General features: G+C 40.6%; 5 protein-coding genes across 11 annotated transcripts; 4 read left to right on the top strand and 1 right to left on the bottom strand.

Annotated features, from left to right (window-relative positions):
• Window positions 1-11256: 11256 nt before the first annotated feature.
• TMEM169 (transmembrane protein 169) lies at window positions 11257-43993 on the bottom strand. Of its 3 annotated transcripts, XM_032217010.1 has the most exons (6): window positions 43259-43993; window positions 42277-42341; window positions 19065-19252; window positions 18405-18500; window positions 14997-15428; window positions 11257-12621 (listed from the first exon to the last, which is right to left on the bottom strand). In XM_032217010.1, exons 5-6 carry the CDS (start codon window positions 15295-15297, stop codon window positions 11999-12001), a joined length of 924 nt encoding a protein of 307 aa, XP_032072901.1. In that variant the 5' UTR covers window positions 15298-15428; window positions 18405-18500; window positions 19065-19252; window positions 42277-42341; window positions 43259-43993; the 3' UTR covers window positions 11257-11998. The 3 variants fall into 3 exon arrangements, with proteins under 3 accessions (XP_032072901.1, XP_032072893.1, XP_032072910.1); XM_032217002.1 differs by lacking the exon at window positions 42277-42341; XM_032217019.1 differs by lacking the exons at window positions 19065-19252; window positions 42277-42341.
• A 54-nt stretch (window positions 43994-44047) lies between these two features.
• On the top strand, window positions 44048-70501 carry PECR (peroxisomal trans-2-enoyl-CoA reductase). Its single transcript, XM_032216989.1, has 8 exons — window positions 44048-44271; window positions 49307-49440; window positions 56723-56888; window positions 57837-57918; window positions 59755-59851; window positions 61125-61232; window positions 61762-61873; window positions 70077-70501. Exons 1-8 carry the CDS (start codon window positions 44091-44093, stop codon window positions 70163-70165), a joined length of 969 nt encoding a protein of 322 aa, XP_032072880.1. The 5' UTR covers window positions 44048-44090; the 3' UTR covers window positions 70166-70501.
• A 2935-nt stretch (window positions 70502-73436) lies between these two features.
• Window positions 73437-135914, top strand: MAP3K2 (mitogen-activated protein kinase kinase kinase 2). 4 transcript variants are annotated; one of them, XM_032216970.1, is made up of 18 exons: window positions 73437-73759; window positions 73993-74147; window positions 107346-107408; window positions 107752-107870; window positions 108176-108216; window positions 108954-109053; window positions 111003-111116; window positions 112208-112295; window positions 119760-119878; window positions 120041-120120; window positions 120236-120303; window positions 121546-121635; window positions 123146-123352; window positions 123868-124016; window positions 124642-124773; window positions 126797-126926; window positions 128684-128861; window positions 130349-135914. In XM_032216970.1, the coding sequence occupies exons 3-18, from the start codon at window positions 107405-107407 to the stop codon at window positions 130572-130574; spliced, it is 1845 nt and encodes a 614-aa protein (XP_032072861.1). In that variant the 5' UTR covers window positions 73437-73759; window positions 73993-74147; window positions 107346-107404; the 3' UTR covers window positions 130575-135914. The 4 variants fall into 4 exon arrangements, with proteins under 4 accessions (XP_032072861.1, XP_032072854.1, XP_032072848.1 ...); XM_032216963.1 differs by having other exon boundaries at window positions 73437-73774; XM_032216957.1 differs by adding an exon at window positions 84718-84790 and having other exon boundaries at window positions 73437-74147.
• A 13045-nt stretch (window positions 135915-148959) lies between these two features.
• On the top strand, window positions 148960-174064 carry ERCC3 (ERCC excision repair 3, TFIIH core complex helicase subunit). The gene is made up of 15 exons (XM_032216925.1): window positions 148960-149782; window positions 150569-150774; window positions 151455-151691; window positions 152539-152588; window positions 153316-153451; window positions 153712-153873; window positions 156638-156842; window positions 157231-157545; window positions 158443-158627; window positions 159157-159359; window positions 161962-162058; window positions 162267-162384; window positions 163732-163850; window positions 171668-171820; window positions 173662-174064. The coding sequence occupies exons 1-15, from the start codon at window positions 149764-149766 to the stop codon at window positions 173794-173796; spliced, it is 2340 nt and encodes a 779-aa protein (XP_032072816.1). The 5' UTR covers window positions 148960-149763; the 3' UTR covers window positions 173797-174064.
• A 100-nt stretch (window positions 174065-174164) lies between these two features.
• LOC116508353 (cytochrome P450 27C1) lies at window positions 174165-206123 on the top strand. Of its 2 annotated transcripts, none has more exons than XM_032216947.1 (9): window positions 174165-177310; window positions 185387-185577; window positions 187466-187665; window positions 188893-189102; window positions 191530-191693; window positions 194722-194888; window positions 197822-197900; window positions 199974-200138; window positions 205066-206123. In XM_032216947.1, the coding sequence occupies exons 1-9, from the start codon at window positions 176969-176971 to the stop codon at window positions 205180-205182; spliced, it is 1635 nt and encodes a 544-aa protein (XP_032072838.1). In that variant the 5' UTR covers window positions 174165-176968; the 3' UTR covers window positions 205183-206123. The 2 variants fall into 2 exon arrangements, with proteins under 2 accessions (XP_032072838.1, XP_032072830.1); XM_032216939.1 differs by having other exon boundaries at window positions 199935-200138.
• Window positions 206124-206526: the final 403 nt, after the last annotated feature.

Genomic DNA, 206526 nt, shown 5'->3' with positions numbered 1-206526 from the left:
GTTTTCTTAGTGGACTTGCTTAATTTTTTTGGATGTAGTTAATCTAAGATGCAGCCTTGGATTCCTTAATGGACTTTCTTAATGGACTTTTTTTTTCCTGGCCCAGTGAAGGTTGGGTAGGTACAATTCCTTACAGTTCTGAGATGTAACTGGGCCAGTGTACAGGAAATTCTTGACTTACAACTATTTGCTTAGCAAGCATTCAAAATTACAACTGCCCTGGAATTAGTGACTTACAACCTGTTATCACATTTATCACCATTGTAACATCCCCATGGTCATGTGATCAAAATTCAGGCACATACTGTATGAAGTGTTCCATGATTGCCATGCCCAACCTCTTCAGCTGGCTTTCCACAAGCAAAGTCAATAGGGGAAGCTGGATCCACTTAATGACTGCCTGATTCACTTAACAATTGCAGCAATTTCCTTAACAAGAAAGATAATAAACTCAGGTGCAAGTCATTTAGCAAACACGTTGCTTAGCTACAAAAATTCTGGTCCCAGTTGTGATTGTTAAGGTGAGGACTACTTATAAAGTTAAATATAAGACATGGAGCAAAAGGTGAACAAACTATTGTGGCTTAGTACTGTACAGTAAAGATGATTCTAGCTGTGGTTAATATATGCAGTATTATGTATTGAATTTTTTTTATACATGTTTTCCCCTTACTATGGCCAATAGGAATATTTCCGGTTTCAGCTCAGTCTTTTTTCCTGTAATTTCTTCTAACCACTTCTTTACTTTGAGCCAATAGTCCCTGGCTTTGAGGCATGTCCACCACATATGATAGAAAGTTCCGTGTTTATAGCTGCATCTCCAACATTCAGGTGAACACTTTGGAAACATTTTGGCCAATCTTGCCAGGGGTAAATGCCAATGATAAAACATTTTGTACAAGTTTTGTAGGCTGCTGACCTTGTTAATTTGTAATTTTTCTCCCATAATTTTTCCCAATGTTCTATAACCAAAAAATTTAGCCTAACTTAGCATCGTCTCTTACTGTTTCTTCCTCCATTTTAAATCTTAAGAAATAATTATATGCTTTGGTAATCATTCCCCCTCCTCCCCTGTAATATTTTATCTAATTCCTGTTGTTCCCTGCAGAAGCCATATTGTTCTAAATCTTGTTTGTATCTTGCCCTAAGTTGCAGGTATGCTGCCATCTTATCTCTATTGCTTGGCTCTTTAACTCTTGGTCAGATTTTAATTTCCCTTGCTCATCCAATAATTCTTTGTATCTCACTATCTTGTTTATGTCGAATATATTAGGGTATATCATTGCCTCCATAGTTGATAGCCAGATTAGAATTTTCATATAATGGTTTTTCTTAATTTTCTCCCAGACGTATAGTAGGGCATCTCTTACTAGGTGTCTCTGGAAATATGAGTGTGTTTTGTTTTTCCTCTCCCAGATAAATGTGTGCCAGCCAAGTTGAAGGTTGTGACCCTCTATTGTTAGTATCATTTTATTATCTAGGTTTATCCAATTTTTAAGCCAAGTCACGGCTGCCGCATGGTAATAAAGTTCCCAATTTGGGAGTCCAAAACTTCCCTTATTTCTGCTATCTTGCAAAAGTTTTAATTTTATACGGGATTTCTTCTCCAACTAAATAAATTTTAGTGTTATTTTATTCTTCCAAAAAAAAAAAATCCTTAATTTTATTGGTACCATTTGAAGGAGAAACAGGATTTTAGGTAATATTTTTTTTTTTTATTGTGGCAATTCTTCCAATTAGTGATAGTTGTAATTTCACCCAGTTGTCCAGATCTTTTTGTATTTGTTGTAATAATGTGTTACAGTTTAGTTTAGTTTAGTTTAGTTTAGTTTTCACTTTATTTGTATGCCGCCCTTTTCCCTGGGGGGACTCAGGGCGGCTCACAGTTCAAAGGGGGGGGGGAAGGACAAACAATTTACAACATAAAGGCACAACATCATTTAAGAACTCAACAGTCATACAATTCGAGTAGGGGTTAGAGTCTTTAACCCCAGGCCAGCCGGGACAGCCAGATTTCAAGGGCGGCGCGGAAGGTCTGGAGGGTGGTGAGGGTCCGGATCTCCACGGGGAGTTCGTTCCAGAGGGTCGGAGCAGCCACCGAGAAGGCTCTCCTCCGGGTAGTTGCCAGTCTACACTGGCTGGCTGATGGAATTCGGAGGAGGCCTAATCTATACGATCTTATCGGTCTAGTGGAGGTAATTGGCAGTAGGCGGTCTCTCAAGTACCCAGATCCAATACCATGAAGGGCTTTGTAGGTGACAAGTAGCACCTTGAAGCGCACCCGGAGACCAACAGGCAGCCAGTGCAGCTCGCGGATAGGTGTTACGTGGGTGAATCGAGGTGCACCCACGATCGCTCGCGCGGCCGCATTCTGGACCAGCTGAAGTCGCCGAATACTCTTCAAGGGCAGCCCCATGTAGAGCACATTGCAGTACTCCAGCCTAGAGGTCACAAGGGCACGAGTGACTGTTGTGAGGGCCTCCCGGTTCAGGTAGGGACGCAACTGGTGCACCAGGCGAACCTGGGCAAATGCCCCCCTGGTTACAGCTGACAAATGGTGTTCAAAAGTCAGCTGAGGGTCCAGGAGGACTCCCAAGTTGCGAACCCTGTCTGAGGGGCGTACAATTTGACCCCCCAGCCTGAGAGATGGAACACTTGGCCAATTCGTGGGAGGAAGCACAACAGCCACTCGGTCTTTTCTGGATTGAGCACAAGCTTGTTAACCCCCATCCAGTCTCTAACAGCCTCAAGACCCTGGCTCATCACGTCCATCGCTTCATTGAGTTGGCACGGGGCGGACAGATACAACTGTGTATCGTCCGCATACTGATGGTATTTTATCCCGTGCCGTCGGATGATCTCACCCAGCGGTTTCATGTAGATATTGAAAAGAAGGGGGGACAGGCCCGAACCCTGCGGCACCCCATGCGTTAGGGGCCTAGGGGTCGATCTCTGCCCTCCGACTAACACCGACTGCGACCTGTCCGAGAGGTAAGAGGAGAAACACCGTAAAACAGTGCCTCCCACCCCCACCTCCCGCAGTCGTCGCAGAAGGATACCATGGTCGATGGTATCGAAAGCCGCCGAGAGGTCAAGGAGCACCAGGATGGAGGCATGGCCTCCATTCCTGGCTCTCCAGAGATCATCAGTCAACGCGACCAAAGCGGTTTCTGTGCTGTAGCCAGGTCTGAAGCCGGACTGGAATGGATCAAGATAACTGGCTTCCTCCAAGGATCGCTGGAGCTGAAAGGCCACCACCTTCTCAACAACCTTCCCCACAAAGGGGAGGTAGGAGACTGGACGATAGTTGTTTAAAACGGCTGGATCCAAGGATGGTTTCTTCAGGAGGGGTCTCACCACTGCCGCCTTTAAAGCGGGGGGAAAGACCCCCTCCCGTAGGGAGGCGGTAACAACCGCCTGGATCCAGCCTCGTGTCACCTCTCTGCTGTTTACAACCAGCAAGGAGGGGCACGGGTCCAGCACACATGTGGAGGCGCCAACAGCTCTCGTCGCCTTGTCCACGTCCTCAGGGGTAACAGCCTGAAAATCAATCCAGCGATGGCTTACCAGATTATCCCTTAGTGCCTCGGCTGGTTCTGCAGAATTGGAGTCCAGGTCCGCCCGGAGCCGAGCAACCTTGTCCGCGAGTAATTGGACGTAATCCTCAGCCCTGCCCTGCAGCGGATCGCCCGTGTCCCTCCTATTTAGGAGGGAACGGGTTATCCTAAACAGGGCGGCTGGGCGTGACTCGGCGGACACAATCAGAGAGGCAATATGTGATCTCTTAGACGTCCTGATTGCTCGGATGTACTCTCTGATGCAGGTTGTTAAAAGTGCTCGGCTCGATTCGGATTTACTGGACCTCCAATTGTGCTCTAGGCGTCTCTTCCGGCGCTTCATCTCCCGGAGTTCCTCAGTGAACCAAGGAGCCCTCCGGGATCCACTGCCTCGGAGGGGCCGTAGAGGCGCAATCCGGTTAAGAGACTCCGTTGCTGCCGAGTTCCAGGCAGCAACCAGAGTCTCCACCGGACTGCGGGCGAGAGTATCAGGAATAACCCCAAGCTCTGTCTGGAACCCCAAAGAGTCCATAAGTCGCCTGGGGCGGAACCACCTGGTCGGTTCCTCCTCCCTACAGTGGGGGTTTGGTCTCCGAAAGTCAAGCCTCAATAGGTAGTGGTCCGACCATGACAGGGGCAAGATATCGCTACCCCTCAGACCAAGATCACAATTCCACTGCTCCGAGAGAAATACGAGGTCAAGCGTGTGACCCGCTGAGTGGGTTGGTCCCCGGATTACTTGGGTCAAGCCCATGGTTGTCATGGAAGCCATGAACTCTTGCGCTCCATCAGAGTGTTCACCGAGCGAAGGCAAGTTGAAATCCCCCAGAACCATAAGTCTGGGGAACTCAACTGCCAGCTTGGCTATTGACTCGAGGAGCGAGGGGAGGGCTGCTGCAACGCAGTTGGGAGGCTGGTACGTTAGCAGCACACCCACTTGACCCTTGAGGTCCAACTTCACCAGCAGGGACTCACACCCGACAAGCTCCGGAGCAGGGATCCTACGAGGTGCTAGAGACTCTCGGATAACAATGGCCACACCCCCACCCCTTCCCTGAGCTTGCGGCTGCTGAAGCACCTGAAAGCCCTCTGGGCACATCTCTATGAGGGGGACTCCTCCCTCCGGGCCCAGCCAGGTTTCAGTAATACATGCCAGGTCTGCCCTCTCGTCTAAAATTAAGTCCCGAACGAGAGGAGCCTTATGAACTACAGACCTGGCATTTAGCGACAGCAGCCTGAGACCAGGGTCCTGATTACTCGTGCCATCTGGCCTTGGAGTGGGACTCATAGGGCCGGAAGGAGGGATCTCTATAACGTAGCGAACCTTCCTTCCCCGGTAATGGCCAGCCCTAAAGTCCCCGCCATATCTGCCCCTCCCTGTTAAGACCGTAATGCTCCGGCCCACTCCCATGTCCATAGTCCCTCCACCCACCCCCATAGTCCCCGCGTTCCCCGACAGGCCCTTCGAATCAGTCATCCTGAGATTGGAGTAGGCCCAGATCCCCCCAACACTTCTGCGAAGCACTCAGTGTGGGGAAACCCGGTTCCCATCCCAGTCTCACTTACACACCCAAACACTCACTCACTCACTCACACCCCCGGAAGAAATTTTAAAATACAACAATATAATAAAAAAGGGGATTACACAAGTTTAAAAGTGGGGTCATTCGCTTACAGTCATACACATCCACACTACTTACACATCCACACTACTTACAAAGAAAAATTTGCGCAGGTATAAAAAGGTGATAAAAATACGCGAGCAGTCCATACATAGAGATATAAAGTCCAAAGGGCAACAGCACGGTGATAGACACAGTCCAGGGGGAGAGATGTAAAAGTAAAAGTCCAGCGGGGTAAGTTCATAAAGGTGAGACGTAGTTGGAGGAGCCAGCTAAGGTAGATGGTAAAGATGGTAAGCAAGAAAGCCCCCCCCCTAGCCACAAAGGAGGGCAAACCGGGGGGGCCTTGCACGCCCAATAAGATGGATTGTAGATTGAAAGGCGCTGGATGGGGGGAGAGTTCAAGAGGGCTGTAATGGTGGCTACAAACTAGCCACTCAATCACATTAGGTCCTAACCCACCCATCCAGGCTAGCCACCCCTTCACCCGTTCCACGCTGATGAAACAGACCAGGCGGCTGAGCCGGGGGGGGGGTTCCGGGCGGCTTCGGCGAGCCCATAGAACAGCAAGCCAGCAGCAGCCAACATACCAGTAATCAAAAAAGTCAAGGCGGCAGTCATAGCAGCTAGGTCACAGCGTTCTCTAAAGCCGGGCCGCGGCGTTTTGAAAAACGGCCACAGCAATCAGAGACACAGATGCGGCAAACAAGATAGCAGAAGGGGGGGAGATTCTCTCAGCCAGCAGATGGGGGAGAGTCGAAGCTCTCTCAGGCCAGCCGGGTCGCAAAGGAACCCCCCAAGCGGTATTACCCAAATGTCTCCAATGTCTCCAACCAAACTGGATCGCGACGCCTTCAAAAACGGCACCCGGGCGGCGTCTTCAAAACGCTTCCCCAATCAGCTGGGCCGCGGCGTCTTCCGAGTGGCTTTCAAGTGGCTCCCGAACGGCGTCGGCATTTTTTCTAACAGGCAGCCTTGGAGAGCGATATCTCTCCAGTCCGCTGCCAGCACCAAACTCCCCAAGAACCGCTCGTGCCCTGGTCTCTCTCTAGCTTGATTTCTGGGGCCAATTTCTCCTTCTTTGGCCGTTTTCCCGTATGGTCGCTGGAGCGAAGAGCTCGGCAGACATGTTCCTTCGCACATGCGCACATGCGCACAGTTATCCTCTCTTATAAAAGAGCATTTTGCCGTTAACCAAATTCCAAGGTATTTCACTTTCTTAGCCGCTTCAGACCTCAGTTAATAAACATCTATGCTATTATCCTGTCCAATCAACTTTCCTCTTTCAGACTTCTTTGTTATGTTAACTATAAAAGGGGATGTAAGCTAAAGATTGGGGTTCCCTCTTTGAATGAAGAATCCCTTTTGTCTGAATATTCTGATAAATTGTAATAAAACGATGTTCCTGCCTCGGTTTGTCTCATTGGAAAATATGCACACTGAGGCATGAGCCTGAAAAAACATATTTGGCCATCACTGAGCTTGCTTGTTTTCTTGCAGATGTTTCATTACCCAAGCTAGGTAACATCATCAGTGCTAGTGTTACCTAGTTTGGGTAATAAAACATCTGCAAGAAAACAAGCAAGCATAGGGAGCACTAAGGAACCCTCATGTCAACCCTGAGCTACAAATATTCTCCTTTATTAGTATTGTATTGTATTGTATTGTATAGAGGTGAAACTCGAAAAATTAGAATATCCTGCATTCATTTATTTCAGTAATGCAACTTAAAAGGTGAAACTAATATATTAGATAGACTCATTACATGCAAAGCAAGATAGTTCAAGCCGTGATTTGTCATAATTTGAATGGCCTTTTCCTGACAATCCTCTCCAGGCTGCGGTCATCCCTGCTGCTTGTGCACCTTTTTCTTCCACACTTTTCCCTTCCACATAACTTTCTATTAATGTGCTTTGATACAGCACTTTGGGAACATCCAACTTCTTTTGCAATTACCTTTTGAGGCTTTCCCTCCTTATGGAGGGTGTCAATGATGGTTTTCTGCACAACTGTCAGGTCATTAGTCATTCCCATGATTGTGATTCCTACTGAACAAGACTGAGAGACTATTTAAAGGCTCAGGAGCCTTTTGCAGGTGTTATGGCTTAATTAGCTGATTAGAGTGGGACACTTTGAGCCTAGAATATTGCACCTTTTCACAATATTCTAATTTTCTGAGATTGTGGATTTGGGGTTTTCATGAGCTATAAGCCATAATCATCACAATTATGACAAATCACGGCTTGAACTATCTTGCTCTGTATGTAATGAGTCTATCTCATATATTAGTTTCACCTTTTAAGTTTACATTACTGAAATAAATGAACTTTTGCATGATATTCTAATTTTTTGAGTTTCACCTATATACTGCCAGGAAGAATACATGATATTAAACATTTTTAGATTGTACCATTTCTAAACTTACATAAAGTTTAGAAATTCTCCAAGATGAAGGAATCATGGATTTTGAAGGAACCCTTGCTCATTTCCACTGACAAGTGTGATCGCCACAAGGCCCAATTTTGCCACACCCAGGTCTGAAGCAAGAGCACTCATCACTAAACTTTCAAATGAAAAAACAGTAATTTTCTTGCTATATCTCTCATTTCAAGAACTGCAGTTGTGGCTTGAATCTGTATGAATGGATTCTGTGTGATGTCAAATAAGCCACTTCCTCCATGTTGAAGCAATGTATTCATTTGACACTCTTAACTGAAGCTTGCTCCGGGTGAAAATAACATAAGCAGATGAAGATGTGGATAGTTTTTGATGTGGTGGAAACATTTTACTGAAATAAATCATACCAAGGAACTCTCCAGAAAGTAATTATGTTCTGAGATTTGTAAAGATGTTTTGAGAAAAGGCTGGCCACACATAAGAATCAGGAAATATAACATAGCTGAGTAAAATTCCATTATATTTGCAGGGGGTTGTGTGGAAGAGCTGTAGCTTAGTGGTGGAACCTTTGTTTTATATGTAGAAAGTTCCAATTTAATCCCAAAACAAATCTCACAGATTAGGTAATTATTATTTTTCTTTGCCAGTGGCCTATAAAGAATTTGAATAAAGATGGTTTACTCAACCTAGAGAGTAAAGCATATTTTTATTAGGAAGAAATGTACTATTTACCAAACATCAGGGTAGTCTCCCAGGTTAAATTATTTTTTTAAAAAACCAAGAGTTTCCAATCATATATTTATTTTATCTTATGCGCCATATTTCACATTTGGTCAAAAATTATCCCCAAAGAAACCTGTGTTATCTCAAGTTCAAAATTTATTGCAAATCAGCAGAGAGCCCCAAAAATCAAGTGCAAGCTAATTAAACATATGGTTTAATTAAACATGGTTTAATTAATTAAATTTCTTGGGAGTAACACAGTTCTCTGGAAATAAATTGGGAATTATCCTTCCTGAAACTTTATTTTATTTATATTTCATATTTCTTAACTGCTCATCTCTCCTGGATTTATTTTAAAATTTATTTTCCCAAGAGTTAATTCTTTTTAAAAGGTAAAGAGAGTTTCACCCTCTCCCGAATATACTTCCAAACTGAGAATAATGAACCAGATAAAAGTTGGCTGGTTAAAGTATCTTTTTAATTTAACAAATGACATTGTTCATATTTTTAAAAAATATCACAGATTCTTCTGGTTCTGAAGGAGTCACAAAGAAGTGTCATTTCTTCCTGTTCATCCTAATGTGACTTAACCTGTTTTAATATCACTGAAAATGAATGAAAGTGAAATTAAATCCAAAGTTTTGAAAGACTTTGAAAGACTAGCAGATTACTACTACCCCCACTCTACTTCTTTAAATAAAATAAACCTTCAGAAGTAAATCTGAAGAAAAATGTAGCAGAAAGAAGTTACAGAAAGACAGCATACATACATCTAAAGCAGTTTAATACAAGTGAAATGAGGAGATGTTACACTTTGGGGCCATTGTTCAAGAACGAGGAGACCTGCTTCCCCAAAGCAAAATTATGAAATCACCCACTACAAATATTCAGCTATTAAGTCTCTTGGGACATTCCAGCAAAATAACAGATGGGTGATACAGTACAGATTTATAATAGTTGTCATAGCAAAATAGTTCAGCCAATTTAACTGAAAGATATAACTATGGAAATCTGATGTAAATGATAGTAATGAGTATTAATGGATCGAATACAACAATATGGCTCCATATTTGCAGCAAGATTTTTTTTTGCTGTAAAAAATTATTAGCACATCATGTTTATTTTCAAAAGTTTATTCATTACCATTGTCTTTTAAGCATTTATTTTTTATTTTTTTTAAATACCAAACCATTTCAATCGTGGAAAGAATGGAGTGGTAATATCATAGGCTTTATCTAGCCAGTGCTACAAACAGATGTTTGTTGTTGTTGTTGTTGTTTTGACAACTTGCCAAAAATTGCTCCTGAGAAAATAATTTGCCTGGACAGAATGTAGCAAAAAGGTCTTTAAAAAAAAAAAATGTTTCTCCATAATGTTACATCAGTATACACTCAAAATGTGAGCAAAGGAAGGAAAGAACATTGTGCTTCTTCAATTATAGTATGGCTTTTAATAGACAGTCAGATTTGCAAACATTTCGTAATAGTAGGCAAACAAAAAATTGTTACGAGAAAAAGACTGTATGGTTTGGACAGACATTAAATAGACTAATACAATGGCACCACCAATTGGGCACAGCTTTCTTTACTTCACAGAAGACAATAGGTCTGTTCTGAAGTAGGATGGCTATTAATGCGTATACTAGAAGACAATGTATAATACAGGTAAATTCTGCATCATAGATAGCTCCACATTCTATGGTATTTGCCCCACAGAAATGGCTAGATTGAATAGGTTGTGTAATTTCTGACATCAGTTCTACAGCTTATATAAGCATGTACTCATGATGTATCTCATGACTGGTAATTTGAGGTGAGAAAGTCTGGTAGATATATAGGTTTTGAAGAGGTAGGCTCTCTCACAAAACGTTGGCTGGTTGTCCATACACAAATGCCATCGGGGATAAATCAGTTACAAAACACAGAAGTACCAATATTCCACCTAGTACTTTTTGTATCTACCCTTTCAGGCAGTTCCCTAATTTTTGTTTTATTTGCTTGTTTTGCGTAGGTAGGTGGAACTTTCACAGTAAGCAGTGGAAGTAAGCTGCCCATTGTTTTCAGTAAGTAAACATAAGGGCCTTATATTTAGAAAAAGTCAACGTAGCACGCTGATGCTTTATTGCATACCCAACTTCTTAAGCAATTTATTTTTTAAAAATCATGTGGGCAAAATGTTTTGCAAGCATTAGAATGATTTCCTATAAGAAGAAAACCTGATGAACATCTGAAGTCTACACCGAAGACGCCATATATTGGAGATTCCAGTTTTGGATATTGTGTCATCCCAAGTACACTGCATTGATTTCCTCTAGATCAGGGGTGTCAAACTCGATTTCATTGGGGTTTTGTTTCACCTCGGGGGGCGTCATGGTCAGCATGACATCACTCATGTTAGGGGGCACCTGTGATGGCCCAAGTGGTCTGACAGTGAAAATGGGCTCCCGAGCTCCGTTTTCGCTGGTAGAGGCATCGTAGGTCGGTCCTTCACTGTTTCCATGGGCCAGATCTAAGCACCACACGGACCGAATTCGGCCCTCGGGTGTTTGACACATCTGCTCTAGATACTTTACTTGATTTAATTATTGCTTTCATTAATTAATTAAAATTCACCTTGGCTTTCTGCTCACATATTAAATCAGATGTGCACGCTGACACCCTATAACCAACAATATATTGCCTTAAAATTCAGTTGGCAGTTGAAATTGAAAGAGGATAAAATGGGAAGCAGATTTCACATATCTTTATATATGTTAGGTTCATGGCTTCTTTCATGAAAATCATATTTGTGGTTCTAATTTATGGCAAGCTGTGAATTCTTACACCCAACAGGAATCACTCTCAGTTAAATGCATTTCAGCTATCAGCATTTGTCTACCATTGTTTGAAGATGGGACAAGAATGTCCACAATGAAATATTTGTGAAAAATCAGCAAATTTTGGACTCTGTTTTCTCTTTGTACTACTCTTTTCCCACAGAAGCAATCACAATAACTTCTGGACTGCTAACAATTCAGAAAAACACTAGATGGCAGCAAAGAAATACATTTTTCTGGAACCTTTTACAATCCAATGGTTAGCCAAATGTCTGCAGCCCAGCTCTATTATCCTCCTTAATACTGTCCAACTGAAATTGATCAGACTAGCTAAACTCATAAGCTAATTAACCATATTCATTCTAACAAGGAATAGGACATTCTTCTCCAGCATACTGATATTTCAGGATTCCCTTGGTTCATACAGACAAGTAGAAAATGGGTGGAATTGTTTCATTCTAGGCAGGAGCCTAGAATTAAATATGTGATCTCATAAAAATCCAGGAAACAAGCTGACCAGAGAAAAGTCTTCAACCCAGCCTTGCTAAAAATTGCTCTTAATTTTTAGATGTGCAGAGAGATTTTCTAGGCATCAAACATGCATCTCTTCCTTGGAGCCTATGGCTGTATCCAAAGCACATCATATTCAATATTAGCAAGACATAGAAAATTCAGCTGGGCTAGAATCTTTCTACAGGCCATGCCTGCTTCATACAAAAAAGATCATCTTCCACAGAAATGGAAATGAGTATTTCATGTTGACATACTATGCAGAAATGACCAATATGTGGTCTTATTTCCAAACACTCGAGTTGGCATCAGAGTTTCTGTGCATGCTTTAAACAATCAGTTAGTGTATATTCATAATCTCCTAATGCAAACACTCAGACAGCCGAAACCTCTTCACCCTGTGTTGAACCTTTGGCTGACAGACTCCCTGAGACATTATCTGAATCTAGCAACTCGACAATGCTATATGGAGAGCAATCTTCCAGGCCCACCTTGCTACAGAGCCAGCCACAAAATCCTTTCTCCATATCCCTCACCGCATGCCACCAATCTCCAAAGGCCCAGGAGACTTGAGTTATTGCTGTATAAACGCCCAGAGAGAAAGAAACCACCATGATGAAGATAGGATAGAAGATAATCAGAAATGGGCAGAAGGTGATTTTGTGCCAAAAGGTCCTCTCTTCGTTGTACACCAAGAAGACATTGTACCAAGTAATGGTCCCATAGTAAAAGGAAACAATAAAGGACATAATGAAGATAATAGGGAGGCAGGCAAGGCTCCAGAGAAGAATGTGGGGGCCTTTATCCATCCCAACTTCACAAGCCTTCTTCGTTTGAGGCATTTCTGTTTTTGGAAGCTCCTTTGACCGAGCCAGTTCTTGCAGCTCTTTGTCGGTGAGTGTAACATGGATGTCGACCATCTGTCCTTTCTTCTTTCCCCTTGTGATGGTTCCAGTTAAAGTAACATACCTGCTATCTAAAGGTATAGCCCAGGAACCTGGGAACACAGAAGAGCTAAATCAGTACAAGACAAAAGGCAAAGCCGAGATTTACTGTTTTGATAGAAATTCCACTGCATTTTAGGCAGATTTCTCTAACCTGGCATTTTCTGGGTAAGGTTTTTTTTTTTGACTTAACATGATATGTGAACTTATCTCCCAATGCTTCAGTAATCCTTGTGAAGCAAGCCACTCTTGCAATGGATTTAAATAATCCTTCCTTGGCATGGGGTAAATTGAGACTTACTCAATCACATTCATACCTGGAAAGCTTATCCAGGGAAAAGGTATCAAGCCACTAAAGCGTATCATGTTACTACACTAGCTTGGTATGATAGTCATGGTATTATGTAGCATAGAGCTGTTGTTGATCAAAATTGGAGATCGCCAGGCTAGGGAAAGTTGGCTTAAGAAACGGTAAAAGAAATGAATAAATTAGAAGGAAGAGGAGGAGAAATCAATCCAAACAGGGAGGAAAGACAACTCATACGCAGGAAAATATTTTGCTTAAAATAATATATCTACCAGTATCTTAATTTAGTCCCTGAATATTTATTTTTTTTATATGTCATTTAAAAATAGAAAGAACTTTCCACATTTCAATTAGGAGACTGTGTAAGAAAATTAACATAAGCTTCGATCAGAGGTGGTATTCTACCAGTTCGCCCTGGTTTGGATAAACCGGTAGTGGTGGCAGTGGGAGGCCTAGCCCACCTACCCAGACATCATCACGGACACTGCGCATGTGCAGAAGTGCCATGCGTACGTTCCTGGTTCCAAACCGGTAGCGAAGGTAAGCGGATTTCATGCCTGCTTCAGATATAGGATGAACTTTTAATCTAAGGCACTGACAAACATGCACACTACATTGAAAAAAATCTGATCAAATACAGTACAGAATGTAACTGAATGGCACAAAAAAGCCAGAATACCATTGTAACGTGGTTTGTTTGTCAAAGTATTGTGCTTCTCATTCTAAGGCTGAAAATAAAGAGTTTTTTTAAAAAATTGAATTGCAAAGTTCTTGGCTAAGGTTTCCCTCTTGTTGCTTCAAACTGGACCCTAATATTTACCCCGTGTATCCTTTTCAGAATTCAGATAACATACTAAAAAGCAGAGACATCACCCAGCCAAGAAAAGTGTGTATAGTAAAGGCTATGGTTTTCCCAGTTGCAATGTATGGCTATGAAAGCTGGACCATAAGAAAGGCTGAGCACCAAAGAATTTAGGTTTTTGAACTATGATGCTGGGGAAGTCTCCTGCAAGTCCCTTGGACTGCAAAGTGAGCAAACCGGTCAGTCCTAGAGGAGATCAACCCTGACTGGTCTTTAGAAGGCCAGTTCCTGAAGATGAAACTCAAATACTTTGGCCACCTAATGAGAAGGAAGGAGTTTCTGGAGAAGAGCCTAATGCTGGGAAAGATTGAGGGCAAAAGAAGAAGGGGGCGACAGAAAATGAGCTAGCTGGCTGGCTGGAGTCACTGAAGCAGTCAGTGTGACCTTAAATGGACTCTGGGGGATGGTAGACGACAGGAAGACCTGGAGGAACATTGTCCATGAGGTCGCAGTGGGTCGGACATGACTTTGTGACTAACAACAACAATCCTTTTCAGACAGTATGGAGAGTTATGAAGTTGACTTTGATATAGATGTGTAAGATCCATTACTAGGGCAATGAGGAATGAAAAATATTTTAAGTGCACAACAGATATATAATATTTGGTAGCATCTTAACAAATCACTGAACTATAAACACAATATAATCAGACTTGCAAGATTCTGTTATTCTAGCCAATCTCAACAATAACAGTTTTAACCTTTCTATGGAGTTGATTGCTTGGTCTCATCTACCTATTGAGGTAGACAGAGAACAAAAAATATCCTTTGGGCAGATAATGCAAACACTATATAACAAAACAATATCATCAAGTGATACTGATGCCACTTTACAGATATGGAAATGAGTAGTTTTCAATAGCTTCTGCGTGGAAAATATAGAAGCAAAACAGTATTGTCATGCTTTTCTCCATTTTTTTTACCAAACAGAAGGCTCTGGGAATCAAGGATTTATGGATGACTTTGTACAAAGGTCTGTATCTTGTTTGGGCTAAGCATGATGTGTGAATACAGCTGTAGTGGCTTGCAAACCATGGATGATGGCTTACAATGTAGAAATTCAGGGACTGCAGCTTGTTCAAGCATTGACTGCATAACTATGGTTTAACACATGTGTAAACTGTACTATTACTAGCTGTAGACTGTACAAAGTTAGCACCTGAAAACTGAGCAAAAATATATAATTTCCTTCCCTAACACATCTATTGGAACAAATAAAACATGAACAAACATTAAACCACTTATTCCGAGGAATTTACCATCTCCTAGAGTATGTCCCAAAAATTTGGAGCCTTCCTCGGAAGTTTTCTCACCCCCATCCTCTTCTGCCTGTTCTTCCACCTTGTTTTCCGTCCCTGACCGATAAACGATGATTGATTCTGGCCTGGACTCTTTCCTCCTCTTTTTTCTTTTTTCAGTGCTGACTTCTCCCTCGAAGGTCACAGCTGTAGCCACAGCTCTATGTAAGGAATTGCAAGGAGAGCTCTGCCCCTTGTTCTTGCTCTCCCCAGAAATGTGGGCTTCTGGCCCACAGTTACTCTGAACTCTTTCACTGGGCATCTTCTTTATCTTCTAAAATGTTTTCTCTTCCCTTATGAGCCAAAAACAATAATTGGAAAAGGGATGTGTTCAGTTCAGCAGTACAAATAAATTCCTTTCCAGTCTTCAATGAATTCAGTCTGCTCTGAATCCTAAAAGTGAGAGGAAAAGAGAGAAAATGCTCAGGAAATGTGACCCAAGTAAGACTATAAAAGCAGCAGCCTTGAGATGAATTTAAATCCAAAATTAACACTCCTACTCATCACGCAAAGCCATCTGGGCTTTGCACGTTGCATTACTCTGGCGTTAGAACCACATCTGAAGTCCAATATGTATGTTGATTTGTACAATGTTTATAAATAGCCTCTGGCCGGGGCCATTTCAGAAAATTGTGAGATGGGAAAGGAGATTTTATTTCTAAGGAGTCCAGAGAATTTTCTTCCCTCCTCCCAAATCTCAGGTTAATTTAGGTAAGAAAAGAAGAAATTAACATGGTTTTGTAGTATTTGGATCAGAGACTCTCAGGCTATTAAGAGGCCAGAATGGAAATCTTTTTTAAAAAAAAATCAGAAGTCGATAAATAACAAGCCAATATTAATGCTCCCAAGAAAACTATGGTTTTCCCAGTGCAACTCTCAGAAATCAAGCTCAATGAGGGCATTTTAATGTACTTATTGGAAAAGTATATTTCAACCTTTCTAAAACTCTTTGTTTGATAATTAATAAGAAAAGCACATTGTTACTCTACATGCAAGAACTTACACTGGACTATTCAAACCAACTGTTCTGGTTATCTGAATAGTGTTTGCGAAAATTAGGTTTGGAGATCATCTTCCTGAAAATCTATTTCACTTCACTACCAAGAAATGTATAGATTTCATTTGTTCTGGAAAAGGCTGAGCTGGGCTGAGCCAGGTTTATCTCTTAGATGATAAAGCTGCAGGAAGTAGCAGGGAACTCGGAAGCTGAAAATCATCTCATAAAGCACTGACAAGCTTCTTCCATATCTAGTAAATTTATCTGCTGTATATAGATGTGTTCATGAATTCAACAAGAGGAAACGCTGAATCCAAAGATATTTTATTTTTATCTTATTAAATGATGTAACAAGTCAGATTAAAGACTGAACACTGCCAGCAGTAAAGAGAAGAATAAAGAACAAATAAAGAATAAGAGATGATCACCAGAACAACTGAATGGTATGCCATTGAGTTATATGACTCAAGCCAATCTGGCTGGCTTAACAAATAATGACTTAGCTAGTCAAGGCTCAGCATGATGCATTCTCTTACTTTTGTTGCTTGACCACAGCAGACAATTTCAGCCAATTTCAAATTGACCACAGGCACCAATTTTAAAGTAAGGCAAGTTTGTAAATATGGCCAGGTTTGCTGGAGCACAGTTCATTGAAAAACCCATCTTGTGATTTCTAAGCAGCCTGAGCTTTAGCTTGCAAGCTGCAATGTCAATGGGCATGCAATGTGCTAAACCCCAAATCAAATAAACCATATTATGCTTTTTGTAATGTGCAAATGTAAGATTATCAGATGGGAAAACAACATTTTGGGAAGTGTTGCTTATCACTGTGCAACAGTGATATTGAAGAATGAATGTAAGACAAAAGGAAAATGTTCACTCAAGTGATATAAAGGGCAAAAGAAAAGGTAAGCATCCTATTAAAAAAACTTGTCCCAATTCCTTTCTGAACTATGGTTGTTTGATAAAAAGACCCATTTTGCATTTTCATAATCATTTGTTTCCAATTATGTAAATCAAGATGGTCCAATCAGAGAAAATAATTTCTCTGTCACTAATATAATATTAGTCAAACTTATCCTTCAGAACTTCATTTTACCCTTTCTATACTTTCATGTTTTTTCCTGACACTTATTCTGGGTTTTATTTCTTTAGCTTTTGAGAATTTCCTTTTTAGAAACATATTTATACAGTATTGAATACTATAAACTATTTTTTGTGTAGTCTCTATACATCTATTTGAATATCTATAAACTTTTTATGGCAGTATATTTAATCTGATTAATTTTGTTCACACATCTTCTTGAAACATCTCTATCATTGATTTTTATTTATTTATTTTAAACCACATTTCAGTTGAGTTCAATTTTTGCAGTAAAAGAAGGGGAAAGTAACCACTCTGATATCTTATGAATTGAAAAAAATGGAGTAATCTGATTTATTTGAGTTTATAAGAGAGTGATTAAAATGAAGGAGATTTAAGTTACTCAATAGTTTAGAATACTTGACTTCTATTCTAACCATTCTTAAATCTGAGTTCACACTGGTAAAATGGAGATAATTTTTCTGCAGAATAAAAATAATACATAAAACTGTTTTCATATACCAGAAAGTATATAAAAGCTACTACTAAAATATAGATGCTGTATGTGGACATATCTATTCGTGTTATGCTTCTGTTTAAAATTGCCTGCTTTTATTTAAGAAATAAATTAAAATGATAATGCTTCTAATGAATTAGACAGGCCTGTCTGCTTGAATATATTAATCATGATTTGGCTTTCCTATTGCTGCTCCAGTGAACCTTTGCACAGAAAAGCTAGGTTCCCACATTGCTATTTAAACCAACCTGAGTCTCTAAGGCAAATGTGCTTTGCAATCTACCCTTGGATTATAAATAACGGCCAAAAAAATAACAGCATGTCTTCCCACCGCTTGAAAACTCTGACAAGCCCTAAAATTAGTTTTATGAAGTTATTTGCGGGGGAGAGGGATGTGGTGCTGGTGGTGAGAACCATTTCTTAAAAGGAGAAAAAATATGGCTGCCCTTGCATGGGCAACAAAATTCTGCCCTCTTTGCATTATCATCCACCTCCTTGCTATCCTCCTTTCCCTCAAATGCTTTGTTACATCCTCCAGTCACCTCTGCCTTAGTGAACAGTACGAATCCAGATTGTGTAAATGCTCATGTGGCCATTTTTAAACCACTGCATAGGAATATTTTCATTCATTTCATTCATTTTAATTTATTTGTATGCCGCCCTTTTCCCTGAAGGGACTCAGGGCGGCTCACAACTCAAAAGGGAGGGGAAAAACAAACAGAGTTACAAAAACATGAAAACCATACATAATTAAAAGCACAACAATCATACCATTCGAAGTGGGGCAGCGAGTCTTTAGCCCCAGGCCTCTCAGAACAGCCAGGTTTTAAGGGCTATACCTCTTTTTCTGTACATTTCTGTAAAAATCTGTTTTTGAGAAAATAAAAGGATTAGGATTTCAAAGAAAAGAATATGAACAAAGAGAGATACTGTAGAGACAGTAGCAGCAGCAGCTGAGTTCACAAGCAACAGACAGTAGTCTATTGCAAAAACCCCTGGGAGTGTTTGCTATGAAAACAGGGAATTTTTAGAAATAGGGAATTGACTGTTACTATGCAGAATTCTTCCAGCCTGCTTTGTTGAAGTTCTTGCCATTTCTTTAGATAACTGCCTATTGCACAGCACAGTCTGCATACATTCTTTATAAGAACCTTGGTAAATTAGAAGTGTGTCAATGTACGAAATGCAATGGATATGTAATTGCCCAAAGAAACATTGAGACAATTTGTAATGTAGAAAGAAGCAGTTAAGTGATTTCACACAGGAGAACCTGTTTAAACCAGTATCACAATTAATTTCAACAGAGGTTCAGCATTGGAAGAAAACCTTAGAAACAGTAATATTTATTTTTTACACGAATTTGCAGAGGTCAAACATCTATGTCTCCCCAATTCAGCTATTACCAAAGGAAATTTAAGCTGTCTTCCCAACCTGTTGTCCTCCAGATGTGATGAGGTTCGGCTTCCACAAGTTGGTAATGCTGTGAGGAGAAATCCTACTGCATCTGGGAAACCTCACATTGGAAAAGACTGGGTTAAACCACAAATGCCTCCAAGCACTTTTGGGCAATCTTGAATTTTAGCATGTTAAGGGTTTCGGCATCGGGATGGCAGGAAAACCTTAGAATGGTACAAAGAAACAATTTAAACAGATCTAACAATGAGTTTCTAAACACAGCTAGTTTTTCTGAGTTAGTTGAATCAATGCTGAATTTATGCTTACAATATATTTATTTATTTATATCACGGTTATTGTTTTTATAAATAACTTAAGATGGTGACGATACCTAATATTCCTTCCTTGGGCTGAGAGAGAGTCACTGGACCAAGAACACACAGACTCCTTGTTTGTAGCCTGGTGCCTTAACCATTAGGTCAAATTCCTGTTATTGTTGAATAACTGTAGATAAAAACTGCATTATAGTTTGGTTAAATGTATGATTCCCATTATGTGATATTCAGCAAAATAATATCTCTTACGCGTAATTTGTACCCACTTATCTTGTAAAGTCAAACAAATTTATTGGAACCCAAAACTGCCTATTATTAAGATACTAGTTCAAAAAATAAAAGCTGGTTCCTGGTAATTTCATGAATATGACCGTGTAGTAAATTTGGTAACAGTACAGAAGTGATCTGCTGTTGACTTCTTCTGGAATGTTTATCAATTTCCCAGTCTAGCTTCTTGCTCTGGGATTTTCATTGAAATACAATTAGGTCTGATATTGCTTAATCTTTTGAGCCAAGCTCATCTATTTATTGCCTTCTATTTGGGCTCCTGTACAAAAGGCTAAAATGGTAATATTGCTAAGGTTTGCAAATTTTGATATAGCATGGTTTCCAAGAAAAATCATATACTTCCTGCAAAATGAACTACTATATATGAAATCTGTACCGTAGAACATTATTTTTTTAAGTGCATGTATATCTAAACATAGTTCAAATCATATTTTTACAATATATTTCTATTGTAAATTAAAAAATGATAGCTTGTTCATGCATCTTCTATCAATTCAAATTAATACTTTTCAATGGAATTAGCTTAAACATTCACTTGAAATTTTCCAAAACTAAATTATTTATATTATGCATGAATGACCATAGTCCCAATGAAGTGCAAGAAACCTGTTAATTGAAAAATAAATATAAACCAATGAATTAACAAATAGCAAAGCAATGTGAAATTGGGTAATTTACTTTACTGCTGTGGAAATCAGTAGAAGCGCGTTTAATACAGGGCAATACCAATAGTTCTTAAAATGTACCAGTTACATCAGGCTATGCATCTCACCAGCAAACTAGCATTCTAAATCATAAAGACCTAGTTTTTCTAGCCCAGATTAATGTTTCTTAGGAGACTAATAAACTATGTTATATACTCCATCTCAGACATGATGGACATACAAAAATAATAAAATAGGATTGGTATGCATTATCACAGTGTAACAGGGAAGGACATGCAAAACATGAGTGTTTCGCAATCTTAGCTACTTTAAAATGAGTGGACTTCAACTCCCAGAATTCTCCAGCAGCATGGTTCAAATGCATACATCTTGACTTAAGGTTGAGAAACACTGCTTTAAAGTAGTTTGGAATAAGCAGGTAAGACTAGATAAAGCATTAGATGGAGATGGCATGTAAACATTAAATCCCAGTATCCTTTATTAGTTAATATCAGGTGAAGGATACCTAAACCTTTTCTACCACTCTCCGAAAAAGGAAGCTCTCAGCAAAGCAAACCAGGAATTTCAAGAACCATGTTCAGTAGTGTTGCCTTTGAGCAGATGTCAGGGGAAGTAAAATCTTTCATCATTAGAGTTCAATCTTTTTGATAATTGGCGGGTTGGCACATGAAAAGCATCGTCCACATTTTTGCATCTTTTCCTTGGTTAAATGATGATAGATAGAGGATGGCTTTTATTCCATGCTCCAGTTATTTTAACACAAATGCCTCTTCAGTATAATCACATTAATTCGCTAGGATTTGGGGGCAGGACAGGATTGTATACTTTCAATATACTGTATAACTCGTCTATTCATTGCATCCGATTCTTTTGAACTCTCTCCAAACACTCTTTGCTGCCATCTAGTGGACATGCAGATTTTTCTATCTAAACTGATATCAATTTATATTCCAGTTATGGAAATAAATCATAGATTACCTACATTATAGCTATTAAATTGCATTTGCCTTCATGTACCCATAGTTCAAGCTCTTGCATTTAGCTTTCATACTTCAACCAATATTGTATCGATAAAAATACCATGATTTATTTTCTATGTTCTTTTATATTTCAAATGTTTTATTCATTTTCATTTTCAATTTTGTACATTCACTTATATACTGAATATTTGCAATAATAATAATATAAAAAAATAAAACCAACCTAAACACAACTCATCATAAACCCAACCTGTCGCTTTCATACACCCCTTCTTCTCCCCCTCCAACTTTCCTTTCTCCCTCCAACAATCACCCCTCCTACTTCCCTTTCCCCTCCTATCTTCCTTTCTCGCCTTCCTCACCCTCCTTCCCCTCTCATCCTCCTTACATTCCCCTCTTCCTCCCTCCTTACTTCTCCCTCTTCTTTTCCTCTACTTCTCACTTTGGTGCATTTCTCTATTCATTAATCTATTCAGTTACTAAAAATTGCGCTAAAAAGAAAAGAGAAGGAAAAAAAATAAAAAGAAAAAGAAAAAAAAGAGAAAAATAAAAAGAAAAGATAAGGAACAACAGTATACAAGTGTATTCTTCTTATTCTATATATTGAGACTATATCTCCACCCACCCACCCACCCCCAATAAGCCCCCCTCCCTAATCCCCTCTGACTTCCCAGGTCCCACACCCGGCACAGTTCACTACCATTCACCTTCTAGAATATCTTATAATCAAATAGATTAACAATAATAATGAAAATAAAATAAAAAGAACACTCCGAAAAATAAAAAAAAGAAAAAAATAAAAAAAATAAAAATCTTTTGCATTATGCTCAGCCTCCCATCATTCTTAAAATTTAAACAGTATAGATCATTCCATTTATATTTTGTCTTTGTCCCTTGCTTCTACCCCCATCTTCCTGTAGACTCTCCAAATAGCCTTTCTTAACCTTATATTCAGATAATAGTTTATACAAAAATCAATTTACCTTCAAATACAGAGCAGTCTAATCATACTTTCGCTACTCTTCTTCCTACCCCTCGTTTCTCATCTCCATTCCTCCCAAGCCAAAATTCCATAAGATTAGGATCTCGCTCTTCACTTTAAAATCCTGAGCTTTTTATGTTATACTTCAAGCATGTAAATCCGTAAAATGTGTGCCCAAAATCCATACCACTTCATTCAGTCCCAAGATCCCTTCATCGATATCCCGCTCCACCTTCCCTTCTGCCCCACTCCTCCCGACTCCATTCATCCCAAACCGCAATTCAAATAAATCTTGGTCTCCGCTTTCCTCACACCAGAAAACAATTCATGCGCAGTTTGGATTAAAATTCAAATAAGTCTTATAAAGATCCCATACAATATCTGTCCAAAATAAGCGATGCTTCTTTCCGTTCCTCATCGGTACACAGCTTTACCATTTCATACCAAACAGGAATCCTAAAATTTTAATCAATCCAAGAGTTTAAAAAGTATTTTAAAGACATCGCTGGATCTTTATTCTTTACTCTTCTGCCCTTCCGGAAAGAGAAGGCAACCCTCTGCCTTATAACCACGTGTCCCGCTGCTTTGAAGATATGGCTAAATCCTCAGTTTCCGCTCTTCTGCCTCTCCGGTAGGGGGAGAACAACTCCCTCCGTCTTGTAACCAAGTGAATTGCTGCTTGTCTTTCCTTCACCTTGTCTTTCCGCATTTCCGAGTGAGTCAGGAAGTCCCGCCTTCAGAGTTTTATAATAAAAGTCCCGAGCTTCTGAAACAGAATTGAGACGAAATCTTTGATTCTCGAATGTAACTGTGATTCCAACTGGAGCTTCCCATTTATACTGTATTTGGTGGTTTCTAAGCTCTTGGGTTAAAAAAGTATAGTCTCTCCTTGCTTGCAGCATCTGGAGTGGTATTTCTTTAAAGACAAACAAATCCTGCCCATCGATTCGCAGCCTGTTGTTGTAAAACTTTTGGATGATCGCATTTCTGGATTCTCTTGTGAAAAAGTATATAATTATGTCTCTTGGAAGCTGTCGCTGTTCTGCTACACACGAATTCTGGCGATAGATTTTTCGAATATTCCAATCAAAATTGAATCCCGGACTTCCCACCGCTTGACTGAAAGCCTCTACAAACGTCTGTTTCAAGTTCTCTCCTTTCTTTTCGGGCAGTCCTCTGACTCTTATTGCAAACGCCTTTCTGTTGTAATTTATCATTATAAGTTGTGTTTGAGTATCTCTAATCTCTTGTTGTAATGCTTGAATGTTGGAAGTCAAATTAGAATTAGCCTCCTCCAAAGTTTCCAGTTTAGTCTCCATTTCTTCGATATAATCTGTCAAAGTAGACATAGCTTCAAACATATCCATCTTTATTTGGGCAATCTTGGTCTGTATTTTGTCGCATAAATCCAGCACAAATTCTTTGATTTCTTGTTTAAAATCATTGAGTGTTTGAAAAAGAAGCTCCTGTGTTAAGGAATCTCCAGTAGGGGGTGTAGGAGGCAAGGGCAGCGATTTTCTAACAAGTTCTTTAAGCACATGCGAAGGGGAGCGTTTTGCCTGCTTAGACCTGGGAGGCATTATAGATAAAAGCTGAGAATAAACAGATAAACAGTATCTTCACCTGCTCAGTTCTCAATAAGTTATTTGTAGATTTTGCTTGTTAATGAGGAGCAGTCTCCGGGGAGATAGAGCCGGTTAATTACGTCATCAATCACCAACACAGTAAAAACGCCATTTTGTAGCACGATTGAACAAAGAAGCTTCAAAGGAAAATGAGGCTGGTGTTTAGATAGTTATAAAAAAAGGAACATCTCAGGAGTAAAACCCGCTCGTGTTAGTCTTAAGTAGCTTTAAGCAGTTTATCATTGTCCTGAGGGGGGGGGATCGCCTGTCTAGGGCTGCAAAAAAAAGCAGCTGAGAAGAACTGGCTGGAGATAAGAGCTCAGTTACGCTGGATCTTTTCTCCGTTCGCAGCCCAAAAAAAAGAAAAGGGGCTGTGAACTACGAATAAATCCTAGCACCTGAGCTTCTGCCTGCCCCTTTCTGCCAAAAAGGGATGATATCTATTGATCTTAATTAGATATACAGACCAGAACTCTGAGAGGACTCCGTTGAGCTCCTTCGGCGACAGCCTCCGCCCCCAGAAGTCGATTTATTTTCTATGTTCTGTCAGCCTCTGTTTTGCTGCTTGCTTTTCAGCTGCCATTGAAACGGGGAGGAAGGGCATGGTATTTGGGTGAGGGAAATAATCTGTACAGGAGGACTGTTTATTGGGAGTAGTTCTCACCACCGTCTGCGCATGTAGCAAGGAGGGGAGTTTCCTGCCAAGGCCAACTGTCCAGCATACCAACCTGATGATTTTTGAAGATGTCTCCCACCTGACAGCTGTGGAGATATTGATTGGACTATGGACTGGGGTTACCAAGGGGAGGGGAATGGGTCATGTATTGATATCTAATGCTTTTGCGCGCTTTTGCTCAGATCCAGCTTTGCTGCGAGGTGGCGCAGTGGTTAAATGCAGCACTGCAGGCTACTGCTAGATCAGCAGTTCAGCGGTTCAAATCTCACCGGCTCAGGGTTGACTCAGCCTTCCATCCTTCCAAGGTGGGTAAAATGAGGACCCGGATTGTTGGGGGCAATATGCTGACTCTCTGTAAACCGCTTAGAGAGGGCTGAAAGCCCTATGAAGCGGTATATAAGTCTACTGCTATTGCTATTGCTATTCTATTTACTTATAATCAGTAAAAGTACTCTTAATTCTGCAAAATGGAGTTGAGTGGTTTCTTTCTTGGTTATTAAGTGGAGCAGCATCTGACATTAAGCTGGATCTCATCTCGCACCCATCCCGGAGCTGACACCTTCCGAGGGGGGTGCACCCAAAACCTGAAGAATGTCCCACCAGGGCAGTGATCAAGAAGATGATATGGGAGCAGCTGCGTCCTCCTGCCCTTTGGAGCCGGAGCGAATGGCTGGCCTGCACTTGAAAAAATGATCCGTTCGACCCAGATGGACTTGGGGAGCACTGTTCCCTCTAAGGTGCGCGCGTGCGCGGCCGCGCACATGGAAAGAAATCCCCGCGCAGAAGTTTCTAACTTCCGCGCAGAGATTTCTACCAAAGCAAACGTGGGGAAGTCCTTTGCAGGCGGCTAGAACAGGCCGCCCGCAAAGGACCTCCCCAGACTTGTTTTTATGAGCCGCCAGTCCTCTTGCTTCTTCTCCTTCACCAGCAAAGCTCCCGCTGGCTTCCCGGCCCATGGCTTTGGCGTCTCTCCCTCCACGCGGAGCCCCTGAGCTGGCTCCCGCATTATCCCTCCCCCTTCCTCCTCTGCCGTGCTTTTGAGGCCACGGGAGCTAGTAGGAAAGCGGCCGAGCCCTCCGCCGCTTTCCTACTAGCTCCCGCGGCCTCAAAAGCACGGCAGAGGAGGAAGGGGGAGGGATAACGCGGGAGCCAGCTCAGGGGCTCCGCGTGGAGGGAGAGACGCCAAAGCCATGGGCCGGGAAGCCAGCGGGAGCTTTGCTGGTGAAGGAGAAGAAGCAAGAGGACTGGCGGCTTTGAAATGCAACCCCTGCCTTGGTCCCGCCGGCCGCGGATTTGATTCGGCGTAAGTGGGGGCCGAACACATGCTGAGCCGACTTTGCGCAGTGAGGCGGAGTAATTCAACCCCCCCCCCCAAATAACGTGTCTGTGTGTGTGTGTGTGTGTGTGTGTGTGTGTGTGTGTGTGAGAGAGAGAGAGAGAGAATTGGATCAAAATTGGTGGCCAAAGGAGTGGAGGGAGGGAGGGAGGGAGGGAGGGAGGGAAGGAAGGAAGGAAGGAAGGAAGGAAGGAAGGAAGGAAGGAAGCCCTGCCCCCTGTGAAAAAAACTGAAGATGGAGCAGTGAATGAATAAACCATAAAAGCAACAAACAGTTAATGCGTAAGTAAGCTGAGGAGGAAGTTCTCAACTAAGGAAGCAATATTAGAAAGAAATATAAAAAGCTCAATATGCCAAAACACTTATTTTAGTCTTCATTTAATTACTTGTATTGTAGTCTGATGTAACATCTTTTTAAAGTTAACGTTAGAAAAGATAGGGTACAAAACTTAAATAATAAAAAAATGTACATTCATTTTGAAAAATAAATGCAATACTTGATTAATTTCATATCTTTATTTAAAATAGTTTTGGCATGGCATATGATTTTATTGACTCAGTTGGAAATGATGTGGATGTTGTATCTGACTCTGAGGTATATATATTCTTACGTAACATAACATATAGCATATTGTCCAAACTTGCTAGACTATTTAATTGATCTTACTACTTTAAAGGGGGAGAATTTCATGATAAATTATTTTATTACATTTATGTTGCATTTATATATTATATTTATTACATTTATATTTCACATTATATATTTGTATTGTTATTTTAGTGTTTATTGTCAATTTTGATAGATATTATATTGATATATCAATACTGATTTTACTCATACTAAATAACAATTACTGCTATTATTTATCAGCATCAAATATTTACAGTTTTTAATATTGAGTTAGTCGTATTTTAGAATAATAGCATTATCTTTTAATAGGATAATTGGCAAAATCTAATTCACATGTGATGGGTTGCATTCCAAAGAATGTGAGAGGACAGGTTGCCTGCAAAATGCCAGGACCCAGGACCCTGTTGGTGCCATGTCTCTCTCTAGCCAATCTAACAATGTAAAAGCTGAGCAGAGAGCCTTTTTTTTCCCAGGGTGAGCGGAAAAGTATAGTGTTTGAGTGGCACTTTTCATGCCTGGCATTCATCGGGTTCAAACCTCGCTCGCAATTGGCGCTTGACGCTTGGAATGTTGCGCAAATGTCCAGCAGACGCGACAGCAGTTCAAACTGTGGCTCTCTTAGGTGCTCAGGCATGAAACTGTGCCGCTCACACACTGTACTTTTCCGCTCACACTGAAAAAAAATTAGAGGGAACATTGTTGGGGAGTGGGACGGAAAGAGGACCCCGAAGAACCTTTGACTGGAATTACGATGAGGAGACCCAGAAAACCAGTGGCTGACTGGCAGGACCCTGAGGAGGAGAACCTTATGATGTCCCAAGTGATGAAACTTTTTGAAGAGGCGTGGGAGAGACACCGAGCCTGTGAGAGCGTTATGGAGAGAGAAGCCACTCTCCAGGAAACAGAGGAAAAGTATTCAGAAACCTTGGCTGATCCGAGAGAAACTGGAAGGGCTGAAGGGGGAGCTGAACAAGATGACCCAGCGCCGACCCCGATCACAGCGGCTAGAAACATTCCAAGAGGCCCCCTCCCCCGCAGATGCCGGATGGCTAAGGTTCCTCCCTTAAGTGTAAAATATGGAGGAGAATAGAAAGACCTAGGGTTCTTCATTGTTTAAGTATGGAACTATATGCAAATGTATGGTGATGAACTGATTACTGATGAAGTGAAGGTAAAAGTTATTATGCTGGCTTTGGAAAATAAGGCAGCGGCATGGATGGTGGGCTTGCATAACGCTGATTCCCCACTGTTGAGAGACTATAATGGATTTATGGCCGCTTTGAGAAAACACTTTGATGATCCCCTCACAGAACGTAAAGCTAGAATTAAGTTCAAAACTCTTACCCAGGGGAAATGGCCAGTAGCTGATTATATACAAGAATTTCGTGAGCTATCAGCTTTTATGAGGGGTTGGTCTGAAGAGGCATTATTAGACCATTTCACTGATGGGTTAAACAAAGAGATTTACCGGCATTGTGTGAACCGGGGGCCTCCCTGTAGGCTGCAGCCCTGGTATGAAGCGGCTGCTGATGTGGAAATTGACCTGGCCAGGGTGAATTACCAGGGGGAGAGTGAGGGCGAAAAATCCCCGCCTGCCAAACCCCCCCAGGAGCCCTGAAAGGAGGAAGAAGTGGATCTGCAAGCAAACCCAAACCCTTCGTGTGTTTCTGCTGTGGGAAGGAGGAGCATCGTGCTGTTAATTGCCGCATCAAAATGGCCCAAAAGGTTCCCCCTCAGAGAGAGAAAAGACTGGAAAAACCTCCCAGCAAGAAGAAAGAACCTGCCCTGAAAGGGGAGGAACCATCTCAGTGTTTCAGCCCTGGTGAGAGGGGGGAGGAGACCCCTAGCTCTTCAGAAGAAACCGAATCTGACGATGAACACTGGGTAAGTTCCCGAACGGGGCCCATGACTATTCCAGTTGAGCTTAGGGTGCCATCTTCTGGCGCACAAGAGAAAATTCTAGCTCTTTTAGATTCCGGATGCACACGATGCATTATGAGCCCGGAAATAGTAGAAAAATTGGGATTGAAGCTGAAAACTTTAAAAATTCCAATCGCTTTTTGCCAATTGGATGGTTCTATTGCGGGAGGGAGCCCTGCTCATTTTGTTACTGAGCTTATTGAGATGTGGATGGGGACCCACCAAGAGACAATAAGTTTTATTGTAGCCCCAGCAATGGACCGGCCGCTTATATTGGGATTGCCATGGCTGCGTAAATGGAACCCACACATAAATAGTAGGAAGGGTTGGTTGCGCATCCGGTCTGCTACGCCCCCTGATAAGGATGAAGGGGTTCCAGAACCAAATAAAACAGACCCCAATCTAGCAGCCAGAGAGCAAGAAAAGATTGAGGGGGAGGAAAAGATCCCGAGAGAGTACTGGGACCTGAAAGATATTTTCAGTGAAAAATCTTCAGATAAATTACCCTCACACAGGCCCACCGACTGCAGCATTGATATTCTCCCTGGGGTGAAGCTCCCTAAACCTCAGAATTATTCAATGACTCCTAGAGAAATGGACGAATTGAGAAAATTCATTGACAAAAATTTGGAAAGAGGATTCATTGAACCTGCTAGGCCCCGAGTTGCAGCTCCAGTCTTATTCAGAGAAAAGAAAGATGGCTCCTTTAGTTAGTGTGTGAATTTTAAAAACCTGAACGGGGTATGTGTCCAAAATCTCTACCCTTTGCCATTAATGAAGGACATGCTGGCCCAACTGGGTAAAGGGAGGATTTTCACAAAGTTAGATCTACAAGAGGCCTATTACCGAGTCAGAATTAAGGAAGGGGATGAGTGGAAAATGGCGTTCAACTGCCCTCTTGGCTGTTTTCAATTTTGTGTTATGCCATTTGGACTACAGGGGGCTCCAGCCATCTTCATGCAGTTAATTAATGAAGTTTTGCATGACCACCTTTAAAAGGCGTAATGGTCTACCTTGATGACATCCTTATTTACATGGAAACATGTGAAGAACACGTGAAACTAGTTTGCACAGTACTAAAAAAACTTCGTGCAGCGGAACTGTATGCTAAATTGTCTAAATGTGAATTTCATCAGAAGGTGGATTACCTGGAATATCGCATCTCCCACAAAGGGATAGAGATGGACCCAGCAAAGGTCCAAGCAGTCACCGAATGGGCGGCCCCCCGCACCCGCAAACAGTTGCAAAGTTTCTTAAGCTTTGCTAATTTCTATCGCCAGTTCATCCCCTCTTTTGCTAAGATAGCTCTTCCCATAACTAACCTTCTGAAGTCTAAAGGTGGGACGAAACCCAAGCCTAGCAAGCCGCTGGATTGGACCATGGAATGTCAAGCTGCCTTCGAGAAGTTAAAGCAGCTTTTTGCAGAGGAACCAGTCCTCAAACACCCGGACATGGATGCGCCTTTTGTGGTTCAAGCTGACGCCAGTGACGTGGCTGTGGGGGCCGTATTGCTTCAAGCCAATAGTCAACGTAATTTACAACCCTGCGCATACACCTCTCGCAAACTAACTGACACGAAAAGACGTTGGGCCATTTGGGAGAAAGAAGCATTTGCTGTTCGTTGGGCTTTGGCCACGTGACGCCATTTTCTGGAAGGCGCCAAACACCCGTTCGAGGTGTGGACTGACCATAAGAATTTGGAAGCTTTGAGGACTCCCAGAAAACTTTCTCCTAAACAGATGCACTGGGCTCAGCATTTCAATCGGTTTAATTTCACCCTGAAATACATTCCAGGGGGAATTTTTTTTATGACTGATGCTTTATCCAGGCTTCCTCAATCAACTGCTCTAAACTCAGTGTGGTCCAGCCTGTCATTCCCGCGACAAGCCTCGCTGCTCCGGTTGTTACTAGGAATCAAGCACGTTCTCCTGTGTGCTGCTTGGGGAATCCAAGCATGGGTTAACTTTGTCCATTAGCCTTGAGACTGAGTTATGTAAATTGGTGACCACGCCTCCACTGGCCGGAAGGGCTCAGTTTTCTTAACTCAGTCCAGCCGACAAGACGTATATCAATTCTTCTCCAGACTTCTGGGACAAATTTATACTCTTTTTCTGGATTTCCTTGCAAGCACTGAGTCCCCTCAGGGAAAAGGGCGGCATATAAATCCCAATAAACTGAAACTGAAAACTGAAGCACGATGGACTTAATTGGTGGAACAGATTTACGATGGGGAGGCGACAGTTCGCTGTCTGCCAGTTCCCTCTATGGCTCCTTTTACCGCTCAGGTATTTCTCTTCCGTTTGGAGCCGTTTGGGGCTTGAGTTTTTCCCCCGCAGGCGTTTAGAGCCTTTGCAGGTGGCTGGGCGGCAGATCCTTTGTTCCTGCCAGCAGGGGGGTTTTCTTCCTCAGCTCGGAGCTTCGGCTGGCGTTAGCAATGAGATTAAGAGCCCCTGCTGTGTTAAGAGCCTCGGAGCCCTTAAATTGCCTGCCATTCGCGGCAAGGCTTCTCTTCTCTTGCCGCTGGGAGTTACCCGTTGTTCGCAGCGAGGTTTGCCTTTGCGGAAAGCCGATTGAATTAGGGCAGTGCGCCAGTGATCCCGGCATTATTTTCCCCCTGAGAGCCTAAAGGGACTGTGCTTGTGGCTTACGATTTGAATTTGGCGCTTGTTTGTTCGGCGCCATGCTGGGACCGTTTCTGACGCAGACACAGCTGAGACCAGGTGTTTCCTCTTCTTGCAGTTGCTGACTCATCGGCCCCTCCCAATTCCCTCACTTCGGCTTTGTGTGCCTTGGGGAGGAGTTGTTTTCCTGCTGCTTTGCTGGCCACGCGGTCTCTTTGCCTTACAGTGAACTCTGTGCTTTGTGCTTTTTGAGTCTTTTCGAATCTCAATTCATTGCAATGGCTGATCATTCTACTGTGGGAGGTACAGTTGAAACCTCTTCTGATAATCAGGGTGCTGCCCAAGCGGGGGTTAGTTCAAGGCCTGGCAGAGCCACCTCTAGGGCCACCAGTCAGAGGCCCAGGGAGACCTCCAGAGCTCCGGATAAGGGCCACAAAAAGAAGGATAAATCTAAAGCACCATCTAAAGCCTCTGGAGAGGGTAGAGTTTCCCCTCCCACGCTCTTACCTCAGCATATTTCACCAGCCCCACAACCTGCAGGTCTCCAGACCTGGTCTCCGGATCGTTCCTTGCCTATTATCCCTGAATCTGGGGCGGGGGGGGTTGGGGATCCAGCTCCCCACAGCACTGCCCGAGGCCCAGGCTATTCCAATATACTCTATGCCACGTGCTGGGCCCTCTGCCACATTTACTCCTACTGCTGCAGGCCTAAGGCCTATGGAAGGCTATGACCAGGGCCTATCCCCAGATATTTACCAAATGATATCTGCAGCTATATCCAGGGGGGTGGATGCTGAGCTGCTTCGGAGGAATCAGGCCCCGGTGGTGGCTAGCACCCAGGGTGGGCCTTCTCTCCCAGCTCCACAGGTGGATCTGCCTGATCTGCAGACAGGGCCTGTTTCCCCTCTTCCCTCTACTTATAGTGAGGATTCGGCCTTGGTGGAGGAAAGGGAGTTGATTGATAGGGAGTTCTCTGATGATGAAGGCCTGATCTTCTAGTCTGTTTCGGCCTACTCTATTTAAGTCCTTATTATTTAAAGCTAAGGCCACTACCCATATGGGAGAGGTAGCTCCCAAGGATAGTTCTGCTGTAGGCCTGGACACCACTGAACGCCTCTTTGCTGAGCCAGTTTCATTGCAGGAGATGATTCCTTCTCCAAAGCTTTTCATGGATCTCATTCAGAAGCAATGGGACCAGCCAACTGCAGTTACCCCTCCTAGCAACGGGGACAGGAAGCTGTACACTTCTACCCCTGATTTGGAGACCCTTTTGCAATTTTCAACTGTGGCCTGGGCTTTACGTGCTGCTACTGTGGCATCGTTCTTTAATAGGACCTTGGTGCTCTGGCTTAAGCAGTTGCAGGAGAGGCTAGCCCCTGATGAGGTGCGCCTTCACCAGGACGTTACTAAAATTATGGCTGCCTTGGAATTTTCGGCGGAAGCCACGCTTAATGCTGCTAAGTTTGCTTCTCGCGCTGTAGTCTCCAATGTGGCCTCCCGTCGCCTCTTGTGGCTCCGCCATTGGCAGGCTGACATTAAATCTAAATGGCACCTGGCATCCATACCCTTCAAGGGCGGGGCTTTGTTTGGCTCCATTCTCGATCCCATTCTCATAGAGACTAGGGACAAGCGCAAGGTCCTCCCTTCCTCGAGGGGGCGCAATACCAGATGACAGCAGCCATACAACATATGCCAGTCCTTTCGAGGCAGCTATTCCGGCTATGCAGCGGCCCCCTTTGTTCCCCATTACAACAGGGGCTTTCACCAGTCACAGGACCATGGCCAGGACTGTGGGGGGGGGGCAGAGATAGGGGACGCCAACAGCACCAGGCGCAATCCCACAACAGGAGATCCTTTCGTGGCTCGGGAAACCGGTCCTTTCGAAGGTACCGGTAACTTGCAGGGGGACGAGTCAGTGGGCGGGCGTCTGCTGGCCTTCGCTCATCAATGGGCGGAAACCACCTCAGATGCCTGGGCCCTTCAGGTGGTGAGGCTGGGCCTCACACTAGAATTTCTCTCCATTCCTCCAAGACGTTTCATCAGGTGCCCCGTTCCCAGGTGCTCAGTAAAGCGGCGCCTCATGGAAGCCGAAATAAATCATCTCATATCCATCAAAGCAATAGAACAGGTTCCCAAGGGGCAGGAAGGTCTAGGGTTTTACTCCATCCTATTTCTGGTGCCCAAAAGCTCAGGAGGATGGCGAGCCATTCTAGATCTGAAAAGACTCAATTGGTACATCAAGTACCAGAGGTTCAAGATGCAGTCGTTGAAAAGCATCCTGGCATCCATCCGCCAAGGCGACATGATGACATCAATCAACATCAAGGAGGCGTACCTCCATGTGCCCATTCATCTGGCCCATCGACGGTTCCTGCGCTTCCACTTTGCGGGCTGTCATTTCCAGTACAGGGCCTTGCCCTTTGGCCTCTCATCGGCGCCCCGCACTTTTACCAAGCTCCTGGCGGTGGTGGCGGCCTCCCTTCGTTCAGTTCCGGTGAGAGTGATTTGTTATTTAGATGACATCTTGGTACTGTCACCATCCCGGGACCAGGCCCTATGGGATCTTCAGGTAACGATGGACTCCCTGCGGAGGCACGGTTTTGTGCTGAATCTTCCCAAGAGCCATCTGCAGCTGACTACAACGCTGCTTCACTTAGGGACCGTCATCAATTCCGCCACTTGCCAAGTTTTCCTGTCTCTGGAAAGGCGACAGAGCATCCAACAGCTGGCTTCTCAAGTGTCAGCCTTGTGGCTTGTGCCCCTGGCTTTACTCTCTCAGCTGTTAGGGAAGATGATTTCTTGCATCAACATCGTTCCCTGGGCCAGGTTTCACGCACAACCACTCCAATGGTTCCTGCTTCCTTATCAGAGATCTCACACCAGTCATTCTCAGCTCAAGGTCCGTCTTTCACCCAAGGCCCTCAGATCACTCCGATGGTGGGCGTCCTCAAAGATTCTCAAGGGGTGTCCGTTCAGAGAGCCAGAACGTATCCAGGTTACGACGGACGCCAGCCTGTTTGGATGGGGCGGCCATGCCCTGGACAGAGTGGCACAGGGTCGCTGGTCGGACTGGGAGCTGTCCAACAGCATCAATTGGCTAGAGCTGCGGGCCATCAGACTGGCCCTGCGAGAGTTTCAGGACATTGTGACTCACAAGCACATGCTGATTTTGACCGACAATGTGGCCTCCAAGGCGCATGTCAACCGCCAGGAGGGCACGCACTCCAGAGCTCTCATGATGGAGGCAGAGAAATTGCATCATTGGGCAGAGTCCAGGCTGTTGTCCCTTCGAGCGGAACACATTTCGGGCTAATCCAACGTCCAGTTGGATTGGCTGAGCAGAGCCACAGTGGATCATGCGGAGTGGCAGTTACATCCAGACCTCTTCCAGCAGATTTCCCTCCGATTCGGCCGTCCGGTGGTGGACTTGTTCGCGCAACCTCACAATGCGCAACTGCCCCGTTTCTTCTCCAGGTATGTGACCCCCGGAGCGGAGGGTATGGATGCCTTGCGCAGCCCGTGGCCGGCCGGCCTCCTTTACGCCTTTCCGCCTCTTCCAGTGATCCCGGCGGTCATCCAGAAGATTCTGTCGGAACATGCGGAAGTCCTCCTGGTGGCTCCGATGTGATTCCGGCGGACCTGGTATGCCGACCTGGTGCATCTGTTGATCTCCCGCCCGTGGAGGATCCCGGACGATCAAATCCAGCTCCATCAGGGGGTCCTCATTCATCCGAACCCCCAGTTGCTACAATTAGCCGTGTGGCACGTGAGCGGACTATTCTGACAAACCTGCAGTATTCCAGCGAGGTCATCAGTACGATTCAGGCGCCCCGCCGACCTTCCACCACTCGAATTTACGAGGCTACTTGGCAGGCCTTCTGCAGGTGGTGCCGACGGGCTGAGGCAGACCCCCTCCAGGATTCGGTGCCCCGAGTGTTGGACTTTCTACAATCTGGTCTTAACAAAGGTTTGGCATCCAACACGCTCCGCAGGCATGTCACAGCTCTTGCCACGGTGATTGGGGGAGGTCAAGGACGCTCCTTGTCACAACATTCTCAAGTCAAGGCCTTCCTGAAGGGGGCAGCCAACATCCGGCCTCCGACCGTGCACCGCTACCCTACCTGGGATCTGTCATTAGTGCTCAGGGCACTTATGGACTCTCCTTTCGAACCTATTTCTTCCATCAGTCTTCGACTATTGACTCTTAAGACAGTGTTTTTGGTGGCGATTACATCAGCCAGGTGGGTTTCCGAGCTGGCGGCTCTTTCTGTTCTAGCAGATCTTTGTATATTCCACCCCAGCAGGGTTGTTCTCCGCTTGGACCCAGCCTTTGTACCAAAAATCAACATGCTGTTCCACAGAGCTCAGGAACTCATCCTTCCGGACTTTTGTCCCAACCCTTCTCATCCGCAGGAGCGCCAATGGCATTACCTGGATGTGCACAGGGTTCTTCGCCACTACGTGAAGCGTACAGCATCCTTCCGACGGTCTGAGGCACTCTTTGTTTCATTTCAACCATCTTGAAAGTTGGTTGACAGAAAGTTTCTTCTCATACGATAGGACGGTGGTTGAAGGTGTGCATCGCCCTTGCTTATGACAGTCAATCCCGGCAGGTTCCCAGGCGCATCACCCCTCACTCTACCAGGAGTGCGGCCACCACGGCGGCCTGGGCCGCGCAAGCCTCAGTGGAAGAGATCTGTAGAGCAGCCACCTGGTCTACACCAGTGTTTTTCAACCACTGTGCCGCGGCACACTAGTGTGCCGTGACATAGTGTAAGGTGTGCCGTGGGAAAATTACTTTATATATAGTCAATATAGGCACAGAGTTAATTTTTTTTAACATTTTCTAATGGTGGTGTGCCTCGTGATTTTTTTCATGAAAAAAGTGTGCCTTTGCACAAAAAAGGTTGAAAAACACTGGTCTACACTATCACCATTTATCAGACATTACAAGGTTGATGTGTATGTCTCGGCTGAGGCGTCCTTCGGGCGGCGTGTATTGCAACAGGTGCTCCCCCCTGCGGGGGGGCCTGGCCAGCCTGGTTCCCACCCTGGACCTTAATTGCTTTGGCATGTCCCATGCTTGGATTCCCCAAGCAGCACACAGGAGAACAACCGCTGGACTTACCTGAACGGTCCTTCTATGTGTGCTGCGAGGGGAATCCAAACCCACCCCCAGCTGCGGCTGGCCAGGGTGGTCATGTCTTCAAATTCATTATCTTCATTGATATGTACCGCTTTATGTCAGATGTTATTTGCTTATGACTTGCGTTTCTTCCTGAATATGTTTGTATGCCTTTTGGCTACGGCCTTTCTTACTACTGTTATTGTTATGTTATCATTGTTCTTCTTGTTATACATCAATAAACGGCTGACTTCGTACGAAACTGAGCCCTTCCGGCCAGTGGAGGCGTGGTCACCAATTTACATAACTCAGTCTCAAGGCTAATGGACAAAGTTAACCCATGCTTGGATTCCCCTCGCAGCACACATAGAAGGACCGTTCAGGTAAGTCCAACGGTCGTTCTAAAGTAGAGATGTCTCAGGATTTTCTTTCCAACCTGAAGAAAGCCCTCCCTGATGATGATTGGTTCCGGCAGCACATGAATAAATGCACTATGAGAGATGAGTTCCCCTGGATTGGGGCGAAACTTTACGTTCCTGCATCTCTTAGACTCATTGTTCTTCAGCGGGCTCATGATTCCCGAATGGCAGGGCATTTTGGTTTCATTAAAACGCTCCATCTCTTCAAGAGACAGTTTTGGTGGCCTTCTTTGAAAAAAGACATTGAACAATATGTTGCCAGTTGTCCCATTTGTGCTGCTGCTAAACGCCCGCCGGGAAAACCGCAGGGATTGCTCCAAGCTGTAGCTCGCCCTGTCGCCCCTTGGAAGAAGATCTCTATGGATTTCATCGTTGAAGTTCCTGAGAGTTAGGGACACACTGTTATCTGGGTTGTTACCAACTTGTTCTCCAAGCAGGTCCATTTCATCCCTTGCTCCAAGATTCCTTCTGCTAAGGCTCTTGCTAAGATGTTCATCTCCCACATTTACCGCTTTCATGGGGTGCCCGACCGCATCATTTCGGACAGAGGTGTGCAATTCACCTCCGTTTTCTGGAAGGAATTTCTGAAGCGGATTGGCTCCGCCCAGGGATTTGGTTCCACCCACCACCCTCAGACTAATGGGGCTTGTGAGAGGACTAATTCTGTACTAGAACAATATTTACGTTGTTTCATCAACTACCAGCAAGATGATTGGGTGGATTTATTGCTGCATGCGGAGGTGGCTTATAATAATTCTGTGCACAGCAGCACTGGGTTCACACCTTTCCGTGTAGTGTTTGGCCAGGATTTTGTATCCATTCCTGAGGTTCCTCGTGAGCAGTCCCAAGTGTCGTCACTGTCCGAGTGGAGTGACCGCCTTCGCCGCGCTTGGCCTTTAGCTCTCCAAACTTTGGATGCTGCGCATCGCGCTCATAAGAAACAAGCTGATAAGAAGCGGACTAAGCCGTGTGATTACAAAGTTGGTGATCAAGTTTATTTGTCCACCAGATTTCTTCAAACTCCCCAAAAGTCGAAGAAGTTGGGGCCTAAGTATGTTGGCCCGTTTCCCATTGTCAAAGTCATCAACCCTGTTTCTGTCTGGCTGCAGCTGCCTAAACACCTCAACCGGGTTTACCCTGTTTTTCATGTTAACCTCCTGAAACCTATCTGCACTTCATCGTTGCGTCTGCCTATCCCTCCTGCACCCGCTCCGCTTTTGATTGAGGGTGAGCAACATTTCGAAGTTCGCGAGATTTTGGACTCTCGTAAATGCCGGAACTGTGTCCAATACCTGGTGGCTTGGAAGCATTTTCCCCCCTCTCACACCGAATGGGTTGACGGGTCCCATGTTCGGGCCTCTCGTCTACTCCGCAAGTTCTATTCTACTTATCCTGACAAGCCCTGATTTGGCCATTCTCCTAAAAAAAAAATCTCTCTTCTCTCTCTCTTCCTCTCCCCTTTTCCCCTTTCATGTCTTGTTTTTCATCTGTTTGTTTGTGTTTTCTCGTTTCTGCAAGTCTGACCACCCTTTTCTGGAGGAGGGCTGGATGTCAGCCTCTGCTTTGCTGCTGCTTTGGCTGCCATTGAAACGGGGAGGGGGGCATGGTATTTGGGAGTGGAATCATTCATGTGCTGGAGGAAGTTTCTAGATGCTGAACTGACCACCTTACTGCGCATGTGGAGGAGGGGTGTTTCCCGCCAAGGCTAACGGTCCAGCATTCCATCCTGGTGATGCCTTTCGAAGTTATCTCACACCTGACATTTGGGGGAAATATGATTGGACTGTGCACGGGGATGCCAAGGGGAGGGGAATGAATTATACATTATATTATTAGCTTTCACGCCTAATTAACCAGACTCAGCTTAGCTTTGCAACTGTTCATTTATAATTAGTAAAAGTACACTTGATTTCAATACAAATGGAGTCCAGTGGTTTTCTTCCCTGATTACTGAATGAAGTGATGCTGACAGATAGGCTCCGCCCAGGGCTTAAGCTCCGCCCACCATCTTCAAACTAAAGGGGCCTGTGAGAGGACTAATTCTGTGTTGGAACAGTACCTCCGATGTTTCATCAATTACCAACAAGAAAATTGGGTGGAATTATTGCCTCATGCTGAAGTGGCGTATAATAACTCAGTGGACAGCTGCACAGGATTTACACCCTTCAAAATAGTGTACGGACATGATTTTGTGCCTATCCCCGAGGTGCCTCGAGAAAAACCACAAGTGCTGTCCCTTTCCGAGTGGAGTGACCAACTCTGGAAAATGTGGCCTTTGGCATACCGAGCGCACATCGTGCACATAAAGGACAAGCGGATAAAAAGAGAACGAAGCCAATGGATTATAAAGTTGGTGATCGTGTATATTTATCCACCAAGTTTCTCCAGACCTCTCAAAAGTCTAAGAAATTGGGTCTTAAGTATGTTGGCCCATTCCTGATTGTCAAAGTCATAAACCCTGTGTCCATACGTCTGGAACTGCCTAAATATCTCAACCATGTCTACCCGGTTTTTCATGTCAATCTTCTGAAGCCAGAACATACTTCTCCATTGCGTGCCCCTTTGGCGGCTCCACCTGCCCCACTTCTGATTGAGGGTGAGCAGCATTTTGAGGTTAAAGAAATTTTGGACTCTAGAAAACATAGAAACCGCGTTCAGTATCTTGTTTCATGGAAACACTTTCCTTCCTCTCATGCTGAATGGGTCGATAAGTCCCATGTGCGGGCTCCTCGACTACTCCGTAAATTCTACTCTACCTACCCAGACAAGCCTTGACCTCGATTGACATTTCCTTTTTCCCTTCCCTTTTTCTTTTATATTATGTTGTTCGTCTGTGTGTGTTTTTTCGTTTCTGCAGGGATAATGTCCTTTTTCTGGAGGAGGGCCGGATGTCAGCCTCTGTTTTGCTGCTTGCTTTTCGGCTGCCATTGAAACGGGGAGGGAGGGCATGGTATTTGGGTGAGGGAAATAATCTGTACAGGAGGACTGTTTATTGGGAGTAGTTCTCACCACCGTCTGCGCATGTGGTAAGGAGGGGAGTTTCCCGCCAAGGCCAACTGTCCGGCATACCAACCTGATGATTTTTGAAGATGTCTCCCACCTGACAGCTGTGGAGATATTGGATTGGACTATGGACTGGGGTTACCAAGGGGAGGGGAATGGGTCATGTATTGATATCTAATGCTTTCGCGCGCTTTTGCTCAGATCCAGCTTTGCTTAGCTTCTATTTACTTATAATCAGTAAAAGTACCCTTAATTCTGCAAAATGGAGTTGAGTGGTTTCTTTCTTGGTTATTAAGTGAAGCAGCATCTGACATGTTCTTTTAAATTTTATTTAATTGTATAGGAAAAAGAAAAACGGGGGGGGGGTGTCACAGAAATACACATCTTTCAAGTACTAAGCAAAATCAGCTTGACACACATATCCATGCCTTCTTATTCAATTATTTTAATTTAAATGAGCATAATAATAGGAAAGAAATAGAAACCTGAACTTATACAATTCAAATGTATAAATAGTCTATATTAAGCAGTATTAATGATAAATTAAAATCCACTTCAATAGAAGTCAAGAGACTGCACAACTATACTGGTTTGTATCACAGATAAAGCAAGATAACTACTTATTAGAAAGTAAGTGCCATTAAGACAACACTTGGATGAATCAGTCTATGATTAACTCAACAAGCTTCCATTCAGCTGACATTCTGGCAAGATGACTAAGAAATCAGTCTGCAATTTGGCTAGCAGACAATGTGTTTAAATCTGTTCAGTGTGGCTGACTGCACTCTTTTAAAGTACGTTTATTCAACAGAATAAGCATTTTTATTCAGAATAAATCTTAAGAGTATGAATGTGTCAGGTTCGGTAGAACCTCAGAATGTTAGATGATATATTGTTTGAAAATAAAACAGAGGTTCTTCTCTACTCCAGAGTCTGTAAGCTAGAGAGGATTAATTCACTAGACCAAGCTAGTCATGGTGATCAAAAGATTGCACTCAATTATTTTAAAAATGACCCATGCTGCATCAAGTGTTACTATTTTTGCATACTGAACTATTTACATTGTACATGAGCAGGAGCTACTGCACATCTAGATAACTTTTAGCCTGAAGCAGTCATGATGGTTGTCAGAATCAAGTATTTGTTCATATTACTATTCTATGCCTGAATTCATACAACACCTAGCTAGAAGTAGCCAATCACAGCCTAGCCTATCAAATTGGTGAAAATTTTATTTCTTTATTTCTTTGTTTGTTTACTTACTGCCTTTACTATTTTGACACACAACTAAAGGCAGGAAGCTAACATACATAATACTCCCTTTTCTTCCTATTTTACCCACAACAATTACCCCTGTATGGTAGGCTGAGCTGGGAGTGACTGGCCCAAAGTCACACAGTTGGCTTTTATGTTAAAGGAGGCCTAGATCAAGGTGGCGCAGTGGTTAAATGCAGCACTGCAGGCTACTGCTAGATCAGCAGGTCAGCGGTTCAAATCTCACCGGCTCAGGGTTGACTCAGCCTTCCATCCTTCCGAGGTGGGTAAAATGAGGACCCAGATTGTTGGGGGCAATATGCTGACTCTCTGTAAACCGCTTAGAGAGGCCTGAAAGGCCTATGAAGCGGTATATAAGTCCACTGCTATTGCTATTACTGTCTCCTGGTTTCTAGACCAGCACTTTAACCACTGCACCAAATTGCCTCTTCATGTGGATTAATGCCACCCATGTTGTTAGTATATGGTACAATGTGTCATGAAAATCCAGACAATTTGGCTAATTGAGTAAAGCACAATTCAGTTAATCATGGGTAAACATATGGCACAAATATAGTTCATCTGCGCTGCCATGTGTGGTGGAGGGTTGGCATAACAGCTGTTATAGCTTGGGTATGTATACCACTGGCATGTTAAGCGGCCTATACGTATGTAGGCTTTGGCTGCAAAAAGTGTGATTTGCAAGGAGCAGGGAATCTAAGAATAAACAGTTGATTAGACTCATAGCTCACCAGAAGAAAAGATTATTGACTTCTTTATCTTTCCAGACCTCATTGCTTTCCTTTCTGTCTATGACTTTGCTTGATACAACCAAAAGAAAAGGCAACTAGAGCTTCCTTTCTCTCCTAGGAATCCTGGTCATAATCGTTGGTTTTTCTTCCATGGGAAATCAGATATTTGTAAGCAAGATCATGGGCGGGAGGCGGGGAGGGAAGCCTTTTGCTTTTGTCTTCCTCATGCAGTTCAAGACTATAAGATTATAAAGGAGGAACGAAAGAGGAATGCCACTGGTATTGCAGGAATGAACACATAACTGTGGTTTCCATATTAGTAATGGATGGGGTCCTTCAGGCTGAAATAGTTAAGTAGCAAATTGGCTAGCTCCCATTCAAAGGGCATTTATATTACAATAAACTGGATTTTGAGGTAAGTATTCCCATTTTTTCTGTTTTTTTAATTGTACTGTATATTGCCTTGTATGTCTATTTATGTATGTCAGTATGTTTATCTCCAGATCAGGTATCATTGTGTGATTTAGCCTCTTGGGAGTGAGAAATGGCTCTTTTGCCATCTCTCATTGGCAAATTACCATTGTCTCTTCTACTATGCAAACAGGTCCTTTCCACTCTGGCCCAGGTAGTACCTACCTATATATATCTTGCTTTACACAGGAACGGTTCATGGTAAGCAAACACTGGTACACTTCATGCATCTTCAAAGAAGAATATTAGAATTCATTGATTTCCCTTCATTCTAAAGCATAACAAGTAATTCCCAATTACAGTATTTACTAAATCTGAAGAAATCAAAAGACATGCAGAGGAGCAGTTATGGCTAAGTTGATGTCATTAGCATTTCTTTCCCCCCATTAAAAGTTCAAAATATTTAAATGCATTTTCAAGGTTCCTCATATGAAAGAGAAATAGTAACTATTAACCTTTGCTGCAGAGGAGGCTATGAATAAAGGCAGGGTGAGGGGAGGAATTCTTCCCAATGCCAAAGGTGCAGTCTTTAATGACTTTAGGCCAGTCACTATCTCTCAGGGCAATTTCACAGGCTGTTGTGAGGAGACCACTGTATTATTTTGGGCTCACTAAGGTGGACATACAATTGTGGGAGAGAACATATTATAGACTCCCGCCTCCCAAAAAAAACTTGTAAAGGGTATTCATCTTATTTCAGATATACACATAGAATCCCAATGCTTCCTTTTAAAAACTGCTGACGCACACACACAGAGACAACGTTGCTTCAAAATAATTTCACCAGAATTGAATTCGAAAGATCAGCCTGTCTAATCTGACTCCCTTAAAAAAAATTACATGGAAGGATTGATTATGCTATCATTTCCAGACAGCAAAACCTTGCGATCTGCAGCAGTTTGGGTTAAAATGTCTCTGGAGGACACCAAGTTAAAGAAGAGAGGGGAGGTTTCTCTTAAAGCAAATAACCCAGCCACGCAGGTGCTCCGACTAGCTTTTTGTAGGCTGTGCGGACTTAACACAGGTGAGAGATTCCCGATTTTCTCCTGCTTTGAATAGGCTTGCAGGAAAGGATGGCGAAGTCGCATGGTCTGTTCATGTGGGTGGGGGGGGAACCCGATTCTTTTTCAATCAAACCCACGCTTACCTGTTCCCGCAAGATTGGCAAGCCCTGGAAAACGCCGGTTATATCGCCCCACCTTGGGGTAGGACCGGAGCGCCGAGGACAGATGCTCTCTTGTCCCTCCGCCTCTCCGCGGGAAGATAGCGCCGTCCCTGTTCCCGAACCGCTCCCTTTCTCTTCTGAGGGGGAGTCGAGGTAGTTCGGAAAGGCGAAAGACCTCTTCCCCCCTTCGTATTTGATACCGATCGGAGGGAGAGGTGCCCGATCGATCCTTTTTCAAGGAGGACCGGGCGCTCCCCGCTTCGAGCGGCTCTTCTTCTGCCCTGAAAGGAACGGGGTTTGCATTGCTTCGCCGGGTTCGAAATCTGGGGAGAAACCGATGATCTAGCGCTCCACCACCGCCCCTCTCCCACTTCTTTTGATATTATCGGGGTGGGGATCCGGCTCACGGATCGCGAACTGTATAGAATAGAATGGGCGGAGGTGGGGGATCTATTTACCCACGCCTGCCACCTCCTCCTCCCGTCTCAAGTAGGGAGCGGAGGATAGCGGAGACAAGACCTTTTGTTGCTTGCAAGGGAAAAAAGGGGAGGGGAAAGAATGAGGATTGTGTTCTTGCGACCCCCCCTTTCTCCCCCCCTCCCTCTCATGCAACGAAAAGCGCAAACCCGTTCGCGTGCCAAGAGCCTGCATTGAGCAAGAGACGCCCCCCTCCCACCTCCGTCGCAGGCGGGTGGGCGTGGCAGGGAGAAGGCCGCCACTGTACACAGTACGCTATTCCAGAGGCAGCGTTCCGATTTCGAAAGAGGGCGTGGCGGGGCGACACGTGACCCGGAGCGATGTCCCGGAGATATGAATGGCTTTCAGAGGGTTCAGACTCAGACGACTGAGTGTTGTCAAGATGGCGGCGGCGTTTAGCAACAGCGGCGGCGGCAGGGGGATTCTGGCGGCTGGACTCTTTCGCAATCACGTGGCCATCGTGACGGGCGGGGGCACGGGCATCGGCAAGGCTATCGCTGCTGAGTTGCTGCATCTTGGTGGGCAACGGATCTCTGAAGAGAGAAAGTCTAGCTGGGAGCAGGCTGATTTCTCCTCCCCTGGGGGAATGGGAGAGGTGGTCGAAGCTATCTATGCCTTGCTAAGTTAGAGACTCTCCTGCGAGTCCTTCCTCCATGTTATTGATTGTAGCTTTAGGACTTGGACAAGAGTGACAGGATGTCTATGGAGATTCTCAGTCATCCAGGGGTCATGGTTGTCCCAAAGGTGCTTTCTTTCAAAAGGCAACTGGACTTTCTTGATTTTTTTTTGGGTGGGGGGAGAGACATTTCACTTCTCCTCCAAGAAGATTCTTCAGCTCTGACTGGATGGTGGGGAATTTCATGAGAAGCCAAATGTCTTCAAAGAAAAACCAGAAAGTCCAGTGGCCTCTTGAAAAAGCACCTTTGGGGCAAGAATGACAGGAGAGGATGCAGGTTCTCTCTCTTTAGAAGTTTGGTGACTGGGACTGCTTTTCATAATAAGTTGTTACTTGCTATGAAGTTACTAGAGAAGGCCCAGGGATTTTCCTGGAAGAAAGGAAACGGGCTAGGGGGAAGAAAAAGTTGGATTTTCTTCAGATTGTTTGGTTGTCGGATCCCAATAACTAGTGTTGTCACTGGATAATGGGACATACAGTCAAAAGCTTTGGGAAGCCCTGATATTTATCCCACCATCTTTTGTCCCTTTCTATATGTTGTGTCTGTGCCTATTTTGTTGACTATCAAGAGGAATCCTTTTGAAGACATCTCAGAATAAGAGAGAGAGAAAAGAGTATCAGTAGGAAATTTAATTTAATGAGAACTTAATCGTGTATGAATGATGACTAAAGGAAATACTGTAGACGATAAAGAAAATTCAAGAAAACATCTTGTGTAATGCCTTAGGATTCTGCTTGTCTTCTTTCCTCTTTCTATTTGCTCAATCTATAAAACATTAAACAAGTTTAGGTTTCCAATTGTGTTATCTTATGTTGTAATGTGACAGTTTTATCAAAAGCTGGCATTCTGTTTAATTTCTGTAAAATAAATGTCATTTTAATTTATAAAGTGTGTGGGCTTCTCAAATATACTCCTTTTGCTGTGTGAACTGGATCGGTGATTTAATTGGAGTTTGGCTTTATGATAAGCACTACTTGCGCAATATTCAAACTACTGACAGATAGATTAAAATAAAGCTCATGTGTGCTTATCCTTCTGCTTAATTGCTATTGGCAGGTTTTTTCTGCACATCTAGCTCAACCTGGGGGAGGAATGCTTTTCTGGAAGCTGTGACTGACCTTTAGTCAATTATCTATAAGATTATGGGAACTAAGCAATGTAATTTGTCAGATTCCGGGAGCAGATTTGAAGTGTTCATATTTTTCAGGAAAACAATAAAGTAAAAAATTAATGCATAGGTGCTTATATTCCTCTTCCTCTTTAAGAAGAAAGTAGGCTATACACTGCAGTGTCCTGCTATAATTATGTAAAAATCATTTTTTAAATTAAACTCTTCTTTTATTAAATCAAAAACTGGTCCCCAACTCTGTGCTGCTTTCATTGCTTGTGCTTCTGCTGCTTCATATCTTCTATGATTACATAGAACTTAACAGTTCATTTAGCGACCGTTAAAAGTTGCAACAGCATTGAATAAAATGGCTTCTGATCATTTTTCAGTTACAATCTTTGCAGCATCCCCATGGTCACAAGATCAAAATTCAGATGCTTGGCAACTGGCTCATATTTGTGACCTGCCTAGTAAAGTCATTGGGGAAGCCAGATTTACTTAACAACCAGGTTACTAACTTAATAACTGCAGTGATTCATTTAACCAGTGTTGCAAGAAAGGTTGTAAAATGGGGCAAAATTCACTTAACAAATGTCTCAGTTAACAACAGAAATGTTGGGCTCAATTGTGGTCGTAAGTCGAGGACCACCTATACTTAGTTCTTGAAGTTGAACTATGGCTCAAATTAATGTTTCATTATCTGGACCTGTGGATTTTTTTTTCTTTCCACTAGAATTCCTGTAAGATCTTCTCACTCTTTATTGAAGTGCTGATATAAACATCTTTGAACATATTCACCTATAAAATCTATACTTGGTCCTCTTATTCATGGATACTTTTTCTGAGACCTTATTCATGTGAAACAGTGAGCTATAAATTAGCCATGGATAATCAGCTTCGTTAGTATACCACGTAATGAAATTGGTTCCACCACAAAACTGTGGTCAACTAAAGCGCGCTCGACGAAACCGCGTACCTGACGTCATCACAGCACGACGAGAAAAGCACGCTGTGAGCGGTAAAGCTAAAATTAACGCGTAAACCTAACCCCCCCAAACCTAACCCTAAACCTAACCCTTAACATAACCCTAAACCTAACCCTTAACCTAACGCTAAACCTAACGCTAACCCTTAACCTAACCCTAACCCTAACCCTAACGCTTAACGTAACCCTAACCCTTAACCTAACCCTAACGCTAACCCTTACCTTTACGTGAATCGGCTTGCTTTAAAAGCGCTTTTTAAAGCGCCCTTTTTTCTCCGCGGTCGTTGTTGTCGCGCTGCTGATGACGTCAGCGACGCGCTTTAATCGGGCGCGCTTTAGTGGACCGCGGTTTTGTCGTGCCACGATGAAATTAACTCCCAAGGAAGGCTTAATCTACTTCTATTGAGATTGGTTATAATATAAAATCTGGCAAGTCTGACTGTGCTGTAACTCTTCCCTCTTGACATCCTCCAGTAGACTAGAGAGGTATCTATCTGAACTGCTCCAAATATTGTCTGGATGTTCTGGATTTAAAAAAAAACAATCAGTTCCTTTTATCTAGGAATATCTGGTCAAGATCATCTTCCTTATTTTGTACACTGACATTTTGACTTAGTGTTGTATGTAAAACCAGAAAATTCCAGTCATCTTTGGGAGAGAGAGAGAGTGTGTGTGTGTGTGTGTGTGTGTGTGTGTGTGTTTATTTGAACAATAAATAAATTAACTGAAAAAGCAGATTGTGACCTCTAAAGCCTGGTTGGCTATATTAAGCTACAATATATGGTTAATGGGAATGCAAATGTGACATCTCCCCCTTGATGTGCATGGTCCCTTAACTATGCTTGATATCATCTGATTTAGGAATAGCTGTGATTTTAATTAGTGTTAATAACTAGTCTTTTAAAATAAATAATTATTGTGTCAAATTCCAGCTAGTGCTAACTGGGTATAATGATTTGAATGGTATGACCATAGCAAAACATTGACAAAGAACTGGATACTGGATAGAAGTGGGGATAATGATAGGTGATCTGTTAATTTTGTTGTGCCAAAAACTTCTGAAAATTAAACTATTGGATAATTGGCACTGAGTTGTAATGCATGTGATTTCCAGCTTGAAAATCACTGGGTTATACTTAATATCATATGAACACTGTTTAAACTCTAATGCTGATATTATTTGAGAAATATCCATGGGTTATACTAGGAATTTGCAATTTGTGTTGCTTGGATTTCAATTCAAGGACATGATAAAACTACAAAGTCATTTTTATTGAAGATTGTATGTGTTTTGGTGGAATGAAATGTGTGGAAATATATTAAAGAATATCAAAGAAGCTGAGTTAACACACTGCAATAAACTCAAAATTCAAATTAGTTGGTTTTGGCTTAAAGTAGGCATTATGGACCAGTTCAACAATGGATTTCAGTAGTGAGTCCATTGAAGTTGTGGGTTTCCCATCTCTGGAAGTTTTTAAGAAGAATCCGGACAGCTAGTTTTGAGGATGGTTTAATTAGTTTTCCAGCACATTTCAGAAAATAGAACCAGATGATTTTTATAGATCTCTCCAATTCCTCAATTCGGTGATTTCTGTGATTCTGTAACTATAAAATGTGGTACTGTATGCAGTTTTTACTATATAATCTAGGATTTGCAGCATGCTTTTGAAATGATTAGTATTAAATTATTAATGTAACATTAAAACATGGGGATTTTCTCTCCTTTCTCAAGAAACTTATTTATTTATCAAATTTGTATAGCTGCCCATTTCACAAAATGCAATTCATTGGGGGGGGGGTGTTAATTTTGGACTGCTTCTTGCTTTGACTTGTATAGTTTCCAGTGGTTTGTTTGCGATGCTCTTAAGAACTAGCCCTAATACCAAGAATCTGGGTACTTGAGAGACCGCCTACTGCCAATCACCTCCACTAGACCGATAAGATCGCATAGATTAGGCCTCCTCCGAATTCCATCAGCCAGCCAGTGTAGACTGGCAACTACTCGGAGGAGAGCCTTCTCGGTGGCTGCTCCGACCCTCTGGAATGAACTCCCCGTGGAGATCCGGACCCTCACCACCCTCCAGACCTTCCGCGCCGCACTTAAAATCTGGCTATCCCAGCTGGCCTGGGGTTAAAGATTCTAACCCCTACTCGAATTGTATGACTGTTGAGTTCTTAAATGATGTAATGTTTTTATGTTGTAAATTGTTTGTCCTTCCCCCACCCCTTTTGAACTGTGAGCCGCCCTGAGTCCCCCCAGGGAAAAGGGCGGCATACAAATAAAGTGAACTAAAAAAAAAAAGAAGAAGAAGAGAATGCATGCTGTTCATAAACTAAATATCAGATTAGAATAAGCACAATTTTCATGTAACATTAAAACATGGGGATTTTCTCTCCTTTCTCAAGAAACTTATTTATTTATCAAATTTGTATAGCTGCCCATTTCACAAAATGCAATTCATTTGGGGGGGGGGGTGTTAATTTTGGACTGCTTCTTGCTTTGACTTGTATAGTTTCCAGTGGTTTGTTTGCGATGCTCTAAGAACTAGCCCTAATACCAAGAAGAGAATGCATGCTGTTCATAAACTAAATATCTGATTAGAATAAGCACAATTTTCATGTTTTCTTTCTTTGTAGATTTACAAATAGCAGTAATCGCTTGATAGGCCTGAAAGTGATACTGAAGGGATAATGAGCCCAGATTTAATACTTCAGCAAGAGATCTGATTTAATCTTTGTACAACTTGTACTAATGTTGAAATGCCTCTCATTTTGTTTTGCAGGTAGTAATGTAGTGATTGCCTCTCGTAAATTTGACAGATTAAGGGCTGCAGCGACAGAGTTAACTGCTGAAATTCCCTCCACCAGTTCTGTCCAGGTGACACCCATACAATGCAACATTCGCAAAGAAGAGGAGGTAAAAATGCAATAGTCTTCCATATTTGATTAGTGTATTGTTCACTGGGTTATTCTTTTTATTACAGTGGAAAAAAAGGTATTTTCATCTCAATATTGGAAGATTAAACCACAAAAAAGTAATCTAAATACTAGTTCCTTTGCTGGAAACAGCAAATGTTGCTGTTTCCAGTTGTTTTTATGTCAGTTAGGAGACAGTCAGCTATATTATACAATTTTAAATAATTGTAATTTTAAATGTAGGAGGAGGCATTCAGTGCTTTGTAAACTCTTAAGATAGCGTACAGTTCTATGTACTTTGTCGGTAACATCCATCTTTAACAATTTGGAAGATATCAAAGACATCATTTTGAGGATCCTTGCTTTGGGTGATGTTCCATTTATTGGGATGGAAATGGAATTATAATTTGACAATTGCTTTGATTTTAGAAAAGGAAAAAACATTTTGGTTCAATGCTATAATATTTTATAGCATTTGTACTGCTGGTACAGGTAGTCCTTCTCTTACAACAATGCATTTAGTGACCATTCAAAGTTAAAACAGCACTGAAAAAAGTGAGTTATGATTGTTTTTCACACTTATGATTATTGTAGCATCCTCGTGGTCACATGATAAAAATTTAGACCCTTGGCAACTGACTCATATTTATGATGGCTGTGCCCAGTCGTGTGATCACTTTTCTAACCTTCTGGCAAGCAAAGTCAGTGGGGAAGCCAGATTACCAACCCTGTTACTAACTTAACAATTGGAATTCACTTTAAAACTGTGGCAAGAATGGTCGTAAAATGGGGCAAAACTCACTTAACAACTGTCTCACTTAGCAACAGAAATGTTGGGCTCAGTTGTGGTTGTAAGTCAAGGACTACCTGTATATGCAAGCAATATTGAATTATATGAGTAAGTAATCTTCATCTCCAACCATAGCCTGAACTTCCTGTGTAGTGGATGACAGGATTGTTAAATAAACAAATTTAATATTAGGCTGAAAATGACAATAAGGTAATTGATTCTAATTTAGGCCAAATTATATCCTAAAGAATCAAACAGAAAGTGAGCTATCAAATGTACAAAACCCCAAACCAGAATCTATTGAGTCAAGAATCAATTCCAGCAAAGAAAGATATGTTAAAACTAGGTTTTTAAATGATAGTTTATATATACCATATACCATATTATAATACATTTTGCTCTGTGTAGTTTATTGATAATAATAGTTAATGTTATATATAGAATGAAGAAAAAAGATGTATGAAATAATATAATTGCACACATATATAAAATTATAGTTATAAAAGACTTATTTGTACAGATAAAAGAATCATAACAGATATGTAAAAGAAGTGTGATGTGCTGCAAAGATGTGAAGTTTGTATAAACAAAATAAAAAGTTTAAAAAAATAACTAAAAATAAATAAAAAAGATAATAGTTAAACAAATTATGGCTTAGCATAATATCAGAATTCAATTTTATGTAGGATTGTCCAATACTTTCATGCTTAGTTTAACTGTGATTTTCTAAATTAGTGCAGTCTGCTAGGTTGTATGCTATGATTTAAAGATCACAGATATTTACATAGCATGCTAACTCAAATTACTGTTTTCAAGAACAAGGGGCACAAAACCTGAGAGAGTAGTACCCTATTTCTCCAAAAATAAGATCTCCCCAGATAATAAGCCCAATCGGGCTTTTGAGCACATGCGCTAAAATAAGCCCTCCCTGAAAATATTGCAACACAGCAGCCGCCACAAGGTGACCACAATCGCCTGCTCCTGAATCTCAAAAATAATAAGACCTCCCCAAAAATAAGGCCAAATTTGGGGAGGGGGTCAAAAGAAAATAAGGCCCTGTCTTATTTTCGGGGAAACACTGTACATTACAAGTTGAATACACTTGAATCAGAAAAAATTGGCATGTGTTTCCCTTCGGTGACAGAATAAGAAAACGGGATCTCTTCTTCCTGAAGATGTAGCTACAAAGATGTCTCCCTCAAGGAACTAAGATAACATTATCACTCTAAAAGTGATCAATGCCCCCCTTTTAAAATTCTTTTTTATACAGCTTAAAATCTTTATTTTTTATATGTCTACATCTGTCAGCAGCTTTGTTTCTCCGAGAAATCTGTTACAGAAGATTCAAATAAACCACCTAGGGGAAAACTTGTTGAATGCTGAGATTTAATCTCTACCCACTAAGGCATCCTTGCCTTCTAATAAAGCTTTCCCATAATTGTGCTATAAATAATTCTGCTTGTTTGGCACACAGCTTCCAAGTACAGCACTGTTGCCAGCTTTCCTTTGTTAAGAGGACACCATTACAAGTTTTGAGAGATTGAGATTGAGATGCTTTATTTGTATGCCGCCCTTTTCCCTGGGGGGGCTCAGGGCGGCTCACAACTCAAGGGGAGGGAGGACAAACGAGTCACAAACATAAAAACGATACATCATTAAAAACACAACAGTCATACAATTCGAGTGGGGTTGAAATCTTTAGCCCCAGGCCTGTTGGGACAGCCAGGACTTAAGGGCTATGCGGAAGGTCTGGAGGGTGGTGAGGGTACGAATCTCCACGGGGAGTTCGTTCCAGAGGGTTGGAGCAGCAACCGAGAAGGCTCTCCTCCGGGTAGTTGCCAGCCGACATTGGCCGGCTGATGGAATTCGGAGGAGGCCTAATCTATGGGATCGTATCGGCCTAGTGGAGGTAATTGGCAGTAGGCGGTCTCTCAAGTACCCAGATCCAATACCATGCAGGGCTTTGTAGGTGACAAGTAGCACCTTGAAGCGTACTCGGAGATCAACAGGCAGCCAGTGCAGCTCGCGGAGGATAGGTGTTACGTGGGTGAAACGGGGTGCACCCACGATCGCTCGCGCGGCCGCATTCTGGACCAGCTGAAGTCGCCGAATACTCTTCAAGGGCAGCCCCATGTAGAGCACATTGCAGTATTCCAGCCTAGAGGTCACAAGGGCACGAGTGACTGTTGTGAGAGCCTCCCGGTTCAGATAGGGCCGCAACTGGTGTACCAGGCGAACCTGGGCAAATGCCCCCCTGGTCACAGCCGACAAATGGTGTTCAAAAGTCAGCTGTGGGTCCAGGAGGACTCCCAAGTTGCGGACCCTATCTGAGGGGCATAGTATTTGACCCCCCAGCCTGAGAGATGGAACACTTGACCAATTGGTGGGAGGGAAGCACAGCAGCCACTCGGTTTTATCTGGGTTGAGTACAAACTTGTTAACCCCCATCCAGTCTCTAACGGCTTCAAGGCCCTGGCTCATCACATCCATCGCTTCATTGAGTTGGCACGGGGCGGACAGATACAACTGTGTGTCGTCCGCGTATTGATGGTATTTTATCCTGTGCCGTCGAATGATCTCGCCCAGCGGTTTCATGTAGATGTTAAAAAGAAGGGGGGACAGGACCGAACCCTGCGGCACCCCATATGTTAGGGGCCTGGGGGTCGATCTCTGCCCTCCGACTAACACCGACTGCAACCTGTCCGAGAGGTAAGAGGAGAACCACCGTAAAACAGTGCCTCCCACCCCCACCTCCCGCAGTCGTCGCAGAAGGATACCATGGTCGATGGTATCAAAAGCCGCAGAGAGGTCAAGGAGTACCAGGATGGAGGCGTGGCCTCCATCCCTGGCTCTCCAGAGATCATCGGTCAATGCGACCAAAGCGGTTTCTGTGCTGTAGCCAGGCCTGAAGCCAGACTGGAATGGATCAAGATAACTGGCTTCCTCCAAGGACCGCTGGAGCTGAAAGGCCACCACGTTCTCAACAACCTTCCCCACAAAGGGGAGGTTGGAGACTGGACGATAGTTGTTAAGAACGGCTGGATCCAAAGATGGTTTCTTCAGGAAGGGTCTCACCACCGCCGCCTTTAAAGCGGGGGGAAAGACCCCCTCCCGTAAGGACGCGGCAACAACCGCCTGGATCCAGCCCCGTGTCACCTCCCTGCTGTTGACAACCAGCCAGGAGGGGCACGGGTTCAGCACGCATGTGGAGGCACCTACAGCTCTCATGGCCTTGTCCACGTCCTCAGGGGTAACAGCCTGAAAATCAACCCAGCGATGACCTACCAAATTATCCCTTAGTGCCTCGGCTGGTTCTGCAGAGTTGGAGTCCAGGTCCGCCCGAAACCGAACAACTTTATCCGCGAGGAATTGGACGTAATCCTCAGCCCTGCCCTGCAAAGGATCACCCGTATCCCTCCTATTTAGCAGGAAGCGGGTTATCCTGAACAGGGCGGCTGGGCGCGACTCAGCGGAAGCAATCAGAGAGGCAATATAAGTTCTTTTGGACGTCCTGATTGCCCGGATGTATTCTCTGATGCAAGATGTTAAAAGTGCTCGGTTCAATTCGGATTTACTGGATCTCCACTTGTGCTCTAGGCGTCTCTTTCGGCGCTTCATCTCCCGGAGTTCCTCAGTAAACCAAGGAGCCCTCCTGGATCCACTGCCTCGGAGCGGCCGTAGAGGCACAATCCGGTTAAGAGACTCCGTCGCTGCCGAATTCCAAGCAGCAACCAGACTCTCCGCCGGACTGCGGGCGAGAGTATCAGGAATAACCCCAAGCTCCGTCTGGAACCTCGAGGGGTCCATAAGTCGCCTGGGGCGGAACCACCTGGTCGGTTCCTCCTCCCTACAATGGGGGTTTGATCTCCGAAAGTCAAGCCTTAGTAGGTAGTGGTCCGACCATGACAGGGGTAAGATCTCACTACCCCTCAGACCAAGATCACAACTCCACTGCTCCGATAGAAATACGAGGTCGAGCATGTGACCCACCGAGTGGGTTGGGCCCCAAATTACTTGGGTCAAGCCCATGGTTGTCATGGAAATCATGAACTCCTGCGCTCCATCGGAGTGTTCACCGAGCGAAGGCAAATTGAAATCCCCCAGGACCATAAGCCTGGGGAACTCAACTGCCAGCTCGGCTACCAACTCGAGGAGCGAGGGGAGGGCTGCTGCAACGCTGTTGGGAGGCAGGTACGTTAGCAGCAAACCCACTTGACCCTTGAGGTCCAACTTCACCAGCAGGGACTCACACCCGACAAGCTCCGGAGCAGGGATCCTACGAGGTGCTAGAGACTCTCGGATAACTATGGCCACACCCCCACCCCTTCCCTGGGCCCTCGGCTGATGAAGCACCTGAAAGCCCTCTGGGCACATCTCTACGAGGGGGACTCCTCCCTCCGGGCCCAGCCAGGTTTCAGTAATACATGCCAGGTCTGCCCTCTCGTCTAAAATTAAGTCCCGGACGAAAGGAGCCTTATGAACTACAGACCTGGCATTTAGCGACAGCAGCCTAAGACCAGGGTCCTGATTACTTGCGCCATCTGGCCTTGGAGTGGATCTCATAGGGCCGGAAGGAGGGATCTCTGTGACGTAGCGAACCCTCCTTCCCCGGTAATGGCCAGCCCTAAAGTCCCCGCCATATCTGCCCCTCCCTGTTAAGACCGTAATGCTTCGGCCCACTCCCGTGTCCGTGGCCCCCCCCCCATAACCCTCGCATGCTCCAGCAGGCCCTTCGAATCAAACATCGTGAGGCTGGGATTGGCTCAGCCCCCCCTGGTGCTTCTGCAGAGCACTCAGCACAGAGGGTACCTTTAAGCTGTGCCTTTTAGTGCAGTATTTCCACATCCAGTACATTGCTACATATATAAATTGTTGTAGTCCAACTGTGACTGGGCTTGATCATCTTTCCCAGGAAAGGAAACATCATGTTACCAGATGTGATGTGGAAACAAAATTTGCTTTGTACAGGCTTCTTCTGAAATATGCAACTGAAATGACAGGACCGATAGTTATTAAACCACTGCCATTGGATTCCTTTCAAATAGTTGCTGAAATCATATACCTCTTGATCAACTTTCTGTTATTAGCAGATACAGTGGAAACAGATTTTTCAGGACTATGATATATGATAATAGCAATAGCAATAGCAATAGCAGATTTTTATATACCGCTTCATAGGGCTTTCAGCCCTCTCTAAGCGGTTTACAGAGTCAGCATATTGCCCCCAACAACAATCCGGGTCCTCATTTTACCCACCTCGGAAGGATGGAAGGCTGAGTCAACCCTGAGCCGGTGAGATTTGAACCGCTGAACTGCTGATCTAGCAGTCAGCCTGCAGTGCTGCATTTAACCACTGCGCCACCTTGACTATAATTTTTATTATTTGTCTGTTTGTTTTCTGCCCTTTTTTTTTACAAATGGCAGGGCATATCCAGCATATCTTCCTCCTATTGTACCCACAATAACAATCATGTCACGGTTCGCCCACATAACACCGATCCTCCGTGAGCTGCGCTGGCTACCTGTTGATCTCCGGGTGCACTTCAAGGTCCTACTTACCATTCATAAAGCGCTCCATGGTAGTGGATCTGGCTATTTGAGAGACCGCCTTCTGCCGATTACCTCCCTCCGTCCCATCAGATCGCATAGAGTAGGCCTCCTCCGAATTCCATCCGCCAGTCAGTGCCGACTGGCGACTACGCGGAGGAGAGCCTTCTCAGTTGCAGCTCCGACGCTATGGAACAATCTCCCCATGGAGATCCGCACCCTCACCACCGTCCAGGCCTTCCGTACAGCCCTCAAGATCTGGCTATCCCGTCAGGCCTGGGGATAAGACTTTATTCTCGCCCCTCCCGAATGTTGAATGAATGTTGGGTTTTTACTGCTAATTATTTTCAATCACATTTTCTTTTTGTGTTTTGTCCTGCACTTCCCCCCTCCCTATTATTGTAAGCCGCCCTGAGTCCCCTCAGGGAAAAGGGCGGCCTATAAATGCTTAATAAAATGAAAATGAAATGAAAAAAATGTCAGGTGGTTTAGGCTGAGAAAGAGTGACTATAACATTATATAACAGCTATATAACATAATAACTACAATATGTGAGTTTCATAAGTAATAATACTCTCATTTTCTTCTTTATAAGTTATGTTTAAGAGAAAACTCTCAATAACCTTGTACAAATTCTTCTGTAACCATACTGTAGCCAACTCACAACAGAAATTTTGTCATTGGGATGAAATCTTGGGTTGTTGTGGAATTCCCTTGTTATAGAATATTCTAGGTTATATTTTTAACTGCCATATCATGATTTCTAACAGTACTCAAAACTATTTTGTAGAAAGGATTTTCTATTAAAGAAACACCACACTTATGTACGTTTATTGACAAATACTATGTTCGATTTTAGCCAAAAGGCCAAGTAGTTATTTAATGCTGTACAAAAATCTGCAAATGGAACATCAATCTTATCACTCCGCTTTATTTTCCCTTGTAGGTAGAGGCACTGGTGAAAGCAACATTAGATCTTCATGGTAGGATAGATTTTTTGGTCAACAATGGAGGAGGGCAGTTTTTTAGCCCATCTGAACTAATAAGTGCAAAAGGCTGGCATGCTGTTATTGAAACCAACCTGACTGGAACTTTCTATTGCTGTAAAGCAGGTGATTGCTTACTATAACTTGAAGTTTTGTTCATAAAGCAATTTGAATCACGATTACTTTGCATTTCTCATTTTTATGCCTTAACATTTTTTATATTTAGCTTAAATATTCACAGTTATAGAGATATGAATCTCTCCTGCAGATGAATAAGAGATTTATCCATAGGTCTGCCAGGAAACAAATATTTGCTGGTCACATTCTTGTTAGCTGCTATATATTTGGCTGTTGCAACGTAATTATGGTTGAAGGAATGGTTGAAACTGAGGTATAATGATAAACCTAACTATGTAGTGCTTAGCATGTTTTGCCAGTTATGTTAGGTTAAATTATAACACAACAGTTATTCAGACTGCATCTCTGACAGAGAATGGTTGGTTTTAATTATAAGTCAAAGAAGACATTTAATAAGAATTTGAACTCCTTTGATGACTAGATCAGAAATACTAAAATCTATTCCCTAGTTTGTGTCAGCCCTCGTGCTGACATTCGCGGGGGAGCGACTTTTCCATGGTGCCGCTACCTCCCGACCTCAGCGAGGGCTTTTACACCGCCAATGCCACTCCTGCTTGGCCATGCTTACACGCTGCCGATGCTGCCGCTCTGTTTATTTGGCCATTCTATGGATCAGCACTCTCACATTGCCTCCTTTGGATCCACCATGATCATCTTGGTGTCATTCTTTATAGCAGGGGTGTGAAACTTGCAGCGTCACATTGTCATCATATGATGTATTGTGACTTCCCCCTCCCTCCGCTAAAATGAGGTGGGCGTGGTGTATTATGCATCTGGCTTGCGGACCATGAGTTTGACACCTCTGTTTTATAGTGTCCAGCCAACAGGCACTAGGGTGGGGGTTAACTCAAACAGGCTGCATTCTGTACACATTCTGAAAATGTAAATAAATATATCACAATATTAATTAATGCTTTTTTTCTTGTTGCCATATAGTGTATAATGCTTGGATGCGGGATCATGGGGGTGCCATTGTCAATATTGTGGCTAACATGTGGAAAGGGATGCCTGGCTTATCGTAAGCTATTATTAATATCCAAATGCATGCCTATTATCACTTAAGTCTAAGTAGATGTATTTATTTTAATTTATGTATCAAATTCATTTGCCTCCTATTTTGTGGTTCAGGCATTTCTGATCAGAAACACATTTATAGAGACAGAGACACTTCCCTACTTCCTGCAATATTGTTTTGCAGCTTGAAATGAATAGGCAGGGAAGGTTGAAGCCCCTGTTCCCTAGCTGGCTCCCTTTTTTCAGTATTGTATTGTATCCTACCTAATTTTTTTAATGGCCTTGTTTTTGCAAAGCCCAGTGACTGTATAGATTTCCAGAATAGAAAGTTTTGAAGAAATCTGCTACATTGGTGGATTAGGAAGAACACAAATAGCTAGGCCAAAAATTCTGGAAGGCCATGTGCACCTTAGAGGTTGGAGATTGCCAAATCTGGACTTTAGAGATTAAGTCAGGAGTTGGTAGTCTTCAGACCCTGAGAGACATGTTCACTCGAGAACTTTTGGTGTGTTCTAAGAGTATCAACATTGTCTGGAACAATGGCTAGTTCTAAATCCATTGCTTCTTGATAAATTTCCACAGCTATCATAGGAATCTTTGAGAATTGAGGACTTTTGCCTATATTTATGATCCTCAAACTTGGATCCCACAAATAGTTCACAGCAATTGCTTGCAAAAACATGGTTTGTTAAGGAATATTCACTCATGAAGAAATAGTGTTAATTGACTTATGTATTTGACTTAATATGATCACAATTGAGCCCAAAATTTCTATTGTTAAGCAAGATAATTGTTAAGTGAATTTTGCCTCATTTTACAACTTTTCTTGCCACAGTTGTTAGTGAATTATTTCAGTGGTTAAGTTAGTAACACAGTTAAGTGAATCTGGCTTCTCCATGGACTTTGCTTGTCAGAAGATCACAAAACATGATCACATGACTCTGGAACACTGCAAAATATGAACCAGTTGCTAAGTGTATGAATTTTGATCATGTGACCATGGGGATGCTGCAATGGTCTTAAATGTGAAAAATAGTCATGTCACTTTTTTCAAGGCTGTTGTATCTTTGAATGGCCACTAAATGAATGGTTGCAAAACAAGGACTACCTGTATGCTAATGCACAATCATTGGAGCTAAATCATGCCCACAATGAAATCACATCATGAAGTAACATGATAGTTGAATCTGGCACATATTTCTTACCAGTTGAAATATTGTTTCTCTTTGCATAGACTTGTCTGCTGTGACTGTGTTAATTGAATTCTGATTATGAAATTATTGCAAGCTTCCTGATTGTAGAACATTAACATGTACACAGGTGCACACAGATATTTTTTGCCTGGGAAGAGTTTCATGTAATTACAAGTTGAAAGAGAGAGAACATTTTGTTGGCCTCTAAATTTGTCCTGTGATCAATCCTAGCTGTAAAATGAAATTATGCCTGATACCCCCTAAAATCTCAGAAATCTTAGAGATATTGGTATTTTGAAGATCCATAAAGGCAAATAAGCAATTTTACTCTACCTGGGGATACAGATTGGGTGCTATTTGTAAAACCTGTGCTTATACACATAAATTAGACTGGAAAAACTAAAAGTTGGGATTTTCAACCATCCTGACTATGAGTGGAAATCAATAACTATTTCTGACAATTGTCCCGTGGCATCAAGATTAGATGAAATTACTGGGAGGAGGATAGCTTCTTGAACTCTAAACCCCAGTTAAGCTAGGAAAGTATAGTTATAGGCATTTCATAATCACAACATCTAATTTCAGAGTGGTCTAACTTAACCTGTGGAAAGAAATTAAGCCTGCCTCTTCTTTTGCTTCCTTTGCAGGCACAGTGGAGCAGCAAGAGCTGCTGTTGATAACCTGACCAAAAGCTTAGCCATTGAGTGGGCATGCAATGGAGTGAGGATTAACTCAGTTGCCCCGGTAGGTTATGAAATAAGTGATGTAAACAACAGACTGGAACCAAATGCTGATTCTAACCATCTTATTTGCCTAATTTAATATTGGATGGATGGATGAAGATAGGAGCTTTTTCATAGGTTAGGAGATTTTGCTCACAATACAGTATCTATTGAAACTGCTAAAATTTTTATATCTAGATGTTTAGCTATACCAAAGACCGAGAAGGGGATTAGAGGCTCTAATCTACATCCAATGGTGTTTTTTTGGGGGAAAGAATTTTCAATGAAGGCAAATATACATGTCCCAGGATAATATTGCAGGATCCAATCAGGGTCGGTCACCTGGACCAGAGGTTTTGTCTTCGGAGCTTTCAGACTCGTGCTGGAGCCATTCTTCATGGTCTCGGTGACCAACCCAGATTGAGGAAGAATGTTTACAGAAGTATTTTAATACTAGCACTGGGGATGAAATTGCTCTTCATATGTCTCTACAAAACTTGTAGATATCTTTGTGTTAATTTATAAATTGTATGTATGTATATTAGTAATTAAATGTAATTACTACACTTACTACATTTATAAAAATAGAAACCCCAAGAGTTGTAAGTTAAATGTGGGATGTGTGGGAAGAAGGCAAGAGCTATCCCTTTGTTAACAAAATTGCATAAAGTCCATGAAGTCACCAAGAACGGAGCTTGAGTCAAATAGCACTTACCGTATTTTTCGGAGTATAAGACGCACCTTTTCCCCTCAAAAAAGAGACTGAAAATCTGGGTGCGTCTTATACACTGAATACAGCATTTTTTGCCTCCTGAAACCCTGCCCCTTCACCAAAATGGTCGTGCATAGCTTGTTGGAGGCTTTCAGAGACCTCCTGGGGGCTAGAGAGAGCAGAAATGAGCAAAAAATGGGCCTTTTGCCCCCCTCAACCCCCAGTAACACTCTACAAGCCTCCTAAGGGCTATTCATGCCCCCACTTTTTTGGGGGGGGGAAATGGGCCCATTTTTGGGAGGTTTGCAGAGTGCAAAAACCTTTTTTTTTTAATTTGCCTTTTCAAAACCTTGCTGCGTCTTATACTCTGGTGCGTCTTATTCTCCGAAAAATATGGTATCTTTCAAGGATATAATTCTTCCTTTCCAATGTACTTTGCTTATTGGTTTATAAATCCAGGTCATGTATTTTCAGTACTGATATTCAGAGTTAATAGTTTGTGAATATCAAAAGTGATTGGAGTTTTTATTGCTGTGAAAAACAATGAGAAAAGTTTAATGTTGAAGCCATCCTTTCTTTGCAGGGAATTATATTTTCAGAAACTGCTGTTGCCAACTATGTAGGTGGTGAAAATTTGTTTAAAAACAATATTGAGAAGATTCCTGCAAAGAGATTAGGACTTCCCGAAGAGGTATAGTATTATGTTGATTTAATTGCTATATTTTGAACTTCAAAAGAGGGCCATGATACTTCAAACTCTATACTTTGTGTGTGTATAGCCTTGCTGCCTTGTTTGACATAACCTTTATTAATCTGAAACTCAGCAAACAGTTATTTATGTAATTTATTGAATTTTAATTTCATTATTTATTTAAGTTTGCAAGTTTACTTCTACTTCATTTATGAATATATTTTATATTTCATTTCAGTTTATGAATGGTGATGAAATGTCATCTCAAAAATCTGGAGCTCAAAAATGCTGTACATTGTAAATTTACAATTAAGATATTATTGATTTATGTATCCATATGTAGGTGAGGGGGGCCATACTAGTCTTGTTCTAGCACTTAATAATCCTCTTGGTGGCCCTGCCTGTGCTATAGTTATATAGTTATTTGTTTGTTTATTTGTTTATTGACTCTTTGGTTAATGTCTGTCTGTCTCTTATCTTGTCCAGAGGCAACTAATGTAATATTGAATAATTCTGTTTTCTTTTTTAGGTATCAGCTTTGGTGTCTTTTCTGCTTTCTCCAGGTGCTTCTTTTATAACTGGAGAAACTGTGAAGGTTGATGGTGGACAAAGCCTATATTATAGCTTCTGGAACATTCCAGGTAAAACAATGCTTTAAAAATAGTGGTAAAATAGTAATCTAATTGTTTTAGCAGAGGATGTCTGCTTTCCCTTTTTTCTTTTGCCCTGGCATCAAAAACAAAGGTATCTTTAGGACTTCTCCATCTTAATCAAATTTCACTTCACTTAGGAGATTGGTCCAGAAATCATCGTATTGCACTTTCCAGATTATGTGCTTTTTTCTGCTAAAATTGCTGACTCAAATGTTTTCACATTGCCTACTAAATGCTGACTTTGTCTATAAGCTTTAAACTCTCAGTTCATACAGAAAGCTGAGATATATTCAAATAATCATGCTACAAGATAGAATTTAATCATATGTTTACTTGAAAGAGTTGGAAGTTTAACAATGTTTACTTAAATCCAAATTTTATTCTCCATCTGTGTGATCACTAATTTGCTCCCTTAAAGCCAAGTTATTACTTTTTAATTTATTTTCTTTCCTGTCTAAACTCTGCTAATGAAAGGAATCTAAATTTACTTAGATTGGAATTGCAAGTGCTATAGGATCACAAGAGCTGTTTTCTCTTTGTATGATTGACTTGATTAAATTCATTCATTCATCCAATCATTCATTTCTGTAGCTGTCCACCTCTGTCAAATACTCTTCTCTAACATAAACCCTGGCATAGGTTATTGTGATGCTAGTTTGCTTCAAGAAATCTTACATAACTTTTCATTTACTTCCTTATGTTAATAATTATTTATTCTCCAGTGCACTGCTTGGAGAGTCCAATGCTGGGTTAACACAGCCTATCTGCCCTTGGACTGAGTGATGTTTTTAGTTGACCATACCTCCCTTTGCCTCTGCATGCTCAGTTCGAAAACTCAGTCCGCCCGTTGGGACTGTTTTGCGAGAGCTCCAGTCTAAGGTCAGATAGGCTGGAAAGTTTCCCACTTTGGACCACGTTTGGATTCTCATATTAGAGAAAATTATATCTGTTGCAAGAACTGGCAAAATTAATGCCTTGGAGGTTTGTGTCGCTTTAAGAGGGCACCTGGGCTTCCCTGAAGCTGCTGGTCGCAAGCGCTCTAGGGGACTGTAACCCCTCGCCCAGCGGAGGCTGGCGAGTGGCAGGAGCGGCAGGGGCGGTGGCAGACCTTCTCAAACTGAGCCCCAGAGCAAAATTCTCTCAAACGGAGGTTTGGGAGCCTGCAGGCCTTCTAACTACGGGCCATTCGGCTGCTCAATTCTGCCCGGAAACAGCGGCAACGGTTGGAACCTTCGCGCGCTTTTAGGGCTGTCAGGCAAAAAAGAGCGGGAGGAGGCTGCGCGCGCAGCCGCGCCATTTTGGATCGCTTCGGAACGCGTTGAGAAGAGAACGCGCGGCTCGTGTGGAGAACTGATTCCCTCCAGCCTTGCCTTTGGAGAAAGCAGGAGAAGCGGAGAGCCCAGACAGCCTCAGCGGAGCCTCAGACAGCCCTCAGTGACTGCAGAACGCCGCAGGGAGGCTGGAGATTAGTCTGGGGAGCCAGCTAGTCTCTCCCTCCTGATTGCAAAGCTAAATCTCGGGGAACCGAGGGCAGTGGGAGGAAGGAATCCGACCCCCAGGCGGCCCTTCCCTCCTGAAGATTCTGCGAGCGCATTTGAGCCTCCTCGGCCAGCGCGTGCCCATCCCAGCTCCAGCTATCTTCCAGGCCTCGTGGGTGACATGAAAATGGCAGAGGAATGCAGGGAGGCCTTAGAGGAACAGGCAGGGCCCTCCAGCAAACGCAGTAGGCCGGATCCCTCTGTGAAAAAAGGCAAAGGGCACAAGGGCTCCAATGAAAGGTCTTCACCAAGAGCCACAGTGGATCCCAGGGAGGTTTCTAGGCCCCATCAGCCTGAACCTAGCCCGAACTATCGTAGCAGGGTGTCAGCTTCCCCTGATCGCGAGGCCCAATCCCCTAGGGACAGTGAATTCTTGTCTGGGGATGACTATAGGTCCAGGGATCCGTGTCCACAAGCTTCTTGGGGGTACCCCGACTCCCCTAGTTCCTCCATTGGAGAGGAATGTGATTCTATCCAGGATTCCCAGTGTGAAAAAGGTGAATCCAGCTCAGGCAGGCCTAGTCATCGCAGGCCCAGCAAGCAGAAACTGAAAAGGGGTAAAGGCCCTGCTCTTTCTGATGAGATGAGGGAGGTAATTTCCTTAGCCATTTCCCAAGGGATAGCTGAAGGCATTAAGCACAGGGGCTCCTGCAAGAGCAAGGCCCCAAAAGAAAGGCGCAAGCCTCAGCCTTCCACCTCCAAAGAGCCTGTATCCTCATCTGCTTCTTCCAGTCCATCTCACTCTGGGCTTTCAAGTTCTGAGCAGGAGGAAGAGGAAATTTTCGTGCTTTCTGAAGACAAAAACCCTACCCCTGACAAGCCAGCCTTCACTGGCCTGTTCAAGCCGTCCTTATTCAAATCAATCTTACACAAAGCCATGACGGCCACAGAGTTAGGCCCCTCTTCCAGGCCTGAGGATGCTCAGGCTTCTACATCCAAGGATCACAAACATGGCCTATTCAAAGAGACAGTGGAAACACCTGAGGTTATCCCTGTACCTGACCTATTTATGGACGCGGTGCAGCGGCAGTGGCTACAGCCAGGCACGCTAACCAACCCCAGTGGGGGGGACAGGACACTGTATGCTCTGGAGGGGAAAATGGAGGATATCCTGAAATTCCCTGAAGTAGATGCCCCAGTTGTGTCCCTAACTTCCAACTCAAACCTGCCAGCTGAGCTCCTAGAGGGACTAAAGGCAGAAGATAAAAGGTCAGAGAAAGCGTGTCAGAAAACACACATGGCGTCTGCCTGGGACATTAAGGCATCCACTTCTGCCTCCTTTTTTATCAGGGCCACCTTATTCTGGCTACGCCAACTCAGATCTAGGCCACCACCCAGGAAGTCTAGATGGTGCCATGAGTTAACCAAAATTATTACCGCTGTCGAGTACTCGGCGGATGCCACCTTGACAGCAGCTAAATTTTCATCCAGGGCCCTCGCCTCCAATATCACTTCACGCCGTCTCCTATGGCTTAGACATTGGCAAGCCGAGATGAAAGCCAAATGGAAGCTGGCATCGGCCCCATTTAAGGGAGGTCTTCTGTTTGGAGAGGCCCTAGACAAGTTTGTCACCGAAACCAAAGACAAACGCAAAATCCTTCCTGCAACCCTTAAAAGGGGTGACCGGAAAGGGGCAAGGTCCTTTCGTAAGAGACCTTACAGGAGTCAGGAAACAGGACAACCCTCTCACCCTTCTTCCTACCAGAGACCCTTTCAGGCAGGGGGGGGGGATAGGCACCAAGACAGATCCTTCGGTGCTTGTGCCAACCAATCCCAGTCTTCCTTTCGGAGACCATTCCGAGGAGGCGGAAACAACAGTGGTAGCTCCCGACCCTTTCGTAAAGGAAAGGTGACGGTCGCAGGGATCCCCCCATCGGGGGTCGGCTACGGCTGTACGCCGACAGGTGGGAGGAGATAACACCGGACAAGTGGGTCCTCAACACCATTCGGAGGGGCCTTGTCCTGGACTTTCTAACCTTCCCTCAGAGAAAGTTTCTTCGCTGCCCTACCCCCAGGAACCCAGAGAAGAGGGAGCGCATGAGAGCAGAGATCCACCATCTCCTAGAGATAGAGACGATAGAGCCAGTCCCCAGGGATCAGCAGGGGAAGGGCTTCTACTCTATCCTCTTCCTTGTTCCCAAGAGTTCAGGGGGGTGGAGGGCCATCTTGGACCTCAAAAGTCTAAATCAGCATCTGGCTTCAAGATGCAGTCACTCCACTCCATCCTGGACTGTGTGAGGGAGGGGGACCTATTGACCTCAATAGCTCTCAATAGATCTGCATGTCCCTATCCATGTGGCCCACAGGCAGTTCCTGAGGTTCTCTTCGGAAGGGAAGCATTTCCAATACAGGGCACTTCCCTTCGGGCTATCATCTACGCCCAGAACATTTACCAAAATTCTGGCAGTGCTAGCAGCTCATCTCCACAGTCATCCGGTTCGTCTGGAATGTTATTTGGACGATATAATTATCCATTCTCTCACCACCAAGCAGGCACACCGCGACATTTCTCTAACTGTGCAGACCCTGCAGCACCATGGCTTCTCTGTCAACATGGAGAAGAACCAGTTCCGGCCGTCCACCTGTATACAGCACCTGGGTGCAGTCATCAACTCCACCTCCTGCCAGGTATTCCTTTCTCCAGACCGGCTGTCCAACCTGAGACGCAGAGTGAAACACTGCAGCCTTGCCAGGTCGGTACCAATCATCAGCTTTCCCAGCTCCTGGGGATAATGATATCATGCCTGAGGGTGGTTCCCTGGGCTCGTCTCCACGCCAGGGAGCTGCAGTGGTTCCTGTTACCCATGCAGAGGGCCAAGGTCAGCAACTCACACAGGCGTGTTCGGCTCCCGCGAAAAGTGATCCGATCTCTGGCATGGTGGAGGTCCAAGGCAGTCAAGAAGGGCTGCTTGTTCAAGGAGCCGGAAAGACTAGTTGTCACCACGGATGCCAGCCTCCTGGGGTGGGGCGCCCACTGTCAGGGTCACCTAGCCCAAGGCCGATGGACTCAGAGGGAGGCTGCTCACAGCATCAATTGGCTGGAACTGAGGGCAGCTCGCCTCGCACTGAGAAGGTTCTCCGCTCTAGTAAAGGGGGCTCATGTACTGTTAATGACAGACAATGTGGCAACCAAAGCACATATAAACCGACAAGGGGGCACTCGATCAAAGGCCCTCATGCTCGAGGCGGAAGCTCTGGGCAGGTGGGCGGAACGTCATCTGGCGTCTCTCAGTGCAGAGCACATCTTCGGTGTAAGCAACCGGGAAGCAGAGTGGCTGAGTCGCCAACGCATCGACCACTCGGAGTGGCGCCTGCACCCAGACCTGTTCCAGGAGATCGTGAGGAGATTCGGCGAACCACAGGTAGACCTGTTTGCCACACACAACACACATCTCCCACACTTCTTCAGTCGCTACCACTCGCCCCTGGCGGAGGGAACGAACGCACTGAGGTCAGTGTGGCCTCAGGGACTACTGTATGCCTTCCCTCCACTTCCGCTCATTCCTCAGGTGGTGAACAAGCTCTTAGTCGAAAAGGCAGACCTCATCCTGGTGGCTCCATTCTGGCCCAGAAGGCCCTGGTACGCAGACCTGGTCAGTCTATCAGTTCAGAGACCGTGGCGAATCCCTCGGGACCAAATCTCCCTCAGCCAAGGGGCCGTCACCCATCCGGAACCCCAGTGGCTACAGCTAGCCGTTTGGCACTTGAGGGGGAGCTCCTGAGGAAGCAGAGGTTCTCTGACCAGGTCATTCGAACGATCCAAGCGTCCAGGAGGCCTTCCACTACTAGAATCTACGATGCCACCTGGGCCGCATTCTCACAGTGGTGCAAGGCTAGAGACATAGAGGCCTCATCAGACTTGATCCCTCAGACCCTGGACTTCTTGCAGGAGGGTCTAGACAAAGGACTTGCGGTCAGCATCCTTAGACGTCAGGTTGCAGCGCTGTCCACTATCCTGGCTAGGGGCTCCTCTCGCTCTCTGAGTCAACATCCTCAGATCAAGAGCTTTCTTAATGGAGCGGCGAACATCAGCCCACCAGCTGTTCACCGGTATCCGTCATGGGACCTTCCATTTGTGCTTAAGGCTCTGACGAAACCACCATTTGAGCCTTTGAGAAAGACCAGTCTGCGCCAACTTACCATCAAAACGGCCTTCCTGGTGGCTATTACATCCGCTCGCAGGGTATCCGAGCTGGCAGTTCTTTCTGTCAGGGAGGATCTGTGCGTAGTTCACCCGGACAGAGTAATTCTGAGGCTTGATCCGTCCTTTACTCCAAAAATTAACTCTCTGTTTCACAGGACTCAAGAGATTATTTTGCCCAATTTCTGTCCCCATCCTTCTCACCCTAAGGAGCGTGAGTGGCACAAGTTGGACGTGAGACGAGCCGTGCGCACGTATGTAAAGAGGACAAAAGACTTCCGCCGTTCAGAGGCGTTCTTTGTCTCCTTCCTCCCTGCGTCCCTTGGCCACAAGGTCTCCTCTCACACAGTGGGGCATTGGCTACGCGCTTGCATCAAGCTGGCATATGAACACCAGGGCAAGACGGCTCCGAGACGGGTCACCGCACACTCCACTAGGAGCGCAGCAGCTTCTGCGGCCTGGGCAACCCAGGCTTCTATTCTAGACATTTGTAGAGCGGCCACATGGGCCTCCCCCACGGCCTTTATCAAAAACTATAAGATTGACACCTTTGCCTCAGCCGAAGCCTCTTTTGGCAGAAGAGTATTACAAAGAGTGGCTGAAATGCCAGAGGCTCCGGCGCTTCCCCACCTTGGGACTCAATAGCTTGGGCATGTCCCAGCATTGGACTCTCCAAGCAGTGCACTGGAGAAAGCGTTGGTTTACCTGAACGGTCGTTCTCGGGGCACTGCGAGGAGAGTCCAAACCCGCCCGGGGTGTGTAATTCTCTTAAACGATGTGACTGTATTGACTGTGACTGATTACAGGACTGTCTCCTTCGTTTTCGAACTGAGCATGCAGAGGCAAAGGGAGGCGTGGTCAACTAAAAACATCACTCAGTCCAAGGGCAGATAGGCTGTGTTAACCCAGCATTGGACTCTCCTCGCAGTGCTCCGAGAACGACCGTTCAGGTAAGCCAACGGTCTATCTCTCACCTTTCATGTCTCTGGTTTAGTTTTAGGGTACATCTACTTTCTATAACAATTAGCCTCAACTCCCCTGGTAGTGTCATTCCACGGTTGTTGGAATTTTCTTTTGATTTTCCCTCCTTTCGTGTAATTAGTTTAATTTGGGAATCAGCTATTGTTTGGCTTGTGTTATAGCCATTTATTTCTATTTAATTTTGGGGTGAGTGGAGGACCCATTTCCCTCATGTGAAAGAAGTTAAGGATGTGTGCAAATTGTTTCAGTAAAGGTGTTTTCTTAATTTTGAATGCTATCATATCTGCCATGTAACACTATATTTCAACCAGAATTTACAACTTGGATTCACATATAGTGTGAAGTCCTGGTTTGCTTAATTTTGGTTGGCTAAAACAAAACTGGCTAGATAAACAGAGTACGCTAAACTGCCAACCTCAGTGGTTGAGGTCAAACAACATTATTTTTGAAAGCAAAAATTACTAGAATTTATTGTGAGTTAAAATACAAATACAAACAAAAATTTAAAAAGTTTAAAAAGAAGAAAGGTCAAGAGAGATAGAAGAAAGAAAAAAAGTAGCAATTTCCCACCATTTCCTACTTTTAGTGCAGTAGAATACAGAAAAAACAACCCTGAACCCTTTGCATTATAATTCTAATTATTTCAAGCCATTTCTTTAACAACAAAACTATTCTAATAACCAAAACCTAAAATTAGATTTTGTTTCAGTTTTGAGTAAAAAAAATCCAGAAGTGGTTTCCAAATAGAAACAAAAAGTTAGATTCTTCTCTTTAATAAAAGCAATCAATTCTGCCATGTTTACCAATTCCATCACCTTCACCATTGATTCTTCATTTGTGGGAATTAGTGTATCTTTCTATCTTTGTGTGCTGCTGTTAACATATGTAGTAATAGCAATAGCACTTAGATTTATATACTGCTTCACAGTGTTTTACAGTCTTTTCTAAGTGGTTTACAGAGTCAGCATATTGCCCCCAACAATCTGGGTCCTCATTTTACTGACCTCAGAAAGATGGAAGACTGAGTAAAAAGTTCCAAATTTTCTATCAATATTTTTGTCCATCAAATCTAAGCGGGAAATTCTGGATTCATTTTTATATTTATTTTAAGAATATTCTGAATTAGGGAAATCTGATTCCAATATTTTTTTTGCTTTATCACCAAACCATCAGAAATTCTAAAAAGTACCCTTTACAATTACATTTTCAGCATATATTTATAGTTCCTTTATACATCTTTGACAATTACTCAGGTGTTAAGACTCAAACAACATTCTTAATTGAAACTTAGCCAATAGGATTTTGAATGTAGTCAAATGTCTGAACTCTATTCTTTATTGAGAAGAAAATGATTATCACAATATTCTGAAATATTAAATATATTCATTTTTCTGTTTTTGAGATTATATAAAAGTGATTCTAACTCATTTCACTAGGCTTGTTATAAGTGTTATTCTTTGGAAAAAATCTTTGAAATTTAAATCAATAGCATTGGTTTTGCTTTCTAAGGCAACTTTCTCTTTTCTCCTAGATCATGACAGATGGCCCTCAGCACCAGATGGACATAATGCCAAAGCACTCAGAAGCATGCTTTCAGGAAAATCTAAATCAAAACTATAATTCAAAGAAATGGGATTTGTTCCCATTTCATTAGAAAAAAAGCTATTTTTCAGTAATTAATTGCAATTTTAAAAATCTGTGCCTTAGAATAAAAACACCTTTTTATGAAGAATTAATGAACCTTTAGAACATTCACTAAACACAATTATATGGAGCCATATTATATAAAGTTACATTATTGAACGAATTCATTGCTTGGTAAACATTATTGGGTAAACTGAAAATCTTGTAACTATTCTGTAAACTTTTGGATCCTATTAGCTTATTGATCCATGGATATTCTCTCAAAAAAGTGAAATGGCTGTTTTTTAAACCATTCCTATTACACAAGATTGTTGAAGAAAGTGAAACATCCATTGCCACTGTATCATATCCAGAGCCCTATAAATTAAAATGTGAGATTTTGGGCGCACTCATATTTTGGATGGGAAGATACTGACATAACTACAGCTGAAATATGACAGTTTATTTTCCTGGACACTTTAATGGCTTTGGGTTAATAACTCTTGCCCTAATAATGTAACCCAGAATGGCTAACATTTCAACATAAAGAAATATGTAGTTCATACCTATGTTTCATAGTTGCCTTTCAGTCATGAACAGCATGAGCCCTAATTGCATGCGATACGCTATCAGATAGAGGGAGATGGGAAGTTAAGAACTTTGATTGATAAATAAATATAAATAAATAAATACATGTATTTTTGTATGTATGTCATGGACTACACACTATTGGAGACTTTGCTGTAACATCTCTCACCATCAGTAAGAAACTGGATTTTGCTTTATCTTTTCAACATTTGGATAGCTGCTGGCTGGGTTCAAAACTCCCATTTCTGAATCAATTGCTAAACTAAAAACTTTCTGATTGCTCTGGAGAAGATACATCAAAAGATCTTATAATGACACTTTGAACTTATGGGCTTATCCTTCAAAACCCATAAATACCGATATTTACAGTATTTGTATTATTTGAGAAGATGGTGTAGTGGTGTAGTTCAGTCCTGGACTATCTTAGATCCACTTTCAGTGATGAAGATCATTGAAAGACACTTTTTGTAAAACACTTCTGGAGAAAAGATAGGATATACATCACCATCATCATCATAATCCATTGCTGGGAGTGGGGTTTAGACTAACTAGGCACTCAAATCTAGTTAACATTGAAGAATAAGAATGGACTTGAAATTAAGAGCCATGAGGATGCAGTGGTTAGAATGAAATATTGCAGGCTAATTCTACTAACTACCAGCAGTTCGCTCTTGATTGGCTCAAGGTTGACTCATTCTTCCATCCTTTCAAGGTCAGTAAAATGAGGACCCAGATTGTTTGGGGCAATATACTGACTCCATAAACTGCTTAGAGAGGGCTGTGAAGCACTATGAGTACTATTGCTATTGCTAAAAGTATGCATACCTTCTTCATGAAAATTGTCTCTCAGATTAATTTAGTTTCTTATCTATGTATGAATTTTTCTAATACATACTGTCACCAATCTCTATGCCTGGGTAGCTTACAACAGTTAAACAATGAAAGACAACTGAACAATACAACGATTTAAAACAAAAAAATATATATAAAAATCATAAAAAAATAATTTGTAGCCAAAGAATCACACCTACCAATGGAATTCAATATAACCATTATGCTGACTCCATCAATTTCCTGCATCCCCATGCCTATTGACAAAGCCACATTTTCAAGGTCATTCCAAAGACTAGTAGGATCAGGCCAATCTAATTTCTGGAGAGATGATGTTCCACAGAATGAGTGCCATGCCATGGTCTCTTCCTTGACCCTGCCAGATGACACTCTGGCTGATGGACCTCAGAACATGTCCCTCCTGCTAGATCTGATGGGATGGGTAGATGAAATCGGGATGAGGCAGTCATACCCTTAACCCTTCCTTCAGTCTTGTATCTAGAATCTCAGTTGTATGAAGAAGCATAGGTCTGATGGGGCTAAAACTTGTAGCATAATTTTGTGATGCTTGTTATTTTGACACTTGTACTGTAATTAGGCATCCATGTATATGTAAGATATTGTGCACTGTTGCATTACTTACAAAACATATACTTATACTTGTTAAAAGCGAAGATTTCTATAAGAAAAGTTCAATTTGAAAAAATATGGATTTGTATATTTGTTGCTATAGTTTTATCGAAACGATGGCATGTTGGACTACAACTCAGCAAATCTAGGGCAATAATCTATTTCAGTCTTTAAGATGCCACAAGACTCTTGTGCTGGCTGCAATGGCTTAAAATGTCTCTGACAACAGGTGTGAGATAAGCACATTGGAATCTGGCTAACCTTTGACAACTGCATGGATAAATGTTAGCCATCTTGATCTATTGTAATAGGTATAGCTCTTCAAAGGGCATTCCTTAATCTTAAACATTCTTAACCCTATCCATCCACTTATCTGTCATTGTCATTTACTTCCCTCAGCCTTGCCAAGCATAGTTTTGCTCTATTATCTATTTACATCTCACGTCTGAAATATATAAAATTCTCTTTGCTGCTCATTGTCTGAAAGGAGCAATAAGTTTTATTTAGTCCAGGCCTGATCGAACAGTTCACCTTGAGGATCATAATACCTTTAAACTCTGTCTCAAGTTTCATAACTAGAAGACATCACTATTAGAAAAACCATAACTTTCATAACTCTGATTTCTGTTGTCACAGAAATCGGTTTAACCTCCATGATGTTAACTATGTCATTGTCTGAGTCCATCCTCAAGGTCAAGGCGGCATTGACCAAAGCTAGCTATGCTAAAATGATTTATTTTTTTAAAAAAATTAAAAATATTTTTAAAATATTTATTTTTATTGTTTTCGTGACCGCCGCTTCTTAGAAGAAAAAAAAGACAACTGAAATTACTTAAAGCAAGTGTGTTTCAAATCATTTTGACTGGGAAAGCCAATAAAAGTTCAGAGACTCAAGATTCGCGGTCAGAAATTTGCTGAGAAAAATTACTTGAGCACAACGGGCGTGATCTCCACGCGTGATCTGTTGTAGCGCTGCCATCTATAGGAACCCGGAAGGTGAACATATCGGTGGGTTACTCCAGGATGCAAAATGTACCGTAAAATGGTTTTACTGGAGAAGATGGGAAGCATAGCACTGCCGCTAGTGTTCAGATAAAACCGTGTCTGCAGAATGCTTTATTAGGCCATATAACATAGGCATTATATATTTCATAATATAATATTTACATATTGTATGTGTGCGTATAATATAATACTCTATGTACATTAAAGCCACACATTCTCCTAGCCAAAGAGGACATCTGCATTCTTAAAGCTTATTAAACCACAACTTCCAGCATTCCACGCTCTTTCGCCGGGCCTGCCGGAAGTTGTAGTTCAATGGGCTTCTGAGTTTCCCATGGTCGCCCCGCGCGCCAGTTCTTCCTCTTCCTAGAAAACGTTGTCTCTAAGCCGAGGCGTCTGAACGAGGGGTGGGGGAGGCGCGCGCTTGCGCGAATGACGTTGACGTCGCCGCCGGGTTCGGTATCACGGGTTTCTGCGTGAAGGAGGCGGAGCTCTGGAGAGGGGGAAAAAAACTGGAGCGGGCAGGGAGAGAGGAAGGTCTGGCTGGATAAGGTGACGGCCGCGGGGTGGGGGGGCAGCCGTGGTATCCTTCCCCCTGCCCCTCGCCCGCGGGAGTGCCCTGGTCTTTCAGCCGCCGCCTCCTCTCTATCTCCGTCCCCCGTTCCCCCCACCTCAGCCTGCAGCTTTCGCTTTCCTGTGGGGCGAGGGGCCGCCGGGCCTGCTCCCCGTCTCCCCCTTTCAACGCCATCCTCCCGTCTTCACCTGTCCAGGGTCAAGGAGCATCTCGGGTCTCCGGTGAAAATCGAGAACCTGGACCACACCACCCTTCCTCCTCGGCGGTTTGGGCCTGGAGCCTCCAGTCCGGGGGGATTCTCCTCCTCCCTTTCTCCCCACACCACTCGCGCGCCTTAATTCTGCCCCACAGGTACGTTTGGGAGGGGGGGTGCGCGCGCGCGCGGTGTGGGCCACCAATTCCGGCACCTGATGAAAAGTGGTGGTGGAGTGCCCCCCCCCCGGGTAGAAGCAAAGCAGACGTCCTGGGTGCGCTGAGGGGCGCCAAGGATGGTTGTTTTATGAGCTATTGCCGCTTTCCGCAGTTATCGGCTTTGTATTGCAGGAGCGACCGCAGAGTTCTAAGGGTAGGAAGTCTCTTGAGTTGTGATTTGAAGTGGAAAAAAGATCCAAGGTTCGCTTCCGTTGCCTGAAAAGAAAGGAGAGAGGGACTACATGAGCTAGCTGACTTGTACTTGGGGGTGGGGGGTTGGTATGAGGAAGCAGTCCTGCTCTGCTCACTCCCAACGTCTTTCTCAATAAATATAGGTGTCAAAAGTCCTGCCCAGGTATGCCTTGCACGTACATTTTTTTATGTGTCATAATTGTTTGAGATCAAACTTCGCTACTAAAAGGATGGGAAAGCAATGTCGGTATATAGCCTTGACTGTATAAGTGTATAGTGTATAAGTGGCCCTGTTTATACCAGAATAACAGTTTGTTTTGGAAATGCCCTGCATGTTTTCCCTCCCTCTGGAGTCCTGCTGATTTATACATAGTATATTCTGAGAATTGTGGGGTGTTGTACCAAGAAATAAGATTTTTAATATTTGATTATCTGCAGTTGCCTCTTGAAAAAGCACCTTTGGTTATCTGCAGATCGTTTTTAGTATTTGAGGAAGAATGTTTAATCCATCACGAAAGAAGATGGAATTCGATTTATCAGTTTAAAAACAAGATCTAGAAACATGAAAATTAAGGCTCAATAATATGAACAACTGTGAGAGATATTTTGGGTGTATAATGAAGATTATCCACAAGAACTGTACTTGGGTCAGTTTTGATGGTGATCTTAACTAATAAAGTTTCACTGAGTGATTTTGGAAAACATTACAAATAGAAAAGGTTATATTTGCTTAAGTGGTTTGTGACATGATACTGCCAGTGAAAACTGGGTTTAATATAATTTGTGCTATTTGTGATTTGTGCTTTTTACTGCTTTTCTCCATGTATTATTTGAAGCATAGAGTCTCGGGACAACTGCTTGATAGATTGTCTCTTGATTTATGAGTGTTGCCCATCATTGCATATTTGTAAATGGAAAAGTGAACACTGGGTTTCTTTTGCCCTATGTTGTGAAATGTGGAAATACATGCAAGGAATTTTTCTGGCTCCCGCTTTTGCTTGGCAAGCAAATTCTTGCAAGTTTGCCATAACATTGTGGGTTTGAGGATCAAAGTTTGGAGATGCTGACCACATTTTAAAGATATTTGTATTTCAGGTTCCTTTCTTTCACTCTCATGGTAAAAGAGGCTACTAGAAACTCACATTAAGACTTTTTAAAAACATACCTAGGAAAATTAGTTTAAAAATAACATGTTGGTACACTTTTGATATCTGGAATAAATATGCATACAGTATCTACATTTCATAATGTGCAATTTAACATAGGTGAGTTTTTTTCACAAGTAACTTAGATTTCAAAGGTTAGCCTATAAAGTAATTGATACTGGTTTTGGTAATTATAAGTAGGCCTATACAAGCCGGTAGTTCTTTAGAAGGGCTTCCCCTGCCAAATTGTAACATTCAAATATGTTACAATACAATCCTCAGATAATCAGGCCATAAATTGTTTTATAGGTTAAACCAGCATGTGAAATTTAGTCCAGAAAGCAGTCAATAGCTATCAGAGATCTTTTAATAAGTATGCAATGTGATATTAATACTGTGTAGGTATAGATAAGCAGCATGGCTGCCATATTTTGCTGCAAAGATTTCAGTGCTCTTTGAGGAGAATTCTTTGCAGTAGTCATAGTGTAACCAGGGTATAGGTAACTTTTATATTATCAGATTGGCTCACAGATAACATGTAATTGTTTAAGGCCTTCTCTCCTCATTACTCTCCTAGAATAGAGTAAGATCAAAGCATCCTAAATCTTTCTTGCAAAATATAAGTTCTTTCAGAGCAGGTGACATCCCAGATAGAAAAAATGCCAGTAGCTTTTTACTAATCAGTAATATTTCTGCTCAGTTTGCACTGATTTATTCTTTTGAAGTCCATTATCAAATTTAGGCAATATTCAAGATAACCTTTTGTATAGTTAGGAGAAAAAGAGCAATAATGTTGAGCATTCAGACAAGGAAGTATTTGGCTTATACAAATAGTCCTCAATTTATGACCACAATTGTGATCAGAATTTTCATGGTTAAGCAAGATGCTTCAGTTGTGCAACTAGCATATGCTCATGCAAAACCATCCTCTCTCACCCCTTCCTGCTGTCACCGCCAGTCCATTGAGCTGGAAAGCTTGGGGACCACTATGCTAGAGGATGCCAATAGAGCCCTCATGGCAATCCCTACTACCACCATATCTCAAACCCACTGAACTGTTATATACTACATAATTGTTTTAAGTTCCATTTCATATTATAAAATATGATTAAATCATATTAAAATATATATTCCATATTTATATGCTTATATTATCTGTGAGTATTCTAAACAACTCTTTTGCAATGCTGTGTACATTAAAACAGCAAATATATGCAATATATTCAAGTCTTATCTTTCATCCTAAACAATATCTGCTAAACAGATATATCTTACTTTTCTTCAGACAAGAATATCCTTTGTATATTTTTATGATTTGGAGCAAGCTGCAAAATATTGTCCTTCTTCCTTATTGATGTAATACAGGGGTCTACAACCTTAAACACTCAAAGAGCCATTTGGATCTGTTTCCCACAGAAAACACTGGGAGCCACAAAACCTGGGTGGTTGTGGCCAATTCATCTAGTCACATGACTTGTCCTACCCATGCCTATCTCAGTTTTGTGGCTCTGGGTGTTTTCTGTGGGAGATTGGTCTCTCTTTCCCTTCTGTTTTTCTCTTTTTCCTCTCCCTCTCACTTTTTCCTTTCCTTTCCTTTCTCTCCCCTTCTCTTTCATTTGTTTCCCTCTTTTCCCTCTCTCTCATTCTCCTATGCGCTGCTTGGGGTTAACTTTGTCCATTAGCCTAGAGACTGAGTTATATATGCCTCCTCTGACTGTGCTAGTTCAGTTTTTTAACTTAGTCCAGCCTAAAGAGACATAAAATAATTTGCTCTAGGATAATAGACAAAATTAACTCATTTCTTTAGGATTCCTCACTATTTTGACTGTTTATTTGTGGAAATTGGCGAAGCACAGTTCATGTTGTCTGACTGGTTTGGCTCTCGCGGCCGGGGGACTTATCACCTGCAGAGGATCGCAGCCGTGCGGTTTGACTTGCATTCGTGTTGCGGTTAAGAGTAGGTTCGCCGCTCTCCATTTCATTTGTGACTGTGGTTGAGAGTCGGTTCGCCACTCTTGCGCTGGTTGGGGTGGGCGCAATCTGCTTAATTTAGTGTGACCTGTCCCAGAGCGGTTTCATCGCTTTGCCGCTGCCACACTGCTCTCGTTGCCGCTACGTTACCACCACGATAACAAGATCGCTGAAGGTCTCTGGCCATTTTGGGAGCCATTTGTTTTTGCACTGAAAAAGCAGCCGGAAGGGGCGCAACTTGTAGTTCGCGCCTGAATTGTAGTGACGCATCAACGGTCTTATCTGTGCTTGAGGAAGTCGGTTCGCCGCTATTCTGCTTCGGCATACGCGATTGTCTTTCGATCTCAGCAGCTTGAGCCAGCTTCGCTATTCGTAACAGCATATTCACTCTGGTATTTGAACGAATTGAGCCTTTCAATTCTCCCTATTAGTCATAATGGTGGATCATCCCACCTCCGGAGGCAGTGCTGGGGCTTCTACTTCTTCCCCGCTGCACTCTGAGACCGCCGAGGCCAGCACTAGGGTGGTTCCGGTTTAAGCCGGAAGTCCGTTCACGAACTTCCGGTTTGCCCATAGGGCCAGTTTTTTGTGCTCCAGAGGCTTCAGGGAAGCTCCTGAAGTCTCCGGAGGGCCTCGTTGGGGGGGAAGGCTGTTTTCGCCCTCCCCAAGTTCCTATAAAGCCTCTGGGGCCTCGGAAGGGCAAAAAAAGCATGCAAAAATGGGGGGTTGTGCCTGTCATGCGTGCATGCGCACTGGGTGTGTGTGTCACACATTGCATTATGGGTGTGGCATGCCTGCGCACGACCCCCCTGCGCTTCCTCCGCTTATGGCACACGAGCCAAAAAATGTTCGCCATCACTGATTTAGACCCTCCACTCAATATTTTGTTGAAGCACCTTTGACAGCAATTGTAGCCTCGAGTCTTTTTAGGTATGACGTGGCAAGCTTTGCAGATCTGGATTGGGGATTTTTTGCCATTCTTCCCTGCAAATCCTCTTCAAGTTCAGTAAGATTGGAGGGTGACCGTCAGTAGAGAGCCATTGTCAGGTTCCTCCAGAGATGTTCAATAGGGGTCAAGTCAGTGGCTGGGCCACTCTAGGACATTCACATAATTGTTCCTAAATCACTCCTGTGTTGTCTTGGCTTTATGCTTAAGATTGTTGTCATGTTGGAAAGTGAACCTCCAACCCAGTCTGATGTGAGCTTTCCCTCAACTCTGTCCAGTCTTCTACTCCCTACTGTTGAAAAACACCCCAATAGCATGATGCTGCCACCACCACGCTTCACTTTTGTTGGGATGATATAGGGCAAGTGTTGAGCAGTGCCTGGTTTTGTCCAAACATAACATTTAGAACTGAGGCCAAACAATTTAATCTTGGTTTCATCAAACCAGAGAATTTTGTTCCTCACAATCTCCGTCAAGTGTTTTTTTTTTTTGCAAACTCCAAGTGGACTTTCATGTATTTTGCACTGAGGAGAGGCTTCTGTCTAGTCACTTGGCCATAAAGCTCAGTCAGAGTGATTATCATGTTCTTGGTCACCTCTCTTACTAAGGCTCTTCTTTCATGATTGCTCAGTTTGATGGGGCAACCAGTTGGAAGAGTCCTAGTTGTAGTAGCAGTAGCAGTAGACTTATATACCGCTTCATAGGCCTTCAGGCCTCTCTAAGCGGTTTACAGAGAGTCAGCATATTGCCCCCAACAATCTGGGTCCTCATTTTACCCACCTCGGAAGGATGGAAGGCTGAGTCAGCCCTGAGCCGGTGAGATTTGAACCGCTGACCTGCTGATCTAGCAGTAGCCTGCAGTGCTGCATTTAACCACTGCGCCACCTTGGCTCTTTGTGCCAAACTTCCTCCCTTTAAGAATTATAGAGGTTCTTAGGAACCTTGAGTGCAGCAGAAATTTTTTTTGTAGCCTTCCTCAGATTTGTGCCTTGCAATAATCCTGTCTCTGAGCTCTGCAGGCAATTCCTTTGACCTCATGGCTTTTGGTCTGCCAGAGTATGCATTGTCAGATGTGAGGTTTTCTTTAGAGAGGGATGTCTCTTTCCAAATGATGTCCAATCAATTTAATTTAACTCAGACTCTAATCAAGTTGTAGAAACATAACTGCAACACTGTTGCGGTGGTTCTCCTCCTACCTCTCGGACAGGTCGCAGTCGGTGTTAGTGGGGGGGCAGAGATCGTCCCCTAGGCCCCTAACTTATGGGGTGCCTCAGGGCTCGGTCTTATCCCCCCTACTATTCAACATCTACATGAAACCGCTGGGAGAGATCATCCGCAGGCACGGGATCAGATACCATCAATATGCGGATGATACCCAGCTGTATCTGTCCGCCCCGTGCCAACTCAATGAAGCGGCAGACGTGATGAACCGAGTCCTTGAGGCCGTTATGGACTGGATGAGGGTTAACAAGCTTGTGCTCAACCCAGAAAAGACCGAGTGGCTGTTGTGCTTCCCTCCCAAAGATTCGATCAATATTCCATCACTCAGGCTGGGGGGTCAAATTCTATACCCCTCAGAGAGGGTTCGCAACTTGGGAGTCCTCCTGGATCCACAGCTATCGTTTGACCACCACTTGACGGCTGTGACCAGGGGGGCATTCGCCCAGGTTCGCCTGGTGCGCCAGTTGCGACCCTACCTGAATCGGGAGGCTCTCACAACAGTCACTCGGGCCCTTGTGACCTCTAGGCTGGAATACTGCAATGTGCTCTACATGGGGCTGCCCTTGAAGAGCATCCGGCGACTTCAGCTAGTACAGAACGCGGCCGCGCGAGTGATCGTGGGTGCACCTCGGTTCACCCACATAACACCTATCCTCCGCGAGCTGCGCTGGCTACCTGTCGATCTCCGGATGCGCTTCAAGGTGTTATTAGTCACCCATAAAGCCCTGCATGGTAGTGGATCTGGATACTTGAGAGACCGCCTTCTGCCAATTACCTCCCTGCGACCAATAAGATCTCATAGATTAGGCCTCCTCCGTATTCCATCGGCCAGCCAGTGCCGGCTGGCAACTACAAGGAGGAGGGCCTTCTCAGTAGTAGCCCCGACCCTTTGGAACGAGCTCCCCGTGGAGATTCGTACCCTCTCCACCGTCCAGGCCTTCCGCACAGCCCTTAAGAACTGGCTAGCCCGTCAGGCCTGGGGACAAGGATAGGCGCCCCTCCCGAATGATGAATGTATGTTGCTTGCTATTTTATTATATGTCTCTATGTCAATGTTTGTATTCCCCCTCCCTGATTTTATGTGAGCCGCCCTGAGTCCCCTCAGGGAAAAGGGCAGCCTACAAATATTAATAAAATCTAAAAAATCTAAATCTAAACTCAAGAGAACTGGGAGCCACCTGATCTGAATACTTATGCCAATATGGTATTTCATTTTTTTCTTTTTAATAAATTTACAAGTATGTCTACCTAGAGCTAAAAAACAGAAAGGTAAGAAATTGGTAGATTTTTCCAGGCAATGAGTGCTGCCACTGTATTTCTTGGGCCTATATGCTGCCTGGAGTTGCAACTCCATTGCTGACTTTAATGTTTAGACATGTTTATATGGGTATCATCAGAGCTTTAAGAGGCACCCATGATCCTTCTGATTGAGTGAGCAAGCAAATAGGCAACCAGTGGAAGGTCATTTAGGGTGAGAAAAACATTTTCTTGATTTCCTGGTGCCTGAATAGTTCTATTCGACAAATTGAAGTTTTCAGATTGACTTGAAAGATAGACGGATGTACAGTGCAATACATTATTACAATAATTCAGTCTGAAAATAATGAGGGCATGGAAAACTGATGCCAACTCTACCTGATGTCTAGTAAAACCTTGTTCAGAGATTTGGGGGTTCCTCTTTTAAACACCTATTTATTATATGTGAGTTTGCTTGGCCTCTTTGCTGATGAGGTGAACTATCTTTGAAGTATAATTTTTTTAGTTGCTGGCTAGAAAAGTTATAACTCTGAAAGTCACTGGTGGCAATTTTGATTCCTTGATATTCATATAGTGCTTTAATTTAATTGTGACCATGGTCAATTTCCTTATCTGTGTGGCATTATCACATTATCACTGTAGCATTGCAAATATATATTTCAGCAAATGCAAGAATTTTAATTGACATTGTTTTGCCTACAGTCTACAAGATAAGAAAAATTAGTAAGTGGACTGAGAAAAAAAGTAATTATCTATAATTTACATTAGAAAAAGCTTTCTCAAGAAAGTGTAGTTTACTGTATTTTTCAGAGTATAAGATGCACCTTTTTTTCCTCAAAAAAGAGGCTGAAAATCTTGGGTGTGTTTTATATACCGAATACAGCATTTTTGCCTCCCACCCACCCCCCCCTTTCACCAAAATGGTTGTGCATACTCTTAATGGAGGCTTTCAAAGAGCTCCTGGGGGCTGGGGAGGGTAGAAATTAGCAAAAAAGGGCCATTTTTGCCCCCCACCCCCCAGCAGCACTCTATAAGCCTCCATAAGGCTATGGATACAGGTTTTTTTGACAAAAAATGGGCCTGTTTTCTCGAAAAACGGGCCATTTTTTGTTCATTTTTGGCTCCCCCACCCCCCAGGAGCACTCTGTAAGCCCCCCCCCCCCAAGGCTATTCATGCCTTTTTTTTAAAGGGCCCGTTTTCACGAAAAATGGGCTGTTTGGGGGAGGTTTGCAGAGTGCAACACCCCCCCCCCAAAGCTCTTTAACTGATTGATGAGAATTACATTGATCAATTGCTGTGCCAGCAGAAACAAAGTCTTAAGTGCTGCAGATTGTCAGCAATTTCCTTCTCCAGCAAATGGATATACACCTGGAAACATCTACCTACTTACTTACTATCTGTCCCTCTCCCTACCTACCTATTGTATTTCTCTCTCTCTCTCTCTCTCTCTCTCTCTCTCTCTCTCTCTCCCTCCCTCTCTCTCTCTCTCCCCCTCCCTCCCTCCCTCCCTCCCTCTATCTATCTACTTACTTTTTTTTAATTTGCCTCTTCAAAATCTTGGTTTTATACTTCGGTGTATCTTATACTCTGAAAAATACGGTATTTCAGAAAAGGTAAAATTAAAAAGGTTGAATTAAACTACAGTTTGCTTAGCCACAATTTGCTGAGTAAACCACAGAGTACTAGGTGATAAATGATAGATAAATGATAAATTATACATTACTATAGCTAGGTTCAAACAAGATACTAAACCAAAACTAATAATAGCACAATTAGCAAACTAATTGTTTATTTATTTTATTATGCAAGTGCCTCCACTAGTTTGTTTAATAATGCATATGGAATATAATATGAAATTAAGAAATATTGGTTCACAATTTAGTTGTATGTTTTACTGAAAGATGTCCAGAGGAAGGCTGTTCTATAAAGTTGGTGCATTATAGTAAATCATTCTCTAGCACCCAACCTTTCTGGCAGCAGGGATAAGTTTCATGGAAGACAATTTTTCCACAGACTGGAGGAGAAAGGGAAGGAGCATGGAAGTGACATCTCCTGCATGTGCAGTTTACAGTAGGCTTCACACATCCATTGCTTACCTCTAGCTATGCGGCCCAGTTCCTAACAATACCGGTTCGTAGCCTGGGGATTGGGGACTCCTGCTCTAGTGGCTTAATTCCCCCTGATTTTACAGAAGTATAGGATAGTCAAGACTTTCTCCCAAAAAGAGTGGGTAAATTCTTATTGAAAAAGATGGTCCTGAACATACCACAAATGGCTAAATGGAGTAGCTTCTAAAGACTATCCAGAAAAAATAAAATTAGTGCAGAATATGGCAGTGCCATTGCTGCAGGTGTTAACTCCAGGAGTGTATTATACTTGTGCACAAGGCTCTGCATTAGTTGCTGAAAAGCTCTATAAGTGCAATTCAGAGTACTAGTATTAACCTATAAAGCTGTGTATGGTTGGCCATACACTCTAACTAGCAACATCTTATCACAGAAGAAACTCCTACTTATCCCTCATTTTAGAGTAATAAACATGGCCAGGTGCTTTTCTATTAGATAACTAATAATGTGAAATAGCCTCCCTGTAAATATTAGATTAACCTTCACCTTAATGCTTTTCCACAAAGAAGATAAAGTTGGATTATTCAGCAGGGCCTTTCAGAATAAATACTTTTCACTGTAATTGTATTGAATCTTATTTATTTTATATCCCATCTTATCATTTTCTTTATAAATAACTCAAGGTGGCAAACATATCTAACTATCTCTTCCTCCTTCTATTTCCCCCCCAACAACACGTGTGTGTGTGTAAAATTGGCACTGAAAAGATGCCTGACATAAAATATTTTAAAAAGCACAATATAAGACAAGAATAAACAATTCATGTGTTGCATGTGGTCTTTAAGATAATTCTATTCAAGCAGCTTATTTCTTTGATCAGTTCTGAATTACCATGATCTTCTAAATCAGGGATAAACAACTTAGGACCCTCTACAAGATCTGAGTCACATGTCCCATAATCCCTTATCATAACCATGTTGGCAATGTGCTTTATTAGTGTTAAAGTCCAACTGCAAATGTTTTAAAATAGCACTGTGGTGAATATGTTTGAAAGTATGAATGTGTATGAGCGAGAAGGAGGAGAATTACTCTTTTCCTTTTATAATAGTTAATTGGTGTGACAGCAGCCATTTTGTAAGTATTTTTATACAAAATCACCTTTTCTCATAGGACTGGACAAAACATTCCATGGTATGCTTTATGAATCATCCCTCAGAACCTTCTTTTTAAAATGACAAGATAGTCTTAACTATTGAAGAATTGATATGGTTCTTTCACTGTTCCTTCAATCTAAGCATGCTGCTTCTTTGAACAGTATAGCTTGAATGTTCTTCTGACCAGGGTTCAAAGGGGTGTTTACAAAGAATTCTTAAGAGTGGCAGTCATGTATTATACTGGTTGCTTATTTGAGATCTTCACATTTAGCGGGGTTTTCTAATTGCAGTGCAGCAAATAAGCATGGCTGGAGGATAATTTCCTTCCTTCTGCTATTTAAAAACTCTAAATCAGTGATTTGAGATACATCCAGAACAAATAAGCAAACACTGTTACTATCAAATTAAAAATAGCCAGCTTTTCCCTTGATGCCAGAATTAAATTAATGTTGATGGTTAGTCTAGCTTCCCAAAGAAGAATATTCTATAGTTTTAGTACCACACTTGAAACACACTATTTTTCCTTTATGCAAACTTATGATGGACACTTTTGGCAGGCTCCCTCCACGAGAAGAACCCTTTCTGCCTTGGCGTCTACCCTTGCCACTAGAGGACATCTTGCCACTAGAGGTGAGATTTGGCCACTGTCTTCTGACCTTCAAGAAAAGCCTTAAAACCTGACTACGCCAGTTGGCATAGGACCCTGAAGGAGTAGCTCTAGGCTGGGAATGGTTGGTGCAGTAACAGTGAAGGCACCCCTGCTGTTCTGTTCCAAACCCATGATTGTTTTAAAATCCTCTGCAATTTTAATTTGCTTTTATATTTATAATTGTTTTTATGTCTATGTTTTTATACATTGTAAGCCTCCAGAATTCTCTCAAACGATGAGATGGATGGCATAAAAATATCATAAATAATAAATAAATAAAATAAAACAGTGTTCCATCCAGCTGTTTGTTATCTTCTTGAAAGTCAATGCATATAGTAAATTTTAATCATCTTAAGAGAGGATTTATTTATCTATTTATTAGGTTTATAAGCCTGCCTAACTCAAATAATGTGACTCTGAGTAGTGTACCGCATAAACAACAATAATTCAAAAAAAAGGAAAAAAGAAAAAAACCACCATATAACAATAAATGAACAATATATAAATGTAAAATGGTAATGAATCACAACAAAACAACTATAGTGGGACTCCCATTCTATAGGCTACTTAGAAGACCTGGCAGAAGAGGCAGGTTTTAACAGTTTTCCCAAAGGCAAGAAGAGTTAGGAATTGCATATTGGTGTGGGGGGGGGGAGCAGTTACAAAGACAACAGGTATGCTCCCTAGGTTGTGTAAGATAATAATGGCAAGATTTGAAAGAAGGATCCTGGAGCACACAAAGTATTGTGGCCATTTTCTCCATAATCGGGACTTACTGGGTTTGGTGGACCCAACCAAGATTGATCAAAAGCTGCATTGGTTAAGATGACTTAAGAAGGATTTATAGGTGATATACCTGCTTTTCAAACAGGAATTCAACCTCATCTATGCTATGACATTTATCTGAGCAGAGCCTCAAGGCAGACACATGGTTTCTAGATTTCTGTATTTGGCTTGTTTAAAAAAAATTAGTGTTTTAATAATTCAGTGTAAAATTATAAGACAGTCTGATATTTTTATACACACATTTAGGAATGAAACCAATCAGAAAAATTAAGTTCTCCTAGGCGCTGCTTGGAGTGTCCAAGCTCGGGTTAACTTCAGCTTGCTGCCCAAGGAACTTGAGTTTGAAACTTTGTTGTAGCTCCACCTCCTGGTTGCTCCAGAGGCTCAGTTTTAAAAAACTCAGTCGCCCAACAGGACGTATTTCCAGGGGTCCAGTCCTTGTGCAGCAAGCTGGACCCCAATTTAGTATTTCCTAGAGAGTTTGTAGCTCCTTTTTGCTAGTTTGGATAGATAGGTTGTAGTTAGGATAATTTTATCCTGCTTTTCTACTTCTACGAGAATTCTGCTTTAATCCATCGCGCAGGCAGGCTCCCTGGGGTGATCGCAGCCCAGCCTCCACCTGGGCTGTTTCTAGGTTGGGTCTCTCCCAAAACGCCAGTTCAGTGAGTACGTGGGGGGGGGCGATTTGGCAGCTAAAGCCTTCCTGAGCCCCTGACAGGAGCGCTAGGCTCCGTGCCGGCCTGACAACGCTCCAGGCGCGCGCGGCAAAAGAGCCCGCCATTTTAAACGGCGCACTTTCGTTTCCAGGCCTCTATTCTTGCCGCACAGCCTCCTTTGAACAGCGGATCGCCGCGGAGGGCCGCCTTAAGCCCGGAGACTCACGTGGGGTGCTCACGCTGTCTCTTGCCCTCCTTCTCCTTCCAGTGGCCGCAGGGAACCCGGGCTTCAAACCTCCGCCTACCTGCCTTCAGCGCGGATCCGCAGGCGCTAGGCCGATCCTCTCAGCCAGCTCCAGCCTCCCTCTCCTCTCTTCAGCCGGCTAGGCCTCTGAGTCTTAAAGGCCCAGCGTGTGGATCAGGTTCTGGCCTACCCCAGGCCTGGTCTACTGCCATTGCCAGAATGGAGCAACAGCTTAATACTATTAGCATGGAAGAGAGGCAAGGGGAAAAGATCGGGCCCACTCCCAGTAAGCGTAGCAGGCCCAATCCATCGGGCAAGGGAGTTGGGGGGGGGTATTTCCCCAGGGAAGAAGCAGCCTAAGGTAGGCTCGGCCTCCAAGGGTGAGGAAAAAATGGCACTGCGCCGTCAGAAGGCCCTGGAGAAACAGTTCCAGAGGGCCCAGGCCGCACAGTGCAAGATTTCTATGGAGCCATCCCCCAATGAGACCGGGGGTGGGTCTCCCAGGGGCGAATCCCAGCAAGGGGAATCCCCTCTAGGCCCAGGCAGTGAGGACTTTGGGTTCTCCCCCAACCCTCATAGGGCTTCCTTGGGATCCCCTACCCATTCCATGGCTATGGATTCCCTAGCAGACATGGATTCAGGAGCTAAGGAGGAATCCTTAGCTCCATCTGAATTGGAGCCCCCTCCCCCGCAGGGTCAGGATTCCATCCTATCCAGGGCCATGGAGGAGGTGGTAGCTCGGGCCATATCCAAAGGCATCTCAGATGGCATGGTACAGCTGGCAGCCCAGTTGCCCTCTGTGGCACACAAGCCATCTCCTAGTCAGGCCAAGATTCCCAAGGCCTCTGAAGCTAGGGCACCCTCTCCTGCCCCCACGGGCCTTAGTGAGGTGTCAGATCAGGAGGAGCCTGAGGTAGAGGTTCCGGTCCTATTGGAGGATGAGGAACCTGCCACTGAACAGGCCACGGGCTCAGCCCTATTCAATCCTGTTTAAGCCCCTCCTTATGAAGGCCAGGGCTGCAGGCCCCCAGATGGGTCTCCCAGCTCCCGCAGCAAAGCCTGTATCTGATCTGGTCACGGGTGTAGTCATAGGGCCCCAGGACCCCGGCGCAGGCCTTTTTAACGAGGTTCCTCTGCCTTTGGACCTCGTGCCGGCACCCCAGTTATTTTTGGACATCATCCAGCGACAATGGGTGCAGCCGGGGACTCTAGCCACTCCCAGTGGGACGGAGAGGAAGCTATTCACCATGGAGGCTCCCCTGGAGGAGCTCCTCAAGGTTCCTCAGGTGGACGATCCAATTATGGCTCTCACATCCGCCACTTCCCTTCCAGCCGAGTTATTGGAAGGCCTCAAGGCAGAGGACAAGAGGCCGGAATCCGCGGCTCTTAAGACGCACCAGGCCACCGCCTGGGCCATGCGCGCTTCCTAGATCTGCTTAGATCCATTCCTCACCGAGAATAAGGATAAGTGCAAGGTGCTCCCTCCGGTCACAAAAAAGCATGAACGGAAAGGTCAGCCCTTTCGCAAAAATTCCTTTCGGAATAGCGAGCCCTCCACTTCCACTGCCGGTCCTAGTCAAGCCTACAGTGCCTCACAGGATCGCGCCCAGGATAGACCCTCCTTTAGAGACAGAGGGAAGCAGCAGGGTTTCCGCAAACCCTTCCCAGGAGGCTATTCCAACAGGCCCTTTAGAAAGTCAAAGTGACCGTCACAGGGCTCCCCCCATAGGCGGCTGGCTTCAGCTCTATGCCGCCCAGTGGGAGGAAACGACGACGGACAGTTGGGTCAGGAACACGGTCCGCCACGGGCTGACCCTGGAGTTCCTGTCCTTCCCCCTGAGAACCTTCCTCCTTTTCCCTATCCTCAGGTCCGCCCACAAGTTACAACTGATGAGGGCGGAGATACAACACCTTTTAGAGATAGCGGCCATAGAGGAGGTCCCCAGAGGTCAAGAAGGCAGGGGGTTTTATTCCATCTTCTTCCTGGTCCCCAAGTCATCAGGGGGGGTGAGGGCGATCCTGGACCTCAAGAAGCTGAACAAGCATCTGGCGTACAAGCGCTTCAAGATGCAGTCCCTCCAGACCATCCTGGGCTGCGTCAGACCCGGCGATCTGCTGACATCGATCGACCTGAAGGAGGTGTATCTGCACGTTCCGATCCACCCGGCGCACCGCCAGTTCCTGAGGTTCCAGTTCGCCCATTACCAGTACAGGGCCCTTCCCTTCGGGCTCTCGTCGGCCCCGCGGACTTTCACCAAGCTACTGGCAGCTGTAGCCGCACGACTCCGGTCTCTGCCCGTCAGATTGGAATGCTACCTGGACGACATACTTATCCACTCGTCGTCCAGGGGGCAAGCCCAAGCAGACCTGGCCACCACCATCAAGGCCCTGCAGCTTCACGGGTTCTCCGTCAACCTCACCAAGAGCCATCTGAACCCGACCTGCAGGATCCAGCACCTCGGAACGATCATCAATTCCGAAACCTGCTAAGTCTTCCTCACTCAAGAGTGAGTCAACAGCATCTGGACCCTGGTGAGGAGCATCCGCTCGACCGGGTCAGCCTCGATCCTCTCTCTATCACAACTAATGGGGAAGGTGGTGTCTTGCATCGTGGTGGTCCCTTGGGCGCGGCTGCACATGCGAGAACTGCAATGATTCCTGCTCCCTCTCCAAAGGAAGAAGGCCAGCAACTCCAGACAGGTGGTACGGGTCCCACCGAAGGTCCTCCGTTCCCTCCGATGGTGGCAGACGGAAGGTCTCCTCAAAGGCACACGCTTCAGGGAGCCAAAGAGGCTGATAATCACCACAGACGTCAGCCTCTTCGGCTGGGGTGCTCATCTAGGAACAGCGGTGGTCCAGGGCAGGTGGTCGCATGCGGAGCTCGCCCACAACATCAACTGGCTGGAGCTCCGGGCCGCAAGACTCGCCCTGCGCCACTTCCTCGATCAGGTCAGAGGCCGCGATGTACTGATTCTGACGGACAACATCGCCGCCAAAACCTACATCAACCACCAGGGCGGCACGCGGTCTCTGGCGCTGATGTCGGAAGCAGAGACCCTACGTCGCTGGCCGGAGAGTCATCTGGCGTCAATACGAGCAGACCACATCTCTGCCGTGGACAACGTGCCAGCGGACTGGCTCAGCAGAACAACCATCCAGAACTCGGAATGGCGTCTGCACCTGAGACTGTTTTACCAGCTGTCTCAGAAGTTCGGCCACCCGGTTGTCGACCTGTTTGCCTCGCCGGCCAACGCCCAACTTCCCAGATACTTCACCCGGTTCCATTGCCCAGGGGTGGAGGGCACGGACGCTTTAAGATCCCGCTGGCCCCCGGGTCGGCTGTACGCCTTCCCTCCGCTCCCTCTGATACCACATGTCATTCGGAAGATTCTGGAGGAAGCTGCGGAGGTGCTCCTAGTCGCTCCTCACTGGCCGAGGAGGACTTGGTTTGCCGACCTGGTCAGCCTGTCGGTGTCCCGGCCGTGGCGCATACCTTAGGAGCAAATCTCCCTCAGCCAGGGGGTCATCCAACATCCGGAGCCCCAGTGGCTGCAGCTGGCCGTCTGGCACTTGAGGGGGACCTCCTGAGGCTTCATTGCTTCTCCGACAGAGTCATCCAGATGATTCAGGCCTCCAGACGACCGTCCACCGTCAGAATCTACGAGGCTACGTGGACGGCCTTCTCCAGTTGGTGCCTCAACCATCACCTTGTGGCATCCTCTGCGACCATTCCGCAAGTCCTGGAATTTCTTCAGGACGATTTGGAGAAAGGGCTGGCACCAAACACTCTCCGTAGACAGGTGGCTGCCCTGAGCACCATGCTGTCTTCTGACTCTCAGCTACCGATTTCACGACATCCTCAGGTAAAAGGGGTTCCTGAAGGGGGTGTCCAACCTTTGCCTGCCCACCATTCACAGGTACCCTACCTGGGACTTGACTGTTGTTCTGCAGGCATTGACCGCATCTCCCTTTGAACCGTTGCGGACGGTGGGCCTACGGCACCTTACGCTAAAGACCGCCTTCCTCACCGCCATCACATCTGCCCGCAGAATTTTGGAGTTGGCCGCCTTGTCTGTCAGAGGCAACCTTTGCATTTTCCACTCCGACAGAGTCATATTGAGACTGGACCCTGCCTTTGTCCCGAAGATTAACACCATCTTCCACAGAGTGCAGGAAGTGATACTCCCTGACTTTTGCCCTCGTCCCAAGCACCAGAGGGAAGTCACTTGGCACAAATTGGATGTACGGCGGGCGGTGCGTATTTACTTAAAGCGAATGGCTCCGTAAATCGGAGGCCTTATTTGTGTCATTCCAGCCGGCCTCCATGGGGAAGAAAGTCACATCCTCTACCATCGGACGCTGGCTCAGAGCGTACATCAAGTTGTCTTACGAGACTCAGGCCAGACCGGTTCCCTCGCGCATAACAGCACACTCTACGAGGAGCGCTGCGACTTCGGCCACCTGGGCTATGCAAGCACCAATTGAAGAAATCTGCCGTGCTGCGACGTGGTCTGGTCCTTCTCCATTTATACGCAACTATAGACTGGACACTTTCGCCTCCGCTGAGGCGTCTTTTGGGAAGAGAGTTCTACAGAGGGTCGTGGCAACCACCGCGGCCCCGGACATTTCTTCTTCCCTCCCAACTTCAACATAGCTTTGGCATGTCCCGAGCTTGGACACTCCAAGCAGCGCCTAGGAGAAAGACCATTGGCTTACCTGAATGGTCGTTCTCGAGGCACTGCGGAGTGTCCAAACCCACCCTTAAGGTGGGGCCGCGAGGTGTGTTCTTAGCACCTTTATGTCTTGGACTAGTTCAGTCATGGACTATTGATCTCCTTCATTTTTTAAAACTGAGCCTCTGGAGCAACCAGGAGGCGGAGCTACAACAAAGTTTCAAACTCAGTTCCTTGGGCAGCAAGCTGAAGTTAACCCGAGCTTGGACACTCCGCAGTGCCTCGAGAACGACAATTCAGGTAAGCCAATGGTCTTTATCATCATGTAAAGATGATGTAGGAATATAAGAAAATATGTCCAGGAAGTTGAGAAGATTAACCATTCTATAGTACTATAGTTTAAATAGTATGGGGAAGCTTTATAGAAAGACACACATCATGAATATTTACTACAATGTTTCTAGAGAACTAAATATGTATGAATGTCAAGCTGTTCCCCAACTGAATGGTAAACATATACTATATGAGCAGTTCAGTTTAGCTTATGATCAAAGACCAGTACAAGTAACGCACAAACAAGATACAATAGAGTGTTAAAATACATTAACATAATGACTTAACTAGCATCTAATAAGTGAAATCCAAGATTTGTGAACATTAATATTATACTAAATATAACTTCTAAAATTGCAGCAAGATAATGAGCAAGTAAAATTTAAGATAGGGTTAAAATGCATTTTTAGAATGGGCTAACTAGCATCTAATAGGTAAAATCCAGACTGCGGCCTCTATTAGATCATCACAGGTCTGTGACTAAAAAGCTGTTTGATTATTGGAGACTTCCTGTGGGAGGAGCCTGTCGCCGAGGAGCTCAACGGAGCCCCTCTTAGAGTACTGGTTTGTATATCTAATTAAGATCAATAGATATCATCCCTTTCTGGCAGAAAGGGACAGGCAGAAGCTCAGGTGTTAGGATTTATTCGTAGTTCACAGCCCTTTTCCTTTTTTTTTTTGGGCTGCGAACAGAGAATAGACCCAGCGTAACTGAGCTCTTATCTCCAGCCAGTTCTTCGCAGCTGCCTTTTTGCAGCCCTAGACAGCCGACTCCCACACTCAGGACAATGATAAATTGTTTTTAAGATAATACGAGCGGGTCTCACTTCTGTGATGTGTTTTTTTTTTTTAACTATCTAAACACCAGCCTTGTTCTTCCTTTGAACTTCTCTGCGCAATTGGGATACAAAATGGCGTTTTTACTGTGTTGGTGATTGATGACGTAATTAACTGGCTTTATTTCCCCGGAGACTGCTACTCATTAATGAGCAAAATCTACAAATAATTTATGGAGAACTGACCAGCTGAAGACACTGTTTATCTGTCTATTCTCAGATTTTATCTATAATGTCTCCCAGGTCTAAACAGGCAAAAAAATCCTCCCCCCTTGTGCTTAAAGAACTTGTTACCAAATCGCTGCCTTTGTCTCCTACGCCATCTACTGGAGATTCTTTGACACAGGAGCTTCTCTTTCAAATAATTAATGACTTTAGAAAAGAAATTAAAGAATTTGTGTTGGATTTATGCGATAAAATACAGACCAAAATTGCCCAGATAAATGCGAATATGTTTGAAGTCACGTCTACTTTAACAGATTATATTGAAGAAATGGAGACGAAATTGGAAACTTTGGAGGGGGCTAACTTTAATTTGACTTCTAATATCCAAGCATTACAACAAGAGATTACAGATACTCAAACACAACTTACAATGATAAATTATAACAGAAAGGCGTCTGCAATAAGAGTTAGAGGACTGCCCGAAAAGAAAGGAGAGAACTTGAAACAGACGTTTGTAGAAGCTTTCAGCCAAGCGGTGGGAGGTCCGGGACTCAATTTTGATTGGAATATTCGAAAAATCTATCGCCAAAATTCGCGTGTAGCAGAGCAACGACAGCTTCCAAGAGACATAATTATATACTTTTTCACAAGAGAATCCAGAAATGCGATTACTCAAAAATTTTACAATAACAGGCTCCGAATAGATGGCCATGATTTGTTTGTCTTTAAAGAGATCCCGCTCCAGATGCTGCAAGCAAGGAGAGGTTATACTTTTTTAACCCAAGAACTTAGAAATCGTCAAATAAAGTATAAATGGGAAGCTCCAGTTGGAATCACAGTTACATTTGAAAATCAAAGATTTCGTATTAATTCTGTTTCGGAAGCTCGGGACTTTTATTATAAAACTCTGAAGGCGGGGCTTCCTGACTCACTTGGAAACGCGGAAGGACAAGGTGAAGGAAAGATAAGCAGCAAGTCACTTGGTTACAAGAAGGAGGGAGGTGTTCTCCCCCTACTGGAGAGGCAGAAGAGCGGAAACTGAGGATTCAGTCATATTTTCAAAGCAGCGGGACACGTGGTTATAAGGCAGAGGGTTGCCTTTTCTTTCCGGAAGGGCAGAAGAGTAAAGAATATAGACCCAGCGACGTCTTTAAAATACTTTCTAAGCTTTTGGACTGATTAAAACTTTAGGATTTCTGTTTGGTATGAAATGGTAAAGCTGTGTGCTGATGAGGAATGGAAAGAAGCATTGCTTATTCTAGACAGATATTATACGGGACTTTTACAAGACTTATTTGAATTTCAAGCCAAACCGCATGAAGTGTTTTCTGTGAGGAAAGTGGGGACTAAGATTTATTTGAATTGCGGTTTGGGATGAATGGAGTTGGGAAGAGTGGGGCAGAAAGGAAGGTGGAGCGGGATATTGATGAAGGGATCTTGGGATTGAACGAACTGGTATGGATTTTGGGCACACATTTTACGAATTTACATGTCTGAAGTATAACATAAAAAGCTCAGGATTTTAAAGTGAAGAGTGAGATCCTAATCTTATGCAATTTGGGCTTGGGAGGAATGGAGACGTGAAACGAAGGATAGGAAGATGAGTAGCGAAAGTATGAAGATAAATTGATTTTTGTATAAACTAATATTTGAATATAAGGTTAAGAAAGGCTATCTGGAGAGTCTACAGGAAGATGGGGGTAAATATCAAAGAAGTAAGGGACAAGGACAAAATATAAATGGAATGATTCACACTGTTTAAATTTTAAGAATGATGGGAGGCTGAGCATAATGCAAAAGATTTTTCAATTTTTTTTTTAATTTACTTTTTTGTTTTTGTTTTTTTTCTTTTTCGGAGTGTTCTTTTTATTTTATTTTTATTATTATTGTTAATAAGATATTTTGAAGGTGAATGGTACTGAACTGTGCCGGGTGTGTGACCTGGGAAGTCGGAGGGGGTTAGGGAGGGGGGTTCATTGGGGGTGGGTGGGTGGGTGGAGATATAGTTTCAATATATAGAATAAGAAGAATACACTTGTATACTGTTGTTCCTTATCTTTTCTTTTTATTTTTCTCTTTTTTTTTCTTATTGCTTTTTTCCTTTCTTTTTTCTTTTTGGCGTAAGGAATAGAGAAATGCACCATAGTGAGAAGTAGAGGAAAGGAAGAGGGAGAAGTAAGGAGGGAGGAAGAGGGGAATGTAAGGAGGATGAGAGGGGAAGGAGGGTGAGGAAGGCGAGAAAGGAAGATAGGAGGGGAAAGGGAAGTAGGAGGGGTGATCGTTGGAGGGAGAAAGGAAAGTTGGAGGGGGAGAAGAAGGGGTGTATGAAAGCGATAGGTTGGGTTTATGAGTTGTGTTTAGGTTGGGGTTGGTTTTTTTTCTTACTATTATATTATTATTATTGCAAATATCCCGTATATAAGTGAATGTACAAAATTGAAAATGAAAATGAATAAAACATTTAATACATAAAAGCTGTTTGATTATTTTCATCTAATTTCCATGTGTTTTGGTGTGCTGAAAACAAATAAAATATTGAAAAAACTCCTAGACATCATGATTTGCCACAACATGCAAAATTGTCTTAAAATTTATCATTTTTTAAAAAAAAATGGTATTTTTTTATATTATGGGTTTTTAACCAAATTTAAAGTCCAAATTACTATTAATTAATTCACATAAGTGCATTTAAGATATAAAATGCCAAAAAAAACCTTAAAGGGTTATGTAAAAAAAAAAATAGCACTGTAAATCTGATGGTCAGCAATATATACATAAGGTAAGCAAGTTTTAAGTCTGTGCTTCTAATAGTAGAAGGGATTAATCTTTTCTGAAGAATCCAGTGGGAGGGAGACACAGGGCAGATAGCAGCATCTTCGGTTAGTGCAGGGGGCATGGCCAGCACTGTGATGTCTCGTGTACAGACACAGAGCTGCTCTCTCCTACATGCCACGCTTGTGCACGAATCATCATCAGGTTCTTGGTTCTAGGCTGTTCTCCATAGTGAGGGGGGAGGAGTATCCAGAATGGGTTGACCTTGTCCTCTCATGATTGGATGAGTCAGATAAGCTCTTTGGGCAATGCCCCCTGGCCATCAGATATTCCCCATATTTGACTCATCCACTCACTGGAAAGGTTGCATCATTCTGGACCTCCAGTAATTTACAAAGGATTAAGGAAAATAAACTTGGACTCGGCAAATCCTGCCTCCCTACATCGCGCACAGCCTCCTCCTGCAAGGACTGGACTGCCACAAGCCCCCTGGAGCGGCACGCTGCCCTGACCACTGAGTGAGACGGAGTCACACAGTGAGGACCTTTGCTGGGCAAGCAGGAGGACAGGGCACATGCTTCCTAGAGGCAAGCCCTTGCCGCAGAGGCTTATCAGGAGCAGGAGCGCTCCTCCGCTCCCCTCAGGGCCATGAACCACAGGTTGTTAAAACGCCCTGGAAAGCCTGCACTGGCAGCTATCACCAGTGAACAAGGTGAGAGCCAGAGAGGCTCAGAAAGAGCTGCGGGAGGCAGGGGGAGGCGAGAGAGACAGGCGGCAGCAGCAGCCACATGGCAGCCTGCAAAGGCACAAGCCATTTCCATGTGCTCCAGCAAAGAGGAGCCTTTTGAATTTGGAGCTGGGGGCCATCTTGAAACTTCGTGGTCCAAGATGGCGGCCCCCAGCAGCTCAGAGGAGGCCGGCAGGAGCCCAGCTCTCAGCCCTCCAGCAACACCACCACCGGAGGCTCTGAGGAGCCTTAAAAAGCTGAAAAACCATCGCAGAGCCATTAGCCAAGGGCGGGGGAGGCAGCAAAGGGCCAAAAGGAGGCTTATCAAGGAGGTTAAAGAGGCAGGCGGTGGATCAATCCCCCCCTCCAAGCCTACCTCCTAGATGAATCACAGAGGCAGCTGCCACAAGGCTTGCAGCAGGAAGACCCCCCCCCCCAACCTGAGAACTCCTCCCCCCAGGGGAGGATCCCCCCCAACCTGAGAACTCCTCCCCCCAGGGGAGGATCCCCTTCGGCTTGTCCTCCGGTGTTACAGCAACCTTGCCTCACGTATGCAAGCCCGTTTCTGTCCCTTTTCTGACTGCCAAGTAACAGGAGAAGGCTTCCCCCTTAAGAACACTCTCCTTTAAGTAGGAGAAAGAGGGGGGGGCGAGAAGGCTATCAGAAGGAGACCACAGTTAACGGCCAGCAGCTCTTAGTAGCACAAGCTGTGTTTTTTGTTGCTAATTCTTGAGGGCGGGGCTATGGTATTTGCCCCGCAGAGCCATTTGGGAAGAAGGGGGAGGAGAGGCCCCAGGTGGCCCAAGATGGCAGCCCCCTGCAGCCTGGAAAAACAAGCAGAGGGGGGAGGAGTAATCAGGCCAGCTGCTAAAGGCTGCAGCTCTCAATGGAGGGACAGAAGAGCCTCCAATCAGGTTAGAGATTACCCCTGAAGGCCTTCCAAGGGTGGGGGCGACTAGGCAAAGAGCAAAATACAATGCAATACAATACTATGCAATACAATAGCAGAGTGGGAAGGGACCTTGCAGGTCTTCTAGCCCAACCCCCTGCCTAGGCAGGAAATCCTATACCATTTCAGACAAATGGCTATCCAACATCTTCTTTAAAACTTCCACTGTTGGGGCATTCACAACTTCTGGAGGCAAGGTGTTCCACTGATTCATTGTTCTAACTGTCAGGAAATTTCTCCTCAGTTCTAAGTTGCTTCTCTCCTTGATTAGTTTCTACCCATTGCTTCTTGTTCTGCATTCAAGTGCCTTGGAGGATAGTTGGGCTGCCTCTTCTCTGTGGCAACCCCTGAGATATTGGAACACTGCTTTCACATCTCCCCTAGTCCTTCCTTTCAGTAAACTAGACCCACCCAGTTCCTGCAACCATTCTTCATAGGCTTTAGCCTCCAGTCCCCTGATCCTCTCTGTTGCCTTTCTCTGCACTCTCCCTAGAGTCTCCACATCCTTTCTACATCATGGTGACCAAACTGAATGCAGAATTCCAAGTGTGGCCTTCCCAAGGCCTTATAAAGTGGGATTAACACTTCATGGGAGCTTGATTCTATTCCTCTGTTTATGCAGCCAAAAACTGTGTTGGTCTTTCTGGCAGCTGTTGCACACTGCTGGCTCATATTAAAGGTTGTCCACTAGGACTCCAAGATCCCCTTCACAGTCACTACTGTGGAGCAATGTATTCTGTACCTGTGCACTTCATTTTCGTTGCCTAAAGGTAGAACCTTACTTCATTGAATCTCATTTTCCTAGCCAGTGCCCAATGTTCAAGTGTATGAAGATCCTTCTGTATCTTTAGCCTGTATTCTGGAGTATTGGCTATTCCTGCCAACTTGGGGTCATCTGCAAATCTGATGAGTCCCCCCACCGATCAGCATTTAACAAACAGAGAGCTAACAGTCATTCTGGCTCCTTCTTATGACCGCTTGAGATAACAGCAGTTCTTAAAGAAACAGTACTACTATCATGGCACATATATATTGCTAACCCAACTGTTAGCTTACACACCTAACACCCTCATTCAAATCACTGATGAAGATGTTGAAGAGTACTGGGGCCAACACAGAGCCTTGGGATACTCACTGCATTCTTCTCTCCATGAAGAGGCAGTTCCATCGAGGAGTACAGGTGTGTGCGGTTGGTCAACCAGTTACAAAGCCATCTGGTGTGACTATGTCTAACCCACATTCTTCTACTTTACCTAGTAGTATGTTATGGTCTACCTTATCAGGACTTGCTGAAGTCCAAGTTAACTATATCGATGGCATTCCTATGGTCCACTAGTGTTGTCACCATATCGAAGAAGGCAATATGGCTAGTCTGGCATGATCTGTTTTTGACAAACCCATGTTGGCTTTGGGCTCTTGAGCTGTTTTTCTCCCTTTCTGAAGAGGGGAATCACATCAGCAATCCTATAGTGGTTCTCTGGTATTCCAGGATCTCTGATAGATATAGTTTCAGTTGTTTGGAGATCTCGTCTGCCAGTTCCTTCAGATCCCTGGGGTGTAACCCATCCGGTCCTGGGAATTGGACTTTGGCTAAGGTAGACAGGTGCTCACTTACCATTTCTTCCCTATCTCATCTTGGGTTCCTAATCTGATTTTTGGGCTGCTGTTCTTGATAGGTTGGACTGTTTATCCCTTTGGGTAAAGACAGATGCCAAGCACGAGTTAAATAGTTCTGCTTTACCCCTGCTGCTTGTCACCTTCGGGCCACTTTCTCCCAGCAAGGGACCAATCGTTTCCTTAATCTTTCTTGGTTTTAACAGGCGGGAAGATGCCCCCTTTTGTATTTTATATTATACAATTGTATCACAGCGGCCAGTTGTTTCACCGGATTTGGCATTGGTTACTAGTCGGGCCCCACCCAGGGGCCTAGGACGTCGTAACGTATTTTCGTAATATGCGTGCAGATCCAAGCAGTGCGGCTTTTTGCATTTGACTGATGGTGATTTTGTCAATTTTTAACTGTTTTAAATGTAATTCCAGTGCTTTTGGAATAGCACCCAGTGTGCCAGTTACCACTGGAATTACCACTGCTGGTTTGTGCCATAGTCATTGAATTTCGATTTTTAAGTCCTGGTATTTTGTGATTTTTTTCATGTTCCTTCTCGGCGACCCTGCTATCACCTGGTATTGCGATGTCTATGATTGTGACCTTATTTTTCTCAACCAGTGTGATGTCTGGTGTATTATGCACCAGTATTTTGTCCGTTTGTATACGGAAATCCCACAAGATCTTGACCATCTGATTTTTGATGACTTTTTCAGGCTGATGTTCCCACCAGTTTGTTGCTGTTTTAATATTATAATTTTTGCACAAATTCCAATGGATCATTTGTGCTACTGAATTGTGCCGCAATTTATAATCAGTCTGCACAATTTTTTTACAGCAGCTGAGTATGTGATCAACAGTTTCATCAGCTTCTTTGCAAAGTCTGCATTTGGCATCATCAGAGGATTTTTCGATTTTGGCCTTAATGGCATTTGTGCGGATAGCTTGTTCTTGCGCAGCCAGGATTAGTGACTCTGTTTCTTTCTTTAATGTACCTGTTGTTAACCATAACCAAGTTTGTTCACTGTCCACTTTATCTTTTATTTTTTCCAGAAATTGGCCATGCAGTGCTTTGTTCTGCCAACTCTCCATTCTTGATTTTATCACATCTTTTCTGTATTCTTGTTTCGTCTGTTGGGCCTTCAGTAGTTTTTTGTTCTTTACTTCAATTAATAGATGTTCTTGACTTTCTTTTAAATAATCAGCCCGTACATGTTTTTCTTCTTCAACTGTTTGCTTCACTTGTAATAATCCTCTGCCACCTGATTTTCGGGGCAGATATAGTCTATCAGTATCACCACGTGGATGTAAACTGTAGTGCATTGTCATTAGTTTCCTGGTTTTTCGGTCCAAAATGTCCAAATCAGCTTGTATCCAGTTAACTATACCAGCTGTGTATCTTATAACTGGTATTGCCTGGGTATTTATGGCCTTGATTGTATTTCCACCATTCAATTTAGATTTCAAAATTTTCCTAACTCTGTTGGTGTACTCTCGCCTGACAATAGTTTTTACTTCTCCATGCTTGATATTATCCAACTGCAGAATGCCTAAGTATTTGTAGGCTTCATTTTTGTTGCATTTAATTAGTTGGCCATTGGGCATTTTAATTCCCTCACATGCAGTGATTTTGCCTCTTTTTATGGATACAGTAGCACATTTTTCCATGCCAAACTGCATTGAAATATCGGTGCTGAATACTCGGACTGTGTTTGTCAATGATTGGATTTCTATTTCTGACTTTCCATAGTGTTTCAAATCATCCATATATAGTAAATGCAAAAATTTTTCAGCTTCTTTGGCTGTTTGGTAGCCTAATTTCATTTTTTTTAAGATTACTGATAGTGGGATCATTGCGATGATGAAGAGAAGAGGTGAAAGTGAATCACCCTGGAAAATTCCTCAATGGATGTTAACCATTCCGTAGATCTCATTTCCTACTGCCAACTCAGTTCTCCGTTGTTTCATCGCCTTTTCAGTAAAGGATGTAATATTTTTGCTAATGCCAGTTGTTTCTAAGCATTTTATGATCCAACTATGTGGCAGTGAGTCAAATGCCTTTTTGTAATCAATCCAGACCATATTCAAGTTCGTTTTTCTGTTCTTACAATTTTCTAATATCATTTTATCAATTAGAAGCTGATCTTTTGTGCCCCTGCTCCTTCTTTTGTTGCCTTTTTGCTCTACTGGCAAGATGTTGTTTTTTTCCAAATAATCCATCATGTTATCTGCAATAATGCCTGTGAATAATTTGAAAGTTGTTGGCAAGCATGTTATTGGTCTGTAGTTTTCAGGTGTTGTTCCTTTAGTTGCATCTTTCTGAATCAAGTATGTTTTTCCAGTTGTCAACCATTCATCAATTTCGCCCTTTTGTAAAATTTCATTCAGTTGCCTGGCCAATATTGTATGTAAACTGGTCAGATATTTGAGCCAGAAACCATGTAATTGATCCTTTCCAGGTGATGTCCAGGTTACTCGATTTTTGACCATCTCAGTTGTTATTTCTAATACTTGCATTTGTTTGTTGCCAATGCTTTTCTCAAAGTCATGTATCCACTTTGCTCCCTTATTGTAGTCCTTTGCATTTTCCCACAATTCTTTCCAGAATTCAATTGTGGCCTGCTGTTCTGGTTTTTCACTTTTGGTGTCACCATTCACATTAAGACTTTGATAAAAACACCGTTGGTCTGATCGAAATTGCTGATTTTGTTTATATTGGATGATTCGTGCCTCATATCTTTCAATTTTTCTAGCTGTTGCTGTTATCCGCTGTTTTACAATCTCTACAGCTTTATTGATGTTTCTTGTATCCAATCTATATCTTCTGATTAGCCAATCTATGGTTTTGTTGTTTTTAAGCCGTTGCTCATGCATGTTCTTTAAGTTACTAGCATCTGCCCTTAATTTTTCATCTTTTTGTTCTAATCGGATTTTCCACTTTGGCTTTGATGCTTTTTCTGTTCTGTGACTAGGTACTTTCATGATAGGGGCCAAAATTTTCTTAGGCACAGTTTTTAGTGATGGTAAACGTTGCCTTTCCTCATTAAGCAGAAAATGCTCCATGATCTTATCCTTCAATTCTTTTTGTTTTTGAGTTAGTTCATCAGTTGGTTCAGTGATAACTGGTTCTAGTGGTGGTGGTGTTATTTCCTCCCCAAGAGCTTCTTCTGGGAGTTCTACTATAATATCTTTAGTTGTGTCTTGAATATCAGTTATTTCTGCTTGTGATATTGTTTTTTTGGTTTTGCAATTTGCCTGAATTTCCTCAAGTTCAACTTCACTAAACACTTTATTCCGTATAATAAATCGCCTTTGATCTGCTAGTCGTTCACTAACATTTGAATCTGGATATTGTTATTTCCATAATTCATACATTCACTTTAAATAACCTCTTTTTTCTGGCTCTGAGTTGTAGTAACTGGCCATTATGGCATGGTTTTCATCTGCACTATATTTTTGTCATTTTGTTGGCTGGTCTACTTGTAGCCCACTTGTTGACGGATGTCCAGGGACCCCAACATCTGCCGCGGTCCTTGTTAACCCGCGCGACGACCGATGCGGTATAAAATTTTTATTCGTTTCTTTCACCATATTGTATGGGTTGGCGGGGTTTTTTTATGGGGCCAGTTACCAACCCTCCTCCTTTCTCATCCTGGCTTGGGACCGGCAACGGGGGAGTATTATTATTATTATTATTATTTATTATTATTATTTATTATTATTATTATTATTATTATTATTATTATTATTATTATTATTATTATACAATTGTATTACAGCGGCCAGTTGTTTCGCCGGATTTGGCATTGGTTACTAGTCGGGCCCCACCCAGGGGCCTAGGACGTCGTAACATATTTTCGTAATATGCGTGCGGATCCAAGCAGTGCGGCTTTTTGCATTTGAATGATGGTGATTTTGTCAATTTTTAACTGTTTTAAATGTAATTCCAGTGCTTTTGGAATAGCACCCAGTGTGCCAATTACCACTGGAATTATCACTGCTTGTTTGTGCCATAGTCGTTGAATTTTGATTTTTAAGTCCTGGTATCTTGCGATTTTTTCATGTTCCCTCTCGGCGACCCTGCTATCACCTGCTATTGCGATGTCTATTATTGTGACCTTATTTTTCTCAACCAGTGTGATGTCTGGTGTATTATGCGCTAGTATTTTGTCCGTTTGTATACGGAAATCCCACAAGATCTTGACCATCTGATTTCCAGATGCCAGAACCAACCACAAGCTCAGAATGGGATGTCCAACTATGAGAAATCGCAGAAGCACCTCAGATAGCCTATGATCTTAGACAGCATTCGTTGAGGGCAGAACATATAGCAGGGGTGGAGAACATCAGAGCCGACTATCTCAGCCAGACCGAGGTGGACAATTTGGAGCGAAAGCTGCAGCCGGCAATCTTCAAGGAGTTGGCGGAGTGCATAGGATGGCCAGAGGTTGACTTATTCACCATGCCCCTCAATGCTCAGCTCCCGAAGTTCTCCAGGTACCAGACACGGGGGGCAGAAGGGGTGGACGCTCTGCAAAGCCCCTGGCCCAGGGGTCGTCGGTATGCCTTTCCGCCCTTACCCCTGATCCCCAGGGTCATATGGAAAATCCTTCGGGAGGGGGTGAAAGGGGTTCTGTTGGCGCCTCACTGGCCCCGGAGGCCGTGGTTTGCAAATCTCCAGTCGCTTTCAGGGGAGAGGCCCTGGAGAATCCCCCAGGAGGGGATATCCCTTAACCAGGGGTCACTGGAGCACCCAGACCTTCAATGGCTCCAGCTAACTGCTTAGCTCTTGAGCGGAGCATCCTGGGGAAAGATATCTTTCCCCCCCAGGGTGATGCAGACTATCCAGACTGCCCGCACACCCTCCACAGAGCGTATCTATGGCTCCATGTGGCGGGCCTTTGCCTCATGGTGTAACTCCCTGGGGTACAATCCTATCCAGGCCTCAGTGCCTCAAATTCTGGACTTCCTCCAGGCAGGCCGGGACAGAGGGTTAGCTCCTAACATGATTAGGAGACAGGTTTCAGCCATCTCGTCAGTTCTCCTGCGTGGCAGGAGTCAGAGCTTGACTCACCATCCTATGGTCAGGCAATTCTTCAAGGGGGCTTCCAACCCCAAACCGCACACGGTGTTCAGGTATCCTTCCTGGGACTTACACAGGGTAGGGGACGCTCCAACAGGCCCTCCATTTGAGCCTTTTCAAACAGTTTCCCTTAAGTTCCTGACTCTTACAGTGGCCTTTCTGGTGGCCATCACCTCCGCCAGACGGATATACGAACTGCAAGTTCTGTCCACCAGGGAGGATCTCTGCGTCTTCCACCAAGACAGGGTGGGGTTACGACTGGATCCGTCCTTCATCCCCAGGGTGGGCCTCTGCTTCCATCAAACCCAGGAACTGATTTGCCCAACTTCTGTCCAGACCCTTCTCACCCGTTGGAGAAGAAGTGGCACACTCTGGGCATAAGGAGGGCTCTGAGGATTTACCGCAGGAGAACCAGGCCAAACAGGAAATCCGAAGCTTTGTTTGTCTCCTTCCAACCAGGTCCTGGGTAACGAGGTGACTTCCACCACAATAGGCTGGTGGTTGCGAACCTGCATTGTCACTGCATACCAATCGCAGGGCTTACAGACACCAATCATATCACAGCTCACTCCATGCGGAGCGCAGCCACATCCACGGCCTGGGCCATGCAGACATCCCTGGCCGAAATCTGCAGGGCAGCCACGTGGGCTTTCCCCTCTCCCTTTGCTAGGAACTATAAACTGGACTCTTTTGCCTCAGCAGAAGCCTCTTTGGCCGCAGAGTGTTGCAAGCGGTTCACAGGGCGGGGCCCACGCCTCAACTGGCATGTGGGGGGGACATGGGGCCTCAGGGGTCTCCCTCCCTAGGGATGTGCAGGCTTTGGTATGTCCCATTCTGGATACTCCTCCCCCCTCACTATGGAGAAAGGGCGTTGGTATTTACCTGATATGCCTCTTCTCATAGTGGGGGGAGGAGTATCCAGTCTCTCCCTGACTATGTGTGTATGACTAAGTGTTATGTTCATTGTTTTATGAAGTTATATAAATATTGATGTCGAAGACAATAAAGCTAAGAACTGAATTAAGAGTCTGGAGTGAATGGTGCAACGAGTCGGATAGAGCTCTTCGTCAAATATGGGGAATATCTGATGGCCAGGGGGCATTGCCCAAAGAGCTTATCTGACTCATCCAATTATGAGAGGACAAGGTCAACCCATTCTGGATACTCCTCCCCCCACTATGAGAAGAGGCGTATCAGGTAAGTACCAACGCCCTTTCACATGTTTTCATCGCAATTCATGTTAGCTCGTCATTCTTCAACTGTTATGTTATGGCTCCGCGAAAATCTATTAATTCGCCAGAAAGTTTCTGTTTCATCTGTGGTGAATATACAGTGTTGAAGCAACAGCAGAATATTACAGACTTTGTGAAAAAAGTATACTTTGCATACTTTGGAGTAAAATTTGGAGATCAAGATAAAGTTTGGGCGCCTCATAAATTGTGCAAACGATGTGTTGAGGACCTCCGAAACTGGTTCAAGGGTAAGAAAAAATCTTTCCATTATGGGATTCCTACGGTATGGCGAGAACCATAGTGGTGATTGTTACTTTTGTTCATGCGATGTGAAAGGGTTTAATTCCAAATGGAAGCATTCCATTTCACTCAGCAGTTCGTCCAATCTCCCATGGCACAGATATACCAGTACCCAAGCCCCTTGCTATTTTGGAAGAGATACCTAGCTCCGATGAAGGTGAAGTCATACCTGAACCAGATGATAAATCAAGTTCTGACTTTGAAGATGATACAAGACCAAAATTGTTTTTTCAGGAGGAGATGAATGATTTGGTAAGAGACTTGAATCTTCCCAAAGATGCCGCTGAGTTACTCGGATCAAGGCTGAAAAGCAGGAATTTATTGTTGCCAGGAGTGTTATCTTCATGGTTCAGACATCGTGAAAAGGAGTTTGTTTCTTACTGCGCCCAAGACAAGTTGGTTTATTGCATTGATGTCAAAGGTCTGATGGATCAATTTAAAATCCAATATGATTCAGAGCAATTTTATGGATTCTTCAAAAAGAAGTCTCAAAGCAGTTTTATTCCACAATGGTTTTTACACTTCTATACCTGTAGGTCATTCCGTACACTTGAAGGAAACCTAAGAAAACTTGGAATTGGTTCTTCATATACTTAAATATGAAGACTATGGTTGGCAAGTGTGTGGGAACTTGAAGGTCTTGTGCATGCTGCTCGGGCAACAAGCTGGGTATACCAAATACCCTTGTTTTCTGTTTCTATGGGACAGTTGAGACCGACAAAATCACTGGACCAAGAAGAGTTGGCAGCCGAGGGTGCTAACAGTCGGTGAAAAAAATGTCTTCTGAGAAACTTTGGTACCTTCCCATAAAGTTCTTCTACCACCTCTCCACATAAAATTGGGATTGATGAAGCAATTTGTAAAATCACTTCCAAGAGATGGAGAATGCTTCAAATACTTGGTCACCATGTTTCCATGCCTGTCGGAGGCAAAATTGAAGGGGTGTGTTCGTCGGACCAGACATTAGAAGGCTTATAGTTGATCAAGAGTTTGTCAATACCATGACCGGTCCTCAAAAAGAAGGGTGGATTGCATTTAAAGAAGTCGTACAGAAATTTTTAGGCAATAACAAAGATCCTCACTACAAAAAGATCGTTGGAAGAATGCTGAAAGCATTTCAAGCTTTAGGTTGCCTGATGAGTTTGAAAGTGCATTTCCTCCAGTCCCACCTTGACTACTTTCCTGAAAATTTGGGAGCTGTGAGTGAGGAACAAGTTGAATGATTCCATCAAGACATTAAAGAGATGGAAAGGAGATACCAGGGAAAATGGAGCATTACAATGATGGCAGACTACTGTTGTATGCTTCAGAGAGACATTCCAGATGCTACTCACAAGCGTAAATGCACCAAGAGGAGCTTCACAAGGAAGAAGAATCGAGTTTAGTGTGTGTAGGTGAGCTCATTTCAGTTCAAAAAAGGATTTTCATGAAAATATTGTAATAAAACTTTAATTTTATAAGTCTATTTCCATTTATTTTGAGGTATTGCCTTATTTAACATAGTTACCTAAATTGTCAGGAAACGTGATGTCCTATGGCAAAATGGAGGTCATTTTCGGATTCAGCGCACCAAAAAACATAAAGATTACATGGAATAACCAAAACAGCTCTGGAAAAAATTTTTTTGCAGACCTCTCTAAACACTATAATTTAAATACGTTTAAAGCATCTAAAATTTATAGCAAAGTATCAAAAACTATTAAGTAACAATAAAGTAATAATATATAAAATTTAAACAAATTATAGTTACAGGGCATGTACTATAGCAGGGGTTCCTAACCCCAGGGCTAGGGACTGGTTAGGGTTAGGGTGAGCAAAACTGTGCATCCGTGGGATCTAGGTTGTGCTCCAACCCATCCCCGATCCCTAGTGCCAAAAATGTTGGACACTGCTGCCCTACAGGATGTTTGCCCATCAGGGTTCAATGGATCCTTTGCTTCAGGGTTTGTTTTGCCTGTTTTATTCTGTCTTAAGGACTATGGAGAGAGGATATCCTTAGTTGAAAAGGTTGAATTTAACAGTCTTGATCCATGTACATTGAAAGTTGTCCTGAAAAATTAATGATGCTAAGCCTTGAGGGAAAAAGTTGGTTTAACAAAAGTTTATAGAAACTAGACACTTTTATCATACCTGTCTCATTTCATTTTCATTTATCTTTCTTCTTATTTGTTTAGGCAATAAAAGAATTCTAATGGGAGCACTGTTCTGAAGTTCGGTTTTGCTGGGTGCCATTATGGGTGAGTTCCAAACATATGCCTGAGAATGTAATAATCCAATACTGAATTTAAACAGAAAATGATGAGTAATATTGAAATTCTATGTGACTTTTTTTTAATCACATAAACATATGAATATAATAAAATGCAATTGTTGCTAAAAGAAAATATAAATGAAGGAAGGAACACTACCAGAATTACTATCTAACATCAAGCTGTTGAGATCCATATTATGAATGCTCTTAAAGTTACAATGCAAACTATCCTTAGATTCTACTTATGCTTCTTAATTGATTTGTTTTTTATGATTTTTAAAAACTTAGTTTGACTAGTACATTTCCTTGTTTCATTATTGTTTAAATAGATGAACAGCAAGCTTTGAATTCAATCATGCAGGATTTGGCAGTTCTTCATAAGGCAAGTCGTCCTGCTTTGCCGCTTCAAGAAATGGGAAAGGGAAAGTTAATTTCACCCAAAAAACAGGTAATCATCTAATGTGTTTGCCCAGCACAGTGAAGAATTTTTGCCTATAATCTTTACATTGATTTGTAATATGTATATTTTAGAAATTGAAATGCAATCGTTTTAAAATTACATAACAGATTTTAAACATACGTGCTATATATGCTAGTTTATTTTCTGTGTGTTCCTTTCTAATGCTTCAAAAGACTGGAAAAAATTTATATACAATCCTTACCTCCAGATACATATTTTTATAAGATTGTGGAAAAGATCTCATTATCAATGTCACTGAGCACTATAAGCAAGTTTATATAATTCTCTCACAGAATGATGTACGAGTCAAATTTGAACATCGAGGAGAAAAAAGGTAAATAATAGTTCATTTTAGCAAATTTCTATTTTCTGAATATGACAACTTTTTAAAATTTTTCACTGTTTCCATACCTTTATAGAATCTTGATTTAATTTAAAACTACCCAATCAATGTTTGAAAACCATAACCATTAACCATTTTTTAAAAAGTCCTGCAAAGGTTATGGTTGTAGTTGGTTCAGGAACTTCCATCACTTAAACAATCAAGTCATAGATTTAATGTTACATATCTACACTGTTTAGCAATGGCAGTTCCAGCAGCCCCAGTAACCGTAGTAATCCCAGGACTGTGTGGGTCATTAAGTGGGAAAAGTTGGGAGTCCTAGGCAAGCAGGCTAGGAGGCAAAATGGGGGATTCCATGGGCAGAGGCTTTATAGTGCAGGCAGGTAGGCAGATGCGGTGGAGGACAGGGAGGACTTCTATTCAGGCTCCCCATTAGATTTGTTTTAGGGAAGCTGGCAGGGAGTGTTGTAAATCATAATCATGTGATCGTGGGGATGCTGTGATATTTGAAATTCCTTTATTTAGTACTTTGTAGAGGCAAAGAAAGGAACAAGAGCTTGGTTCTCCATTGCAATTGAATTCAGCTCCTGTAGTTTAATTGTTGGGAAAAGTGGTTTTCCTTTTTTTTTCAAGATAGCACTGAAAATAAGTTGGACTTTCATAATTATAATTTGCAATTTTTTCATTTCTGTAGATTATTTCTAATAAAGTTGTATCCTACTTTATAGAATCCTACAGTTTTCTAGACCTATCAAGCTCGAAGATCTTGCATCAAAAGCTAAAGTTGCCTTTGGACAGTCCATGAATTTGTATTACAGCAATAATGAGGTAAAATAATGGTTTTTAGACTGTTCTTTGTTGATATAGTGAAAACCTGGTGACAGGACTACTTGAAGCTCTGGGACATATTTAAGGTTTGCAGTAAGTTACATTCCACTTGTGCCATTTATACTGTGGCTTTTTCCTTTCATAAAAATATTTTTTCTCATCAAATCATGTATTAATGTAGTAAGATGTAGTAATATTATATCTTTATTTTTAAGGAAATGTAATACAACTCCTTTGGAAGATATGATTAGGAAATAAAATGTATCTTATTAAATATAAAATCTGTGAATTGGTTAGAGTTTGTAGAATATCATCACTGTGTAACCGAGAAGCAACAGCCTTGTCTACAATAAGACATTAAAAATTGAGATCTCTTTCAGTATCATTACTAAATAAACAATTAAGAGGAAGATTGAGCAACAATAACAAGCAGTTCATCTTACCTTTCTGACTGTATCTAGGCAGAATACTAGTAATACCATACCTTTTGAAATGATTTTTATAAGGGTTGGCAGAAACTATTCATAATTACAGATTTTCTCTTCTTTATACTATTTGCCACTTTAGCTACTTGATGATGCCTTACCCTTCTCTAAATCTGCATTTTTCACTAATTCAAGTTTGGCAAAGTACTATAGTTAAGGCATCAGGCTAGAAATCAGGAGCCCTAGTCCCACCTTTGGCACAAAACCAGCTGAATGACCCTGGGGCAGTTATTTCTTCTTAGCCGTAGGAAGGAGACAGTGGCAAACCACTTCCAAAAAACCTTGTCAAGAAAACTGCAACTAGTCCAAATAGTTGCCAGGAATCAGCACTGAGCTTAAGGCACAAACAGATTTTTTTCTAAATATGATAGGTTTGCCACCTTGAGTTATTTATAAAAATGATAAAGGCAGGATATAAATAAATAAATAAAATTTGTTAAATAAAAATTAAAACTAAATTTCAAACTGTAAAATGTTAACATATATGCTTATGTTGAAGTTATGTTATTTTTCAGGAACTCAATCAGGTAAAGCAAAAAAAAGTTCTTTGTAGAATTGAAAAAATAGATGATAAAAATATTTATTAAATAATGTTTAATAGTTAAATATTAAGAAACCATTATTTATTTGTTTGTTTTTTATCCTGCGTTTACTATTTTTAAAAATAATTCGAGGTGAACATATCCAACATAGCTTCCTTTGCCTGCTTTCCCCACCACAACAATCATTGGGCTGAGAAAGTTACAGCTCAAAGTCACCCAGCTGACTTTCATGGCCAAGGCAGGACTTGAATTCATGGTTTGTAGCCTGGTGCTTTAACAATGAGACAAACTGTTCTCTTAATATTTAGTATTTTAGTATTGTTTTGGTATTTTTAAATTTTATGTTAGCATTTTATTTTAGTATTGTTAAAAAGAAAAAAAAACACCTAGGCATTTGCATTGCAGTTGTAAAAACTTAGAATATTTGATCAGATTACTCGAAGTCCTTTTTCTTCCTCCTTTATGGAGAAAATAATAGTTGTCATGACAAAAATAGCACATTTTATCAGTGCAATGCTTCAAATCAGATGTGGATTTATTTTTCTTTTAGTTACTTCCTTCCATGTATTAAGAAGCCTTAATTTATTATGCTTCACCAAATTTCAAAAACTATAGCCATAAAGAACATAGGCATCTTTAACACGTAGCATTTGGGATATGGGAAAACCTGGTTAATTTTTACTATGGTTACATCTTTCTACTGATTACATATCCTGCTTAGCCAAATAGTCATAATTAAATATCCTTTTTATGGCTCATTTTTACCCTTTTTCTAGCATGCTATCCCTTGGTTCTGCTAAATATTAATTATTGAAAACAGTTGGTGTTGCTACAGTTCATTTTCAGGCCACAAACTTAATGTGTACATGCATTATTTGTATTTAACTTGCACTATAATCTTGTGAATTTTTCCTATGTATAGCTGGTAATTCCATTAGCTATCCAGGATGATCTGGACAAAGCTGTGGAGCTCCTTGATCGCAGTGTTCACCTGAAGAGCCTCAAGATACTGCTTGTTGCTCATGGAAACACACAGGTGTGTTAAGGCTTTGTGTAAATTTGTATATTGCTATAACACTTTTCCTCTGTTGTTTGTTGTGACCCCTAACAACCTAATCCCATTGAAAATTGCCATCTATCCCCTTTCTTTATGGAGGAGCATTTTTTTGGGGAGGGGGGGGTGTCTTGTTCCAGAAAGCAACAGAGCACTTGTTTTCATTAACAAGTGATTTTTGATCAAATCTATAAAAAAGATTTGAGTCAAAATCATTATTTGGATAATGTCTGCATGAATTCTTATTCTTTGTCTTGTGTAACCCATTAAGTTTGGTTATTATCATGTGCACATTATCTATATTTGTAACACTTATAAAATGCAAGTGTTTGTGTGGATATATGTAGTATAGCAAAAATAATAATGATACAGTATATATTGCATGTAATAAACCATGTTCTGTATGTTCACAGTGTATTCATGAAATATAAATTGCAATCACAAATCTCATTATATAATATCATGTTTTTACTTTAAAGGTTACAAATGTTATATTTTTAATAGTTGTGTCATTAGAACAGTAGGAGAGAGATTATAGCCAAAGGCCAAAACAATTTAAAAGATGAAAAAATTATAAATCAACTATATTTTGATTTGTCTATTTCCATCCTTAGTGAGATGTGTGCAGAAATATTTCTGGGTGTGCCAGAAACTTTATTTTCCTGTTTTTAAATAATCTCACTCAATGTATTTAACCTTTCATTCTTGCTATCATTATAATCTTAACATTTAGAATGTGTGCACTTGGGAAATAATAGCATATTAATATTTTACTTGAAACGTGCAGAAATTTGGGGAAAAGTCCAGTGTCATCAAACTGGAATTTTGTGCCATGGGGTTTTAAATAGCTCTGTTATCTGCAATTCCATCTTCATAAAATTTGTACCAAAAGTTCTCAATCCTTCCTAGCCAAATTTGAGTACTATGGAAGGGAGAATAATTTGCTCTACCCATCATCTGTGGAAGTAGAAATGAAACATTGGATGTCCTCTATATTTATGACAAAATGTTGCTTCCTTTTTTATAAGGGTAGATTATTTTAAAAGCATAAATAAACATACTTTTCCTTGTAGAATAACATGGATCCCTTGTCATCATTAGAAGATTTGGATAATACAGTTTTCAGAGTAACAGAAAAGAAAAACAGGAATTCTGTAATAGGTAACAACCCTTCATATTTTTTATTTGAAACTGGTGGTTTATTTATTTATTTATGAAACATTTATACTACTTTTGGTGCTGCTACAGTTATTTGCAAAAGGCAAGCAATACAGATATTGCCGCACACAAATACCCATGATTAATGTGCAGTATGAATCTTGAATAATTGGAAAGTCATAGGAACATTAAACAAGTCAAAACTAAATTCATGTAATACTAGAATTGTAACAAGAACAAAGCACAACACAAAATCTTTGATTATGGGAATACAGGTAGTCCTCGACTTACAACAGTTCATTTAATAACCATTCGCAGTTGCAATGGCACTGAAAAAAGTGACTTATGACCATTTTTCACACTTATGACTACCACAGCATCTCCATAGTAATGCGATCAAAATTCAGACACTTGGGGGGATTTCCGGTGACGTCATTGGCTCTGGCGGCAGGCTTGGAGATAGCTCTGAAGCCTAGCTGACAAACCAGGGGTCTGGCGGCATAAAGAGCAGCCGTTTGCTGGTCTCGGAGGGACTCAGCGAAGAACAGAGGTGCTTCTCTGCAGGCGGGGGGAAGTGCGATCTCCTTGGCAAAGCAGAGGCTTAGCCCTGATCCCAGACGTCTGAAGAGGGATGCACGGCGGTCCCAAAGCCATGACACAGCACTTTTGTTTGGCGTAGGATTTTTGGTGTGAATCTGGATGCCCTAAACTTTCTTGAACAGCAAGTTGGATTTACTATTTGGTTACTGCATCTCTGGCAATCTTTTTTTCCCTTTTTAATGGGACTTTTAGCGGCAATTAAGACAAACAGGAGCAAATGAATTAACAATTGAAGAAGGATTTACATCATAAAGAGTCGTCAAAGGCCGCCTAGGTGGTGGAAACAGAGGGGAGCGAAGTCTTTACCCTGAGGCATAGCTGATAGTAATCAGCGGATTTGCCCTGCCTGCTCCCAAGATTTTTGGAAAACTTTTGTGCTGCTATAGGAGGTTTAAGGCTCCATTTGAGATAGTCAATATTATATCTACTGTGCGCATTGTTTTCTCTCTTTTTTTGGAGCTGGAGTTGGACACTTGAAAGGGGAATATTTCGAACTGAACTTCCCTCCCTTTTTGTTCTCTTCTCTTTGAGGTTTGATTCCTTTTTTTGTGTTGATGTATTTGCCCCCCCTTCTTTCCTTTCTTTCCTGATATGAGCCCCCTCTTGTATTTTTTTTAGATCTCTCTATGGGACTATATTCATATATATTTTTCCTTATAGATAGCAGCAAAATAAGTTGGAACATTGCTTAAACAGGTAGCAGATAGCTTATGAAACAGTGGGATAAGATTCTTAACCTAATTAATATGAGCTGGCCAAAGGGGGGGGAAAAAAACCTCGGCATTACCTACTCAGTCGTCCCCATCTACAACCCCTCCAACAATACACAGAACTTTAGACAATATGGCTGGGGTAGAGAAGGCACCCACATTGCAAAATATACAGACAACTTTGCTATCGATACAAAATAATATGGCTAGGAATCAAGAGATTACCGAAAAATCCCTGGCCGACATTAAAAATGAAATGGGAGACATGAGGGGTGAAATGAAACAGCTGTATTCACAGCAAAAGGAGATCTGGGCAAAAATGGAGGGTCAAATTCAAGATTTAGGAGTAAAAATGAAGGAAAGTGAAGGGAATATGGCGAGGTGGGAGATGAGGCAGCTACATATTAATAGAAGGTTGGAAAATGAGATTGCTATGTTGGAATTAGAAAAGTCAGCCTTCTTTCTCAGATTTCAAAATATTCCAGAGGAAAGAGGGGAGAAACTGAAGGAAATTATGGTTGAGATGATAGCAGGGATCGCCCAGAAAGATAAGCTGTCGATACAGAGTGACATTGATGACGTATATAGGGTCTATACTTCCTATACTAGGAGACAGAAACTGCCACGTGAAGTGCACGTGAGGTAAACGATCCCTGAGAGAAGAAATTTTACCAGAAGGCACGTGACCAGAATACCATGTATGCGGGGGAAATGGTGATAGTACTAAAACAGATACCAAGAAGAGTGAGGGAAAGGAGGCAGAAATATCAGGACCTAACAACACAATTGAGGAAACTTCAGGTGATGTATAGGTGGCTTTTCCCAGAAGGGATATCTTTTCTCTGGCAAGGCCAGAGGTTTCGGATTGAATCATTGCAAGATGCACAAGACTTTATGGAAAGCCAGTTGAAGAGGGGAACTCAGAATAACGATGGAGAATTGGATAACAAGAGCTGAGGAGAGGAGCGAAAGAATAGTGTCCCGGGAGATGAGAAAGGGGGAAATGAGAATCAAAGCAGAGATGAGAGACCGCAGACAAGGCAGACAACAAAATCCAAAGCCTTACACAAATAAACATGGCGGATGAACTCCGCTTAATTTCTTTAAATATAAATGGTTTGAATTCACTAAGAAAGAGAAATAAAATACTGAATGCTTTACGGAAAAAGAATTGTGATCTGACATGCCTGCAAGAAGTACATATAGTGAACCACCAGCAAAATGTGTTGTATTACCCCCGGCTGGACATAATGTATGCAAGTTTAGCAGATGAAAAGAAAAGGGGCATTGTGTTGTATGTTAAAGACCATATCGATTCTAAATTGGTGTATACTGATGGGGAGGGGAGACTTTTAATGGTTGAATTGAAATTTGGTCGATATAAAATTTTGCTGGTGGTCATATACGCACCGAATGACAACCAAAGTACTTTCTTTAGAAAGTTGCATCTAAAAATTGCAGAGTTAGGCTATGACCACATATGTGTGGTGGGTGATTATAAAGCGGTAGCAGATAGGACAATGGATTATAACCCAGGAAACATCCAAAAGGGGGGGAAATTAAGAGAAAGGAGGAGAGTTCTCCCCAAAACTTTTGAAGACATGAGGGAGGAATATGAATTAAAGGATGTATGACGTGAACTCCACCCACAGAAACAACCATTTACTTTCTTTTCACATAGACATCAATCCTGTTCTAGGATCGACATGGCCTGGTTGACACCAGAAATTGGGGACTTGATTAAGGAAGCAGCAATTGAGGTTAATACCTGGGCCGATCATAATCCACTCTTATTGGTGTGGAAAGGAGTAAGGCAGGGGAGGAAGAGAAGGTGGATGATGAATACAGAGATAGTGAAAGAACAAGAATTTCAGCAAATGTTTAAAAGGGAAATGAGGTTTTTTTTTGAAGAAAATAGGAAGGGAGTAACCCCACAAATACTTTGGGATACGGCCAAGGCTTATATGAGAGGCCTAGCTATTAAATATACAACAGGCACACAGAGGAAAAAATTAGAAGAGAGGGCAAAATGGGTAGCTAAATTGGAGGTGGTAGAAAAAGCCTTGCAACAGGACTCACTAGATGATAGGAAAAAAGAAGAAATGGCTAGAATTAAGCATGGGATCTCTCTTCTAGACCAGGAGGATGTTGCTCGGAAACTTAGGGGGATTAAGCAAAACTTTTTTGAGCATGCTAACAAACCGGGTCGTTGGCTCTCTTATAGACTTCGGAAAGAAAGAGAGAGCAGACGTATAGCTCAACTGCAGAATACTAAAGGGGAATTAGTAGAAACCAAGGGGGAGAAAGAGGAAATTATCCAAGGTTTTTTTCAGCAACTATATAGTAGGGAAGAAACTTCTGAGGACCAAATTAAGGAATTTTTAGATAATGCAAATCTACCCAAGATCTCAAATGAAGCAAAAGGGGTACTGAACCAAAAGATAACAATAGATGAATTAGAAAAGGCAGTCAAAAAAATAGAAAACAACAAAACTCCTGGCATGGATGGTTTGCCAGTTGAAATCTATAAATCTTTTTTGGAAATCTTAGGACAAGAGATGATAGTAATATTTAATGCTGTCTTGACGGATTCTATCGCACCAAAATCATGGGCTGAGGCCTATATAACCCTTTTGCCTAAAGCTGGAGCTGACCGTACCCAAATTAAAAACTATAGGCCCATTTCACTTTTGAATGTGGATTATAAAATCTTTGCAGCTATACTGGCAGATAGACTTAAATTCTTCCTTAATAAATTTATACACCCTGATCAGAACGGCTTTCTGCCGTCAAGACATTTGAAAGATAATGTTAGAATTATTTTGGATGCGTTAGAATATTATGAAGCTCGGCCAGATAAACAAGTGGCCTTTATGTTTCTTGACGCACAAAAGGCTTTTGATCGGGTAAATTGGAAGTTTATGTTGTCACAGTTAGAAAATATGAAGTTTGGAGAAAACTTCTTAAATGCAATTCGGGCAATTTATGTACGACAAACCGCGACATTATTGGTAAATAGAGAAGAGGCGGGTGATATTGAGATTGGTAAAGGCACAAGACAAGGATGCCCATTATCCTCCCTACTGTTTATTCTCACATTAGAACCCCTTCTTAGAATAGTGAGGAGGGATACACAAATTAAAGGGTTACGAGCTAAAGCTCAGGAATTTAAGGTCCAGGCTTTCGCCGATGACCTTGTTTTTATCCTGGAGGATCCTATGGCTTCTGGAATACAACTTTTACGTAAAATAGAGGAGTACGGTAGGATAGCGGGGCTACGTATAAACAAAGAGAAGACAAAACTGTTAATTAAGAATATGACTGAACCAGAAAAGGGAAGTACAAAGCCTGTTAGGGATTAACATGGCCCATAAAATACAATACTTGGGAATTTGGCTCACGGAGAGATGTTCCTCTATCAAGGTAGATAACTATATGAAATTGCTACAGCAGGTATCTAAAGATATGACTAATTGGAGTGGTAAACAACTGTCTTTGATGGGCAGGATTGCGACAGTTAAGACATATGTATTACCAACATTTTTGTTTCTGTTTCAAATGGCACCAACTAAATTGGACAATTTTTTTTTTAAATCTTTGGAGACAATAGTGGCTCGATTTATATGGCAAGGCAAGAAAGCACGAATTAAAGCCCAAATATTGCAAAAACGTAGAGAACTGGGAGGCTTCGGAGTACCCAACTGGGAAGCATATTATAATGCAGCAATTATGACATGGGTGAAGGATTGGGTGATGTTAAGTAGAAGGCGCCTATTGGCTATAGAGGGACATGACCTCCCTCAGGGATGGCATGCCTCCCTCTGGCAAGAAAGAGACACCCCCCATAGGTACTTCATGGGACATTATATTTGGAAGATTTTGATGGGGGTCGGGGAAAAGATGAGGAAAAAATACTATCTTAGGGTTCCGTGCTGGTTGGCACCTAGAGGCCTTAACACATCCCAGTGTATTTAATTGGACAAGAAACATAACATATAAAGACATCATGACAGAAGATGGCAACATGAAAACAAAGATGGAATTAGAGCAGCAGGGCAGGAATCTGGAATGGTGGGAATATTTACAAGTTAGAAACAGGTTTAAAAGCGATAAGGTACGGTTTGGGATCTACCCAAACCCTCAGGGGCTAGATAAGATTTTGTTTGGCGGAGACAAGAAAATGTTATCAAAGATTTATCAATTTTTGACCTGCCAAGATGCTAATGAAGAGATGGATAAAAGCCTTCTAATAGCATGGGAGAGAAACTTTGGCTATGAGATTGAAATGGGCAAATGGTGGGATCTATGGAGTAAGACCATTAAACTTACAATATCTACAGCATTCAAAGAAAACATATACAAGATGGTTTATAGGTGGCACTTCCCCCCAACGAGGTTAGCCAAAATGTTTCCTGGGTTATCTCCACTGTGTTGGAAATGTGGAAGAAAGGATGGCACATTCTACCATATTTGGTGGTCCTGTACTGAGGCCACGAAATACTGGAGAAGGATTAAAAAATGGCTAAAAGAGGTTACCGGGGCAAGCATGGAATGGAGACCCAAGAACCTTCTACTAAGCATTAAACCAGAAAACATGAGCAATTCAATATGGCATTTGAGCCTACATATAATTGTGGCCGCAAGAATAACTTATGCACAATTTTGGAAATCCACTACCATACCGTCGGAAGATGCTATAATTAAAAAGATCTATGAATGTGCAGAAATGGACAGAATGACGGGTTGGCTGAGGGACAAAGGAAAAACGGAACATTACCTTAGCTGGAACTTATGGTATATGTGGGCGACAAGGAGAACAGCAGGGACTTAAAACGGGGAAAGTTAAAAGCGAACATGGGTATTGTAATAGATCCCTGAATTTTGTAATGAGAAGATGTGGCTTAGAGACCTAACAATGAGGAAGGAAAAAAAAGTTGGGCTGTGAATGACTGTCACCGCGGGGGGCGGAGGGGAGGGGGGGTTGTATGTTTAAAATTGTATTTGTATTTGTATGTTTTACTCTTAAAAAAATGTATAACTAATAAAGATTACTTTAAAAAAAATTCAGACACTTGGGGACATGACCTTTTGTGGCCTTCTGACAAGCAAAATCAATGGGAAAACCAGATCCACTTAACAACTGCGTTATTAATTTAAGAACTTCAGTGATTCACTTAACAAATGCGGCAAGACAGTGGATTAAAATGGAGTAAATGGAGTAAAATTCACTTAACAAATGTCTCCCTTGACAACAGAAATTTTGATATGATACAGTCTCAATGCCTATAGCTTTCTCAAATTCAGTTTTTAATTCTTTTCATGTCCTGCCCATAATTTTCATACTTACACATTTGAAAGCTGCCAAAATTAAAGCAGGCAGATTAATTGTTTTGGTAGATTAAAGACAAACCATCAAGAATCATTTATTAGTTTAATTTTTAAATCAAGTAATATTATTTTCTTCTGATCCTTCAGGTATTTTCTATTTCAACTGATGTGAATATTTCATATCAATAAAAAAATTCCAAAATAGAGTCAAGATGAAAAAAATGTGGAAATAATGACTAATATTTTATATTTTCTGTGCAATTTATGTCACTTTGTAGACCAGTATTCCACAATTTTGTATTCTGTGAGGGAATTACATATAATCAGCATCAGAAAATTGTCTGAACTAAGGGAAAATGTATTTTTCTATACTTGTAGTTTTATCTGGGAAAACAATATGTTTTGAATACTTAAAAATAAAACACCAAAAACCACTCTATGTTGGAAAATATCAATGATATTAAGGAGTATCATTCTGAAATACTGTGTGAACAAAGAAGGAGGAAAAAACAAGTATTTTTTTGAAAGTATGCATTCAGCATTTTTGACAGTGTATACCTGTTTGTATCAGTGTGTAAAATATCTCCCTCTGATACTTTATATACCACATAGAAAATTACAGAAGTACTTACTGTATTTCTTTATATTTGAAATTGTTCTATATTAAACTAAAGTTGTTTGCCTCCCAGCATGCATAATTTAAAATAATAGAAAATACCTGAAGGATCAGAAGAAAATAATATTATTTGATTTAAAAATTTAAACTAATAAATGATTCTTGATGGTAAGTTTGTTTATTATCTTTTTCCATTTCTAAAAAATTTAACAGGCTATACTCGTGACAGCAGTTCTCCTCCTCCAGGATACATTCCAGATGATCATGTGGCACGGAATGGATCATTCACTAGTATCAATAGTGAAGGCGAGTTCATTCCAGAAAAAGACTTAGTAAGTATTCTCTTGTCAAAAGGATTTTCTACGTGCATATCTGGTAGCTTGAGGGGTTTTTTGGTTGTTCCCACTTTTTCTCCTTAAATTTTGGATTAACATTTATGATGTGCCTTGAACTAATCAAATTTTTGCAGTACATTTTTTGTGCTTTTCTTTCAGATGTTGGATCCATTATCACTGAGTAGCCCTGAAAATTCTGGCTCAGGAAGTTGTCCTTCACTTGATAGCCCTTTAGATGGGTGAGAATCATTTATATTTTGTCTTTCTGCTATGCTCTGTAAGTCATAGTTTCTTAACTATACAGGAGGCTGTTAGTTTTTAAGAATTTAATATTGCAATGTTTTGTGTTCCTAGAGAGAACTATCTTAAGTCCCGGATGCCAAGAGCTCAGAGCTATCCTGATAACCATCAAGAATTCTCTGGTAGATAAAAACAAATAGACATTGTTTCCAATGTTACTGTTATAAAGTTTTATATTATAATGTTAAGTACGTATAGATTCACAATATAGCGTTTGAGTTGGACAAAGACTATGGTAGCAAATGCAGAAATATATGTAATACAGCTATATAATTAAAGAAATATCTAACAATTAAATCAGGAAATAGCAATCATTGCTGAGATGATAAAAAGGATCTGTTTTTTTATTTTTAGTAGATAAATTTATAATTTTAATTTTTTTCAAGGTCCTTTGGATTTATGCAACTCTTTGTCTAGCTCTGTAAACATATGATGTTTAAACATATAAAATATTGACCATATTTATTTAAGTCATTGCAACCTTCACAATTGGAGCTGCAGTAAGAATCTTAAAACTTTTAAGCTTTCAGACACTTGACAAAGTTCTACTGAAATCAAGATAGAATTTAATTTTAGTATATGATGAAGTTGTACTGAATTTCACAGTTGAACTGGAAATTTAATCTAATGGAGCAAAGCATCTTAAAACATTCAAAAGATTATAATGTACTCTAAAAGATATGGGAGATTTTTTTTAAAAAATGGATGCTTGTTATATTGAAATCTTGTTTTGAAAGCTTTAAAAGACCACAAAATGGGCTTCAGATGTAATAAATGTATGTTCCCATAGTGAAAGAGAATGAGCAGAACCCATCATGCTTACCAAGAAGATAATAAAGCAATATTTCTTGAACAAACTGGGATCTAAATGATGAAATTTGTATATGTATATAGTATAATACAGTATAATAGTCCCAACGGTGCTTTTTTCAAAAGGCAACTGGAAAGAAAGTTCAGTTGCCTTTTGAAAAAGCACCTTTGGGACTGTCATGACCTGGATGACTGAGAATCTCCATCCACATATAGTATAGTAGTGTAAAGTCTATAATATTCATAGATGAAGAATTACTCTGCAATAATAAAGGTATATGCTTGTAAAGAAAAATGTTTCTGGAGCATAAAATATGTATTAAAATAAATATGCTATTTTAAAAAAGCAATATGAATATGTTCTTTGTATTCTGCCCCTAATTTAGGAATGACATAGATACAGTATATATTATGGAAAAAAATCATCGTCCTTTATGTATGCTTTTTCTGATTTGAAATTGGGGATAATACATAAACCTTTCTATTCAGTTTTGGTTAGTTTTTAATACTTTTAATACTTTTTAATGGAATAAAGCAAAAATATTTTTCTTCAGATTATGACCTCCCAATATTTGAAAAGTTTGTCAAAGGTGGAACTTATCCTCGGTACCATATTTCATACCAACATCAAGAATACAATGATGGTGAGTTGTGGGTCAGCTAACTTACCTGGTTTATATTTTTCTTCAAATTCTTGGTTTCTTTTACTTTAAATTAAGAGAGCATTGTTTTTGTGTATTAATAATGAATTTATTAATTAAAGATTTATTTATCTTTGGGTGTTTTTTTTTTAACTACCATTTGCCAGCAGGACCTTTTTAAGGTTGTCTTAGAACAGCAGAATGAAACCTTTTACTTGTGACCACATACAGGGTGCTGCTAAAAAATTTTCAGTTCCAGAGCATACATGCCTTCCCTAGATTGCCCAGTAAAATATCAGTTTTGGAGCAGTATAATATTTTCATTTAGAAACACAAGATAAAATTCACAGTGGTTCTTTAAGCTGTTAGGAGGCTTAATGCATTTGTTCTTAGTAAAACTACTCCCAGAAGCTATCAACAGCCTCCCTCGCCCCGGTCTCTTCTTCTCTTGTGCCATCACTATATTGTATCACTGTTAGGCTGCCAACCAGGCTCAAAATAGGGAGGAAGGGAAGTGTGTTTACGAGCCCCAGAATCTGTTTCACACAATTGGAATAGCTTTTGAAATCATATGAAAAGTGGTGCAAAGATTTGTAAAGAAGAGATATCCTCCTTCTTCATTCGGGTGATTGGATGCCTCATTGCCAGCTTTGGAGGCTTCATTTTGTCAAAAACACCCAAACATTGAGCTGGCAGCATTCTAGCATAATATAAATTTAATCACAAATGTTGATATTTAATTATTTGGGAAAGCTTCCAGTTGGTTCTTCAAGTTCTCAACATCTGAAAGAACACTCCCAAAATATTTCTTTCTTTACCTAAATGGGCCCTTCCATTCATGGAAGAGAATGGAAAAGATGCAGGTCTAACATGGTCCACAATAAAAGAATATCAACATATTTTCAGTGCTTTTTTTTTTTTTGCAACTTCTAGTGGCAAGGCTTATGTTGTTCTGGAAGGTTTTCCGTATTGTTAGAACAGCTTTTCAGGAGATGACAGTGAGAAGGAACAATTTACTAGAGTACCTTCTTTGCTTCCTTCTAGAGCATTTCATAGTCGAGTTCGATTCATGGCAACTAATTTCAGTTCTGTGTGAACGATGTTTTTTCTTAAATTGACTATTTGTAATGAACTCCTAGAGTTTCATCAAGTATAGTATTTAAAAGATCAGCAAGGCTATTTACTTTTATAGAGCTGAAGCTATTATTTTCTCACCATCAGTAAAAAATATTACAGTATTATATTTTAAACCTTCCATGTTTAGAAAATTAAAATCTATTTTCCAAGAAAAGCTGCTTTCTCTGGTCCATTACAAAGGTAACTACTTTGGTTATCATATGTATTTCTTATTATCAAAGGACCTGAGAGTAATGTTTATGATTGCTTATCAGGTCTGTAACATATCTCCAGTTCTGTCTAATGATCTTTACTGTCAGTTCCGTCGAGAACCATGTACTGATAAACAGTATGGTTCATAATACTATGGTATTGGATTTACTTGTAATTTCTGCAGGTCGTAAAACTTTTCCAAGAGTTAGAAGGACTCAAGGAAACTGCTTACGCACTCCAGTAAGTTTCAGCCCAACTGATTATTCATTGAGCACAAGCAGTGGGAGCAGCATTTTCACTCCAGAATATGAAGATGGACGAATGCGGAGAAGAGGAAGTGATATAGAAAATCCTACCTTGACCGTAATGGACATCAGTCCTCCCAGCCGCTGTAAGGAGAAACAATATATTGATTTGTAATCCCTCATCTAAACTATAATTCAGTTGTTGAAATAGCTAGGTTTTATATACAATGTGAGGAAAATAAATGATCAGAGGAATGGGAACATGTCAGAAGAATAGACTAAAAACAGAAAATCTAACATACAGAAGAAGGGTGTAGGCTCCAGTAAGCTGTATCAGGAAATTCCTATGGCAACCTACTGTACATGTTCCTTCTACTAAGAATAATTCTATCTTGAAGATAGTAACAGTAAAAGGGCAGAAAATAATTTGAAATCTATTCATGTGTGCTTGCATTTAGTGTGCTTGTGAGTAAATTTTGGAGAAAACTAATAACACTGCAAACTTATCAAAAACAGGAATTGTAAGTATTCAAAGGGTAAATGTTTTAAAATAGAATAAAATATGCTGACTTGGGAGCTTTTTTGTACAGTGTCAGAAAAGTGTTGGTCTGCTTTTCCCTTGTATAGTTGGATATATCAGACTTCTCACATTTTGTTGCAGCCCCACGTGCTCCAACTAATTGGGTACTTGGTAAACCGCTTGGCCAAGGTGCATTTGGTAGAGTTTATCTATGCTATGATGCAGACACAGGACGAGAACTAGCTGTTAAACAAGTTGAGTTTGATCCTGACAGCCCAGAGACGAGTAAGGTAAGAATTTGGGAAGGAAGTGCCCCCTCTCAGCTTTTTGATATGTACACATTGTGCTGAAAGAAAAAATGAACTAGAAAATTAAATGAATGACAATTGTAAAGTGCATTTTTATTACTTTGTGATATTCAAACATGTAATTTTGGATTCAATACTAAGAGTATAAACTACAGAGGACTTATTGAAACCCACAGTATTGCCAATAACATTTAAGAATTATATACAATTCATATTTTGTTCACTAATTTGATCATTGTTTTAAATGAGAACAGATAATTCAAATAGAGTCCTCTGAGAACCATTGCTTTGCAATTCTTATTGCAATTTATGGGAGCATTGTAGATTCTTTGATATTGTTTAAAGTGACTTGTGGAAGCTGTTTCTCTAGGTCATAGTTCAATTAAGAGTGAGAATAAATGCTTTTATATCTTTTTCAAAACTGAAGTGTTCATTTAATTATAAAAATAGTAAAGCAGCTAAAATGGTTTGTAGTGATTAATATTAATGAGCTAGCAATAATGATTTTTAAATTATTCAGTTTAAATTAAAAAAAATACTTAAATCAAGTATTTTTGGTGAGATTTAGTGCTAGAAATGTGCTCTTATTCTATTATGTTACTTTTAGGAAGTAAATGCCCTTGAATGTGAGATTCAGCTTCTGAAAAATCTGCTACACGAAAGAATTGTTCAGTATTATGGCTGCTTAAGGGACCATCCGGAAGGAACACTTTCTATATTCATGGAATATATGCCAGGGGTAAGCCACTAATCCACATTACATAAATTTCTGTAATGTTTGTGTGCTCATATGTAAAAATCAAATCTGCAAATGGAGTGATGTGTACCATCAATTTGAAAAGAATACTAAGTTTCTATAAATATCTTCTGTTTTTCATTAGCATCTACAAACAAACATTTCTGAAACCCCACAGAGTGTTTTTGCTATCTGCATTTTGCTCTTGACATATCTATTGTTTAACAAGAAGCATATTTAATTATTGAATTTTATTTCTACATAAGTATGAAGCATCATAGTAAATATTTATATCTTGGTCAAAATAAGCTTGGCTGATCATAGGTTGCTAAGGGGATATCTGAGGCTTAAAAGAAATTAGCATGATCAAACAAAACAAATAATTTTAAGTTATTAACTACTAGCTGTACCCGGCCACGCATTGCTGTGGCCCAGTCTGGGAGTAGTGGGGCGGCAGATGGGTGCTGCCGTTGGTTAGGACTCGGTGCTGCTGGGCCGGGCGAGGCTGGTTGGGGGAGAGGGCACCGGGGCTGTTGGCCTTGTGGAAGTTGTTGAGCATCTCCTCAGAGGAGCTGTGCTCAGGCTCCCCCAAGTCGGTGGCCCAGGAGAGTGAGACGTCCAGGATCTCGGAGGAGGAGAAGTCCTTGGTGTGCTGCCTCACGGGGCACCCAGGGGCCGCCCCAGCCCCGCTGCACCTCAGGCTGACACCGCCACCGCCGCCCTGTCGGCGCCACCTTGGCAAGGCCATAGCTGGCTCGCTGTGAGGGGGGGTGGAGAGCGTGCGCAGCCGGTTGGGCTGAGGAGATGCTCCGCCACCTCTGGAGCTCCACTGGGCTGGCCAGGGCTAGGCCGGCTTAAGGGCGGGGGGAGGCGGCCAAGGGATGGCACAGGTGGCACCCCGCTGCAGACAGCAAAGGCCCGGCAGGAGGGGAGGGGGAGGACGAAGGGCTTCGGCTCCCCTTGGCGGAAATGGCCGAAGCTCGTCAGAGGAGGGGTGGAAAGGGGAAAGGGTGCAGCCACAGCCCAGCCACATATATAAAGGGACCATCAGGACGAAGCTGGAGAGAGGCCGAACTGTTCCGAATATACTATATTCACTAAATAAATGCTATGGTAAACAACACAGCTCAATTCCAACGCAATGTCACACGAAATAATTAAATAAAAATGAAAATAAATCGAAATCTATGAAAATTCAATATAACAATGCAATTGGAAACATTGAAATGGAATCATGAAATATTTAGTATAGCATGTGTTGCTTTTACGTCCACCAGATGGCGCTGGTTTTCAAAAAAAGCATGTTTTTATAAAAAATCATGTTATTACCTGTCACAGGTGTGACATCTATATAATATACGTATATAAAAACATTTCCGTATTCGAATGCAACGTTGTGTCAAAATTTCAAAGCAATCGGTGAAGAACTTTCGGAGATTAGCGATTTTGAACAAACAACCATTACATTTTTATTTATATAGATTATTCTTTTTAATATTATAAACAAGTTTGGTACTTGCAGCATTCTGTTATCTTTCTAGTATGAATCAAAAGATATACGTTCCAGAAAGAATCTGGATTTAAAATTTAAATCCTATTTTCTCTAAGTTGAAGTTGCACACTTGGTGGGCTGGATTTAGTGCTCTGCAAGTTAAGGTGAGATGGAGAAAGATTTCCAAGATCAGTGTGTTCTAGTGATTAAGGCTCCAAACTAGAAAGTAAGAGATTGTGAGTTCAAATCCAGCCTTAACCATGAAAGCCAGGTGAGTGACTTTGGGCCAGTCATTTTCTCTTAACCCAACTGACCTCAAAAGGTTGTTGTGGGGAAAATAGAAAAAGGAACATGTGTTGGATATGTTTGCTGCCTTGAGTTATTTGTAAAAATAATAGGCGGGATACAAATAAATAAAAATAACTATTTGTGGATTAAATCAGTGTTTTAAGTGCTGTAACTTTTATATGGTGGATTTCTAGAAAACTTCTGTTAAGATCTTTTACTATAGCAAGTTTCTTTTTTTCATTATAGGGCTCAATTAAAGATCAGTTGAAGGCATATGGTGCTCTCACAGAGAATGTGACTCGGAAGTATACTCGCCAGATCCTGGAAGGCGTTCACTATTTGCACAGTAACATGATTGTACATAGAGATATTAAAGGTACTGACGGGGGCATTGTTATAAATGTGCTTGTTGAATTGTAAATATTTCTTTCTAAATCTTGAAGAGTTGGTTTCCTTTTTCTCCTGGTATACTATTAAAAATAGCATTTTATTGAAGACCTTTCCTGCACTTTTCAAAACTTAATAAGCACATGTTTCAAGTGAGTGTGTTAGAAAAATGGTTAATATATGATATGATAGATACAATACAATACAATAGTAATGTTATAATACAATATTGATTAACAAGCAGCAAGCCCAATTCCGTTTGGTTGAAGTAATAGTTTTACTAAGGATTACTGGTTGCAGTGTTCCCCACTCCCATTCGCCAGACCATCAGGGTTCAATAGCATCCTGGTGCAATGTTTTGGAAACCAATTTGATACCAGGCACATCTTGAAAGGGCTGCACATTGTTTCCCAGGCCAGGTGTCCTTGGCCATCTGGATTAGTTCAATTTTCATATGTCTGGTTTCTGCCAGTTCCATTCTCTCCCCTCCTTTACCTTTACTTCCTCCTCCACTTCTTCCCCAAATGGCTATCTCGCCCCCCCCCCCAATTGATGGCAGGATGCCAGTAACTTAGTGGAGCATAGCAAAGATAGCAGAGCTGACAGCTGTGGTGGGGGCCTGGGAAGTTTTGTCCAGCTGTGGCTGGAGTACAAGTTGCAACTGTACATGAAATGGGACGAATAAAACACTTCAAGAAAACCTTTCATGAAGATAAATGAGGGAGGGAAGGAAACACATTAGACTTGCAAGATTATATTATGGTAGCTGTTCGAATAAAAGTAGTTTTAGGTCTACTCAGTATATGTTGCTTGGTTTTGCCCACCTTGTAGGTCTGATGCTACCTTCTTTGTGCAATTCACAATGCAAATTTTGTCCCTAAAGATCTGCATAGCCTGTTGCTGAAGTATTAAGTACCAGTTGGAGATGGAGGCATAAAGATGTTTTTTTCCTGTCACATGTAACCCTTAACCAGAAAAATTCAAGCCACCCCATTTGATTAGTTTTAGTACATTTTAAATTCCTATTTAAGAAGGTATTTGAAATTAGAAAGAACCATCTTTTATTTGTTTATTAATGTTGAAACAGATTTTTATGTTATGATTTTAATTTTGATCAGTTGTACCATGGATGTTTTATAGCAAATTACTTATTATTCACTGACAGTAAATTGATAGCCTGAGCTAAAGTTTAATAAATAACTAGGAGTCAGTGGAGAGTCAATGCATAGACCTAATGCTCATGTCGATTATTACTTGCCAACAATTGGTATATTCTGGATTAATAGAAGCTTCTGAATGATCTTCAATGGCAGCTCCATTTAGATCGCATTACAGTGTTCCAGATAAATGATAGTGTGGTTATGAATCACTGTTTAGACTAGTATTTGAGGTGTCAAAGTTGAAGAAATGTCTGTGCTTTCAGATTTTGAATTGGTTCTTTAACAACTAAGGGAAAGATTGCCCACTATGATTCCTTGAGTCATGGTTTAACTTCTTGTTTAATAGCTGAGCTCTAATTAAAAGTATATACATACAATTTTACATGATTCGTTCATATTTATTTCAGATACCAACTGAATTATTCAGTCTACATATAGTATTTTTGTACACTAAATTGCAGTATCAATTAAACAAAAAGTGCACTTATTTTGTGTATGATTCTATTGGCCCTGTATGATTACACAGCAATAGCTGTTATTAATCCAATGTGGGGACAATTACACAGTCTGTTTATATTTCTTTCAGGAGCAAATATTCTTCGTGACTCTGCAGGCAATGTTAAGTTGGGTGATTTTGGTGCCAGCAAACGGCTTCAAACAATTTGTCTATCTGGTACGGGAATGAAGTCTGCTACAGGAACTCCATACTGGATGAGTCCAGAAGTGATTAGTGGAGAAGGATATGGAAGAAAAGCAGATATTTGGCAAGTCTTATATTATTTTTTACCTGGAACGAATTGGGAAATAATTTCTTGCGCATTATTTTGTGAGCCCCTAAATGTACCCACAATGTTGCATTAAGATTAGGGCTGAGATTGTTAACAGCAGAGACCAGAATTTGGTTTATAAAAATTATACACAACTTCAGTTTGAAATATCAGCAGTTTGGTATTATCCCTGATTTGTGCATGACGAACACTCAAATTTAGTAGAGCAGTAGAGCAGAAAATGCCTAATATAGGTTTAAATCCTTAATTACCATTGAACTTTCTAAGGCAAAGAAAAATGTTAAACAATACCTCTAGGACATTGCCATCTGAAGTGATAGAGAAGTGAGAGAAAGATCTTTAATCATTGGCAATTTAGAAAGTCTCCATAAGTTGACAAACAATCTCTGTAGGTTTATCTAAGCCAAACCGAGGAGGACATTTACATTAGGTCATTTTAAGTGATGTCCACAGGAGTTTTATGGGGTCATCATGCGGGCATTCCTTTCTATTAGCAGCTTTGCCCGTGTTCTAGAAAGTAGAAAATATTGGTCATGCCATTTTATAGGAATGCCCATTATTCATACTTGTTACACCAATTTTACTACCTTATTTATCTAACTAAGTCTGCTTCCTTCTATAGTTTTTCATTACTGGCTGATACAAACATGAAACAAACTTCAGGTTGCAAAATCTGTATGCCTTATGAGAATTGTAACTTGAAGAAAGAAGTGGCATAGCCTTTGATGCAGGATTATTACCTTAAAGAAAATAGGATAATATGCTTTTCAAAGAAATAATAATGTGTTACTAAAAAAAATTTCAGACATAAATGTTCTTATTACCTTTCAGTGAGTGTCTTTCCTACTATAAATTCTGAAGAAGCTATTTTTATGGCATGTGTTTAGTAGTAAAATTATATTTCAATTATTGGAGCTTTAGAGGAAACTCAAAATAGAGCAGTCAGTATTTAAACTGGGTGCAGCTTTCTCTGATTTTCAAAAAACAGAATAATGGTTACAAATTGAAAATGACTAAATTTACCTGAATAAAATTCAGAACAATTGTGCTAGTATAGGATTGGATCTACTTGTTTGGTGAATGGGATTTTATCCCTAACAATGTCCCAGTGCAATATGAAGCAGAGAATTTTTTTTTTTTAAATCCTGCTTATTTCTGTATTCTAGTTGTTTATTCCTACCGTTTTGGGATGATGAGGAGAGTGATGAATGCTCTGGGCATTGTAATGAAAACAATATATTGGTTGAATCGCCTCACTTTTGTTTTCCCTGCCCCCTTCTTCCAGTAGAAACATGAACTTGATAACATTGAAAGAACAAATTTGTCTGCACCCAAATGAAATCTTAACAGAAACTAATATAGAGCTATAAAAAGCTTTTCTTTTGATGGGACATACATTATGCTTTGATTACCTTTTCCAGATAGTCTTCTTAATTTTAATTTGCTTTTCATTCTTGTTGCAGGAGTGTAGGCTGTACAGTTGTTGAAATGCTCACTGAGAAGCCACCCTGGGCAGAATTTGAAGCAATGGCTGCCATTTTTAAAATTGCCACACAGCCAACCAATCCCCAGCTGCCACCTCACGTCTCAGACCACGGTCGGGATTTTCTAAAGCGGATATTTACTGAGGCTAAGTTGCGACCATCTGCAGATGAACTGCTGAGACATACATTTGCACATTATCACTGATGGCCTGCCTCAATCCCTTTCACCTACTGCATTTTTTACTGCACTTTTTTTTATACAGAGTTGAAAAAAGACAAGGGAGAAGTTATTTCTCTTGATTCTTTCTTTCATATAAAATTGTTAAGATCTCTCTGCATATTTAGAATGCAGACTTTTTCCCATTTAGAATCTCCTTTGTTTCAGTAATGTACTGATGTGGTTTGCATAAAGCACTTTAGTACATATTCATTCCTATTTAAGAGGGTAAAGAATTTATTTGGACCATCAGGAATCATGTATAAGACTTCCCCATCTCTATTCCCTTAGCAAGCACTGCTAATTAACTCCCAAGGCTGGGAAGATATACATGTCACTAGCAGATTCAGAAAAACAGTATATATCCAGTGGTTGCGGTGTATAAATAGATAACAAAGAACTCTCAATTATATTTGAGCTTTGAAATAAGTTTCATCTGTGATTCTGGAAATTCATTTAGAAGCTAGAATCTCAGGTTGCTGAGCAAGGTACATTTTGGAAAATAAACCATCATATTAGCACAAAAATGTAAACCAAATAAGTGTTTTTTGCTTTGAAGATAAGAAGCCTGTTGTTTAATAGTGCTAGTGCATTAATGTCGTATATCCAGAATCATAGATAAACAGATTGCTGTAGTATCAGACTTCTCTAAAGTTAAACAATGTCCACGTATCATGCAACAAACTGATTTTCAGGGTTGGAAAGAATTGATCTGTGAGGAGTCTCTAATGGGTAGAATGAAATTTATTTCATGCAACATAATTCTGTTCATATTAATTAAGAATCCGTTCCATATTCTTTCTTCTGTCCCAATTATTCTTCTGATTCCCTAAAATATTTTATAAGATCCAGGTTTTTTTCTCTCTACTGTGAGTTTTATCATAAAGTACTTAAGGTAGAAAAATGGCCAGTGTCAAAAATATAGTTTCTCTTTCTGCTGCTGCTGAACTGAATTCTGTGTCTGAGATGCATATTTTATTTGTCAAATCTCCTTGCTAATTTGCACTGGGCTGACCATGTGGGAATTATCTTTGTGGGTTGCAAATGCCTTATTAATTTGCGTTGGAAAAGCAAGTTTGGTAGAATGAGATCTGGAAGTTCCCATGTGTATCTGTACCATATAATTCAGTTACAGCTGAAGACGAAGGAAGACATAATACAAATTGAAAAAAAGACATTTTCACTCCCAATTGTTTTTTTAAATTTATTTATTTATTTAGTTGTTTTACTTTTGATTTGATAATAAATGAATAATCAGATTTGGGATTATTATCCCAATTGTTTCAACCCATATTTGGACATGTATTAACAATAGAACTGTAGAATGTATGTTTGCTGGCTGGCCCTTTAGGATATATCTAGCACCAAACAATAATATAACTGGAAAATGGGAAAGATGCTTCCATTTTCCAGGAGTGGTGTTGTAAACATTACTATTAATTGTTTCCTAGGCTTTCTGCAAAATGTCCAAAGCAAGTCAAATTATATGAAGATAAATAGATACCATAATGATGCTATTAAACCTGACCAACAATGACATATAAAACATGTTACATAGGTATGAATCATAAACCACATATACAACAATATAAAAGTGTGTATGTGATTTATGATTCATGCTTACATAATGCTCCTGGCACCTTAATCATGACTTGGTAACCTGAATTTATGTCTTTATTTATTGTTAAAATAAGTTCAGATAGATAAAGCCTGTACTTTTGGAAAGCATCTCTTAGACATGCTGAAGAGAAATAGGCAGCCCTGATCCATATAGTCTTTCCCCAACTAAAATGTAATTTCAACACCAGATCACCAATAAATAGAAATGTATTTTTTCCATTTTTATAGAACTAGGGACATCTTTTAATCTTAATATCCCAAAACCAACAACCACCAAAGAATTGTACAAATAATAATCCTAGCGTTATACATTTTGGTGGTGTTGCTGCCCCGTTGATTGCAGCAATAAGCTGCAGCCATTAAATAGGGCTTTTGTTATTGGAAATTGACCATATGTTGTTAAAAGTACATGGAATATTGCTTATGCATTAGTCTATAGTTGTAAGAGAATTTAAATTGGAGTAGCAAATGTGGCTTGAACAAAATTGACGCAAATCCTCTTTAAAAATATACAACCTATTAATTGAGTTGTTTTCTAAGGGTCTTAATTTTTGACTTTTGAAAGTAACAGAAATGTTTCTATAAGGAGGTCAGGTTTATTTTTCTAAAGGTGTACTTAAAATTTAAAATAACATGTAAAAAGGAATCATCATCGTCATGACTCCTTTCCTGTAACCCTTCAGTCTGTTATGGTTCTGTACAGAGCTGTGTTATCCTACATCTGAGTACAGGCTGTCTTTTTCTGGACCCTGTAAGAAAGCTCTGTAAGAGTCTGAATTTTCTAAACTGCTATCAAGCTGTAGCTATGCAAATTATGTAAAACATGAAAATTTCCAACACTTGGTCTCAAGTAGACTAAAAGAAGAGACAACAAGAGAAGTCCTCCTCCCACATTTATCAAAATGTATATGTATATTTAATAGTTTTACCAAAGTTCTGTGCTCTCTCAATTAACAGGGCTTTGAAATGTTTAAAATCTAGCAGTCAGACAATCATTGCAGCCTCTGGGTGACCTCTGAACAGCGCTGTTGCACCAGTTCAAAATTGTTGAATGAAAATATTTGTTCGTGCAGACTATTTTGAAGACCAAATTTAACCTTCCACTTATTTCAGAAGGTAGTATCTAAAACAACTTAAATGCATTAAGGAATAAATTACACTGAATGCAGGGATACATTTTCTTTTTAGTAAATATGCGTTGGATTAAGTTGTTGGATTTTTTCCCCTCCAAATCTGAAGCAGAGCCTTAAATTATTTTTTGCAGGGAGACAGGAATCAAACTCCATCCAGAAATTTCTAGCTTAAAGGGCAACACTAATCAGCTATACTTTTAAACAAATATACAAAGTCCTGTTTCAGCTGTAAAACATGAACTGATACTGTTGGAATAGAATCACTGGCTGCCTCTCCTTGCTCTTTCACTATGTAAATAATAGCTTGTTTATGGTGCTTTTCTGCTATAATTCAATCTTTCTTGGATCGGCTTTATCCCACCATGCCTTTTGGGAGTTTAGAAGCTTAGGGCAGTGAGTTCTTAAAATTATATTAGGGCAGCGAGGGCGATTGGCTCGGCATGCCAAAAATTCAGAAAATGCCAACATTGACTTTGGTGGCATGTCACATTTCCCCTCCTTCCCCAGTCAGAGAGGCCTGTCTTGACTCTCCTCTAGATTCTCCTCATCCTGTGAAAGTACATAAGAGAGCCCTGCTCTTGGAGGGCCCCTGAAGCCTCAAAAAAAATCACCCGAGAGCATTCTTGTGTGATTTTCTGAGGCCCCAGAGGCCCTCCAAGAGCAGGGCCTTCTTATGCAACTCCTAGAAGGTCTGGAGGCCTGATGTATCATCAAAAATGACATGTCATATCATAGGCTAGTTATCATACTAAGGTCTTTTAGGAGTCTGGCACAGCGCTAACCTGATTATCAACAGGTCTGATGTTCACATGATGTAGGATACTGTGGTAACAACTGGGACAGAGGGTAAATGTGATTATGTAGAAACTTGACTTCTTATCCCTGATTGGGATGTGAAATATGTTTTTTATACAAAATAGAAAGTGCTGACATCAATTGAACTTTGGAAAAGGCTAGTTTCTTTTGATAATTTATTAAACAAAAGCATAAGAATAACCCATGAATGTGTGAATCCCCGAAATACAGAAGTAATGTGAAATTTGCAGCTCTAAAATATTTGAAAGTAATAAGGCCTTAAAATGGATAAAATTCTATGGAGTAGATAGGTATGAGAGCACTCAGTATTATGTGAAGGAGCAAAAATATATATTAGGTGGCTTAAATTCATGCAGAACAAGAAATGTAAGAGACAATACTTTTTGCTAATAAATTAGAAAAAAACCCAGAAATGTAGACAATTAGAATTTAATATATTCTGAACAGGAATAATTTTGTGATCAAGTTGTTGGAATATGGATGAGTGTAGGAGTTGCTTTAGGGGAAAAATGGTGATACAATAGCCCTTTGCCTTTCTAAAGTTATGTGCAATTTAAAATATATTCCTTATCAAAATAACTGAATTATAAGATTTATTCTGCTGTGTATATTTTACATATAATTTCTATACAGAACAATTTACAATGACCCTAAACCTATATTTTAAGTGTGTTTATATTTGAAGTAGCATGGGAGATTTCTATCCATGCTATTTTTATTCTAGGGAGCTAAAGATACACTAGGGACCCATAAAATGCAGATGGCATTTCCATTTTATTTTGTGCCTTGTTTAAACTTTTGCATAAGTTTAGTCTGAGTACTTCTATTACCAAAAGGTAATAATGTGATCTTTAAATATAATTCTAATGCAAGTTAAGAATTATAAAATCTTGTAATGTCCAAAGAAGTATCTTGAAAGTAGGCAGAGTCCAAAATTGTAGATAACTTGCCCAAATTGCAGGATACTTTGTGCTCCTCAAATCCATAGTGTGGCTGAGGGAGAAAGGGGAAAAAACAACAACAGCAGAGTACGACTGATAGCTGTGCCTTCTTTTAATATTGTGTTTTGTGTTGACAATGACAATATAAAAGTGTTTCAAAAAAAGGATGGATATAAAGAAGTTTCCCAATCACTTCTAATACCAGCTTTAGTGGAGGGAGGTAGCTCAGTTATTAATGATTTACCTTTAAGCCACAAGGGACAGTTCCCAGCAATTTGGCATGAAGTTATTGAAGTACACATCCAGTTTTGATATGAATTTGTAAATAAAGTTTACAAAACAAAAGCATAGTGATTGACAGCAAACTTGCTGTTGTAATTCAAGCCAAATTTTGATCATTTTAATTACATTTTCCTTGGACTTCATCAAATGAGGCTGGGGACAGCTTATGTGATTATAGGCAAAAGTTTTCTAACTAGAAACTTCTAATAAATATATCAATTAAGCTAGAACTAAAACACTAATATAAAAATACTTACGTTTCTGAATATCTAAAGTGATAATTTAGAATCCTTCAAAGCTTGCCAATACAAATTGTGTCTGTTGACAGTGATTTGTAACCTTTTATTTTTAGTCTTAGAATTTCAAAAGTATAAACATATAAGATCATGGAACAAAAGCTATATATTCTTTATATTATTAAAATGATTATGAGAAAATGGTATGGGAATATGTCACATTCAAATAATTATTCTAAAAAGAAACTGGAAACACAAGGGAAAATTTAATATCCCTCAGAGCTGAGTAGACATAAGCTACATATAGCACATAATCATGTCCTTATTTGTGTTAAAAATGAAGACAATTGTGTAGCTGCCTTTTCTGGTATATCAAAAATAATTTAGTATATTATTTTTCAGCCCATTTGTGCAAGATTTAATGTGTGTCCCATCTGCATTATAAATCATTTCTGAAACTGCAGTGGTTCAAACCCAGTGTGAAGCATAACTAAAATCCAGAAAGAAAAATGCATCATACTAAGATGCTATGTTTCTGGGTATAGTCCTGAATAAATGTGCCAATCATAAATCCAAATATTCATTTCTTTTTTTCATATATGACATGGGGTACCCATTAAAGGTAGATCTTGGGAGCACTAGCTTCCTAGCAGACATAAATACACGTAGCATGCAACAATCATTTTTCTAAACCACAAATTAAATTAAACATTTTAATGTGAATTTATTTTTCATGAATTTGAAAGTGACAGGGAGGCTTGGCATGAAGTCTGACCAGTACCTTCAGATATGTAGGATTTGGATTAAGAAAATAGATATTTTGATAAATTAGAAAGCCTAAAATCTAAAAAAAGATGATGGTCTCCCTGATGAAATTTTAATTTTTAAAATAAGCTTTACTCCTTAATTTTTAAGAAGTATGGATTACACACATTGGATTAAAATGTTCTTGTTATACTAACAAAGCATTCAAAGACATCTGAGTGCCTTTATGCCTTAAGTTTATTTTCTTAACATATTGATTACAGAAAAGGTTCAAATCATATAGGACCACTTACTAAGTAGCATAATAAATTTTCCCTTTCCTTTTAAAATTAACTAGGGAGTATTTACAACAATAATTTTTATCAGAGTTATAAGTATATATAGACTTGCAAGCCTTGCTTTTAAAAATACTGATAGTATGTTAAATCTTTATCCAACCAAGTATGTTATTAGTTTTAATAAGCTGTTAAAAATATTCCAAGTTCACTCATTTCAAATAGCACTTAAATTTAGATATGATTATATTCTTTATTCTTAACCCTAGAACTGGTAAATTCTGCAATAACATATACATGCAAATTATTTAATTCTGGAATAATCAGCAGCTCAAGTGAACTGAGAATGATTTTAGTGGTGCTTTCTTTTAAGAAAGTATTTGCTTAAAGCAAGCGACAGTATTGGTTTTGAATAGGAAAATCAGATGTGATTTCAAATAAGGTATTTGTATTCTATTAATGCCATGTAGCTTTAATAAGGACAAATCTTGTTCCTGCCATTGTCCAGATTTAATGTAGAATTCAGTAACACTTTCAACCAACTTTGCAGCAGTGTCAGGCTGCTTCAGACTACTTCAGGTTTGGTGTTTCCAGGAGTAGTTTCCTGGTACTCCAGGAGTATATATATAATGAAATTTATTACACCTATGGAGAAGTACAGACTTTTATGCTTGAATGTATATCTCTAAGGTGAGGGGTTTTTTTAAGCAAAAGTATTGCTGTCAACATACCAGTACAGGTTTGTTTGTGTACTTATTATGTATATGTTAGTAAATTGCTGAAAACCAAAGCTTTTATACTCCTTAGGTACAGCCAAAAGCACTGTTTATCTAGTTTAGTGGCTGTTAGCAACTTTCCTGTGATTTCTAAGTTGTGCTGGATATATTTATTACTATGGCTCTCTCAGACACACATGCAATCCAAGTGGCTCCTTGAGCAGTAATATCTCACAATTATACCCACCATGCTTTTGGATATTTAAATGTGTTCTGGGGTCCTAAAATGCAGTCTTTTTGGAATCCAAGCCTTATAATCCCGGGTACTACTGGTATTTTGGGAGCTTGAGCTAACTCTAGTTCAGTGTTAAATATGTAGATTCCAATTGAAACAGAAGAGAGAGAGAATCTGGTACAGAAAGTAAAGTAGATATATCCCTTAAAGGAAAATGAAGGTACTTATCCAAAATCTAGCTTTATATGGAAAGTAGAAAAATTAGCTCAGAATTAAAAATTCTGCAGTTATAATATAGACTAAAATTTCATATGAAGCCTTTTCAAAAGTAAAGAAATATTTTTAATGAATTTAAACATTGGCTTAAATATATTGTATTTGTCATTGGACTCCAATATAACTGTGGAGTTATATTCTATAATGGATATATTGAGTATATCCTACATATACCCACTACGTTAGATTGTACTTGAGGATGATATATAAGCCCTATCAGAACAATCATTGGTTTCATCATCTCTCTAGGGCAAATTATTCTCATATAATCCATTATACTAATCAGACCTTTGGACATATTGTGTAGTGAAGACCATTACTATTTGGATGGTATACTTGAAATGGTGCAGTATTCACACAGCTCTGATCATGCTGATTCCCCTTTGATCATGTGAAAATCGTCATACAATTGCAGAGAAATGTGCACCTGGCAAATGATCCTGTGTATGAGCACAGCAACTCTATTTTAATTATTATAATTACAAAATGAAATGGAAATGTTGCAGACTATATCAACCATGAAATTGAGCATTTGGCTTATGCAGAAGGAATTTTGAATGCAAGTATCTGTCCAAACAAGTGTGTTAATTATAATAATGATTTTCCAAATTTCCCGGTCTTAAAATGGAAAACAAATTCTCCTTAGTGAAAGAAATCTAACAAGCAGTCCTTATAATACCATTTTTAACATACAGTATGCTGCCTTAGAAAAGAAGGAAGATTACTAACTGAGGATAATTATCTAAACCTCAACCTCTTTTATAAGAGAGGCTGGAGCTAGGTTCTTTGTCAGGCTGTACAGTTTAAAGTGAGTGACTGCTTTGACTATATTAAGCCATTCTTAGTAGATGGATAGTATATGAAACCAAATGGAAATTTTTAAAATCCCATATAGAACAGTATTTTGTCACAGCTCAAGAGAACATATCTTGGCAACTTGATAGCAGATTCACAAGCTTAGTAAACATGAAAAAGTAGGATTGTATTTCATTTGTATGTGTGTAGCTCCTAAAATCGATGACACATTGAAGGCAAAATCCCAATGAAATCTCAATTTGGGACAGAAGCTTGCTTTTATTGTTAATTTGGGTTTAACAATGTACATAATATATGATTATTGCCATGGCAAGGAATGTGAAATGACTTTAAATTAAATGTATTTCTTTGAGAGGAACAAAAAGACTGATCCACAGGCATGGGGAGATTATGCTTAGATTCCTTCATGGGGAGGGGGTTGGATTAAATGGTCTTTTCTGTGATCTGATTTCTTTCTCCATTAACATTTTACCATATTCTATCTGATCTTGTTCTTGAGGAGTCCCTGTTTTGAAGGTCTATGTTTGAAGGGGACGCAAGGGCTGCAGCATAAGAAGAAAGTGGCAATGTCTTCCTTTGTGAACAGAGGTCTCTGACTGACCTGACAAATGTAACAGGCATAGAAGATCAAATTGTAGGAATTTACAGTAAGTAGGGAATATTGGCCTAGCATCAGAGTCCTTTTAAAATTATACAGGGTAAAATTTAAAGTTTTCATTCAAATACTTTACATTTTTCAGTTGGATTGTTTTTGGCCATTACTTTATTTTGCTAATTTTAACCTAGAGAATATTTATTCTAAAAGACAATTTATCTTTAAAAATAAACTATATTTTTTTCTCGTTCTGCCCTTTCCCTCCTATGTGTGATGAGTGGGCATCACACATTATACTAGATAAAGTGGGTTAGAGATGGATTGTAGTTTCCATCTAAGTATTTCTGTATAAATAATAAAATATTATTCCATACTGAAAATAAGTTTACAGCTTAAGGGGAAAAAGAGAATTAGTATAATGAGCCAAAGTATTCCTTGTGCCATAGCAAATTAAAACATTGCACATACTCAGTCTCATCATTCCAAACAATTTAGAGCCATAGTCTGTTTGGTGTCTTAGGAAATGAATATTAAAGGCATGCAAACAAGCGAGCAAACCTGAGATTTCAGAGCTACTGGAATCTTAGCAGCATCTCAAACGAGAATGTACATAGGAAACCTATTACATTCCTTTGGGAATAGGTGGGGAATTATATAAATGCTCTTGTACAGGTTTTTTTTTTCTGTTTCTCCCCTTAAATTAAACATACAAAAGCTAATAATTTCTACAACAGTGTTTCATTGTGACATATTCAAACTTAAATGATTGACTTACAAGGGAGAGGTGGTTTATATTACTGGGTATTAACACTGCTATGGTGGACAGTTAGAATTACTTTTCTACGAAGTTTACTGAGTCTGTATTCTGAGAAACCTCAGAAATGAAGTGGTGTCAATAATGGGAATTTTCAGAATTAATGCATTTAGAATTATTCCATTTTTATTAACTTCACATACCATCTATCCCCATGCAACCCCACATATGTATGCACATGTGCATCCAACAGGCACATAATTAGTTAAAAAATATATAATACTTTCTTTTGGAACAGGGTCTAAAAGTTCAATTTCACGTTGCTTGCTTTTTCTGATTGTTTTGCTAATATCACCAGTTTAAACTTGGTACTTTTAACTGTAAAAAAGAAATAATTACCACAATTATTATACATTCATACTGTCATACCTCTAGCAAGTGTCACTATATATGAAGTCAGTGGCAGACTCATTTTTCAAAAAGCTATGAATAATATATAAATCTTATCCTTTTGATCTAATGTACATTTTTATGCAGCTGTCAAATTCTCTATTTAATCCCTTTATTTCTCTAAATGTTTTTACTCTCTGTTTGAATGCTGGGCACAGTTTGTAACGTATGTACACAATGGTATTTTTTTCTATCGATGTTGACTCTTTTGCACATTTTTTGAAAATGTTTAATTTGTACACTGATTTAATACTCTGACCAACTGTTATGGAGTGTATGGAAAATATGTATGTGTGCAATGTACTACTGTCTTGAATGTATGAGGATTTTCTAATTCAGTATAAATGTATGTCAATTTCTGGCTTTATCTTGTTTGAGGAACTCAGGACATTAACGTTGCTTACTAGTTCCCCATTGTAAATCTAATCCAGCAACTTGGTTGCATCTAAGCAGCTTATTCTCCCTCTTTTCCACACATGCACGCACACCACATGCACACAAATCATTCCATTTGTGAACAGGGATTTTCCAGCTCACTTTATACTGTTGGAATATACCAGTCAAATATTGGCAATAGATTGCAACATAATTGATTTAAAATAGCAGTTAATTGAGTTTTCTCTTTCCTGTCTTTAATGTAAGTCTTTTCACTTTCAGTTTTGAGTATTTGACCATTATTTGAATGGAAAATTGGCCAAATACCAAATTGTTTTACCTATGTGTGATGAGAGTGCATGCAAACTTTTCAGAAGTATGAAGCAGCTAAGGAAACACTGCTTACATGAAACTTCATGCACTCATCAAAGCCTTGGTAAACTTTGGGTTGTGGCAAAGATGTCTAACTTTCAAAAATAAGGTATACAAAAATACCTTCAATGTACTGTTTTCTCTTTCCAACAGACTCCAGATTCATTTCTACATTTTTAAATAATTCTTTTTTTAAAGGTACTGCGTTTAGTTAGATAAATATATAAAAGCTTTGAAAGATAATTTACTAGATAAATATATTTTCAGCTGGCTGATATTCAGAAAATATTTTTTTAATTTTTGTTTTTAACCATTCAAAATGTATTTGTATTTCCAGAATTGGACTTGAATTGTATATTAAAACACTCTGGCTGGACAATGGTTTGGTTTGTCTTGTAAGGATTCTCTCTCTCCCCCCCCCTCTCTCTTGCTCTCTCTCTCTCTCTCTCTTGTTACAATGAATGTTATGTCTCCCTCTGGATCTTAAATCTTTCCTTGTTTTCTGGTACTGGGAAAATTAAAGCATATTGAGGGTACTAGCAGAATACCAATGTTTAAATTTGACAACCTAGTTTGAAAGAATCTTTGTATTAATGATTAAGACGTACCAACTATAAGGTTGGGAAATAAAGCACTGGGGATCTCAAGAATCGACATAAAACTGGTATTCTTTTTTTTTAAGAGTGTACTAATGGCCTGGTATGGTGTGGTTTGTTCCATTGTTCATGCACATTAGGACTTTATTATAGTGCTTGTACAAAATGTATAATTTTTAATTTTTTTTAAAAAAAGTATGTATTTATCCATTATTTTCTTTCTGGTAAATGGCTTTTTATTTTATTTTGGGGTCTTTATCAAATATAAAGTAAGCCATGCTTTTATTATCTTGTGTTTGACCAAATGACTTTGTTTTATGAAATGTGTATATTGCTGGTACACATCTTCGTTCAGAACGATTGTGCATGATGACCTGCAAGAATTAATAGAAGAAAGATTTTTTTTCCTTCCATGTTATTTCATTCTGGAAAGGTTATGGTGCAAAGGTATACTGGATGTAGCTTATGGAATGACTATAGATAATGGCACTTTTAAGTGTTAATAAAACAAATATTTATTTCCAATGTGTGTATTCTATTTCAAAAAGTATGTTAATAATATTTAGCACTTATATAATGCTTTCCTATACTGTCTATAGTTTATACATATTTCAAGAATTTTTACAAGTTTTGCAGATTACTTTGCCTGCCGGTCAAAAATGGCAATTCAGAATGGATTATAAACACGTGGATTTTGAATAATCTTGTTTCCAAAGTGAGGTCCTATATAAATTGACTTGGTAATAAATTTCACTGATTCCAATTTGGCATACTTGGGTTTTAAATTACAATCTCAATAAATATGCTACACTATTCATTTAATATAGCACTTCTATATAAGGTGTTTTGCTGATTTCAATGTGTATAATATTAGAATAACTATTTATGCAGGTAGACCTAGACCAGTGATGGCAACCGAGTGCCCAAACCACTAGCCAGCTTGTCTTCGGGTTTCTGGTGCGCATGAAGACGGAAACCAAAAGAGCAGCTGGCAATGTCATGCGTGCCCACAGAGTGGGCTCTGCTGCAACCTCTGACATATGTGCCATAGGTTAACCATCACGGTCCTAGTCTTACAACTACTGGTTTAACAACTGTTTGGAGTTATGAAGGCCTTTGAATGGGTGCTTTACAGTCCATAAAATACAACTATTGTAAAATGTCACAACACATACACGCTTCTGTAGTTACACAACTGCATATCAAGTGATTAGCTGGTTGAAACATCCTGCAGTCACACGATTGCAATTCGTGACTTTTTTTACTAATTTCTAGCAAAAAATGTGCATTCAGAAGAATGGGTTCACCAAATAACTGCATGGTTCAGTTAATGACAGTTGTGAAAAATATTGAAAAAACAGGCCAATCACATGGATGCCTCAACTTACAACCCTCATGACTCACAACCAGATTTCTGATCCCAGCTGTGGTCATAAATTGAGGGTTAGCTACTGTACTTCTCTAAGCAACATAGAAAAACAGTCTGCTATACTCATCTCTAACTGAAATGATAGATCATTATTTTAAACTAAATTGCTAATTTCTGCTTTGTGTTAATAAAACAAGATTTTTATTCCTAGGCTAGCAGTCAATAATTCAAGTTAAATGGTAGAGCAGCTTTTGAATTTGGTATTCAAATTCAAAGATAATTTAAAATAAAATATACTTCAAATTCTTTCCAGACTTGAAGACTTGCACTCACAGTTCAGTAAGTGTAATTTTAACCTTAGTTTGCTTTGTGTCTCAGTCTATTTATGGTTCAGTAAGTTTTGTGAATTCGGATAAAGCATGCTTATGAACTTGGGCTGTTCAGTGCCCAAGAAATACTGTGTATCCAATCTTTCTTCATTGTACTGTTGTTACTGTTAAATATATCATTTTCCTGTGCACCGCTTAGAGAGTCCAAGCGACGGGTTGAATCAGTCTGGTTGCCCTGGGACTGAGGAATCTTTTTCCTTGGCCATGCCTCCTGGTGTTACTTGGCGCCCAAATTTTTCCTCAGTCTGCCCATTCAGGACTTATATTTGTGAGCTCCAGCGTAATTTATCTAGGCTTGGACTCTCCTTCTAGTATTTCCTTTTCTTTTTCGTAAATTTGTTTTTCCTATAATTAACAGTTCATTTGTCTCCCCTTTTTGCTTCACATCGTTTGATTTCTCCTAGAGACTCGGAGGTAGGCGTGGTGGTGGTGGATGCGCCGCTTGCTGCACCGCCTTTGGACGGCAGCGGAGAACTGCTTTTGCTCTTTTTTATTTTTAATATTTTTTTTATTTTTTTGTTACATAAACAACACAGTGGGGAAAAAAATCAAAACAAAAAAGAACAAAGAAAAAAACACAACAAGTATATGTTATAAAAAGTATATCAGCTGGTTACAACAAGTTTTTGTGCATCTCTTCCATTAATTCATATTAATTCAAATATCTTAACTCAAATGTTTACCATATTAACATCATCATACCTCCACTTTTAGTTGACTACAGTTGTTTAAACATCCTTCATCCTTAACTATACCAAAGATTTAATCCATAACCACATGCTGGCATTTCATTTACTTGTTTATAAAATCCTCCATTAACATCAAATCCTCATATCCTGTTTTAGCTAAACATCCATAATATTTAATACCAAAAATTCCATCCTCCATGTATATAATTTATTATCATTCTCCTTTATTTAATTATATCGTATATATAGCATTTTCCCCATATTAGTTAAGATTTAACTGTATATAGTTTTATTTTATTTTTTATAATAATAATTATTGTGATTAATAACCTTTACATATAGTCCAAGGATATTTCTAACCTTCCCTTCTCATATCCAATTATTATTTATCATGGCAACTCAACATTATATACATTACTATCATTATCAATTATTATTCAACTATATCTATTACAAATGAATTTAACTAGGTTTAGCTAGTTTTAAATTGTACTCTTCCATCTATCAGCCTGTGTCTCTCCAGTAACAGAACCGTCTTAATCTTGTTGCCATTCGTGGGTCGAATTCTCCAAACATCTTTATGAGCAAGTCCATACAAAAAAATCTTTGCACCTTTTTGCTTATGGTGCCTCTCATATAATGCTGCCGTCCTCCTTTTATTTCCTTTATCAGTTTGTCTTTAATTCTCAGTGGTGGTATCAAACGTTTTGCAGATGGTATTTCATAAGGTATAAATTCTTTAATGCTTTTCACTCCTCACTTTCGAAGTAAATCTTCTGTGTGGCTGCTCCCCCTTCAGACATTCCATCTTTTTCTCCCTCAGAGGTAAACCAGTTGCCCCAAATATCAGCAAATTGAAAATCTTTATTTCTGACATCCTTAGTTTGTATTTGAAGAACATTTAAACGTTCAACATTCTCATTTTCCCCCTCATATTTTGTTGCTAGAAACAGCAGATAATCCAGTTTCCTCTCAATTCTATCATGTGTAGTGCCGAAGAAATCATTTGAATAGAGGCTTGAATAGACGCCATATTTGTACGCAGTTAATATTTTTTCCTTTGAGAACTCTAAGGTATTTGCAAGTAAAAACAAGCTGGGAACTGTACAATCTTATCTGATCTTAGACCAATCCAGCCAAGCAATAAAAGTGTCAAGTTGTAAGGAGCCAAATTATAGTGAATTGGTTTACAGCCCACTTGCAGAGGATCAGAGGAGATGTTGGAGTAATCTATCCTTTGTCTGTGTAAATAGCATTTAAAACATTTAAAAAATAGGGTAACCACCGTCCATAAACCAATAAAGAGATCGAAATCGCCGCTGGATTCTTCTGTTCTTTAATTTAAATTAGCTTGAATTTTTAAGTGGACTGTCTTTCTCTGAGTAATAAAATCACCTTACCAGCTGAAAACACTTTCATCATTCTTTGGAGCTATCTGCAGTTTCAATTAGCCTTATGGCTAATCCAGAAGTCACTGGCAAAGGAGGTTAAATTCCAAGCCTCCAGAGACTTTGCGAACGTCTCTGGGGCCACTGGATCTCCTCCTACCTTTCACTGTCTCTCCGGGACAGCTTGGGTCCAAAAAGGAACCGTCCAAATGCTTCGGAATAGGGGAATTTCAGGAATAGCCTGAAAATCTGTCTTCTCACTGCTAAGCCCCGCCTTCTTCTGCTGCTTTTGCTTTAAAGTGCAGCAGGAGTGGCAAGGCTTCCGGCGGCTGCCGGCGTTTCCGTTTTTTAGCTGGAATTGTTGTTTTGCAATTTTCTCACCCTTCGGAGGGCATAGCCTGCCATGGAGGGGTGCGCGGCTGCTTTAAATTGCGCAGCCCCCATCTTTTCCTCCTCCTCCCTCGCACTGGAGCAGCAGCCAATTGGGAGAGCCTGAATTTGCGCCTTTTCTCCCATTGGTGTTCCCGCTCAGCCACGCTTCTGCAGATAGCCGCAGGGTGGTTAGCTGGCCTTGATTGGGTCTCCGGCTGGGTCACTTCCACCCAGTGTTTCCCCAAGCAGCGCTGGCATCTTGGCCACCTGGTGGTCATACACTGGCACAGGGAAGATTTTTATGTATTTTTTTTTGCCTTTTATCCACTGATTCTCCTTGATCTATCTGTCTGGTCTTGCAGCCTTGGCTGCCTTTCCACCGTCTCACCTCTCATCGAGTGGCTGGATTCATTGGACTCATTGCAGAGCCCCAGTTTTACTTTCCCAAACTGTTCCCGCTTCCACAATATCTATGTGTCTTCTGATCCAGCACCAGCCATCAGAGTCTCCTTCATCTCCTGACCTCCACCTGTATTCGCCTATTGTCTGAAGTTTGTGCCATTAGGCCGTGGAGCATCCTGGCCCATCTGACTCCCCTGACGGTAGACCAGGTCCCTCTCAAGGGAACTTCTGCAGGCAGGGGCAAGGGGGTAAGAAAGGGCAGGGTGGCCAGTCAGGATAGCCATCCCTATAAGGCACCTTCCTCGGCGGCGACTAGGGATGCAGTGATGCAGCAGTGGGCTCTTGACATACAATTCGAGAAGGCCCAACGCCAGGCTGTGAGGGAGTGGGCTCCCAGGATCTCTCCCTGGATAGGTCTCTGGCTGAACCAGGCTCCTTTGCTTTTTTGTTTGTTTCTGAGTCAGGGCCCGCCCCCGAGGACTCTAACCCCAGGTGGCTCGCTGATCCCATCCTTGCCCGCCATGTTCCTCCTTCCAGGACCCCATTGGTTCGAACTCTGCCATAGCCCAGGAACCTGAGTTTTCTGCCCACATGCAGGCGGTGGTCGCCCGTGTCATCTCTCAGGGCATTGCCCAGGGGATGCAGAGGCATGACCAAGCACTCGTCACTCCCAACTCCTCTCAGCCCAGGCAGGAGGCTCCCTCCACCGCCAGGCGGGTCCGTCACCCATCTCTGGAGTCCTTGGCACTTCTGTTTTGGAGGACTTGGATCAGGAGGACCAGGAGCTCTCGGAGGATGAGGACCTTCCTCCGGATGCTCCTGCCTTCTCGAGGCTCTTTAAGCCTAGCTTATTTAAGTCCATCTTGCACAAGGCTAAGAACACCACCCAAGTGGGTACCAAACCTAAGACCATGCAGGGATACTCGGATTCCGCTCCGGTTAACAATGCTAACATGTTTAACGTTCAGGCACCTTAGCAAGAGCCGATGCCGGTCCCAGATCTCTTTATGGATGTCATTCAACAGCAATGGGCCCAGCCTGGCTCCCTGGCCGCGCCCAGTGGCGGGGACAAGAAGCTGTACTCAGTTGACCCCGCGCTGGAAGACATCCTGGTCCTGCCATCTGTAGACCCCACTATAGCGGCTCTCGCTTCTAATTCAGTCCTTCCGGCTGACTTGTTGGAAGGACTCAAGGCAGAGGACAAAAAAGCAGAGAAGGCCTGCCACAAGACTCATCAGGCAGTGGCCTGGGCCATTAAGGCTTCATCATCCACATCTTTAACAGAGCCTGTCATTTGGCTGCGTGAGCTTCAGGCTAAACTACCAGCAGGAGACACTCGTCTTCACCAGGACATAACAAAAATTATTACGGTATCCCAGTATTCGGATGATGCCTCCCTTAACGCGGCCAAATTCGCCTCTAGGGCATTAGCGTCCAACGTGACATCCTGCCGCCTCATCTGGCTCCGTCACTGGCAGGAGGACCAGAACAACAGTGGAAATTGGTGTCTGCCCCATTTAAGGGGTCCAAATTATTTGGGGAGGTCTTAGACCCCTTCTTGATTGAGTCCAAAGATAAACGGAAAGTTCTGCCCACCCTGAACAAGAAACAGGATCGTAAATCCTCTCCCTATTTCAAGAGGCAGTCCTTTCATTCCAGTGAGTCCGCAGGATCCTCTTCCGCTCCCTCGAACAGACCAGCTGGTCAGGTGGGAGATAGGTCCCAGGGCATGCAGTCCGCAGGTCCAACCGCGGCAGGGTCTCCAACAGGCCCTTCTGCAAGTCCAAGTGACCATCAACGCTCCTCTCCCATTGGGGGCCGACTCCAGCTGTTCGCTCCCCAATGGGCACTGACCACAGAGGACGCCTGGGTCCACCAGAAGGTCAGGGAGGGGCTTTCCTTGGAGTTTGTCTCCCAACCCTCTCGGAACTTCATCCACTGTCCGACCCCCTCTTGCCCTCTCAAGAGGGAATTCATGATCTGCACTGTTTGCCGGTTGTTTTCCGGGTGCGATTCAAGGTGTTAATTATGATCTTTAAAGTGCTCCATGGATTAGGCCCAAGGTACTTGCGAGATCGCCTACTTCCACTGGTAGCCTCCCATCGTCCAGTACGATCCCAGAGTGCCGTCGGCCAGGCAGTGTCAGCTGGCAACCCCCAGGGGGAGAGCCTTCTCTGTGGGAGCGTCTTCCCTTTGGAATGAGCTGCCCCCGGAGCTTCGCATAATTCCCGACCTCCGATCCTTCCAGCACGCCCTAAAAAATTGGCTTTTCCAGCAAGGCGGCCTTTTAATTGTTAATTTAATTTCTAAATTCATTGTAAATGTCTATTGGGTTTTTTGGATATTCTATTTAATCTTTCTTTTAACTTTTGTAATATGTGTTTTTATGTTGTATGCATAAATGCATAAACACATTTTTAGGACTAAGATTTTGTTTTGGATTAAACCAGATTCTCTTTTACTTCCCTGCTCGGAATTCAACCTCATTCTCATGATTCTCTTTTAACATGTTTTTTTTTTTTCTATTGGAAGGTCATTAAATACTGAATTCTTCAAAATAATAACTGATGGGAAAATTCCGCATTTGTAGCAATCTTTCTGGTGAAATGTGGATCAGATAGTGCTGAGTTACACCTGAATGTTGGAAGCCTCTTGGAATTTGGCGAGAACTACTGAGTGGAGGCACAAAGTTGAAATATTCTAACAAGTCAACATTGTTAAGAGGAGATATTTCTGCTCGACAGTGAAGAGACCCTAAATTACATGGCTGATGTAAAAAGTTTTAGTAGTCTCATAATTGGGATTTGTTCTTCAAAAAGCAAAAAATCTCACCTACATCCATTTCCCACACAGCAATAGATCTCATCGAATTAAAAAAGACCTTCCTGGAATGCATCGACACTGCCAAGATTAAAAAGGTTTGTACTGGAAGAAGGTTCCTGCAGACCTGCCCTTGAAGCGGCTGTTCTACAATCATACGGAAGCTGTGCGGACATGTCTTCCGTCGTTTGGGGGTTTTCAACCTTCCATCCCCAGTCCTGCTGATAAGCCCTGAGATTTCCTGAAGGCCTCCTATCCCCGGTTCGCCAAGTTTTCGCTCTGCCTCCTGGGAAGATTTGTCCCGCCCGCTCCCCGCGGAGCGATAAAACGATCCAATCACCGACTACTGCAAAATCGTCCTCCCCCTCGAGGTTCAACCCTCCTGATTACGTCACAGAGGAGGAGCAATCGGATTCGCTTTCTTCTGCTTCGGAAGCGGTGGGGCTCCCCGGAGACGCTCACGGGCGGGCGCTGCGTTGCCGGAACTCCTTAGAGATGGGCAAGAAAGAGCGAGGTAAGCCGTCGCCGCTTTCTCGGGAGGCTCCTTGGCTTCGTCTCCCTAAAATTGGAAGCTGTTTTTGCTACTGTCTGGGATGCCAGTCTTTGTCTTCGGGACGTTGTTTCTTCGACGGGGAAAGTTCTTCAAGGCCTGGCGCCATTGGGTTTTTCTCCCTGCCTTCCTCATGCCCCAACGCCGGTTCTCTTATGCTTACAAAACGTAACGCCCAGCTGTTAGCTTTGATGTCTTTGACCACAATCAGCACGTCCTGGTTTGTGATAAATCGGTGCTTCACCTACTCGCCTTATTCAATTCTGTCTTTAAAGCAAGACGTTGTTTTTGCTTGCACACTCGTCTCTCCCTCCCCCTTCCTTTTGCTATAACCAGGAATAAGCTATTCTGTAAGTGCACACTTTCCCATGGAAAATTTCCATATGCGGAATATATATAGCTCTCTGAAACATAGCAAGCTCTTTAATGAGATTTAGGATGCAGTATCACTTGGGATGTTTTTTATTTCTTCTATTTAGAAAAAAAATGTCGGATTAGTAAACCCAATTTTGCCTTAATCTAAAGGAAAGCTAGTAATAATTTGTATAATAATTTGTATAGCTCTCTGCTTTCTCCTTGAATATAAGAAATATAAGTAGCAACAACTTCTGAAACCAGTAAAATACTATGTTGACATTCATGGTTCCCTCAACGTTTTGCATTAAGAAAGGCTCTATTTGTGTTGTCATGTGGGTGAAGGGAAAACAGTTGTGGAACTGTATGCATGTTTAATTACGGCTGGATTTCCAGATAAGAAGAAATTGAAAAAACGCCACTATGAGGAGGAAGAGGAAGAAGAATATGACCTTACAGGCAAAGAGTCCCAAGAAGCAGTTCCATCAGCTGCAGGGAAACAAGTGGAAGAGTCTGGGCCCAAAGTTGATGAATATGGTGCAAAAGACTACAGGAACCAGATGCCACTTAAAGCTGACCATTCTTCCCGCCCATTGTGGGTGGTAAGTTCTTTTAGAGGCACTGCTTTTCAAAACACTTTTGTTCAAAGAAAGGAAACATAGCTTATTGTTTCCTAGTTTGCTAGCTTCTACATATGAACCTATAAATAGTATCTCCATACCTTTTTGATTCATGTGATGAATGAGACTCTCTGTATTTCTCATTATACATATTAATCTATTTTAAAGGAGATGGAAGGAATATTTGTTGTAAGTTAGGCCATTCTATTGTGATAAGGTGCCTGATTTTTTTGTGATTTGTATGGTGGGGGGAGAGAGGATTAATAACAAAAAGTCATCCATGCAGGCAGAAGCACTACTTTTGCTCTGTGAATGAATTTTCTAGGATGTTACATCATACTTTTTATTCATTTGGGTAATTTTATGAAAAATATCACATTCTTCTCCAGGTGGTTTGGAGACGCATCTTTTGAATGACTCGGTTCAAGAACCCGCAGTCCTTGTCACCTCGGCCAGCATAACCAATAATGAGAGATGCTGGAAACTGTAACTTGATAATATATAAAAGGCCACATGCCCTCTCACCTCTCCACTAAAGCAGAAATACAAATACATTCACAGCATTGAATTGTTTAGGGTGAAATTCTTTTTCTTGCCTCATACTTAATAACTTTGGTATATGTAGTTATTTTTGTTATCTTCAGTTTTTGTCTCTTCTCTAGGCTCCTGATGGCCATGTTTTCTTAGAAGCCTTTTCACCTGTCTACAAGTATGCCCAGGATTTTCTTGTGGCTATTGCTGAACCAGTTTGCCGACCTACTCACGTCCATGAATATAAACTGACTGCTTATTCCCTCTATGCTGCTGTCAGTGTGGGTTTGCAAACCAGCGATATCACTGAATATCTACAAAAGCTTAGTAAGACTGGTGTGCCTTATGGGATCATTCAGTTTATTAAGGTACACTGTCATTCATTACCTAATTCCATGTTCAGAATATAAAGGACTGGATGCTAGGGGGGAGGAAGGTGAGGGGGTAAAACATCACAAGAGATACTGCATCTTCTCTTGTGGTTGGCTTTGGCTCAGAGCTTCATGGGAATAAATGTTTTAGAAATCAAAAGAGAAATATGGCATATACTTTAGTATTTACATTTGATTATTTACTTCATCATAATTAAGGGAGACAAAAAATGGGCGCAACTAGAGAAAGGTTGGTTTTAGATAGGTATAAATGGCTTGTTTTTTTCATGGTAATAAACCAATGCTCCCACTTGCTGTTATGGAAAGTAGCCAAGATTTTACAAGGATATAGTGATCATATTATGTAAGCAAGCTTTTAGCCATTTATGACTTCCCTAATATTTTCTTCATCCCTGATAATACCTTCTAGATAGTGTAAATCCTGTCCATTGAATAGTAAATTTTCTTTTACTTTGCCAGTAGATGCTAAAATATGGGCACAGGTGGCAAAACCTGCTTTATAGAGGAGTTATGAGTTTTGCTAAATCTTCCTTTCTCAACTTCTGGGTCTCAAAGAGTATTATAGCAACAATTGTCTCCATCTGGGTGATAGGCATTTTGGTATAATGATTTAAAGAGTGCTAAGTTGGGAGAAAGTATATGAAATCATATGGTCTAAATCAATATTCAGGGCATTTTTTTAATGAATTGTAGCCAAACCTTTAGTTTTGATTTCCCTTTCTTGTGGAATAGTTTGCTGAAAGTATTCTGTTGTCACCTAATTCTATGTATTATACAACTAGATTTTATGTATCTATTTCTAATTAATAATATTATTTTGTAGCTATGTACAGTTAGTTATGGAAAGGTGAAGCTGGTCCTGAAGCATAACAGGTAAATAGTTACTTGCATGTTTTTTTTTTCCCTGAGTTATGGAGTATGGCATTTTCAAATGTGTATCCTGATATTAGTTTTGGCTTTGATACTCAGTTAACAATCTTGGTTTTTCATAAGGTGTTTACTGAATAAAATATGATTGGATCAGAAATATATGGAAATATAGCTTGTTAAAGTAAGAGCAAGTTTTTGAGGGCCAATGTCTATACAAATAGGAGTAAAATAGAATCAGATATACTGTAGGTCCAAACAAACAAATATGTGATATGGCTGCAGAAAAAACAAAGGAAATAAAACAAAAATGCAACAAACACCCAAATTCACATAACAGAATAACCAGAGGTAACCAATGTATGTTATTTCAAATTGTGACTTGTTAACCCAAGATTTATGGTTTCTTATGTATGAATGTGGCAAGTGTCCCTTTAAGGATTTTAGTCAGATACAAATTCATTCTTTTCTCCAGCTAAATAGTTTTCGCCCTCCCAAGGCTCCTAGAAAGCCATGCGCGCATGCGCAAGGGGCATGGCATGGGGGGCATTAAATTATGCGGGTGGGCATGTGAGTGCCCGCGAAAGCGTACATGCACATGCTTTTGGCACCCGAGGTGAAAAAAGGTTCACTGCTATAGAGGAAGATGTTAAAATGGTAAAAAGTTATAACATTTATAGAATGAATTATTTGCATTATTCACCCCTCCCTTTTTATTTTTAATATTTGCTAGGTATTTTGTAGAAAGCACCCACCCTGAAGTCATTCAGCAACTTCTTCAGGACCAAGTTATTAGGGAATGTCGCCTGAGAAATGCAGAGGGGGAAGAAACTGAACTCATAACAGAAACGTTCAAGAGCAAATCTGCGGTATGTTGAGATTATAGTCTATGCCTTTATGTATTTGCTTTACTAGCTGAACAATTATGTCAAATCTTTATAAGAATCCCTTTTCAATATGGTGAATATGCCACCTATTTTTGTGTATATTGTCACTGCTATTAATCCTTAGGGAGTGCTTTATTTATAGATTATTGTATCTGTACAGTCTGCTTTCATACATTCTTTAAGTGTTTTTGCCTCTCTGGTCTCATTTTCCTCTGCTTAATTGAGAAAGCTATCTATTTTAGATTTCCAAGTCTGGTGAAAATAGTGGACCATCAACTTCTCAAGGGGCAGATGGTCAGAATAAACCAGATGTTCCTGCTGATTTATTTGAATTTTATGAACAAATGGATAAAGATGAAGAAGAGGAAGAGGAAACTCAAACTGTGTCTTTTGAAGTGAAGCAGGTAAATATATGAATTTACTTATATCTTACTATCCTAATTAAAGCATATGGTATATGAACTACTTGCAAATTAATAACATCTTATTTTTGATGTGATGAGATGTCAGATGATTTAAATCTTTTTTCCCAAGTAGTTTTGTGTCTCTGTGCCTTGTCTTCCTTTAAATTTGTAGCATTTCAGGCTATAACTAAAACCAGTCTTAGTAGTGCTGTATAACTGCAACATACTTCCATTAAAGGAATCAATCCCAAACACTCTAGTTTCTATGGTGTTGTGAAAATTGAAGGCTGATCAATGGAATAGAGTGAAAGCATGTTTGAATAATTTGTTTCTGTGTAACAAAATAAAGTATATTTATTCCTGTGGTTTTTGTATGCTAAGCAGCTTAGAAAAGACAGTATGGCTAGGCAAGATTCCATGGCAAAGTAGTTATCCCTGAAGGAGTGTGAATAGCATTTCAGCATAAATTGGCAGAGTCCTCCAGACAAGGAAAGACCATGAGAATCCCTTCTGTACTCCTCCAACTGCTCTTTGTCAGTAGATAGCAGGAGCTGAGGTTTCTGTGGTCAACTTGTGAGTTGAGCAGCTGGAAGTGAGGGATTTCAATTAGGCGCGCAGCTGCATTGAGGTCTGTAAAAGGACATAAAACCCACAAAAGCTTCATTTTGTTAAACACTATTGGATGTAGTCAATTTATAGTTAGATCTTCTGATTGGCAGGATAGGACAAAACCACTTGGTGAGTCAACATTCTTTCTGAATTAAATAAGGAGGAAAAAACTTATAAAGAAATTAAATATTTAGCAAAATGCTTAAAAATGATTGAATGTAAGACAGTTTAAATCAATAAAGGGAGCAGTAAATTTTGAAAGATTGTTGGCAAACGTGGTTTTCAAATATTGGAACTCGGACAAATGGATTGGGCTTTTGTGCGAATTTTGTTTAATATTAAAGAATGTAGATAGTTGGTGGATTTCACCAAAAAAAAGAATACTGGTAGCCCTCAACTAATGCATAGTAAACATTAGAAGTTCTGACAGACCTTAAAATATGACTTCTGATTCAATTTCAAACACCCCCACATCCCCTGTGGTCACGTGATCACATCTGGGGCACTCGGCAACCAGTCTGGATTTACAACTGTTTGCAGCGTCTGATGATGAACATTGTATTTGATTTTTGAAACAGAATTCTTTACAAATGACAAACGTGATTGCCAAAAATGTATAATTACTTATTGAAATTTGAAACAAAAACAAGTCAAAGAATGTATGATAAAGTGGGTTAAAATTTTTGATTATAATATGCAGCTGGAAATATGTGATTAAAAGAATTGAAATTTATACTGTTATATTGAGTTATAATCTTAAAGATAATTTTTATAAAATTATATACTATTGACATATAACATCAGAAAAATGAGTTAGAATGCATAAAAGCACTTTAAATTTATATTGATAATGTGAACAAGAAATGTCATTTTATTATACTTGATGGATGTGCAAAAAGGCTTGAAATTTTTGGGTTCAAATGCATATATTGATTAAGAGGATTTTAAAGATGAATATGCAACTAAAACCAAAGCTTTTCTTCTTGGAAATGATGAATAAACAGTTGGAAAAAAGTCATGGAATGTTTTTTTTAATATGATAACTGCAGCAAGCTTATTGTACAAAAATGGACAGATTTGGCAATATCTATGATGGGAATTGTTGGTGAAGATAAGCAATGCTTTACAAAATATTTAAGCAAATATATTTATGTTTTGTATTCTAGCAAGAAACACTTTATTATTATGACTTCACATCTTAAGAACACGGGAGTGGTTTAATGCAATGCTAGGTGATATCTGTTGAAGTCCTATAGGAATAGTGAATAACTAGAACTCCTGGTGAAGCAGATAACCATGCATTTTCTGTGATGTTTTGATGAAAGCACATAGATACAATCAGGAAGGAGCCTAGTATCACAGAAAAAGCCAAGGATTTCTTCCTTTAATTTCCTATTAAAGTTACCTATAAATTGTGTATATAACAGCCACATTGTATTTTGTGTGTGTGTAAATTTTATTGAAATTTTTAAAGATAAGAGTAAGATTAATACAAACTAAAAGAGCAAAAAAGAAAAAGAAAAAAGGTACAAAAACTACAAAAATATGAAAGAAAAAAATATAAAGTAGTTTCCAATCTTCTTTACAGTAATTTTAAGCACAATTATAAAGTGACCTTCGTTTTGATTTGAATTTGATTTGAATTTGATTTGTTTATTTATAGGCCGCCCTTTTCCCTGAGGGGACTCAGGGCGGCTTACAATCAAAAAAGGGAAGGGGAGTGTAGGACAATACCAAAAAGAGATGTGCACAAAGTAAATTAGACAGTAAAACTCAACATTCACTCAGCATTCGGGAGGGGCGAAAATAAGATTATTTCCCTCTATTTACATTGTGACCCTCTTATTTCTCTATTCCGTCCTATATAAACATCAAAACCATAAATCAGAAGTTCATTTTTATGCAAAAAGTCCATACAAGTCAATTTGATCATTCTATTTTGTGACTTATGAAACTTTTTCAGAGTATGGGAAATGTTTCTGGATTTGTGACTGATGATCCGTTGCTCTAATGTGTGTGTGTTTTAGAAGAGAGTATGTGCAACTTGACACCTCAAACTTTATGAAAAAATTTCAGCATTTTCCTATAGCTTTAAATGAATAACAGAACAGAAGAACTGTAAAAGACCCTCCTACCTTTCTGTTTCCATTTCTAGGAAATGATTGAAGAGCTTCAGAAGCGTTGCATTCATCTGGAGTACCCTCTGCTTGCTGAATATGATTTCAGAAATGATTCAGTGAATCCAGATATTAACATAGATTTGAAACCCACAGCTGTTCTCCGACCATATCAGGAGAAGAGTTTGAGAAAAATGTTTGGGAATGGTCGTGCTAGATCTGGGGTTATCGTCTTGCCTTGTGGTGAGTGGACTCTGCTGAAATTGAATGTTCTTTAAAATTACCTGATTGAGATTAGATTCTGAGAGAAGACTTGTAAAAATAGCATTTATGTCACAGTATGTCCATATTTATTTCTCTCTTCTGTAGATATCTCTGAGCATCTCGGAACAAAATTCTCATATCATTTCTGTACAGTTTATACATATTTTATAATTAGTTTCAGTAACAGAGTGACATGAGTTGCTTTCAGACCATGTTGGTGTCTTTTTTTTTTAAATAGGGACTACGTTAGAGTTTTCAAAGCTCTTTTCAGAGGGACATATCAAGCTCAATATTATATTATTTTTTTCTCTGGATAGTAATACATTCCATGCAAAGTTTTGATAAATTTTCATTTCATTCACTGCAGGTGCTGGCAAATCGCTTGTAGGCGTAACAGCTGCTAGCACCGTCCGTAAGCGGTGCCTAGTATTGGGTAATTCTGCTGTCTCAGTGGAGCAGTGGAAAGCCCAGTTCAAGATGTGGTCTACCATTGACGATAGCCAAATCTGCCGATTTACTTCTGATGCCAAAGACAAGCCAATTGGCTGTTCTATAGCTATCAGCACATATTCCATGTTGGGACACACAACAAAGAGGTCATGGGAGGCAGAGAGAGTGATGGAATGGTTGAAGAGCCAAGAATGGGGTCTGATGATCCTTGATGAAGTGCATACCATACCTGGTAAAGACTCTCCTAATGACTATTGCTTTTGTCCCAGCTGAGGTTTCATTCCTGAATAATGGAAGCCCTGATTATTCTGAAATACGTTGACAATACTGCTTTGCAAAAAGTAGTATATGTTTATAATGAATCTAACATGTAAAATGAAACAAATAACAATAGCACGAATGCTGCAATTCGATGCATTTTTAAGCATCAAATATATATCTTTTATTGTACTTACATCTTAATGATAATTGCTGCAGTTTTTTATTTTTTGGTGGAGAATTTTAAAAAATCCCAGTATGATTTAAACCTAGTGCATGGCTTTTGGATTTAGATATTAGCCAACTTAGTAATGAATTGCCCAAATTGATACTACTGTATTTAATTTAATTTCTGTAGATTTAATTTGTGAAATGAGTTGTATGAGAAATACTGTTAAGTTGTTGCTACAAAACCTATCATGTAGATCAGGGATGTCAAACTTGATTTCATTGAGGGCAGCATCAGGGTTGTGTTTGACCTCGGGGTGGCTAGGTGGGCGTGGCCAGCTCGATGTCTGTTTTCAATTGCGATGGCCTCCTGCAGCCCTCTGCCAGTAAAAACGGAGCTCGGGGGGGACATGCTCCCTACCCCAGATCCATTTTCAATGGCAGAAGCACCTCGGGTCGGTCCTTCACTATTTCCAGGGTGGCCCCGTGGGCCAGATCTAAGCATCCCATGGGCCGGATTCAGCCAGTGGGCCTTGAGCTTGACACTAGATAAATGTGTGGAAATCAACTAAACACATCTAATTTTAACGTAAGATTCACAAATGGTTCATTTAATATCACTTAGCATGAAAAATTAACATGGTGCTATTTTTTAAAATACTTCTCAGACAGGATCTCACTTCTTTTTACACAATTCTTTCAGCAAAAATGTTCAGGCGTGTGCTCACTATTGTTCAGGCCCATTGCAAGCTTGGATTAACAGCTACTCTTGTCCGGGAAGATGACAAAATTGTAGACCTGAATTTCCTGATTGGGCCTAAACTCTATGAAGCCAATTGGATGGAATTGCAAAACAGTGGTTATATTGCTAAAGTCCAGTGTGCTGAGGTAAGGAATGTTTTGTTCAGTGCGAGCTGTGCAAATACATTTTCCAGCAGCAATATTTTTCCTCAGCTAACTTACAATTGGGGTATAACACTCTGGACCATTTGATACTGGAAGTAAAATTTCTGTATGTGACTTGTTTTAGAAATCCTGGTTTGATTTGCCTCCTTTTTAAAAATAATTTCAGTCATCTTGTTTCCCAGTTACAGCTCATTACTCCATAACTCACACTTTTCCCAAGTCTTCTCTCTGAGGGAAAAATCTTCAACAGGGAAAAGAAACAGCTTCTCTTTAATCAATTGCTGCTAGGGATAGAATCAGAAGTTGATAATAGTTCTATATGGGTTTTTAAATAATCAGAAATGTTTAATAAGGCTGAAAATATCTGCCCTTGTCTTATCTTTCCTGCTAGCATAAATACTTTTTTTCTTTTTATCATACAGTGTAATCTTGTAAACTTTTATCCCTGTCACATTTCTGTTGTAAACCTATTGATCTATTGTTACTAAAGTCTGTACTTTATTTTATGTAGGTTTGGTGTCCAATGTCTCCTGAATTCTACAGAGAATATGTAGCTATTAAAACAAAGAAGCGGATATTGCTCTATACCATGAACCCAAACAAATTTAGGGCTTGCCAGTTCCTGATTAAATTCCATGAACGAAGGAATGATAAGATCATTGTATTTGCTGACAATGTGTTTGCTTTGAAGGAGTATGCTGTTAGATTAGGCAAGTAAGTATTCGTGAATTTTAGATATTTGTGTGTTTCTTAAATTTTATAAGCAAAAAAAGACCTCTTCCAGGTTTGTGACCTTGCATATTAAATCCTTAAAATCAACAGTACTACTTACTACTTTTTATATATTCATTTGCATGAAATTACAGGAGTATCAACTAGGGACAAAAAGATGTCTTAAGTTATAAAGAATTCTTGACAAATAAGTTAGCAACTTGAGGTTGCTTCAGAAATGATAGATTTTTCTCATTGGTAGAATTCCTCAATAAAATAAAATAATGGATGCAAGTTACACAAGGCTCTTGCACTTGATTATCAACAATCTATTTTCCTACATGTACAGTTATGAGTACATACAAGTACAAACACATAATTTTAATACTGGGCCTTTGAAGTTTTGAGGACTGCATGCCAGAAAAGGGCAATAATTGGACAAATCTATATTTAATTGAATTTGATTAAAGTTATCTTAAAGCTACATCATTCCTCAGGCCAATTTCCTCTTTTGTCCCAATAAGTAATGAGAATTCTGTAGCTACTTTTGGAAGGTTTCCAGAGATTACAACTAAGGAATCCATGCACCTCATATGCTTTCCTGATCTTCAAAGTTGTAATGTATGATATCTTGATTTATATATGCAATAAAAATATTTTGCTGTTGGGAAATTTATGAAAAGGTCCTTAAAGCTGTTTTATAATAATGTAATCTAAATTCAATCTAAATTCAAAGGGCAGTTACATTGTAATTATTTGATAATGGGGACGTTAACTTAAAACACTGCAGTGTGAATACGGTTTTTAAGAGTCTCTTGCTTTTGTTGTTTTGTAAGGGGATAGCAGAGGATGAGATGGTTAGATAGTATCATCAACATAGTGAACAAAAATTTGGGCCCATTGCAGGAGATAGTGGAAGACAGACAGGGCATGCTATTTGTCCATGGGATCACAAAAAGTTAAACACGACAGCGCCTGAATTACAGACACTTATTTTCTGATTGAGAAGAACATTAAGTAGTATGTTTCCAGTTAGCTATCTGTTTTCTGTGGTACAAGAAAAAATATAGTTGATGCAATAATTTGCCATGTGAGGTATCCTTGGTGTTCTTGCTTGTTTTCTTGCAAGACTTACCCAAACTAGGTACCACCACTGCTGGCCACAATTTGCTGTGTGTTTTTCAGCACTCTAAAGATCAATTCTACATATTCAGTTTAACTAGTTAACATTTGACAAACCTATGCAGCAGAAGAGCAAGGTACCTATTTCTGCAAGATATACTTGCCAGAATATCTTGCAGAAGCAGTATTTAAATACATTGTTCAAGTCCAGTATCAGAGCCAGAATATAAATGCAAGATAGAAACACTAAGGAAAATTGTTGCAGTGTCATTGTTTTATGTAGTAGTGTGTTTTTGTTTCTTTTAAATAGTAGTTGCTGTTGTAGCTTGATCATTTTGGTTGTTAGATTTATTTTCTCTGTTTCCTCTAGTACCAGAAGCAGTATATATATTCCCCTGTCAGTTTTCTCCTCCAAATTTTTCTGCAACAATATCTATGTGAAGTGGGTTGAGATGAAAGCGAATCACCAACCCAAACTCAGTGAGCTTTTATCAGTCAGATAAAATTTGAACCTAAGTCTCCTAAGGTGGTTTTGTAATCTGGAATAATTTTCAAAAAATATTCTTCTTTGAGGATATTTTAAATTATTTCATTAATACTATAGCATTTTACTTGGTCCATGGAAGCTTCAGAGAGACCATCAAGTCTCAGTTTGTGATTTATTTTCAAGCTTATATTCATGTATGTTAAGTCTTTGTCTTCTTTCTTTCTCTTTCTTTTTTTTTCTTTCTTTTTCTTTTCTGTTGGATATTAAGTATATATTTCAAATTTGATGTATGTTTTCAAACATGTTTAATTTGAATTGTGTTAGCTTATTTTATTTCAGTATGTCATATGCACTTAGCAGACACCTTAGATTGTATCTCTGATTGAATACTTACACCATGCTCTGGCAGCATCTATTTACTTTGCCACAAAATATATGTTGATTGTTCATTTTCACTGTAGCTCTCAGTGAACTATTTTGAGACCAGAACAATTTAATTCAAAAGTGCAACTTAGATTGATCAGATATAAGAGGAAAGGGGAAAGAAGAACACAGCTGTTAAGTACAAGTTCATTGGTTCAGCTGAAGAAAATACCTTTTTTATTTTAACAGCTGCTTCTCTCCTTTCATGTAGGATTAGCAGATATATTCCGCCCACTGATCTGTTGAGTCATGAGACACACATCAAGCACATAACATTTTACAACTGTCAGGATTTATTTCTGTGGCGGAAAGGTTGTCTGACAGAATGAATTTGTTTCCAAATGAGTGGGAACACAATCCAGTGAACTAAAAATAAACGAGAGAAAAAATGCTACAAAAAATGAAAGTTCTTCTATAAAAGTATAGCTTAATTACATAGTGAAAACATATTGCTGCCGTTTTTTTCATCTTCTTAATCATAATATATTTATAATAGTATGAACTACCTGAATCCAGGAAGTAAAATATTATAACTATTTGATCCTTTACATGTATGCATATTGTCTCTTTTAGACCTTATATTTATGGGCCTACAGCACAGGGGGAGAGAATGCAAATACTGCAGAATTTCAAACACAATCCCAAAATCAATACCATCTTTATCTCCAAGGTAATTCATGTTGCTCTGCTTGATATTGGACTTAATTAGAGAGGTTCAGTATTTATTTTGAATAATCTGTAAATTGTTTTTATTTTATTTTTCATATTCATGTGTTTTTCATTGTTGGCCACAAGCTAATATGTTTTACTAAGATTTGGTTATCTATGTTAATATGAGAATATAGTTTGTTTCCTAAAGGGTCCTTATGAATTTACAGGTTGGTGATACATCTTTTGATCTGCCAGAAGCCAATGTTCTCATTCAGATTTCATCTCATGGAGGTTCTCGAAGGCAGGAGGCTCAGAGGCTGGGTCGAGTCTTAAGAGCTAAAAAAGGTAAATCGAGTCTTGTGTTGCAAGATTCTGTAATTTTAATGGAACTGAAGCATGAAAGTAATGTTATTTAGCTGACTAAGCACATACAATTTGCTATTGTCCTGTTTTGTCACTGTCAGCTCAAGATTGCAGGTTATGACAAAATTCAAAAAAATTATAAAAAGTACTTCAATAGTGGGCTATCGTTTTCTCTTTCCTGCCTAATCATTCCTCCAAACATTTAATATTTTTCGTTATTTAAAGATACAGTTTAGTAGATCTTAGGTTAAAGAGACTGCTTATTCTGAGTGAACTTTGATGGCAGCTTTGCCAAAATTGTAATACCACTGTAGTATTATTTTACAATGTGATTAGGGCTTGGAGAAATATTTTTTCATGCCACACTACCCCAAAGGAAACAGAGTGATTGAGGTATTCCATTAGCAGCTTGACCAACCAAAGTATAAAGTTAGCAATAATGACATCTGATGTGAGTATGAGATGTGTTTTTAAGACTAATGCATATAAGTACTTTCTGACTGAGTGTTTGGTATTTTAGTGTAAAGTACTCCTTCCTCTAGACCCAAAACTAAGCCTCTGTCAGCAGTTAAATTACAACAAAGAGTAAAAACGTACTAGAACTTATAAAATGCATTTTTGTATTCCACAAATTTCCAAATTAAGAACATTAAAATTATGCTAGCAAACTGTATTTGATAAATTACATCCTTTCTATTCTGTAAAAATTGGAGCACCCAGTTTGACATGTGAGATACCTGGTTTGCTATCTTGGGGACTTCCTTTTCCATCTAACATTGTAATTTTAAAGCATTCTTTTAATGTAAAAAAAAGTGAGATGTCTTCTGCATCATCTTTATTTTCAATGAGGCCTCCAGGATTCAGATGGATACGATACAGTTTCTTTTTAAAAAGTTGAGAGGGAATGGGAGGCTGAAAAATGCTTTGTTTGAAAGTATGTTCACTTTACTAAAGAAAGGATAGGATTTTCTGCTCAGGGTGAAGATTTGCTCCCCTTCAGAGGGCAAAATTGCTGCAATATATTATGGTACAGGTCATGTGCCAGATCAGCTGGATTTTGCATTAACAGGAAAAAAAGCACTTACTATAAATTTCCTGGAAGAAATCATGATTTTTTAGGTGAGAAAAAATGGGGTTTTCTTTTGCTAATGTATACATTTAAATTTGGCAGAATATTGTTATCAGTATACTTAATTATAGGATACTAGAAAGCAATTATAGGAAGTAACTTTTGTAGACAAGAGAAAACCAACAAAACTTGGTTTTTCTTGAAAGTTTTGACTTGCTAGATGTGAGCTGATCTTCCATTGCTAATTTTTTTTTCTTCAGGAATGATTGCAGAGGAATACAATGCCTTTTTTTATTCTTTGGTCTCTCAGGACACTCAAGAAATGGCATATTCTACAAAACGTCAAAGATTTCTAGTAGATCAAGGTTACAGCTTTAAGGTAATTCTGTAATTTGTAATTTACAGAACTGAGAATACAGAACCGGCTTTAATTTTTATTATATTCAGATATTCAGTATTTAAACCAGTGGTTCCTAACATGGAGCCCATGCCCAACAGGGGAGCAATTTGATTTTTAATGGGGGTAATTTGAACCTTGTTTAAACCAATGGCCTTTTAAGCTTCCTCCGTGTGAGTAGAGTTCATATGTTGAGTAAAGTAAGAATTATATGTCACGGGGGGGGGGGGGGGGAAGGCATCAGGATTTTAGAGATGCTTAGGTGGGACATGGCCCAAAAAAGGTTGGGAACCACTGGTTTAAACTGTTCAAACTCGAGACCGTGGGCAGAGTTTCAGAGTACTACAGTCAAACCAATGTGCCACTAGATGTCCAATATTTTCATTATATTGTAGCAGCTGAAAATCAGTCCCATTTTAAATTTATTATTTTAAATGAAACAGCTGTTGCATTGTAATTATGTTTCTGCCCCTGGGACAAATTTTATACAGTTATTCCTCGACTTACAACTGTTCATTTAGTGACTGTTCAAAGTTATAACAGCAGTGAAAAATGTGACTTATGACCATTTTCAGTTACAACCTTTGTAGCGACCCCATGATGTCATCAAAATTCAGATGCTTGACAATTGGTTCATATCTATGATCATCATTGTATTTCAAGGTCATATATTGTGACCTCACAAGCAAAGCCACATTTATTTAGTATTTATTTATAAAATTTATTGGCCACCCATCTTATTGCAAAGTATCTCTGGGAGGCTTACAGATACATATACTATTACAACTTAAAAAGTTAAAATCAGACATTAAAACCAAGGACAAATGGGGAGGGTAGGAAAGGAGGAGGGAAGGGGGATCTGGTATTACTCAACCACCTCCATTGTGTTGCTCCCCCATTGGGGCCCAAGCAGACTGGCAGAGCTACATCTTAGGCCCTTATGAAAAGATGGGGCTAGGGCACGATGTTCCAGTGGGCAGGAGCAATAGCAGATAAGGCCCTTCTCCTGGAACCTGCCAGCCAGAATAATCAGGCTGATCGGATCCGCAGCATGCCTCATTTGCCAGCCTGAGTGGTAAGGCCGATTGCTTTGAAATTTTGACACAACGTTGCATTCGAATACGCACATGTTTTTATATACCTATATTATAGATATAATATAGTATTCCGGAGGCTGCCCGTCACAGGGAGCTTGGAGGGTGCCAGGCTGGGGCCTGCGGGAGCATCTTCCATGGCAGCTCTTTCAGAGGCCACCGTGGCTCACTTCCATGCGGGGGCCGCCTCTGCCGAGGGAGCCGTAGCAGATGCAGCGAGTAGCAGGGCCGCCAGGTGGGCAAGACCCTGCTGGCAACGGCATGACCCTGCCTGGAGGGAACCACCCTGGGAATGTTTCTTTCTTCGCATGCTGTTGGTAAATGTGCCCATTCCAACTTCTTTCCAGCAATTGAAAATTGTTTCTCACATGGACAATTATATGTTGCATATTCTAGAGTCAGCAAACCAGACAATCTCTATATCTGCACAGACAATGGAACAACAAAAATATTGTATATCCACAAGCACTGTGAAATTAAACATATTAGTAACTTGCACTTTCTCTTTTCTTCCTTTTCCATTTAACCAGACTGGGCCACAGCAACACGTGGCCGGGTACAGCTAGTGTGACAATAAATCAAGGAAAAAATAACAAAAAGACCGTTGGCTTACCTGAACGGTTGTTCTCGGGGCACTGCAAGGAGAGTCCAATAGTGTGTTAACACAGCCTATCTGCCCTTGGACTGAGTGATGTTTTTCTGTTGACCACACCTCCCTTTGCCTCTGCATGCTCAGTTTGAAAACGAAGGAGACAGTCCTGTAATCAGTTACAGTCAATACAGTCACATCGTGTAAGAGAAAAACCACACCCCGGGCGGGTTTGGACTCTCCTCGCAGTGCCCCGAGAACGACCATTCAGGTAAGCCAACGGTCTTTCTCCAGTGCACTGCTCGGAGAGTCCAATAGTGGGACATGCCCAAGCTATTGAGTCCCAGGGTGGGGAAGCACCGGAGCCTCTGGAACTTCAGCTACTCTTTGTAATACTCTTCTCCCAAAGGAGGCTTCGGCTGAGGCAAAGGTGTCAATTCTATAGTTTTTAATGAAGGCTGTGGGGGAGGCCCACGTGGCCGCTCTGCAAATGTCAAGAATAGATGCCTGGGTCGCCCAGGTTGCAGAAGCTGCTGCGCTCCTAGTAGAGTGTGCGGTGACCCGGCACGGAGCCCTCTTGCCCTGGTGCTCATATGCCAGTTTTATGCAAGCGCGTAACCAACGACCCACTGTGTGTGAAGAGACTTTGTGGCCCAGAGACGCAGGGAGGAAGGAGACAAAGAACGCCTCTGAACGGCAGAAGTCTTTTGTTCTCTTTACATACGTGCGCACGGCTCGTCTCACGTCCAACTTATGCCACTCACGCTCCTTAGGGTGAGAAGGATGGGAACAGAAGTTGGGCAAGATAATCTCCTGAGACCTGTGAAACAGAGAGTTAATTTTCGGAGTAAAGGACGGATCAAGTCTCAGAATTACTCTGTCCGGGTGAATCACACACAGGTCCTCTCTGACAGAAAGAGCTGCCAGCTCAGAAACCCTGCGTGCTGACGTAATAGCCACCAAGAAGGCCGTTTTGATGGTTAGGTGGCATAGACTGGTCGTGCGCAAGGTTCAAATGGAGCTTTCGGCAGCGCCTTAAGCACGAATGGAAGGTCCCATGACGGATACCAGTGAACAGCTGGAGGGCTGATGTTCGCTGCTCCCTTAAGGAAGCTCTTAATCTGAGGATGTTGACTCGGAGAACGAGAGGAGCCCCTGGCCAGGATAGTGGACCTGCAACCTGACGTCTAAGGGTGCTGACAGCAAGGCCTTTATCTAGACCCTCCTGCAAGAAGTCTAGGGTCTGAGTAATCGAGGCTGATGAGGCCTCTATGTCTCTAGCCTTGCACCACTGAGAGAATGCAGCCCAGGTGGCGTCGTAGATTCTAGTAGTGGAAGGTCTCCTGGATGCTTGTATCGTTCGAATGACCTGGTCAGAGAATTTCTGCTTCCTCAGGAGTTCCCCCTCAAGTGCCAAACGGCTAGCTGTAGCCACTGGGGCTCCAGATGGCTGACGGCCCCCTGGCTGAGTGAGATTTGGCCCTGAGGGATTCGCCACGGTCTCTGAACTGAGAGACTGACCAGGTCTGCGTACCAGGCCCTTCTGGGCCAAAAGAGAGCCACGAGGATAAGGTCTGCCTTTTCGACCAGGAGCTTGCTCATCACCTGAGGTATAAGTGGAAGAGGAGGGAATGCATACAATAGTCCCTGAGGCCACTCTGACCTCAGCGTGTTTGTCCCCTCCGCTAGGGGCAGCGACTGAAGAAGCGTGGGAGATGTATGTTGGTGTGTGTGGAAAACAGGTCTACTTGCGGTTTGCCGAATCTCCTCACGACCTGCTGGAACAGGTCCGGGTGCAGGCGCCACTCAGAGTGGTCGATGCGTTGGCGGCTCAGCCAGTCTGCTTCCCGGTTGCTGATGCCGGAGATGTGATCTGCACTGAGAGAAGCAGATGACGTTCCGCCCACCTGCCCAGAGCTTCCGCCTCGAGCATGAGGGCCTTTGATTGAGTGCCCCTCTGCCGGTTTATATGTGCTTTGGTCGCCACATTGTCTGTCATTAACAGTACATGAGCCCCTTTTACGAGAGCAGAAAACCTTCGCAATGCGAGGCGGGCTGCCCTCAGTTCCAGCCAATTGATGCTGTGAGCAGTCTCCCTCTGAGTCCATCGGCCTTGGGCTAGGTGACCTTGACAATGGGCGCCCCACCCCAGGAGACTGGCGTCTGTGGTGACAACTAGCCTTTCCAGCTCCTTGAACAAGCAGCCCTTCCTGACTGCCTTGGACCTCCACCATGCCAGAGATCGGAGATCCGCGGGAGCTGAACGTGCCTGTGTGAGTTGCTGATCTTGGCCCTCTGCATTGGCAGCAGGAACCACTGCAGCTCCCTGGCGTGGAGACGAGCCCAGGGGACCACCTTCAGGCACGATATCATTATTCCCAGGAGCTGGGAAAGCTGGATGATTGGTACCGACCTGACAAGGCTGCAGTGTTTCACTCTGCATCTCAGGTTGGACAGCCGGTCTGGAGAAAGAAATACCTGGCAGGAGGTGGAGTTGATGACTGCACCCACCCATACAGGTGGACGGCCGGAACTGGCTCTTCTCCATGTTGACAGAGAAGCCATGGTGCTGCAGAGTCTGCACAGTTAGGGTAACATCACGGTGTGCCTGCTTGGTGGTGAGAGAATGAATAATTATATCGTCCAAATAACATTCCAGACGAACTGGATGACTGCGGAAGTGAGCCGCTAGCACTGCCAGTATTTTGGTAAATGTTCTGGGCGCAGATGATAGCCCGAAGGGAAGCACCCTGTATTGATAATGCTTCCCTTCCGAACAGAACCTCAGGAACCGCCTGTGGGCCGCATGGATAGGGACATGCAGATCTATTGAGATCTATTGAGGTCAATAGGTCCCCCTCCCTCACACAGTCCAGGATGGAGTGGAGTGACTGCATCTTGAACCTCTTGTAAGCCAGATGCTGATTCAGGCTTTTGAGGTCCAAGATGGCCCTCCACCCCCCTGAGCTCTTGGGCACAAGAAATAGGATAGAGTAGAAGCCCCTCCCCTCTGATCCCTGGGGACTGGCTCTATCGCCTCTATCTCTAGGAGATGGCGGATTTCTGCTCTCATGCGCTCCCTCTTCTCTGGGTTCCTGGGGGTAGGGCAGCGAAGAAACTTCCTCTGGGGGAAGGTTAGAAAGTCCAGGACAAGGCCCCTCCGAATGGTGTTGAGGACCCACTTGTTATCTCCTCCCACCTGTCGGCATACAGCCGCAGCCGACCTCCGATGGGGGGATCCCCGCGACCGTCACCTTTCCCTTACGAAAGGGTCGGGAGCTACCACTGTTGTTTCCGCCTCCTTGGAATGGTCTCCGAAAGGAAGACTGGGATTGGTTGGCACGAGAACCGAAGGAGGATCTGTCCTGGTGCCTCTCCCTCCCCTGCCTGAAAGGTTTTCTGGTAGGAGGAAGGGTGAGAAGATTGCCCTGCTTCCTGATTTCTGTAAGGTCTCTTACGAAAGGACCCCGCCCCCTTACGGTCACCCCTCTTAAGCGTTGCAGGAAGGATTTTACGTTTGTCTTTAGTCTCGGTGACAAACTTGTCTAGAGCATCTCCGAACAGAAGACCTCCCTTAAATGGGGCCGATGCCAGCTTCCATTTGGCTTTCATTTCGGCTTGCCAATGCCTGAGCCATAGAAGACGGCGTAAAGTGATATTGGAGGCAAGGGCCCTGGACAAGAATTTAGCAGCTGTCAAGGTGGCATCCGCCGAATACTCGACAGCGGTAATAATTTTGGTCAGCTCATGGTGCCATCTAGACTTCCGGGGGGGCGGCCGAGATCTGAGTTAGCGCAGCCAAAATAAGGTGGCCCTGATAAAGAATGAAGCAGAGGTGGATGCCTTAATGGCCCAGGCATGTGTGTTTTCTGGCACGCCTTTTCCGACCTCTTATCCTCTGCCTTTAGTCCCTCTAGGAGCTCAGCTGGCAGGTTTGAGTTGGAAGTTAGGGACACAACCGGGGCATCTACTTCAGGAAATTTCAGGATGTCCTCCATCTTCCCTTCCAGGGCATACAATGCCCTGTCACCCCCACTGGGGTTGGTCAGTGTGCCTGGCTGTAGCCACTGGCGCTGTACCGCATCCATAAAGAGGTCAGGTACAGGGATGACCTCAGGTGCTGCTACTGTCTCTTTGAACAGGCCGTGCTTGTGATCCTTGGATGTAGAAGCCTGAGCAGCCTCAGGCTTGGAAGAGGGCCCTAGTTCCGTAGCCGTCATGGCTTTGTGCAAGATGGATTTAAATAAAGACGGCTTGAAGAGGCCAGTGAAGGCCGGTTTGTCAGGGGTAAGGTCTTTGTCCTCAGAGAGAACGAAAATTTCTCCCTCCTGCTGCTCAGAACTGGAAAGCTCAGAATGAGATGGACTGGAGGAGTCAGAAGAAGATACAGGCTCTTTAGAGGTGGAGGCTTTAGGTTGGCGTTTTTTCTTTGGGGGCTTGGCCTTGCGAGAACCCCTGTGCTTAATACCCTCAGCTATCCCTTGGGAAATGGCCAAGGAAATCACGTCCCTCATCTCATCTGAGAGAGCAGGACCATTACCCTTCTTCCGTTTCTGTTTGCTGGGCCTGCGGTGGCCAGCCCTGCCTGAGCTGGATTCATCTTTCTCACCCAGGGAATCCTGGATGGAATCACGTTCCTCCCCAATGGAGGAGCTAGGGGAGTCGGTACCCCCAAGAAGCCTCAGGAGAGGGATCCCTTGACCTATAGTATCCCCAGATAGGAATTCATTCCCCCCAGGGGCCTGGGCTGGAGGAGGGGAAGCTACCTCCCTGCTGCGATGGTTAGGGCTAGGTTCTGCCTGGTGGGGCCTAGAGACCTCCCTGGGATCCACTGTGGCTCTTGGTGAAGACCTTTCACTGGAGCCCTTGTGCCCTTTGCCTTTTTTAGCTGAGGGATCCAGCTTGCTGCGCTTGCTGGAGGGCCCTGCCTGCTCCCCTAAGGCCTCCCTGCATTCCTCTGCCATGCTCAGGGCACCCACGGGGCCTGGAAGCTAGCTGGAACAGGGATGGGAACGAGCTGGCCAAAGATGGCTCAAATGACGCTTGCAGACTCTTCAGGAGGGAAGGGCCGCCTGTTGGTCGGATTCCTTCCTCCCACCGCCCTCGGATCCCCGAGACTTAGCTTCTTCTTCTCTGGAGGGGGACACTAGCTGGCTCCCCGGACTAGTCCCCAGCCTCCCTGCGGCATTCTGCAGTCGCTGAGGGCTGGCTGTATCTCTGCTAGAGCTGCCTGGGCTCTTCGCTCTTCCTTCTGCTTCCACAAGCGAGGCTTCGAAGAACTCCGCTCTCCTCACGAGCCGCGCGTCCTCCTCTTCTCGGCCTCGCTCTGGAGCGATCCAAAATGGTGGCGGGTGCGCGCGCAGCCACCTCCCGCTCTTTTTCGCCTCACAGCCCGAAAAGCGCGCGAAGGGTTCAACCGTCGCCGCTGTTGCCGGGCAGAATTGAGAGCCGAGTTGGCCAGCAGCTAAGAAGCCTGCAGGCTCCCAGAACATTGGCTGGGGGTTTTAAACCCCTGGGCTCATGTGGGGATGGTCTCCCACTGCCCCTGCCACTCGCCAGCAGCCGCTGGGCGAGGGTTCACAGACCCCTGGAGCGCTTGCGACCAGTGGCTGCAGAGGAAGCCCTGGTGCCCTCTTAAAGCGACACAAACCTCCAGGAATCAAACCTGACAGTTCTTGTAATAGAAAGACAATTCTGTAATTAAGAAGTCAAACGTGGTCCAATGTGGGAAACTTTCCAGCCTATCTGACCTTAGACTGGAGCACTCCCAAAACAGTCCCAACGGGCGGACTGAGTTTTCAAACTGAGCATGCAGAGGCAAAGGGAGGCGTGGTCAACAGAAAAACATCACTCAGTCCAAGGGCAGATAGGCTGTGTTAACCCACTATTGGACTCTCCGAGCAATGCACTGGAGAATGACTAGTGTGCTGCAGCATTTGAACACCTGATAGTATGAATCATGCCCTAGAAGCATATGCAGTATGAGCTAGTTTTCCACTAAAATCTTTCTCAACTTTTAAAATTTCCCAAATAAGACTCTGTATAGGCACTTTGCCCTTGAGACCAAACAATGGTAAAGAATCGAATAGAATAATATTGTCTCTTCCTGTTTCCAGGTAATTACTAAACTTGCAGGTATGGAAGAGGAAGAACTTATGTTTTCATCCAAAGAAGAGCAGCAGCAGCTCCTCCAAAAGGTTTTACAAGCTTCTGACCTGGATGCTGAGGAAGAGGTGGTTGCAGGAGAATATGGTTCCAAGTCATCTCAGGCAAGTAGTTATTATATCAAGATCCCAGAGTCAGTTGTGTAAGTTGGGCATCATTTAAATGACACAATTAAGAACATTTTATATAACAGGAAAATAATCTCTGTACAATTTTACATTTATCACTCAAGGGAATGTTTTGGCTTATAGCCTAGGACTTTTCCCTGTCTGCTACAATGGTATTAATCCCCATAGTCCTTCAGGTTTTCTGATAGTGTACCCAACACCACTGTACAGGTGATCCTTGACTTATGACAGCCTTGGAATGGGTGCTTTACAGCCCATGAAACACTTCTGGACATTGTAAAATGTCTCCCCCACCCACAGGTGACATGACTGCTTTTCAGGTGCTTGGCCACTGGCTCACATTTACAGCTGGTTGCCCCACAATCATATGAATGCTACTTGCAGCCTTCCCTGCCTGTTTCCCCAGAAAGCCAGTGGTGGAAGTCATCAGAGGAGGTTATAAGCAGAGACGATAGAGGGGAGCTGAAAGAATTCCATGGGGTGCAGGAAAGAAGCTAAAATCTTCAGAATTTCAATTCTATTTCTTCAGCTCACTGAAGGATTTCCCCTGTGCATGGAGAATCCTTTGGCAGGCTGCAGGAACATTTGAAAACCAGAGAGTTACCTGCCTCAATTCCATGCAGAGCTGGAGTAGTTCTTCAGAGTAGTTATTTTCCTTGATCTGCTTAATGACCTGGGAGATTGCAACCTGGAGTGGCAGGATTGTTGTTCTTGAACAAAGCAATCACATGGGCAGTTGCTTAACCACCTCACTCAGTGGTTGAGGGTTAAGGTTTCTTTTAAAATCCAACTTTTGCTTCTGTAGAGCTTCACAGGTAATACTATAGCTTGTAAGACTCTGATCTTTGTAGGTATAGGTATAACACAGAATATGAATATCTTTTCCAAGTGCTAGTAGTCTGTGACATATTTCTTGACTGATTAAGTCTTTATTATTGATTGAGTCTAAACGACAAAAGCTGTCTGCCATTTCATGTCAGTTGTTGTACCTGATAGCATTAGTTTGGTTTTCTTAATCTTAGTTCCATTTTTTTTCATTGTGCTCCTTAATTATCACTACTACAGCTTGAGATTCTTGTTTTTTCAGTTATCAGAATAGTGTTATCAGCATAGCACACCAATGAACATCATAGTTATTTATGTTTGTTTTACACTTTGCAGTTTATGGAAGGTCTTCCAGTTAATAGAGAATGTAAAAAGGTACACTTGGGGGACAGCATTGAGAAATGCCACCCGCCCATAGCAGCTTAAATTCAGCTTAATTTCATTTTTGTAACCTGAATTGTTTAATTACTCTAGACCATACAAAAGTTCCCCCTGAAGTCTTCCAAAATAACAAGGAAATCAGCATACTAAGAAAAAAAATGTAGAATTTCCTCCCCTTCTTTCAGCCTGTGTTTATCACTAGCCCTCTCTTGCACTTAAGGAACTTTTCCATTTCATAATTTAAATTACTAATTTGGTTGTTTAGGAATGGATTTTTTTCAAATCCTGTGATTTATTCTAGCTGCTCGTGCTCCAATCACATATATGTGACTTTTTTGCAAAGGTACTTAGATGTGAGTGGCTGTTTAAATGTAAATAATTCAGTGTCACATGAATTTTTGCATGAAAAGGCTGTAGTTTTATTTATAAAGAAGGTATAATGTCCTTTAAAAGTATTTGAAAACTCTTTTTATGTCTTTTAATTCTTTTTATATGGATTTTAATTTTTGATTGAGAGCATCCCAGAGTTGGTTGAGTTGATTGAAAGATGGGTGGCTATGTAAATTCTTTAAATAAATAAATAAAATTAAAATTTTGTTCTTCTTTTCTAGATATCTCGACATTACGGCACAATGAGTTCTATGTCTGGAGCAGATGATACAGTTTACATGGAATATCAATCCTCACGAAGCAAGGCATCTTCAAATAAACATATTCACCCACTCTTTAAACGCTTTAGGAAATAATATCAGGAAAATGCATTATAGCTATAAAAATGTTAAAATTTCATATTATTTCATAATTAAGGAAATGGAATAAGCAATTTGCTCACAACTGAAGATAATTATTTCAGTATTCTATATTCTTGGAATATTATTAACTTTATTTTTATTTAACAGTTTCAGAGATTCTTAAGAATATTTGAATGTGTTTTATATTTATATTTGTAGTAAGATGATCATAAGGGTGCAAATACCTGAAAGCACTGAATAAAAACACTCTATATTAAAAGATTCTCATCACCCTATCCCTGATTTTATTCTGGTATCTTAAATACTTTATAGTGGTTTAGCCGGGCTGTTGGGGCTGGGATGTGGGAAAAGTATAAAGCTGAGGAAATGTTATTGGAAATTTGTTGCAAAGACTACTGATGAAAAAAGAGTAGAAATATTGAACCATATACAGATTTCTGCTAAGGATACTTGACTTCATCTTTCATAAAAAATTCAGATAGTTGTACTAGGCTTAGGATTCATTCATTATCACTATGTTCTTATACAGTAATAGATAAAAATTATGCAGTGTACTACACACTATATATGCTGTACAAATTTTAGTATTCCAGCTTACTTTAAACTTTTAAATTCATCACTGCATAACTCCCATGATCTCATATTAAAAATGTGTACTTCCTTTTCTTAATTAGAAAATGTCAAAGGACAAGATGTCATTTTGACATGACTGCTGAGTTCATTTGACATATTCTCCCTAGGTGGTGTTTGATAAATATGCATATAACAGAAGTAATTAAATTGAAAGTTACCCAGCTGTCAGAAAAAGGCACAAAGACAAACATAAAGAATGACTGTCACTACGAGTCAAGCTAACATCATCAAGTAAAACAAATTAAATTTTCCCTTACCTTTTGCTTTAGTGAGAGGCAGCTTGGGATGTGATCAGTCTTAGTAAAGTAAAACCCTATAATAACAATTGCCAAGCGTTTTTTTAAAAAAAAAAACCTTTGATAAGTGTTGAGTTCAAAGAGAGAGAAAGCAATTACAAAAGCTGCTGTCCAACAATCATTACTCACACACCACTCCTGTTGATTTCAAAGACTTGTGCCTTAATAGCGATTGAAAAGGTGAGACCTAAAATGAGAAACCATTATGAGGTTACAGAGAACAAAGATAGTATACCTTCTGGATTTATGTCGAATACAAATCTATTAGAAGTAAAAGGACTTCCAGCAAATGTATTATGAGCATTGCCATATTGTTATGTTATGGTAATTATCTGCAGTATATCTAAATATGTTTTAACAAACAGGTTCGAAAACAGTAATCACAATCACTAAAATAATTACTGCAGTCTGTTTTAGACAAGATTACCTTTGAAAACTTCAGAAGCTGCAGTAGGTGCAGAATACTTTTCAGTCATAAATACAAGTGGGCAGAGCTGTACTGTATATGCTTTAAGTGGAACTCAAAATTGCTGGTTTTTAATTCTTCAAGTCCTACATGTTTTGCTAGTAAATAAATTCAGGATGAGCTCCAGATGGTATTGACCCCTTCCAGTACACATTATCCTAGGTGGGGAGGCTTAGTATGTCCAACATTTATGAGACAGAGAGAAGGCACTTGAAGCAGTATTTTACCTTACTAACCTAACCCTCCAGAAAGATCTTGAAAATGGATTTCTGCAGAACATTTAAAACCTAATGGTTTTAATTATCGGTTGGTACAATGGTTTTATAGTTTTACTGATTTGCTGATTTTGCTGATTCTATGTGATTACAAAATAGAATGGGGGATAGTGGCATAAACTAGTTTTAAAATATTCTTCCCATTTTGAAGTCTAGACCAATTATTTGATTTTTTCCATTGGAGATGGGATTGAAATACTTTGGTAACTGCAGTGGATATATATACAAAACTAGGTGCAAGAGTAAAGCCCAATTCTAAAGGAGCTAATAATTATATTCATTTTTTGAAGATACAGTAGCTGAATGATTTGTCTTCTATTAGCCCACATCTAGAATGTAATCTCAGGAAATGAATGTTATTCATTAACTTATGTCACACATTATTCCAATTTGTCCTGTGTGATTTAATAACTATTTGAAATATCAAAGTGGGCATACTCTAGAAATTTGAGCTCAATACATTTCCTGAATTAGAATAAATTTAGAATGAACTTCACTTAGATTAATCCTAATAAAATAAATTAACAAAAAGTCTATAGAGTTAGTCTTTGACTTATAATTGTTTAGTGATCATTTGAAGTTACAACAGTATTGAAAAAAAATGACTTAATTGTATTTGCAAGGTAGTTTCTTATGAAATCCTTAATGTTTGCAGAATTTTGGATTGGATATTACCATGTCCACAAATAGAATCCCTTTATTAGCAAATGGGATTGCGATTAAGCAATAGATCCCACTGGAGGATGACAGCTTTTTTCCTTTGGGGTCAAATTGCCCATTTAAAGGAAATTAGAATTATATTTTTACACGTCAGAATTCATTCTGCAAATGGAGTGATAATCTTAAGTGAGTTTTCTGAGAAATGCATGCAAACATTGTGACAGGGTAAAACTGTCTCTCTTCATAGTTATTTTTTATTTAATCTTTTAAATATCCAACTATAATAAAGATTAAAACATGGCATGAACAAAATCAAAATTACATTAAAAATTAGTTGTTCCAGAGGACAAGGCACGTTCGCTTCAAGATACAGTATTGTCTTATTTAATATGAAACATGAATTACAAAATTATCTAAGCCCTGATGAATATCATTGAAAGATGACTTTTTGCGCCTTTTCTGTAATGCAGCTACACAGTTTTAAAATGTTCTATTTTAATATTAACTGACACACAAAAACCAAGTAAACTGAAAAAAATAGACACGTAACTCAATTTCTTTTGCCAAACCAATGTAAAGTAGAATAATGTATTTAAGTATGGCACTTATCCGACCTAAATGAAACAAAATACATCATCGGCTTTCTCTCTTGAAGTCTCAGACCACCCCGCCTTTTGCAGCCTCCGGGGAGGGAGTTTTTAATAATGGCCTGTGTAAACTGATGCTCAGGCAGTGAGTTTGGAGAAGCGCTGCTTGACTAGAAATCAAACAGAGCTCAGTCTAAATGAAAATCAGTTTGTGAGGGTTAGCAAAAGTTTTGTCTAATTTAAAAGAAAATGTCGTTTCTCTCCAAAGCTTTGAAAATGGATTGCAAACAGGTGATTGAAACTCAAAGGAACTATATTTATAGTGTTGTTTTTGGCAATAAGTTTCACCAGCTGCCCAAACTTTCAGGCAGCACTTCCTTGGAGATGCAAAATAATGCAGCTGCAGCAACAGAGGACAAAGAAGAGGAGATGGTGGAAACTTCAGAGGAAGCCAAGGGACTTCTCAAACCCAGCCAACATCCAAGCCGCCGAAGAGTGAAAAGCCTGAAAGAAATGCCAGGACCCAAGACTTTCTCCAATCTCATGGAATTTTTCTGTAAGGATGGTTTTGCCCGCATTCATGAAATCCAGGTACAATTTAATGAAAAGCAATCATTGTTAGATTGATTATATTTGCTTTTAATTGCACAAAGCAATTCTTAAAGTTTAACTTAGTTTTCTCTCTATAGCCATGGCATCTTAATGCTAGAGTTTTGCTACTAAGTATTTCCTGCTTTCCATCTACCAGCTATTCTGGATTTCATATTGTCTGCTTGTAATGAAAGATGTTTTGTTTTTCATTCTGAAGAAATATTTTAGATTGATTTTATTAACTAATGCCATTCCACTGCAATATATGTTTTAAGTTGGGGTGAAGAATAGGAGACTGTTAACCTCTATACTTAAGGTATCTGCAGCCCTTAAATTGTAGTCAGATTAATATTAGCTTGTTTACATGTGCATATTCCCTTAATTACAGCTGAGCTGCAAAAAAAGGGGAGCGGGGAAATGAATGCTTGGATAAATTTAAAGCTGCACCCATTTCAGTAGGAGTTAGTTCCAAGTAGATATACACTTGGGATTTTTTAGTTGCCTCAAGAGTACTTCTGCACCATCTTTTCCGCTTGAGATTGAACTGAATTGACCCAAATACTCTCCGTTGGTTTTCCAATCTGGTTGCAAGTAGCATTGCAGGGCTTTGCCGACAGCAACCTATTTCCACTGATTTTTCATCCACCCACCCCCCTCTTTCTCTCGGGGCAAGAGACCATTTTGTCCTTTTAAGCTTATTCTGGCTCCTGACTTACGATCTTCGGTATATCATGCTATTAAAATCTGCTGCTCTTTGTATACCTGCTACATTGTTTCACTTGGACGATTTATATAGCGGGGAAGAGAGTGCAGCAGCATGAGCTGCCGGCTAAGCAGTAAACAGCACCATTAGCAGAAGGCCGGCATTGTGAAGCCCTCCCATTTTTCAGCCGGCTTGCCTCACTCCACGGAGCCGCTTCGCTCGCGCGCGCCCGCGAGGTTCTAACGGTGCCAAACCCCCAGCAACGGTACATTCTCCTCACGCGACGCTTCCAAGGCGGGGTGTGTGTGGAGTGAGCTAGGACCACGAAGCCCCCTACTATCTTTTCCGTTCCTTTTCCAATTCCCCTTCCTCATATTGTATTCAATTGCTGGTGTGGGAGACGGGTCGAATTTCGAGAGACTGGGTTAGGATTCCCCGACCGTCTGCTTTCCTCATTGGCTCCATTACTATTATTTTTTTCACATTTGGCTCCGTAGTCCCGCCCTCATTCCATGACAAGTTGGTTGCCATGGAGCGAGGGTGTTTTCACTCATCTAGCATTTGCGTACATAGATTCCTCTCCCCCTTCCTCCCCACCCCTCCCCTAATTTTGCTGCTTTTGACATCCCCATTGCTGGCAATGATAGCCTCAGTGTTTCACAACTCTTGCTAAAGATCTCATATTTCTCAACAAGCATAATTATCCCACTTATGCTTTACAGAGGTCTATAAAATAGAGGTTAGCCACTGAGGAAAAAATGGTATTTAATAAACAAGAATGGAATGTAATTATGTAAAAGTATATAAAACCATTTCTAGTTGCATCCTTACATCCCAATAATAATCACCCTTCCAGCAGGGACCATTTTTTGCATACAGGGCTTCTTTGGTGAAGGGAGACTCTGGCTACCATATAAGAGAAGCCCAGCTCCATCCTGGAGAAAGAAAGGTTGTAAGAAGGCTCAGGCTGATACAGTAATGGCACATGGTGCTACAAGTAGGGCTTGGCAGGGGGTATCTGGCAGCAGTGCCACAATAATGGAGATGGTGGGAGAATTTTAAGACGACGCAGTCCCATACACTAATAAGGCTTGTGGCTGGGTGGGATCAAGGTAGCAATGGCTTGGATTGGGCTGGGACCTCAACTATTCACTGGTAAAATTTGGTAAATGACAGCAATGGGGCTGCCAAGGATTGCAATAGCTAAGTGATGTGGTCACATGACATTGGGGACAAAAAATTCATCCTTGGTTAATTTTAACTGAGGACTATCTCAGAATCACTGCTGTGAGATGGATGGCTCCATAAGTCATAAATATAATATTACAATATCTCAATCACCTAGTCTTTCTTTCACTATCCACTGAGGGACTCCTCTCCAAGGAGAGGGGGTCAAATTATTCTCCAAAGCACCAGAAGGCAGGTCAAGAAACCACAAATGGAAACTAATCAAGGAGAGAAGCAACCTGGAATTAAGGAGAAGCTTCCTAACAGAACAATTAACCAGTGGAACAGCTTGCCTTCAGACAGTGTGGGTGTTTCATCACTGGAGGTTTTTAAGAATAGACTGGATAGTCACTTGTCTGAAATGGTATAGGATCTCCTGCTTGAGCAGGGGGTTGGACTAGAAGTCCTCCAAGGTCCCTTCCAGCTCTATTCTGTTCTTACTCTTCCAATTTGCTTTCTTTTCAGCTCAAACAAGAACAGGTATCTTGAGATTGCTGGAGATGCATCTGTGGTCAGCAATTGGGAGTTTATTCATCTCTGTCTTAGTGAGATAACAATTTATAGGGATTGTGGATAAGTGAATAATTCACATTAAACTAAATGACAAGGCAGTACACAAAGAAATCCATTGTTAACCTACTCTTTACTGAGCATGAAATAGATATGTTTTGTTTCACCATTTTTATGCACTTACACCAAAATCTCAAAAGGCAATTGCCCAAGGAGAGAAAATGGCACAAACTGCAGCTTCAGATGGTAAATATATACAATATTTCCAATCAACTTCTGGTCCAGCCTTTTATAACAGTCCTCATTCTAGTTCAGCTGGAAATCCTCCCAAATCTATTTCAGCTAGGTTTTGTTTTCTACTTGATAAACTATTTCTTACTTTGGGTTGGTTTCTGGTTCTATCTGTTTTACCTATGGTTGCTATAGGTCTTGCCTGCCCATATTTTTTAGAGAGCTTTGTTCTTTGTTAACTTTCTTGCACTGCCCCCCCTCCCCCCGCATTATCCATAACAATATCCTTATTCAAGAAGCTGCTTGTGGTTCAGTAGGATATCTGATAGGTAGAAATTTCTTCGAAGACTACAATAACCAAACATATTGAATCCATTTGATGATAGCTGAGCACCAGAGTCAAAGTAGCAAAATTTAATTAGATGTGAATGTTCATATTTTAACTATATTCCCCACATTTCATTTCACATACTTTGAAAAACTGTTAGCAAGCTTTTTTTTTTACTACTTAGCCATGTCGAAAAAATATTTTGAGCAATTCCTAATTGGAAAAGCTACAAAGATGCCAAACCACCTTTCCTCCACTCCATTTAACTGCTCGCAGGAACTAATGGTGAAGGATAACATGTCAGCATTTTGCGCTACATTAATTAGATGCTGCTGTGGCAACTGGGATAAAGGAGATAATCAAACAAATTGTCTGTTGAGCTTCAAATGGAGGAAATTGTCAAATTCAGGAGCTAGGAGGCAAGATGAGACAATAGTTTCTGGGAAAATAGGCTGGATAGATACAATTCTGTAAAGGAAACAACAGCTTTCCTCTTAAGTCTAAAAACTGCAATATACAAAAAAAGAAAAAAATGACTCAGTTTTCAAAACTAGGAAGTGTTGTATGATGAAATAGACCAAAACTATTTTTGAATTAGCAGAGAACTTTGCTTGGTTGTATATTTGTGATTTTAAAAGATGCCTAATCAAATGTAACCAATCTTTTCAAATTTATTGGTACAACTTAACATCTAAATAGAGAAAAGAGCCGAGGTGGCGCAGTGTTTAGGGTGCAGTACTGCAAGCCACTTCAGCTGACTGTGATCTGTGGTTCAGCGGTTCAAATCTCACCGGCTCAAGGTCGACTCAGCCTTCCATCCTTCTGAGGTGGGTGAAATGAGGACCCAGACTGTGGGGGCAAGTTGCTGACTCAATTTGCTAAAAAATCTGTAAACCGCTTAGAGAGGGCTGAAAGCCCTATGAAGCGGTATATAAGTCTAATAAATAAATAAATAAATAAATAAATAAATAAATAAATAAAATGTTCAACTGTTTATTAGAAGCTGCTGAAAATGGTATTAAGCAAGAATGACTCTGCGCAATAATGTTTAGCTTTTTTTGCTGAAAAGTCTTTCATAAATGAGTATTTAACTTTTTAATATAATTCTATTTGTGTACAGTGCATAAAAGAAAAATCTGAACCCTGCACTTAAATGATAGTTTGATATACAAAATATTCCCTGCATTATAACATATGTGAAAAGTGAAGGGAATTTAGTGGTTTCACAATGAGAGTTCTGTTTGTCGTAATCTGACCCTAACATTAAGTCAGAGTGTAACATCTATGGCTGGTACTTTGTTGGTTAAAGTGGCACAACATTGCTTTAGAGGAGCTGTATTCTACATTGATTGGATTATAAAAACATAATGGTTTTCCTTGCTTCTGCCCACCCAAGTCTGTATATCTGTATCCCAAATATTATGTAATGCCAAAAAGGAAAACTTACGTTTTAAAAAACAGATTCTAACCTAACAGATTCTGCAGCCTGAATAAACTTAAAAGAGTCTGATCTAAGTTGACATGCTGTAAAAAACCAAAGCCCATACTAAAGTCTTAAAGGGCAGAGCAGGAATGCCATCGGAAGCTACAATCTGATTGATTTGCAGATGTCACAATCTTTTTTTTTAAAATAGTTTTTATTAAACATTATTACCTTTAAAAACAGAAAGAAAAACACAACAACATAAGAAAAGACAAAACATACATAACAATATAAAGTAAATATACAGCCTTTTGTATCGGCATTCATTAGTTATACATTTTTTAAAGAGTAAAACATACAAATACAAATACAATTTTAAACATACAACCCCCCCCCCCCCCCCCGCGGTGACAGTCATTCACAGCCCAACTTTTTTCTTTCCTTCCTCATTGTTAAGTCTCTAAGCCACATCTTCTCATTACAAAGTTCAGGGATCTATTACAATACCCATGTTCACTTTTAACTTTCCCCATTTTAAGTCCCTGCTGTTCTCCTTATCGCCCACATATACCATAAGTTCCAGCTAAGATAATGTTCCATTTCTCCTTTGTCCCTCAGCCAACCCGTCATTCTGTCCATTTCTGCACATTCATAGATCTTTTTAATTATAGCATCTTCCGACGGTATGGTAGTGGATTTCCAAAATTGTGCATAAGTTATTCTTGCGGCCACAATTATATGTAGGCTCAAATGCCATATTGAACTGCTTATGTTTTCTGGTTTAATGCTTAGTAGAAGGTTCTCGGGTCTCCATTTCATGTTTGCCCCGGTAACCTCTTTTAGCCATTTTTTAATCCTTTTCCAATATTTCGTGGCCTCAGTACAGGACCACCAAATATGGTAGAATGTGCCATCCTTTCTTCCACATTTCCAACACAATGGAGATAACCCAGGGAACATCTTGGCTAACCTCGTTGGGAGGAAGATGTCACAATCTTGTTAACTAATTTGTCAATAAGGGCCAATACAGTCAGGTGTTCAATGCCCAGGAAAGCGCACAGATGTTTGTGGTTAATGAAGCAGGCAAAAGACTCTGTCCTATAAGTATACTGTCAGTTTTTATTGCATCCAGCTCAAGATTTGGGGCCAAGAAATACTAATTTCAAAAAACTGTCCCCTCTCAGGCCAATAGAAGGCTGTACTACTTATCTCATCAAACCACTAATGTCATCTTCCCACATAATACGGCCTTTTTGCATCTGTCAACCTGTTGATTTCAGTAAATAGCCGTGACTCAAACTCTAGTGCCTAGGTCTCATGCAGCATACACAAGACATTTTTTGGATGGCTGCCATTTAAATTAAAAGGAATTTGGGGACAACATAACTTTAAAGATAGTCCTCAATTTACAACCATTCATTTAATGACCTTTCAATTTATGATGGTGCTGAAAATAATGACTTACGACCAGTACTCAAACTTAAAACTGTCACAGTGTCCCTGTGGTCACATGATGAAAATTTAGCCATTTGGCAACTGGCATGTATTTACAATAGTTGCAGCATCCAGTGTGTGTGTGTGTGTGACCATTTGCAAGCTTCTCAGGGAGCAACAAGTAAAGTCAGTGGGGGATACCAGATTTTCTTAATGATGATGGCAAAAAAGTTCCTAAAATCAGGCATGACTCACTTAACTGTATTGCTTAGCAATAGGTTCCAGTCCCAATTGTGGTCATAAGTCGAGAACAACCTGTACAATAGTTGGATTCTCACACTTCAATAGGATAGTTAGTGGCTCAGTGTATTGTGTGAATGTAGCCTGTAAAATTAATTTATATTTAATGTTTTGTGTGTTCCTTTATGGAGTTCAAGTTGATATTTATTCCGACATCTCAAAGATTGAGTTTGTTCAGTATAAATTCCTAAGCAATATTGTTCAAATGCAGCTTACTTGTAAAAGGTTTTTTTTTCTGAAATACTTTGCCATTACCGCCTTCCAATGGCTGAGAGAAATTGACAGGCCCAAAGTTACCCAAGCCCAAAGGCTGGTTTTATGCCTAAGGCAGGGCCATAACTCATGGTCTGCTGGTTTCTAGACTGATGTCATAACCACATAACTGGCTGTCTTTGAATTTTGGTTAAGTCTTGATATTTCCTTGTAGGCTGGGTCAATATGTATTAGTTAAACATTTTATCTCAAAATGGAAAAAATAACTGGAGAAGAAGGTATATACCATTATGGTTTCTCTCCTGGTACAGCAATGTATAGTATAGTATAATCTTTATTGTCATTGTACTTAAATACAACGAAATTGGTTTTAATCTCACTGGTGCACAATTCTAACAGAAACAAAAAAAGAAAGAAAAAGAAAAAAAGCTAACGTGCATGGAGTGATTGTGGTTGTATTTAAAAGTCTCACAGCCCAAGGATAGAAACTATCTTTAAACCTGTTTGTTCGACTGGCTATACTTTGATGTCTTCTGCCTGATGGTAGAAATGCAAAGAGACACTGACCAGGGTGTGAATCATCTCTGAGTATCTTCCTTACCCTGCTAAAGCAGCGAGATCTGGCGATCTTGCTGCTTTAGCACATCCTGTGGTGTCAGAGGGCAATCAATGGTTTCTTGTGCTGAATTGATCACTCCCTGTAGTGCCTTCCTGTCCGCAGCTGTTAAACCAGCATACCATACTGTAACGCAATATGTGAGGACACTTTCTATGGTGGACCAATAGAAAGAGGTCATCAGCCGTTGTTCCACATGATTTTTTTGCAGGACTCTAAGGAAATGAAGTCTCTGTTGGGCCTTTCCAATCAATGTTTTTCCAGGTGAGATCTTGACTAATAAGCACTCCCAAGAATTTAAAAGAGGAAACCCTCTCCACACAGCCCCCCTTGATATACAGTGGGGCAGGTTCCTCTCTGTGCTTCCGGAAATCTAGCACTATCTCCTCTGTCTTACTAGTATTTAGATGTAAGTTGTTTCTTGAGCACCATGCGGATACTTTCTGATACTTCATCAGGATGAAACTCAGATAAGAAATATTTGATATGGAGCATTAAATAGAGCATAGCTTAATTCTTACCAATGTCTCCAAAGAGATGTCTCTAGAAGGAAGGCCGCAGAAAATCCCATATCATAAATACTCTGGCCACTGTAATGTATTCATATATTTCACATATTTGCTGTATAAGAAGTCCTTAACTTATAACCATTTGTTCAGTGACCATTCAAAGTTAGGACAATGTTGGGAAAATACACATAACCCCTTATCCAAATTTATAGCTATTGCAGCACCCTCATGATTATGTGATCAGGCATGTGTCAGTCCACTTGTTCTTATGAACTAAGAAATTTTATTTTATTTTATTTTACTTATCAAATTTATAAGGTCATCTTACAAAAAAGTGACTATGGACAAACATATAAAACAGTAAAAAAGATAATTATTATTAGAAGGAGAAGCTGACTAACTTTGAAATGAAGATATAGGCAATATCTTGGAATCACAAGCAGCAAATAAATATAATTCCTTTGAAAATTATTGCTGTTATTTTTAATTGCAGTTTGCTATCATAATGCATGGTAGAATTCAGTGCTGTATACAAATGTCACTATTGCCAGGAGTAATTTATTCTTTTCCCCCCCTTCATAGCAGAAACATGTACAGGAATATGGAAAAATTTTCAAGTCTCACTTTGGTCCCAAACTAGTTGTGTCCATTGCAGATAAAGACATGGTGGCTCATGTTTTACGGGAAGAAGGTTGCATGCCACAAAGAGCTGACATGGATTCCTGGCAGGAATACAGAACTTTACGGGCGCGAGCTACAGGGCTTATATCAGCGTGAGTGCACTCACTTTTTGGGGGGTATTGTCACACAACATTCTAACTTTATATTCTTTTTAAGTCTAGTGAAGCAACTGTTTTCAATTAAGGTATTTTATTAAAGAATCTACTTATAATGTGATTATATCCCCAGGGATTTGGTATTGGTAAATGCCTACAGGGAATAATTAATCATTATTATAATAATTTTTGATGCAATGTGGTTTTTCAAAAGAAAGCCAGTCCCTTCATGAGTCATAGTACTATTCTGTTTTCATAGGATAAAATTGTGGCAGCTAAGTATTTTATAGAGTAAGAACCAGAATGTGCTTTAGAAAATGTCAGCAAAATTTTAATGAAACTATATGTAGTAACAGAAAGATCTCAATTCCAGAAATGGAACATTCTGTTAATTTTGGTTAACTACAAAGTCATTTATTGTTAGAACTGCATTTATAGTTTAGTCACCCTACAGACATTTAAGGAATATTAAAATCAGTAGCATATAAGCACAGATAACTTCTAGGATTAATTCATAATCAGCAGGCAAATTTAGTTAACTTTAAAAGATCAGCATTTCCTATTTTATTATTATTATAAAAAAGAATTCTGGTCAAATTAACTTTCAGTGATTTTAGTCAAAAGAAGATTACAAGAAGACTAAAAGATATCCCACCCCCCAAAAAAATGTGAATGGGAAATTGCAGGGATCAGCACAGTTGTGCTGTGGATGAGCCTTATTCCAGGAAAACCTTAATTACTCTTCCTCTAAAGCTCTGTGTTTCTTTTATGATTGATTAAATAGTTTAAAAAATATTTTGTTACTTTTATTCTCAATCTACTTTTTATAATTTTCTATTGTGGACTTTAGCCCAAACCTTTGAGAGTTTTTCCCCATCTGCTACAGTTTTTAGTGACCGAGTCAGTGATACTTTGCAGAATGATCAGATGGCAGTTTCCCATTTTCCAAAATAAAAAAGGGCTAGTGATATTTCCCTTGATCTTTCTCTCAGAGAGAAAAAAAAAGATCAAGCCCTGGACTCAGGTGAAGATTTTGCAGATTATCTAGTAAAATAGCATTACTCCCAAGAATATATATGTCACCATCAGCTTCTGGAGCAACTTGTAGTTTTGCAGGCTCCATGCAGTTTCCAATAATCCTGTAGTAGTCCTGAAAGTACACCAAATTATGATGTTGAAACTCAGTAGCAAAATGGTATATTTATATTTACTATAGTCACCTGGAGACTGAATTTTTGCTATCAAAAAATAATTAGACCATCTCTTAAAAAATCTAATTGTTCATTGCCTATGTTTAGAAAGCAGAAGCATTTGGAAATGGAGCACTGATTTAAAGATGATCTTGGTTTTCAGATAGATTTATCTGGATATAATACTTCACAAGGATAAGAACATCTAAAAGAAGTTACTGAAATATTAAAAATGATTTTGGATTGTGTTTAGAAAAGTATTAGAATCTAGGCACCTACCAAAATTCTTAAAATAAAATAGTGACATTTTTTTCATGTTCAGTTTTATTTCAGTTTCCCACCATGAGTGGCAGCATCATTCTGATAACATCATATAAAAAAGGATTTAAAAAAAACCTCTCGCGTATTTTTTCCAAATGTCATTACATTATTAGTATGTGGGGAAGAGATGTTTCTTTACCTGACAAAATTCATAACTCAAGGGTAGAGGCATTCCAATAAAATGAGAATAATAAGATTTAACATTTAACATAAATGTTTAAAGCATTTTATACATTAGTCTAATAATGTTTGTACAAATATTCCCCTCCAGAAACAGTTTAAAGTATGATTATATTTCCATTTACTGAAAAAAGGATTTTGTTTTTGACAGAAAAAAAGTGATTTAGATTATCCTTACCTGTTATTTCTTCTAGAGAAGGGGAACAATGGCTAAAAATGAGACGTGTACTAAGACAAAAAATGGTAAAGCCCAGTGATGTTGCAATTTTCTCCAGAGGAATTAATGAAGTTATTTCAGATTTAATTAAGAGAATCCATATTCTTAGAAATGAAGAAGAAGATGGGGAAACTGTGACAGACGTTAACAGTCTTTTTTTTAAATATTCAATGGAAGGTAAGAGTCATCATTTTTAAATGAATAAAAGCTGAAACTATGTGATTACATCAGTGATTATTACCAATTGAAGTCACTAGTATAGCCTTCAAACAAGAGATGAAATATTCTATAAATCAATGGTAGATAGTCTAGACATTGTTAGAGGTTGTCATTTCCATAAATCCTTGGCAATAGCCATAGTTATGAGTGATTCTAGAGAAAAATAATTAACAGATGGCAGAATTAATGAGTTGTCTAACAAATGGCAGTTCAGTATGGGTTGCAAAAAGCTCAAGATGGAGAGATCCAAACCTTTCAAAGAGGATTCACCTTAATAATAAAGTCAACTAAGAAAATAATGTTGAAGGTATACAGGTAGTCCTTGACTTATGATTGGTCATGCAGCAACAATTCAAAGTCACGACAGACACCCCCCGAAAAACTATATACGATCTAATTGTGAAGTTAAAAGTCTTGCAGTGTACCTGCGGTTTTCGCCTTTACGACTGATTACAGAGATGTTGCAATCTATCTCTCTGTATCTGTTTCCCAATCTACTGGCCCTATGTTCTTCTCCTCACTTGCCTTTTGTAGATCTCCAAAACTCTGGAGTTTGGGTTAGAGAAGCAATAGCAATAGCAGTTAGACTTATATACCGCTTCATAGGGCTTTCAGCCCTCTCTAAGCGGTTTACAGAGTCAGCATATTGCCCCCAACAACAATCCGGGTCCTCATTTTACCCACCTCGGAAGGATGGAAGGCTGGGTCAACCCTGAGCCGGTGAGATTTGAACAGCCGAACTGCGGAACTGCAGTCAGCTGAAGTAGCCTGCAGTGCTGCATTTAACCACTGCGCCACCTCGGAGCACAGGCTGCTGCATCACTGGTCCACATGGAGCAATTCTGGAAGTGGCTGTCATTTTCCAAGTAACCACATTGAATTCTGGTCACTTGGAAAGTGGTGAGCACCATGCTACACTTCCCTAACCTGACCACTGCAGCATACCACAGCCTTTTGCAGTGTTCCACAACACTGCAGAAGGCTGTGGCACTCAGGTTAGAGAAGCATAACAAGCTGTTTTGTTGTTGGGTTGTGTGGCATGATTCCAGAAGCAGTCACCATTTTCTGAGCAACTACACTGGAAGTACCAGAACTCACCCTTATCTATTCCTGTTGCATGGTGTTGTTTTGTACATTCTTTTGCAAAGAAAAAACAATAAATTCTGCATTACTTTGTCCTTACAGGAGTTGCAACTGTTTTGTATGAGTGTCGATTGGGGTGCCTAGAAAATCACATTCCCAAAAGTACACTGGAATATATTGAAGCATTGGAGTTGATGTTTAGCAGTTTCAAATCTACTATGTATGCAGGAGCTATTCCCAAGTGGCTTCGTCCAATTATTCCAAAGCCTTGGAGAGAATTCTGTAAATCGTGGGATGGACTCTTTAAATTTAGTAAGTGTTCTTGTTTTTTAAGATTGAAATTCAAATATTATTTATGTTAGCTATTGTGGCCCAGCAGGAGCCGATGGAGCTGCCGATGGACTCCGATAGCGAGGGACCCTATGAGTTGGCTATGAAAGATGTGGAGGACCCTGGGCAAGGTTCCGACTCTGAGCAGGGACCAGAGAGGCTGGTTGGCCACCAGGAGGCGCCTGAGGCATGGAGAAGTGGGGAAGATCAAAGGGAGTTTGGCCCTGACCTCAGGCCACTGGAGCAGTGGGGAAGATCAAAGGGAGTTTGTCCCTGACGCCAGGCAACGAAGGGCGGAGAAACGGAGGCAGCAATTACGGAGACAGACTCATAAGAGATAATCAAGCCCAGTTGGTTGTGGCTTGGCTCCTCCCAAGAGAGTATATAAGAAGAGACTTTGGGAGGAGCCCTTTTGCAGGACATAACCGTTCATAACAAGCTGGAGAAACTCTTGTGTGTATTGTATCTCTTGTCTGTGGGAGTCTGGGTTGCTGCCAACGCCTTGCCAGTGAATCGTGTTGGGCTTTCAGCCAACAGGATTGTAATTACTGTAAATAAAGCCGTGGCTAACAGTAAATCTGTGTCGGCATTAATCACTGGATGGAGCGGGGTCAGAATAGTTAGCTAAATAATATCAAAGTGTAACTGTAAGTTCTAACCTGCAATACTAATTCTGAATATTAATTTTCTTAAATTATGTCTAAAATTGGAATTAAAGCAGCCAGATGTTCTGCTTTAATTGTAAACATATTTACTGCGGCAACAATCAAAATACCATTTTAATCTAGGATGGAAAAAAGTCAGAATTTGACTAACGATACATGAATATATTATTATTTGTATAGTTATGATTGTAAAGTTGTTATTTACCCATTCTCAGCCTTTCTTGTAATGTAAGTAACCTTTGTCCTTGGTTTATATTAACAAAGCAGAAAATAATTCCTCAATCTTTCTCCATTATTCATTTTTTTTTCTTTTCGAACATCAGATTGGGACCCTCCAAATTCTTTCATGGTTTCTTCTTTCCTGCATACTGATTCTTTTTTTCAGTGTGTTCTTCAAGTCAGGTTGGACAAATTATATTTAGTATGAATGTTTAGATAATCTGAAGTGGTTTTTTCAATGTCATAGCAATCTCTGTGGAGGGAGCTGAAAATGCAGGTGGAATGAATTTTCGAATAGGCAAAACCTTTCTTCATACAGTATTTTAAAACACAGAAGTAGAAAAAATGTATCCTTTTTTGGCCTCCAAAGACTGTGTGGCACTTTTTTTTTTGATAGCGGGTGATTGGTTTTACTTTAGGTCTTAAGAAACCCTTTACTTTTAAAATTTTCTTTCATGTTTTTTTTGCTAATGTTCAGAGTATGGATATTGACATACCACATAATGCCTGTTGAAGTGCAATGTTGTGACAATATCAACTATTAAGTTACTAATATGCTAAAAATGGAAGGAATAAAAACTATTTAATCCACTAAAAATGCAATAATTTAAGATGGCTGGATAATATAAAAATACAATTAGGCATTTGAAGGACTATACAACATCTGTGCTAAGTAGCTCTCTATTCCAAATTGGGAAATGCTTTGCCAAAGAATATTTCTTTTGTTCATGCATGAAGCATGTAATCTTTATATGAAAAGGCCTTTTTTATGGTCAAGTTGACATGGGAAAATAGACCTTTTTGAGTTTTAGGGTTCCAAACTGTTTTGGTCTTTAAAGATAAGTACCAGAATTTTGAATTAAGTTCAGTAGTGTGTCAGATGGCACTGCTTAGTTTGGATAGAGTGATAATAGTAATCCACGTTCTGGTACTGCTAGAATGGATTACTATCATGATATTCTGATTTTAAACAATATCATTGGACTCATTTGCTAGCTTCAATTGAATACAGATAGTCCTCAACTTCTGACCACAATTGAACCCCAAATTTCTGTTGCTAAGCAAGACAATGAGTTTTGCCACATTTTGCGACATTTCTTGTCAGAATTTAATGAATCACTGCAGTTGTTAAATTAGTAATATGACTGTTAAGTGAATCTGGCTTCCCCACTGACTATTTAGTACATGTGTAATCTTGCAATTTCTTGAATCTTATCACAATAGAAAGAATCTCAAAGATGCTATTCCAAAAAGCAACTGAAATTTCTTAGGTTTTTTCCCTTGAAAATGTTTCACATCTTATCCAAGAAACTTTCAATTCTGAATAATTGAGAATCTCCATAGACAGAAAATAAATTACTTTCCAGCATTGAAGATAGTAAGACATTTAACATTTTTAAAGTAATTGAAGGTAAATATATTTTTTAAAAAGCTACTTTATAAAGAAGAAGATAACAGCATAAGAAGTTAATTTTCAAATTTTGATAAACATTCTTTGTTTTTTTCTTTTCTTTTAATCACTAAGGTCAAATCCATGTTGACAATAAAATAAATGAAATAAAGTCCCTTTTAGATCAAGGAAAAGAGATAGAAGGTGGATTACTTACAACTCTGCTTAGGAGAAAAGAACTTACAATAGAAGAAATTTATGCCAATATGACTGAAATGCTTTTGGCAGGTGTTGACACAGTAAGTTCATTATTTATATCCTATGTTTCTGGATATCCCTGCCCCAAAATATCTTATATGCAAGATAAATAAAATATTTTAAAACAACTATTTTATCTTTTAATATTAAATTTCTTTTATACTTATGTAAGTGGATAAATTAGGGCAGTATTTTACATAGTAAAGTTTGGGTCTTCAATTTTCATTATTTTTGCTTTTTAATGTACACATGAATGGATTGTAATAAATAATTTTCACTGACATGGCACTCTCTGTGTAGCCTGTTTCTCTGAAGTTCAAGGTGTACACATTCGCGCGCGCACGCACACACACACACACTCACATCATATGTATGTAGAAAGAGATCCTTTCAAATGCAACTGTATATGGGAGGTTTCCATGCAAGCCAGGATTTAACAGTAGACTGTTTCTTTATCAGAATGTTTCTAGTAACAAATATAGGCATAAAAGCATTTTAATCTATTTTTATTTTAATGAAAGGAAGTTAAAATATAAAACTTCAAAAAATATTTTTAACAAAGAAAAATACAATCCAAACAAGACATTAAAAAACTGCATTAAAAAAAGAAACTAACACATAAACACATATTTTTGCCTTGAGCTGAATACAAATAAAATATATTACAATAATATTAATTTCCCATCCCTTGAGAAATGGGTCCCAAAATTTTAATCTACTAATTCTATTTGCAAGTTATTAATCTTTCTTCTATATACTATGTTAAAGACAAAATAGTTAACAGGAAGAATAATAATAATAAAAAGACAATATTAGAATTTCAAAATCATCTGTTAACAAATTGTTGTTATAAACTCATAGAAAATTTACCATGGCTTCCAAATTACCCAGAAGTTAACACTGATTCATCCTGGATCAAATGTTCACATTTGTTTCTTAATACCATTTCTTATCAATTGTTGTCTCGTTAAATATAATAAGTCCAACCTCCAAAGTTGGTCTATCTTCCCCAAAAAGTCTAAATGAAAGTGTTTTCCAGTTAAATGTAATAAATCCATTCCCCAATCTCCTTTGTATCCTCTTAAGAAATACCAATATTTATCACTTAGCAACTCAGTCAGTTTTCTGCTGCTGTAAAAGATACAGGCTTGAACTTCAGGGAGGCATGTACAATAAGTTCTAAGTCTGTAAAATCCATATTTCTTTAGGATTGTGCCAATTTTGAAGAAGGGGTGAAGGATCTGAGAAGAAATATTATTTAGATTACAGTAAACTGTTAAATAGTTGAAAACTGAATTTTTGTGAGAGAATATTGTAAAATGCTGTGAAAGAAATGAGATCGGAATTCAGGGAAAAGATGTCTCTTTTTTCCCCTTTCATGAGAAGGAGAAAAAAAATGAAATGCCATTGTAAATTTCATCCTAAGAATATGACATGTGTTTTGATAGCTATTAAAAGCATATACAGAACTTGAAATACAAGTTAATATTTGTGGGGCTGAATTAAAACTCAAAACTGTAAAATTGTAATTGTATTATAAGCATCAAGAGAAATGGAAATTGGAACAATGAACGGAAGATGGAAGAATGGAAAAAGAGAAATGTCAATTACTTTAGCAGTAGTGTACAGTATTATATTTAATATAGGAAAAGAAGATGTTTGGATGAAAATGTACTGGGAATACTGAGAACAATTCTGACCACCATAAAACTGTTGATATTGTAATTGTAGACTCCTCAAAAAGGACACTAGAAAGTTCAGAAAGTTGCAGAAACAGACAACAAACAATTGAGATGATTAGGGATTAGCTGTTGCTAATGTCATCAAAGCTGTAAAGTGGGAGACTATAAATTCAAATCCTGCCTTAACAATAAAAGCCAGCTGGGTGACCTTGGACTAGTCACTCTCTCAGCCCAACCCACCTCACAGAGTTGTGGGGAAAATAAGGGGGGGAGATATGTTGGGTATGTTCTCTGCCTTGAGTAATTTGTAAAATAATAAAGGCAGGAAACAAGCAAGCAAGCTTTCCATAAAGCTGCCCCTTAAGGCTATTGAAAAGATACAGATGGTATAGAGTTCAGTCATGCAGGTATTTATGGGGATTCCTCAGTAGGTCCATGTAATACTTCTACTCTGGGAAATGCACTGGCTTCCCGTATGATTTTGTATGCAATTGAAGGTGCTGGTTATCATCTATAAAACCCTACATGGCATAGGAGCACATATTAAGCCTTGGTGGTGCAGTGGTTAGAGTGCAGTATTGCAGGCTACTTCTGACTGCTGGCTGACTGCAATTTGGCAGTTCAAATCCCACCAGGTTCAAGGTTGACTCAGCCTTCCATCCTTCCAAGGTTGGTAAAACAAGGACCCAGATTGCTGGGGACAATATGCTGACTCTGTAAACCACTTAGAGCTATAAAGCACGGTAAAGTGGTATATAAGTTAAGTGCTATTGCTATTGCTATATTTTTGGACTGTTTTTCCCCATTGTATTTGTCCAATGCTCTAGTAGGGAGGGCATGCTTCAGGTCCTTTACTTTAAATAAAGTCATTTCATGGGATCTAGGAAATGAGCTTTCATTGTGGTGGTGCTTGCTTTTGATGCCAACCCTGCAGGCTATATTAAAGCAGATTTGGTTCTTTCATTAGGAGCTTGGGACAGGATGAACAGAGTACCCATCTGATGGAATATAATAAAATTCTGATCTCCAGTTATATCATTTGTTTTAATTATAACTGCCTGGGAGGCGGAAGATTTTTGTATACAGTTTTTGTACACCTTTTGTACACTTTTGTTCAAATTGGACAACCATATACGTAAATACTATAAAACAAGCAATTTTAAAAGCTACGATTCTATGTAAAGGGAATTCGATTCTCTGAAAAGCCAAAATGCAAAACAAAGGCCGTGTTGTCTGATAATTATTTGATACCATGATTGATATACAGCTTGATTTGTCCAAATGTATATGATTGGTTGAAAATGAAAAATGCTCTTATTTAATGAACAATATCACATCCCTCTTCTTTCCCCACCTCTCTTCTCTTCCCACCCCATCCCCCTCCAAGACTTCATTCACTTTATCCTGGGCAACATATCTTTTAGCAAAGCATCCAGAAGTGCAGGATTCTATCTATAAAGAGATAGTTCATAATTTGGGAAAAGATAAAGTTCCTGATGCACACCATATTCCCAACTTGCCAATGATTAGAGCTCTTCTCAAAGAAACCTTAAGGTAAATGTATAAAAATGCAAGATGATCATTGTAAACATTCTCATTACAATAGATTGGATCTAAACTGCATGCTTATAAGAAAAGATATATACCGTAGATTCAATATATATACATTTATATTTAAATCAAATTCAGTTGATCCCATTGTCATATTTTCCTTGCATTTTTCTTTATTCTTCATATTGGAGTAGTTTGTGTAACACTAATAGTTTTTTTTAAATGATTGCGATAAATAATTTATGATTGGACTGCTATTCATATTTTTAATGGCAAACAGTTTAATTTTAGGAAGGGGGTTCTTTTTAATGAGTATAGATGATAATGAGAAATAGACACCAATTCTGATAAATACTACAAACAATTTGACATCTTCATGTGTGCAAATGTTAAGCTCAAAGGACACCTAATACTATATTTCTTTAATATATTCATAATGTTAACTAAATATTATATGCATTAGAATCAAAGTACTAGATCAACAGAGTATCATACTTGCTAAATTTGGATGATCAGTTTTAGCTTAAAGTATTAAAAGGCCCTTTCATAGAAGAACTTTGCTTTAATTCAGAACTAGCTCTTGATCTAAGCCAGCTAGAAGTCAAGATATTTTATTTTCTTCTCAGCACTGCTGTAGTTTAGTTTAAAAAGAAGCACAACTTTTTTCTTCACAACATTGTGGCTTTGGTGATCTTGATTCTGATTTGTTTTTGACATTGTGTATTACTTCATACCTCTTGGTTCCTGGGTTCAGGAACTCAGCATTCTACCAACCCTGAACAAGAATTTGAATATCATGTTTATAGTTTCTGTCTGTAGGTAACGTGTAGAATCTATATCTATCCCAATCCAAAAATCTACAACCATAATTACAGCTACAGTATTGGGAAGATCCTGATTATCCAAAAGCTATCATTTTCTATCATACTTTGGAAAAGATTTTACATACAGAAATACAGGTGAAAAAGTGGCTTTGCAGCTGATAAACTTTCCTCATTTTTGTTTGTTTGTTTGCAAACTGTTAGACAAATTCATACAACATGAATGAAAACATGGATAGGGATAAAAGAGCTAGCAATTTATTTATTCTCCTTTTAGACACAGAATGAAGAGGGTTTTTTTGCTGTGCCAACACTTGCTCACTTCTTGTTTTTTTTTATACAGTGAGAAGACATAGAAAAGTTTCCCTTAAACATTTGAACTAATCTTCATTTTGATCCTCAAATTCTGTGTCTGAACTCAGTTTATAGATTTATATTTTGCCCCTCTGATTAAAACAAGACAGAAATAAATAATAGTTTATCTTTATTAATTACCAATAGGTACTAGACTACTTGACTACACTAGAAAATTTAGTTCCATAAATGCCAAAACATTTTTTTTTGAAAAAAATAAAATGTAGATTTTACTCCCCTAGTTGTTGCTGACTATAGGGAGCGTTGCTCATCTCCATTTCAAGGCCATTGAGCTATCATTGTCCAAAGAAATTTTTATGGTCATGTGGACAACTTGATGTCATAAAGTGCTGTTACATTCCCACTGAAGTGGTATTTATTTATCTAACCACATTTGCATGCTGTTAAACTGCTAGGTTGGCTGGAGCGAAGGCAAGGATGGGAGCTTTTTAGCCATCAAGCCCAGCTATATGTTCAAAAGCTAAAGGAGAAGCTTTTAGTCTCTTATAAGCCAAAGAGAATGAGCACAAGACCTCAAGAGTTCATGCTGTTTCATTTTCAAACAGGAAAATACAATTTCCTATTATTTTTAATCTGAACTCTATCTCCAACATTAGCTGACAGAAAATTTAGAAAACAGAAAATAATGATGAATAAATATATTCTCTTAGTAAAGATAATGGGAAATATACAACCTTTGAACATGAAGGTTACTTTGTCAACTAGAACAAGAATGGATTTATTTTCCATGAAATTGGATAAATTCTTCTGAAATCATCATTTTCTAGGGCAAGATGGGAAGATGGGGCCTAAAATAAACAAATATGTAATTTCTTAAAATTTCTTATTGTCTCCAATGAATTCTATTATAGCATTAAACATTATTTTGATTTATTCTGTACAAAAGGTATACCAAAAAAGACCAAAACCCCAAGCAAATTGCTTTATTTAGAAGTACATTGTATACAGTGGTCCCTTCTAGAAATATATTGTAATTGCCTTGTATTTTCTAGCTAAAAAGGATGTTTCACTTTCTTTATCATTGTATTGTGCAATATGTGCCTGATTAATTATAAAGTCACTCCATTGAACTTCGTGAGAATATTTCTAGCTAAAATTGTATAGGATTTGTAATGGCATGTGAGATTGATGGGAAGAGATACTGCCTAGGAAACGATCAGACAGGAGAGGGGGGATTCCCCAATGGCTTAAGAGTCAGAGAACAAAACTTTAGAAAGACCTGCCTTAAAGGATTAGGCAGTTAAAAGTGTTGGTGGGAGATTTGTGTTTTCAGACTTGCAAGATTCTGTTAATATGTAGCCTTACAATAAAGTTGAATTAGCTCATCTGGTCAAGTTACCTGTCTGGTTTACCTTGGATTACTGATCACATTGCTTTAAGGTTTTTTTTCTACATTTATTGTTACCAGATACGATGGTGTGTTTAATGGTTAAGCTATGAGAACTAGTTTTAGAAAAATGACATTAAAGCTAAAAAATATTTAGACATATCTTTAAAAGCCGTTTCTTACATTTGCTTCAACCAATTTATATTCTGTGAAATTAGGATTTTATTATATCTTGTTGAATTATTCAACACTTTTAATATTTTATCTCATTCTATTAACAATTATACAATCTGAAACTCTTCACAATTTCTCTAAGATTTTTTTGTGATCCTGAATAATGTAATGTATTATCATCAAAATATTCTGAATATAATCATACAGACACTAAATATCTAATTGACACCTATTTATAGATTATTTCCAGTTTTACCAGGAAATGGAAGAGTTATGCAGAAAGATATGATTGTTGGAGGCTACTTGATACCTAAAGGGGTAAGTAGGGTAATGATTCTATCAAAATACTGAGAAAAAAATAAGCTGCAGGTTTATTTTGGGTACAGTGGTAACTCAGTATTGATTGTTAATTGGTTTGAGGAGGTGAGATGAGTATCAAAAACTCTGAGTACCAAAAAAAATTTCCCCATAAGGAATAATATAGTGAATTACAAGGCATCCAACAATGACAAATTCTAGCTTGTGCATTGATTACCAAGGAAATGATGAGTACTGGGAATTTTTTTTTAATGTCAGAATGCATTGAATATCAAATTTGGTGACTTTAAAAGCAATTGAGTACCAAGGTACCACTGTATATAAAAGTATGAACTAAGAAATTATCTCAGATTTGATTTATTTAGTTTTAATATGAGATTATTACTTCAAGAACTGAAAAAAGTATACCTCTTAACTGTCTATCCTTGAATTATGATTTATAAATAGTATTCTTATGTGAAACTCTAGAATAGGAATTTGAATTGTTTTCAGGCTTTTGAACCTGTTAATGGAATTCCTAATGAAGAATCAAAGCTCTAGAAATTTGACTAAAAAAACTATTAAAAATGTCTGCATATTGAATAAAAGTTCATTTTACACCAGTGAGTTAGAACATAGCATTCTATTTGGATGAGCATATTTTTCCTGTTTCACTTTTCCTAACTATTTGTTTCCCTGCTCAGTAATGAAAACACCCTGATTCTTGTACTCTGTTGTTCAGGTCATTTTTGTTCCCTTCAAATCCCATAAAGCTTTCCTCAGATTGAACCAGTATGCTACTATATTTTGGTTTAAATCCTGCTCAGTGATTGGTGGAAAACATTTCCCGAATTTCAATAGAGTTAAAAATATGCACAGTTCTGTGGAGATACAGGGTATCACAGTTTCTTGAAGAAATATCAATTCAGCAACTTTCACAACTTACCCTTTGTGGTCAGATATGTTACATCACATTACCTTCACAATAATGGATATGCTGTTGAAATAACCATTGATGACAGTTGAACAATATCTGTCCAGACCCAACAAAGAACTTAAACATTCCTCAAATTATGGCACTGAATAATGTAGAAAAAAACAGACCAACAAAGTTAGATCAGGAATAACATAGCACATATTAGAGAAAGCAATAGAACATACTCCTTATCTTCTATTCCTAATTCTTTGCCACATGGGTGGACTAGTGTTATTCCTACATGTTATGGAACTGCCATGGGAGTTGGGAAACTAAGTTAATAATCAAGATAGCTTTGCAGTCTGATTCTGAGTTGCTGGGTAAAGCGTTTCCCACTAATGAGAACTCACATTTTATTCCACCTTCAAAATACAATTCTACCATCAATCCTGCTTTGCCATTTCTATCCAATTAAATTTTGTTTTTTAAAAAATGTTTTCTTCATAGTTGTGCTGATGGAAGAACAAAAAAGAAGGTAGACTCTTGGACAGGTCTCATTTTTGTACTCTCTGATTAATTGGAGTGAATAGTACTCAGTACTGACCTTGCTCAAGGAAAGGAAAACTAGGTTATTTGCCAGCAAATGAACAAGTGTAAAAATGTTGCTTATGATGGGGTGAGCAGCCACGTGAAAGGGACCCTAAGTATCTCAGTGGTGATTTATAATACATTGTGGACAACAACACATTTCTAAAACAGACATTGAATTGCTAAATTGCATTGCTAATTTATTAAATCTAATTAAGGTGGATCTGATGAGATAGACTTTGGTTACAAATTCCCCCTCTCACAAAATACTGAGTAAATTTTAAAATAATGTTTTTATGAGGTTAAAAAATACTGGCAGGTTTAAATACTAACTTGATAAATACAATTATTATTCTAATTGTTGTCATAATTGCAACCATGACTATTACACTAATTCAAGGCTATTGTGATTTTATTTGAAATAATTTTTGAAGTGATATATAATATGTCAAACATTTTTGTCATACTGTTATTGATATTTGTGAAATTATAAAAAAGTACAGGCACTTGGGGATTGATATATGTATGCTACAATATATTTACTTTATTAGACACAATTGGCACTCTGTCATTATGCTACTTCATATCAGGAAGATAATTTTGCCTCAGCAAAGGAGTTCCAACCTGAACGCTGGCTAAGGAAAACCAATATGGATAGGGTAGATAATTTTGGATCCATCCCTTTTGGTTATGGCATTCGAAGTTGCATAGGCAAGCGAATTGCTGAATTGGAAATTCATCTTGCACTAATACAGGTAAGCAAGTTATACTGACTAAAATTGCTTTAGTTGGGAAAAAATGTTATAGTAAAAGGAAAAACATGCAATGAACAAACAACTACTTTTAAAATCCTTTTACTGCACTATATTCCCTGAAAAGCACCACTCCAACCATTTGAATCAGAGAGGAAGACGTTGGACTCCTGGCATCTTCTCTCTGTCTTCCTCTAAGCTAGAGGTGGAAGAGGATTATGGGCTGTTTTAAATGATGACAGGGCTTGCAGATAACAAGGGTGAATAGCCATTCTATTCAGAACTACTTTCCTTCCATTCCTCAAGATTGAGGGGAATGACTTCCCCCTCCCCCTCCCACTTATTGGCCGTTTTTATCTAGAATAAGCTAAGCGCTATTAAACAAACATTCTCCTTGAATCTTCTGAGTCAGCAAGGTTAGGAGCCCTGATTTAATGCCAAAGCCAGAGGGGAAAAATACTCCCTATCTTGCCTTCTTAAAGGTTAGGCAGGCTTGGTGATTCAGAGGACAACTATTCAAAGTTTTTTCTGCCCTGGTTTCTTTTTACAGTCCAAACACTTGGTGTGGAAAAAGAAAAAAACTGAGTTTTCTTTGCTACCAACTCCAGATAATAACTAGGTATTCCAGATGCCCTGTAGATTCCTTAGAAAAAATTGGTGCTTTATGTGAAAATGCCTCTTTTAATTCTATTTGAATTTGAATGAGGATGTGGAGAAAGAATTAATTGCACCACAATTATTATTAGCAATAAGGTTAAGAACATTGTAGCTGAAGAGATGACAGATGCTATCACAGATTAGAAAAGGAAAGAAGGATCTCCCACATCTTCTATTCACTTTTTTCATAAGTAATGAGCTACGTAAAACTATATAAAACAAAAGAGCTAGCAGGTCCTGTAGGTAAATAGTGCAATAAAGGCTACTTTCCTCTCTGAATCCTTGTATTGAAACTGTGCATCAATCTTCTCAGACGCATGCCAAAAGAATGTGAGTTTCTAGGCAACATTTCATTAAGTGTTTGAACATAAGGTACTTGATTCTTCCCTATCCAAGGGTACAGGTAATGCTTGCTATCCAGTTTCATTATTCAAGGTTGTACATAGCTATGATAAAAAGAGACATGACTTTGGTATATGTGTAATTTTTCTGCAGTTTTGGCCTTGGAGTAGGTTGTTTTTTAATTATTTAATGTATATAGAAAATGGATGATGGGCTTCCATGCACCTAGAAGGTAGCTTGTTAAGGATTAGGGTTAGGCTATCAAAGAGCTATTGTGGCACAGTGGTTAGAATGCAGAACTGCAGGCTACTTCTGCTGACTGCTGGCTGGCTGCCTACAATTTAGCAGTTCAAGTCCCACCAGCTCAAGGTTAACTCAGTTTTCCATCCTTCCAACGTCGGTAAAAATGAGGACCCAGATTGTTTGGGGTGATACACTGACTCTATAAACTTCTTAGAGAGGGCTGTAAAGCACTTTGAAGCAGTATATAAGTTTAAGTGCTATTTCTATTTTTATTTCTTTTCAGTGTACTAATATTGTCCCTCCTTGCTTGGTCATAAGGGTAAAAATGGCTTCCTTGCACCAGCTGACCCTTTTCCCTATTTGCAGGGATTTGCTTATCTGGAAGTGCCATTCATGGCTCATCCTAGCTTTCCACATGCATGTTTCATGTTATTTAACAATCTCAGTGGAGGAGGTCTCTCAGTTTTATTGCTGCATCCTGAAGTGACCTGCAGACTGCTTGTGGCAATCTCCATCATGCCTCTGGATGCTCCCACTGCTTGCAAACTGCTTATGGCTCATTTCAGATGTCATGAGTGGTTTGTGTTAGCATTTATGCTCAGCATCATGATCAAGAAATTACTCTACTGAGACTGTGAAAGAAGCCAGCTTGAGTCTCTGTGACACAAGAGTGGCAACTCCTTCAATTCCCAGTAAATTAAGTCAATTCATAGAAGAAGACAGAGTCAGTTTGATTTAAGCATCAGACTAGAAGCAGGAGATTATAACTCTAATTCCACCTCAGGTAAAAGCCAGATGGGTGACCTTGTGCCAGTCAGTCTGTCTCAGCCCTAGGAAACTAGCAATGGCATACTACTTCTGAAAAACCTTGCCAAGAAAACTGCAGAGACTTATCCAGGCAGTTGCTATGAGTCAAAAACTGACCCAAAGGCACACAATAGAACCAAAAATAGAAGAAGACAGCAAGCTGCTGTGAGGAAGTCATAGAACTCTTGAACCTAGGCTGATCCAGTGAGATCTGCTCTGATCAAGAGAGAAAAGAAGGAATGAATGTAGATAAATTGCATAGAGCAATTCAATTCAGATTTATTACATCTTAAGGCAGATACAATCTAAATGTTGAATAAAAGAAGTGTTGAACCCTTCTATATGTACAGTATGTGATCAGCTTTGGCCACCTAATGAGAAGGAAGGAATTGCTGGAGAAGAGCCTAATACTGGGAAAGATTGAAGGCAAAAGAAGAAGTGGACGACAGAGAATGAGGTGGCTGGATGGAGTCACTGAAGCAGTAGGTGTGAGCTTAAATGGACTCCAGAGGATGGTAGAGGAAGGCCTGGAGGAACGTTGTCCATGGGGTCATGATGGGTCGGACACAACTTTGCATCTAAGAACAAAATATATATGTGTGTCTGCATAAGAGAAAAACATTAATAATGAAGTCTAAAAATAATTAAGAACATACTGTAGTTACTAAAATAAATCCAAATAAAATAAAATAAAATAATTTCCAATCTTAAGTAACGTATCATACAAATGACAGAACAAAACTATGCAACTTGAAATGTTATTTTTACCTAGAAATGTCTTCAAGGTCACCCCTCACCCGTCAACGCAAACCTATACATGGAATATTTTGAAATCCACGCCTTAGATAAATCTGAACACAAACCCAAACTCTGGCTTAGATATATAGATGACACTTTCGTAATTTGGCCACATGGGAAGGAAAAAACTGGACAACTTCCTCACACATCTCAACAGCATACACCCCAAAATACAATTTACTATGGAAATAGAAGCTAATAACCAATTTCCCTTTCTGGGCATCCTAATCTACAAAAAACCCAATGGCTCCCTAGGACATACCATCTACTGGAAAAAAACACACACCAACAGCTACTTAAACGCACAATTCCATCACCACCCTGCACAGATTAACTCCATAGCCAAGACCATCATCTCCAGAACCAAATGCCTAGCCGACAAAGACCACCTGAAAACTGAATTACACACTCTCACAAACATATTAATTTCCAACAGATTCCAAAGAAACACAATTACCAACCTAATCCAAAAGGAGACACCCTCCCAAGAACCGAGACACAGAACAGGACAACGGCATCGCCCTCCTCCCTTACATCGAAGGCACCATAGATAAAACCAGCAAAATTCTCCACAAACACAATATCACTGACCAAAAAATAGCCAACATCTTAAGAAACCCCAAAGACAAAATCCAGTTAGAAAACCAAGGAGTCTATGAAATACCATGCAAAATCTGCCCAGCCACATACATTAGACAAACTAATAGGAGAATAAATGCATGCATTGCAGAACACAAGAACGCAGTCAGAAAAGAAGAAAAAACTTCCTCCCTTTTCCAGCACCTTAAAGCAACAGGACATGAAATTGATTTTGAAGGAACCAAATTAATCTCCAAAATTTAACACTTCAACACTTCAACAAGTGGAAGTGGAATTATGGAAGCCATCGAAATAGAGAACCACACAACCAATCAATCCATTTACTGATTGATTACTGAAACAAAGCCAGCACTCCACACTCACCCACCAAGATTTATAGAAAGATGTTAGCTCCGACCACGCTTTAAGCCGAAAACACCAGCCTGAAGATGTGAGACCTCACCGAAACATTGCCAAGACAATCTCAATCTTACATGGGAAAAGACCCAAATACAACAAGACCAGCATACTCCCATGAAAATTTACCTGGCTAAATGAAGGCTAAATGTAATTTTAAAATTTTTAAATAAGACCCTTTGGGAAGCAAATGATAAATAAAGGGATGTCACTCCTTACTTAAGCTTGTTTGAAAATCTATATCCAGTTTTATTGCTTAAGGGCAGCTCTAGCATTATCAAAGTCTAATATGCACGGAATTTCCATAGAGAAGCCCAGCAACTGAATTTATCTAGGACTTTTCAAAGCTATGATCATTTAATGCGATCTCTAAATCAGAGACAGGGTCAGACCTACAGGGAGTAGAATTAACTAGCCTGAAGGTAAGAAAAAGAAGCCATGCTCTGGAATTAATAGAAACTTTGACTGTTTCTTATTGCAAAGTGACATTTTTGACACTATTTGGGGCCATCAAAATGGAATAGATAACTTCTATAAGATGAGAAGGGGATGAGGAGTATAGACTTTGGAAAGCAATCTCATTCTATCGGCATGTTCTCATTATTTCGTTATCTGTGATTCTATAGTGGAATGAAACCCTGCACTGGAAGAAACAGCAAACAGTTTCTCATGTGCATTGTCTTGTCCTTCCTAGATGGCACTGTGAGTCAATCTAATACCGTAATGCCTTTTTTTAACCCCTTCCTATTCTCCTCTTAGTTCACTGGTCATTATATAGCTCTAGCAGAGTCACTACATTTGTTTCAATCACATTCATTCTCAGATAGTTAATTGCACTTTTTTAATTTTTGAAAGTTTTCTATATACATTTCTGTATATAGCTTTTTGTTTTTTAACAATATATTTTTTCCTTCTTTCCTTTTATCTTTTTCTGCCATGTTTGTTTGGCTTTTGTATCATTAAATAAATAAATACAGTGTATAGTATATCTTATAAGATATTGACTTCTAAAACTATGAACTGTTACTGTTGCCTTTCAGATATTTCATTTTTATTAATCCTGATATTATTCCATTTTTCTTATTAGCTACTTCAGCACTTTGAAATAAAAAGATCTCCAAAAACTAAATCAATTTTTGCCAAAACTCATGGATTATTGACGCCTGCAGATTCCATCAATGTGAAATTTGCTGACAGGAAATGAAAGCAGTAATGTTAAGAAGATCTCCAGTTTTAGCTTTGATGCAAGGTTCTCTTAGCCATTATGGGATTTTCCTTCTAAACTTTAGATGCTTTCACAGAAGCGTATCTGTTTCCTGAAAAGTATTATACATAACACAAAATGTTATGTAAGTATCAAAATAATCCTTTTATATGCTCAGAATTTTGTTTATCTCTGAGAGATACAGTAAAGGCAACTAATGTATCAATTCACCATACTGCATTTGGGCTGTGCATGCTTCAAAAATTATTTGGAAGAAGTATCTTGGACCTCCCATGAGTACCTCTTCGTTATTCATTAAAGCTTGAAAAAGGAGGGTCTGCTTTAATGAACAGAAGAGGGATGTTGTTAAACTCACACCAATTATTCCTGAACTGTTTTGTAGAGCTCATACATAGCCTTGTTAGAATCCTTAAGCACAATGTTCATTGTATTGCTTTCCTAGGAAACTCTTTACAAGAATTAACACATTTATTTTAGTAGCCCCAAATATATTCAAGTTAGTTACCCATCACTAAATCCTTCTCCTCAGTTTAAAAATCCCCCTGTTAAAATAAGAGTTAATGGTTTATCTATATATGGTTAAATGGTAACCAATTTACATTTTAAAATAGTTTCAGTTATTACATACCTCATGTAAAATCTCTGAAACAAGAACATTCCTTTATCTGATGGAACATATAGTATTTACCATTTTTGTGTCTTCAATGTAATCTCAAAAATTTCTGTCTTGACTATGCTTTCTTTCCAAATATAAAGACATTTTAGAGAAAATTCTGAAATCTAAGCTTGTGCCTATTCAGAGGTGTGATCTTTATTCCCTGAAAAGTTTTGGAAATGACATATACAATTTTGTAGAATTAAATCAGTGAGCAATACAAATGATAAAAAATATTTTTTTTATATTTGTCCATTTTTATTGACTGAAAATACAAATGTCTTTTTAAAATGTAGTTTTCTTTTTAAAATAAAAAATGATTTCACTATCCTTGCATTCTTTTTTTGCTTGCTTTTGTGGGGGCTATTGCCCTCTCTAGGCTAGACAGATAATTACATAGTTTTTGCATATTCAGAAGACAGACACTTTCTAATTATTTGCACAATTTATATAGCTAATAATTACCAGACGTTGTATTTGAGTGTTTTTATTGTGATAAGACAGATTTTAGCAAGATGATATTTATATAGTAAATTTTATGTGTCCCTTAAATATTATCGTAACAAAAAATAGGACTGAGTAGTTGTTATATAAGGGTCAACAAATGTCTTGTTGTTAGTCGCAAAGTCGTGACATGACCCCATGGACAACTTTCCTCCAAGCCTTCC

This window comes from Thamnophis elegans, chromosome 1 (genome assembly GCF_009769535.1).
Source record: "Thamnophis elegans isolate rThaEle1 chromosome 1, rThaEle1.pri, whole genome shotgun sequence".
In the NCBI taxonomy this organism is placed as follows: domain Eukaryota; kingdom Metazoa; phylum Chordata; class Lepidosauria; order Squamata; family Colubridae; genus Thamnophis; species Thamnophis elegans.
Note: the sequence above shows the minus strand (reverse complement) of the source record. Positions and strands in the feature narration are given on the sequence as shown.

Bases quoted from the DNA above. Each gene is read 5' to 3' on its own strand.
- TMEM169 (XM_032217010.1), bottom strand. From the start codon at position 15,297: ATGCCCAGTGAAAGAGTTCAGAGTAACTGTGGGCCAGAAGCCCACATT. The intron at 12,622-14,996 runs GTAAATTCCTCG...CTGTGTTCCCAG, and splicing joins GGGACATACTCTAGGAGATG to GTTCCTGGGCTATACCTTTA.
- PECR (XM_032216989.1), top strand. From the start codon at position 44,091: ATGGCTTTCAGAGGGTTCAGACTCAGACGACTGAGTGTTGTCAAGATG. The intron at 57,919-59,754 runs GTAAGCTATTAT...CTTCCTTTGCAG, and splicing joins AAAGGGATGCCTGGCTTATC to GCACAGTGGAGCAGCAAGAG. The intron at 59,852-61,124 runs GTAGGTTATGAA...CTTTCTTTGCAG, and splicing joins GGATTAACTCAGTTGCCCCG to GGAATTATATTTTCAGAAAC.
- MAP3K2 (XM_032216970.1), top strand. The intron at 108,217-108,953 runs GTAAATAATAGT...CCTACTTTATAG, and splicing joins GAACATCGAGGAGAAAAAAG to AATCCTACAGTTTTCTAGAC. The intron at 111,117-112,207 runs GTGTGTTAAGGC...TTTTCCTTGTAG, and splicing joins TTGCTCATGGAAACACACAG to AATAACATGGATCCCTTGTC.
- ERCC3 (XM_032216925.1), top strand. The intron at 158,628-159,156 runs GTAAGGAATGTT...TATTTTATGTAG, and splicing joins CTAAAGTCCAGTGTGCTGAG to GTTTGGTGTCCAATGTCTCC. The intron at 159,360-161,961 runs GTAAGTATTCGT...TGTCTCTTTTAG, and splicing joins TATGCTGTTAGATTAGGCAA to ACCTTATATTTATGGGCCTA.
- LOC116508353 (XM_032216939.1), top strand. From the start codon at position 176,969: ATGTCGTTTCTCTCCAAAGCTTTGAAAATGGATTGCAAACAGGTGATT. The intron at 187,666-188,892 runs GTAAGAGTCATC...TTGTCCTTACAG, and splicing joins TTTTAAATATTCAATGGAAG to GAGTTGCAACTGTTTTGTAT. The intron at 194,889-197,821 runs GTAAATGTATAA...ACCTATTTATAG, and splicing joins CTTCTCAAAGAAACCTTAAG to ATTATTTCCAGTTTTACCAG.